Raw genomic sequence first — 288,358 nt, 5'->3', positions numbered from 1 at the left:
TCCTGACGAGGTGGCCAGCCTATCTTCTCTTTCTTTCTTTGACGGTGTTGTATTCTTCTCTGGAGTTCCTCATTGGTTATTTCAGCCCGCCCATCTCCTCTTTTCCCCTCTCCATTGCCCTTTGTGTGATACTCAGGGGATGGTGGTGTGTCATACTTCCCTTACATATAGCAATACTAGCAAAATGTTAGTATTGAAAAGATAGGTCTTTGCTTTCATTTGCTTCGAGTAGTTAAAAAGATCTCTATCATTTCCCAAAACCAGTCAACCATGATCTCCTTTTCACCTAGGATGCAGTTCGCTGTCCCTCTGTCCTGTCCGTCTCAGATACACACACACCCACACATACTGCTGGAAAAGCTTTATAGATTTTCGATCCAAGTGCATTTCGAAATCTGGGCAATTGACATTCCTTTATCCATTAGGTCTTTGTATATAGGCCAAACTCATCCCAGATCTCTTTCAGGAGGCTTTGGAGCACAGTGTCCCCTGGACTCTGCACCTGATGTTCTCTGTCTCAATGGCGAGTACCTCTGTCTAGCATACCCTGTTCTCTGCTTTGCCCCGTGTCTAACATCAAAGGATCATTGAATGAGGTTATGTTCTTGCATCTTCTGAAGTACCCCAAATGATCTTGAAGCATGGCTAGAGAGTTACCTGACTATTAAAGATCCTGTAAGGCAGGCTTTACTGATAGATACTCAGTCAACATTTATTAAGTGCCCACCAAGTGCTAGGCCCGGTGCTCGCTGGAGATAGTCCACAGACAGTAAGCACGGTGGGATCTGGTGTTCTCTGCTGCTTTCATTTAGTTTAAGACAGGAAAGAAGGGGAATTTTGATTTTGAAAGCCTGATTGTTCCCTTTTAATGCCCTTGTTGATTATGCCCACAATTTGTTGTTGTTGTCTTTGTATTTGTTGTTGTTGTAGTTTTCCATTTCCTTCTCCAGCCCATTTTACAGATGAGGAAACTGAGGCAAACAGGCTTAAGTGACATGCCCAGGGTCACACAGCTAGTGTCTGAGGCTGGATTTGAACTCGGGTCCACCTGACTCCAGAGAGGCAGAAATGTCACTAGGGAGAACAAAGATAGGAAAAGCAGCCAAATTGGACCGAGGATATAACCTCAGATTTTATTAATACCAAAAGGAGGTGACTGAGAAAACATCGACATTTAGCAACCTATATGTTTACTTTCCTATCGATAAAAAAAATCTTTTAATAAAAAGGTGGGTTTTTTTTAATTTTGGGGTTTTCTTTCCCTACTTCAACTAAATTCCTACTGTGATATCCCATCATGGCATTATGGCATTAAGACCCTAAGCTCTTAAAAGGTGTTAGCAGCTTGTAAACTCTGATGTTTTACTATGATGGAAAGGAAAGAAAGGGAGAGCGAAAGAGTGAGGAAAGGGAAAAGAAGAGAGAAAGAGGAAGGAAGGATAGAAGAAAGGAGATTAAAAAAAGAAAGCAGGGCAGGGAAGGAGAGATAGGGAAAAGGGAAGAGGAAAAGAGAAAGAAACCAACCATGTTATCTCCCCCCACCCCACCCCAGTAGATTCCAATGGCTTTCTATCACTTCCAGGATCAATTATAAAGTCTTCTGGTGTTACCCCCTTTACTCCCACCCCAATCTTTGCAATCTTCTTACATCTTTACCCCTTCACCCTTCCCAAGTACCCTTCAATCCATTGTTCCTCCAACAAGAAACTCCTTATCCGGACAGTTGTCCCCCCAACCTGGACTTCTCTCCCTTCTCATCTCTGCCTCATGGATTCTCTGACTTCCTTCAAGACCCAGCTAGATTTTCCCACCTTCTACAGGAAGCCTTTCCCAGTCCCTCAATGCTAATGTCTTCTCTCCGTTCATTATCTCCAGTTTATCCTGCACAAAGCTGTTTGTACAGAGTTGTTTGCATGTTGATAGACTGTGAGCTCCTTGAGATCAGAGACTTTTACCTTTCTTTGTATCCTCAGTGCATAGCATAATGCCTGGCACATAGTAAGGGCTTAATAAATATTTATTGGCTGAGTACTGACCAACTTTTCTAACTTTAGAGGGGCTAGTCAGTCAGTCACTAAGCACTAGGTTAGGCACCAGGGGATTCACATTTTGAATGGTGATAAAGGCCCAAACCATAATTGCAGCAGAAGGGAATGGGAAGGATTAATTCAGAAAGGATTTTAAATGAAAACTCCACATATAATGTGCGGTTCCCCACCAGAGCAAAATATGGCACATGTTCAGCAAAACATGGCACACAGTTCACAAAATGAGGCACATGAAATTGGTTGTAGAAATTTAAGTTTCTGTGTTTTGGGAAGTTCAAGGTCAAACTTTTCAAAGGCCAAATATTCATGTTGTTATACCTGGTACCTACTTTTTATTATTATGATTATTATTTATGACAGTTTTTTTCTAGCCAGTAAGACAGACTATTCCTTCAAAGAATTACTCTGCCAATGACTGTCACCGGTGAATGACAGTCTTTCTAACTTGCCTGATCACCATTGCACCTGGATTTTAGGTATGATTTGAACTTGTCATCACTTATCTGAGCAAAGAGGTTTTAAACTTCCATTTATTTCCCTTTTTAAAATGTTTAGGTTTGATTCTTTCACATATAAAAATAACCCAACACACCTTTTGATTAGTAATAATGATCTAAATTTAAAGAAATAGAGAATGTGGTATTAAACAGACTCTAACTTAATACAGACATGTCTGTCTGTTGAACCAGTGAGTAATTTTCTATTTTACGTAATGATAGTCACAGGATTTGAGCTGGAATGGATCTTGGGCATCTAGTCCACCCAGTGTCTGACAAAGAATCCAGCACCACCTCCAGAGGAAGGCCATCCCACTCTTGGACGGGTCTCATTGTTAGAAAACTTTTCCTCACATCTCTACTCGTTGCTTATAGTTCTGCCCTTGGGGGCCAAGCAGAATAAGTGTAATTCCTTCTCCATATGAGTGCCCTCCACATGCTAGAAGACAACTGTCTTGTTCTTTCTCTTTACCCTCCCCTAGTCTATTCTCCCCTAGTCTATTCTGTCTAAACCTCAGTTCCTTTAACCAGTTCTCATGGGGCATGAGCTCAGGAGTCATAGTCATCCTAGCTGCTCTTCCCTTCCAGCTTATGTCCCACCCACAACATGGAGGCTTGTGTTTGCTTGGCAGTGAAGAGTGGAAGCCACTAAAAGTGAGAGCACAGGAGAATAAAATGGTCAAAGCAGTGTTGTATGAAGATTGAGGGCTGTCAGTGGGAGGAATTGGGAGTCTGTCTCTGTCTCTCTCCCTCTCCTCTCTCTGTATTTGTCCTTGTCTATAATACACACAGACACACACAGACACACACACACACACATACACACACACACACACACACACACACACACACACGCACACACCATATAGAGAAAGAGGGAAAGGGGGGAGATGACAGAGAGGGAGAGAGGAGAGAGGGAGAAAGAAGGATGGAGAGAGGGAGGGGAGGGGGAGAGAGAAGGATAGAGAGAGGTGGGAGAGAGAGGAGGAGAGAGAAAAGAGGAAGAAGAAAGAAAAAGGAAGAGGGAGAGAAGGAGAAGAGAGAAAACGGAGGAATGGGGTAGAAAGAGGGAGAGAAAGAGTGAGAGAGGGATAGGGAAAAAGAGAAATTATACTTCCCTAGGTGTGGTGATGATAAGGATCTGAACTATAGTCATGGTAGAGGCAACATAAAAGGGCCAAATTCAAGAGCTATTTTGAAGGGAAAATAGAACTTAGTGATTAATTGGATGTTAGGGGTCAAGGGAGAAGGAGTCAGAAATTTCCTTAGAGGTTTCAAGTATGAGAGACAGGAAGAATGACAATACAATTAGCACAATGAGGATTGCACAGAGTTTGGGGAGGAACATCTGGTTTTAGACATGCAGAGCTAGGAGGCTATAGGATGGTAGTTGGGATTTCTAAGCTTCTTCTTACTAGAGCTCAGGAGAAAGGGCAGTTCTAGAGATGATGAATTTGGTGTGGTGGTCTTTGGGAAGAGGATATTTGAAACCGTAAGCATTTGTGATCTTCAAGGAAGAAAATATAGAAAAAGAACAGGAAAAAGAGGGGTAAGGAATGAACCATGTCAAATGGCCACATTTATAGGGGGTGGACAGAGGAAGAGAAACCAGCTGGAGAGGTGAAAGGAGAAATGTAGAAATAGAAATATAGAATATATTAGAAATATAGAATATATAGCATAACAGACATATAGAATATATAGCATCACAGAAGTCCATGGATAACAGAATTTCAAGATGGTTCCGTAGTCAAGAGTGAAATGCAGTGTGAAAGCATGACAAAGAAATAGCCACTGAGTTTGGTGATAAGGAAGTTATTGATAACCTTAGAAAGACCAGTTTCACTAGACTAGTAAGGCCAAAGGCCACATAGCAAGGTAACAAAGAAGAGTGAATGAAGAAGGTGGGTGAATCAGTATAAGTCAGGGTTGTCTTTTGGCAAGAAAAAAAGTAGGAAAAAAAAAAAGGATGACAGCCAGAGGGAACAGTAGAGTCAAATTAAAGTTTGTCAGGGGTTGGTTAGTTTTTTTTTTTTAACCCCCAACAGAGGAAGAACTCTGTCTTTAAGTCATAAAACTTTTGAAAATAGAACTATTACTTCAAGCATGCCTACCTGGCCCAGTGGCTATGGAACAGGCCATGGAACCGTAAGACTCGGGTCCAAGGCTTATCTCCGTCACATACTGGTTTCGTGACTCTGTGTTCTAGGCAACTCTCTAAGACTATAATTTGCAGAGAAGGTACCAACCATCGTCGGTAGAAGGATTTCTCTATCCTGATGTTCCCTATACCATTGAGATAAGAAGTATATCCCGTATCCCTAACTGTGACTTTGGTGAGTGGGGAGATCCAACCATCTTCATTTTATAGATGAGCAAAGTAAGGTCCAGAAAGGTTATGACTTGTCCAGGGTCGCACATCCCCAGGCTCCATGGATTTTCTATGATGTCAACCATATTCTGGACCTTTTCTAATTTGATTTCTCTTTTTTAAAAAATAGATTTTCTTATTGATAATTTCATCATCAAACTTGCCTGGTCTACAGCAGTGTTTTCCTAATGGGTCTCCCTGGTTCCAGTCTTTTCCCTTCTTCAATCCATCCTTCACATAGCCACCAAAATAACCTTCCAAAAGTATTGGTCTGACCATGTCCCTCCCTAATTCAAGAAGCATTGGGGTTCTAAAATCAGAGGGAGCCAAACTTCCCTCAGCTTGTTTTTACACCACCTACTTTTCACTCTGTACCATTATCTTTGTCCTTTCCTTCCCAGAAATCTCTCCCTTACAGCAAATCATTTTTAAAAAGAGGAATAAAAAAGGCGTCAAACGCAATAAACAAGGAAAAAAAAAACCCCTAGCATCGTATGCAATGTCGCACCTCAGTGATCTCTCACCGATAGAAAGGAGGTGAAGTCTCTCATCTCTCTTGTTTGGGGCCAAACTTGGTCGCCCTAGACTCAAAATTTGATTTTAAATTCTGGTTGTCAGCGTAAGGCATGCTTCCATCATTAATTCTGGCTCATGTTTAAGTGTTTAGTTTAATGACATTTGCCCATTTGCTGCTACATTAATCCGAGTGATTGTGTCGAAGGGATATTGCTGATCGCTTTCTGTAGGAAACTCGAACTGATAGATTTAGAACTAATCTTGTCACTAATTAGTTCTGTGTCCTTAGGCAAGTCGCTCAACTTTTCCCAGCCTCAGTTGCCTCATTCATCAAAAGCTTAAAAAACCCCAGAACCTGACACGTCTTCCTCGACGTTTCGTGAGGACAAACCTCAAGAATGTTCACGCGAAAATTGTCTGAAAAATTTCAATAAAGTGCCATCTAAATGTAAATTATTATTGGTACTTACCGTTCATGCTCAAGAGGCCAAAGCGCATCATTACGACCGGTGTGAAACGGGGCCAACACAAATTTTTCAGCCACATTTCATGAAATTCACCATGAGGCTGGTTCAGACGTGTTAATGTAGAAAATTAATTTTTTTTAGAAAAATTGGGGAAAAGTCCTAATGTTTCATGTATACAGTTGATAATGTTGTAGGTAATAGTTGTGTGTGTGTGTGTGTGTGTGTGTGTGTGTGTGCCCAGAGCTTCACACATGACTGCTTGCTCCCTGTTAGAGGATTTCTCTTTTTGCCTATCAAGTGTCCACTATTTCAGTGTTTTGACTGAGCAAAGCACTGAGCCATCAGAAGAGACGCTTTTTTTCTTAAATCATCTTTTGAGTTGACTTTTTTTTTTTAAATCGGTTAGTTTCCCTTAGGGTTAAATTGCTAGCGGAAAGAAGCTCAGCTCTGCACCGGGGACGAACTGCGGGGTTCGGCGGAGGAAGCAGGGTGGCAGTAGGACCCAGGGGGATCCTCCGAGCGGATCTTAGGGCCAGATTGCAAATTCGCCGTGACTCAGTCTGGTCGGCTCCGTGCACACAGCAACAGCGGCAGCAGCAGAAGCAGCAGCAAGCGGCAGAAACAGCAGCAGCAGTAGCAGAGCAGACCTTGGCGGCCCTGCTGCTGGCGACTGTTAGGCTCGCTCTCCTGGTCCAAAGGCTCCAAACCCTGCAGCTCAGGCAGGTCCCGGGGTGGGGGTGGGGTGGGTGCCGCGGGGCGGCGGGCGGGGGGGGGGGCGCTGCCCCGGGGCGGGCAGCTCTGGGGCCTGTGCACGGAGAGTTAATATCGGCTCCGTCTCTTCCTGTGTCTGGCTTTATTTGCAGCAAATCAAGATGGAGTATGAGTGGAAACCCGACGAGCAAGGGCTTCAGCAAATCCTGCAGCTGCTCAAAGAGTCCCAGTCCCCGGACACCTCCACCCAGAGAACCGTGCAACAAGTATCCTTTCCGCGGGCCTCGCCGCCGCGGGCTCCCCCGCGCTTCCCGGCCCGCTCGGCTCCGCTCCCCTCCCCCCACCCCGCCCCGCGCGGCCGTGGCGGGGCTTGGCCCGGGGCTCGCGCCGCATCGCTCCTCCGGAGGCCCAGGCCCTGTCAGGGGGTGGGGGAGCGTTATGCGAGCGGCAAGCGGGTGCCTGCGCCCCGCGTCTGCTTCCCTCCCCACTCCCTGCCGCAGGTCCCGGGCTTGGCGCGCGGGTAGAGGCGTGCCACGAGCTCCCGGGCTCGCGGAGGGGCGCCGGCTTCCGGCCGGGGCGGGCGGCGGCCTCGGGGCCGCATGTGCTCGGGCCCGCGCGGCCCCCGATTTCCAGGCGGACCGCGAGCGAGTCGGAGCCCCGGCCGGGGCCCGGGCGGCCTCCCCGCGAGCGGTCAGGGCCTACACAATGAGCCTCGCTTCGGCGGCCGGGGCCGGGGCCGGGCCCGGGGTGGGGGCGGGGGCGGGGGCCCGTGGAGGAGGGAGGCGCGGGCCGCTCTCCCGCCCGCCATGGAGCTGGTGGAGGAGCCTCGCGCGGGGCCCTGCTCCGCCCGGCCCAGTCGCGGGGACTCGTTTGTGGTCGGGGCCCGCCAGGCCGGGGGACTCGACCGGGCCTCACCCCACCCCGTGGCGGGGCAGCGTAGCACCTGTTGCCGCCTGGCTCCAAGCTGGGGTTTTCTTTTTAAAGCCTTGGCTCCCGCAGGACTGGCGACCCCGGGGGGCGAGGGGGGGGGGGGCGGAGCGCTCCAGTTTCAGGGGAGCTGGGGAAAGGCTCCGGGGGGAGAAAGAGGAAGCAAACCTTTTTAAACGTGTTTGTTCATTCATGTCCCAAACCCGTTCCCCCCAAACACACGTAACCCCCCCCCCCACCCGAGAGATTATCCAAGGGTACAGATAGAATTTTCCCATTGCTGATTGTGGTCAAAGCGAAGCAACGGGCTGGTGTTGGTTGGTTGGTTTGTTTTTTAATCTCTGCTTCACTTGGCCTTTTGCAAAAGTACAATCTCAAATACATTGATGAAATAGAGAATGATTTTTGCAGGCCGACAACGTGGAGTTGCTTTTAAAATTTATTCTCAAACAATGATTTTAAATGCAGTCTATTGAGAGTCTTTAGATTAAAAAGCTTTAATAGGAATAACAAATGAGGGAAGTTAGGTCAACTTTTATTCCTTGATAAGTGGGAAGTGCATATAATTAGTTGATATTTAATAGAAGGACATAAACGAGGGAAGTTGCAGTCAAATTTTATTCCTTGATGTGTGGGAAGCTAATATAGTTAGATGATATTTTCTGACTGGAGCTTACGAATAGTCAACTGTTGGCAAATACATTTCCATGTTTGTTAGTGAAATTGATAGCAGCACTTATTCAGAAGTGTTCATTTAAAGATTTTTTTAAAGGCAATTCGTCTAGAAAGCTGCGAATAGCAAGAGGAGTATTTGAGTTTTCAATTCTGCTGAGTTCCATGGCTGTGGCATACATACCACTCTCTTATGATGTCATAGCTAACAGCCTCATGGGATCTTGAAAGGGCAACATTATAAAAAGGATTATAGATTGCTAGTGAAGTTTTCAAATTACTACCTGGATTGTCTATGTCAGTGAATCATCAGGCTTCATGTAGGATGGTATAATACAGTCTGTCCTATGGTAAAAATCAGTTATCTAACGTGAAACTTCCAAATGAGGAAAACTAAAAGGATTTTTGCTTTTCTGTTTGAATAAATAATATTTTGTGATTTTTTTTAAAAATTGGATTACTCGTTAGTAAGGGCATAATGGTTGAAACTTGAGAAAACTTTATTTTGGTTACCTAGGCATATAAAATTTGTATGATTGGCCTCTTCTAACAAAAAAAAATGAATTCTGGTCATTAACTAGGGGTGAGAATTTGTTTATTTCAAAGTAATGGCTTATTGCACTGTCCTTTGCTTTTCCTCGTCGGGAAAGAGTGATACCATGTGGCTCTTAATTATTTAAAAGTAACATGTAGTGGAGTTTTTTAAGAGAAATTTTAGTATTATGGAATTATTGATTACCTCGTAAGAAAATGTGTTTATCGATGAAATGTTACATGTGGCAAATAAAAATTAGGGAGTTCAACTTGAGGTGTTCGAGTTTACTTTTATTCTGTTAAAACCATTAATGAATAGTCTCTCCCATCAGTTGTTAAAGGTTCTAGAATCTACATTTTGCCTTTCTGTCTGTTGGGAAAAGAAAGAATGCACATTTTCAGATTTGTTCCTTGTGGGGTCTTCTCAGATAATATTTTACGCTGTTAAGTATCATGTGATCCGTTGAGCACTGATAGGGCTTAATGTAATAAACAGCAAATATTCATAACTGTGGTTTGTATCAGATTTGATCAGACAAGAGTAAAGCATACACATCATTTTTATACGTGTTCTGGCTGATACTTTTGCATTTGTGGTGTCACTTTTTAGTGAAACTCAGTTGTGGAGTAAATGAACAGTTTGAGAATCAGGGAGCAAAGAAAATTTAGTGGAACATTATGTCCCTGCTACCCACCGTCATCAGTTAAGTACCTGCAAATATGAATTGATGTGATAAATCTTAACGGATAGGGACACTTGTAAAATTGTTGTGGTTGAATTGTTACTGGTCAGATTCCATGGATTGTGAATAATTCTGCTTTGGAAAGGAGAAATTTGATTATAGAAAGGAGAAAATTGATTAACAGGATGGAATGATTAAGAACCAAGAAATGCAAGACTACTAAAGATTTGTGGATAAATTTAAGACATTTAAAAACCCTTTACAGCGATTTCATGATCTTGAGTTCTAAGTTATTTTGGTACCTTTTTCTTAAGCTACTTATCATAGTCTAAACCGTTGGCAATAGTGTCAGATTTAATAAAGAAATCTTAGTCTTGATGAAAACAAGAAGCTAAAAACATTTGAGTGTTTGATTTTTTTTTTGTATAACAATTACTGTCTCTTAGGTTATCTTGAAAAGTTTCCTTAACTACATTTGTTCTAGAAACTGGAACAACTCAACCAATATCCTGATTTTAACAACTACCTGATTTTTGTTCTTACAAAATTAAAATCTGAAGGTAAGTGGAAATAATTAAAAGGTTTATTTAAGAATATAGATTGTAATTTGAAAGGTGTTTTGTTTTTTTTTGTTTGCTTTACAAATATATGAAAAGAGAGAAACGTTTGAAAAGGCTTCTTTTTACCTTAATCTTTCCAGGGTGTCCTCTCTTAATTTTTTGTAAAGGTTTTCTTGTTTGGAGATTTGGGTAATAAATTCACAGATTTTTACATATGAGAAATGTATTGCCAGTTCCAATCCATTTTAGATTATCCTAACCCTTAGTCATAAGTGTAGTAGGCTTTGGTTGGGGGCGGTGGGAGGGGTGCTTTGCATTTAAAAGATTTTGGAACATGTAAACATTGAGGCATACTTTGAAGTACTATGCAGAGCAAGTTTTATACAAACTAATTTCTTTACTAGTTTGTCATTGGAGGGGGTGCTTTTTAATGCCCTCATCTATAATAGTCTTTACTACAGTTACCAGAAATACCAGATCTTCTCTCTTGCTAAAGTAGTTCAAATTAATTTTCAGTGTTGTAAAAAGCCATACTAATTTGCACTTTATAGTTCGCATAATACAACATGGTAATTTTTACTGAACTCGTAATTCAACAAGGATAAAGTAATCTTGTGTTAAACATATTTTTGGGAGAAACAAATCTAAAATTAATAACCTTCCAAAACCCAGACTTTAAGAAACTAAGAATTCCTTCCATAGGTCTTAAGCTTCTGAATCAGACCATTGTAGTATGCTGATTATCTTTATGTGAGATCCTGGACAAGTCACCTAACCTCTTGTCTAACTTCATTTACTCAGCTGTAAAATTGGGATCATAAAAGCACCTATCTCAAAGGGTTGCATGGATGAAATATAATATTTGTATAATGCTTAGCACAGTACTCCCTTATCTTTCCCTATGCCACTTGCCTTTTGTAAAGGAAATCTTTTCAATAATTTACCATTATTGATACCCAAATATTGGCTGAATCGACAGGTACATATAATATGTAATATACTTTTGAGTAACATAAAACCAGTTTCACATGTCTTCTAAATTGTTGAGGTTTTATAGTCTTATGGAATGTAACAGTGTTTTAGAAGTTCTAGTAAATTGCGTAAACTATACATTTGGTTTAATTTGGTTAGAGGCTTACCTCTATTACCTGTATGGTGAAAATTTGAAGTGTGTAGTTTTCCCACAATAGGAGTCAATCAAGTAATAATTACCTTGTATTCAAATATAGCACTTCACAATTTCTAGAGTATTTTCACATGCCTCATCTTAGTTAATTTTTACAACAATACTTGTCAGGTAGGTAGGGTAGGTGGCATTTATCATTACCCATTTTACAGCTAAGCAAATTGAGGCATAGGTTTTATATAGATCTATGTTGATACTGATAATAGCGATTTCTATTTGTAGATCAATAGATCCATACATCTATATCTATATAGATACACTGATATCTCCCAACCTCTTCATTTTTTAGTTGAGGAAAATAAAGACCTAGAGAACCAATTTGACCAAGGTCACACAAGTACTAAGTAGCAAAGTCAAGGATTCAACCCAGGTAGTCTGACCCCCAAATGCAGAGTTATTTCCATTGCACATGGTTTCTCAATATGGCAGTTTTACAGTTGAAGTGTTAACATCTCAAAGCAAAGTACTATAGATGTTAAAAACTATTTATACAGCATTAATATTAATATATTAACATATGTTCGGCCAGTTTTTCTGTCTTGTCAACTTGTCTTTAATTTGGTGAACATTGATTAATGGTTCTGACTCTGCGATAGAAAATGATTAGTGTTCAACATTTCATTTCGTGGAAACTATTGTGATCTTCCAAAACTTGTGCAGCCTTGTTTAGTTTGGCTAATTAAATAGTTGAAGACATTTTCCCATTAACTTATTTATAACTTTGTATATAATTAGGCAAGCTTGTGAGTTTTATCTCCTAGCCTTCGTAAAAATACAGATAAATTTCATTAAAAGTAAGATTGCTGAAACTGCTAAAAGGTACCCTGAAAGTCTTGGAAAATGAGTTATCACGTAAATAGAAGTTAAACATTTTGCTCTTAGAAAATTGAAAATTGTTTCATGTTTGCTTTAGAAAGTCATAGGGGACAGAGGATAAGAATGTTTCTCTCCATAAAATGTGGCCTTAAATAATTACCTTGAGGAATTTAGTTGATAGACGCTTATTTCTCATGGGGGAATGAATATCCCAAAAGAGTAATTCAGGAATAGCTTGATAGCTGTTTACCTCTCCCTATCCATCTTACTTTTGAAAGGATCATTTGAGTTCTAAGCTGAACAGTGGGTTTAGGACTGGACTATAACAAACCTGGAAATTTTACTTCCTATTACCTTAGTAGGGTATGTGAAGCATTTGTTTATATGTGCTATTTAATTCCAAGAGACCTGAATCCTGTTATGTAGTGTTGATATGAATGATATTCGTGGTTGATCTAAACAACAGAGTAGGAATAATTCTGTTGTTTTGGATATTAATCTTTTATGTGATATAGCCAAAGACAAGTTATCAATAAAAATTCTGCCCTCCCCCCTCCCATGTAACTATTCAGAAAATTTGCTTTAGGTTTCAGTCTAAGGTTCTGACTTCTATAAACATTAAAAGTTGTTTCACATATTTGAAGTTAATGTGTATTTTATTTTACCTTTTTAACTTATTTTGCTGAGGGTAATCTTATAGTTTGCTAAATGTCTACGTAACAGGCCTTTCATAAATGAAATCTTTTCATTAATTTGCAATTGTAGACACTGAAGTATTTAGTTAAATTAATAGGTGTATAATGTGCTTTATGAGATAATTAAGAGTTGTGTAGAATTAAGTATTTTTTTTATGTTGGTGCTTTTAAAAACACCATTTCCTACTCTTTTGTGTGTCATCGAGGTCTCCCTACCATGAATCAGTTCTCTCTTGGAAGGAAAAAGAATTAACCATTTTATACTGCATCTACATTTGACAGTTTATCCAACATTCTATGGGTACTGTCCCTCACCTTTTTACTGAGGAGGAAAGTATTTAATCATGTGTTAGTGACCAAGATTGGTCAGAGTTTGATTCATTTTAGTGGCGGTGGGGTTTAAGAGCAAATTGCCATTAAAAGTATGGTGGTGACAGTTTGTGGAATGGTTATACAAATATACTAACTTTATCAACAAGATTTGTTTCTTTTCTCATCAACCTAAATGTTGGATTTAGCTCTTGAGATTCATTGACAATGTTTTTGCCTAGTCCTGATGATAATGCAAGACTGATAATATGTTGTGATCCTTCCCCCCCTTAAATCAACTAAATACATTAAAATTCTTGTAATGTTTCTGTTGTGTAAACTACTTAAAAGTTCAAAGCAGTGTTGACTGTTTTATTGCAGATGAACCTACAAGGTCTTTGAGTGGTCTTATTTTGAAGAATAATGTGAAAGCCCATTTTCACAACTTCCCAAATGGAGTAACAGATTTTATTAAGAGTGAATGTCTGAATAATATTGGTGACTCCTCCCCTCTGATCAGAGCCACTGTGGGTGAGTTACAATATAAAATTTATCTGTCTTCTGCCTTGTTCATTTTTTGCGATTGTTCACTTACTGTCCATTTTTAAAGACAGATTTATAGTAGGAAAAAATTTTCCATTACATTGTTTCCAACAGATTCAATAATGTTACTGTTATCAATATCCATCGAGAAAGCTAGGTAATCTTAACATTTGCATTTGGCTCTTGAAGCTCCATTCATGATGATATCATTTACCTAGGTGGCAGTGCTGGAGAATGCGGTTATTTAAAATAGGGAGTGGGTTTCCCTGAGGTGGGGGAGGGCTTTTGATCATGTTGAAAAGATGAAAGAAGAGATTGGGAGAAGATTGGATGCCATTTCATTTTAAACACTTTTTAGGTATCCTTGATTCCAAATGACCTTTTAAGAAAATTTAGTACTAAACATTTTGAGAGTAGGGAGGTATGGTACTATTCTTTGTCAGTGAATATTGAATTTCTGTTGTTATAAGTAAAGGTGTGATGCATTTTAAGAACATGGATTATTTTATTGTTCAAGTTCTTAAAATGATTATATAGAAATTTTACTTTAGAGTGTTAACTTTGGAACTAAATTGTGAGGGAATATGTGATTTTTATTCCTTATTGGCCATTTAAACAAAATAAGTTGTCTAAATAACACCATTCTGATAGTGTAACCAGTTGCAATTTTGGCTATAATCCAAATAGAATTAAGCTACTCATCCAGTCAGAATTTTATGCTTTGAACTTTTTTTTTTTAAAAAACAGAAGTGTTTCCTCATGTCCCTGTTTGGATTGCACACGATTTGTCACTATAGAGGAGTCAGAACTATTTGAGAATATTTATTTTCAAGTCACTTCTAAGGAATCAGGCCAAGGTTTTCTCATGATTGGGTCAGGACTCTTGCTTTTGACCTGGATTATTTTGTACTATAAATTGGGTATTGGGGAAAGGCAATGTGAAGATCATTGTGTTTTTCACTGTCGTATTTTAGGAAAACTAAATAAATGTTAGCATACTGGCTGCATAACACAAGTTCAGGTTCCAAAAAGGACTTATTGAACTCAATCTACAAAAATAAAGCAAAACTCTTCACTTCCTACAACTTTTCAACAGATCATCTCTTGAGTGAAACAAGCTGTATTTGTACAGTTACTCCAGAGTTTCGGAAAATATAGTGAGTCCCTAAACTTGGACACCATCAGTCATGGCAGAGCACCCTCATTATAAGTGTAGAGATTACTTTTTCTGGAACTCCTTGAGGGTAGACTTAGAAATATGTTTACCTGGTAGATCTTTTAATGGACCTTTTTTGTGCAATGTCCACGAAGGGGTAATGGGCGTAATAGCATAATACCTGGCCAGTGAGTTGTATTGTTAATTTTTCACCATTTTACTCAGTAAACATTTGCCAAATGTTTAATGTGCCAGGCAAGACTTATCCCTTGCTAAACAGGTGATTATCTATCTAGTGATGTGTGTAGTGTGGAATGATGGTTAGAGAGCTGGACTTGAGTCAGGAAAACCTGGGTTCAGGTCTTGCCTCTTACGCAGACTGGCTTTGTGACCCTGGGCAGGTAATTTAACTTCTCAGTATCCTGGGCAGTTCTCCAAGTTGCAGATCAACATTGGTAAAGGTAATTTCTTTACTGAGACTTCTCTAGACCAAACCAAAGGACAGCTCCAATCTAAGTGCCAAGCACTTTGTTAGACTTTGGGAGTAAAAAGACAAAAAGTCCCTGTTCTAAAGGAACATATGTTCCATTGGGAGATTTATTTACTGATAAGCCTACAGATGATTACATACAAAATATGTACAAAGAAATTTGGGGAGGGGAAGACTTCTTGAGTATAACATGGGTCAACCCTGTGCTTTAGGCATCTCAATTTGGTACCTGTTTCGAGGAAAGTATGAGGAAGGTATAGACTGAAGAAATTCCATTAGAAGGCAGGAACCGGACATGTTAGAGATTTTGTGAAAGTAGATGCAACAAGATGTGTTATTTGGATATGAAGAGGGAGGGAGAGGCTAGAGTTCAAGGTAGCTCTGAAATTGTTAAAGCGAGTGACTAGGAGGATGGTAATGTCCTCAACAGGAATGAGGAAGTTAAGGACAAAGGAGATGTGGGGATAGAGTGTAGAGATAACAATATATATTTTGGACATACTGATTTTGAGATGCCCGTGAGACACAGGCTTTGCAAACATCAAAGCAGTATATTAATGCTAGCTATTATTACATCCAATTGGAAATGTCCAATAGGCAGTTGTTGATAGGGATCTGGTGCTTAAGAGAATGAGTAGGGCTATGTAGTAGACCCAGGAAGTCATTTGCATAGAGATTGTAGCTGAATTCATGATGAAATCACCAAGCGTGAGGGTTCAGAGAGTTAAGAAACGAGGGCTCTGGACAGTCACAGTGTACATAACGTACATAGGGGGCAGAACAGGGATCTGAGAAGGTGGGGGATGGTGCGGATAGGTAGGGGGATAGCCAGAAGAAAGTCATGTTTCAAAAATTCAGGGAGAGAGAATGGTCAACAGTGTCAGATGTTGCAGAGGTCAAGAAAGGTACAGACTGAGAAGTGGCATTGAGATTTAGCAATAAAGAAATCATTGGTATCCTTGAAGTTTGAGTGATGAATGTTGAAGCCAGATAACTAGGAATGAGTGAAAGGAAAAGTACAGGCGTTGAGTGTGGAGAGAGCTTTTTATAGGACTTTGGCTATTAAAGGGAAGAGAGATATTGACAGTTAGCTTGAGGGATGAGTTGGGTCAAGTAATTTTTTTTTTTTTTTAAAGATTGGGAGTTTATTCATAGCCTGCAAAGAAAGGAGGTATTAGATTGGGAGAAATAGAAACTTACAGGGAATGATCCCAAGAGATGGGAACGAGGCATGTGTAAGAGAGAATTGGAAAGTAGTCTAGAGCAAAAGTATAGGAAATTGTAGATAATGTCTAGGGGGTTTGAGATGTAAAATAGGGGAGGAGAGCGAAGTATAGTTAGTAGTGAGTGACCTCAATTTTCTCAGTAAAGTATGAGAAAGGAAATCCTCTGTTGTAGAAGAGGTAGTGCAGTAGGCTTAAGGAAGGAAGAAAAGATTTGCAGCAACATAGCCATGGTGGGAGAGTGCAAAAATAATAGCTAGCATTTTAAAGTGTTTCAGAGATTGCGTAGCCCTTCAGAATGCTAGGCCTGGAGTTGGGAAAACCTGCGTTCCATACGCAGTAGGAATTATATAAATGGTAGCCAATATTGTTAACTATTATGTGAGATTAAATATGAAGAAGATAGAGGTTAAACAACTGGCCCAGGGGCTCACAGTTAGCAGATGTCTGGGGTCAGATTTGAACTCATCTTCCTGACTTGTGGCCTGGCGCTTTATCCACTGTGCCGCCTAGCTACTGACAAAGACCACAGGCAACCCAGAATCTAGGAGCCAAGGGTGATCTGCGCTGGCAGAGGTTACAAAGAGACCGTGGAATCGCAGAGAATGAGGATAAGAATCGAGTCAACAACCATTAGATTTGGTCTGTGAAGAAAGAGGTAATTTTGGAGAGGGTAGTTTGAGTCAGGTTACAAAGTGCTTAGAAGCCAATGAGGAGTAGAGGCACTAAATGTAGATGGTTTTACAATAGATTGTAGCCACAAAGGAGAAGGGAGATTTTTAGAATGATAGTTAGCTGCTGTAGTCAAATTGAGTAAAGGGTTTTTAGATGGGGGAATTGCTGGGCATGTTTGTGATTAGCAGCTAAGGAGTCGATAGACAGGGAGATGGAAGAGAGTGAGGGTGATTAAGCAGAGAAGGTAGGACGCAGTGGAATCAGATCAGCAAGAAGAGTTTGTTCTCAAGAAAAGGCCCATCTCTTCATGTGAAGTTGGTCAAAGAGGATCTAGATTGGGGGTAAGGGAACTGAGAGCTAAGAATGGGTTTTACATTTTTAAAATAAAGCTCTATTATACTCCAAAACGTAGAAGTCACTCTTGGATTGTAGATGTGTACACTCCTGATCTTAGATGATGGGAGAAGGCCTCTCCACATGAGATAGGAGCTCCTTTTGGGGGGGGGGCGGTGCGAGCATGCTTCAGAGAATCAATTTTGTATTCTCTCCTATATATTAGGAGGCAGCTAGGTGGCTCAGTAGATAGAACACTGGGCCTAGATTCAGGAAGAATTGAGTTCACATTTGGCCTCAGATACTTACTAGCTGTGTGACTATGAACAAGTCACTTAATCCTGTTTGTCTTGATCCACTGGAGAAAGAAATGGCAAACCTCTCCAGTGTCCTTGCCAAGAAACCCCCATGGACAGTATTGGTATGCTGTGGTCCACAGGCTCTCAAAAGAGTCAAACACAACTATATATTACTTATCACTGCAAGAAAGGTAGTAGTAGTCTACACGTTTTTGTGTCATGTTTTAGGGTTTGCATATATTTTCTTATTTGACACTCAGAACTACCCTGAGAAGTAGTTTCTACTGTCATCTCCATTTTACAGATGAGAAAACAGCCTCAGAAAGGTTGAATAACTTGCTCGATGTCACACAGTTAGTCATGAGTGTGAAGCGGACTGTGACCCTGGGACTCCCATCATGTTATCCACTACTCCAGGGACAAGCCTTGATACAATACCTCATATCAGAACTTACACAAGGGCATTCTTATTTTAAGAGAAGCAAGTGTGGCATAATGGATAGAGAGCCTTGGCATCAGAAAAGGCTGTTTCAAGTCCAGCCTCTGATGTACAAGTCACTTAACTTCTCTCTGCTCTTGGCTTACCTAAGATTAGATTGCAGAGGAAGGTGCTGACCTACATTGTAGAAGGAGTGACCTTTTTCAAGTAAACCAGAGGTAGTTCCTACTTCCATTCTGGGGTTTACAAAGCCCTTTCCCAACATTAAAACAACTCTTCTTCCTTAGACACGCATCCTTACATTCTTTCCTACTATCTCTGTTTTTCCTAATAAGAAAAGAAACTCATGAAGATAATGCAAGCTCTTACTTTCTCCCCAGTAATGGTAATTGTTTTATTTAGTGCTATATGGTTACAAGGCATTTTGTATATGTGGTCATTTGAAATCCATTAGAGTATTTAGTGTACATAGAATGTGTGTATCCCCATTTTACTCATCAAGAAATTGAAGCTCAGAAATTATAGATTAGCTTCTTGCTTGTAGTCACCCAGCTGTTAAATGCTACAGCCTGGACCCAAGAATCAGATTTTTAGACTTTCAAGTCCAGTGCTCTAAACAAACTTAACTGCTGTTCTTCTTTGACTATCTCTGTTTTTCTTTGACACTCCCATTTCCTTCACTCTCCGCACCTCCACGGTTTTGCATAATTAATTTTTTTTTTTGACAACTAATGTTCAAATACCTGGGTTAAGTTGGGTCTTTATCTGTGGTTTTAAAGTTACCTTTTATCGTCTTTTACATTTTTTTTGGAAAGCATTTAACCCCAGGGATTATTCTAAAATAATTTTTCTGTATAGGTATTTGAAAGAAATGTCTAAAAAGAAAAGAAAAAAAACTTAGTTTTTAATATTTATTTACTAAGGAATAGTTTTCTCAAATCTAAAAATGAAAAAAAATACCCCAAAAACCAAAGAACAAAAAGTTTTAAAGTCCGATCTGACAGAATATTTAAAAAAAAATACGAGGTGACATAGGTGATACCTAGGTTAATGTTGCTTAAATTTGAAGTACCAACTGTAATTGTTGGCTCACATCTTTCTTCCATGGGGTGTTCTTTGCATGTTAGGGAGTTTTCAGGATCCCAGGTCATTGAGAGTCTTTATTGTATATTATGGTTCATATATACATCTGCTACCGCCTCCTTCTTCCACTTCCTCTTCTTCAATAAAGATAGTAAAGACTATTAGTAGAATTTAGTGCTCACAGCTGTTATGTCAAGCTGACTTTGGAAGGCTTATTAAATTATTTTATCTTGCTGTTATTTTAGAAGAATCTTATATGTGAATAATAGACACATAAAGACAATGTTATACATATTAAGAGCTTTTGACTTCAGACATCAGATTAAGATGATGAAAAACTCAGAGAAAGACATTAAGTATTTGGGCCCTTAAATGTTCATGAAATAGGAAACCATGCAATACTTGGTTTCACAATGAGAAGTGCCATTTATTAGATCATAGATTTAGAGCCAGAAGGGATCTCATGCATAATATAGTACAATACCCTTGTTTGAAAGATGGAAAGAAGAGGCCTGGCAAGATTTACGGACCTGTCTGAGCGTATACAGAAGCTGGGATCTGAACCCAGGTCTTCAGGCATTCTAGGTTCTAGCATTATTTTTCGTGTATTATGCTGTGCAGTTGTCTTTTTGTTTTGTTTTTTATCAGCTTAAAAAAAAGATTAGAAATCATTAACATAAACAGATCATCAGTAGAAAATAAAGTAATAAATTATGGTAGAGCACACATAATGGTTTTATAAATTTATAAAATATTCTGACCTCGCCCTGTTTAGGGGCCCATGAGGTTACAATACTTGGGCAGTTCTGCTGAGGTGGATCATGACATGGGCATTCAGCGACACAAATGCCAAGTAGTGACTACAGGAGAAGCCTGATTAACTTCTTCTTAGAAATCCATTTAGGAGAAAAAGACCAATCATAACATTAACAGTAGCAGCAAAATGCTGATAGAATTTAATGAAAAGCGTTTTCAGGGTATGTAATAAAGGTTTTAAACTTTCATCCTAAATGCAAAATACTTGATACATTTACATTGTCATGCAGTAACATGAATGCTCTTGTTTGTATATGTTAAAGAACACTTTTGATTGGGTTATGTATTTAATGATAACCCTGTTAGGCAGCATACTAGCTAATAGCCTAATTTTATAGTGCTTGTGACTTGGCCGTCACCACACAGTGGGAAAATGTCAGGTCTGAGACTAGAGTCCAAGTCATATACCTCTTACTACTATGCCATACTGCTTCTGCAGTGATAGTTAACTAGTTCAGATGGGAGACCTTGATACTAAAAAAAATGGAAATTAACCTTAATTTGTTTGATATCTTATTAAAACATGAATACATTAATTTAAAAAGGTTTTTTAACAATGAGGATTAAAATTTGAAGTTTTCTGATCATAAAATACAATTAACCATAGCACATACTTTCTTAAAATAACTTGTTTACACTTTAGAGTAAATTCTTTAGAAGTATTCTCCACATAGCTCTGGTTAATTTATTGAGTTTGATGGAAGGATGAAATGACTCAATAAACCTTTATTTTGTGGAGGTGGCAGGGAGTATGACTATTATACAAGTTAGAATATGACTTAGTACTTTAGTAAAGCCAAAGGATGTTATGACAGATCCAAGGAATGGAAGATCACCTTTTTGGTGGGTGGGAGGGGGTCAGAGGGTTTACTTCCCATTGACTTCAGTGGGAGAAGTAAATATATAATTAACTTAAATTTGCTAAATTAAAATAAAGGGACAGCTAGGTTTTGCAGTGAATAGAGTGCTGGGCCTAGAAGACAAGATCTGAGTTCAAATGCAGCCTCAGACACTTACTAGCTTTGTGACGCTGGGTAAGTCACTTCATCCTGTTTGCCTCATTTTTTTCATCCGCCAAATAAACCCCAAAAAGGGTCACAAAGAGTTGGGCACTACTTCAAACAACTAAACAACAAACAAAAAGGTAAAATAAAACCATTTAGTTTTGTATGCTTTCTTTTTACATAAAAGATATTATGGAGAGACCAGCTTGCTTTGTGGTAAAGTGACTTGCCCAGCCAGTATGCATTGGAGGCAGACCTTGAACCCAGATCTTCCTGATTCAAATACCAGAACATTGCACTTGAAGCTTACTATTAACTGACCAAACAAATCTTTTGAAGATTTTGGAGAGAAGAAGGCCACTTTTGTTATTACTAAGTTATTGAAATAATATTCTAGTTGAGCATAGCAGCTGCTTCTGGGGCTTTTCTAAATTTTGATAAGGAAAGTAGAATTAGAGGACTTGACGGAATATGGCCTCACCTCATTGTTAAACCAGTCAGGGCAATGACAAAAGATAGACTTGTTAATGAAATGTGTCCCATGAAGACATTTGGTCTTTGCAAGTTTTATCTTTTGAATAGCACTGAAACGGCCCTTCAGCTGCCAGCCATAGAGGCAGCGTTACAGTGGAAGGAGCTGGTCTCGGAGGGTCTGGTGTCCAAGCTGCCATTTTAGCAGCTATGCAGTTTGGTTCAAGATAGAAGTTCAACTTTTCTGAATTTCTTTGAGGCTTTTTTTGTTTGGAATTTTTCTGAAAAGAGTATAATGCGTGATATACCACACTATAGCAAACTTGTGAGGATCAGATGAGAGATCTTTAAGATGATTGTAACAATAAAATGTTACCTAATATTTGGAGGCATGGACACATGCTTTTTTTCTTTTGCTCTTGAAATAGGAGTCTCTTTGGAGAGAAAAGAGTGTTTTGCTAATTCCACTTCTGTAACACTCATCAGTCAAACGCTGTGGGCACTGGGAGAGGGAAGGCCCCCACAATCTACTGCTCATTCTGTTGCTGTAGGTGTCATGTAGGGTGCTTTGGGCTTTTTACCTTACAAATAATAACTTGATTAGTGGCAGAATGAAAATATTTAAAGAGTAAATATATTTCAGCAAAAATAATTTTTCCCATCGTTTTCTCCTTTCAAGCATTAATGGTATTTTTTAGTTTATCAATTTGTCTATAGGACAGGCCAGTGTGTGCACTCGGCAAGAACATGTGCGTGTGCATGCTTGCACATGTACACATGCTTGCATGTGTGTTAAGGAGAACAACTTGTGATTTAATCCTGTCTCTGAGCATTTTCTTTTGCTAAAGAGAAATTTGTTTTTTCTTCCCCAAGGTATTCTGATTACAACCATTGCCTCCAAGGGGGAATTACAGAATTGGCCTGAGCTCTTGCCAAAGCTCTGTAGCTTGTTGGATTCTGAAGATTATAATACGTGTGAAGTAAGGATGCTTACATGACATTGAGATTTTTTTTTCCATTGTCAAACAAGTTGTTAGGTCTGTCAGTATGACACTTTCAAGTTACACTTAACTTTACTACTCACTAGTACCCTTTTGAAATTTGTTTTTAAAATATTTCTACTTTAAAACCTGAAATTAGTTTTTTGATTTTCCATTTCTTTTGATTATTTTCTTTAGTTAAGCAGAATTGGAATATACTTGTACCAAAAGCATTTTAGTCTACTTGAGATATGAATCTATTCTTTTTGTAATCTGTTGTTTAAAATTGTACAAAATACAACAAAATTTAATTTCATTTTAATGTTAACTTATGTAATTTCTTAGGTTAGGATGAAAAGTAGAAAGTTTTACATACATAACATTTTTTTTAGCTACAAGTGTATACACATATATACATCCTCCTTCAACTTCACATAGAGTGTCCTAGGGGATAGGCTTTGCTGTATTTCAGATGTGGCAAATATTCTGGGCAGAAATATTTAAATCTCTTTCTTTATATTTTGATAAAGTTTTGTGATTTGAAAAAATACAGAGACATTTTTTTCTCAGGAGTCATTTATTTCCCGAGCCAAATTCACTTAGCATTTCCAAATTATGCCATGAAAATATGGCAGGAAGTGATCTCTAAACCAAGTTATTTCTTTTTATGCAGCGGACTCATTTAGTAGAAACATTTACTTAAGTTTCAGAGTAATTCCTGTGCTTTTGTTGAAAACCTAATAATACATTTGGAAATAAGTTGAACCTGCATACTAAAGATATAAAGAAAAAAATATAAAGGAAAAGAAATTTGAGGATAGCTTTTTGGAAGTGTAAATACATATATCATAGATGAACTATTCCCCTCAAAACTAGAAATGTTATGTGCCAATTACGGAATACGTATGATTTTATATAGTGTGTAGAAAGTTTAAAAAAATTTCTAGATTATTGTGTTTATAATGGCTGCTGATATATATTTAATTCAACCTGAAAGTTGCTTTACTTTTCCTTAAGCCTTAAGTACTTAATGTTACTCATGAAATGAGAAGATTTTTTTCCCCTTGGTGTTTTACTAATCTTAGTGAAAAATGAAAATTGAAAAGTAGATTATTCTTCATGAAGGTGAACATTTTTTTTTATTTTAGTGAACTTAAGATTTCCACAAATACTTTCAGATTCCTCCCCTTTAGAGTTTAAAAGAAGAGAATATAATTATTACACTTGAAGATATAAACTGTCAAAATAATAGTTTAATCTCATTCTAAAATACAGTTTTAATGTTTTAATATTTGAATTTGTGTCTTTTGCAGGGAGCATTTGGAGCCCTTCAGAAAATATGTGAAGATTCTGCTGAAATTTTAGATAGTGATGTTTTAGACCGTCCACTTAACATCATGATTCCTAAATTTTTACAGTTCTTCAAGCATAGTAGTCCCAAAATAAGGTATATCTAAGTACAGTATTGAAGTTTTAAGAAAATTTCTTTAACTTTATCAGAACTGATCACTACCTTTTTGTTAGTTAAATGCTTATATCTCTTAGGAGAATGAATTATTCCACATAAATGAATTCTTCGGATAATGGAAACTTAACACAATTTCAGTGCCAAAAGTTTCAAAATTTTTATCTAGGTTACTGGAAAGCTACCCTTTTATTTTTTTTTTCCTTAAAGCACAGGATTGTTAAATTTTTTTCCTACTTTCAAGTTTCTCTCTACCTCCACCTTTCTTTCATTTATACCTTCTTGATAAGGTTCAGTGAGACATCAAACCAAAATTTACTTGTGTGAGTCTTTTAGGAGAAAAAAACACCATAAAAATTTTACTAGTTTGTCATATCAGCCTCTACCATCTTTTTTGTTTTCTACTCCCTCTCCAAGTACTCTTTTTAATTCATCCAGTTCTCTCCTGTTCTCTCTAGTCCTTGCCTGCTGTTGGACACTGGGAAGAATCTACTTAGACAATTTAATTGCTGAAACTCACATCATACCGAAGCGTTATCTTGTTTTAAAAGAAAAAGTGTTTTATTTGGAAGTATGCTAGGGAGTGATTGGGGATTTTATATAACGTGTGTGTGTGTGTGTGTATTTGCCGTAATTGTACAAGCTGATGCTCTTGGATGCCTCCTGTCATCAAACCAGGTTCTAATTATGAAGTGTCAGAACACATCTTCTTTAATAAAGCTGATGTGTAATGAATGTAATTTAACTTTCACATATTCGATCAAGGTCATCTTTATGAACATCACTCATGATGCTGCATTGTAACACAGTGATGCCCTGAGAGCCTATTGAAATGTTTAGCTCCATTTACCCCTACACCAAATAGTCCGAAAGCCCTGCTATATTTTATTTCTTGTAGCTAGTCAGAGGTTTTTGTCTCCGTTTTCCCTCATTGCTGCCACTTTTGTGAGAAGTGCTAGCTCTGCTGCTTTTAATTTGCTGTACGTTTAGGAAACCAAGTAGCCAAGTCTGTTAGTATGGAAAGTAGTGATTAAATATATGGTTAGTATGAAGGCTTCAGGGTATCATCCATGTAATAAAGCAAATTAGCATTATTCCATATTATTGTAGTGGTTCCATGTCTTTTTCAAAAAAAAAATTTTTTTAGATATCAGCTTTTTTCCTAAGGTTGAAATTACCAAATATCTGACTGCAGGATAAGTAGAGCATTATATACCTGTGTTTTGTTGCTTAAATTATCTTGATTCCTCTGTGTTTAGTATGTGGCTTCTTGTTTAACTATTAAATTCATATTGCCCTACTGGCCTTCCTGTCTTACTTCCTAAACTGTAAGAAGATCATAGGGAAATTGTTTATGCATATAGATGGCATTTCACTGTTGTGTGGTAAATAGCATCTCTTTACCTCCCACCCCCTTCCAAATGGAAGTAAGTGTGTGATCTTAGATCTTAGAACACCATTGCTGGACACCAAAAAGCCAGCAATGTCAGAAATCACATAAAACAGCCAATAAATTGCAAGAAAATTATGTTTACTGTGCTTTTCAAACAGTATTACAGAGGAAATAATGAGATTTTAAATTGTAACTACAGGTAGGACTAGGTTGTTTAGCATATAGATAAGTATTTTTGAAAGGGGAAAAAAATTAACCATTCACTTAACATAAAATCCAGTCCTTACTGCTTTTTACAACAAGTATGCACAATATTGAAACTGTTCCGGTTGTAAATATAGATATGTTTATGTGGGCCAGTGACCATATGAATTAGCTGTTCATTATAGGTGTTTACTTAATGATTTCACTTCATCCCTATGTTTTTAATTGCACTTATAAATGTTAAACTTTCTTTTATAATTGCTTTTAATAAATGCTAATGATAAGTATGCTTTTTCTCCCACGTCCTGCTTTTTTGAGGGGACAAGGTACATTTATCAGTGGAGCTTTACCAAAAATGCAACATGATATTAAGAGTTAGAGCTTGGAGTTATTCCTCCAAACTTGAAGCATTTTAGCTATTTGTAGTCTTTTTGGTATTTTGGACAACTCTGATGTTATTTGAAATTATTAGAAAGAAATGTTAGAATTAGAACTTTATAGAAAGAAGATGAGTAGGAATTGGAAGAAATGTTCCAGCTTAGCCTCTGTCTCCTTAGGTAGATCACTTAAATTTTCTGAGACTGAGTTTCTTCATCTGTAAAATGAAAGAATTGAACTGACTAGGCAGTTTCTGTGGTCCTTTACAGCTCAAAAATTTCCGTATTATAATCAGAATACTTTTTGCTTGTCAGTGATTTCTAATTAACTTTTGTATTCTCTGCCATTTAAAAAAATGAAGCTGAGAAATAAGCTACAATTTTTGCTTAGTGTTTTTTAAAACCTTTAAGTCATGCATCAAAGAGGATTTTTTTAAACCATGAGTTTTTTGATGGCTTTACAGTAAAATATGTATCCAAAAAGTTAAGTAGGTTGTCTGCCTTCAAGGAGATTACACGCTAAAACGTTGGTTAATGAGACATGAGGAAAATTTTTTTAAATGCAGTATTTGGCCATAATATTCTTTTCATTTCTGGTACTTCTGAAAACCAGAATCATATGTGTACTTCTAAACTTCTACATTGTACTTCTAGGTCTCATGCTGTAGCATGTGTCAATCAATTTATCATCAGTAGAACCCAAGCTCTGATGTTACACATCGATTCTTTTATTGAGGTAAGCTCTTTTTTTGTTGTTGTTTTTAAAGTGTGCATGGTAACACGAAGTGGATTTAGTGTTGTTTCTTTATAATTGTGCGTAAACTGTAATGGTTATTTAGTTCTGAATATTTTCATGCTTTCTTTACTGCAGTTAAAGTCAGAAAAGTACAAAGAACATTGCTTAAACATTGTTTAAAAATTTAATAACTGGCATATGACCTCATTTCTTTATAACGTCTCTAAACTTATAGCTATGTTATGGTAGATTAGAATTTGGTCATTTGTCTTAAAATATATTGTGAGTGAAGTCTCATGTATTTTTAGAAATACATAATACAGCTAATTAAATCTCTGCTTCACATATATGCCTCAGGTTGCTTATAGAAATTGTAATGTTCCTCTCCTTTACCCACCTCTATCCCCCATATCTTGCATATAGGTTATTTTTAATAGGAATTGTAGACTCAAAATTAAAGGAATAATAATTTGGTCCAGGGTATCCAATTTTTCCATTGATGTCCATTTTAAAATTAGTTAAGTATGAGGTGGAAGTGGGGAGGAGGAAATACTGTAGAAGTGACATTTAAAGAAAGAATTACTTTCTCATAAAATATAGAGAAATATTTGATGTGGTAAATTTACTACTATGTTGTATTACAAATAACATAAATATGAAAAGTGGAAATACAGTGTGGGATATGTGCACTGTCCCACTTGTGCCTTTTGTAAAGGCAGTTCCATAAGAAACTAATTGTAAAGTTTCCATCCTTTCATTGAGGGCTCCTAGATTTACTTGGTGTACTACTAAATCCATTTCATTTATCCCATAGATATTAGACAGGAGACTAATTTTTTGACTTTCATTAATTCCCACAGGAGTGTCCTGAATAACCACTTTGGTGGTTCTGATCATTCAGTCTTAGAATGTTAAAGCTAGAAAGCAGTTTTTTCTTTAAAATATTGAGTAGCAGGGCAGGAGAGCATGGGTGTAAGTAGCTAAAGCAGTTCTTAGGGGTTCCTGCCCCACTTTTGGGTTGATGTGCTAGAACTATAGTATTCATTTTCTCTGTCGTTTGGTGTCCAACTCTTTGTGACCCCATTTGAGGTTTTCTTGGCACAGGTAACTGTAATGGTTTCCATTTCCTTCTCCAGCTCACTTTATAGATGAAGAAACTGAGGCAAACAGGGCTAAGTGCCTCCCCTAGGGTCACACAGCTAGGGTCTGACACCAAATTTGGACTCAGGAAGATGAGTCTTCCTCACTCCAGCCCTAGCATCCATCCCACTGTGCCACCTAGTGACCTTCAGTTCCTTTAATAATCTGTCATTTTTGGTGGCTACCATGGAATAAATAGCAGTACTTACTTGGGATAGTTTAGCGGGGTTGAAGGTTTTAGCTTCTGGTTTGGAAAAAACCTTTTTAAAAATTCAGAAAATTGCATTCTAGATAAACTTATTAACCAATGTCTATTGTAAAGAAAATAATTTAAAGCAACCAAACTAGCTAAACTGACTTTTAAAATGCAGGCTTTCCAATACCCTGTCACAGTAAGTAAAAATTACATGTAGAATGTTAACTGTAATAAAGCTCAGTTCCTAACCATTTGTTATGTTTATCCCAAATACTTACATGCTTCATTCCCTCTGCCTCCCCTTCTGTATCACTTAAGCTTTACCTTTTTTCAGCTTAATCTTAGCCATTAAGTAGTTAGAAGATAAGTCTCCAATACTGTCCAATACTGTTTACAAAGACCGTGCTGGCCCTTCAGTTGGCCTGACCTCACTCTCTTGACTTGTCTAAATCTTTTCAGTTCTACTCTGGGTTTTGTAGCAATTGGGGGGGGCGGGGGTGGGGAAGGAGTTGTCATCTGAGCAGACTTTTTATGTTGAAGTCACCACATTACAGTGTCTGTTCTCCGATGTCTGACTCTCTTAAGACCACTCTGCATTTTACAACCTGATTTCTTAAAGTGTGCAAACCAAGAATATAGTTCACATACCACAATTAATGAATATTAGAGAATCAGTATATATGCATAAGTTAAAATTTTTTAACCTTGTAGTTATATTAATTTTAGCCTATTGCTTTGTCAGAGAGACTTTTTAGTGCGTCTCTGTGTTGAATCTGTGAAAATGTCAATCGTCATAAGATATTAGTACTGCAGAAGGACCCTAGTACGTATAGTAGTAGTAGTTGTCATGGTCGTAGTTAACATTTATATACCAGCCGCTGTGTAGGCACCTTACAATTATGATCTCATTTAATCTTCACAACAACTCTGAAAGACATCCCCCTCTTATGGATGAGGAAACTGGGGCAAACAGAGGTAAAGTGACTTAGCCAGGGTCACACAGCTATTGAGTGTCTGAAGGCAGATTTGAACTTGGGTCTTTCGGAGTCCAGGCTTGAACTCTATCAGCTGCATCACCCAGCTGCCTCATTAAGGGAAACCATGTACTTGGACGATGACAACAGCAGCAATAAGTTGGAAAGAGGTTAGAACATCCCCCCAGCATTATCACCACCAAAGTTACAAGGTTTAGTAGTGTATTTGTTGTGGGAACAGAACAACATTCATTGGCAGATTACCTTAATTCCTAAGAGCATGAGAAAGTTGTGTGTATAAAAAGCAGTTTCATTCAAAGAGGATGGGGTGGGATGTAACGCTTTTTAATTGTGGGCGTTTTATCTAGGTTTCTTGATATCTTAAATAATTCTTTGGTTTAGCCCTTTTACCACTACAAGAATGATGAACTCATTGCCTCCTTTCCCATTAAAAAATAACTGTTCAGCAAAATTATTTAAGTGCAAAAAGAAACAGTCTTATTTTTCCTTGGCCATATAGACATATATGATCATTCCTTTTTGAAGCTTAGGTGCCATGCTGTGGATGTTTAAAAGACTCTTTAATTGGGCGTCATAGCTTCTACAGTCGCTCTTCTTCAGCGTCTTCCCCAGAACCACCAAAGTAATCTTAACTTAGGCAGAGCTCCGAATGTGCTGCTCCCTTTCTTTAAACCCCTTGGGAGCTCCCTATTACCTCTGGGATGAAATACAGCCTCCTCAGCTTTACTCTAAAGATTTCTCCATACCTGACTTAAACTGACACTTCAAACATTATTTCATATAATTCTCACGCATAATTTCCCTTTCATGCACTCTGCATTCCAGACAAACTGGTTTGCTAGTTGTACTCTGATTTTGACTTTCCATTTCCTGCCCTGGCTCCATCTTTCAGAACTTTTGTCTTCCTTCAAGGTGCAATGTTTACATGCTAATTATGCTTGAGAAGCCTTTTTCAATTCCCCTATTATTACTCTCTCCCACTTAAAAAATATTTATAAAAAGATTTTCTTAGTGTTAAATATGTTGTAAACCCAGCAGATCAGGCCTGTACAACTGGCGGCCTTCCAGAGGATTTCAGGCAGACTGCGAAAAATCAAAGGGGTTGGTAGCAGCTGCATCAGAGTCTCAAAAGCAACTTAAACAGTCCAGAACCATTGTAAGGGTCCTAAAAACTGGTAACAGGGCAAGTTATAAGAAAAGGTCCAAAAGAGTTGTCACATTTAATATTTAGTGATCTGAGAGTGTGCTGTTAATAGGGCTGACCTTTGATGGCTTCAGCTCTGCATCTTCCAGAAGGGAGGCAGCTTATTAGGATTAGTAAGGATAAAGGATAAAAATGTCTACATCTTATAAAAGCCTCAAGGACCCAAAACTCACTAGTATTTTTCTCTTTAAAGACATTCAAAAATTTTGCTGGCAGCCACATTCCTTATGCCTGGAATGCTTGTTCTTCAGTTCCTGGTTCATATGCCGCCTCTTCCATGCAGCCTTCCCTAATTATCAATCCCACTCACTCCAAAATAACCCAGCATTAGTACATGAACTTTCACACCACCTTTGTTTGAATAGGAACTACTATACTAGTGTTCTACTCTGTATCTACTATACTATATAAAGTAATAATGAATGTAGAGGAAGTTGGAAGAGTAGCAAAACCTGGAAACACACACAGAACGTGGATTCTTAACTTTTTGTGTTTTGTAAGGGATCCCTTTGGCAGGCTGGAAAAACCTATAGATTTCTCAGAATAATAACATTAAATGCATAAAATAGCATTAGAGATTACACAGGAAAACAATTATGATATACAGTTTTCATGATGTTTTAAAAACAAGTTCACAGACCTCACATATTGAAAAAAATCTGTTAGAGACGAAAGTGCCTGTCTGAACAAGCATCTTTTCTGTAGCATATCCTACAAATGATTATCCAACCTTTGCTTAAAAATTTGCAGGGATGAGAATTAACACGTATTGAAATAGACCATTCCCCTTTTTAATGGTTCCAGTTGTTGTAGTTCGGCTTTTGCTTCAAGCCTGTTTATATCAAGTACACATCGTTCCTACTTCTGCTCTCTGGGCCAAGCAGAAGAAGCTCATTATTTTCCTTGTGCTGATTTTACGATACTTGTAGAGGCTTTCCAATATTTGGAGACTGTGGATCCTGTCATCGTTTCTCTTCTCCCCTCACTTTCTACACACTTTTCCAGACTAAAATCCCCCAGTTCTTCAACCATTCCTACCTGTCTTTTCTTAACAACCTTTTTTCTCCAACTTATGAATGACCTATCCATTATCAGTGAATACTTAAAATTTTACTTCTTGACTTTGCAACACAATTAAAATACCCAGCTACTTTTATTTAGCATTATTAAATGAGATGCCCACTATTTTTTAAAATGACTTTTTTTTTAACGGGTAGCCTGAAACTTACTTAGAAAAAATCTATAAGACATCATAGGATATACAGAGAGGAAGTTCTTTCCAAAACAAAACTAGACACAGCAGGGTAGATAAGTAAGGAATTTGTCCCAATTCTTCAGCATGGTGTAGTAGAGAGAGAACTGGCCTCAAAGCCCAGAAGACCAGATTCAAGCCCTGACACTGTGCTGTCACGGACTGAAGTGTGACTATGGGCAGGTCACTTATGTTCTCATCACTTTAGGTAATTTTCTAAAACTCTGAAATTGCAGAAATGGTGCTGACCTGCTTAGTAGAGGAAATTTCTGATAGGAGAACTCATGATACTGATGAAAAATAACAAGTCCCATCCCTATTCCTGTCTAATTGCTGCAAATTATATATATGCCCACTGTGTGATGCTCATGTAGTCTTCAGCATTTTTGTAAACAAAGAATAATTCTTTTTTTTTTTTTCCGGAGTTCCTGAATGTTACGTACTTGTCTACTGGAACGTTAGTCTGATGGAGTAGGAGAAGTATTCTCATCATCTACAGATGAAAAATAAATGAAAATGCCCGTACTGTACTATTTAGCTAGTTATCAGAAGTGCCACCTCTAACATTTGAAGTATAGTCAGTGATCTGATTGTCTGTGTTAATTCTGGGTACCACATTTTAGGGAACATATTGATAAGCTGCAACTTCAGAAAATGTAAGGCTTTTCAACAAAGTTGTGACAAATTCTTTACTAGTACTTTTTATGTATCAAGTTTGATTGTGGAAATAATTCCTATGTAGAAGCTATTGTATTTTGCATTATTTTTATGACTGTTTTCATCATGCATATATAAGAACAGCCATACACATTGTTTTAATTTTGTTGCAAGTTAAGGAACAAAAATATGTGTTTGGTTAATGGAGTTGTGTGGCAAATGCCAGCAAATAGTCTTGATCAAGTGAAAACTTAAGTATCATTAGTTACTCCTAAAAGATATTGTTTCTTACGGGTTTGTTTTGATCTAAGAATGTACTTTATTCCTTGAGCCAAGCTTAATATTTTATATATTCTAAAATCATAGTCTGTATTTGTTCAAAAGTGATCATGACTTACATAAGTGTTATCAAACTTGTCAAATTTGTTAGAAGTCATAAAGTCCTGAAACACTTCCTAGGTTTACAGATGAGGAAGCTGAGACCCAGAGAGGTTGTGACTTGTTCAGGGTCACATAAGAGAGTGACAGATGGGATTTGAACCCAGGCTTTGTGATCTAACACTTCTTCCTCTCTTCCTGTACTACTTCCAGATCACAGTAATCTTATTTGTAAAAATAGGTGAATGTGTGACACAGTGATTAGACTACAGGGACTTGGGTTCAAATGCCATGTCTGACACTAGCTGTGTGACCATAGGAAAGTAAGTTACTGAACCTCACTGAGCCTCAGGAAACAATATTAAGACACAATTGCAGTCTAGGTCTGGAGGGAAGATCTTCAATGTCTGATGTAAATAGATCAAATGGATGATAGAATTTTCTTTAATTTGTAGGTTTTGGGTTGCCTACTTTTTTTTTTCTCTAAGTACACATTAGAATGTTTTGGAGAGGTGAAAATTGTCAGTGGGTGTGATGGCAAGGTTGTAAAATTGGGTGAGCTCAACAGAGGGAGATAGCCATAATGAACACAATAGTGCTTGACTAGGTATATTTGAATGTATTTAATTAAATTTAATTTTGATTTGGGTATAAATTTACTTGGTTATATACAATCTTTTTCGATTTGGGGATTTAAAAAAAGTTAAATTTGATTTCTCATGTGATAGAATCTGTTTGCATTGGCTGGTGACGAAGAACCAGAGGTACGGAAAAATGTGTGTCGGGCTCTCGTGATGCTGCTTGAAGTCCGAATGGATCGCCTGCTTCCACATATGCATAATATAGTTGAGGTAATTATTAATTATGATTTAATCACTTGACCTCCCTTTCCTAATTAAATGAAAATCTGAAAATGTTTCCTTTTGGATATACTGTGACTAGTTAGTTTTACTTTTCTACAATCTTCATAAAATAGATAGGTTGTAATTACATTTAAATTTTGTTCCTGAACTAGATAATAAAGAGCATATTAGTTTATTTTAATTTTTAGTTGAAGTTCTTACCAGAGTGGATTACAGTTTTTCAGAATCATGTGACATCTGCTGTCAGGTGTTTGCGAGTATATCTAACTGACTGTATTTCCTAGTCATAGCCAATACAGTTGATTTGATGTTTGTGTGGTTTGCCATAGAGGAGTTTTTGGGTAGCGTGGATGTAACACCAAACGTCAGTATTCTGAAAGAATTTATTATCAATTTTTAAAAGGTCTTGGTATATCATGCCATGTACATGTAAACCAAACCAATTAATGTTAATCACGATTAGTTTAAAGTTATTGATACGCATTCAGTGAAATTCTACTTCTTACATTATTGTTTCCTTTATCTCTATTTAATGAGTGATATCAGTGATTATCTTATATTTTAAGTGGTTCTGATCGTAGTTGTGTATGCTTTAAAAATAGGCTATTTGGTCACATAGAAGTTCATGTTAGCTGGGCAGTGGCTGTAGAGCAGACTGGTAGAAGCAAAGTTCTTTAGGTACTGGAAAGTAATTGGACTCAAAGCACAAATGAAGAAGGTAACTTTCAAAAGATGAGATGGTCTGAGTGTAAATGAAGATACAAGTAGATGATTAACTTGCTCTGCATGAAGTTAGTCATAAAATATTTACTAAATGCTTGCTGTGTGCCAGGTGCTGTGTTAAGTGCCGGGGATACAAAGAAAAGCAAAAGGTAGTTCCTGCTCTCAAAGAACTTCCCATCTAATGGGGCAGGCAACATGCTAACAGCTTTGTACAAGCAAGCTATAGACAGGATAAATTGGAAATAATCAGCAAAGAGTAGGCACTAGAATTAAGAGGGATTGAGAAAGGCTTCTTGTAGAGGTGAGATTTGGGGCCATGATTTGAAGGAAGCCGAGATGAAGAAGAGCTTTCCAGGCATGGGGAACAGCCAGTGAAAACACCCAGAGTTAGGAGATGGAGTGTCTTGAAGAATGATGAGGAGACTAGTGTCACTGGATCAGAAAGCACTTTGAGTCGTGGGAGGTGGGGGTGTAAGATGTAGCAAGACTGGAAATGGAGGTGCAGAGGACAGGTTATAAAGGTCTTTGAAAGCTAAATAGAATTTTATATTCAATCCCGGAGGTGATAGGGAGGCACTCAGATTTTTATTGGGGGGTGAGGGGGAAGGGGTTGACGTGGTCAGATTTGCACTTCAGGAAGATCACTTTGGCAACCTCCCTAGGTTTTTGAGGGTCTCAAATCAGATGATATTTGTAAAGTTCACTAGCATTAAGCACTGTCTAAATTCTAGCTATTTTTATTTGAATACCTAATTCTTACCATGGTATCTAGCACATAATAGGCACTGAATATATGCCTGTGGACTTGTAAGAGCTGGAATAGGTTGATTTAAGGACTTCTGAGGAAGAACTTGCAGAAATGCTGGGAGGATTACTTGTGGAGTGAGTCAGAGAGTTGATTAGAATAGGATTGCTGGGGCAGCTAGGTGGCGCAGTGAGTAGAGTTCAGGCCCTGGAGTCAGGAGGACCTGAGTTCAAATTCGACCTCAGACACTTGACAGATGTACTAGCTGTGTGACCTTGGGCAAGTCACTTAACCCGAATTGCCCTGCCCAAAAAAAAACAGAAAAAAAAAGAATAGGATTGCTAAGCAGTTTCCAGGATTGAGTTAAATAACAGGAAAGAGTAACTGAGGAGGGTTGTGATGTGATTTACCCAGATTCACGCAGGTAGTATTGCTTCTGTATGTCATTACTAGTCAACTTTTAACTGCACATAAGCTAATATTTCAAATTCTTTTATTTTATAGTACATGCTTCAGAGGACCCAAGATCAAAATGAAAATGTGGCTTTGGAAGCTTGTGAATTTTGGCTCACTTTGGCTGAACAACCAATCTGCAAAGATGTACTCTGTAGACATCTTTCTAAGTAGGTGGAACTTCTGCACACTATTAATACTTCAGTCAGTGTAATTACTGCCTTGTTCATTTTGGAGTTACTGAATGAATTTAAAGTATTTTAAATATTTTTAGTATAGACAATCCAGATGTGTCAATACCAGACTGGACTTAAACACTTTTGCTCAAAATACTCCTAGTTTATGTGCCTTCTTCCTGCCCGTCCTCTCCTCCCAAAGGAGAAAAGCTTCTCTTCCTCCTCTAACCCTCCTAGAGTCCTTTTCCTGGATATCTGTTTTGCCTTGGTCATTTTCTACTTGGTGTTCTGCCTGTCTTTGGATACAGCATACATGCCTAGTAGAATACTAACTCTTTGAGAGAACTGTTTTGTTCCTGTCTTTATATCCTTAGCCCTTAACACACTGCTATGTACAGCATTCAATCAAATGTAAAACAAGCAATAATGCAAGACAGACTATCAAAATGTGTGTCACAACCGATTCTATAGGTATTGAAATAAAGGAAGGGCCAGTGTGAGACAGTGGAGGAGGTCTTCCTTGGAGAGTGGGAACTTGGAATGGATCTTGAATGATGAACGGCCTTTGAACTGGGGGGAGAGAGAATAAAAGGAGGGCGTAGTTCCAGGCAGCAGATACAAGGCGTGGCATAGGCAGAGAGTAGTGCAGTGATTGGCCAAACCAAAGCAGGAGGCCAAGGGAATAGCATAGACAGAAGTGTGAAAGTGAAAATGAGTTTGGTTAGTCCAAGGGACGGTGAGGATACCAGTGTGACAGGTTGTTCATAGACCAGAAGTGGGATAATGTGGTACCCGATACAGAATTTTGAAGACCACGATGAAGAATTTAGGCTGAATCCGGTCAAAAATGGGAAGCCGTTGTAGGTCCTTGAGCAGGAGATGGATGTGAAGAAAGTTGTATTTCAAGAAAGTATTTGTTGATGCAAAGAGAAGATTTAGAGGATATGGCGAATTCTGGATTCTACAAACAGGAGGCCAATAAGGTTGACAGTGATTTTTGGAAAACTAGCAGGGCGATTATTAAAAGGAATTATTTTTTAAGCACTTTGAAAAGACAAAGTCTTCACAAAATTGTTTTAAGTTGGGTAATAGCCTTTAAATGAGAAGTATGTGTTTAATATGTAAATGCTTTGTAAATTATTCCTAATGCTATGGGGTGAGTTTGAATTCTATACTGACTTCACTTTTCTACTCAGATGTGTCTGTTGGGCTCTGCACTCAGGGAATGTAAGTTCACTTTAACACTAGCCTAAATACAAACCCCACCTCCAACAAAATGAGCAAGTCTTTGTTATGAAACCTTATGTGTTCCAAAACCTCACATTTATATAGCACTTTTTAGGTTTCCAAAACTCATAATACATTATTTGATCTTAAAACTAACCTTTAGGTAGAGTCCTATTATCTCCATTTTTCAGGTAAGAGAAATGAGGCTCATGGAGTTATAACTAAAGTAGAGTTGCAGAACGAATGTTCAAGGTGGTACTTGGACCCAGGTCCTCCTGACTTTGAGGTGACATCCTCTTTCTCTGCCTTGCTGCCCCTCCAGACATAAATGGTTTTTGCTCTATTCATTCTTTTGGCCTCATACCAATAAATTACAGTGAATAACACTTAAGTAGCTAGAGTTTTTCCATTTTTAGAGTCTGTTTTAAGTGCTGCTTCTACCCCTCACTAGAATTGCTAATCCTTTAAATCATGGATGCCCAAGGCTGCTCCTCAAAATGTTGCTGTAGATCTCTCTCCATGTTGATCCCATAGCTTAAATACGATTTTTCCCTGGTTGGTATGCTTTCCACAAGGAATGAGAATCAAGACAAGTGGGTCCTTCTGCCTTATTCCACAAAAAGATCTGAATGATCACATACCCTTAGTTATTCATGGACCCCTTGGCAGTCTGGTGAAGCTTGGGATCCCTTCTCAGAATAGTGGTTTTAAATATTTAAAGGAAGTGCTGAATTTCAGTTAGAGATTAGAAAAGAAAGAAATAATTTCTTTCCCATCCAAATTCACAGATACTGGGGGTGGGGAGGTGGGGGAAAGTCCATGGACCCTGGTTAAGAACTTCTTCTTGTCTTCGGTGATCTTAAAGTTTTAAAACCTCACCTCCACAACAAATCCAAGCAGGCATTTCTTGCTTTTAAAACAGCGGAAGGTGCACCATGAATGTGAGCAGACTTGAAACAAGTAACGATGATAGAGGCAGCTAGGTGGTGCAGTGGGTATAGAGCTGGATGTGGAGATAAGATCTGATTTCAAATCCTGATGCTTACTAACCGCATAATTTTGCATCAGTTATCACATCTGTAAAATATACATAAAAATAGCACCTACCTCCTAGGGGTATATGGATTAAATGAGATAATGTTTATGTCACTTTGCAAAACTTAGAGAATTATATAAATGCTAGCTGTTAAATAAGTACCTCTAAAGAACAAGAATAAAAGATCATTATGGAATATGAAGTTTAAAATGGTTTATAGAAGTCTTAAGTAGCTTGATTAAATGAATAGATAATGACTTCACTTGTTTAATATATAGAAAGGGCTTTGAAATATGGAGTTTAAAAAATTGTTATCAGCTATTTTCAAAACTATTACCTGGAACCTTTTACGGAAAAGGGGTTTGCTAAGTAAACTTAAGCTCATCCTTGCACAAATTTAGACTGGATGAATTCAAATGAATAAGATTTAATTATATGAGCTTTCTATGAAAGATCATTTTTCTTAGTATTGTAGTATACCTTGTGCAAAAAAAAAAGTACCTGAAAGTTGTCCTTTAGTGAATCTAGGCAAGCTTACTTATTAAAGGCATCTCATTGTCATCAGTTAATAACTACCCTGTAATCTGTTAACTTATTATACATGCCTGCTAATGCCAGGTGGTACATGAATCTAGGTTTACATATAATACAGTGATATCTCCATTAATCCTTTTGGAAACAAGGCTTTAAGTAAAGGCAGTTTGAGACATATCATTCTGTTATCCTTAGTTCTGAGATTGTGAGTGTCAGGGAGGAATAGCAGGTAGGGGAGCTTGAGGGTCTCTCTGTTATAGACTGTTTCTTACTGCATTTCTTTTGGAAATGAAGCTTCTTTAGAACAAAATGATCTCCTCCCTCTTTAGGAAATGATTGAGGGGAACAATGGACATTTAATTTAGAAGAGGGAAGTCTTGGGAAAGAGGTAATGATAATTAGGCTTCAAATATTGAAAGAGTACTATGTAGGATAGGGATTACGGGGCTGTTCTAGCTTAGAAAATGGAACTAGAGGCAGTGGAATTTGTTGTCAAATAAGGTTTGGGTTCAGTTATATTATAAAGAGGAATGTTATAGAGCTATTCAAGATAGAAGGTATTAACTTTTTCAGAGCAACATCTCTTAATCTTAGGAGTTACTCAAGAAGACGCTGGATGATCATTTGAACGCTTAGAGATTCTTTCTTTGGGTAGGAGGTTGTACTAGGTAACCTAAAATGCTTTCATGTCTATTTAAAACATTTTGTGATAAAAAATAAAAATAAATCTTGAGAGCTTTTACGATGACTGCTCTCACTCTGTCATCCCCGTGAGCTTTGGCTGTCCTCCACACCAGAGTGTTTAGTCTTCCTCATCATTAGGTGGGACTTGAGCTCATTCTGTTCAGCAGCTGACTGACACTACACTAGTTTTCTTGTCATAAGTGCCTGTATAAAAGAGGCTTAAAAAATATGAATCCAGTCTCTTACCGAGATAATTAAAATCCAATGAAAGATTTTGAATATTGTACTAAAGTAGAACCAGAAAAATATGGGTAAAAGAGAAATAGCTTTTTTGTAGGAGTCCTAAGAATAAAGTTATGTTCTAAATGTTAATTGTTGTGCCTGTTGATTATGTAAAGGGTTGCTCTGTTACGTTGTGAAGTAATAGTTCAAATTATGCTGCTATAGATCTCTCTCCAGAACTCATCTTGATTAGCTCTTTGTGGTGAATGCATTCATTTTGTTTTCCCTGGAAGTGAGGAGGAGCTTTGGGGGAGGGGGTTCGATTTGAACACCTCATCTCTTTAAGAAATCATTCTCAAGAAAAGTTAAATGGATGTTTTTCCTCTTGTCTCTTTCTCTGTAAGCTGAGGAATACAAAAGTATTCCTTTGTGGAATCTAAATGTTTGCAGGCCTCTCTATTGAAGAACAAGTCTCCCATATTTGCTCCTCATTCTAATGTCCTCCACCCCCACTGAAAGAGAAAATATCAAGAAGACATTACAAAAGGGCAGTCTCTGAGGTGTGCCTGGGTGCTTATGTGCCAGCCTCAAGAAGTAATTCTTCGGGGCAGCTAGGTGGCGCAATGAGTAGAGCACCAGCCCTGGAGTCAGGAGGACCTGAGTTCAAATGCGACCTCAGACACTTGACTCACTAGCTTATGATCTTGGCCAAGTCACTTAACCCCAATTGCTCTGCCTTCCCCCCTCCAAAAAAAATTAAAAATAAAAGAAAATAAAAAAAGAACTGATATTTTAAAAAAAGAAGACCTAATTCTTCCTCATCACAACCTCCTTCATGCCATCTGCTTGGTTGAGTTGCAACTGGGATCTTCACTCAGTAGAGACCCCAAGAAATAAACTTTATTATTAGTGATAATTAGCACTGAATAAACAAAATGGGGGCAAATATTCACAAGTGGAGACTGCATATCTTGTGATTAATAATCAAGTTTAAAACTTTGAAATAAAATGTTACCTTGGGTGTTAATGACAGTTTTGCTATAAGCAAAAGGTAATTAGTACCAAATTATTACCAGAGTATTTCAGCATTACAGTTTAAATTTGCGTGCCTATTGTTTCATGTTTATCTCAATTGTTTTTCATAGGTTGATTCCTGTATTAGTGAATGGCATGAAGTACTCAGAAATAGATATTATTCTACTTAAGGTAATAATATCAAACTATTTCTTTACGTGGGTGGGGAGAGACGGGGAAATCATCTTGATGATCACACGTTAAGACAATGGATTTAAAAAAGAATTTAAGTTGACCAGTATAAAAATATTTTAAATAGAGCTGTTTAGTCTTTTGTTACATAAGCTTATATGCAATAAAAGTTTAATGCTTGCCTCTTTTCTCTTTAAAATCAATTTTTTATCTGTGCTCTCAACAATTTTCATCTCTCAAATATATTTGCAGATAAAGCTAATTTGTAATTTAGACTTTTGTGGATCCTGACTTCGCATTATAGTAATTTAACTTAGAAATGGAATGTCAGATCATCTACTTCTACATATTCTTCATAATGTTCTCTGAGTCATTGTGCCTTTTTGGGGTTCACAAATGTATTTACCATTTAAAGGGCAGTTTTTTGTTTTCAGTTTTACCCTTAGAAATTTTGTTGTGAGAAAACGAAAACAAACTCCATAGAATTTTAATTTGAAAGGTTAATTTGTTGAGGAGGAAGTATTTAGAGGGGGTCAAACTGCTCTGTAGTTTTCCTTTGGAGTTAGGCTGCAGACCCAAAATTGGAGGCCCTTTTCTTCTCCCTAAGAAAGAGAAACAAAATCTGGAGATGTGGAGAGTGGGAAACAAGCAGCACGTAGGGTCCTCCACTGTATTGCACCAGAAGCCCAAGCCTGAGCCTGCTGTGGCAGCAGAGAAGGCAAGCCTAAGGTGGGTCCCCACAGCTGCTGAGTAGCGCTTTCTGGCCCTGTGGAATTTTACTTTCCGTGAGCGGGAAGAATAAATTACACTTCTATAGCTTTGGGGAAGATTGTGCCAAAACCACTACACAGTAAGATGAAATGCATTTAGCCACTTGGTGCCAAGGTCACACAGTGTGTTGAGTGTCTGAGGCTGGATTTGAGCTCAGGTCCTCCTGACTCCAGGGCTGGTGCTCTACTCACTGTGCCACCTAGCTGCCCCGAGGCATTCGTTGAACCCTGGTTTAAAGATTATGGATCAAAGATTAAAAAAGGCTATAAACTCCAACATAACACTGACTCAGCACAGTGCCCCTTTTAAACAAAATGTAATATATAAAAATCCAAACAGAACAATTAGGGAGCAGTTATTGATACTTCTTTATTACACAAGCAGCCTCAGTTTCCCTCTGTAGGATATTCCTAGAAATGTTTCTAGGTGGGAGAAGTGGGCTTCTGAGGACAGTGAGAGAGGTTGAGGTGGGGTGAGTGATAGAGAAGGATAGAAAATACATACCAACAGACTAACTCAAAGACTTTATCTTTTCCCTCCAACATCCTTCCAGGACAGTGTAATTCTGCCTTCAGTGCCCCAGCTTCACTTGTTCCTCTGTTCAGATTAATGGATTAAGCTTATTAGCATCATATTAATTGGAACTCTTGCCACTGTGGTCCTTTAATCTTAAAATCTGCGCCTTTAGTTGAAAGATCACAACAAAGCAAATACATTTTACAGAGTCAGTGTCCCCAAAACTCACTTTTTTCAGCTTGAAAATGAGGTTTCTCACCATATCCAGAGTATCGGAATAATGGTGTGCCCATCTGTGTCCTCCCCTACCTCACCCCCCTCAGTTTAGCCCCTTTAGAAAGAAAACTCTGGCAATGCCATTTTTATTTTCGTTTCCTCAAAATATAAATATCAATTACCACAGAAGAGTAAGTTTTGTATTAGTCTTTCTATTCTTGTCATATCCCCAAGCTGGTATAACTCATTTAACTATTTAAAATCTGGGTGGAGGGGTAGAGAATTTATGAATCATTGTAGAAGGTGTTAAATATATTTTATTGTAATCTGATTCTTTAAAATTTGATGGTCTCTCTATATGCACACTCAACATTTTTTGCTAGAATATTTGATTAATCATTTCATTTACATCAGAAATTCTTAACCATTTTTTTGTCTTGGACTCCTTTGACAGTTTGCTGAAACCAAACTTATGAACACCTCCCCTCTTTCAGAATATTTTTAAATGAATAAAAGAAGGTATAAAATATTAGAAAGGAAACTAATTTTATTGAAATAGTTATCTTTATGTCAATGCTTAAGAAACGCCTTTTGAATTGAATTGAATAATCAGGTTCAATATGACAGTGGGCAAATGCAATTACTGAAAGTAGACAAAAGGCAAGTCCGAGTTATTTTGTTAGTTATCCTCAAATGAAACCTGTGATGTTCCTTGGTGAGGACAAGTTTCCTGAATCTTTATCTTCAGTCCAGTTTTGAGGTTTATAGCCTGGAGTGTTCTGCCTCTTGGGGTAAAGATGCATGATGTTTTGGTTGAGGTTACATTTATGTATTTAAATCAGTTAAGATGCTTACTAAGCACGTTCTCCTGTTTGAATGATGTGAATCCACCAAGTAAGTAAGTGGGTAACAAAAGGGAAATGCAGGTGTTTTCAAGGTATCATTAAATGAATATGTTGGTGAGTGGAAAGTGCCACCTGTCACCACCGCCCCCCACCCCCACCCCCTGCATGAGGACTGCTTCTCTGCAAAGTAGATACAAAGCACAGTCTCACCCTTTCTGGAAATAGAAGAATAATATGTAAATAAATGAAGAAATGAATAAATAAAATAGCACAGGTTTCACTCGTGCTCATGTGCATCTTAGCTGATGAACATTGTTCTTGAAGAAATGCTGTCTCTTTGTTTGGAAAACAGGGTGATGTTGAAGAAGATGAAGCTATTCCTGATAGCGAACAAGATATAAGGCCTCGTTTTCATCGATCACGGACAGTGGCTCAGCAGCATGATGAAGATGGAATTGAGGAAGAGGAAGATGATGATGATGAACTTGACGATGATGATACAATATCCGACTGGAATCTAAGTAAGGCAGAAAACGTCCTGACTTTGATGTAGCAGCTGCTCAATTAAAGCACTTATTACAAAACACAGTCTTCACAGTAGCCCTGTGAGGTATTTCAGGTGTCCCAACTTTACAAAGGAGAAAACTGACAACCAGTGAAGCTAAACAATCTATTTAGTTCCCAGAGCAGCTACAACTGGTAATGCTTGAACTTAAGGCATTGCAGAATATCAGATGAAATTACTTCTATCAGTATGAATGTAGACTTTGTTTATTTGTAGATCTGACTCTCATTATCTTTAGGGATGTAGTCATGTTGACCTTTTTTGAGATCATGTGCAAACCGAAAGTGTTTTTTCATTATTCTATTGGATGTGAATAAGAACTCTGGGAAGTAGGTAGATTTGTCATTCAGTATTCTTAAGGTTTGGAAAGCAGGGTATTCCCATTTGACTAAACAAAAAATTGAAGCATGAAGTTTGATATACAGTTGCACTTAGTGGTAGAATTGTATTTAGATTCCATGCCTCTCAAAAAAATCAACATTATACATTAATGTACATTTAACAAGTTTTGCTGTAGCATGTTTTGTTATTCTTTTACCTTTAAAACTACAGTATGTTTAGCCTATTTTATCCTTTTGTTGGGGATTTATTTTTCTTAAACAATTTCAATGCTCCATCTAGTTTCTCAGTGCTAATAAGCTTTAGGAGTGTTGGAAATAAATAGTAATGTTTCTACTTTGCCAATAAATATTTAAATACTCATATTCTGAGCATTTGATTAGGGCAACACATGTTTGGTTACAATTTGCAATTTATAACCATATTTTTACATGGAAATCACAAGTGGGAAAAATATCCCCAGTTAGAGTTCAACTAATTACTTAACTAAAAGTGCAAGACCTTTTTTTGTGTATTGACCTTGCCGTGCTAGATTCACCCAGTAGAAAGCACATAATAGATTTTGGAACTCTTTTCATAATTGGTAGACCCTGTCCCAACGAGTTTTCTTGTTATTTAACGACCCTCTCTCTAAAGCAATGTCATGTATGAAGTAATGTCTTTTTTTTTTAAGCCACTAATTTTAGTCAGGCAAATTTGTGTGATGTTATTGAGTAACTAAATTTAAATCATTCCTTTAGGAAAGTGTTCTGCTGCCGCTCTAGATGTCCTGGCAAATGTGTTTCGTGATGAACTTTTGCCACATATTTTGCCCCTCTTGAAAGAACTACTTTTTCATCCTGAATGGGTAGTTAAAGAATCAGGCATCTTAGTCTTAGGAGCAATTGCTGAAGGTAAGTAAGAGTCTATATTTTACTTTTAAAACTTTAATAAACTTACCTCATAAGATTGTAAGTTTCTTTTAAGGAATAATTATACCAAGAATAGTATTACGATTATACCAAAGAACAACAGAATATTTTTGTTTCTTTCAAGTTATAAGACCTTCTTGTTTTTATACCACAATTATTTCCCTTCTCAATTGAAATTTTCCTTGTATCAAAAAGAGAGGAAAAACAACCTTGAGCAAAACATGTGAATACAGCCATTACATCTGACATTATCTGTAAAATTCCATACCTAGGTCCACATTATTCTTTAGAGAGAAGTATAACACACTATATTATAACTTTTTTAATAATATAATGGAATTATTTTATTACGCTGAAGTTGACAAACAAGGCTCCCAATAGTTTCATTCTGTCATCAGTGTAGCCATTCCCTTCAAAATTGTATATCAAAACCGTTCCATGCCCAAATATCTACTCAGGTCTCATCCATGGGGCAGTGGAGAGGGTGCTGAGTTTGAAGCTGCAAAGACTTGGGCACATTTGCTGTGTTACCTTACCAAGTCTCTTAACCTCTGTTTTCCTCTTTCATAAAATGAAGGGATTGTACTCAATTCTAAGGTCCCTTCCAATTCTAAATCTTGATCCCATGGTCTTTCTGTAAATTTACTACAAAGTAGCCATCCTACATGGGGTGGTCCTCATGTTCTCTTCATGTTAGGTGAATACTATTGGAGCACATTGACTATTCATTGATTGTCCCTCATGCTCCCCATGTGACTATCCATAATTTTTTCCCATCATAAGTTTTTTGATAACATCTTTTCCATTACTCTTCTTGTATAATTTCTCATTAGTGATGTGTTATAGCCTACCATTTCTGCCTTTTGTCTTTCCATCACCCTTGTGTGGTTTTCAATTTAAGCTCTTAGGAGACCAGAATATTTTGTGACTTGTAACTATACATCCCCAGAAGAATACTGATGTTAAGAAGCTGGGACTGATACTACATAGTACATTTGAATTACTGTATTATAATAAGAGTTCTACTCTGAACCATTTGACTTTGTTCCATTGGATAGCAATAAGCTACAACTCTGCCCCAGTCAGACTTTTCACATGTTTGCCACTGGCTATGGTCATTGAACGTATTAATAAAGTATCTGGTAGCTTTACAAGAAATAATGAGTACATGCTCTTTTATTGTTTGGTTGGTAATGACATTTTAAAATAAATGATGGACGTCACTCATCCTTTAATGAATGTTCTACGTGTATGTTTATGTCTACGTGCGTGTGTGTGTGTGCGCTTACATATATACATATGCCTTTTATGAGACGTTGAAACCATTTTATGGACACTGTTTAATGGTCTTCATTTATTTGCAGCAGAGGATGAAGGCCCCGCCCTTCTGAGAGACATTTAGCAGACACCTTCCTGGTTTCATTTATTTCTTACAACGTTCACTCTAGGTTAAATGACCGCACATTCACTCTCAGCCTTATGTAGAACACCTCTACTTCACCCTCTCTTGGCAAGCTGACGTTGGTCGCATCTGAATTAACATTGACTCTATTGAGGAAATATAGTTGGATTTACTGGGCTTTTGTGGTTATCGTTTTGAACTTTGATCATATTCTTGCTTACAAAAGCCTCATAAAAGTTTTGATGTTAACTTTAATTTACCGGGTCTGAGATTTATATTTTCGAAGTGCTAACAGAGCATAATGTGGTGTTCTCAACATGAACTTCTTTGAAAAAACAGTACTATTAGTTACAAACATGCTATCAGGCCTTTAACTATTTTATAGGAAACCGAAATGAGAGATGAGGTGGTAGCAGTGGCTGTCTCCCAGAGCTCTGTCATTGGCCCTCTTTTCTTCATCCTCTCTCCTGTTTTGCTTGGTGATCTCATCAGCCCCCATGAATTCAATTAGCATCTTCGTACTGATGATTTTCAGATCTGCTTCTATCTCCCCTAAACGTCCCATCTCTAGCTGCTTGAAACTCAACATGCCAAGAAATGAACTCATCTTTTCCCCAAACCCTCCCATTTCTAACTTGGAATGTTGAGAGTACTACTATCCTTCCAGTCATCCTCTACCTTTACTCTCACCTCCTCCCCCACATGCCATATCCAATCTGTGGCCAAATCTTTGTGGTTTGTTTTTTTTGTGGGTTTTTTTTTTTTTTAAATAATATCTCTTGTATATGCCCCCTTTTCTCCTCTTGACATTTCCACCACTCAAGCTGATGCCTTTAACTCATGCTTGGACTATTATAAAGTAACGGCCTGCTGGTTGATATCTCTGCCTCAAGTCTCTCCCCACTCCTATCTGTCCTTTATTCAGTTGTTAAATTGATCTACCTGAATTGAAGGTCTGACACTTCCTCCCCAACCCCATTCAGTAAACTGCAGTGGCTTTCTATCAGCCAGGATCAAATATGAGCCCTCTGTTTGGTTTTAAAGATCTTTATAACCTGACCCTTTCTGTCTTTCTACCTTCACTCTTCTTACCTTACCCCAGGTACTTTCCAAACTAGTGAAAATGACCTATTCCTAAACAAGACATCCCTCTTTCAACTCCAGGCATTTTACTGGCTGTTCTCCGTGCCTTAAATTCTCTCCCTTCTCATCTCTGCCATGACTTCCCTGGTTTCCTTCAGGCCACAGCTAAAATTCCACCTTGTATAAGAAACATTTGTGATTCCTTTTATTGTTTCGTGCCTTCCCACTATTAATAATCTCTAACCAATCTTGCATATAGCTTGTTAATATATAGTAATTTACATGTCTCCACCATTAGACTCTGATTTCCTTGAGAGCCAGGGACTGTTTTTTACCTTTCTTTGTCTCCCCAGGGCTTAGTACAGTGTCGGCACATAGTAGGTACTTAATAAATACTTGTTGCTTTGATTTGAAGTATCAAACTGAAATTTTTTTTTAAATAATTTTAAATTAAAAAATAAAATGAATCTTGTTAGGTAATTGCATATTTAGAGTTGATTTGTGTTTTTCATTCAGTGACTGGAAGGAAGGAAGTTAAAATAAACTTATCTTTAGGCAGATAGCATATGCAACATTTGAATTGGTGCTTTTTTTTCTGCTTTTAGAATTTATGTTTAAGGAATTCGTGTCTTGTTCTTTATCTCTTAAGTTTAAGTTAAAGTAATAGGTTTCATTTCTCAAGGTCAAAGGATTATATACACTTTTTTTTTTTGCATTTGAAGCTTTTGTTTTGTTGAATACTTCTTGAAAAGGAAGACATGGGGCTAAGCTTGGGTGTCATCTGTTCTACAGATTATTTTGTTCTAGTGTTATTTGCATCTCTGCTATTCAACTAATCCTTTCCAAATGGGAAGTAGCTTGTGTCAGATTTATTTTAAAAGTTTGTAATTTCCTCTTCCTTGTTTTTTTTTTGTTTTTGTTGTTTGTTTTTTGTTTTTTCAGGTTGTATGCAGGGTATGATACCATATCTGCCTGAACTCATCCCTCACCTTATTCAGTGCCTCTCTGATAAAAAGGCTCTTGTACGTTCCATTACATGCTGGACTCTTAGCCGCTATGCACACTGGGTAGTTAGCCAGCCCCCAGATACGTACTTGAAGCCATTAATGACAGAATTACTTAAACGTATTCTAGATAGCAACAAGAGAGTACAAGAAGCTGCCTGCAGGTAGGCTATCATCTTAAATCACAAATAACTCATCTTTTTCTTTGGTACTTTAGTCATTGGTTAAACTTTTCAGCATCTCTTAAGGTTCCTCCCAGGTCATAAACCTGATACACTGTGAGAGGATTTAGCAGTCATTTTAATAAGATTAGCAAATTGAAGTTTATAAAATCACTTTTTGAATGTTATGTGTAAAACCTATTTTCTTACTGCCCTGTTTACATGTTTTCCTTGATGATAAAGCTTTAGGAAACTATCTGATTAACAGGCCTGTTTACAAGAACTTTGCATTACTTATTTTTACAGTTTAGGTATTCAGAAGAAATTTTTTTGCTTGGAAAAAAAATTGACAATTGATAGTATCTCTCTAGGAATAGAGGGAAACAGGAAGGAACTTAATTTAAAGTTTGGGGATTTTTTTTGCTTTTTTTTTTTTTTTAACATTGATCATATTCCACACCTTCAGATTTTTGCTTAGTGTTTATAGTAGACCTTCCAGTAGTTTTCAAAATTTGGGCTTGCCACAAAAATAATAGCCCCAAACTTAGGCTCACATTTCTCATCGTTTCTCTTTCCCCACTGCATAGCACATGTACATGCAACTACCTAGTGACAAAAGTGAGAAAACTAAAGAGGGAATGAGTCCCCATCTAGAACTTTCCAAAGATGACAGTAGTGATGAAGGTAAAAAGTTAGGACCTTTTTTTTATACCACTAACCTTGATTGTATTTAGGCTAGTTTCTAGGTGACATTGTTACATCTAGCTTGTAATATTTATAGAAATACTTGTATTCGATTTTTTCCATTCCCCCAAGTGGATTATCCTTTCATCAAAAGAGATCCCACACCTGTCTGTTTCTATTTATTCAGTGATTACATAGGACCTTCATCTCAGCTACTAGTCCAATGTAAATAGGTGTTTGAACCTTCTGTTTTTGGAATTACTTTACAGGCTGAGATTTAGGGATGTACATGTCTTGAGCATACATCCTTTGTTTTCCAGAACACACTTAACATATTTTGGAATCCTTGTGTCTGGTTGTAATTTCTACAACCAAATACCTTTCATAGCCTATTCTTAGCAAGAAAACATTGCACTCTTGCCTCATTTAAATCCTTTCCAGTGGCTAAAATGATTGGGGGTGTTGAACATAATGGATATAAGCAGAAGATTAAACTTATTTTTAAAAAAAGTATTGTAAATAAATTTCTTAAGATTCTTCAATTAAATTTTTTTTCTCTAGAGGGTATTTTAATATGAAATAAATGGGTAAAACAGTGTACTGGTAGGTATTCTAGGTAGCACCAATACAATTAAAATTTTTTCAGGAACCAAGGTTGTTTTAACATAACTCTTAACTAGTGTATGTTTATGTCTACCTTAGAAAGCTCTCACTGAGCTCTTTGTGGCGTGACCTTGGGCAAGTCACCTCACTGGCCCTTATTTGTAAAATGAGAGAGTTGGCTGACACAATCTTTAAGGTCACTTCTATCTCTCAAGTCTGTGATAAATTGATTTCATGTTTTCCCCTAGATCTCCTAAAAAAGAAGCCACACAGTTAATTATGAGTCATTACTTAGTTACAGGACTTAGAGCAAGACTTGATCAATAGACTTGATCAAATCGGTAGGTTGCTAATATCTGACAAATACACTTCCTCATTGTGCACTTTGAGTCTGCTACCTCTCTACCCAGGTTTGTTTGGCTCAGAATCCTCTGAAGCTACAACTGTTGAATGTCTTTCAGTGTTGTTTTTCTTTGCATCATTATAGGCCTTGTGTAATTTGTTCTTTGTTTTGTTTATTTCACTCTGCACCAGTTCATACTATTCTATCATGCTAATACATCACAGCTTGTTTAGCTACTCCCTGGCAGTAGGCCACTTCTTTTGTTTCTAGTTCCTTTATGTTAGAATTATTTCCAAAGGACTAGATTGTGACCCTTTATTTCATTGTGTTTTGTAATCCTAAGGTCTGATCTTTAGATCTGGCAGTAACAATGGGCTATGGGCTAAATGGTACCAACTGGGCAGGCCCACAATTGGATGAGTAGATAAGAATGGGAAGTTGAAATAATTTTTAAAAAGAAGAAAAGTCTTTTTGGGTATTGTGGGCTATAGAGTGCTTGTAGAAAATAATGACATAATATGTCATAGTGTACCTATCCTCATTAAAAAAATTTTTAATATAATAACCAATTCTCTCTCTTTTTTTTTTTAAATTCTTAGTGCCTTTGCTACCCTGGAAGAGGAGGCTTGTACAGAACTTGTTCCCTACCTTGCTTATATACTTGATACCCTGGTTTTCGCATTTAGTAAATACCAGCATAAGAATCTGCTCATTCTTTATGATGCCATAGGAACATTAGCAGATTCTGTAGGGCATCATTTAAATAAACCAGTAAGTATATCTCTAACAATTTTGAGAGAAGGAAATATGGATCAGTTGGATTATATAGTGCAGTGTAGCACTGTGAAGTGATGAGTGTTTTTAATTATGTGCATCTATAGTACAGAACATAGATACATTAGAAAGGTGTTGTTCTGATATTAGCCCCTTTCAGTATTAACCCTTTAACTTAATATGCAAGTTCTGTACTGTAAAAGTCCAACAGAAAGAGGATATAAAGAAACAGCACTGAATTCACTGAAATGCCTTGTGACATTTACGGTTGCGCCATGGACATTACTTTAGTTCATACAAATTTTAAAGGAACCCAGGTAGTTTAGTGCTTATTTAGTCAACACCACTGCCTGTTGGGGAGGAGTTCAGAAGTCTATTATAATTAGAGAAAAAGACATATAAGTGAAACAGAAAACAAAACTAAACCTTACAACAATTTTAAAAGAAGTTAGCTTAAAGAATAATTATTCTAGGTTACCTCAGGAAAGGCTTCATGGGAGAAAAAAAACTAGCTAGACAATTTGAGAATTAATATAGCCCCTGAACAGGAAAGAGAAAGGAGTTATTCTAACCAAGATGACCATTATATTCTTTGTTGAGGGGAATGACGAAGTGTAGCAGGAGGTTCAGGCTTGGTATTTGCAAGCAGCATGACCAAAGTACATAGAGTGCTAGACTTAGGAGTTGGGAGATGAAACGGGTGGGTGGGGGAGGGGATGTCTTCTATATGTAATATGCCAGGCACTATGCTAAGCACTTTTACAAATGTAATCTCATTTTGTCCTTAAAACCATGTGAGGTATATGCTGTTATCATTCCCATTTTACAGTTGAGGAAACTGAGGTGCAAATAGAGGCTAAGTGACATGCCCAAGTCCACACAGTAAGTTTCTGGGACCAGATTTGAGCTCAGGTCTTCCTGATCCCAGGCCCAGTCCTCTATCCACTACACCACTGGTTGCCAGAATTGGGAACATGTAGGTTCCAATCATGCCTCTAATACCTCAGTTGATAAATGAACATTTATTAGGTACCTACTGTGTGCCAGGCATTAGGATTACAGAGAGAAAAGTAAAACAAGTCCCTGTCTTCAATAAGATTGCATTCTCTCAGGGGAGACAACATGTATATAAATAAACACATAAAAAAATTGGTACCAAATAAATAGAAGGAACTTTTAGGAGAGAGGACACGTTGCCAGCTGGGGGAAACCAGAGAAGGCTTTCATGGAGACAGTGGTGCTCAATCTGAGTCTGAAGGAAAACAGGGATTCCAGGAGGTAGAATTGAGGGAAGGCATTCCAGTCATGGGGAATCACCAGTTCAAAGGCTCAGAGACGGAAGTGGAGTGCTGTGTGTGAAAAGATGGAAAGGTAGATTGGGGCTCGGTTATAAAAGGTTTTCAGTGGCCCAAAGAGGATTTTATATTTAATCCTAACAGGGAAAAGAGAATTTGTTGAGTAAGAGAGTAGAATGTATTCCAGGAAAGTCAGCGTTGGCTGCAGTTGTGTGAAGGATGGATTGGAGGGGACAAGAGACTTGTGAGGCAAGAGTAACCAGGAGGATTTCAATAGTCTAGCTAAGATGTGATGATGGCTTAAGCTAGGGTGGTAGCCATGTGAGTAGAGAGAAGGGATTGAATAGGAGAGATGCTATAGAGGTAGAAATGTTAGTATCATCACACATTGGATATGTGGGCTAAGGGAGAATCAGGAGTGGAGGAGGACTCTCCAGGTGTGTAAACATGGTATATCGGAGAGATGGTAGCCTTGATTGAAATATGTTCTGGAAGGGGGTGAATGCCAAGGGAGTTAAGGGGGTATTTTTTGGGTTTTTTTTTTTTTTTTTTACTCTGGGATGTTCTCCGGGACATTCATTTTAATTTATCTAATAGGTAGATGGTGATGTGCAAAGGTTGTTCAGGATAGAGACTGGGGCTAACTGTATCTGTCTGGGAGCCATCTTCATAAATAAGCATAATAAAACAGTGGGAACCAAGAATAAGAAAGTCTAGTGAGAGAAGAAGGCCCAGAACAGGTCTGTGGTATGCCCTCACAGTTAGGATATACTTAGTGTATCCTCCTTTTAACAAGTACCAAAACAAACAACAAACAAGTGACATCCTATGACATGGCTACCTTGGTCCTTTTGCCCTGATCCAGAATATGCAAGAGCACACTTAAAACACACCAGGAGCTGGTCAGCCCAGGTAGGACTGTAAACTGACTTGAGGGAGAGGCTCTTGAATTTTGGTGTGCATACTTTTACATTCATAAAGACAAAGAGAACTGACATCCTTTGTAAATGTACCACCCTTAGAGTAAGCAGAACACAGGAATCTTAAAATATACCATTTATGAGGAATCTAGATAAGAGCAAACATGAGGATTATTAAGTTTCCTTACAGATATGCCAACTATTTCTGTCTGCGTGTGTTCCCACCTTTGAGAGAAACTTAGTCTGACCAAAAATGTATCAAATGCAAGCTGATATTACTAGGAGTATCTGAAGCACCCACCCCCACCCCAAAGTGTGGTATACTCACTTATCATTAATCTCCTGCTTAATTTATTTCAAAAATGGCATGTGGACCTGTACTATTTTGCTTGGCTTCTTTTTAACTGTCTACAGTTAAATAAGGGACATCTTTAATAACTCACCTTTATGTAATACTTTAAGCCTTTATGCTTTAATTTCATTTCAAGATTATCATGGCTTTAGAATATTAGGTAGTTTCAGATTACATGTTAATTTTAAAAGCACTATGCAGTAGTAGCCATACCATGTCATAGGTTGAGTCCCTGTCTCCCCCAGTCCCCATTGTGTCAGGTTTAAGAAGAACATACAGGTAGGTGGTACATCATTGAGAATTAAGATTAAGGTATAATGTCAGTATAATTTAGATTTGGAGACATAGGATCTTGGGTTGTCATTGTCACCTTGCGTTTCAATTACCTCATTAATACAGGATAGATTCAGTCCCCTCCAAGTCTTATTCCAGTTCTGAATCGTGATCTGATGCATTGATTATTAAACTTACTCCACTTGAGACCCCTTCAGTGCTTCTTAAACTGTGAGTTACAGCCCCATACGGGGCCATGGCCCACAGTTTAAGAATTGCTGATCTAATGGATTGGAAGATACACTTGAGAACCTGTTTTCTGTCATCTTTTAAAATCATATTTTAAAATCCTGTTTCACAGAGCGTTTCTCTCAGAACCATCTCTTCAGGTGAGTATTTCAAGTAGTAGTGTCCCATTTTACAGAAGATCTAAGGATTAGAAGAAACATGCAGTACATTTGCCCGCAGTCCCACAGTGCTTGTCAGCCAGGACTTGAACTGGCGTCTCTCCTGACTTCAAGCCCAGTGCTGTTTCCATCACACCATGCTAACTCTTCAGTAGTGGAGTTGTGAAACACACTTAGTTCCCTTCAGGAATCTAAGGCAGGTTTATATTGTCACAACACATCAATAGTTTGACAAAAACTAGGATTCTTTTCATCTTGAACCATGGAGATGTATATGCATACTGTTCTCCAGAAAGAAGTGTCAAACTTATAAAGAATATTTTAGAAGTAACACTATAGGGTTGGATATGTTATATTTCTCTTCCTTGATTTTTCAGTACTAAAATTGCTTCATTTCATCATGAAACTGTCCTTTAAAAAAAATGTCTTTTTCTTCCATATAAATAGGAATATATACAGATGCTAATGCCTCCACTAATCCAGAAATGGAACATGCTGAAAGATGAAGATAAAGATCTCTTCCCTTTACTTGAGGTAAGATCATTTGGAGCAGTGTTATCAAACTCATTTTACAAAGGGGGCCACTAAACTACACATAAGGATCCCTGTGGACCACATCTTTACTTAAAAAAAAACCACATGCTAACATATTATATTACATTTTCATTTATGTTGTTAAATGTTTCCCAGTTGCATTTTGACAACAGTTCAATGTTCCAAGCCATATGTTTGATACCTCTGATTTGAAGGATGGCGAAGTACAATATAAGGCCTAAGTTGCAACTGTATTTGTGATAACTACACGTGCAATATGCTTCGATCTACAATTTTTATTAGTTTTGTTATTCCTTCTCTTCATGGATCGCTCCTAATATCTTAAAGTTGCAATGACCAAAAGAATTTTTTTAATGAGTTGTCAACCTCCTAGTGATGTACTCCTGAGACGGACAATATGGTTTGTCATGACCCCTCCTACCTAAGTATGACCTGCTAGAAGTTGTGCCTTTCCTGTGTAGCCCTTAGTTGCTGCCCCCTGCAATGGGGTATTGGAATAGAAGATACATTATTTCAAACTAGAACAATTTAAAAACTGTACCAGTTGAAATAACGACATAAAGCATGATACTTGCATTTGTAATATTACATGTAATGTAGTAACTTCAAATTTACTTCAACTCTTAAAACATAGAATACTCTGCCAGAGGGCCAGGCACATAGTACGTGTGCAATAAATTGTTGAGGCGAGGGAAGTGCCTGCAATGATGACTTCATGTGTCTGTGAATTGACAGTTCTTTATTAGATACATGTGCGGAGAACTGAAAAATAGTTTAAAAGGCTCTAGAATGCAAAAAGAGATTTTGTTAGGAGCTACTTAAACCTTCTAAAAAGGTATTGGACAAGAGGACCAGGAAAATGTGACCAAATTCTTTCTTATGATAAACTTTCTTATGATAAACTTCTTATTAAAAATGAGTGGCAGCTGGCAGCATGGCTATTCTGAGTTAAGCTTGACTTGGGCCCAACCCCTGATAATTTATGTTTAGTCTTGGGACAAAATGAAACCGTGTGGGTCCTTCAGCAGTTAACAGAAGGAGAATTACTCAGCATGGCAGAAGGCTATCCCAAAAAAATGTGCGCCCGGGACATGCTGAGTGGATGTAGCAGCTCCCTTGCCTTGCCTGTGTTTTCCATCATGGTCTATTAATCATCGGCACTACGTGGAGCTCTTCCTGGACATTTTGTACTGCAGTGATCAAGAAGTGATGTCAGCAGCCTGAGCTTTTAGTCCTCTGAGCCAGTCAAGTCTCAAGAATGGTTTCAATATCTTTTTTTTTCTTTTTTTAAAAAATTCATGTATTTTCAGTTTTCAGCATTTACTTCCATAAGTTTTAAATTTTCTCCCTCTCCCTCCCTAAGATGGCCTGCAGCCTGATATGGGCACTACACATACATTCCTATTAAAACACATTTTCACATTAGTCATATGGCATAGAAGAATTATAACGAATGGGAGGAACTATGAAAAAGAAAACAAAACGCAAGAGAAAATAGTCTACTTTGCATTCTGACTCTAGTTTTTTCTCTGGATGTGAATGGCATTTCCCATCATGAGTCCTTTGGAAAAGTTTTAAGTCCTTCCTTTGCTGAGAAGTGCTAAGTCATTGCACATTGTGGCTGTAACTATGTAAAATGTTCTCCTGGTTCTGCTTACTTCACTCAGCTTCAGTTCATAGAAGTCTTTCCAGGTTTTTCCAAAGTCCACCTGCTCATCATTTCTTACAGCATGATAGTATTCCATTACAATCATATTCCACAGCTTGTTCAGCCATTCTCCGATTGATGGACAGCACCTCTATTTCTAGTTCTTAGCCACCACAAAGCAAGCTGCCCTAAATATTTTTGTACATATGGGTCCTTTTCCCACTTGTATGATCTCTTTGGGATATAGCCCTAGAGGCGGTATTACTGGGTAGAGGGTACGCACATTTTTATAGCCCTTTGAGCAAAGTTCCAAATTGCTCTCCAGAATGGTTGGATCAGCTCACAGCTCCGCCAACAATGAATTAGTGTTCCAATTTTCCCACATCTTCTCCAACAGGTTTCAGTATCTTTTAAGGAAAAACTGGGCTTAATGATTGAGATCCCTTAAGATCCCTTCCAATTCTAAACCTGTGATCCTGTGACCCTAGATAACAGGGTTTCCAGATTTTTAAGATTGGAAATGATTTGTCAGATAGCCTTAAAAGGGTTAATTTGGTATAGAAATTTTTTTTTTATTTGCCAAGATTATAGTCAGGGGTAGAGGTAGAATTAGAAGATAATGAAAGATAGGATTTGTAGAAATTTTTGGCAAGGACTAAAGAGGTAGAAGAGTATGCCCAAGAATACCAGAATTACATAGGTGAGTTCTAACCTTCAGAGCAGACTGAGTTTTGTATCTTCTTGCCACTTCCCCAGCTCAATACTTGCTAACATAATACATAGTAGGTTTGATTCAGGGGTGGATAGTGGGACAGGGCTGTTGAATGTGCCACTCAGTCCGCTGAGTCTTCTCTGGGGAGTAGAATCCATTTTAGAAACCCTTGTTCTTGACCACTGATGTATACAGGGAGTGAACCTTGCTAAAATAGAATAGATGGAGGGGACCAAGCAGTTAACTTTGCTTTTGGGGTCAGGAGTATAGAGGGAATTAGAGACAAAAATAGTTACTCCTAATACATGAAGGAAAAATGTTATGACATTTGAATGAACGTCCCAAAAAAGGTACTAAAGGCTTATTATATGTTAAGTGCCAGAGTTGGGGCTGCAAATAGAAAAGACTGGTCAAGTTCCTGCCCTCAAGAAGCTTACGTTCTAATAGAGAAAGATAAGATATATAGGAGAGGTAGCCAGGGTACGATGATTTGGTTAGGACTAGATAGATGAATGTGGAGCCATAAGGCAATTGATGAATACTCCTTTACAGTATTGCAGTATTGATTACTGTTCCTAGGGCTTAGAGGTAGAAAATGAGCGGGAAGGATATTTGTGGAGAGATTTGACAAAGGTGGTTGGAAAGCAAGGGAGTGGAACTAGATTGAGCTAAATGTGAAGAACATACCAAACAGGACCCTAAGGCTGGAGCTGGATTCAGTAGGGATGGCATGAAGATACATAAGGAAAAGGAAGTAATAAGGCTTGATGTAGCATCTAGTGCATTACTGATCCCAAACTGAGAATCTAACCGTTAGCGTTTGGCTATACAAGATTTCATTTTGGTGTGTTGAATTGTGCTTTCAGCGGTCTCTGGTTCTCTTGAGTCTAACCAAAAAACGATCATGTACTTGACTCTTGTTTCAGTGCCTGTCTTCGGTTGCCACGGCCCTGCAGTCTGGCTTCCTTCCATACTGTGAACCTGTGTATCAGCGTTGTGTGAACCTTGTCCAGAAGACTCTTGCACAAGCCATGGTATTTTCATTGTTTTTATTACAATTTCATGTTTTCTTAGCCTGCTAAATCAAGTCAGTTATTGGAAGTAGGCATAGGGCGTTTTAAAATTTAACCTTTTTCTTGAATGTTTTAAAGTATTCATTTTAAAACCATTTTTTAAAATTGTAGTTACACAATGCTCAACCCGATCAATATGAGGCTCCTGATAAAGATTTCATGATTGTGGCTCTTGATTTACTCAGTGGCCTAGCTGAAGGACTTGGAGGCAACATTGAACAACTAGTTGCTCGAAGCAACATTCTAACACTCATGTACCAATGCATGCAGGTAAGATTTTTTAATCCTGTGGAGGGCACATATTACTTTGCCGTCAGCGAAGTGTTTTAACACATTAAAACTAATCCCAGCTCCGCTGTTGTTTTATGGACCGCTCCCTGTAATACTATTTCTCGTAAAGTAATTAGTTACTTCGAGGTCTTCAATGGACATGTAGTTTTCTGAATTGGAATGATGGTTTTTTTCCCTTCATTTTTGCAGGATAAAATGCCAGAAGTTCGACAGAGTTCCTTTGCTTTGTTAGGTGACCTGACAAAGGCATGCTTTCAGCATGTTAAACCTTGCATAGGTATGACCTTACCCACCTACCCACTTACTCTATAATGATAACATCACCAGCATGATTAATTCAGCCTTTCTTTAATGGATACTGTGTGGTGACAAATCGCACTCGTTTGTCACATTATTATTTGATTATTTGCCTTCATCACAATTTTGAGGATGTGTTTATGTAAGACAAGAAAATATCATTGCAAATTAGTCACATTTCTGCAGCTGTGCTTCTACATGAAAATACACCAATGCGGGGCGGGGAGGGGGGGAAGACATCTAGCATTACTTCTTCCTATTTAAGTGGCTGGGTTATAGTTTACTGACCTTTCCAGAAACAAGTTGTTTAAAAAATACCACAGTTTTATAACTGAAATCAGCCGCCCAATTTCTGCTTCCCTTTCCACACCACCCATGCACTCCAGCATTGAGGATTCTTAAAAGATAAGGCATTTAAAAAATTCCACCAGTTACAGCTCAAAGGGGAAAACTGGTTTTGGAGTGAGAAGAAGGGGTCCATAAATGATTATCAAATATGTCTTTTGTAGATGAAAGAAAGAAAAAACATTTGTTAAGCATTTAACTATACGCCAAGCATTGTGCATTTTAAAATGTGTACATTTTTATAAATTGAATTATACTTAAAAAGCTCTATCTCTCACCAGTTCAAGTGCTGGATTTTTATGCGAAGTATTTGTGTAAGTTATTTTGTAAAAAGTTCGATCTTACATTATAATAACTTCTCTTATAGATCCCTGCCCCCATGACTCTTAGCATAATAAAAATCATGCTTTAAATAAAGTCTTTTTTAAATGAGCTAGCGAGAAAAATAAAAAATTTTAAGTTGTATCTGTAGTTCTGGCTTCCTGCGAAGAGGAGCCTATACAGTATAGAGGTGGCCATTTTAATTCAGAGAAACATATTACCAACATTTCTAGAATCTAAATTCTCTTTTTGCTCTAAAAGAATATATTTTGTATGATAATGCATACTCTTTTAACAATCTCGGTAGATGATGGCATTCTAGTGAAACACCTAATCTGCCTTTTTTTCTCCTAGGTCAATTTACATGTAATTTTGGAGGGTTTTTTTTTTCCTTTGAAATAGAGTTCACTTAGAATAAGATGTCTTAGTGCACAATACCTTAAAAAATGTTATTTTTTCTAGCGGATTTCATGCCAATATTGGGAACCAACCTAAATCCAGAATTTATTTCAGTCTGCAACAATGCTACGTGGGCAATTGGAGAAATCTCAATTCAAATGGGTAAGACTTTCTTTTTTAGTAAGTGTTGAGATTTAAAATGAACAATTATTTTTTATGTTTACTATCCGATTAACATAAGCACTATCACATTTATCATAAACATAAAATTGTGTCGCAGGATATACAATTCCAAATATTCCCTTTTTTATACAATTTCTTCCTTTTTTTTTAATTATGTAGGTATAGAGATGCAGCCTTATATTCCAATGGTGTTGCACCAGCTTGTAGAAATCATTAACAGACCCAACACACCAAAGACGTTGTTAGAGAATACAGGTACCATATAACGGAACTGTTGTGGTGAAGGGAAACCTAACTGTCTTTAAAATTCTTTTAAATTAAATTGTTCAGAAAAACCATACTGATACTAACATTTGTCCAGCTTTTTAAAATAAATATCTGTGGATCATCTGTATAAAATACGCTGTTTATTAACAAAGCTACAGTCCTGAACCAGTATTGTAAAACTCGGAAGAACAAACAAGACAATTAGAAATCTGTTTTCCTTGCTTCCTCTAATATATATTGATGCTTTATAGCTTAAAGTATGCCTAATGGTTGAATAATACTGGTTCAGAAAATATATTGCACCTATATGTGTGTTTATATACATTAACTTTTTAAAGTTTTGAGCCATATAAGCTGGACATATACATGGCGGGGGTGGGGCCTGAAAAATGTGCAAAAATGTGATCTGTCCTCTTTATTTCCCTATATCAAAGCTTATAACTTTGAGATAGATTGAGACCTTGGATATGGCACTGCTGTTGAAAGTTAATTTGTTGTTACTAGCATGCACATTTTGTGTTCTCTCTAGTAACTAACTTCTCAGTGTGAACTTCAGCAGAGCTTTTTGGGATTTGATTTATAGGGCCTTGTTCCCCTTTTGCATTTTCAAAGAGCATGTATATATGGTTTAAAGAGCACCTTCCATACTATAGAATATATTTGTATTTTTTTGTTGTTGTTTTTATCTGCTAGTATTCTTGATAGTTCTTGGTAATGAATTTCAAAATTCTTTTCCATTCATCTCATTCCTTTTTCTATGTACCATGATGGTTACTGGTTTTAGTTATGATCTGCAATTTGTGATTGTCTTTCTAAAGATTTCATAGAAAGATTAGAATAAATCTACTGTAATGGAAAAGGTTTGTTTTAAATTTGTTTTTAAAGTATTGGAGTTAGTATGGAAGGAAATCTTTTAAAATTTAAAAAAGGTCTGGTTGTTTGGCTACATAGGTACTGAATCTTTTCACAAGGCAAACATTTCTGAAAAATGAAAAAAAATTGTATCTTATAAGTTTTTTCCTTTTTAGAATGCAGTACCTGTATGTGACATTCATCCAGAATTGAAACATTTTACTATTATAAAATTAGAGAATCTTTCATATATATTAATTTTTAAAAAAAGCCATTGTTTTTAAATGTGAATGCATAACAGCAAGTAAATGTTGAATGTGATGTACCTAAAGTTTTTTGTGGGATATCAGCTATTGAATCTGTAGCAGTATATCCTGGAACATTAACTGACCTATATTATAATAAAATTAGAAGTTGGATTAAAATGATGAAACCCAAGTTGATAAACTCCATTGAAAATACAGCTGATAATTAGTTACTTACAGATTGCTCCATAGCATACTACTTAACGCCAGAACTTTTTATTGGAATAAGTTGTACATTAGAGGTAAACTGGAGCTTTTAAAAATTAATGGCTTATCAAATTAGTCATCAAGCATTAAGTGCCTGCTTTGAGGGGGGCACTGTATCAGGTGCTGTGACTACAAATAAAAAAATGAAACAATTTAATTACCATTTCAACTTTAGAACATATTGGCTTTCCATTATTTTCAATTTCATCCAGCATGAATTTTATAAAATTAAAAGGGAAGTAATAATGATAGTTGAGATTTATATTATTTCACTACAGCTCTTAAAGTTGGTAGCTCATGTAGTGTCCTGAAATGAAGAAGTTGAGCCTAATGGAGATATTAAGAAGAGACACAGCCACAGCCATTAAGTGCTAGAACTGAATTTTGAAACCAGGTCTTCTGCTGCTGCTCAAGTTCAGTGGTCCAAAATTACACAATGCCTGTTTAACAAAATTATTTCTAAAAATAGTATATCCTACACTGAACTTTTTAATAGAACATCATCTGCTTTATTGCATGTTTCATTATGCCTGTTTAATGAGAATGTTGCATAGTTTGTGTCTCTTGGACGTAGGTTTTCTTTCTCTGCTTCATATGAATCTGCTGGATTTTAGTATTATCTGTGTAGTTTGCTTCAAGTAATCCTTAAACATTATCTTTTCCCCCCCACCCTTTTTTTCTGAAGTATTAACCTTTTGTGAGTTTTTGAGAGAACACCATTAAAGCACTTCATGGTTTGTTTTCTGTGTTTTTTTTTTTTTAATGTAAAAGTGTATTTATTTATGTATGTATTTTTGAATTGTAGAATGCACTTCCGAGTTGCAATTGTTTCATCTCATGTTAAGAAAGCATTATTTTCAGTGATTACATATTGGTGATTACTTTCCCATTTAAATTTTTAAGATTAAAAATTAGCATTTAATTCTTTATGTTATCTCTACTTTTCCACTATGCCTTTTATAATAAAAGCAGAAAATCAGTTAGACCATATAGTAAAAATGCTTTTTAAAAAATAGGTGGAACAAATTGGATTATGGTGAGCTCCTGTTCAGATTTTTTTTATATTAGAATTTGAATATTGCTTGAAATTAACATATGACCTGAAGTTTTTTGTTACCTGGAGACTTGCTGAAATGAGATTTGACCCATCATAGTAATTGTTTCCTGCTCTATTCAGTGAGCACCTTAACACTTGAGACTTTACTACTGATTTGGGCAGTCTAAAATTGAAGTATGGAAAGAATTCATTTACATAAAGAAATTTGGTGAGATGAAAAGACCAGATTTAAACTTTAAGAAATAGACTTGACATGACACTTAACATGATTCAAGGTCCTTTTGATACGAATAATTATGAAATAAATATAAATTAATATGTAAATTTGCCTAAATTATGTAACTTAAAAAACTACACAGTAAATGTTTTTCATTTTGATATCAAACTCTTAAAAATACTAGCTTAAGCCAAGTAACTTCCAAATCAATCTTTTTATTAGTGTATAGTCATGTGTGGGTATTATAAATTGGGTGGGAGAGGCAAAATCACTTGTGTTTTTGGTGTTCTCTCAATCTTTAAAATTTTTTTAATTCCTTTTGCTTTCTTTTTCCCCAAAAGTATGCCATATATGTTGCTGCCCCTTATTTTAGGGGGTGGTAATAAACAGCACTGGTGAAATCTTATGTTTATTATCATACACAGATTCTGTTGGTTTCTGTTTCTGAGTTATTTGTTGTTTTTTCTTTATTTTTTCTCCTTCCCCCTCATTTGCTCATGTCTTGGTTGGCGTTTGGTGGTGTATAACCGTGATTGCGTTACCTTAGCAATAACAATTGGTCGTCTTGGTTACGTTTGTCCTCAAGAGGTGGCCCCCATGCTACAGCAGTTTATAAGACCCTGGTGTGTATTATTCAATCTTTTTTTTTAAATTCATTTTTTCTTCACTCTTTCTTTCTTTCTCTTTCTCTCTCTCTATCTCACTTTTAGATATATTTTCAGTTGGTTACAAAATCACAATCCTTAATCATTGCCAACCATGTGACTAATCTTGTCCTATCAGGTTTGTGAGTTTTTCAGTAGCATCGTCATGTATATTTATTTTATGTTGTGGCTAACGACTAATTGATGCATGGGATAAGATTGTCACATGCTTGCTGTGTTAAAAGCTTGATTTATACCTACAGAGCATTTAAAAATCCTCCTGAACAATACTGATGCATGCAGATGTAAAAAATTAGACTGCATTACATTATTTTAAAATTAATTTGAAAACTTGGATTGCATTAAGAAATAGATGTTTAGATTTGTTATGTATAAAAGTATTGTTTGCTTGCTGCTGTAAAATTTGAATATTTTTTACCATAAGTTGTATTGATATGTAGTTTACACTGTGGCAGTATATTCTATGTTCTGCTTCTTAAAATCTATAGCTTTCATAAACTAAAAAAACACATTAGTGGTGTTTAATGGAATACTTTTGTATTAACTCTTTAGACTAGTTTAATAACCTTCACATGGCTGAAATTCACCAGTTGATGTACATCTAGTATAAAATCTAAATTCAGTCATCCATTTTTCACATAACTAATTTGTTACTAAGGAATAAGAATTTCATTTTAATTACTTGATATTAAGTAGATATAGCAAAAGAATTACTCAGAATCTTTTAGCTTTACAAGAAATTTTTTGAGTAGAATTCCATTAAATACTGTTAGTAATAAAACAGAAGCACCTTTTTACTTCATTACTAAAGCTCACTTTTACAATTTAATAGGTGTACCTCTCTGAGGAATATAAGAGACAATGAGGAAAAGGATTCAGCATTTCGTGGGATTTGTACTATGATCAGTGTCAACCCCAGTGGAGTAATCCAAGTAAGATGAATTTTTAAACTTTTGTTTTTGAACTTAAACAAACAGATGGAAATTTATAGCAAATTAGGCAAATGCAAACTATCTCTTAAAAATGGGCTATATATATGTGTGTGTGTGTGTGTGTGTGTGTTCAGTAATTTTCATGCCAAGTGTATCAGCTAGTGAGGTGTTTGTTTATGATGTTTTCTGAGTGCCTAGTAAGAGAATAGCTCTGTGGGAGAATTTTATCTTGAGTACAAAGGAGTAGTATCTCCTAAAGCAACTTTGCACATAATTACTTACTGGTATCCAGAGTTCATTTCAAATTCTGAAAATGATGTACTATTTTGAACATAAAAGGGATTTCTGTAGAAACCTTCCTGTCACTTGGCTTTCCTTTATTTTGTATCAAGAAGTTAAAGAAATCTTTGAGCAGCAGAAGGGATTGTTTAATTATGGTTTTATTTTTAGCTGTAGGGCTATGCCACTATGCCTAAATATCTGTCAGACAATAAAAGGTCTCCACTCCTTCATCTACTGAGTAAAGTCAAGCATTTATTAAGCTCTTATGTGTCAGTTACAAAGAAACATAAAAGCAGTCCCTGTCTTCAAGGAGCTTTCATTCTAAAGAGGGAAACGTTTTTAAATGAAGAGATCTCTTTTATTTAGCAAAGGCAAGCATAAATAAAGAGCAAAATTCCATTTTTCCAGTAATTACATAACAAATAAAATATATTGGAAAATATTCTTAATGTTGCAGTTTCAAACTCTAGGGTTTATGTTTACTTTTGCTTTTTCTGCATTTTCTGAGAAATGCGTTCTGGAATGCAATTGTATTAATGATCATCTTATTCCATGAAAAATTATAGAATCTCTGTTTTGCACTGGCTGCTTCAAAAATTTAAAGAAAAATTATATTAGACACAGTAGTTAACTCAGCATAATGATGTACTGACTACTAAGTCTGAAATATTACATATTTTCATGTATAGGGATTGTCTTCTGAATTTTATAGGCAGTGTGATGTAAGGGGTACTGTATTAGGAGCCAGAGGAACCTGGGTTCAATTCTGGTGGTCCTATTTATCTAAGAAGGGGATAGCATTTAAATTAGTGGTATCAAATAGAAATGGATATCTGCGGGAAGTGTATTGACTTAGAAAACCATAAATCAACATTATCTATGTGGAGGGATGCATGTAGAGGGGATCAAAGTGTAAGAAGACTAGGAGGGTAAGGATCCAGATTATTAAGAGCTTTAAATGCCAAGCAAGTAGTGAAGGCAATAGGGAGGCACCAAAGTTTGTAGGTTGACGTGGTCAGAACTATCTATGCTTTAGAAAAATCACTTTGGCAGGTGAGTGGAAGGTGGGTAAGAGTGGGGAGACAGATCAGAAGGTTAGTATGCTAGCCTACACGTACCTGAGTTCTGAAGAGAGAAACAAGATTTGGCAACAGTTCAGGTTCATGGGATGAGGTAAGGCGCTAGGAATGATACTGAGGTTGAGAGCCTGGATGACTGAGAGAATGGTTGTGCCCTCGACAGTAATAGGAAAGTTGAGAAGATTGAGGAATTTGGGGGAAAACCTAAGTTGTTTTGAACATACTGGATTACTATTGCACAGGGACATGCAGTTTGAGGTGTCCAGAAGGCAATTGGTGATACATGACTAGCTGAGGAGAGAGGTTAGGGTTCGATTGTGGAGTCAGCTATGATAGATAATATTTGAACCATGGTAGCTGGTGAGAATACCAAATGAGGCAGAATAGAAAGAAAGGAGAAAGGGTCCAGGACCTAACCTTGGGGTATGGCCATAAGTGATGGTAAGAAGTAAGGAGAGTAACTAGGAAAGCAGTGTTACAAAAATGTAGATGAGGGAATATCCAGTAAGGAAAGATAATCAGGATCAAATACTTCAAAAAGATCAAGAATAATGAAAGATTGGGCAGCTGTGTGGCACAGTGAGTAAAGCACCAGCCCGGGAGTCAGGAGGACCTGAGTTCAAATCCGGCCTCAGACACTTGACACACTTAACTGGCTGTGTGGCCTTGGGCAAGTCACTTAACCCCAAATGCCCTGCCTTCCCCCCCCCCCCCCAAAAAAAAAAAAGAGAAAAGAGTAACGAAGGATTGAGAAGAGGTCAGGAATAACAAGGATTGCAATAAAGCCTTGGATTTGACAGTTGACATCACTGGTAACTTTAGATGGCAGTTCCAATTAAATGATGAGGTTGGAAGCCAACTTTTGAAGGGGTTAGTAGAGTGAGAGAAGAGGAAGTAGCATTACTGGTTATAGAATATTTTATGAAGGAATTTAGCCCTGAAGGAGAGGAAAAACATAAGATGGTAACTGGTAGGGCTTGCAAGAGCCAAGTGAAGGTTTCTTAAGAATAGAAGAGACCTGGACATGTTTGTAGGCAGCCGGGAAGGACCCTTCTCTTCCTTGGGCCTTAGATGCTTCATCTGTAAAATAAAATGAGAGGCTTGCTGGCTTCTGACATCCCTTTCACCTTTAAACTTGTGATCCTATAAACCTCTCTGCACCCCAGCTTTCCCATGTGTAAAATGAGGAAAATAACTACAGTCACTTCCTCATCCGAGTATCAAAAATCGGGGAAGTACTTTGCTGGTGAAGTCAGGAGAGGGTGGGAAGAAGGGTTGTGCTTTGGCAAGAAAGGTCACCTCTTCATCTGAGACCAGAGAAGGAGCACTTCTTGGCAAAGAGTACAACTTCATTCACTGAAGTATTCCTTGAAGTTGTCAGCTGAGAGTGTGGATTGGGGAGGGGGATGCTGGAGAAGGCTTGAGGAGAGATGCTATTTCAAACAAACTCCATGCATAGTACAATTACTAATAGTGAATGTATTAGGGAGGAATAGAATGTTTTTCCTGCTGTAGGTGGTGGCCTGGTGGGGGTTAGCTATAATAAATTTTTAACAAACCTTGTCAGCAGTTTCATGATTTCTTCCGGTTCTGTTCAGCTGCGTATCGATAAGGGAAAAGAACAGAGATGGTGAGAATGACCCATGATTCGGATTTGGCAAGATATAAACATCACAGGACAGAGGGTCTAGAAATTAAAGGGTAGAAGGGGAATAATGGAGTTGAGTTGGTTCACCAAAGAGTTGGTAGAAAGCATGGGGGGTGCAAGTGTGATGTCCTGGAAAAGAACTGAGAAATGGAAGGAATGGAAGTCAGGAGATGGAAGGTTTTGTGAATGACGGCAAGATAACCATGACTTGGTTATTGTGACTTAACAGTATGTAGGGCATTTTATTTTTGTGTATTTAAACTATGATGCAACTTTTGAAGGTAGTCACTAATTAGATTACCTCAGAAATGGCTTTTTTAAAAATATGTATGTTTTGCTGAATGACCAAAGGAGCCAGTGGACTGCATATACTGAAATAGTCCTTGAAATTATCTTTTCACTCTTGTGTAGTTAACCCAATTTTTGTGAAATCCTCATCTGTGTCCTAACTTAGGAAGTACCTGACTAAATATTTTTGCATTCCATTGGCAGATCACTGTTGACAATTTGAACCTTTTGGCCCAGAAAATAGCATCCTGTTAAAAGTGTACTAGTTTAAGTGCTTTATTTCCTTAGGATACCTAGTCTCTTCAGTATGTATTTATTAAACTATCTGCATCCTAGTGTAAATATGTGAAAAAAAAAAGATAATAGATACGGTTGTAATTTACTTGGCTTTGTCTCTGAGTATCATGATAATGGAAAGTATCATTCTGTAGCTGATCTGAAACTGAGTAATTTGCTATACAGTTTCCTCATTCACTTAGGTAAATTTAAACTGGCCATTTGGATTTCGTAAGCCTCTTTAGAATTTAAAAACAAATCCATTGACATGTTTTTTACACCATCTTTATTTCCCAACAGATTTTCCCTTTCCCTACCCAAAAAGTCCATCTCTTTAAAAGGGGGGATGGGAAGACACTGGCAAAACCAAACACATCAAGTCTAATGTTATAAAAATTAAATGCTATCTATAAGTATTTCAAATGATGCTTACCCAAAAAAGTTATGATCCATGTATAGAGCCTTTCAAAAATCTCATTCTGGTATTATTACACTAAATTTCTTACTAAGCCTATTTACCCAAATTAATTTTGTTTGTACTAATATTTCATCTAAAGGTTCAAGTTAATCATGTGAAATGTCCAATTGCTGAATAATTATGTGCGACTTTTTTCAGTGATGATTTTTAAAAAGCATTTCTAATATGAAAACAACTAAGATTATACAAAACAAGATTTGGAAACAGGTTCTCTTTGCAACCAAGTTATGAAATAGGACATTTTCAGATTTATCATGCTATAAAATTTCCAAATTAGACTTCTGATGTACTTTTTAATAAGCCAAAATTTGGTTTGAAAGCTGCAAGATCAAAATTGAGTGCCCTCAGTTTCCAAGACAAGTGGGATATTAAGTGCAAATACTTTTGCAGGCTATGTTTGCAAGGAATTTATAGTACTTAACTATAAGACGCTCTTCCTACAAAAAAAGTCATAGCAATTACTTTACACTCATTTATTTGCAACAATAAAATTTTAATAATAAATGTTTAGAGTTGGTGGGAAATGCCAAATAAAAATTCGACATCTGTAACTGTGTAGGTAGGAATTACATTCTGCTGCTTCAACCACAGTAACTCTTAAAGATCATCTAAGTTATAAAGTCTGCCTTTGTGGAGTACCCACACCAATAAAATTAAAGATCCTTGAATTAACTAAGAAATCAAATGTGCAAACGTTATGAAAATAAGTCATACTGTGTATTTGAAGTTAGTCTTTTTTTTTTTTTACTTGCTTGCCTTTTTAATTTAAAAATCATTGCTTTTTCAATTATGATGTCACTTATTGAACTGTAGTATACGTAATACAGGTATTAATGCAAATTAGGAAATTTGAAATTTGCCTGAATTATTTAAATATTTAATGCCATTTTTGTGGATTTTCATATCTGATGTCATGATATAATACTCAGTGTTACTAAAGTATGAGGGAAATGTTCTTATAAATTTAATGATTGGATTTTAAAGTGTTCATTAATAGAAAAGGAGTTTTTTTAATAAATAAATAGCATTATAGGGGTGTTAAATACAAACTTAACATTTAGCTTGAATTTTATATACCTTGTGTTCTGATCTGATTGATACATTGGCAGATACCATGTTAATATAGTGGATAGTCATTTTTCCTTTTTGTGAAATACTTTAGTTGTGCTTTTTCTCCCTCTATTACCTTATGGTCAAAAGAACCTACCCATTTTTAGATTGATGACCTGCCCTCTTGTCTCTGAATAAATGACTATCCCTGAAGTATTTTTTTCTACATCATAAACCTCATTTCAGTTGTTAATTTTTTTATTTCATATCAAGCCCATCAGCATATTGAGCTGGTTTTAAAGAATTTTTATACTAATTAGAAGTTTTATAAAAAGTAGGACTTTGTTATGATTTCATAACAAACTGCAGTGTATCTTTTACTCTTTAATATTTGAAATCACATTGGGATTTATTTTCGCATTTATATCAACATATTATTCACATGCCTGCTGTGCGTTGTGCTTAGGTGGTGGTATTAAAATAATAAAACAGTCCCTACCTTCCAGGGAACATACTACTACTCCATAGATCCATTTAATGAAACTTACAAATACTTGTCCAGTCTTTCTGTTGGGATTTTGTTGTGTGTTTTTATGGACCACCATTTAGTAATAAAAATAGTAAGTCACATAGAGTGATTTTAGGTTTGCAGAGTGCATTACCAGTAAATCTTGTAAGATAGATACCACAGACATTATTAACTTTACAAATGAGGAAACTGAGGCCTAAGGTTCAAGGATTTGCCCATAATTACAAAGCTAGCTAGCATCAGAGGAAGGATTCATACCCAGGTCTTCCTGAGTTCAACACTACAGTCACTATCAAGTAGTAACCCCATTTGTCATTTTAATAGCTACTGAAGATTTTGGTTCTAATTCCTAATGGATCTGCCTGATTTTTAGCACTAGCTAAGACCCTAAGGGACTTAATTTTTAAGAATTTTAGATTTTGTTAAATTTGGAGCAGGTTGAGAATGGGAAAACAAAAGCATTATATTGCCAAACGAGTGTGGCCTGGCACTTTAAGATAATGTGAGTAAATTCATTTTGAATGAACCAAGGTAAAAATGAGAAGAAAAACTAAATCAGGATTTATAGGCTTGTGTCATTATTCTGTGGTATGAGCTATATCTCTTTCTCTACAAATATATAGAGTAAAATTTCAGGATAAAATGGAAGAGTGTATTTGTCCATATTTGTTCCTGATGTATGAAGAAAATGAATTTGCAAATCAGAAACAGTGACAACTATTTATGGGCTTACTAGTGAAAAAAAAAACCAAACATTTAGCACAAATAAAATATTAAATGTAAAATATAAAAATGAAACATAATTGGGGGGGAAATATTGAAGACGAGTGTCAGAATAATAACTCAACTTTCAGAATAAATTAGAATGATAAAAATGAAACTTTTTTTGTTGGTAGCCCTTAAAGGCAACAAAATTTTTCCTTTTCTTTGTATTTTCAGCTCATTGTACATATTGGGCATTTATTAGACATCTTGTAAAGAGAATCTTTGTATGAAGATGCTATGTAGCCAAAAGCTAGAAACCTAGGAAATAAGTAGGTTAATTGTTACATCAGTGCAGTGGCATGTACCGTAGAGTAATTTTTTAAAAGCTTACAACGATGGGGGAGGTGAAAGGGGTGTAATCTGGAACTCAAAATTATGTAGTATCGTGTGTTGCAAACTAAAAAGAAAAAATAAAAGGAAAAAAAAGCTTACAATGACTATGTAGAAAAATCTAGATGGAATAATACAAAGTGGGGGAAAAAAGTAGGAGGGCACAGTCAGTTCTAACAATGTGAAAAATGGGAGGGAGGTGTAATATACAAAAGCTTGGAAGGACTTTTAACACTGATGGCCTGTTTATTTACTTTTTATTGTAAAGTTGATTTAAATTAGATTTTTTAAAATGTCATGTTGATACTTTAAGTGGAAATATAAATTTTGTGTCCTAATATTTCATCATTCCACATTACAGGATTTTATATTTTTCTGTGATGCTGTTGCATCGTGGATTAGTCCAAAAGATGATCTCAGAGACATGTTCTGTAAGGTAATTAACTGTAGCTTTGTTTTAAAAGTTTTATTCCTTCAGATCCTAATGTATATGGTTTAGGGTTTCGCCTTTTGCTTCTAAATTTTTTTCCTATTAGAATGTTATGATATTCCTATTTCCATTTTCCTTTATTGTGGAAAACAATTACTGTTAGAACAAAATAAGTTGGAATTATGGCATTAATTATATTTTATGTGTATGCTCTGTCAATCATCAGATGACACATTTAAGTTGAATTTTTTGGTAGTGATGGCTCTTAGATTCTTTCATCTGTTCTGTTCAATACAGAACATATTTTTCAAGATAGCTAATTTATGATTCCAGAAGTTATCTATAGTATTTAAATAGCAAAATTTTTAGCCTCACATTGGGTGGTGGCTCTTAATTCTTTTCTAACCAAAAAATTTCCTTGGCTTCAAGTAATAGAACAGTAAATGCTATTGGCTAATATAGCCACTAAATAATAGTAGAATTAGTGAAATCTAATCATAGCCAAATCATGAGTGTGTTTTTTTATGTGAAAAGTCTGTATTATTTCTTCTTAGAAGTGTTTCTCAGAAGCTGTATCCAAGTGAATTAACTTGTACTGCTCAGACAGATTTTGTGTTGGAGCAGCTTTGAGGGTAGGAGTCATGAATGATTTCCACTGTTGGTGAGAGACTATCTAGTGTGCCATTAAAAAGGTGCATCTTTATAATGTGATTTCCATTCGTGGTCTTATTACACCCCAAAATACATATATTTATCATGAAGTGGCATCTCAAAATTCTCAAGCAAATTGAGTTTTAAAATTTCACTCCAAAAAAAAAAAGGAAATTGTAATGAAGTCAAGCAGTGTCACAACTTCAAAAAGGTTAGAAAAAAAAATTATTCCTTAATTAGTGTAAAAAAAAATTAAATTAGTAATGTTGACCTTTAGAAACTAAGAAATTGAAATGTGCTTTCTCTTACCCACAGATCCTTCATGGATTTAAAAATCAAGTTGGGGATGAAAATTGGAGGCGTTTCTCTGACCAGTTTCCTCTTCCTTTAAAAGAGCGTCTTGCGGCTTACTATGGAGTTTAATCTCATGTACTTAGGCTGCAGTCCCATGATTAGGGGTAAGTTCCTAAAAGGAGTGTTTCATGATGTAGGAGTGTAGTCCTATGAAGTTGAGTGCAGTGTTTCTCAAGATTTTAAATTGTGAAGGACATGAATCATATCATACTTAGTTTTTCAGGATAAATATTTAATCCAGTTAACATAAGTGCAGGAAAGTTTCCAGCAGTCATTTAAATGCCATGGGCCCAGTTTTGAAGCACAGTATACTCCTCACAGGCTTAAAAGAATAAATGTAGACCCTTAATGAAAGGTTTGCTCTGCCCTCGATCAGACATTTCTACACTTCTGATCATCTAGCTTTGTTTGAACTTCCGATAGTACTCAGGTAGGAAAGAGGTATGATCTAAATGAAAGAGCAGTGAAAGTCAGAGGATCTGAGGTTGAAGTGTTGCTCCGCCATTTGATTCTCTTTGTGACTGTGGGTAAGTCACTTTATCTTTCTGGGCTTCAGTTTCTTCGTCTGTAAAGTAAGAGTTTTAGGCTGGATAGTATGCTAAGGGGAGGTACAGAGTACTAGGCCTGGGGTCAGGAAGACTTGAGCTCAGCTATGGCCTTAGACATTTACTAGCTGTGTGACCGTGGGCAAGTTGATTGACCTCTGTCTGCCTCAGTTTTTTCATCTGTAAAATGTGGATAACAGTAGCATCTGCCTCCCACAGAGGATCACATGAGATGTTTGTGAGATGCTTAGCCTCGTGCCCAGCACATAGGTGCTTGATAAATGCTTGTTTGCTTTTCAGCTCTGTCATCCTCTGAACTGCTTTTTTTTTTTTAAGTCTCTAGTGGATAATAAGCACATTGCAGTGGGTGATATTTAAAGTTTCTGTTTGATGACTGTTGCCTGTTCGTGAGGCTTTTTGCTTGAGTTCCCATACCTAAAAAATGAGTTGAGCAAACTTTTCTTTGCCTAGAAGCTAAAAGGAAATAGATTCCTGGTGCTGCTAGTCTGATGTTGAGCGTTGGATGTGTATGTCAGATTGCTTTTTTGGCTCTAGATAAGAATGAATCCATCATAATTACTAGTCCCAAATTTGCAGTTTATCTGAGATACATGCTTAATACTATTATAAAAATTAAACTGACATTTTTTCATGGGGCCAATTAGGAAGTCTAATTTAATATCTGGGTCTAGAATTAGGGGTGATACAGTGATGGTAAATATTTATTAAGCACCTACTATGTTCTAGGCCATGTATGTGTGTAATTCAGTCATCACAAAAACCTGGTGATATCGATGCTATTAAAATCCCTGTTTTACAGTTGAGGAAATTGAGGTAGACAGGTAAGGAACTTGGCCAGGCTCACGGTGTCTGAGGTGGTGTTTGAACTTTCCTGACTGCATGCCTAGCACTCTGCACTATGGAGTCATCCAGCAGCCTCTAGGAAGCTTCCAAGCAAACCTCACGGACAAAGTTCACCATATAATTGAATTGTCCTTAGTTTTGTGTTGGGTTTGTTTATTTGCCTGGCAAGAGTCTCAGCTACGTCTGTCATGTAGATGTTTAGGTGAGGCATCAGCTATCACTGGTACCCTTGGGTTATAATCGTCAAAAAATGTGATGAGAAAAGCCTATTGCTGCCTCTAGGCCCAATTATAGCAGTTCCTTGAGATCTCAGAATCTTTTAGATGTGAGGACTTGGAACAGTGTTGAGACATGTAGGCAGGAAGGTACGTATAGGAGAGTGTGCTGGGTTCTGTGTAACTCACAGTTTGGGATGGCAGTTAGTAGGGTAGATGATTGACCTCCCAGCACTCAAGTATTAGGATATGGACATCTTAACTGTTTCCACATTCAGCACCTATTAATTAATATAGCACAGAAGGCTTCAGTGCATCATCTTTCTTGTTTTGCCAACAATTCTAAATTAAGCATAGTGATCCTCTGTTCAGACATCAATCAGCAAGTGCCTACTACGTATGCATCAAGTACTGTGGATATAAATAGTTTTAGACAATCCCTATTCTTAAAGAGCTTGAATTCTATTGAAAGAAATAAGTATGTTCCTATATAAGTACATGCAGAATAAATACAAAGTTGTTAAATAGTGTAATGACACAATGTACTGTGCTACTGTTTTGTCTTTTTTGAAGGGTAAAAAATTTTATTTCCCCACTTATCCAGTAGTAGGGTGGGTGTGTGCATATGTGTGTGTGTTTAACTGAATAGCCACATGTGCCTTTTATATATGTGTGATTAAGTGTAATATGGATCTTTTTTATTCTCAAGGGACCACTGTATTATGTGCATTTAAGTGATATAATGATTAACACTTTACATTTGACTAGTTTGCATTTGTTTACTGTTTTTTCATATTTATTTTCTCACTTGATTTCACAACGTTCTGTGAGGTAGCCAGGACTAGAATCAAAGTTTTTCTCTCAAACTAAAATAAGCCTTTATGGTACAGATTGTAATTGTGAAATCCCTCCCTTTTTATTTCTCAGACCACATAAAGATATTTTTCTTTGTTGTCGAATCCTACAGAGATTCATAAAATGTGTATTAAAAAACCCCCACATCACTTTGAAAGGTTTTCATAAGTAGGTTTGTGAGAATGTTGGAGAAAGTTGATGTAGAGATTCGCTTGACACTTGCTTTGTTTAGCATCCTGAGTGCTAAGGGAGAATATTGGTTGCCATCCAAGCTAGGAAATTAAATTACTAAACGGGAGGGGGGGCGGTGCTGTGCCGCAGAACTCTGACAGGTGGTGGAGACAGTATGCTTGATTCACCGCACACGGTGGGGTTTGCCCTAGAGCAGGGAAGGCTAATTGTATTTCAATATAATCGGTTTCCTTTGTAAACTGCCAAAGGACCTGTAACTTTTAAAGTGGTAAAGAGCTCTGCCCCGAGAAGCGACACTTTGGTTTAGTTCTCACCAGTAAGGCATGACTGTTGTGTCTGAGAGTTAGCCCGTAGAGAACAGGGCATTCGTTAACTTTCAGGCTGTGCCATAAAGTCATTTAATATTAGCTCCCTGTACCTCCATTGGGCACTTCTCTCCCAACTGGCCTTTACACCGGATTCAGATGAAAAATAGCCAAAGGCAAAGAAAACATTACTGATTTTCCTGAATTGGGGGAAATGGTGCTCATTTTCTTATTTGCCAATGGGGTGTAGTTAGCTGGTTAACTTTGAATGAAATACTCTTCGAATCATTCATGGGGTGTGGGTGTGTGTAATAATTCTGATTGGGGTCTTTTTGTTTTGTTTTGTTTTATTTTGGTTTTTTTTTGGCAGGGCAATTGGGATTAAGTGACTTACCCAAGGTCACACAGCTAGTACATGTGTCGTGTCTGAGGCCAGATTTGAACTCAGGTCCTTCTGACTCCAGGGCTGGTGCTCTGCCAGCTGCACCCCCTAGCTGCCCCAATAATTCTTTCTTTTAAAAAAACTTCACTTGTAAAGGAGGGGGAGGGGATATTAAACAGGTAAAGGAAGTTGTGATTTTAATGCCAGTGTATGTACCTGTCCAGTAAAAGAAAATTTCTGTTTTCTTACAGGTCCTTCAGTCTTGGGAGACTATGAGGGAGCCTCTGCACCCAGGGAAAATGCTACCCTTTACAGGGGGGAAGGGTAAACCAGTAGGGAATACAGTACAATCCCAACCCTACTGGGAGGGGCGGGAGGGAGGTGTTGCCGTCACTGTATTAAGTCGATGTTGGGAAACGTTTTAACATCTGGAGCCTTTGTGGGTGGAAATCTGTCTCCTATTACAACTCCGCACTGGATGTGAAGAAGCAAAAAAGAGAATCTATTCACAAAACAGCACATTCTGAAATATTATGGGGAATTGTACCAAAACAAGAACCATATAATTGAACCATAGGGATAAGAAAGAGAGGAAAAATTCTTTAGCGCACAATAAAGGAAACCTAAGAATGGGGGTTACAAACAGTAAAGAGGCTTTTTTTTATTTTTTTAATTTAATATAAGGGTTTTCTACATAATTTTCCCAGTTGATGGGATTTCTAGTTATTTGCATGTTAATGAAGAACTACACAAATGAAGTTAGTACAGTTAAAATGGAGCTTGCTCCCCGTAGTAGAGGCAGGTTCCTGTGAGTTACAATTTAGGTACCCCAAAAGAAGCTGGAAATAAAACAAGACAAATTAAAACAAAATGAAGCGCCCTGTGAAATGCCAAATGAGTCACTCCTTTTACCTTTTGGGGGATGGGGGTGGGAGAAATGGGGGAGGGGCATATCAAACTAAAGATTGACATCTTAATTTTACACTTAAGACATTAAAGTAGTGGATATAATTTGACGGTTGTACTTCATTAGATTTAATTTTTAGACCAAGGCATTATTAATGTGCAGTTTAAGGTTCAGGCATGCATTCTGGCTCATAGTGATTGAAAGTAATTTAAATTAGTGGGAAAGTAGCATGCTTGCATCACTTAGAGTGAGATTGGTATTCATTTACCTATGTTGCGCCAGTTTGTGTTGCAGTTTACCAATTCAATATAGCCCTGCATTTAAAATTCCTTTAAGATTCTGTGGATTTTATTTTTATTAAGACTATAGATATAAAGTACTGTAGTTTACAGTTAGGCCTTGAAATATCTTTTTAGGATCTGTTAGGAATAAGATTGATATTGTATTGTGTGTAACCTGCACAATGTGGAAAGCTGATATACCTGTGCAAAACCTTTGCCTCTGTGCTGTCAGTGTGATGTGCTTTCTGCATGGTTATATACTCCTAGTGATTTTATCAAAATTTCTAAAACTAAGTTTCATGGTAAAAGATCTGTAAAGGCTGCATAAATGTTAGTTGGCACGTCAAGACAATTGTAGAAAGTTGATGACATGATTGCTATATTTCAGTGTTTATTCCCACTCAACATATACCTTCTAAGCTTTCTTTTTTGTTCAAAGCATGATCTTAAAGAGATGTTTAAGTTATGGATGTAACGCAGGGTCCCTGCACTGTATGGCGCATGTTGGTGGCCCTCTGTGCCCTAGACACATGCACAAGGGGCGAGTTAAAAACGACAGAGTGAAAGATGGTTTGGATCCTCTTCATTTCATTTGTTTAGCTTTTCTGTTGTTTTCTCTACTTACATGTATTCCTGTGAATAAATCCTTGTTAAGTTAACCCTTTACTTTTCCTTCCATGTGTATTTTCTTATATACTGTGAATGTGAAAATCTAACTGGTACACTTGATCTTGTGTCCACATGAAAGGGCAAGTCTTTATTAATTTAGATTGCCTGAACAGTGTATCCCATGATGATGAAGGAAAATGGAGAGATTTCTTTTAACTCTGCTGGTCAGAGGTGAAGCCACACCTTTCCATTTTTCAAATGCTGCATAATTAATCTGCAACAAAAACGTTAAGCCATAACAGCCTTTTTGTATTTTTAGTTTCTCACTTTTGCATTGCAGAATGAATACTGGATAACAGTTTTTATAAGAAATTGCTCCTCTTTGCATGGTTCTATTCTTTAAGGGTATTGAATGATACAGCCATTGCACTGAAGTTTTGAGCTGTGTGTGTGAATTTATAAATGCTGTTTCAAAATAGTTTCAAATGCATGATAGCATGCAGCAAAATTTTTACACATTCCTTTCCCCTCCCTCTACCCACTTCCACCTTGGCTTTGCAAATTTCAGTAAATGATGTGCTCTTGGAGTCTTGTGGTGCATAAACTGAATGAAGTAATTTCAGTAATGCCAGATAGAGCACCTTATTTGTTTTAATTTTGAGTTAGATCAAAAGGGCACATCACATTTTTTGCTTTCAAATTCCATTGCTTCATTCAAAGCTCTTAAATTTTGCTTCCTAGTTAATCTCTCAACCTTCTAAATTGGGTCAATATTTTATTAAATGATAACCTAAGTGCTACAAATTACTATTAAAAGTTTGGTAAGGGAAACACCTTAGATACAAACTTTAATATTTTTATAAGATAGGTTTTGGTTAAGTATTTCAGATAAAAATGATAAGAAATTTGCTCCAAACATAGAAGCTAAAACTGATTTTTTATACATGTATATAGATATATATGTACATATATGTCTATATAGAGAGCTATATAATTCAGTGTTATTTGGACCCATGTTTCATTGTGACAGTTGTATGTTGATTAAAAGCAACACTGTCGCTTCTTAGGTTAGACTATAGATGCACTCGTGTAAGTGTTTACCATATTTATAGGGATATTTAGAATTATGCCCATTAAGGGCTGTCAATCTGGCCTCAGAAGTAAGAAGAGAATACTTTAAAAAAAAATTTTTTTTTATTTACAAAGCTTAGATAGGACTACCATCATTTGAGACTGAAAAAGTTTTTTTCTTGAGGGCGTCCTTTTACTACTACATAATTAAACCATATTTCTAATACATAGTATAACCGAGATTTGCAGAAGCCATTTAAGTTTTAGTTTGAAGTAAGATTCATTCTGATTCAGCATTAATAGTTGTGATTCAAATTATTGCATCATGGGATATATAAAGCATCTTCTTGTGGTGTAGTCTTGACAGTTTTTGAATGTTGACTGAATGTTCATGGAATTGTGAGTTTGTCTCTGTTACATTCCAGTGTTTCTGCCTCTTGGCATGCTAAAAGCACGGCTTACTTCATCTGCTCCTTACACACTGAATAAAGTGCTGTTAGTGTGCTCAACTACAGAAATAGCCGCTGCTAAGTGATGTAGACTTTTCTACTTGAATATTTTTATGTTGTAGGAACCTCAGGAGGTCAGTGTTTACTGTTTTTATATATATGCCTTCTTTTTTCCTGTTTGAGCTTCCCTCTTTGAAGGATTCTAACAGTGAACAAAAGCTGCTGATCAGCCTAAGTTGGTAACAGAAAGTGTATTTAATATCGTTTAAATGCATCTTGCATCTTTTGGCAGTTCCAAGTAAAAATTAAAATAGTACATGAACTTAATGCCACAGGTTTTCATTTATATATTCAGGAAATTAGTCTGCTTTTCATATTGTCTAATCTCTAATGACTTCATACTGTGTAAAAATCATTTTGTACATTTTCTAGTTGGTTATTTTCAAAATAATCAATGTGTAAATAATAATCCTTTAAGAGCCAGTTCTGATGCTTTAGATTATTGCTACTTGATTTTGATGGACACATTAGACACATCATTTAAGAGTAGAAACAAAAGCTTAGTTTAAGCCATTGCATCTTTAAAAGAAAAAATCAAGTAGCATTCATTTTGTAATTAATATTGATAGACACTGTGATATTTTTTGTTAAGACTTCCTTTTTGCATTGTTCTGAAGTAAATTGCATATACTGTAAAATAGAATCAAATGTATATTTTAAAATTTCAACTGGCTTTCCTTAATTGAAACTCTTTGCATACTCAGTTATGAAATATTCAGATACCAGTTTTATCTCAGGTGAATAAAAATTCTTGGACCCTTTTTTGTTTGGGGGGCACATGCTTGTTAAACTCATTACACATGTTTTTTATGTATTTCATAGAGGAACTTCCTATTAGCCCAATTTTCCTACCCAGTTATTAGCACCTGGGGTTGTGTAAAACCTTTATAGGGGAACTAGCTACAGGTTTACCTCGAGATGGGAGGATTTGGCTCCCCCACCTCAATTACCCCCTAGCTACACATTCAAGAATAGGCAAATGGAAGATTTTCTCCCCTAAAGTTATTCAAAAGACATTTTTTTTAATACCCTGCGTAGCTGAAACGGGATAATTGGGCTGATTAAATTTACACTATAAGTATTTCAGATATAGCCTTTTATGATGGGGAAAAATTGGTTTCATATAGGTAATCTATCTTATTCATATTGAATGTATTAACATAACGGTGCAAAAGCATTCTTCCCAAGGGAAGAATGTATCATGCATAACTTCAACTTAAGTCCTTTAAATAAAATACTCTAGATACCGCACTGCATATTAAGTTTATTGCTAATACTAGGAACAACTTAAATGAATATTATCAACTGCTCATTAGTACTATTACTGAAATGTAGGCAGTGAAATCTTTAAGAACCTTATAAGGTTTACAAGGGACTTGGGGTAGTTTCAATCTCCACAGAGTGAGTTACAGTTAACTACCAAGAATGCCACCTAGTATTGTTTAGTTGGACACCAATTTAGTTTGCATACAGATATTCATTACATAAATATAGAGACATCTCTGATGCCACTTAAGATAAAACATTACAGAAGGGTAATTTTATTCACCTGTATGCTTTCTAATAATTTGGTGGGGTTTGTATGCTTTTTCTTTTTTTTGCTTTGTATTCTATAGGCATTTCCCCAATTGATATTTATATGTGCTAATCCTTAATCTCTAGGTGTAATTGTTAGAATAATTGATTTACGATAAATTGTCATTCAATGCGGTTTGCATCCCCCACAGTTATCGTGATTTTTTTTGAGATGCTTAGTTAGCAAAATGTATGCATGATTTGAAGAAGTTAGAAAATTTTTCAATATTTTTTTTTAAAACCTAGCCAAATCTGTTTGCCAAGCACTGCATCACTGGTTTGGCAAAACAGTTGTTTACTTCTTTTAAAAAATATATTATTATGCCAGTTTAGTGGACTTAGAGTAAAATCCTTTTATGCCATTTCTAGGTATTCTGTACTTTTCAGAGATTAACTCAGATCACATCCCAAGAAAGAACATGATACAGTAAAAGTGCTTACACAGCTTTTAAAGTTAGGTGTCAGTATTGGCCCCCCTAGTACCAGCATTATGAAGGGGTACCACTGTACTTTCACCAAATTTTTTGTTATTTTTTCTCTGAGCATATAACCAAACCAAGGGTGTAGATAATTTTATGAAAGCAGCGATAAGAAAGTACTGTGTAATTAGGTTTACTTGGCACTACTTAAATTTAAATAGATTGTCACTTGCAAGGATAAGTTTAAGTATTGTAAATGAGTTAATATTAAAAGTTTTTCGACTTAATACTTTGTTAACATTGGGTGCAATAATTTAGTAGTTTAGCATTAGTGAAAACAACTGGATCTTTCTGCTGACAACTTAGGTTGTGTGAGTTATGCTTAAAAGCTTTAAATCTAATGTTTCTTGTATCTGCCACACAATGTTAGAATGTTTCCTTCAAACATCCTCCTGCAACTTCTCAAGCTGTACTCAATTGATATACCTTGAAGTCTGACTCTGTGCTAACAGAACTTCATTTTAAATAGAATATGGTTTTAATTTTTGATAAGCTGCTGAATTTTAAAGAAAGTTTTTTGGGGCCACCAAATATTTTGGATCATGCAGAGAATATATATTGTACTGTAGTAATTTTGTATTTACATTTGTATGATGTGACATAATAGATGTGAATGTTAATCACTGCTTGACTGTTAATAAAGTTGTTTAAATATAGATGTTGCACTCTTGATTTTTAATGGAAGATTTGAGGATCCCCCTCCTCTTTTTGTGTCTATCAATTATGGCTGCTCTGCAATGGGACACATTTGTTGTTTGGCATCGTCTGTTTTGAAGGTTTACATTTCTACGTTACCTAAACATTTGACCAAATGAAACTTTTTCCTAATATTTTAATTTTTGTGTTACCAAGATGTGAATTGATTGAACGTTGTATCCAACCTTTTTCTCCCTTTGGTTTTGGGGTAAGGGAAACCAGCAAAGTAGGTTTGGTTTTTCATTTTCATTCATGTGAACAAAACTTATCTGAGGATAAAGAAATGGGTGTGTCTGTGTGTATGTGTTTAATTGAGGCTTTACTATCATTTTAGCCTTTTAAAATTAGGATAAAACAAACCTTTCACATAGTACTAATTTTGAAGGTTGCCTATATATCTGTCTTGCACAAAGGAAGCATTCAGTGAATGTGAAATGAAGCACAAGTCACCTGCATTATGAAAAATGGGCATCAAGTTGCAGAATTGTGGTTGCATGTCGTAAACCAAAATTAGATGTACTTTTTTTCAGGAAGGTTGTCATTGTAACCAGGTTGTTTTATCAGGGTATATTCCCTTAGTGTGATTGGTGTATAATACTTGAAATTAATCCAGCATATAACAAATATATAGGGAAGTTACTGAAATTTAGTTGTCACGTTCTGAAATCCAGTTTTAAACTAAAAACTGATCCTAGAAATTGCTATGGTGGGGGGGAGGGGAAAAGGGGGGAACGAGGCAGTCGGGGTTAAGTGACTTGTCCAGGGCCAAACAGCCAGGAAGTGTCAAGCTTTGAGGCTGAATTTGAGCTCAAGTCCTCCTGACTCTAGGGCTGGTGCTATATCTACTGTGCCACCTAGCTGCCCCTGAAATTACTGCTTTTTAAAGAAAACACAACTTATCTTACTTATCATTGGAGAGGTCCATATTTGTGTTTGTATGGTGCTTTTATAGAAGATTAGACCTAAAGTTAAAATGTTCAATTGGCGATGCTTCAGATTTTTTAGTTTGGGGTGATTTAAAGTTGATTAAAAAAAATAGCTGATCATTCCCTGTATCTACAAAGTAATCTTTATCAATTTAGGCACTTTTAAATATAAACCTGAAACTTCTGTTGATTATTGGGGCAGTTTCATAAACTGAAGCAAATTATGGATTATTGTATGGTACTCAGAATTTCATATTGAAATTTGTCCATTCTAAGCTAAGTGAAAAATGATTTTTTTTTTCCCGCTCTGGTAAGCTATTTTTAAAATTGAGCACTTTCTCAAGCTTTAGAATAAATGTTGACAAAATTAGTTACACTTAATGATTTGTGCTTTTAGTCAAGTGATCACATGCAATGCTTGTGTGTTATTAAGTGATTTAATTTTGTAATGAATAGATGTTTCCTTAAGAGCTTCATTTTACTTGTGAGGCTTAAATTGATGTCTGTCTGGTAGATTTGGTTGCCTGACATATAAAAGGCTCTTTGCATGGGGTGGGAGAGAAATGTGGAGTACCCTTGGTGTTTATAAGGAAGTCTAGTGTACTTTTTTCAGTAAGTTTTGCTTACTAGACTAGATTGGTAGTATGCTATATACATACTTACAGTTCTTATTTTGTGTTGTACCCTAGTACTGAAGTTAATACCAAAACTGAATTGCATGAGATCAAGAATGCAAGTTACATTACTTTTGGTGGGTCCCCAAACTACTACAAATTGGTAAAAGAGATGAGACCACACCCTGATTCTATAAATCTGATTCAGATTGTAAAATTCACCAATAGAGTGACTTACTCAACATTCTATCTGCCCATTTTTTTTTATCACTTCCCAAGCAATATAAAGTGATTGACATCTTTAAAGGTGTCCCTCCACTATTTCTAGTGATGGTTCCTTCAGTGGCCTGGTCTCTATGATATTTAGTGACATTGTGGAGGTAGCTAGCAATTTACGGTAGGAAAGGTGAAGACGCTGAATCTCAAGCTGGCAATTAAAATGCCTGACTAGCTCCTACTTTACAAAAGCAGGCCAGGCCCATTTTTAACTTTTAGGTTACAATTGGGCTCAAATGATCCTAAAATGATGGGTTTATTTTTCCTTAGGACTACAGGTTAAAAATCTTAAGGTTTTTTGGGTTTTTTTTTTCTTTCTATAGTCTTCACCCAAAAGAAACCAAGCCTTTCTAGCAGTGATTTCTAGTTCTGGTTTTGCAACCTTGAGGGATCTCTACCTTATTCTCCCCAACCCCCAATCTTAAATCTTTTTTGGTAGAGAGGGAATTATCAAATCAAAATTAAGTGAAAGTTTTGAAACTACAGATGGGTTAGCTATCAATTTTAAGGGCTCTACGCAATATTAAAGTGCATCTTAAATACTTTAAACAACGGAACTTGGATTTAAGTATAGGCTGAATTTTGATGCATTAAATATATATCTGTTTAATTTTCAGAGTTTCTACTTCAAAGTTGATGAGGACTCTACCTTAGTAGAGTCCAATCTTTAACATTCTAGACAAGTGGTCATTCTACTTAGTGAAATAAAGATCTAAAATCAGTAAGTTAAAAAAAAAGTGACAGAAGGAAGAGATTACACCGCTGACGCAAGCTGCATGATTTTTAGAGTAGTTTGAGGAGGTAAAGAAAATTTCCTCAAACCGTCCTCATCTGAAATAAAATTTTAAAGGCAGATGGGGGAGGGGTGTTGTATTGATTTGCCATTGGTTGCTTCATACTTTTTACAAAAAGTGATATTCTCTGTGGACAAGGTCAAGTAAATCTAAATTTTTTTCTACAGTTTAAATTATTCGGTGAAGTCCTTGACAAAATGTATGGGTCTGATGTATTACAGTTGTGAGTTATGAGACTAAGGAAACATTTAGAGCTGGAAAGAACTTTGGAGACCATTTAATCCAAATCTGCCCCCTGACCCCATTTTGTAGATGAGGGAATTGGCTCAGAAAGGTTCCTAGGGTCACATGGCTAGAAAAGATAGTGTTTTTTGAATTCAGGACTTCCTAATTCTTTATTGCAAGTTGACTGGCATATTTCTGAAGTACAATTACCCAAAATCAATTTGGAGAACTGTATTTATAAAATACTTCAACTAAATTTTAATGTACAGGGGTGAGGTTTTGCAACAATGGAGTTCAAGTTAGAATCCCAAAATAATAGTGATAGAGCTAAAGCTAATGTTTTAAAGGAGTCTGAACTTAAAATTATTCCTCTGCCCCCTTAACCTGGAGCAACAATGATCAGAATGGAGAGTTCACAGTAAAAGAAAAGCAATAAATGAAGGGCTGGGTGCCTTGAACACAAGATTGATGACGCTACTGCTCTAGCAGTTAAAACTTAAAAAAAAAAATTTTTTTTTTTTAGTTTTTCATCTGTGACAAAAGCTGTCCATTGATTAGGGACTGCTGCCCAGTAACCACAGAGATACTCAGAGCCCAGGCCACACAGATCATATATAAAAATGAATCCATGAGATCCTGGCACCAGTTCTAATCTATGTTATGTAGATTTTGGTTACATAAACATTGAATGACATGGAATTTCAAAGAGCAAGTGAAGGAAGATAATGATTTACAGTTCAAAGAACAGATGGCTAAAGTGTAAGATGTCAAAACAGGAAATTAACCGGATTTAAGAGGACTTCTAATAAGTTCTATTTTGCAGACTAATTACCTGAGGTGCTCATCTCTTAAGTTAATGGTAAAATTAAGCCAGAAATTCTTTTACCACAATCTGTTTATTTACTGTCAACCCTTTGTCCTATCATGGCTTGGTGGCATAAATAACCAATTTTAATAAATCTGAGAAGCTCTTAAATCTTTTGCATAAAATACAATCGAATGTGATTACATTTAATGAATATAATAAACAGATTGCATACGTTCGTAAGAGACGTTTGCTCTTTTGCCCCGGCATCTTGAAGTAAGTGTAACTAACCCTAAATTCTATTCACCAAATTGCTTCATTCTGACTTATAAAGCTTTTGCTACTATGTGGGATACCATATTTTGGCAGCCTTAGTTTCTGAGTTATGAGTATACGAATTTCAGCCAAGTAGACATTGCAGGTTCAAACGAATAAAATAAGTGGAGAGGAATTATAAGCTTAAATTCCTTTTGATGGCTACAGTCAGAATAAGGATATTTTTCAGTATCTCATTAACAAACATTAAGCTACAGCTTGCAAAGCTCACGCTAGACTCAAGGGGAGATAAAATGACTTAAACATTAAGTACACTATGTGCCAGGCACTATCCTAATAAGCACTAGGGATTCAAAGAAGAGGGTGGGGGGAGTCCCTGCTCCTAAGGCACTGTTTGATGGAGACAACATGCAAAATCTATGTACGAACCAGACACGTTCAGGATAAACAAGATAATGGAGTGACGCTACTATTATCCTCTTGGTTCTATGTCTAGTAATAATGGGTCTGTGGTAACAGACTGCAAATAGTTCAGAGAACATAATTTTAAATATTCTTTGGTGTTCTCCACTGACTCAGTGTTTTATAAATGAAGTGTGATTCTAAAATAACGACTGATGTTAAACAGAAATATTTGAATTTATGTAAGTATACCCTTCCAACCATTTCTGACAGCTACGCACTTCTAACAATGTTGCCCTTGTTAAAAACCACACAAGTCAGTCTCAGTTACTTAGATTTGTCTTAGATTTAGACTTTTTTAAACGAGCATTACTATATGGGGGAAAAACGTTTTCTTCAAAAAAGTTATAAGTGATTTCATCCTCAAGTTAGGTATGCAGCCTTTCATATTTGAAGGGGCAGTGGCTGAGACTGTATAGGAGTTTTGTCAGTCTAAACTTACGATTTCATAGGATCATTCATCTAGAACTGGAAAGGAACTCCAATTTACACTGCCTCTTTCCACCTCTCCCTCCCCACCCCCCATTTTACAGATGAGAAAACTTCCAGGCCTGGGGAAGTTGTTACTCAAGATAATACAGGTAAGTAACAGAGGAAGGATTTGAACCCAAGTCCTTCATGACTCCAGAATTAATGTTACTTTCTGTCAATCCAGGCTGGCAACTTTCAATTTAGTTTTTGAAGATGTGCCCAGGTCACCAAGAATTTAAATGTCTTGCCCATCACCCAACCAGTATGTATCAGGGAGAACTAGTCTTAGGCTCCAGATTTAGAACTGGAAAGGAAGGGACCTTTGAGGTCAGTTAGTCCAACTCATTTTATGGAGGAGACAAAAAGCATATCCTAAGAACAATAATTTCAGCAGGGTCCATAGTAGGAGTAAAATAAGATGGAGGTCCTGGGAGAGATTTTTGTTATGTTTTGATGATAAAAGAAGAAAAGAAAGGGGTAAGAGGATGAAACAGTAAATAACAATGTAGGTGATAATTGTCAAAATGTCTGTGTGGTTCCGTATCGCAAAGTATAAGAGACTCTCCACATAAAAGGTAGAAGAAGTAGACCATTTGTTCAGGCGCCAGAGAACTAGATCCCACAAGCCATTTATCCAGTAAAACATTCAATACACAATGTCACAACATGGAGCCTCCCTAGCCCAAAACCTCTCTGACCCCCTGCTGGGGTCTTCCCCAAAACAAACAGCACAGCTAAGTCAGCCTGTTCAGCTCTAACAATCCCCAGGGCAGCCATTAGCAGCCATAACATCTTTCTCTCTCCTCCTCCTCAGCATTTTCTGTGACATAACTTCCTTTTCCTGTCAGGAAGCTCCTCCCACAACGTAACTTGGGCCTCCTATGACATGAGCAGGTCACATGGCCTATTAATGGATGGGAAAGACCTTCAAATCTAGATTGCTGATACATTCGGCCCCAAGATCTTTCTTATCCATTACAGAGGGCAATGGGAATTGTAGGATAACTGGTGTCAACAGAACTTTAGACAACAATCTTAACAGGGATAACATAAAATAAGTATATAAAACAACGTCATCGTTCCCCCCTTGAATGAATGGGGCTCAAAATCTTGGGGTAAGGGGCGAAGGTCTCGTCCTCCAAAGCTGCTTCCTGCTGAAATTGGACGTAGAGCTGTCCCTGCCCCAAGACATTAAGAGTCCTGTTTGAGAGGTCAGTTCTTTAGCAAGCTGGCATCTGGAACTCAGTTGACGCCAGGTCCAGGGATGACACATCACAGTCATGGACAGGTCCAGAGGTGACATCAGGCTTAAGCGATCAGGCATCTGCAAGTGGATGGTACTAAGCCTGCAGGAAGCAAATCTCACAAACAAATTTAAAAGACAAAAGCCAAAAAGAAACAAGAGACTATCATAGCCTCATTCACAATGGAATACATGAGTCAAGGGTACGATTTCATAATCATTTTCTCCTGGGTAGACCGCTGTTACGGTGTTGTCTCTCTCCCATGTGCTATAATTTCTGCAGCCTTTGGAACATCATCTGGCTTCCATTTTACCCGTACTTTAGCTCCTAATTTTATTCTATCAGTAGAACCAAATCCTTCCTTTCCTCTGATAGTTATTTTGAAAGGAGGGTCAGTTTTTACAAGGGGTATTGTTTCACAAGGAATAATAATCAATTGAACTATTCTATCATTTTTACACAACTGTATAGGTTCCTCACCCAAATTCTGGAGTGTCACAATAATTTCTCCTTGATAACTAGAATCCATCACTCTAGCCAATACATGTATTCCTTGAGCCACTAATCCTGCTTTAGGTAATATCCGTCCAATGTGATTTTTAGGGATTCTCATACATGTCCCAGTAGAGATTCTTCTTATCTCTTTTCTATCCGACCAAAAGTTCTCTAAACAATGTAAAACATATCCTGCCGAATCACATATTCCTGGATACAGTGGTGGGACATCTTCCCTCACAGTCCAATACTCAATATTTTGGATCTTATGTGTTTGCTGTTTTCTAATTTGCAGATTCGGGGTCATCATTCTGACTAGAGGTGTACTTCCTTCTGTTATTCAAATTACATAAAGCAGTGATCAAATTATCCTTCCAACATTGATATGAGTTATTAGAACTTAACTTTCTTAACTGTTCTTTTAACAATCCATTCATTCTTTCTATCAGTCCAGATGCTTGTGGATAATATGGAATATGATATGCCCACTCTGTATTGTTCAATACACAATATATCTTCATCTCATTACCTTTGAAATGTGACCCATTGTCACTGTGAATCTGCGTTGGGGTTCCATAATATAGACTTATAATATCTAGAGTTTTATAGGTGTTTTTTGGGTTGCATTCTTATAAGGACAAGCCACTAGTACACCTGAATAGGTGTCAACACAAGTACATATAAATTTACATCCTTTCTCTTGGGGTAGTGGTCCAATATAATCTATCTGCCATATCTGGGCTGGAACTTTTCCTCTTGCTATTTCTCCAGTTACTACCTGAGGAACAGTTCATTCCTTTTCCAATTGACATATATGACATTCCTCTGTTGCTTGCTTTAACAAGGAATAAGAGATACTAATACCTCAATCTTGTGCCCACTAGTGTGTGGCCAGGGCCCCTAAATGTCCGGCCGTTTGGTGGACCCATTTTGTTAGTACTGGATCATCAGTTAGTGTTGGAGTAGGGACAGTATGTTCAGTAGCAATCTTTGCTAGTCGACCAGCATGTGCATTGTATTCACGTTCTGGCGTAGTGAGAGGCATGTGAGTGTCTACATGAAAAAATGACAAATTAGTAACCAAAGACATGTCCCATATATCTTCCCATAGTTCTTTGCCCCAAACTTGTTTACCATGAATTTCCCAATTTTGGTTTTTCCACATTGGCATCCATGTAGGTAACCCATTAGCTACTGCCCACGAATCAGCGAATATATGAAACTGTCTTCCTTTCTCTGTTTTAATAGCTTGATGTACTGCCAAAAGTTCAGCATATTGACTACTTCCACCTATCCTAGTACTTTCCAAAGTCCACTTAGTACATGGGTTATAGGCTACTGCTTTCCAATGTCTTTTATGTCCCAAGTATTTTGCTGTCCCATCAGTAAACCATGCATGTTTCTTCTGTTCTTCAGTCAGTCCATCGTATCCATCATTCCATTTTACCAATGATTGTACCAACTGTTGCCTTGGTTCAGAGTGTTTGTAATTTCCATCAGTGTCGATGCTTGCGATAGATTCATGTAGAGCAGAAACTCCACTTTTGCCTGTTTTCAATCTATTCTGAATATACCATTTCCATTAATTATGCTAGCCTCTTGCACATGTCCAATTCTTTGGGGTACTCATTACCCGAGTCATAATCGGGATTCCAGGCCTTAATATCACTTCATGGCCCAGAGTCAGTTGTTCTGTCTCTACCAAAACCTGAAATACAGCTAAAAACTGCTTTTCAAAAGGTGTATGTTGTAATCCAGATGAAGGTAGTTTCCTTGACCAAAATCCTAAGGGTACATTTTAGCTTTGTTGTTTCTGCCAAAAACTCCAATTCACATAGTCATCCTGTACAGTCACTTGTAATTCCACAGGTCCACTTTGCATAGTCCATAAATCCAGAGCCAATTGTATAGTAGCTTTAGCTTCTTCAAAAGTTTTACTGTGTTCAAGTTTCCAATCAAATCAATACTTTTTTCCTGGTAGTTTTATATAAGGGTTTCAAAATTTGTCCAAGATGTGGGATGTGATGCCTCCAATATCCAAATAGTCCTATGAACTTTTGTGCCTCTTTCTTATTGATAGGGGTAGGAAAATCTTGAATCTTCTGTCGAGCTTGTGAGAGAATTTCTCGCAGTCCTTTATTCCATTGTATACCCAAAACTTTATGGTTTGAGCTGGCCCTTGAATCTTTGCGGGGTTAATTTCCCACCCTTTGCTTCTCATGTGTTCAGTTAAAAGCATCAAACTCTTCTCTACTTCTTTTACATTTTCTCCCTGTATCAAAATATATGTATGTGGGTAAGCTGTACACCAGGTAACTTCAATTCATCCAAATATTCAGCCACAATCCTATGACAAATGGTTGGACTGTGCAGATACCCCTGTGGCAAGCATGTAAAATTATATTGTCGGCCCTGCTATGTGAAAGCAAACTGGTCCCATTGTTTGGAGTCTATTGGGATTGTAAAGAAAGCATTGGCCAAATCAATAACTGTGTACCAAATCCCATCATATTTCTGGATCCATTCTATTAAGGTAACAGTATCTGGAACAGCAGCATAAAGGGAGGAGTCACTTTATTCAGTTGTCTATAGTCCACTGTCATTCTCCACGTTCCATCTGACTTTTGTACTGGTCATATAGGATTATTCCATTGAGTGGTTGTAGGGACTAACACTCCTGCTTCAACATATTCCTTTATAATATTGGCAATTTCATCTTGCCCACCTGGCACATGATATTGCTTCAAAGTAATTACTTTAGAAGGTTCAGTTAAAGTGATTGGGTCCATCTTTACTTTTCCCACCAAAACTATATTAATTCCTATCTTCCTTACTGCAAGTTGATATCTCCCCTCAGACAAATTCAGAGTCATGCCTTTCAATATATCTATTGCAATGATGTATTCAGGAATGGGTACAATGAGCACAGTATATTCTTTCTTAGGCAATTGTCCAATTTTCATCATCAGTTTCATTAGCCCCTCCTAGTCCTGTGATGGTAATGGGAGTTCCATGCTTAAATTTGTCAGAGTTTCCATAAATCAAACTGGCCTCTGCCCCAGTGTCAATCAATGCCCTAGTTACAGTATTTGATCCATTCTTCCAATATATAGTCAGATTAATATGGGGGTCTGTGTTTGTTTAATCTGAGCTGGGGCTCAGCCTCTTCCCTAGTCTCCTTGAAGGTGTGACTCACTTGGATACAAGGGTTCAAGATCTGTAGGATTTGTAAGGGCAGTTCTTACTTCTCTATTCCGTTTGCTATTAAGCCCTTTATCATGGTACATTTTATATAGCTCATTAGTTGGAATACCATCTATTCTTCTAAAATCTACCCCTACTTTCAACAGAGCAATAAATATTTCTTTCCTTGTCACTGTATTCGTTGAATCCATTGGCTGTGTACCCTTCTTTCCCTAGGAAACTTATCTCTTCCCCAGTCTTCTAAGTCACTTACCTATGAAATCTTATCCAGCACCTCTGAAAGAGGGTTCCCTACTTCTTCAATCAACAGGGTCAGAATAACATGTTTCTAAGTTGGGGGGGGGTGCCATCTTACCTATGAAATTCCTATGAGAGACTCCCAAGGGAGTTTCATAATAAACTTTGGCATTCCCCAACATAATCTCAGTCTTTATTACCTCCTCCTTCAACTTTCTCATACAATCCTAATTGAATACCAAGGTCTGTCTGGAGTAGGCCACATGGTATCAGCAGGATATGCCTCTTTACAACCCATTGCAGCCAAAGCCAACAAATTGGTTGTTTGGTTATTTTTTTGCAAATGATAATCCCTAAAAGCTTGCTGTACAAAAGAATTCTGACTAATACTTAGGAATGTCATACAATTCACAGAATCTACAGACACTCCTGTGGCCCCCTCATCACTGATTCTTACCTTCCAAGATTTTAACGATTCTCCCATTCTCTGGGTGAACCTACTCAAGATATCTGTGATTTCCTGCTGTGTAAAATCCTCTAAAACCAGCCTAAACTGAGTAGTATCACCTGTTTCTACCTCCTCCACTCCATGGGACATATTTCTCTTTGAGAAGTCTGGCATAGTACTGTCTCACTGTCTCTGTGAGAAGTACTATGTAACAAAGTCTTGTCTCCTGCTGGAGGTTCTGACATTGTATTCTCCTGTCTAGATTCTCTGCCCATTACCATGGTAACCAGACTAACTGCTAGGCTCGACCTTGGCTGAACTGAAGTGTACTCGACCTCCTTGGCTCCCTCTGCCTTCTAGCTGAATTTACAACAAGGCTGTTAGCTTCCTGCTGTTCTACCACCTGAGTTTCTCCATCTTGCTCTGAGTATTCTCAGACCTTTCAGCAACTACCTGAGCCTGACCTCTCTCTCCTAATAGCCTGTTTCTGTGTTCACATACAATACAATGGGCTGTGAGTAAAATCCAGCTTCATCTAGAGATCTCTCTTGGGTCCCCATTCCTGACTCAACAGTAACCTCTCTGAGGCATTGCTTCAAATCTCAAATGCCTTCCCAGAGTCTTTTCTTTTCTTTCAGCAACCTGAAGTGGAGTTGGCCCTCTAGAAGCTGGAGGTCCCAAGTGCACAAAGAACCTCAAAGCTTGGAGATTTGAAGCTTGAAGAGTCTTGCAGAGGATTGAAGAAGGCTTGACTTTTCTCCCTCTTGCCAACTCCACCCCACTCTCTACATAGGTCAAGGGTATTCATCTCCACCAATAAGTAAAGAGTTATTTTTGCATAAGAATCATGAAGCAAAGAATAAAAATCTAGAGTAGAAATGGAAGGACATTAATGAAGAGTAAAAGGGAAAGATGTTTTTTAAAGCTATAAAAATTTGCAGAGGGAGGTTTTACTTAACTGAGAGAAAAGAGAAGATTTACATAACTAGGACAAAAGAAAGAAAAAAGGAACTAATAAATTAAGCAAAGCTTCGAAACTAAGGAAACGAGTGACAAACAGGAGGGGGTGGGACTTGAATAAAAGTTGAAGAAAATCTGTGAGACTAGGATTGCATTAAAATAGATCAAGCAAATATAACTTGTCCTTGCAAAGGAAAAAGCAAAAAGTTCCAATTTAGATAAACAACATTAGAGACAAGTGGAAGGAAATATAACCCTAACTTTTAATTTAAATATAAATGAATTAAATAATCTAATAAAACAAAAATGAGTGGCAGATTGGAGAAGAAAACAAAACACAACACTTGCCTGCATGAGATGAGCCGGCAGTTGTCCCTGTCTCCCACTTGCTACTCTAGAGACTTTAGGGAGTTTCCCCTTGGGTGTGATCTAGAACTCATCTTGCTCCCAATGGGAGAATTTCATCACTCTGTATCATCTGGTACACATTCTCCTATGTGTGCCTTCTTTGATTTCTTTCCTGCAATGACTTAGATAAATGGATTTCTTTGCTATTTACTATGTGTGTTCATTGTGGGACTGGGAATTAGTGGGAAAGGGATCAAACCTTAGATATAGAGGGTGGGGTCTTCCTTCCCCCCAGTAATAATAATACAGTGATCAAAAACACAACACACGGCCAGCAGGCTGCTTTGTAGATAGCAACACTCCCCAGTACCCAGAACTAGATTAAAATACAATTGGGAAATACCTAACAAAATAAATAAAAACATAACAAAACATAGATAATGTTAATATGTGGTTTTCTAAGCCAATATGAGACCAGCAGGGAACCTTACGTTCAGTTTAGTGGCCTCAGTTTCTATTTGAGTTTGACACCACTGGCTTAAGGGAAACATACCTAAAAAGTAAAGACATACACAGAAGTAAACTGAGGGGCTAGAGGAAAATTTATGGGTCAGGTGAATCCAAAAAAGCAAGAGTTGTAATCATGCTGCTAAACAAAGCAAAAATAAAAATTCACAACATGAAAAGAAATAAACAATGAAACTATGTTATACTGAAAGGAATCAATATCAATGTTAAACAAATATGCTCCAAATGCTTTAACATCTAGATTCATAAAGGGAAAATTAACTTAATTACACCAAGACACACACAGCCACAAATAATACTTCAAGACTTCAATGTCATTCTCTCAGTTTCAGTGTTATGAAGATGAACCAAAGGAGAAACTAGACCTAAAAGACTTACAGTGTCTTCTAAATGGGCTTGGTAAACAATATACGTATTTCTCAAAATCACATAGAATTTTTCAAACTTTGAGCATGTAGTAAGGCACAAAGACATTTGCAAACATACATTTGCAAATAAATGTAAAAAGGCAGAAACAGTAATCATCCTTTACAGACCACAATGCAATAAAAAAAAATAGTAACCAATTTAAGGAGCACAAACAAAAAACACTAACCCAAATGGAGGCTCAGTAATGGAATCCTAAATAGTGACTAGGTCAAAGAACAAATAATAGAAGTAATGATTAAATAAAAGAGAATGATACTGATGAAACACCAAAATTTCTGAGGTGCAACTAAAGCATTACTCAGGAAAAAAAATAAAAATTATATCTCTGTGATATGACCAGCATTTTCCTGATGCAACTTCCTTCAGTCCCAGCTTCCCTGATGCAACCTCCTCTCCCCTACACCCCACAATCTGATTGGTTCCCTGACATAGCCTCCTGGTCAAGAGGCATGAAAAGTCCCAGCTGCCATGTAATCTGGGCCTCTCAAACTGGGTGGGTGCCTGAGACCACCTGAGTCATCATACCCTGATGACTTGCATATTTTTGCTGTGTTGTGGCAAAACAAAGCTCCTCCTTTGTTAAATATTCAGTGACTTGCAAGTACCTCTTTTTGTCCCAACATCAAACCTCAACTAAGAGGATGCTGGTTCAGGTTCCTGATAAAATCTTAGCCATGAGATTGAAAGAGACTGGGCCGTTTCTACCCAGGGTAAGAAAGTTGCCGGCTTATCCTATCACTGCTTCCAGGAAGAGGCCAGTGATACCCTGTCCTGAGAGAGTAGGCTGGGGGCAGATCTCCAAGGAGTTTGAGTGTTTGCAGAAAAAGTTCAAACAGAAACCTGAAGAATCCCTGAAGCAATGGCTCTTGAGGGTATGGTTTAAAGGAGGCTTCCTGCTATAGACTTCCACTGGGGGACCTACTTTTACCTAGCCAACTACATTTGTTAGAACTTCCAGAGGGCATGTGTTCTTTGTCTCTTTTTAGATGGCTGAGATGGGGAATTATTTGCACCTTGCTGTATAAAGATGAATTCTGCTCACAGCTAGCTCAAAGGTGGATATCTGCAAAAGAGGAGGTGAAATTCCTGAAGGAAATGGGTTTGATACATTGCCATTCTCTTCCCCCCACCCCTACCCCACCAAAGACCTGCCACATCCTATATCCAGCCATTCTCTGGAACAATTAGATCCTGTCTTCTAGGTGGAGCCCTATCTGAATGGTTTCAGACTTTAGCTATGGGACTCCCTCACGACACAACCAGACAGATTGATCAACTGGTGAATTTTGAGCAGGAAGTTGAGACAGGTGTGGCTTGGGCTAACTCTTTGGTAATAGAAGTCACAGAACATGCAGCTGCTCTGCTAGGGAGATGAAATCATCCTCTGGAGGGAGCTTTGGTTGTGGCTCCTGAAACATGAGGTTGATAAGACTGTAGCTGACGACTGTTGAGGAGGGATAGAGTGAAAGGAGAGAGAGAATAGAATAAATGGGGGGGGGGCGGCATAGGATGGAGGAAAATACAGTTAGCAATAGTACCTGTAAAAAAATTTTTTGAAGAAAGTTTCTCTGATACAAAGTCCTCATTTTGCTAACATATAAAGAACTGAGTCAAATTTATAAAAATAAGAGCTATTCCCCACTTGGTAAATGATCAAAAGATATAAATAGTTTTCAGATGAAGTAATCAAAGTTATCTACAGCCATATGAAAAAATGCTCTAACTCACTATTGATTGGAGAATTGCAAATCAAAACACTTTTGAGGTACTACCCCACACTTATTAGACTGGCTAGTAGAACAGAAAAGGAAAATGACAAATGGTGGAGGGAATGTGGGAAAAATGGGTATTGATGCATTGTTGGTGCAGCTGTGAACTGATTCAACCATTCTGTATGGCAATTTGGAAGTATGTCCCAAGGAGTATAAAACCAAGCATACCCTTTGACCTAAGAAAGCCATTACTAGGTCTGTATCCCAACAGAGATAAAAAAAGGACCTCTATGTACAAAAATATTTATAGCAGCTCTTTTCTGAGGGCAAAGAATTGGAAATTGAGGGATGTCCGTCAATTGGGGAATGGCTGAACAAGTTGTGGTATGTGATTGTGATAGAATATTGTTGTGCTATGGGAAATGGTGAGTGGGATGCTCTCTGAAAAGCCTGCAGAGACTTGCATGAGCTGATGCAAAGTGGAATGTACTGTGTACAAAGTAACAGTAATATTGTAAGATGATCAGATGTGAATGACTTAGCTATTCTCAGAAATACAATGATCCAACACAACTCTGAAGGACTTGTGATGAAAAATGAACTGATAGTGTCTGAATACAGATTGAAGCATACTTTTTTTTTTTTTGGCTTTCTTTATTGTTCTTGAGGTTTTTTTTTTTTCAGTCTGTGTTTTCTGTCACAACATGACCATTATGGAAATGTTTTGCATGACTATGCATGTATAACCTATATTGAATTGCTTGCCTTCTCAATGGAGGTGGGGGGAGGGAGGAAAGGAGAGAATTTGGAATTCAAAGTTTTAAAAATGAATGTTAAAAATTGTTTTTACATTTAGCTGGGGGAAATAAAATAAGATAAAATACTAAATAAAAATGCAGTTGATTGTCAGTACATGGAGATGCTAGTAAAACTGAACAGGGCAATCAAGCACCAGGGCACTACATGCCCTTTTAGCCCCACTCAAGTCTCCAAAGCCCCTGCCCCATTTAGATCTTTCAGTGGAGGCTACAGAGGGCAACACATGGAAGGAGAAGGAACTGTGGGTTCAGTATTTGTGCAAGCCCTTTCAGCAATCTCTAGTCACATTATTGTGGGTTGGGCCAAATGGAAACCCTTATTTTCCTGAGCCTGAACCAACCCAAGTAGTTAGCACTATACAGTATTGGGTCCCCAAGGAGGTGGAAGATATTTGTTCTCTAGTGATGGAGATGAAAGAAGCAAGAGTACTTCGTTATGCTAGTTCCCTTACAACTTTGTGTTACCTGTGAGGAAGGCCAGGGCTACCTGTCAGATTACAGTGGATTGCAGGGAGCTGAACAAAGTCATCATGCCTGTCTCTAAAGCTGTTCCTGATCTCATCAACACCAGGTAGCCCATGCCCATGGTGAATGGTAGGGGGCTATCAACAGTGCTAAATGGCTTTTTTTCCTTCTATTCATGTGGCTGAGATGAGTCAGTTACAATTTATTTTCATTTGAGGAGTCCAATAAACCTACACTGTTCTTTCCTAGGGCTATCTGAACCTTGTACTGCCACATTATGGTGCACAGAGACCTGGAAGAGACTTCTCTTCCTGAGGGCACTGGTCGTCACCACTCCATTGGTGACATAATATTGACTGAGTCTGATAAGGGCCCATTGGCAGAGGTCCTAGTTCAGATAGGGGCCTATATGGGGTACAAGGGATAGGAAATCGACCAGAAGAAATCCAGAGTCCAGTACACTCAGTCAATTTTTGGTGTAATACAGTGGTGAGGAAAACCCAGGGGATTCTGGGAACAGTCCAGGATAAGCTACTGATATTTGCTTTCCCATGTTTCAAGAATTCAGAGATTTATTGGACTCTTTACATTGTAGAAAATCCACATTCCCCATCTGGATATCATAATACTCCTCATTAACTGAGTTACTACAAATCTATGTCTTTCAAGTGAGGACTGAACAGGTTACTGGGAGATGTGAACCAGGCTCTCCAGCAATCTCTCCCCTTGGGCCCAATGATCTTGCAAGGCCTATCTTTCTTGGTATCAGTGTCTCTATCCATAAGGACCAGGCTGAATGGCACTTTTGCCAGGTACCAACAGGTAGCCACAACAAACCACTGCTACGTATTTGGAGGGTCAAGCTCCATAGAGCAGCCACTAGCTATATTGCTTTTGAAAGGTAGTTGTATGCCTTTTATTGGGCCCTAGTTGTTATTAAACATATGACACAGGGTCATACAGTCACCCTTTGTCCAGAGTTGTCCATTATGGCTTTTGCATGATGGAAGATGGGAAAAGCTTCTATTGCTAAAATGGAAATGGTACATTACAAATTATGCTTACTTGGGTCTCTCTGGTGTTAGCACTCTTCACAAACAGATGGTGGCTATGTGAGAGCCTAAGGCTTCCAGTCCAGACCTTAGAACCCTCTCTCCTTCTCTGGCCCAATGGGCTCCCACCTATCCTTATAGAATACCTGGCTTCTGAGGAATATCATTTTGCCTGGTTAACCAATGGTTCAACGGTTCTCTTAATGATAAGAAAAGCATACACAACTGAATTTCAGCAGCCATTAATGTGGTAATTAGAGCTGTCCTAGGGAGGAGGGGTATTGGCAAGTCTTTCCAGTTGACAGAGCTCGAAGATACATGGCTGGCATGTGAGAGAGCATTGGGCAATGGGACAGAGAAGATCTTTGTCTATACTAGTTCCTGGGCAGTGGCCATGTGTCCAGCTAAGTGGTCTGGCTGATCTTGTCATTGCTGTACACTAGGTAACCCAGGCCCAGAGAGCACAGGCTCTTTCCTTTGGAGTCAAGGCCAATGGAAGAATTTTGCCAGTGTTTCACATTGCGTATATTTGTTTATGAGGCATGTCAATGCCCATTAGACACAAATGCTAAACAACCAATTAGAGCTGTTACAAGAATAGCAGAAATTGGAGAGTGGGTCCAGTGTCAATTTGGACATTTGGGTTGTGGTACCACATTGTGCTGGGAATAGGACCACATGATGTCCTTCACTAAGGAAAAGGCAACTATTCCTAACCCAAGTGGCCCTTGACCTGTCCCCAGCTGGCAAAACGGAACTCTCCCATTTCAGGGTAAGAAGGTTGCCCCTGTTGATTAACAGCTGTATCATTATGCATCTGACTATACATGTCTTACCTCCAACCTTCTAGAAGCTATGTCTCTGAAAAATTGATGCTTTCCTGGAAAGGAAATGTAGTTTCTTGGATCTAGTCACTAGGAAGACTTACTTGATAAGAATGGACAGTTTCGTTGTTGTTTTTTTTAACGTAGTTCTTGCTGATCCTCTCCGGCTGGATTAGTTATTCCTTCCTCATCACAGAGGTGCCTTGACCTCAAAGTTCTTGCCCCCTCAGAGGGTTCCATATGCCCTGGAGAAATAGCTCAGGTCCCTTTAAATTGGTAGACTGCTAGTCCTCTGGGATAGTTCAGGAAACTCCTTCAGAGAAAGGGCTTCGGAGTTCAAGGGGTGGTATTGTTGGAGGGCATTTTGCTTGAATTTTCCTTTTTTCTAAATTCAATTTCATCTTCAGTTCTAAATTCTGCCACTCCCACACCCACCGAAAAGCCAAAAAAATACAAAATCCATTACAAATGTGTAGCCATTAAAAACAAATTTCCACATTAGCCATGTTCCAAAAAAAAAAAAGGCAAGAAAAAGAAAAAGAAAAAATTTGCCTCAGTCTTCACTCTGAGTTCATCAGTTCTCTATCAGAAGGTGGATAACATTTTTTCATCTTAAGTCCTTGGGAATTTTTGTGGATCACTGTATTGATCTTAGTAGCTAAGTCTCACAATTGGTCACCATTACAATATTGCTGTTACTATGTAAATTGTTCTCCTGGTTCTTCTCACTTCACTTTGCATCAGTTCATACACATCTTCTCAGGATTTTCTGAAATCATCATTCTTATTTTTTACAGCACAATAGTATTCCATCACATTCATATATCTTAACTTATTCAGTCTTTCTTCAATTGGTGGGCACCCCCTCAGTTTCCAATTCTTTGCCACCACAAAAAGATTTGGTATAAATATTTTTGTACATATATATCCTTTTCCTCTGTCTTAGATCTCTTTCAAAGAGAGACCTAGTAGCAGTATCACTGGGTCAAAGGGTATGCACAATTTTATAGCTTTGGGGAATAGTTCCTAATTGCTTTCCAGAATGACTGGACTAGTTTACAGAAACACCAACAATGCATTAGTGTACCTATTTTTCCACATCCCTTCCAGCATTTGTCATTTTTCTTTTCTGTCATCTAAGTCAATCTGATGGGTGTGATATGTATGGGGATTTTTCAAACCTGTTCAGTTTGCAAGAAAAAACCACTGAGGCAGAACTTTGAGCCAATGACACTTTATTAAAGAGTCCATGGCCCTCTCTAATGAAGTGGATCTTAGATCTTGCTCATGATCTGAGATGCCCACTTCCTGTAGGGCCTTAGTTTTATAGTGCTTGATACCTGGATAATATAGGTGAAGCAGACTAAAAATGCAGAATCTCATTGTTTGGTGGACCTTGCCCTTGATCCTCTAGGAGGGTCTACACAAAATACAGAATCCCATTGTTTAACAAATGAGCTTGCAAGCAGACCTTAATAGACCTATCTTGGCTTTCCAGGGGGTCCTACCAAAATTAGGGAGCAGGCTCATAGAGTTGGGCTGATGAGCAGATGTCAAAACATCTGCATGAGCCAATGGGCTGGTAGAAGGACAGGCCATAGTATGGCAACCAGCATCACTCATTGGCTATGTGCTCATGTTCATCTCCTCATGTTGGACAATAGAGGGATGGCAAGGGATAGAGGAACAACAAAGATAGCCGGGGCCTTTCCATGAAATTGAGTCACCTCTGTCATGCTGAGCTTGGGCTTGGTCATCATAACAAAGAAAAACAAGGGTGGAGGTCTTCTAGTTGGTTTCCTATGATTAAGCAAGTGAATTTACAGTCTGCAGTTTAGGGCTCTGAGACTTACTATTGGAACTTAAAATCACTACCCCATGGGATCCTATCAAACTGATTAATATTGGTTGGAATAAAATAGGGGCCCAATAAATCATCTATCACATATGGTACCTCAGAGTTGTTTTAATTTGCATTCTTTAATTATTAGTGATTTAGAACATTTTTTTACAACTATTGATAGCTTTGATTTCTTCACCAGAAAACTGTCTAATCACATCCTTTGGTCATTTATCAATTGGGGAATAGTTCTTATTCCTATGAATTTGGCTCAGTTCTCTCTATATATTTATTAGAAAGACAATGCAAAGATTTTTTAATCCCAATTTCCTGCTTTTCTTCTAATTTTAGCTTAACTGGTTTTATTTGTGCAAAAATTTGTAAATATTATATAACCAAAATTATCCATTTTACCTCCTATGAACCTCTCTCTCTCTCTCTTTTGGTCATGAACTCTTCCCTTAGCTATAGTTATGACAGGTAATTTCTTCCATGCTCCACTAATTTGCTTATGATATCACTCTTTGTCTAAATCCTGTGCCTATTTTGAGCTTATCTTGCTATATGGTGCGAGATGTTAGTCTATGCCCAAGTTTCTGCCAAACAACTTTCTAGTTTTCCCAACAGTTTTTGTCAAATAGTGGGTCCTTGCTCCAATAATTCGGATCTCTGAGCTTACCAAACACTTGATTACTGTATTTATTTGCTCATATATATTGTGTACCCAATCTGTTCCATTGATCAACCACTTTTTCTTATCTAGTACCAAACTCTTCTGATGATTATTGCTTTGTAGTATAGTTTGAGAGCTGATATTGCAAGGCCATCTTCCTTCATTTTTTTTTTCCATTTTCCCCTTGATAGTCTTGCCCTCTTATTTCTTCAGCTGAATTTTTTTATGATTTTTTTCTAGTTTCTGTGAAGTAATTCCTTGGTAGTTTGATTGTTATGTCATTGAATAAATAAGTTAATTTAGGTAGTATTGTCATTTTAGGGGCAGCTAGGTGGCACAGTGGATAGAATACCAGGCCTGGAGACATGAAGACTCAACTTTATGAGTTCAAATCCAGTCTCAGATGCTAGCTGTGTGACCCTGGGCAAGTCACTTAACTTTGTTTGCCTCAGTTTCCTCATCTATAAAATGAGCTAGAAAAGGAAGTGGAAAACCACTCTAGTATCTTTGCCAAGAAAACCCCAAAGGGGGTCACAAAGAGTGTCAGACATGACTGAAATGATTGAACAATGATGTTGTCATTTTTATTATACTGGCTTGGCCTACCCTTGAGTAATTAATATTGTTTCCAGGTGTGTAGATGTCTTTATTTGTGTGAACAGCATATTGTAACCATGTTTGTGTAATTCCTGTTTGTGACTTGGCAGGTAGACTCCCAAATACACCTTCTGTAGTTATTTTAAGTGGAATTTCTCTTTCTGTCTTTTCCTGCTGGGTTTTGTTGGTAATATATAGAAATGATGATGATTTGTGTAGGTTTATCTCACATCCTGCAACTTCACTTAAGCTGTTTCATTTAGCTTTTTAGTTAATGCTCTAGGGTTCTCTAAGTAAACAATCATATTATCTGCCAAAAAAAGGATAGTTTTGTTTCCTCATCAAGGCATCTTGTTTTCTAATAGTATGGTGGAGGTGAAACTATATAACTATGGTGGGTGTGTATTTACCTGGAAGAAAGGGGATCCCTTAGTTGACTTCGCGTGATTCTGATTCACCAGGATGAGGGTAAGGAAGAGTCCTTATTTAGCCACTGTGAAAGAAGGTGGCAGCTCTTGCAGAGAGGCCTCTAAACTCTCCTCTCTTCCACTATCTTCCCCAGATTTACAACCTAAATGTTACTACCTCACAGGTGGACTATTACAATAGCTTGCTGAAGCTGTTGTCTTGGCTGTTCCATGAACAAGACACTTAATCTCTTGGCTCTGGGCATTCCCTTTGGCTTGGAATGTTCTCCCTCCTCTGCTCTGACTATTGACCTCCCTGGTTTTCTTTAAGTCCCAATTAAAATCTTTCCTTCTACAGGAAGCCTTCCCCAACCCTTCTTAATTCTAGTGCCTTCCCTCTATTAAATTTTTTTCTTGTTTCTTTAAGTTTTATTTATTTATTTTCAATTTTGGAAATTCACTTTTATGAGATTTTGAGTTCTAAATCCCCCCACCCTCTTCCTCCCCATGATGGCATCCAATTTGATATGGGCTAAACATGTATAATCATATTAAACATATTTCCACATTAGTCATATTGTAAAGGAAGAATCAGAACAAAAAGGAAAAACCCTAAGAAAGAAAAAAACAAACAAAAAAATAAAATATTATGCTTCAATCTGCATTCAGACTCCATAGTTCTTTCTCTGGATGTGGATAGCATTTTCTTTGTTCCTTTTTCTTCCTTCTTTCCTTCCTTCCTTCCTTCCTTCCTTCCTTCCTTCCTTCCTTCCTTTCTTTCTTTCTTTGTTTATTCATTCATTTATTTTTACAACATTTTCCATTATGAGTCTTTTGGAATTAAGTCCTTGCATTGCTGAGAAGAGCTAAGTCTATCAAAGACAGTTATTGCACAATATTGCTGTTACTGTGTACAATGTTCTCCTGGTTCTGCTCACTTCATTCAGCATCAGTTCATGCAAGTCTTTCCAGGTTTTTCTGAAATCTGCCTGCTCATCATTTCTTATGGAACAATAGTATTCCATTACATGAATATACCACAACTTTTTCAGTCATTCCCCAATTGATGGATATTCCTTCAATTTCCAAATCTTTGCCGCCACAAAAAGAGCTGCTATAAATATTTTTGTACATGTGGATCCTTTTCCCTTTTTTGGTATGGTGCTGAACAAGTAAATAAATTTAGGTAGAATTGTAATTTTTATTATATTACCTCAGCCTACCCATGAACAACTAATGTTTTTCTAATTATTTAAATCTGACTTTATTTGTGTGAAAAGTGTTTTATAATTGTTTTCGTATAATTCCTGGGTTTGTCTTGGCAGGTAGATTCCCAAATATTTTATATTGTCTACAGTTACTTTAAATGGAATTTCTCTTTCTATCTCTTGCTACTGGGCTTTGTTAGTGACATATAGAAATGCTGATGATTTGTGTGGGTTTGTTTTATATCTTGCAACTTTGCTAAAGTTGTCAATTATTTCAAGTAGTTTTTTTAGTTCATTCTCTAAGATTCTCTAAGTATACCATCATATCATCTGCAAAGACTGATAGCTTTATTTCTTCATTGCCTATTATAATTCCTTCAATTTCTTTTTCTTCTCTTATTGCTAAAGCTAACATTTCTAATACAATATTGAATAACAGTGGTGATAATGGACACCCTTGCTTTATCTTTGATCTTATTGGAAATGCTTCTAGTTTATCCCCATTATATATAATGCTTGCTGCTGGTTTTAGATAGATGCTACTTATCATTTTAAAGAAAACTCCATTGATTCCTATGCTCTCTGGTGTTTTTAATAGGAATGGGTGTTGTATGTTGTCAAAGGCTTTTTCTGCATCTATTGAGATAATTATATGATTTCTATTAATTTTATTTTTGATATGGTCAATTATGCTGATAGTTTTCCTAATATTGAATCAACCCTGCATTCCTGGTATAAATCCACAAAGTAATAATGTATTACCCTCATGACAAGTTGCTGTAATCTCTTTGCTAATATTTTATTTAAAATTTTTGTGTCTATATGTGTTGGTAAGCAAAATGGGCTCCTTAGCACTTAGTTCAACCAAGTGCCCTTGAATAGTTTGGCTGTTGTTCCCTTTGAGTAATTTAGTGTATTTCATTGAGCCTTACTAGGTGCTAAGCCCCAGGCCCAAACCCCTATTAGGTGTAAAACCTTAGTGGGTGTGGATTGGCAACTAAGGTGGGGCCCAAGGCAGGGCTAACTCCAGAGAGGGCCTAGTTTACATGTCTGGGAGAGCAGAGGCTCTTAGACCATGTGGGTTTAAGTTGCCTCTTTGTGACGATTCTAGGTCACGTGGGTGAGTCGCATGTGTGACTCACCCCTGACGCTGAAAAAGATATAAAACCAGGGGTTGGCCTCCTCTTCCTTGGAGCTCTCACCCACAGCTGGGGTGGCACGTGTGACTCTGGGCCAGCCCTTGTTCTAAGCTCCTGGGCTGAACCTAGATGTTGGTGACTATGAATTGTATTGGGTCTGTCTGTTGATGTTTGTAATTTGTATTTTGCTCTGAAGTTCAGTGTGCTGGCTTTTTCCCCTGAACTAAGTGAATGATATTTGTGTACTGAATTAAAGTAAGCTTGCCAACCCCTTAACCTTGCTTTCCTTAGTTAAGCAGATCAAAAGAACCTGTGCTGTTGGCAGTTTTCTGGGTGCTGGCTGTGGGTGGATCTTACACCCCCACAGAAGTTGCTAGCCAGATTGTTGAAACACTATATTCACTAGGGAAATTGGCCTATAATTTTCTTTCTCTCTCTTGGCTCTTCCCAGTTTAGGTATCAGCACTATATTTGTATCGTAAAAAGAACATGGCAGGACTCCTTCTTTGCCTATTTTTCCAAATAGTATATATAGTATTGGAATTAATTATTCTTTAAATGTTTGGTAGAATTCACTTGTAAATCCATCTTGCTCTGGAGATGTTTTCATAGGGAGTTCACTGATGGCTTGTTTGGTTTCTTTTTCTGAAATAAGGTTATTTAAGTATTTTATTTCCTCTTCTGTTAATCTGGGCAATTTATATTTTTTTGTAAATATTCATCCATTTCACTTAGATTGTAAGATTTACTGGGATACAGTTGGGCAAAATAGCTCCTAATTATTGTTTAAATTTCCTTTTCATTGGTGGTAAACTCACCTTTTTCATTTTTGATATTGGTAATTTGGTTCTCTTCTTTTTTAAAAAAATCAAATTAACTGAAAAGTTTATCTATCTTATTTTTTTTCCATAAAACCAGCTCTTAGTTTTATTTATTAGTTCAATAGTTTTCTTAATTTCAATTTTATGAATCTCTCCTTTGATTTTCAGAATTTCTAATTTGGTATTTAATTGGAGATTTTAAATTTCTTCCTTTTCTAGCTTTTTTAGTTGCATGCCCAGTTCATTGATCTGCTCTTTCTCTATTTTATTCATATAAGCATTTGGAGATATAAAATTTCCTCCTAAGAACTGCTTTGGCTGCATCCCATAGTTTTAGTATGTTTTTCTCATTATTGTCATTATCTTGAAGTTATGGATCATTTCTGTGAGTTGTTTGACCCACTCATTCTTTAGGATTTGATTATTTAGTTTCCAATTAATTTTTAGTCTGTCTTTCCATGGCCCTTTGTTACATGTAATTTTTATGGCATCATAATTTGAAAATAATGCAGTTAATATTTCTGCCTTTCTGTATTTGATTGTGAGGTTTTTAATGCCCTAGTAGATAATCAATTTTTGTGTAGTTGCCATGTACCACTGAGAAAAAGGTATATTCCTATCTATCCCCATTCAATTTTTTCCAGAGGTCTACCATATCTAACTTTTCTAAAATTCTATTTACCTCTTTAACTTCTTTCTTGTTTATTTTGTGGTTAGATTTATCTAGTTCTCAGAGGGAAGGTCGAGGTCCCCCAATAGTATAGTTTTGTTATTTCTTCCTGTAACTCACTTAACTTCTGTAAGAATTTGGACGCATATATGTGTGTATATGTATATATATATGTATATGTATATTTATATATATGCTCCACTTGGAGTATATATGTTTTCTATTGATATTACTTCATCGTCTATGGTTCCTTTTAGCAGGATGTAGTTTCCTTTTTTATCTCCTTTAAATAGATCTATTTTTTTGATTTTGCTTTGTCTGAGGTGAGGATTGCTACCCCTGCTTTTTAAACTTCAGCTGAAAGATGATATATTCTGCTCCAGCTTTTCACCTCTGCTCTGTGCATGTCTCTCTACTTCAAATGTAAACGTCATATTGTAGGATTGTGGTTTTTAATCCACTATGCTATCTACTTCTGTTTTATGGGAGAGTTCATCCCATTCACATTTACAGTTATGATGTGTGTCTTTCTCTCCACCCTATTTTCCTCCATTTATGCTTTTCTCTCTCCTTTCTCCCTTTCCATCCTCACTAGTGTTTTGCTTCTGACTACAGCTTCCCTCAATTTGTCCTTCCTTCTATCTACCCCCTCCCTTTTCTTTTTTTTTTTTATTTTTCCCCCTCTCTTTTCTTTCCTCTTTCCCCTCCTACTTCCTATAGGGTAAGTTAGATTTCTATACCTGAGTATGTTATTCCCTCTTTGAGCCAAATCCAATGACAGTATGATTCAAACAATGCTCACTTCACTTCCTTCTTTCCCTTTACTGTAATAGGTCTTTGTGCCTCTTCATTTGATATAATTTACCCTTTTCTGCCTCCTCCTTTCCTCTTCTCCCAGTACAATCCTTTTTTTAATCCCTTAATTAATTTTTTTATCATCACATCAAAGTCAGCTTATACCCACACCCTCTGTCTATGTATACCTTCTGAATGTCATAATAAAGATATAGTTCTCAACAGTTACAAGTGTCATCTTCCCATGTTGGGATGTAAACAGTTTAACCTTATTGAATAACATGTTTATTTTTCTTCCCAGTTTACTTTTTTAGGCTTCTCTTGAGTCTTGTATTTGAAGATCAAATTTTCTGTTCAGCTCTGGCTTTTTCATCAGGAAAGTTTGACAGTCCCCTATTTTACTGAATATCTGTCTCCTCCCCTAAAAGATTATGCTCAGTTTTGCAGGGTAGTTGATTTTTTGTTGTAATCCAAGCTCCTTTGCCTTCCAGAATATCATATTCCAAGCCCTCTTATTCTTTAATGTAGAAACTCCTAGGTCCTGTGTAATCCTGACTGTGGTTCCATGGTATTTAAATTGTTTTTTTTTTTTTCTGGATTCTTACAGTATTTTCTCCTTGACCTGATAAATTCTGGAATTTGACTATAATGTTCCTTAGAGTTTTCATTTTGGGATCTCCTTCAGGAGGTAATTGGTGGATTCTTTCAATAACTCTTTTACTTTCTGGTTCTAGGACCTCAGGGAAATTTTTCCTTGATAATTTCTTAAATGATGCTGTCTAGGCTCTTTTTTTGATCATGGCTTTCAGGTAGACCAATAATTTTAAAATTATCTCTCCTCAATCTATTTTCCAGGTCAGGTATTTTTCCAATGAAGTATTTTACATTTTTCCTATTTTTTCATTATTTTGATTTTGTTTGATTCTTGATGTCTCATAGAGTCATTAGCTTCCACTTGTCCAATTAAGGAATTGTTTTCTTCAGTTAGCTTTTGTACTTCCTTTTCTGTTTGGCCAATTCTACTTTTTAGGGAGTTCTTCTCTTCAGTGAATTTTTGTATCTCCTGTTCCATTTGGCCAACTGTATTTTTTAAGGAATTGCTTTATCCGGTCAATTTTTGTCCTTCCTTTTCCAAGGTATCGACTTTCTCTCTCATATCTCCCATTTCTTTTCCCAATTTTTCTTCTGCCTGTCTTATTTGACTTTTACAATCCTTCTTGAGTTCTTTCAAGAAGGCTTTTTGGGCTTGGGACCAATTCATATTCCCTTTTGAGGTTTTGGAGGTAGGTATACTGACAATGTTGTTTTGATTTTCCCTTTCCCACAGAAACTGTCCATGGTCAGTGTTCATTTTTGCTTTTTGCTCATGATGTTTGCCTATTTCTTGGCTTTTAAAATTGAGGTCTTGTTCTGGGGTGGCGGGGGCACTGTCTCAAGCTTCTTGTGCTGGGGGCCAGTGGCCTGGTCACTGGCTTTGTGCACTGGGGCCTCAGGTGCTGGCAGCTGGAGGCTGTAGAGGTCTGGCAGCTTACCTGTTGCTGAGTTGGGATCCTAGTGGTGGTGTCTGGAATGTGCCGAGGCCAGGTGGAGTTTTTCTCCATTCCCCTGGGGCTACACTGAAACACATGAGGATCTAGCCATTGGAGGAAGCCTGCCCACCCTGAGCTGTGCTTGAAGCCTGTGGAGGTCTGACTGCTAGAGGATGCCTGCCTGCTTGGAGCTGCGCCAGTGCACATAGTGGTTCTCTGAGCTGGAGTCTGCTGGTTCCCCTGGCTATGCTAAGGCATGTGGAAGGTCCTGGTGTTGGCGTTTGCCTGCTCCATCACCCTGGGGCTAAGGATCTCCCACTGGTTTGCTGAGATGAGGAGGCTTGTTGTTGGCTTACTGGGACTCTTCCTGTTCTGGAATGTGCTCTCCTTTTACCCAAGTGAGACAGACCTTTCTTGCTGATTCTCCAAGCTTTCCAGGCTAAAAGATTACTTCACCCTCTCTTTCCACTGTTCCAGTCTTTTTCCTGGGGCCCTATTTTCTGTTTTTTTTTTCAGAAGTCAATAAGGAAAAGTGACAGTGATTTACTGCTTACTCCACCATCTTGGCACCCTCTCTATTAATTGTTGCCCATTCTTCCGGTATATAGTTTATTATTTGCTTGCTGTCTCTTCCACTAGATTGCAAGTTTTTTGAGATCAAAGGTTGTTCTTTGCCTTTCTTGTATCCCTAGCACTTAGTGCAGTAGTGCCTGGCACAGAGTAGGTGCTTAATCAATGCATATTAACTAACTGATCTTTATCAGGCAAAGATTTGGTATCATTCCCTTGATGTAATTCTCCTAGAGGGGGATATTTTGGCAGGTGGGAAATTATAAGAAATGCGTTGACATCTGCTTAGATCCTGGGACAGGTTGAATGTGCCAAGGTTACTTCTTGGCAATTTTACTGCAGATGACTCTGATAGAAGAGGGGGAATTGCTGTATCACAAGTGTGCATGAAGAGGCCCTGATGTTCCTATAGTTGCTCCTGTTCATCATCATCATCTCACATCAGAAAAAGAAGTCTGTGACTCTCCTAGAAGTGCTATCATTCCTGCTGTGGCTCTGCTGTTTTCAGGGCTGCTCTGGTTCATTATGACCATTCTGCATAAGGAAACACAGTGTAAACTACAATGATGTCATCACATAGATTGACCTGTGTGTATCTGAGATATAGTCTTTCTGAAGGGAAAAGGACTTCTGGTTTTTGTGCTCCTCCACATTTTTTCAGGGCTTGGTTTGTTTCTGTTCCTCTTTTTCCTTTTTTAGTACAGCCCATGCTACAAGGTCTGTCCAGTAAAAGATTTGAGGCTTAGACCTTCCAAAGGAGGAGAAAGGGCATAGGATTATTGGCTCTTGTTTTCCTCCACATTTTTGTTGTGTTTTGATTTTTTTCTTCTTTCCTCCCTTTTCCATCCCTTAATAGTAAAAGCCCTGTAAGTATTTCAATGGTAGAAGGTCCTCTAGAAGATCCTTAGGCTCTTACCACAAAAAGGGAGGCATGTGATAGGATCAGTGTTTCCTGAAGCAACTTCCTTCAGCCCCAGCTTCCCTGATGCAGCTGCCTGGTTAAGAAGCAAGACCTCCCATACTTGGTGGGTACCTAAAACCACTTGAGTCACCACATCTTGATGATTTACTGACCAGATGTTTCCAGATGGAGATGAGGGGGGCTGCACCCAGAGAAGCTAAGGGCCACTGTGTCCTTGTAAATTCTTACTGTGATAGGGCAAAGTAAACTTCTTTTGCTAAAAAGCATGTGCTTCATTTCTTCTCAACATTGAACCTGAACTAAGAGAGTACTGGTGTTAGAGTTATACCTCCAACAATCCCTAATAACATACATTAACAAAATAAAAGAGGATAACATTAAAGAACTGAATAGACATTTTTTATTTAAAAAAAATAGAAAGCCCAGAAATAAATGCAAAATAAAAACAAAAGAAAAGATGTTGAAAACTAAAAGAGAAATAGATAATCTGGAAAACAAAAAGATTATATAAATATAAACAAAACTAAAAATTGATTCTTCAAAAATACTAAGAAAATTGATACACTTTTAGCCAATGTGATTATAAAGAAAAGGACAGAAAATCAAATCAACCAAAATAACAAATGAAGTAGATGAAATTACAACAAAACCAGAAGAAATAAAAAGAATTATCAGAATCTACTATGCATAAAAAAGAATGGAGGCAGGTAAATACTTTTAAAAATATAAAATAAGCAAAATAATAAAAGACCAAATGCACATCTTAAATAATATCATCTCAGAAATAAAAATAAAAACTAGCTACAAAGCAATTTAAAAAATGCTCCTGGTAAAATTTTTAAAGAACAATTAGCACTAATACTATACAACTTATTTTCAAAAGTTGAGAAAAAAAGCACTCTACCAGATTCCATTTATGAGGCGAATATAGTACTAATATATAAACTAGTAAAGGTTAAAGCACACAAGGAGAACTGCAGATCAACATCATTAATAAATGTTGATTCAAATATTTTAAATAAAATCTTGTCAAAGAGACTACAGCAATTAATCCAAGAAATCATTCATTATAACCAAGTTGGATTTAAATTAGGAATGCAAGGATGGTTCAAAATTAAGAAAACAATCAATATAATCATATTAAAAATGAATACATTAAAATCCACATGATTATCTCAATAGTCATAAAAAGATTTTGATAAAATACAATGCTCATTTATATAAAAAAAGCTACAAAGTATAGGTAAACAAAACTTTCTAATATCATATTCAGTTTTTTAAACTTTATTTTATCACTTCTTTATGTCTCATGGAGCCATAAGCTTCTATTTGGCTTATTTTCAAGGAGTTATTTACTTCAGTGACATTTTGTACCTCTTTTACCAAGCTGTTAATTCTGTTTTCATAATTTTCTTGCACAGCTCTCAATTCTTTCCCTACTTTTCCCCTACTGTTTTCATTTGGTTTTTAAAATCATTGTTTAGCTCTATTAAATCTTAAAATGTCTGAACTGCCTTTTTCTTTGAGTCTTTGCTTGTAAATATTTTCAAGTCACTGTCTTCTATATTTTATGCCTTGGCCTGTCACCCTAGTAGCTCTCTATTATCAGGCTCTTTTTTTTTTTGGTTTTGTTCATTCTTCCAACCTACTTCTTGCCTTTGTACTTCATGATTGTGTTGGATTATGCTCACTTCTGGGTGGGGGGATGTCTAACCTGAACTTCTGTCCTTTCATGTCCTTCAGCTTTTTTCCTAGCTCATTTTGGGAGCTGGCAAGTTTTTAGTGCTCCCTAAGTTGTGCGATCCGGGGAGAGGTCTGTTCACTGACTTTCTGGTTTGAGCTCTGCAAGCTCTTGACGTAGGTTGATTTCTGTTGTCTTGTATGTGGTTGAATTTCAGTAGACTGCTATAGGACTCAGTCATTGATAACCCATTGGGAGATTGCTGCAGGTTCAGAGCAATTGAGTTGCTAACTCCCCTTAGTCTTGGTCTTTTGCTCTATTTTTTCCACCACATGCTTATGTGTTAGGCTAAAGGCCCAGCTCTGCTTCTGGGCTCAGAGCCACACAACTATGTCTCTGGAATTTGTTCATTGCTCAGTATTCAACAAAGCCCCATGCTTGCTACTGACTGTTCCTCTCTTCCCTGGATCTGTGACTCCAAACTGGTTTATGGGCAACAGTGTTGCTAGATGTCATTTGTTCTTGCTCTTCCAGCTAGCTCAGGTTCCCTAGGATCTCCTTCAACCTTGGTGTCTCTCTCAGTTCCCTTTCCACCCCTGGGCACTGGAATGCTCCTTATCTCTGCTACCCCAGCTCTCACCATTTAGTACTCCCAGCTGATCTCTACTTCAGTGTCCAAAGACACCATATTCCCAATTTCCAAGTAGCACATTATATTAATTACGAGGCCTTTTGTGGAACTACTGAACAGACATTTCACATTCTCCCTGGACTGCACTGAGCAATTCTGCTGACCACAGAGGGTTGGCAAAGTCAGAATTTCCTGTTGAGCCCAGATATTACTTTAGTTCACTAGCTATAGGGTCTTACTGTTGGTGGATTTTTTTTCTTTCAAAAGCGAGCTCTTAAGGCAACTTTCTTCATTTAGGCAGCAGGTGCTTGCACTCTGGAACTCTTTATACTCACAAGGTAAAACCCAAGACTAGAAACTTCTAGTTCTCAGGACAGTAATCAGTGACCTGTGCCAATAAAAGGAAATGACAGATGAAGGACACCAAGAATAAGGGAGTTTAGGGACCCCAATTTCAGGAATGCTTGTGTGAGCATATCTCCCAGTGCTACCTGCAGCTGCTGCAAGATGCTGTTCGTGATGCAGGGAGCAAAGGGGGAAGAAATCTCTTCACCTTTTGCTGGAAAACTTGAAACTAGGGAGAAGAGTCCAAAAGAGGTGGAACCAGTTTCATAGCTGATTCTTATAGGCCACAGAGGCCATCAATGCAATTTGTCATCAGTGCAATGGATAGAGTCCTGGGCCTGGAGTCAGGAAGGAAATTCATTTTCAATAATTTTCAATTTTTTGAACCCCAAGTTCAAAACTAGCTCTCAGCTACTTATTAGCTGTGTGGCCCCAGCAAGTCACTCTATCCCCTTCAGTTTCCTCAACTGTAAAATGATGATAAGAATAGCACCTACCTCATAGGATCAAATGAGATAATATTCCATAAAGTACCTAACACAGTGTTAAGTTGTAAGGATGAAATGAGCTGCTCTCTGCAAAGTTCTGAGCATGGTGCTTGGCAGACAGCAGGCACTAAATAAATGCTTGGTCGCTTTTCCCTCTCTCCTCCTGTAATTTAATGTCTTGAGAGAGTTGCATGGGGCATTGAAAGGTGAAGTGATTTGCCCAAGGTTATACAATATGTCTCAGAGTCAAGACATAAACCCAGGTATTCCTGATTCAAAAGTGGTATTGCTAGGTCCAAGAGTATGAACGGTTTGGCAACTTTTGGGGTTCCAAATTGCTTTGCAGAATGGCTGGATGTAGCTCAACCAACAATATATCACTGTGCTCATTTCCCCAAAGCCCTTTCAACATGTCCTTTTCTTGCTTTCTCATCTTTAACAATCTAGGGTGTGAGATGATGCCTCAGATTTGCTTTATTTATATTTCTTTAATTATTAATGATCTGGGATTTTTGTATAGCTACTGATAGCTTCCTTTGATAACTGCTTGTTCATATCCTTTGACTATTTATCAACTGACGAATAGATCTTATTCTTATAAAATTGAATCAATTCCTTTTACAATTGTTGCATCAATTTGGCTAGCAGCTGTTGTGAGGGTGAAAAACCAACACAAGCCCAACAACAAGAACGCTGCCAGCACAGGTTCTTTTGATCTGCTTTACTTAGGAAAGAAACGTTAAGGGGTTAACAATCTTATTTCAATCCAACATACAAATATCATTCACTTAGTTTAGGGGGAAAAGCCAGCACCCTGAACTTCAGAGCAAATACAAACAAATTACAAACATACATTATAAACAGACCAAATACAGTTCATAGTTACCAAGAAACCAACATCTGAGTTCAGGAGCCGGGGAGCTCATAACAACGGCTGGCCCAGAGTCACGTGCTACTCCTCCTGTGGCTCAGACCCCCAAGCAAATAGCTCTGTTTTGTCTTTTTATACACTCTTTAGCCATCAAACATCATCTGAGGGACCAGAACTTAGGCTCCTACTATTGGCTCTGGTCTTAGCAACTCCCCTTGGGACCCTGAGGGCTTCACATCCACATAGGCTTAGCACCTAGTAGATAGGGGTGTGGGCCTGGGGCTTTGCACCTTGTAAGGTTCAATCAAAGACACTTAACTAATCATTCTAAAACAGTAAAAAAAAGTCCCAACTTAATTGATATTACAACAGTTTAGAAATGAGACTTAGGGAAGTGTGCTGCAAAGATTTTTTTTTGTTTACTGCTTCCCTTCTAATCCAAGTTACATTGATTTTGTCTGTGCAAAAACTTTTAAATTTTATGCAGTAAAAATTGCATATTTTATCTTTTGTGAACCTATCCCCTGCCCATAGATCTGAAAGGCAGTTTCTTCATTGTTCCTTTAATTCACTAATGATATAACCTTTTATAGCTAAGTCGTATATCATTTTGGAGCTAATCTTGGTGTATGATGTGAGATTATACCTCTAAACCTAATTTTTGACAAACTTGCTTTCCAGTTTTCCTAGCAGTTTTTGTTGAATCAAAAAGTCTTTACTATAGCATTGAGATTTTGGGATTTATCAAACATCAGGGTACTAGACTGATTTATTTCTATATATTGTATACCTAATCTGTTTACCTTAGCACTCATCAGGACCCCCAGGACCCCTCCGATTGGAAGGCAAAGCTCCTTCAAGAAGCTCCATTCAGAGAGAGGATACATGCTAGCCATCTCTCCATTTCCCACCCAGCTGCCCTCCTCTGAACTTCTCTGTCATGCTCCTCATGCAGAATAACTCTTCTTGCCCCCTTTCAGCTTCCTTTTGTATATTGTCTTTCTCATTAGATTGTTAACTCCTTGGGGGCAATGACGTTCTTTTTCCTTTTTGTATCCTCAGTCCTCAGCACATTGTCTGGTATGTAGCAAGTATTTAATAAATGTTTATTGACAGAGTATTCCTGTAATCAACTTTTCTAATTTCTAACCAGTACCAAATCATATTGACTGTTTTGTAGTGTAGTTTGAGACCTGGAACTCCCAGACCTCCTTCATTTTCATTTTCCGATGATTCTCTCCTCAATTTGTTTTCCTGTTCGCTTGTCTTTGATATAAGATAACTAACTTTTTCTTTTATTTTTTCAGTCTTTCGATTTTATTTTTATATTTCATGTTGTCTCATGGAGTCATTAAATTCTATATAGTCCGTTTAATTTTCAAGGCATCTTGTTATTTGGATGAGGTTTTGTACCTCTTTAATAAGTTATTTCTCCTTTCAATCTCTCTTCCAAAGTTAACAGTTCTTTTCCAACTTTTCCCTCACTAATATCCTAATTTCATTCATAATATAATTCAAAAAACTTTTTCTTGATTATTGCTTAATTTTCTCTAAGATTCTAGTTTACCCTGTGGCAAGTTGCAGTTTTCTTTGAGGCTTTGCTTATAGCTGTTTTGGATTTATTTTCTTCTGGGTTTGCGTCTTGGGCATCCTTGGCACCATAATAATTTTTTATTGTGAGAACCTTTTGTTTTTTATTCAGTCTTTCAGCCTTAATTTACAAATTGAGGTTTTGTATTAGGACCAGGCTCTTCTAGATGGGATATCAGTGTCTTTTTTTTTTTTTTTTGAGGGGGGGAGACAGGTTAAGTGACTTGCCAAAGGTCACGCAGCTAGTGTGTCAAGTGTCTGAGGTCGGATTTGAACTCAGGTCCTGCTGATTCCAGGGCTGGTGCTCTACTCACTGCACCACCTAGCTGCCCCGCTTTTTAAAATTGTTTTTTATGTCAGTGTCTTAATTGGTCAACTTTTATATATTCTGGAGACCTGTCGATGTTTTCTCTGGATATCAAATGTTCTGTTCCTCAAAGATGTTATCAGAGGTGCTTCAGTCTGGGGATGTGCCAACTTTCAATGTGTTCTAAACAGTCTGATCTAGGACAAAGCCTTAATGCTGCCCTCTTGGTCTGTCTTGCAAGCTCCTAGTCCCAGTCTGAGTCTGGGCAACATAAGCTCGGGCTTACCCCTTGTTGGAGCTTCAGCAAATTTTTTCTGGTTCCCAGCCCCTGTCAGTGGTCTGGAAGACTCTGGTGATTCAGAAAGGCAGAACTACAGGTTCCCTGAGTCTGAGCTCTCTGCTCTGGCCCCACTACTGATTAATGCCTCAAAATGGGCTGGGGGCTGAATCCCAGATCTCATTTTGGAGTCAGTGTCATGCAGCTGCTCCATGCTTCTGTTCTTGTTCCTTGACAAATACACTGCTTCAGGCCTGGTCTAAGGTGGATCTACTAGATGACTGGTTGCCCTTCGCCCTGAAACAGAGCCACAAGTTAGCTCCATACTTACTGTAAGTTTCCACCTAAATCAGGATCTTCCCATCCAAGCTGGATCTGCAACCCAACTTGAGAGTCCGAACTCCATAGCTTCAGGCTGGGGCTGTTCTTGCTCCCTGCAAGGTATATAGGGTCAGGCCCAGTCCCTCTTAGACCCATGACCATTCCTTGTCCTGGAAAATAGCCCCAGATTGGCTCATATCTTGCTACAAGTCCCCTCCTAAATCTATAACTGGACCTGTAGCTCAGCTTTAAGGTAAAAAAGATGCTAGCTGGCTCTTCTTCCTGCTCCCTAGGCTAGAAAACTGACAGTATTTTGTTGCTGGATTTTCTGATCAATATTTGGGCTAGTGATCTTCTTAGGTGTTTGTTGGGTAGTCGTGGGGGAGTGCTAGGCTGTACTGATTCCTACTACTCCATATTGGCTGATTCTTTGCATGTGGTATCATCCTTGAAGAATATAAGCTCTTTCTCTTTTTTTTTTGGAGGCAACTTTTTTTTGGAGGGGTTAAGTGACTTGCCCAGGGTCACACAGCTAGTAAGTCTGAAGCCATATTTGAACTCAGGTCCTCCTGACGCTAGAGCTGGTGTTCTCTCCACTGTGCCACCTAACTGCCCCAGAATGTAAGCTTCTTGATGGCATTTGTATCCCCAGGAACAAATACAGTACCTAGCATATAACAGGTGCTAACAAATGCTAAATAAAAAAAAAGCTTTTAAACTCAATAAAAAAGATTATAAATGAGTATTCTTTCATGAAAAATAGTATAGTTAATCGGCTAAAGGGCCGGCCTTGGAGTCAGGAACATTGTGGTTCATAGCTGGTATTTGACACATACTAGGTGTGTGAGCATGGGAAGTCACTCAACTTCTGAGTGCCCTTGGCAACTCTCTAAAAGCGTAAGTTTTAGAAGGGGAAAGTTTCCACACAGGGAATTCATTTCTAGATGAAATCAAAGGTTTGGAACAAGAACAAATTCTTTGATGTAGGCTTGCTTAAAAACAAAACCAAATGCTTTACATCAGAAAGCTTGTTGTTCTAGGAATATTACCAAAGTGGGGAGGGCCCTAACCAGTCTGTATGGCCTATAATGTATGCATACATGTGTATAGATGGACTAATGCATTTTTTTGGTATAAATATGGAACTCAGTGGAAAAGCTGAGAGCAAGGTGACAAAAACTTATACTGATTAGAATAGAGTACTGATGAATGGAAAGGGCAGGAGTGGTAGGAGCAGGAGATGTAAGAGGTAAAAAGGAAGTCCCTAATTAGTAGCTTCAACCCAATTTGGAGATATAGTCAAAATAGGATTGAGTAAACTAACAATGCTGACATTGAAGAGTGAAGGAAGCAAATCAGAGAAAAGAAGTTAATGTTATTATTACAAAAGAAAGTTGGCAGGCAGAATGGTACAGGATCCTGGATGGATATAACCATGCCAAGATAAAGGTTGTGACAAAGAATAAAGAGAGAGGATAGAGAAAGATAAAGACGAAAGTAAGATATGAGAGAGGGAAGTAAAAGGGTTTGGCAATTTTTTTGGGAGGAAGTTATAGTTGGTAGTTCTGAATAAAGGAAGGAAGTAGTCTTTGCTGATATATGGGAAGTAGGAAGAAAAAAATAACATGAAATTTCTGGATCTAGTTGAAAACAAGAACTTGGCTGAACTACTTTGTCCCTGAAGTTATGCTGTAAGAAGTATCTCAAAGCATATGTATTCCAGTGGCATTTCTGGGAAAGGAACTATAAAATGTTGTTTTGTGACCATTTGCTCAAAGTAGTACAATTCTGTTCAATTAACAGTGACACATGTACTTTGCTTTAGCCAAAGTGGGTGGACAACTGAAAGTTTATCCACTTCCCTTGCACTAGTGTCTGTCCTATTAAGCCTTACTTGATTCCCCTAGTCAATAAAGGTCCATATGCTCTTCACCTCCACCCTGGGGACCATGAATGGCACTTGGTCTGCACTCTTGTACATTTAGCTCTTAGTATTGTATAGTTTTTTTGTGTTTGTCATATTCCCTTTACATTATGCAAGCTTCATGAGGACAGGGATAATTTTATCTTTGTATTTTTTCTTTCTAACTTCCCTTTTTCTGTTGAAGGCACCACCATCTTCCTAGCCATACAAGCTCAGTCACCCTCCATTCTTCATTCTCCATTCCTCTCTCTAATCATTTGCCAAATCTCATTAATTCTTCTACAGTATCACTTATAACCAAGCTCTTCTCGCTATTCCTTTAAGCCATCATCCTAACTGAAGTACTCATCACATCTTGCCTGGACTATTGCAATAGCCTCCTAATTAGCCTCTTTGCCTCCAGTCTCTCCCTTCTCCAATCCATCCTCCATATAACTGCCCAAGTGATGTTCCTAAAGGATCTAATTCCTGACCACTGCACTCCCTTGTCCCCAAAGCTCTACTGGCTCCCTAAAGCCACTAGGATAAAATATAAAGTCCTCTGGCATACAAAGCCCTTCATAATCTAACTCTAACCTACCTTTTCAGGTATAATATTACACATTATTCTTTATAATATCTATTTCCAGGCAAAATCACCTACTTGCTGGTCTTCATACATTACATTCAATCATCTGTAGTCCTGTTTTTGCACATGCCTGAAATGAACTCCTTCCTTACCTCCACCTCTCAAAATTCCTAGATCCTTTCAAAGTTCTGCCCAAGTGCTGCCTCCTATAAGCTTTTCCTGACTCACCTTCCTAGCAGACAGTGACCTGTTTCCAAATTGCTTTGTGTCTACTGTGCATATATTTTGTACTGGAGAGGTAATATGAATGGAAGTGATGAGGGTTCGGGGTGAGAGGTGCTCGACACCCCAAAGTACCGACACACCGGGTCCTGCCGAAAGAATTCGACTCAAGCTTTCTCAGCCAAGGGAAAAGATAAAGTTTATTAAGAGTTAGCCAAATAGGCCTGCCCCAAGACATCCCACCCCTTGCGACACCTGTAAGGAAAGAGGGCCAGACCAATCTGAGCTGGATTGGACCTGACCGCCTTCATGGAGGCAAGATGGGGATTATATACACAAAGGTTGTGGGAGGGATTGAGGGGTGGTCTGGGGTGACCAGAGGAGGGGTCTAGGGAAGGACTTAAGGAGGAGTCTAAGGAGGAGCAAGAAGGGACTGGGATGAGGTCAGACTCCAGGGTGGGGGAAATAGCTGAAGGCTATATGGAAATGATAGACCATAAAGGGCTAGGGTAACAGAGCTAGGGTATAGATGTTTTGATCAGATTAAGGATGGGAAACAGGATTAAGGGTGGGAAACAGCTGGACAATAGAGGACTGGGCAAGGTAGGCATTTGGGCTTAATAGTTATAGCCTCAGGCCAAGGCCAGGTTGAGTGGGAAGATTCCAGGAGAGTTCAAGGGTTCAAGGGGTTCCCAGAGACTGTGCCCTCATCAGAAGGCTGTCCTCAGAATTAGGAAGACCTAAGAGCAAATTCAGTCTCTGATATGTGGCTATGTGACCTGGACAAACTATTTAACCTCTCAGTACTCTAGGCAACCCTCTAAGGCTATAATTTTTAGCGAAGGTAACAACCTGTATTGGAAGAGGGAACTTCTTCACCTATGAGCTCCCTAAATCGATGAAATCACAGGGCCAGTTTCTATTCACATGTTTTATAATTGCTTTGATGTGTTTATGTTGCTTTTCCAGATAAAATATAAACCCCTTAGGTTTAGAGAATTTTCTTTTTGTCTTCCTGTCCCCATTGCCAGGCAACAGTAGGCAGTTAAAAATTCTTGCCTTGGGCAGCTAGGTGGCACAGTGAGTAGAGTACCGGCCCTGGAGTCAGGAGGACCTGAGTTCAAATCGACCTCAGACACTTGACACATGTATTAGCTGTGTGACCTTGGGCAAGTCACTTAACCCCAATTGCCCTACCAAAAAAAAAAAAAACCAAAACTCTCAAAAAATTTTTGCCTGATAGATAGATCCTCCTGTGCCTTGTACAGTACTCTACATATACAATAGTCTCTGGATGTGGCTGTTTAATGAATATTTAGTAAAGTAAAATAGTTAATAAAGAACACTGTAATCTGTTACCTTTTTTAAGTATACTTACAACTTTGAGAACATTATAGCTGTGCCACACAAGCTGACTTTGTCTACTTTGCTTGTTGGTATAAAAAGCATTTATCATTAGCTAAGTGACCAAATGTATTATTCTATGCTGGACAGCTCTGCTTTTCGAATCTTTGATCTTAGTAAAAACATTATTCTAAAATAGTGATGAGGGTTTGGGGTGAGAGGTGCTCGACACCCCAAAGTACTGACACACCGGGTCCTGCCGAAAGAATTCGAATCAAGCTTTCTCAGCCAAGGGAAAGGATAAAGTTTATTAAGGGTTAGCCAAATAGGCCTGCCCCAAGACATCCCACCCCTTGACCCGCCTGTAAGGAAAGAGGGCCAGATCAATCTGAGCTAGACTGGACCTGACCACCTTCATGGAGGCAAGATGGAGATTATATACACAAAGGTTGTGGGAGGGATTGAGGGGTGGTCTGGGGTGACCAGAAGAGGGGTCTAGGGAGGGACTTAAGGATGAGGTCAGACTCCAGTGTGGGGGGATATAGCTGAAGGCTATATGGAAATGATAGACCATAAAGGGCTAGGGTAACAGAGCTAGGGTATAGATATTTTGATCAGATTAAGGATGGGAAACAGGATTAAGGGTGGGAAACAGCTGGACAATAGAGGACTGGGCTAGGTAGGCATTTGGGCTTAATAGTTATAGCCTCAGTTCAAGGCCAGGTTGAGTGGGAAGATTCCAGGAGAGTTCAAGGGTTCAAGGGGTTCCCAGAGACTGTGCCCTCATCAACAGGACTGCACAAAGGGCAATTTCACAATATTTGGGATGCTTAATCATTTTAAGGGCTCTTTCTTCCTACTATTTTTCTTCCTTCCTATTATTAAGGCAAAGTAGAAAACTGCTTATATCACATAAGTCTTTACCGTACCACTTTCAAATTGTTCTTCATTTTCTTTTCCAGTAGTTGGAAGAGTTGCTCACTTCATCCTAAACCCTAGCTATCAACAATCCCTATCAGCAATTTGGTGAGTAACAGTCTATTCCCTAGGGATACAAATAAGGAGAGAAAATTTTAAGAGTCTACAAGAAACCGAACAGAAAGCTACATACCATGCCAAAAAGGAACTTGATGAGTATCTCTAAAGAAAAAAAGGGCTAAATCTGGTTTACTATTTCATTCTAACTGATAATCATTGGGAAGCACACTAGTAGGGGCTCATAAGCTACACATTAGAAAACCATTCCTAACCTTTCAGGACTACTAGAATGATGAGGGCACATGTGAGACCAACATGCCAATGTGAATGGGGGCTGGGAGGGTAGCAAAAGACCATGTACTACACTGAGATCATAGAAAATATGTGAGGATCTAAGATCTACCTCCTCTTATTAAGAGGGCACATAGAAAAAAAATTGGGGCCCCTTTGCGTGTGAGCTTTAGGCTCCCATTTAGTTCTAGCATTTTTCTGTTCCTCAGCACAAACTTCTTTGTAGTTGTCCGAATAAACTTTAAGTATAAAGAAGGGTATGTGTATATATGTACATATGTATGTATATATATGTGTGTATGATACATATGCACAAACATGAGAGGGAAGGGGCACTAGAGGGGCACTAGACATCCCTGTCTTACTATAGCTCTTCACATACACAGGACATGCTTCGATGTCCTGACCAAGCTGCTAGAGTTTGCTCATCATTCATCCTACATACTGGTAGCCCGACAGTCTTTTTTGAAATTTGGTCACTTTAATAATTTAAACAGTAGCACTACATTGTGTGGAACCTGGTTACTTTTCTAATGTATTTATAGGATGACTGGAACAACCTTTTCTTAGTGCTGAGAATTTAAGGCCAAGGGCTATTGCAGGGTGAACTGTTGGGCTTCCTTATTTTGGAATTTCCTTGGCCTTAAGAAAGGCAGTTCCAGGCTGATAAATTAGATTATGGTGTGCCTGGAGGCCATCTCCAAGCTTGATTTTACTTGGAATTAGGTGTGGCTTTTTCAGTTTGTTAATATTTTACTGTTTGGAAATGTTTTCAGAAGCAGGTGAGCCATTAGGACACTTGTTTAAAAAAAAAAAAGGTTTGAGCAACCTTCCTCCAAAGATTAAAAAAATTCCACGAGAGTAGGATAGAAACATTTGTCTACACCCCTATATTAGAGGCTGCAAAGAGAAAAGTCGGGGGGAAGCATGGCTAAAATAGAATTATTGCTCTGGGTCCGAGGAGCCGTGAATGTTGAAGGCTGGGTTTTCACTTCCTTCTCCCGCTGGAAACTTTCGGGTAAAAGGTGAATTTCGGAGCCCATCCTAACAGTGCACATCGAAATTCATTTCACCTTTGGAACGCAAGGGGGAAAGCGGATTTCTTTTCCCTTAGGGCTAAAGCACGTTAAAACTTGCTGCTTTTTTCACGACTTCGCCCCCTTCGGGGCGGGGGATCAAGCTGGCAGCCTGGGCCCGGACCGGGTCGAGTAGATCACGGTCCGCGGGGGCCGGGCGCCAGGCTGAGCTCCCGTCCCTCGGGTCCCCGACCGAGCTGGAGGCCGCGAATATCCACGGGGGGCGGTTCCTCTCCAGTCGCTTCCTCTTCGTCGGGGCTGGGCCGTGGAGGGAAGGCCACGGAGGGGGGGCAAAGGGTGGACGATGGCGCGAGGCCAGCCGAGAGGCACCTCCCCCTCCCCTGCCCGTACCTCGGCGCAAGAACCTCCCTCCCCCTCCTCCGAACTCCACTTCGCTCTCCTCCCCACCTAGATCCCTAGAGCGAAGCCCGCGGGCAAGCGCGTTCCCGAAAGAAGAGCGGGGGGAGCGCGCGAGGACCGCACAACCAATACCATCACGCGCTCCAGGGCAAAGGGGCGAGAGCGGCCGCAAGCTGTCTGGGAACTGGACTGGGGGGGCGCGTGCGCGAAGCACAGGAGGCGGGGTGAGCTGCCTTGCAGAGGCCGCGATGGCCGCTAGGAGGCGCATGCGCCTTGGAGGCATCCGGGCAGGCCTCGGGTACAGAGGCGGCGGCGGCGGCGGCGGCGGCTGAGGAGTCGGAGGGTGGGGGTGCCGCTGGGGGCCGGGCCGGTGTTTACACAGCGGAGGCGAGCGGGGGTGGCCGGGAGAGGACGCAGAAGCCCGAGTGGCAGCGGCGGCGGCGGCACGATGGTCATGGCGCATTTCGTCGAGAGTTTCTGGGTAGGAGAAGGAGCTGGCGGCGTCCTGAGAGGGAAGGAGGGGAGAGGAGCCGGTCGGTCGGGTTCAGCGTCGACGTTTCGAGGCGGGAGCTGCGGCGTTGGGGAGCGTCCGGAGCCCGGGCTCGGCGCGGAGGGGGAACCCGGCTCCGACTCTGGCAGAGCCGGCGAAGGGAGGAAGGAGCCGCGGGCTCGCCGGTCCTGTCCGGCTGTCACCCGGCTGGGCTGCGCCTCGGGCTGGGGGGACAAAGCGCCGCAGGGCGGGCGGGAGTGGGCCGCTCCTGGGGACTCCCCCGGGCACAGACTGACCCCCGGGGAGCAGCGCCGAGGGCGTGGGCCCATCACCCCCCCCCCCCATAGTAGAGCTCGGACCCAACGAGAGAGAGGAAGAGGGAGCTCCCCCGCACCCCTACCTCTTGGTCAGCCCCCTGCTTACCCCCTGTGCAGCCCCCCCCCATTGCCTGCTCAGCTTACCCCCTGCCCACCCTGCCCCCATCTCAGCTAGGTCCACTACATTGCCCACTGAGTTGCCCTCTGGGCCTATTCACCAAAAAAAAAAAAGGTTCTAAAAAGTTGAAATGTTAATATCTCAGCTTCAGTGCAACGAGACCCCCCACCCCCACCCCGTCACCCAGATCTCCTTTTGCCTTCTCCATTCCTGTCGCGCCCCTCCTCCGAGCTCTTAATATTAGAAAGAGATTGTTCTTTGAAAAAAATCCCCTCTCTGTCTCCCTTTTCTGAGTCTCTGTGTGTGTTTTCCTGCAGTTATTGTTTGCAGGATTGGGAAGTACAGTTCAGCCATATACAGGAAAGCAGCATGTTTACGAAAGCAACTGAGATGCATCTCCCTTTTTCATCCCTCTGCCAGCTATGGACAGAAATTCCATTTTCATTAAAACTTTGATGTACTGCAAATATTGAATTAACCTTAGGTAGCAGAAAGAGCAGTGCAGTGGTTTGGTTACTAAGCTCAAAATCTGTATTGTTTAGTGTTTCTTTACCTTGGACTCTTCCTTTCAGAATACTATTAGTTTATAGAACTTTGAACAACTGTGGCTGTTCTTAAATTTTTCTTCCCCCAGAAGTATTGTAAAACCTAGCTGTTAGGTTGTGAAAAAGCAGTTTATAAGCTGGTACTCTCTTCCCAAAAGACCAAATTTTACGTGACACAATTTAAGTTGTTATAAACATATTACCTACGTATGCTTGAAATTCTGTGACTTCATTGCAGTTGTAGTTTTTTTTTTTAAAGAAAAATGCTAATTGAACTTCTTACATAGTTATTCATTATGGTAATGGAGGAACAAGAATATTTTGGATAATTAAAATCCAGAGAATTCCCAAGCTTCATTCTATAAAAAAGCTTCAGATTCTTTTCCACCAGTGTTCCTTGTGGAACCGAAAGTGGTTGAGATAGCAAAATGAGATTGATTCATTTTTACTTCCTTCCCAGGTGTCTGTACAGACATCACTGAAAGTATTGCCAGTGGTCTAATGGATAGAGGTCTAGCACCTATCCCCTCAAGAACACTCAAGTCCAAGTCCCGCATTTAGTACATACTGGCTGTGTGATCCTGAACTCTTAGTGTCCCAGTCAACTCTATGAGCCTGTAAGTTGCTGATTTGCATTGGTAGAGTCTCTCATTGGGAATTCTTTACAGTTTACCAATGAATTACAGGTGTTCCATTACACACATCCCCTTCTCCCCAAGAAAGAATTAAAACTGTTATAGGATCGTAGGTTGAGAGTTGGAATAGCTGGGCCAAACCCCTTATTTGAATGGTAAGGAAATTTAGGCCTAGCGAGATAAGTAATTGCAGACGGCATTTGAACTCAGGTTCTCTGACTCTTAAGTCCAGTATACTTTTTTACACTGTAACAAGTTACCTCCCATTTAACCATTTAAATTTTGTGTAGTGTATAAGTACAGAATATTGTTCATACTTAAAGGGATAATGCTTTTGAAATGAAATAGAATTAGTTGGGGTGAGGCTGTAAGAATGTTACAAAACTTTAGGCCTGAATGATACTATTAGTTTTGTTTCCTTTTCAATATTCATAAGAATTGGAGATATCTTTTTACTGAAGCATTTTTGAACAATTGTAAGAGGAATCATATCATTTTTAGTTTTAAAGAAGTCTTTTTCTTTTAAAGTATAATTTTTGACTAAAATGATTAGTTCCTTCATTAGGTATTCTATTCTGAAGTGAAAATGTATTTCAAAACTTCTTTAGAACAGGTGTTTTACTGCTGATAAGTAACTTTTTGCTACACAGTATGGTAACATTGATATTCAAACTGAAACTGTTTTTCCTTTCAACTAAATTAGTCAGCTAAAATCACTTCGAAAGCAAGAATCTTTGTCTTTCACATAGGAAAAGTTGTTAGCTCATCAATAGAGTACTTGAAAAAGAGTTATTTGTGCTAAAAAAAACATTGGGGACGGTCTGCTTGTAGAAGTGCAGGATGAATGTATACTGCATGAGCTGGTGATTACAGTTTTTGCCAGTGTGTATTTGGAATGGGGGCAGTGGTAGTGAGCAGAAAGTAACATAACACTGGACTTGAAGGCAGAAAACTTGGGTTGGAGGTCTCTGCTGGAACTATACATATATATGTGTATATGTATATATGCATATATGCTCTAGCTATATGTATGACCTTGGTAAGTCTTTTAACTTTTAAAGTTTTTTTTACCTTGTCTATAAAATGGGAATAGTACGTAAGCTACCTAATTCATGGGGTTATATAAGGAAAACTCTCTGTAGATTGGAAAGCACTTAAATGAATGTGCTTATAATTATTTAAATTTATAATATATTTGAGATCCATAACCAGTATTATAGAATAGTTCAGTACATTGCCTAAAACAAATAATTTGATATTGAATTCCATTATGCTCTCTGTACAGGTGACTCTCACATTTGTTTATCTAGCCCTAACTTCTCTCCTGACATCCAGTCACCCTTTTCTACCCATCTATTGGGTATCTTTGAACTGGGTGTTCTGTAGACATCTTAAACTTAACAGGTCCAAAACTGAACTTGTTATTTTCCCCTCCAAACCTGCCCTTCTCCCTAGCTTCCCTATTACATTTGATGGCATCATTATCTTCCCAGTCACTCAAACTTGGAAATTACGTGTCATCCTCAACTCCTCACTCTCTTATCTCCTTTCCCCTATGTTGTCAAATCTGTAGTCTCTATCTTCACAACACCTGTCCTAAACAACCTCTTTTCTCCTCTGACATTGCCACCACCCTGGTTCAAGCCCTTGCCATCTCATGCCTGAACTATTGCAATAGCTTTCTGATTAGTCTTCCTGCCTCAAATCTTTTCCTGTTCTAGTTCATTGTCTACTTAGCTATCAAAGTGATCTTCAAGCATAGGTCTGACCATACCACCCCTGTAGTCAGAAAATTGCAATGCTTTTCTATTACTTTCAAGGTCAAATATAAACTTTATTTACTATTTAAGACCCTTTATGACCTGGCTCCTTCCTGTCTTTGCAGTCTTCTTATACTTTATTCTCTTCCACATAATTCATAGTCCAGTGGTACCGACCTCTTTACTGTTCTCTTAACATGACTCTCCATCTCTCCTGACTTCATGCATTTTCACCGGCTACCTCCAGGCCTGGAATTCTCTCCCTCTTCATCTCCACCTCCTAGCTTGCCTAACTTCCTTTATGTCCCAACTAAAATTCCACCTTCTGCAGGAAGTCCTTCTGGTCCTTAATGCTAGTGCCTTCCCTCTGATTCTTGTTTTCACATAGTCATTTGAATATCATCTTCCTGATTAAGCAGTTATCTCCTTTGAAAAGGGAACTGTTTTTGCCTTGCTTTGTATCATTAATGCTTAGCACAGTGCCTGACAGTAATAGGTACTTATTAATAAATGCCTCTTGACTTGAATATATTGTATAACTTTATTTTTTATTTATAATTTTTCTATATTCATCCACATATATCCATATATATCATTTACAGTCTCCCTCCAATAAATTTATATTTATGTCAAAGGCTATATAGAGAATATATGACAACTCATATATGTGAAGAAAGAGTATATATATATATAAGCACTCATGTTCTTTCTCTTCATTCCTGGGTTTGAGTGCTTATTTTTTCCCATAAATTAATTTATATTATTTATTAATTCTATCTCATCTTAAATATTAGTAATCATTCTCTATATTCCTACTTATGTATACTCACATATTCACTCTATCCATTTGTATGAGCAGCCATATTACCTCGATTCACAAATATATGTATAAATTCTCTCTGTGTATTCATCTATAAGAGTTCTCCTATATGCGCTCTATGTTCATACAAATATTTCACTGCTTCTCTCTCTGTGAGAGAATATATGAAGACTCCTGCCTGTGAGCACACAGAGTATATCAGGACTTATATCTAATAATATAGAAAGAGAAGAAGTTTTCCTGTATGTAGAAGAATGTGGAATGAAAGCATACTCAAGATTGAAGTACTAATATAGGAATGTAGAAAGACTGTATGAGTGTTCATACATGCAAACATACAGAGAAAATACAGGAATGATCATAAATATGAGTCACAGTAGGTAACATAGTATATTTATAAGCACTGAATACATGATTGCTCATATATATGTGACTTCAAAGAGAGTATACTAGAGAATCCATATATATTGATTCATTTATAGAGAGGATATCTGAGCACTGCAGTATGAATAGTCAGGGAGAATAGGAGAGTATTCATACATTTAGTCCATAAACAGAGCATAATAATGCTCATGTATGGATCTATAGAGAGAAGAGGATACTACTTGCATATGTCAAAATATAAATGGAAGATAGGCATCCTCATCTGTGAGGGGATATGTCTAAATCTTCCATTATCCTTTTCCTTAAGATCTTCCTTAGGAGGTAAGGTTCTCAGCCTGTTTTGCCTTTGGCTGTCCTATCTCTCCATGTCTTAAGTCCATCAGATATTTCTGAGGGCGCTTTTAAGAGCCCCTTTTGTATTCTCACAGTGATTGCTAATTGATATATATTAAAATTCCCTTTATCAAATGACTAGATTTCAGGTTCACAAGTGTGTGTGTGTGTGTTTGTTTCTGTGTTTCTGTGTGTGTCTTTCCAAACTTCCATCCTATTCATGTTCCGTCACTGGTGCACCACTGTGTGTGTGTAAACGTGAGAGCCTGTGTTTGTGTGTGTGTGTGTGTGTATGTTCTAGCTTATATCCTATGCACTGTTTGTTCACTGATTCACCAATGTGTGTGTTTCTGTGTGTGTGAGTGTGTTTATGTCCTAACTTCCACCCCCTGTGCAATCATTGCTAACACTTTGGAATAGGTCAGACTAGAGTGTGTTTTAATGGAGGCCACAGCTTTCTGTGTGGTGATGTCCTTTAGTTTCCTATTAACTACAGTATTTGCTTGAATCAGTTTGGGCCTTTTGATAGCCCTCCTGGTGAAGTTGTTTTCCATATTTCTGGCCAAATTTTGATAAACAATTGTATTTGGTTCATCCTTCTAGCCTCTTCAGGCTGATTGCAGCAGGGAAACAATAATGATAGATGACGGGTGTTCATAAGGTTGATTTGTGCAGGTTGTGGGAGAAGCCCTCTCTCCGGCCTGAGCAGAATCCCACTGACCCAGTCCAGGAGGTGAGAGGTCCACAGGTATTACACTTTGCACACCTTTTCCCAAAAGCATCCATCAGTTGTGCTTACTTTTCCTTTCCTCCCTCATACACACCTGTGCAGGAAATTGCAGGAACTTCTGGGATCTTTTGGTGGACATAGGAGAGGGGAAGGGAAGGGGGATGGGGCAGGCAGATCTCCAGTGGCTCGTGACATCCCCTGCCCTCCAGATTCATGGGAAAAGGGAATTTATTCCTTCTCCTCCACCTCTTCCTATATAACTTTATTAAAGAATTGAACAAAAAGTTTATCAACCATGGATTTCCCGAGTTACTATTAACCGAAAGAATGAGGGTGGGCAAGGGCAAAACTTTCAAGAGTACTTTCAAGATATGTACCATATCTTACATAATACTTCTTGTCTGCTTAAGTAGACTATATAATATTTAGAATATTCTTTAACCTATAACATACATTGATAACTAGTATTTGTGGTTTAGAGGACTTTCAAGTATTGATCATTTAAAGGAATATCAGCCCTATTCAACCTTTTAAAGAAAAAAAAACTTAAAACATTTCTTTCCTATTTTTTCCTGAAGTTTTCTCTTTCCTATTAATTCCTCAACTATGGAGAGGTTCCAATTGCTATTATCTAATTTGTTGGTGGCTCCAACTCCATGTGCAGTAATTCTTTTTAGTGGATATAATTGTTTTATGACACACATATACATCAGAAAATCTTTTGTAGTCTCATAGAACAGACAAGGCATTTTAAGACTGTCAAGAAATTCTTGAATTACCAGTAGTAACAGAAAGCAGGGAGTCACAGAATCTCAGATGTGGGACCTCAGAGGCCCTCCAGTCCATCTCATATATCTTCAGGAAACCCCTTTACAACATCCAGCCTTTATTTGGAAATCTCTGGTGAGGAGAAACTCATTTCCCAAGTCAACACATTACACTTTTGGATAGCTCTAATTGTTCTAAAAGCTTTTTCTTATATCAGAGTCTAGCTCTGCTTCTATAACACTCATCCATTCCTTTTAACTTCTACAGAACTTCTGGAGACAAAACAAGTAAAATCTCTTGTCTATATGACAACTGTTCACGTCCTTGAGGACAGCTATCATGTTTGTCCTCCCCATCCCACTTTTCTTTCCAGCTATGCATCTCTAGAACTGCACTACTTCAATTTGAAGTGCTCAGAACTCAAATGATATTATTAGGGCAGAAAGTAGCAGGATTCTAACACTCCTTGTTTTGGACGCTATGCTTCTCTTAATTCATTCAATATAAGATTACATTAGCTTTTTTGACTGGCACATTATATTGTTGATCAAGATTGAGGTTGCAGAACACTAAAACCTGTATAATTATTTTTGTGTAATTTTAATGAAGTAGCAAAAATATCTACTTGAAAAGGTAAAGACAAAGGGAAACCAGGTATACTTTATATGATATCATGAACATAATTCATCATAGATTTAGTTTGAAATATTTTCCATTTTTTTGGATCTCTGCTGAAAATATCCTTCCTGGTTCTTTAGTTTTGAATTAAAAGCAGCAGCCTAATCAAGTCAGCATTTATCAAGGATCCTAAAGTATGCAGAATAATAAATACTATGAGGAGATATAAAGTCAAGTATATAGCATCTATGTTAAAAAAAAATCTGTTCTCTAAAAAAAATCTATCGGAAGAGGGAGTGAAATTTCTACAATTTTAGAGCTAGTCAAAATTTATTGAGTGCCTACTGTATGTCAGAAACTGAGCTAAGTGCTGGGAAGAAAAAGGAAGTTAAAAGACAGTCCCTGTAATTAAAGGGCTCACAATCTAATGGAGGAAGGTGGAAGGAAGGTTTATATAGCACCTACTATGTGCTAGGCACTTTACAAATATTATCTCATTTGATTCTAAATTAGCCCTGGAAGATAGGTGATGTTACTTGAGGCAGACAGGTAAAGGATTTGCCCAGAGTCACTTATCTACTAAGTGTCTGAGGCTGAATTTGAATCTGGAGTCTTCCTGACTCCTGGTTCAGCACTCTATCCACTCTGTGCCACCTAGCTGCCTTGGTAGGGGAAGCAACATGCAAACAACTATGTATAAGCCAGCTATTTACGGAAAAGGCACTAGAATTAAGAAAGATGGGAAAGGATTCCTATGGAAGGCGGGATGTTAGCTGGGACTTAAGGGAAACCAGGTAGGTGAGGGGCAGAAATGAAGAGGGAGAGCATTCCAGGCATGTAAAATTCCTGCATTTTGGAAATGGAGCTAACAGGGATCAGAGGGATTATCTGGTCTAGTTCCCACATTTTATAGATTAGGAAGCTGAGTCCTTGGGGGGGTCAGGAGCTAAACATTTTTATAACTAGTTTTAATATTTAACTCGTTTATAACCAGTTTTCTCTTCTTCTGTTTTGGGGAATGTTGCTTATGTATTCAGAGCTAATTGAGATTAATCTGGAATTAATTCAAGAAAGTAATTCTTGAACAGTGTTTTGAAGGAGGGGAAGAAAATAATTTGGAAGGGTAGTAGAAAATTATCCAGGGAGGAGGAAAGATACGAATAAAAGTCATGGAGGAGATGGCATGCATGTTTTGTTAGCTTGAAGGAAAAGTTAGGAAGATAATAAGGCAAGATAAAGATGAGTGCCAATTGTTGAATATCTTTGAAGATCGAATTGAGAGTTTTCAGTTTATTGAAGGCAATGAAGAGCCTGTGAAAGCCTTTGAGAAGAGGGGAAAGGCAGTTATAAGAACAAAATGACAATTGAGGAACATGGAGTTCTACCAGTTTTGTGTACAGAATAGATTGAAAAGAGGAAGCTGTAGTTGTCAAGTATGTATTAAATATATGAAATTTGTCACATCTTGATTAATCAGGAATGCTTCATTAGATACTCATTAAATACTTTACGTATTTAATACCCATTAAATACTTTACGTATTTAAAGGCAATGCATAAGGTTACGGAAGAGACAGTAAATAGGCTTAAAGAGAGGAGACATTAACTTGGGGAGTATAAGGTTGACTTTTAAATTAACTGGGACATAAAATATATGATAGTGGTTTAGTTCCTAAATTATATACAATATTAAGTAGTACGTATACGTTGTGGAGGAGAAATGATACTTGTTTGTTCCACACCCTTTTTTATTTGGTAAGTTTTGTTTTTCAGAGCGTACACAACAATAGACTACCAACAATTTTTTTTTCTCTGGGAGAAGAGTTAAACAAAGCAGAATAAAAGTGATTGTCACTATTAGTACATTTTTAATCTTAAACTTTTGTAATTTACCCTTTGTTAAAAGAAAGGCTGTGTGCCCTAACTTTCCCACATCCCTTCTCCCAGTTTATGTTGATTATTAAGAGAAAGGAGTGATGTGTCCTTTAACTTTCAGAATACCATATTGCCATATTTTACCAGAGTTTTGTCTCTTATTGGTGACTTCATTTACATTATTGGAGTCATTGTACATATTGTTCTTTTGATGAAACATTTACTCTCTGTCATTTAACATAAGTCTTTCTATGTTTCTCTGAATTCATTATATTTTCCAGGCTTTTTAGTGCAATAATATTCCATTATATTAATATTCTACAGTTCAGCCATTCGTTAGTTGTTAGGCGCATATTTTATTTTCAGTCATTACAGTTGATAATGCTGTGAATATTTTTGTACTTATTGGTCTTTTCTTGCTGTGAGTAATCTTCTTAAACTATAGGACCAGTAGTAAAATCTCTGCATCAGATAATAGAAACAATTTAGTAACTTTTCTGGCATAGTTCACATTTTCCAGAATTGTTGAGTCACTCAATTAATTGCATTTGTGTTTAACTTTTTTTTTTTTAATTTTTAAAAGTTAACCTTTTGTTTTTACATTAATCCAAATATCTTTCCCTCCCCTACCCAAGGAGCCTCCCCTTATAGCAAGGATGGAGAAAGAAAAGGGGAAAAGATCTGATCATATATATAGTATTTCATACCTCTGGTCTCTCAGCTCTTTAGTGAAGGGAGGGAGCTGTTTCCTAGATCTATATATCTTCTATACCTAGTTTCTCCAAAGTTCTAGTCCCAGATTACCACCTGTACATTGGGTATATTGAACTGGATGTTCCAGTTATCTCAAAATCAACTTCTCTAAAATAGAACTCAACTTTACCCCTCAATTGACCCTTCTTCCAATTTCTTCTCTAGTCACCCAGGGTGGGGGGAACTTTGGAGTCATCCTTGACTCCTCAGTATTATCCATCCCATCATAGAGTTATAGATTTGGATCTGAGAGCAACCATAGAGGCCATCTGGTTCATTCCACATTTTACAGATGAGAAAATGGTGACCTGGAGAAGCTAAATGAGGTCATGCATCTAAGTGACAGACATGGGTTTTGAACCCAGGTCCTCTGACTTAAAATCCATCATGCTTTCTATTCTACCATGATGCTATACAGTTACCAAATCTTGTTGATTCCAGCTCTCCTCACATAGTTTGCATCCTACCCTCAAACCTTCATCATATCTAGCTTGGACTCTTTCAGTAATCTAATTGAATTGATCTTCTTTGCCTTCCAACTCTCCTTTCTCCATATCATTCTCTCTACAGTTGCTGAAGTGATAATCTTAAAGCACAGATCTGTCCATGTATTACTTTCCTGCCCAATAAATTCAATAAATTGTTCCTTGTAGGATAAGATATGGATTCCTATGTTTAATATTTAAAGCCCTCTCCTTGGCTCCCAACCACATTTCTACCTTTATTATACATTATTCATCTTCACACAATCTTCAGTTTGACCAGACTGTTGTTCTTGCTGTTCCTCAAACAAGACAGTCTTTCCTGTCTCCTTTGTCTGTGCCTTTGCAACAACCTGTTCTCCAAGTCTGGAATTCATTGCCTTCTTAACACTACTCTTTAAAATCTCTAGTTTCCTCTGCTAGAATACAAACTCTTGCATAAAGCCTTTCCTGATTCTTTCAGCTCTTAGTACCTCCCCACCCTGTAAATTTTCTTGCACCTATTTTGTATGTATTTTTAACCTTATATTTGTACATGTCAACTTTCCCAATAGCATGTCATCTTCTTGAAGACAGGGACTGTTTCATTTTTGTCTTTGTATGCCCAGTGCTTAGAATATCTCCTGGGACATAGTAGGTGTTTAATGCTTATTGATTAATTAAGGTGCATTTTCTTAACTCCTGGACCATTATAATTATCACCATATTCATTTTTGTCTTTCCATTTACATTGTTTTCAGTGTATATATTGTTATTCTTGTTCTGCTTGTTTCAGTAGACAAGTCTTCCGTTGTGTCTCTGAATTCTCCATATTCAGTGTATTCTGTTATATTTTTAAAAAATTTAAGTTGGTTTCTTCCCTGATTGACACCTATTTCACATGCAGTATTTTCCTACCACAAAAGTGTTCTGTGCTTTAATTGTGAAACAAGTTAGTGTGATCATTCTCCATTGTATTTGACCTGAGTTTTGTTGCCTTTTAAAATGATAATTTATATAGTGTATATATTTTCTTTGACTCTGTTTTCTTTACTCTGCATCACTTCTTATAAATTTTCTCATATTTCTTTTGTCTTTATAATTTGTCAAATGTAATGGCACCATGACATTCCATAAAAATCATATACCGCAATTTGTATAGTCATTCCCCAATTGCTGAGCACATAGTTTGTCTTAGTTGTTATAAATAGTGGTGCTATAAATATTTTTGTTGTTCTTGTCTATAACTTCCTCATGTTATAAACCTACTCCTGGAGTCACTGGGTCAGAATGCTCATCTATAAAAAGATGGACACCATAGTCTATTCTGGGTACACTTTGCAATTGACTTTGTTAGTAGAATTTTGGTATTGATAAGATCATTTATTTGGGGCTGAAAGGAACTTCAGAGGCCATCTAGTTCAATCCCTTCATTTTATACATGAGGAAACTGAGGCCCAGAGAGGTTCAGTGACTTGCCTAAGGTCACATAGGGGTCCATCATTATCAAATTTATATTCAATGTTAGTAGATGTTATGAGACTGAAGTTAACCAAAGAAAAGATTTTCCTTACCTTTATGGAATTGCTGTTTAAAACAGACACAAGATTTTACATGTTTTATGAGCACTATCAGAGAAGGTAAGGTAAGAAGATGGATAGATATAAAAGAATACAAAATTTAGTTAAGAAAATAATGGAAAATTTGGAGATAGATGGAAAGAACAGTGGCTCCTTTTGGAGCCATTGGGAAGAGAGTTAGAGGTTGATGATTCATAATATATAATACATATGTGAAAAATTTTAGCTCTTTGTGGCAAAATATAGAGAGATTGTGGGATTTAATAATAGTTAATATTTATATAGTGCCTCTTATACGCCAGGCACTATGCTAAGTGCTTTACGAAGATTATCTAATCTGAGCCACACAGGAACCTTGGCAGATAGGTGCTGTTATTATTCCCATTTTACAGTTGAACCTGAGGCAAGCAGAAGTTAAGTGACTGGCCCAAGGTCAGATAGCTAGTAAATGAGGCTGAATTTGAACTCAGAACTTCCTGACTCTAGTCCCGGCACTCTATATTCATTGGAAAATCCAGGATTCTGTAAAGTACTTTGACATCAGCATACATGTTATCCAGTGTCAGTAGATACCAAAATTATTGTCCTCCTGTTTTACTGCTTTTCAGTTTACCAGTAGTATTTTAATACATGTTTTTGTCAGTTAAGGAAAATTTCACTAAAAGAATAATAGATCCAGGAGAATATGCTGTACTCTTCTAACCATAACTGCTTCAGGCAACAGAAGCTTGTTAAACACTTAATGCAGAAACCCAGGAGAGTAAGTGCACAAAAATGTTATTTGCCTGGCTCTTAAGTATCAATTAAACTAATGAATAATCCAGCTGTAAATAAGCTTGCCACCACTGAGTAAGAATGTCGTTTAATTCCAGACTTAAAGACTTCCAACTTGTGAGCAGGGTTTTATGTTGACAATTATAGCATACCAGAAGCATTAAAAAATACTTATGATTATAACTATTTTCAAGGTGATGCATGGTAACATAAATAGCTACCCTCCCTGAGGGAAAATTACCTTTTTGAGAGAAACAACTCTTCTACTTTTTACCCTGGTAAATTTCCATTACAAAAATGTAATATAGATTTATTGGTAGGAAGTGTTTTGAAATTGACTATTCCTGCAGAAGCGGTTTAGGTGTCCCAATGGATAGAGCACTGGGCCTAGAGCCAGAAAGACCTGTATTCAAATCTAGCCCCAGACACTTATAAGCCGTGTGATCCTGGCAAATCATTTAACTTCTATCTGCCACAGTTTCCCCAACTGTTAAATGGGAACGATAATAAATAGTACCTACCTCACAAGGTTGTTGTGAGGCTCAAATAAGATGTTTGTAAAAATGCTTAGCACATATTTGTCACTTAATAAATGCTTGTTTCCTGCCTACCTTCCGTGAAGATCTGACATTTTTAGTTAAAACAAACTATGTAAAAATAAGATTTAGAACAAAATGCTTAAAAATAAAGATAGGTGTAATATGAAAGTTACAGAACCCCAGAGGAGACAATTTCGTTGAAAAACAGTAGATAAATTCTTGAATTGTGGCAAAACTACCGATATGTCAACAGGGTTCTGCAGTCAACTTTTTTTTTCCTCAATGCTGGGTATGTAGTAGAGGACAATATGAGTGGAACATTTAATGTTAATCTTTCAACTCAAAGAAACCATAAAAAGTCTCTAATTTAACTCCTTATTTTCCAGATGAAGAAACTGGGCCCAGAAAATTTTAGGGACTTAGCCCAATGACAGGATTTTTAGAGTTGTAAGGGACCTTTCTATAGTTGTCAGGTTAAGAGATTATGCCTTTCCTAGGCAGCTGCTGTGTACCAAGGTGCCAGAGTCTAGGTACTGAAGATACAAGAATAAAAGCGAAAATAGTTCTTACCCTCAAGAAACTTATAGTTTAGCCAAAGGAGACAATATATATGTATTAGGTATATGCAAAATAAATCAAAGTTGGTTGTTGGGGGAAGAACTAGACACTGGGCGTGAGAGGTGGGGAATCAGGAAAGGCCCTATGTAGAAAATGGTATTTGTGTTGAACCTTGAAGGAAACTAGTGATTCTGAGAAATGGAGGGGAGAAGGAAGTAGGTTACAATAATGGAGGACAGCCAGTGCAAGGACATGGAGATGGTAGATGGTAGAGGATGATTAGTAAGGTTGTTTTGACTGGACCACAGTATTTATGGAGGGAAGTAGCATGCCATAAATTTGGAAAGGTGAGTGAGGACTCAGTCGCGTGAAGAAATACTGAAGAGAGATGTTTATATTTGGAGGTAATAGGGAGCTACTGGAGTTTATTAAGTAGGGAGAGCATGATCAGATTTGTACTTTAGGAAAATCATTTAGGTAATTATGTGAAGGGTAGATAAAGGAGATATTTGACATAGGGAGACCAATTAGGAAGATTTTGGAATAGTTCAGGTGAGAGGTGCTGCTGGCCTGAACTAGGTTGGTGACTCTGTGAGTGAAGGGAAGGGGATAGATATCGAGATGTGGAGGATACGTAGGAATTAAGTAGAAGAGTTAGGATTTAATCCCTATTAACTCCAAATTTAGTCCTCTCCCTACTGTCTTCTGTGTCTTGTGACTGGGTATGTCAGTCTATAATGCATTTGAACTTTTAGTATGGACTCTATATAATCTCTTATTTCTAGTGTTTATTTTGATGGGTTGGACTCCATGACACTTTCCAACTCTGAGATTCTGTGATATAGGAAAGTTGGTGTTTCTTTTTTAAGTTAAATTCAGATTTCTCTTCATTATAATTCTAATCAACTAATATGCCAGTTTGATGTCATATATGTCATTTAGCTCTAAACTCCTGCTGTGGGACCAGGCTTCTTCACCTTCGTCTACCAACCATCTCTCCCCCCACCTCCCCCTTCTTTTTCTCTGGAAACTGTAGTCAAATCAACATACCCATTACTTTTGGAAAGTGTAGCTTAACTGCCCCTGTGGTTCCACTCTGTATCCCTTGTGACTTCCTAGACCAAAAAACTCTTCCCTGGCTACCCTATATATGTTGTTTACTCCTATTAACATGTAAACTTCTTGAAAGGAGGGAGTATCTCGTGTGTGTGTGTGTGTGTGTGTGTGTGTGTGTGTGTGTGTATCTCTAGGATTTAGCTTAGTGCCTGGCATATAGTATACATTTAATAAATACTTTTTCATTCATTTATCCAACTTTCATTTGACAAACATTTATTAAGTACATGTGCAGAACATAGTTTACAATCTAATGGGATGAGCAGAGGATGAGATGTGTACTTCAGTGGATTCATGAGTTCATTAATGTGAATATTCCCTTCAGTGGTGTGGATCCTATCCACCACACTTTCTCATCTTGTGCAGCTCCTGTCTCTCTTCCCATAAGTACTTCATAGGACATCTGTAAGTCTTCCTTTGGATCTTTTGGCATTGTATGGGTACCAAAGCCACATTAGGATTGTATATTTATTACTTATTACTATTTTGTCTACGTGAAGACCAACCTCTTTTTCTAATTAGATGTTTTCCGGATATCTCAGTTATCTTTGATATCATATTGCAGCCTATTTATGTTTACCATACATCTTTCTGTTGCCTCCCCATCACTTCATTTGTCTCCAGATTGTATTCCACATTTTTTCCATCTTAAGAAACCTCTTCATCCTGGAAAATCACTCCAGCCCTGGAGTTACACAAATTGGAAATATCATCCAATCTCTGCAGCCTCTCCTTCTGATTGGATGGTTCCTCCTAGAATCTTCATTTAAGGAGGATACCCAGAGTAGCCATGTTTCATTCCTCTCCAGGCTGCATTGTGGACTTTTTCTGTCATGTCCCAGCCCCTCCAACTGCACTCCCTTTTCAGCTTCTGTTTATGTGGTGTCTTCCCCCATTAGAATGAAAACTTCTTGAGGACAGGCACTGTTTTTCTACTTCTATTTGTATTCATAGCGCTTGTCACATAGTAAGCTAATAATAAATGCTTGTTGCCCTGCCGACCAATAGTTTTGCTTCTTCAATTGATTTTCGTCCACGTAGCATCACTGGGAAAATGTTGATGTTAAGAATAAGTAAATGAGTTTTTGTGTCTGTGAGCAGCTTGGAATCATTGAAATTATCACACAGTTTCCGAAATGCAAGTCAGCTTTGTTCCCTATTTCCTATCCAATTCTAGACCCTCAGCTTATTGTCCTTTTGCTGTTTGTTCAAAATACAGATTGACATTCAATATAGCCTGTCTAATCCATGGATTCTTAATCTTTTTTGAATCATGGACTCCCTTTGGCAGTCTGGTGAAGCCAATGGACTAATCAAAATAATGGTTTTAAATAATTGAAAGTATTACTAAATTTCAGTTCAAAGTTGGTGAAAAAGAAAGATGTAATTCTTTTTTCCATCCACGGTCATGGACTCCTTGTCTGTGGACCCCAGGTTAAGAATAAGAACTCTTGGCGTAAACAGGATTTTCTTCATCTATTTGTTTTTTCTCTTGTGGTTTTTTTCAGTAGTCATGGATCTTTTTTGTAGGGCTATGTGAACCACAAGATAGACTAGCAACCCTGACCATTTTCCCCTCCCTATAGAAAGTCATTTTAATTTGAAAGAAAGCTTGGTTGCAATGAATTGTCTTGTGTCTAGGTGTTTCAGAAGAGCAGATTGTGTAGGCACTTTACCTTAGATCTCTGGTCATTCTTCATTATGTATTCAAATATAGACGTGTCCTATTTATCCATAAATGTTGAGGAATTCATTCAGCCAACATTTATTAAGTGCTTACTATTTGTAAGGGACCTTGTTAGAACACTAGAGATGAATCAATTCCTGCCCTTAAGTAGCTTGCATTGTATTGGAAATAAAATCCATACATAGGTGAGTAATACACAGTAATTTAACAAGAGAGAGACTTAACAACTTCAGGCATCAGGAAAGGCTTCTTCATGGAAGAAGTAGCATGTCTTCCTGAGCCTTGAGGAAAGCTAAGGATTCTGAGAAGCAGGACTGGAGGAGGGTATTCTCAGCATGTACAAAGCCGTGCAGGTGAGAGATGGAGCGTTGAGTTTGGGGAACTCATCTAGGCAAATTTCCTGAGATTAAGAGTTTGTGATGGGAGAGGAAAATAAACTCTCTGAAAAAGTCCGAAAGGAAGCTGCTGTCAGGTTCTTAATTACAACCTAACAAAGAAATCCAGAGGTCTTTTTTCATTCTTCATCCTTCTTGACCTTTCTGCAGCTTTTGGCTATGTTAAGTTAATCTCCCCTTTCTTAGGATACTTTTTCCTCTAGTGGTTTCATACATACCAGAGTCTTCTGATTTTCCTTCTGCCATTTCAATCACCCCTCCTGATTCCTTCCTGCTTCCTACATCCTCTACTTGCCCCACTAATGTAGGTGTTCAGTAATCTGGTAGACTTAGTTGAGCCCAAAGTTTTAACTCAATGCAGTTATCAAGCATATATTTAGGCCTGACCCTTTTGAGCTTTAGATCCACATCCTCAGCTGCCTATAAGATAATGGTAACTGAAACTTACTGATAAAATGGAAAGAGAAACAGAGATTTGAAGTAGGAAGACTTGAGTTCAAATTCTAGATCTGCCACTGAATTAGCTCTGAGAGTTTGAGGGAATTATTCATGTCTCTGAGTCTCAGTTTTCTTATCAGTAAAATGGATACAATTATTTATCTACTTCTTTGGGTTGTTGTAAGCTTTGAGTGAGATGTTTGTAAAACTCTTTGTAACCTATAAAACACTATGTAAATGTCATCTATTATTATGTCCCAAGAAGAGTTTATTATGTATTCTCCTCATCCTGCTTTGTGACCTTACTGACCTCACTGCTTCTGTTTATGGCATCAACATTCATCTATTTTACCATGTTCATAACTTTTGGGATTATCTTTGACTCTAACTTCCCTGTTTGCGTTAAAGGTTCTGCCAGTCATCTAGTTTTTCACCATCTCACCACCCATATCCAGTTGATTGCCAAGTCTTGTCCATTCCATCTCTTCACATTTTTCAAATCCATCCCCTTCTCTTTACTCATACCCAAACCACCCCAGTTAAAGTCCTCATTATCTGTTGCCTGGGACTATTGCAGTAGCCTCCTAATTATCCTTCCTTCATCTAGTCTTTCCAATCTCTAGGCAATCTTCCACACAGCTAAAGCACAGGCTGGACCACATCACTTCTTTGCTTAAGATTCTTCAGTGCCTACCCAATGCTTTTAGGATGAGACACAAACTCTTCTGTTATTTTAATCCTTTTATAACTTGACTCCAGCCTGTCTTCCCAAGTCCGTCTGCAAGTTATTCTCATTCATGTCTTCTGCGTTCTAGTCAAACTTGTTCCTATACGTTTGCGTTCATTCTATCTGCTGCCTTTTGCACAGGCTCTCTACCATGATTTACTTAGTTATCTTCTGCAAGAGACTTTTCCTGATCAGCTCCAGCAAGCCAGTCTCCTCCATCTCCATCCCCTCTCATTGTATATTTTATAGGTGTACTGTATTTTCTTATCTCAATAGGGTTGTATCCTTCTAGGAGGATGTAAGCTCTTTTTGAGGGTAGGTACCTTTTCACTTTTTGTATTTGTGTTTTTATGTCCTGCCCTTATATTGTGCTTGGCAAATAGTAGGCACTCAAATGCTTATTGATTCCCTCTTCCATCTCTCCAAGTCCTGTTGATTCTCTCTCCACAATTTCCTCTCATATATCCCCACCTCTTAATTGCCATTTACCCCTGTCTTAGTATAAGTCCTTCATTAGTACCCACCTACACTATTATAATAACCTCCTTTCTGGTCTTCCTATTGCTGCTCTTTCACCTTCTAAGTAGTTCTTCATTTTGCTGCTGCCTTTGCTCAAAAAATCTCAGGTAGCTCCCTATTGTCTATGAAACAAAATTCAAACTCTACTGGCATCAAGAGGCTCTCCACAATTTGGGCACTAGGTTCCCTTATCTCATATTTCTCCCTTCTATGTGCAATATGATGTAACCATATTAGGCTAATTCTGTCTGTTGAGCATCCCCCAGGTTCTCATGTTATTGCCTATATCAGGTATGGTCTCTCCTTGTTTTCTGTCAAATTCCTATTCATCCTTTAAACCAAAACTCAAATGTTATCTCCTTCTGGAAGCTTTCAGTAATAAATATCTCCTTCCCTTCTAACTCCCTCTTAGTAACAGCCTTGTTTTAAAACTTGCTAATGCTCTAATGAAATATGGTATGTTTTCTTTTTGTGTTTACTGTCTTATCTCTCTTGCATATATTAAATTCTGTAAAGTCAAAATCCCTGTTTTATTTAAATTTTGTATCTCCTCCAGGGCAGAGCAGAGGACTTTGATAATAGACACTGGAGAAATGGTAGTGGTAGACCTTAAAACATTTTTTTTCATATAATTCTCAATATTGAGTGTGTAAGTATTCTAATTTTGCCACGTTCACTTCACATTGTTTTGCATTTCTTTACACATTCCTCATATTTTTTCATTATTATGGTGTAATCTATCACTTTGTCCAATCTTTCCTTAATTGCTGTACGTGTAGATTATTTTTTATTTTTTGTTTTTATAGATAAAACTGCCAAAACATTTTTGTAAACCCTGTTTTCTGTGATTTCCTTCTCAAAAGTCTGTATTTTGGAGAATTAAAAACTAAGGCAGAATGTAGAATTGGGAACTACAATGAGATTATGGGAAGGGAAGTAAATAGGCTGTGAACTCATGATTCTCGTGAGTTGCAAAATCTCTAAATCCACACTTGCTTCTAATTCCTTTTCTAGTTTCAATTGTCTTATCATTTCTGCCATGCTACTCATATTCTTATTGACTCAGATGTGGAAGTATGATCTTAGAACTTAAAGGTATGGATAGAGTCAACCTGAGCACTTTTGAGATATCAGCCAGTGGCACAGTGGATAGAGCACAGGACTTGGAGTCAGGAAGGTGGGAGTTTGAATTGTGTCTCAGACACTTAATAGCTGCGTGACCTGGGCAAGTCACTTGACCCCTCTCAGCCTCAGTTTTCTCATCTGTAAAATGGAGGTAATAGTACCTACATCACAGGACTGTGAGGATCAAAAGAGATATCTGTGAAGTACTTTGCAGCCCTTATCAACTAGCTATTTGCTTTCGCTTCCTCCTCTCTAATTTGTTGGTCTAATCTATTGGAGATTTGGAGACCAGATATGTGTTGGACAAATGTAAAATCAGAGTAAATGGGCTGCAAATGAGGACTTAAAAAGGTACTGATGTGAGCAAAATGCACTTGCTTTAGGTGCCTCACCTGTTGTGGCATCTATTTTGGCAGCATGGCTGCCTATGGGGGATATTGAGATCAGGCCTCAAAATCAGGAAAACCTGTCTCTGAGTCCTTCCTCTGCTACCTACTGATAATGTGACCCTGGACTACTTAGTCATTTAACCCCTCAGGCCCTTTGGCAAGCCTGTGTTCCATTCCTGTCAACATACATTTATTAAGTGCCTGCTTATTCCGTGCCAAGGACAAGGTACATCTGAGCTACCTAGAGACAGCCAGGTGGTAGAGTGGATGGAGCAGTGGGCCAGGAGTCAGGAAGACCTGAATTCAAATTCAGATTCAGACACCTAATAGCTGTGTGAAACTGGGCAAGTTGTTAAATTGTCTGCTGCCATTTCTCCATCTGTGAGATGGAGATAACAATAGCACCTCCCTCCGAGGGTTATTGTGAGAATCAAATGAGATAGTATTTGTAAAGGGCTTTGCAAACCTTAAAGCCTTGTGTAAATGATAGTTATTGTCATTGTATTATCATTGTTATTACTTTTACAACGTTGGTATAGGAAATTCTTCACCAGAGCTTATTAAACCAATGAAATCGTGGGTTTGGTTAAAAACAATCGGCTTCTAAGATCTATTTGACATTCTTTTGAATTCTTGGCATAGCTGAAATTTGAATAGATGTGGTATCTGAGGCACGTATGTGACTAATAGAATCAGAAGAGAGCCAAAGACTCTTGGATGCTTCCTGTAGTCCATGAGTTTATACAAGCAACCTTGACCTAAACTGCTAGTAGTGATTTTACCTCCGGTTATTTTCAACTATTGGGGCAAAATGATCTTTTGAGCAGAGAGAGTAACAGAACCTTCTAACATCATTAGTATAGGCAGTCCTTGGTGAGGAACTTCTATCATTGCAGGTTTATAGATTTAGAGCTTCCTCGAGCTCTAAGAGGTTAAGCGATTGGGTCACACAGCTAGTAGGTGTCAGAGACTGCACTGGAGCCCAGGTTTTCCTGACTGAGAGACCGACCAATGCTCTACTTTCTATTGTTTGGATGCTTTTTTAAACATTTGGAAAGGAATGCTCAAAATTCAAAGGAATGTTTATAGTGCTAACATGTAAATATAAGATTGTAATTTCTATGTGTGTAGCAAAATACATACTTAACATACCATTTGATAAGGTTATTAGGGACCACTTCAGCATAACTGGAAGTTCCTGTAATCTGTTTCCTGTTTTTTTTCAGTTGTGGAAAAAGCTGGGTTTCAGATTGCATAATATTTGCTTATAGGATTGCTTTAATTTACAACAAATATACTAAAGCATTTAGAATTACAGGGAAACCAAACTGAACAGCTTAACTGTATATTTGAAGGAAAGGAATTGTCAAGTCTAAGTTAAAACTCTTAAGATACTTAATTAGCATTCAAGAACTATTTAGATTTTGCTATTTTCTTGATACTGATATTGGACTTTAATAAAGCTTATAATTTAAAAATAGAACATTTCTTTTTAAATGAATTCTGGTAACCATATGTACTTAAGTTTATTATGAGCCATCTGTGTGTTTTATCTATGAAGTTGACATTTAACGTAGTATTTTTTTTCACCTTGATTTGCTGGTGTTTTGCTTTTTGAATCTTAAGCAACTTTGTCATTTTGTAGGGTGTTAATTTTATCCGTGGTAATACAGCACTAAACTTTTTAAAGATGGTATAAGTATGCCCAGAAACATTATTTGCCCTTCCTGGTGATTAAGCTAAGATTTCTGATCAAGACCAATTTTAAACAAATAAGATACTACTTTCCTTTATTGAAACCTGTTATTCCCATGTTTCTCCCTTCTCAAATTCACCAAAGGAGAAAACTAGACCATAGCCTAGGCTTGTGGGAAACATGTGGCCTCATTACCCCTGGTAGAGTTTAAAATGTATTGTGATCACCATTATAAAAAACCAACACCCTGAGTTTAACATTTAACATCAGCCTTTCTGAGAGCTAGTAATATCTTTTTTTAAAAAAGTCAAAAGGACTGCATGGTTATTTTAAAACTCATATGTCTTAGATTTCTTCCTTTCTTAACTGAAGCCTAGATTGCTCTTTTAAAAGCTATAAGTTAATGACAGTGATTTTATCTGGAATGAGGAGTTTATAACTTGAAATGTTATGAAAACAAAATTTAAAACTATTTTGAATAGAGCTATTAATAGGTAGAGGGAAGGAAGGCAAGTGAACTAATCATCAATTTGAGGAATTGTTAATGTTTATTACAGTATCCTAAAGATACGTTGATCTATTTTTTAACTAAAAATCTTTGTAACCTTTAGGGGGAAAGAAATAGTGGCTTTGATGTACTCTACCATAACATGAAACATGGACAGATATCAACAAAGGAACTCGCAGATTTTGTAAGAGAAAGGTATGTGCTTTTTATATTAATATTTCATTTTAACTTTTTAAGAGAAAAACTGTTAAAGTGACATTGGCTTTTTTTGTTAAGTTTGTGTAGAAGTAACCAGACATATTTTGAAACTACGTAATAAAATGTCAACCCTGTATTTTTCATTGTGTGTGATAGGTAATAAGGTGATACAATAAACATTTTATACGAAAGAGTTTTTTTTAGACCACAAGTAAGAAATGCCATTTCTTTAGCCAAAAAGAATTGCTGTAGTTCTATAATAAGAAAAGATAATTATCTGAAATTATATAAATCACTAAATGTTTAACTGATAGATAATTACTTTAAAATTTTCATCTTGATGTATTTAGGGCTATTCAAATCAATAGATTTGGGTTGTTAATGGAATTCAACTTTTGCAATGCTGTTTACAAGTCATTTTGTTACTAGAAACATGTAACAGTGGTCTTATTGTTTTGAGCTCTTCCCCATTTTTAATATAGTTGTGCATTGCTTTCATTAAAACAGAATTATTACCCCTCATTTGTCATCGGAGAATGAACTATTCAACATAAATTAATTTTCCTTATAATTGAAGCTTACCTTCACCTGGTTGAAACCAATCAGGCATTGTTGGATGTTTTAATTAGATTAGTTCTTAGCTGAGATGTCTAGTGAAATGATTGAAGGATGAGGAGGAAGAGGGAGGGCTAAGCATTATGTATTTGCTGGGGGAGGGGAGGTTGCATGAAATAAGAAAGGAGAAAGAAGAAAAATAGAACAGATTGTCTCTCATTAGACCCTCTATCCTTTGGGTCACTTCTTCTATCTTCATCTTTATTATTGCCACTCATGAATTACCCTGTTTTCAAGAAAGTCTGGAACAAGGGTTCTTAACCTTATTTCTTTCGTGAAGACTTCTTTGGCAGCTTGGTGAAGTCAATAGACTCGTTCTCGGAATAACGTTTTAAAATTCATAAAATACATGGGATTACAAAGGAAACTAATTATATTGAAATACACTTACCGGAATATTTTAAAAACAAGTTCAGGGACCCAAGGTAAAGATCTCCAACTCTAGAATTAACCCCCTCTAGGAATGTTATGGGCTTCTTATACATGAGCCTTGCTAAAGGAAAATAATAATGGTGATGATAGTGATAATAACAGCTCACATTTATATACTGCCTTATTTATGGTTTACAAAGGGCTTTCCTTCAGGCCAATGCTCTGAGGTAGAGAGTGTGATTTAACAGTGTACTTTATGGATGAGAGAGCTAAAGCTTAGAGACTGACTTGCCTGTGGTCACATACCTAGTAAGTGGCGTTGTTGAGACTTGAACTCATATTTTTCGACTCTTGGTCTAGTGATCTCTCCACTATACTATGCTTTCTCATAACATCCAAATAATTGGGAAGCTAAGAATAGCTCACATCAAAGATAAGAGATTAGGGACCCAAATATTTGATGTAGACAAATATTGAGGGGTGGGAAAGAGGTTAAAAGATATGTTGGCTGGATTGTTAGGGAAAGCTTAATGGAAGAAATGGGCCTTGAGATAATCTAGGAATGAGGAGCAGAAATTGAATATACAGAGAGGAAGGCAATCCAGTTATCCCCAAACAGTATACATGAATTTAGGAAAAGGGATAAGGATGAGTAATATTAGGGAATGGCAAAACATCTGACTAGAGTGGATGATTCCTACATAGGGGCAGCCCGGTGGTATAGTGGATAGAGCATTGAGCCTCAAGTCAGGAAGACCTGAGTTCAAAATGTGGTCTCAGACACTTAGTAGCTATGTGATTCTGGGCAAGTCACTTAACTTCTCTTTGCCTTAACTTTCCTCATCTGTAAAATGGGAATCATAAATAACACCTGCACCCCAGGGTTGTTGTGAGGATCAAATGAGATAATAATTGTAAAGTGCTTACCACGGTGCCTGGCACATCATGCTGTATAAATGCTATGATGATGATATTTGGGATTCTTAACCTTTTTCACGTCATGGGATCTTTTGGGGAGTCTGGTGAAGCTATGGACCCCTTTAGAATAATGCTTTTAAATGAACGAAACGAAACACCTAGGGTTACCAAGGAAAACAATTACTTTGAAATACAGTTTTTAAAATATAAAAAAATAAGTTCATGGACCCTAGATTAAGAACCATTTCTCTGTGTGAGAATAAAGGAAAAAATCCACATTTGTGATATGAATGTAGGCAAGAATTCCAGGTGAAGAATGCATACCCACCAATGCATATCAGCAACTGCTTTGCAGCTCATAATTTAGAGAGTTGTTTGGAATACTGAGAGATTTAAATGACTTTCTCAGAGTCATATAACTGGTATGTGTCAGAAATATCAAAGGTGAGATTTGGCTGGCTCTCTCTTACCAAGTATCTTTCTGCTACCCTCACTGTTGATGCATATAGATGCATAATAGGAGGGAAAAGGAAGGAAACAAACATTTATTAAGAGCCTACTATGTGCCAGGCACTGTGCTTTACAAATATCTCATTTAATCTTCACAACAACCTTATGAAGTGGGTGCTATTACTATCCCCATCTATTACTGTTTCCATTTTACAATTGAAGAAACTGAGGGAGACAAAGACTAAGCAACTTAACCCAGGGTTATGCAACCAGTAAGTTTCTGAGGTCAGTCTTTCTGACTCTAGGTGCACAGCTTTATTGTTCTCCACTGTGCTACCTGGCTGAACAAATAATAAGAAATTGGATTGTACAGGGCAGGAGTTCTTAATCTGGGGCCACAGGACCCATGAATATGAACAAGAAAGAAAAATTAAATCTTTATTTTAACTAAACTCTATCTGAAATTTAGCATGTTCTTTAATTATTTAAAAACATTAGTCTTAGAGGGGATTTGTAGATTTCACCAGACTGCCAAAGGTGCCCATGGCATAAAGAAAGGTTAAGATTCCGTAACACAGGCCATTGAATGTTGATCAACAAATATTTATTAAGCACTTATTTACTCCTTGAAGAGTAGGGATTGTTTTATTCTTTGTATTTATCTCTAGCCCCTAGCACATGTCTGACCGTGGTAGGCACTTAATAAATACTTGTTGATTGACTGATTGCCACTCTCTTCTCTTAGCTGAGAACTTTGCCTCTTTACCAAAAAAAAAAAAATTACATTGAAAGACTACTCTTTATGCAAGTAGATATGGGAAATAGCTACTTCTTTAAGATAATATTTTGAAAAAGCCTTTAAAGGTGATGACTTCACTGTTGATCTGCTGATATTAGTTTGTCTGCTTTATACCTTGGGCTAGGCTGTGAGTTGTTCCCTTATTATTCATTTGCCTCTCTTTCCCCAGCCACCAGCTCACCTGGGTGCATAGATAGTTAGTTAAACCCTGAGATTCCCTGCTGGACTTTCTGAATGAGAAAAGATTTTGAGCTAAGATTCATTGAAGCATATCTGTGTGAACCACATTTAAATCTGATTTAGTTATCTCACCAAGTTACATACTCAGCCACTTCTTCAAGCATTAATTAGCTTTTTCTATGTTGGGGAAAACTTTACCTGGTATGACTAAAGACTTTTCTCCCCCGAAAACAGCAAGTGAGGCCAAAGAATTTAAATATTATAGCTTCAGCATTTTGTTTTTATTATGAAAAAAAGATGAAGCTTAGATCTGGATCACTTGGTCCTTTTTTTTTTCTTTTCTTCTTCCAATTCATTGTGCTTACATTTTCTCTTAATGGCCAGCCTCCTCCAAGACTGGAAGACATGCCTCAGTATAGTACCCTTTGTGATCTCAGCTTTTGTGGAAAATTGGCTTTATTTCACACTATCTGCTTCTAGTCATAGCCCCCTTGTCTGTGCCCTTGTACTGTGTCACTTTATGAGAAGCTGGTGCTTGCTAACCTTCTTGAAGTGAGTTCTGTAGGTTTAGGGAATGTTCACCATATCAGCAGCAGCATTCTTAGCTCTAAGAGAGCTCTGCCCCGTTCTTAAAAAATTTTTAAAAATTACTGAACCCTACCATTCCCTTCAGGCTATCGTCCTATATTTCTCCTCCCTTTTTAGCTCAATTCCTGGATAAAATTGTTTACTCTTGCTGCCTCCACTTCTTTTTTCTGTTTCCTCAACTCCTTGTAGTTTGGCTTCTGACCTTATCACTCTGTTAAATTGCCCTCTCCAAGACTTACCAATGATCCCTCTTTAAAAATCTGCCCAGCTTCACTTTATTTATGTGACTTTTATTTCATTTTACTTATTTTCAATTAACAAGCATTTATTTTTTCTTCCCCATCTCCTCCCCCTGTAATTAATGTGGATAGACAAAACATTCCCGCATTGGCCGTGTCCAAAAGTGTATGTGATATATCTTCCATTACCTCTCAGTTAATGATTCATCATTTGTCCTATGGAATTGACCAGTGATTTGCTAATCGCTAAATCTGATGGTCTTTTTTTCAGCCCTAAACCTTCTAAACCCTTTTTGACACCATTGACCAGCTTCTCCTCCTAGGTATTCTTTCTTCCCCACCTTTTCATGACATTATTCTCTCCTGGTTCACCACCTCTTTCATCTCTTTTGCTGGTTTATCATCCTCATCATGCCCCCTAAACTGTGGGTTTTCTCCAATGCTCTTTCATGGATCTTCTTCCCTTCTTCTGAGAATCTCTCTTTCTTTTGGAACCTCATCAGATCCCATGGGTTTAGCTGTCATCTTTGAAGATGACTTTCAGATATGTATATATCCAGCCAAGTCTCTCCTCTGAGCTTCAGTTCTGCATAACCAGTTGCCTATTGGACATTTCAAACTGGATGTCCCAGAGATATCTTAAACTCAATATGTCTGAAACTGAAACCATTACCTTTCCTCCTAAATCTTCTCTCTTCCAAACTTCCCTGTTTCCTTTGAAGTCACCACTATCTTTTCAGTTCTCAGATTTGCAATCCTGTGATCTCAGAAGATGGTTAGAAGATTGGATGGATGTGCTTTCCAAGGGGAGAGTATAAAGAAAAGGAAAACAAAGCCTAGGATTTGATCTTTTTAGAGCATCTCTCCATAATTTGGGGTCAGAGAGAGGGAGAGCTAGAAAAAGGTGTATAGGAGACGCTGGGATGGGATGGTGCCACAGAAACCAAGGCAGTGGAAGACAACTGAAGGAAGTTGTAGTCAAGGCATTTCTTTCTTTTCACTCTTTTGATCCTTGGGTTATTTCTCTACATTTAGTTTTTCTATTATGACTATAATAACATTTTGTCATAGTATTGTAGCTTTAGGTGGATTTGCCTACTTTGCTGTGGTTTAGAAGTATAAGCTTTAAAAGGGAATTAGTTATTTAAATAAAGCATGTAAATAGATAACAGGTTACATTCCTACGTGTTGATGGGGGCAAATGCTTTTTCCAGCTCATTTCCAGAAGTTTATATGCTATGGCCTCGACTTTGTGGAAAAGACTAGTTTTCCCTTGTATCCTTCCTTGATGCTCCCTTCTTATCCTGCAGCAACCCAGAGATTTAAACTGAATAATAAATGTATAAATCACAATTTTTTAGTGCAATAAATTTTGGTTTGTGAAGCTAGTAGATATAACTTCAAAGTAATTGGAATTCAAGAGCTGATGAGTCATTATTTAAGTTGGGCAGGTCACTGGTCCTCAGTTTCCTGATCTGTAAAATGAGTATAATAATGAGCTATATAAGAGTTGTGAGGACTAATAAAAGTATGTAAAGCACGTTGCAGAATTAATAAGTGTTATACCAAGTGATTTAGCTTGGTGATTCAGTAGTAGAGAAGGTATGCATCATTCTTCAGTTTCCTGTTGTAATCACTGAGTACTACTAAATAAAAGAGGGAAGAGGTAACTATATTGTGGTTAATTATAGGTTCTATGAATTCCTTTAGAATAGATATAAATATTAATTAGCTCCTTATATTCTGATCTGCTTGTAAAAGTATTTGAATCTGGAAAAGAAAATCATGGACAAAAATATGCTTATTTTTAATATAGTAATCTGAAGTATCTCTGGTACTAACATCGGTCTTACTTCTAGCTTGATAGTTTTGGGCCACTAAACTGTAGGTATTGTTACGGGAACTTTGTTTGTTTTTAAACAGGGCTACAATAGAAGAGGCATATTCACGGTCAATGACAAAACTAGCAAAATCAGCAAGCAATTATACACAACTTGGGTAAGTTAATATAGTTCCTCTTTTTGCATGATTTTATGTGTATCTATGTATGTCAAGTATATTGTTTATGTCTGTATATCGATAACCTTACATATAGGCCGTGTCTCTATGAGCTCTGATTGAAAAGAAAAAAAAGTAGGTGTACAATGAAAAATTACTGTGGCAAAAACACAATCTGCTTAGGAAAAGCATGTAGTTTTTCTTTTCTAAAAGCAAATAAGCTTCTGTCCCACAAAATTTTGCATTATAGCAAGTTAAAAAGGATCTAAGAAAGTAGGAAAAATTTTAATAGTGAACAAACATGAGAAATTGGGTATTCCTGGCCAAGGAGAAAGCTAATACAAATGGATCATTCCACAACCTCCCGTTCTACTCCCAGGACAGTACCTGAATCATTTGCAAAGTTTGGAAACCCTAATAATCTGTGGGGTCTGTTATCCCTCTCTCTCTCCTTTATTACTTTTTCAGTGATACTGAATTCTGTACAGTCTCTTCTGCAAGCAGAGGCTAAGCCACAGGACAAAGTATGCCTTTTAGGGAGATTAAGTCCCTTTCTACAACTCAAACATAGCAGTTATTTCTTGCCTAGGGCAAATAGGAGAGAGAGGTGAGTTGATGAGTTTTTCTGTGAGATTTCTGTGTTAAAGCAGAAGTTCATAAACTGGGGTCCATGAACATGTGTTTTCAAAATACTTTTATAACCTTATTTCAATATAAATGATTTTCTTTGCAATATGTATTTTATTTTATGAGTTTAAAATTAAAAGCATTGTTTTGAGAATGGTCCATAGGCTTTAGTAGACTACCAGAGTGGTCTGTAACACAGAACAAGTTAAGAACCCCGATTTTAAGGGGATAGGAGGAAGGATGCAGGACATTATTGGGAGTAAATGTGGTAGAGGCAGCTGCTTCTTTTACCTTATGGCACCAGTATCTGGTGTCTGGCTTAGGATCCTTTAGCATGTTCTGGCAAGCTGTTGTTGCTGTTTCTGCTGCTGTGGGGGAGACCTTATTCCTCAGTGTTTATCACCTTAAATATGTAATTATAGGCTGCCCACAGGTTTTATGCAAGCTAGGTTGGGGGATGGGGTTGGGGAGGGCAGTTTGTATTCTGATTAATAGGATAACTATATATGCCCTAAAGGTTTTTATTTTTGGGAGATTGTGCAGTTTAAGTAGAAAACATATTTAAAATCAGTCAATTTGAAATGAACCAGGAATTTGATATTTCTTACTTTTATTAAATAGTTTGTATACATAAGTTTTTGAGTGATCTGTTGTTATGGGTACATGCAAAGAATATAGAATGATCTTTATTTAGATTTCCCTAAAGAGACTTAAATTGTTCTGCCATAATTTAAAAAAAATCAATTAAAACAAAACTTACTTTCTCTTTAGTTTGACTAAAATGCAGTATTCTTTTAAAAAAATTATTTTCATTTCCAATTTCTCCTCTTCCCCCACCCCCTACTCCATTGAGAAGGCAAGACATACAATAACCATTTTACATGTATTCTTACCATGCTGTCACTTCAAGAATAGGGCATCAAGAACACATTACTGGAGATGCCATTAGGTACTACTTAGGTAGAATACATATATCTCCTTTCTTGCTCTGAACACCTTTTTTGTTTCTCATAATGTAGCCTAAGAGGGCATTAGCTTTTTTTTTGCTGGTGCAGACATGACTAACTTATATTGCCTCTGTATTCCACAGAACCTCTATTTCTTTTTCCCATTAAATGTATTTTGGTTAAGTCTTGCCTCATCCTGTATTTATATAGTTAGTTTTAAAAAAAAAAACCTAAGTATAGAATTTTACACTTACCTGTATTTAACTTCTTCATTCATTTCCTCAAGTTGGTCTACAATTTGACCTTAATCTCACTACAGAATCACTTTTTTTCCTTCTTCCTTTGGTCCTCACCCAGATGTTTTCTACAATGCTCCTTTTTTCAGGTTCATGGTTTTTGGCACAGATGAATCTTTATGTTGCTGCTCTGCTTCTATTTAATCTCTTCTTTTTTCATAACATTTTATGCCTTCCATTGCTGTGGATTGTCATAGGTTTAGAGTTGGAAGGGGCCTTAGAGGTCATCTAACAGCCCCCTCATTTTAAAGATGAGCAAACAGGCTTAGGGAGTTTAAGGGACTTGTGCATGGTCATGGAGCTACTAAGTAGCAGCTTACTTCAAATCCAGTGCTCTTTCCACTGCACCATTAGATCTTCTATCAAGGCCACAGTTACCTTCTGTTTTGGAGATCTCCAGCTTGCTTTGTTGATGATCTGGACTTTGGGAATTGATATGTAGACACTTGAGGCCATGAGGATCATTTCTGCCACTTTTGGGGCTGGGTGAGGAAGGGTGGTGGAGGAGAGAATATAAAAGTGGAGAAGCAGGAGCAGAGCTGGGAGAGAAATAAGTATGAGTACCTACATGTAGATTGTGGTCAGGAGGTACTCACCATTTGGAGTACAGAGCTGCAGGGATGGATGCATCTCCAGAGTGAGAAGATAGGTGGGGTAGCCATGGGGAAGTCCAGAGTCAGGAGTAGGTCTGGGAGAGAAGAAATAGTGATTAGGTAGCTTGAATTAGTCTTTAGAATGTCTTCATGCTTATTTTGAATTAATATTTGCTAAGGTTTTGAAAAAATAGTAACATAGAACTTGTATCTTAATACAAGTTTAGACCTAACTATACCAGTGATTATTTGTGATTTTTTTTCCTAGAACATTTGCACCTGTGTGGGATGTATTTAAGTCATCAACAGAAAAATTAGCAAGCTGCCACTTGGAGCTTGTTCGAAAGTTACAAGAACTAATAAAGGAAGTACAGAAGTATGGAGAAGAACAAGTAAGATCTCACAAAAAGGTATCTCTTTTCTCTTATCAAAGAATATATTGTTAAATATTGTTTTCCTGTTACTATGTCATTTTGATGATTTGCTTGTTGTTTAACAGACTAAGGAAGAAGTTGCAGGCACTCTAGAAGCTGTACAAAATATTCAGAGTATAACTCAGGCCCTCCAAAAATCTAAGGAAAATTACAATGCCAAGTGTCTGGAACAAGAACGTTTGAAAAAAGAAGGAGCTACACAGAGAGAAATAGAAAAGGTAGTTAAAATAAATGGCTTTAAAATTTTGTTGTTTCTTTGATACTTCAATAGATGCATGATCCCATCAGTGTGTCTCATAATCTCTTCCTGTCTTATTCTATGTGATTCTTACACTTATCTTTCTTTAATTTTACATTTTTATTATGAACTTAACCAAATTCAACATTTCAATAAACAGTATAGAAAAGAAGCTTGTATCTGAAATTTTGAACTTCTGTTATGTATCTTTTTATTTAATTTTGTTTATTTATTTTTGGAGGAGGGGAAGGCAGGGCAATTGGGGTTCAGTGACTTGCCCGAGGTCATACAGCTAATGCTATATATCTGAGGCTGGATTTGAACTCAGGTCCTCCTGACTCCAGGGCTGGTGCTCTACTCACTGTGTCCCTTGTTATGTATCTTTTTAAAAGTGTATGTTAAATATGTTAAAAAAAAAAACAAAAACCTGAATTTGACCGTCATCAACAAATATGAATTTTTTTTATATAATTAAGAACAGGGGATTAATCATATGTGACACTGTGAATCGCTATTATGTACAACTTTTTAAAAAAAGTGTATGTTACATTTATTATGATAATTCCAGTTCTGCCCTGTTTATATAAGTCCCTTTTTGAACTTCTTTTTCCTGTGTGCATATGTGGGGGTTTTTTTTGGGGGGGGTAGTCACTATTATTTACGGGTTTTTTTTGTTTCAATGTTAACATCCCTTAACTCCTCTGCATAAGTGCCCCCCACCCAAAAAAAGCTCTCTCATAACAAAGGAGAATAATCTAGCATTGACTATGTCTAAAAATGCAGGTCTCTTTCTTCACCTCTCTGCCAAGAAGTATGATTCAACATTAGTCCTTGGACTTGTTTATGGTCATTTTATCTGTCATAGTTCTCAGTTCTTACAGTTTTTTTTTTCATTTATGGCATAGTGATAATATAAATTGTTCTCTTGCTTCTGATAACCTTATTCTCCATTAATTCATACGAGTCCTTTCAGATTTCTTTGAATGTATGTCCCTCTTTCTTATGGCACAGTATAATATTCTATCACATTTTCATATACCAGAATTTGTTAATCATACCCTAATTGATTGACACTCATTTTTATTTCTAGCTCTTTGCTACAACAAAAAATTTCTGCTTTGTTCTTTTAAATTAAATTTTACTTTTTCAATTAGCAAAAACCTACCTTTTCTTAGACCCCTCCATGCACCCTCCCCCAACCCCAACCCTCATGAAAGGGAAACAAAATCCTTCTTATAAACATAAAAAGTCTGGAGAGAGAGGAGCAGATCTGAGAGAGAAATGAACATGAGTATTTACTCTCATGTAGATGGTGGATCAGAACTTGGCATTGAGAGTATGGGACCACAGGAATGGAAGCATCTCCAGGGTGAGAAGGCAGGAAGGATAGAAGTGGACAAGTCTAGAGTCAGGAGTGAATTCGAGAGAGAAGAAAAAATACTCAAGCAAAACAAATTTCCATGTTGACCATGTCCAAACAAACACACACACACAATGCATACATACATGTGTATATATCTCACTCAGGATTCTGAGTCTTTTAGAGTTGTTTTTCATTAAAACATTTTTGTCATTTCATAAATTATTCTACTGTTCACTTCGCATCAGCTCATACAAGTCTTCCCAGGAAGCCATCCCCTTCAATTTTTATAGCACAGCTGTAGTCCTTCACAATTATATACTGTGACTTATTCAGCTATTTCCCAGTTGATGGACATCTAATCACTCCCTTAATCTACCCTTCTTCACCTTCCCATCTCTTTTATTTCCCAGTTGAGTAAAATATACCTTCTGTGTGTGTGTGAGTGTGAGTGTTTGTTCAAATGAGAGCGAGGCACAAGTGTCAGCACCCATCCCTTCCTCCTTGTTTGTATAGACTTCTGCTTATGAACCTGGACTATGTGAGATAAATTTTTCATCCTTCCCCCTCCCTAACGTGTATTTCTCTTACCTTCTCTTTCTGTTCATCCCTTAGATCATCATGACATAACAGAACTATCCCTAGGTCTTCTGTGTAATTAGACCCCCTCTGCGATCCTTGAGAAGGGACATATGTATCATCTCTTCATATTAGAATGTACAGTTTATCCTTATTTAGTCCCTAATCATTTTTCTTTTTTATTTGCCTTTTGATTTTTGTTTTAACTCCTGTATTTACACTTCAGAATCCTTTTGCAGCTCTGGTTTTTTATTAGGAATGTTTGAAAGTCCTCTATTTAATAGTAATGATGGTGACATCTAACATTTATATAGCACTTACTATGTGCCAAGTACTGTGCTAAGTGCTTTACAACTGTTATCTCATTTGAGCCTTACAACGGCCCTGGGAGGTGGGTGCTATTATTATCTTCATTTTACAGATGAGGAAACTAAGGCAAACTGATTAAGTTGCTCAAGATTACACAACTATTAAATGTCTTAGACCAAATTTGAACTCAAGTCTTCCTAACTCCATGCCTGGAACTCTATCCATACAGTGCCACCTAGCTGCCAGTTTCACCTTAAAAGTTTGGGTTTTTTCCATCCGTTTTATGATTATACTGTTTTTCTGGGTAAAGTATTCTTGGTTGTAAGTCTTTATCATTTGCCTTCTAGGAATGTGATATTACAAGCTCTCCTCTTCTTTAAAATGACTGAATAATCATGTGTAATTCTGACTGTGGCTCATTTGTAGTTGGATTCTTTCTGGCTACTTCCAGTGTTTTTTCTTTGATATGGAAGCTCTGGAATTTGGCCATGGGAGTTTCAGTTTGGGGTTTTTTAGGAGGTGATGGGTAAATTCTTTATATTTCTGCATAGCTCTCTGGTTCTAAGAGATAGAGGCAGTTTTCTTTGATTTCTTATAATATTATATTTAGTTTCTTTTCTTTCCTTTTTTTGGGACATGGCTTTCAGGTAGTCTAATGATTGTTAAATATTTTTTTTCTCCTTGCTCTGTTTTTTCTTTGTTCTATTCTGATTTTCAGGGATTTTGTTGTGTGGGCAAAGATTTGTGCCTCTTGTTGTTCCATGCTCTTCTCTTAATTTATTTCTTCCTTAGTTCTCATTTCTTTTCCAATTTTTTCCTCCAGCCCTCTCTTTTCCTTTGTAAAAACATTCTTTAATTCTTTTTTAATCTTTGCTTCATTTCTTCTGGAAATTCTAGTTGAATTTGTGCCTAAGCTTGAGTTTTTCTTTGAGCCATTTCTTGTAGAGGTTTTGGGTTCATTTCTTCTAGGTTTGTGTCCTTTTAAAAATTATTTTCATTTACTTTGTTAAATATTTCCCAGTTACATGTAAAAAAAATTGAGTTCCAAATTCATTCTCTCCCTCCCTCCTGCTCCTCTTGAGCATGCAAGCAATTTGTTTTTGGTTATTCACATGAGGTCATGCAAAACATATTTACATATTAGTCATGTTGTAAAAGAAAACAAAAATAAAACAAGAAAAATAAAGTTTAAAAAGTATGCTTCAGTCTACATTCAGAGTTCATCAATCTCTCTCTGGATGTGGATAGCATTTTGCATCATGAATCTTTTGGAATTGTCTTGATCAGAGTAGCTAAGTCTTTCATACTTGGTCATCCCTACAATGTTGCTGTTTCTGTGTGCAATGTTCTCCTGGTTCTGATCACGTGACTTTGTATCAGTTCACGTAAGTCTTCCCGGGTTTTTCTGAACCAATCTTGCTTGTCATTTCTCAAGCTTAGAGTAGTATTCCATCACAGTCACATAGCACAACTTGTTCAGCTATTCCCTGATTGATGGGCATCCCCTCAATTTCCAACTCTTTGCCACCACAAAAAAGCACTGCTATAAATATTTTTGTACAAATAGGTCCTTTTCCCTTTCCTTTGATCTTTTGGGAATACAGACCTAGTAGAAGTATTGCTGGATTAAAGGGTATGCACAGTTTTGTAGCCCTTTGGGAGTAGTTCCAAATTGTTCTCTAGAATGGTTGGATTAGTTCACAACTCTGCTAACAGTGTATTAGTGTCCCAGTTTTTCCACATTCCCTCTAGCATTTTTCTTTTTCCTTTTCTGTCCTGTTAGCCAGTCTGATAGGTATGAATGGTATTTCAGAGTTGTTTTAATTTGCATTTCTCTAATCAGTAGTGATTTAGAGGATTTTTAATGTGATTGTTGATAGCTTTGATTTCTTCTTCTGAAAACTGCATGTTCGTATCTAGGTTTGTACCTTTAGTTTCCCTGTCACTGTAACAGCTTTTTTGCGATGGGGTTCTTTTATGTTTGTTCATTCTTCCAGCCCGATTCTTGACTTCAGACTTTGTGTTAGGGCCAGGTTTTGCTCACTTCTGGAGAGAAAATGTGGTACCCACTTTTTTGGGGTACTAAGTATTATATTATTCAGAGGTCTCTCAGGCAGTACAGATTGGTGACCTGAAAACCTTTAGCACTTCCAGAGTAGTCTGATCTAGGGTAAAGTCTTATCACTACCACACCCCAGTCTAAGCTATGCAAGTTTCTCACCTCGGTTTGAGTCTGAGCAACAGTGGGTGCTGATGAATTCAGCCTCTTGGAGTCAGCTGGAAAGCTGTGCTGTTTCAGAGGGAAAGAATTATAGGCTTGCCTTTGGTCTTGCCCTAGTAATACCTATCTGTGCTTCAAACTGGGATAGAGACTGGAAGTGAGACCTCACTGTGCTCCTAGGATCTGAGCCATGCAGCTGCTTCTGAATTTGTTTCTTGCTCAGTATATAACCCAGAGCCCATGACCACTCCTCACCAGGACAGCCACTTCTCCCCCCCAAACCCCTCCACCCCCCAACACAGGTCCCCTCCTCATTCTGTCCTGGATCTGTAACCCAGAATTGAGATGGTGAATAATAGGCAGTTGGCACCAATCTCTGTACCTAGCACAAGATCAGGCCCTCTCTGCTGGATTTGGAACCTCTTTTTGCCCTGGTGCATAACCTCTACCTGCACTGGAATGCCTTCTATCTATCAAGTCATTCTTGGCCAGGCCCCATCCCTAGTTTCCACAGATCTTTGTTTGCCTTCCTATGTTAATCTGTGCTGGAAAGATGTCTTATTAATTTTCTTGGATTTCCCAATTAGGATTAGATCTGGAATTTTTTATGTTTATTTGGATATATATATATATATATATATATATATATATATATATATATATATACTTCTTTCTGCTACTCTACCTCTCCAAAGTGCTGATTTAAGTATTTTTGTGCACATGGGTACTTTCCCTCTTTTATCTCTTTGAGGTTTAAGTCTAGTAGGAGTATCACGGGATCAAAGATAGTTCAAGTCTAGTGACGTTTTGGATATAGTTCCAAATTGCTTTCCAGAGAGGTTGAATCAATTCATAGCCCTGCCAGCAGTGTATTAATGTGCCTGTTCTCCCACACAGTCCCTCCGACATTGTTAGTTTTTTTTTTTTTTTGGTCACCTTTGCCAGTCTGGTTGGTGGGAGGTAGAGCTCCAGAGTTGTTTTAATTTACATTCCTCTTATGTGGTTGGTAACTGCTAGCATTTTTTCTTTTGAGAATTACACATTATATCCTTTGTTCTGGTACTTATTGGGGAATGGCTCTTACAGAGAATGGCTCTATATTTGAATCAGTTTTTTAATCCTAGATATCAACTCTATCAGAGAAATTTGCTGCAAAGATTTCCCCCAAAGTTTAATAGCTTTCCTTCTAATTCTAATTGTATTTTGTTCGTGCAGAATTTTTTTCAGTTTTGTATAATTAAAATCTATTGTGCTGTTCTTGTGATCCTCTTTAACCTTTGATTTGGTCAAGAACTCATTTATCTACAAATGTGAATAGTAACTCCTTCCCTGATTCTCTGATGTGTTATACAGTGGATAGAGCTGGGCCTGGAATCAAGAAGATCTAGGTTTAAATTCAACCTCAGAAATGCCCTATCTTTGTGACCCTGGGCAAATCATTTAATCTCTGTCTACCTCAGTTTCCTGAATTGTAAAATGCGCATGATAACAGTACCTACCTCACAGGGTGGTTGTAAAGATTAAATGACACATGGTAGGTATTATATAAATGCTTATTCCTTCTTTTCCTCCTAGTTTAGTTATGGTTCTCTGGGTATCTGATGATTTTTAAACTATCCTTGTTTTCCAGGTCAGTTTTTCATAGTAGATCCCTTTACCTTTCTTCTTTTTTCCCTAGTCATTTGACTTTGAATATTTCCTGTTGTCTCATGGAGTCATTAAGATCTGATTTTTCTATACTCATTACTTGGGTAACAATTTCTATCTTCTGTTCTAAATTATTTATTCTCTAATCTTTTTCTCCAGAGTTTTAATTTCAATTTTAATTTTATTTTCTTGTATCCTGCTTCCATTTCTGAGTCATTTTTGTAGTTCTTGTGGCTAAGCTTTTTTCCCCCCTGTAGCTCTGCTACTAGTTGTTGTAGATTTACTCTTTGTCTGGATTTACCTGTTGAGCTTCCCTTAATCCACAATATTTCTTCATTGTGTTCTGTTTTTTAATAGTTTACTGGTTTTCTCCCCAGTGCACCCCCAAGCCTGCAGGCTTCACTCCCTTTACTGGGATTTGGGCTGGCTTCCTGGTATAGTCTTTCTCCTAGGCACTGCTGGCTTCTTGTTGCCTTTTTTTCTGGAGTGAATAGAGGCTTTTCTGATTTTTTTCTTGTGTTTTTGTTTTTTGAGAAGAACTGGTGGGGAATTCTTTATTGTTGCGTCATCTGGAATCCCCTTCAGATTTTTGCTGGGGTGTGTCATGGGCTCTTTATTTGTTCGTGATGTCAACTTAAGAATCATGGAATCAATTCTAGCCCCATTCCAGGAAGCAGCTTTCGGAAAATAATGACCAGGTTGTTAGACCTTAGTAAACTGTTTTACTGAGTTGAGCAGGGGGAGGAGAGATGTGGAAAAAGAAGAGAGAATGTTGAATCTTGTTTCTCTGGCCATTGGGGTGAGGGAATAGTGCACAGCCCTAGTCTTCTGTGGCTCCTAAAAATCCCTATTAAGTAAAACTATCTTTAAACGGTCCTTTTTATGTCCTCTTCTGAACTGACTTCTCAGTGTATTTTTAAAACATGTTTCATTAATGCTATTTTCTTCTTTTTTGCGTCAGTATCTGTACCTACCAGTTCTATCCCCCACTTGTCTGAATAGAAGCCTTCCCTGTAACACATAATCATAATCAAGCAAAATACATCAATGTGTTGTCTGAGACTGAAAAAGTGCATTCTGCATTTCTAATCCATCATTTCTCTGCCAGGGGTTGGGAAGCATTCTTCACCATTAGTCTTTGTCCATATCTTTTTGTACTATTTTCCCATAGAGAATCTACCCAGTGTTTGGAGATCTTCCCCTGCAGCTTGCAATATTTTTTATTGGTGCCAGTGTAGCACTCAGGCTTTCCATCTATTAACTTAGTCTTCTTGAGCAGTCTATCTCTTTTTCCAGTCAGACCTGATGTCTTTTATAATGCTTTTTGTGTTTAAGCTTACAGTTTGAGATCTATTTTAATCTACACATTTACTTATTCTCTTTTTAATAATTTTTGTTTTTACATCACCTTTATTTCCAAATATATCCCTCTCTCCACCCAAGAGTCATATAAAAAAGAAAGAGGATAAAATGTTCATCAAAACTAATCAGCATACCAACCAAATGTAACGTTGTATTCAGTATTCCAAAGCTATATTCCCTTACCTCCACAGAGAGAAGGAGGTGCATTCTTATGTCTTTTTGTGGACAAGCTTTATCATTATAATTACACAATGTTCAGTTTCTTATTGTTGTTTATTATGTTTATATTGATGTGGTCATTCTGAATACAATATTCAAACCTATTTAAAATGATGTTTCTTTTACTAATCAAAAATATTTATTGATATTTTGGTGGTAAAACATTTGACCTGGGTACTGTTTGGTTCAAGGTGTAGTAATGGGCTGTTTTTGTTTTCTTTTAAAGCAAAGCTGCGGTATATTTGAAAATAAGCACTAATGATTGGTTGAGTGCTGCTTTTATTTGCTATTTATGCACTATGGTTTTGTGGTAAACCACAAACTCCCCCAGATTTCAATTGGAAAAAGGTTTTTAAAGAAAGGTTTACCCAACCATTCACTTGTTTGATGTTGTACACTTCATTTAGAAAGTAAGCCACATAGTACTATTAATAGGAAGTTTAACCACAATTCAGTAAGCAGCTGAGTGCAGGTTTCCGAATCACTTATGCAAATATTCTGTTTCCATAGACCATCTGTACTAACTGAATAACTTTCTGTTAACCAAAGGAAGCTATTGGTTTGCTGCTGTCTTTCCTTCACATCCCTGTACTGTGCCATGAACATAGATACTTAATTGATAACTGGTTACTGGTAAGAATTTAAATTTAAAGAAATTAGTATTGTGAGTTTTTAAAAATATAAATGTTATGTTTTTGATATGAAGTAACTAGAGATTTTCTTGAAGTTGCGCATTTGATGTATTGTAATATTGTTTCCTATGGAAATCTATACTTGCTTTTTAAAAAATAAGTTTTTATTGATGTCTTTTTTTTAAATCACCATAATTTCCCCCAATATACTTCCCCTTCCCAGAGAACTATTTCATGTAACATATATTATTTTTTTAGAGTTTAAAAAAAAACAAAAAATAAAAAGAAGAGGAAAAAAACCAGCACATTTAATCAGTATATCAGGAATGTCTGAAAATATGTGCAGTGGACAGCACTTGGCCTTCCACCCTTTGCAATGGGATGAAGTGAGGGATGTCTTCTTTTATATCTTTTCTCTAGCCATCCTTATTCTTTGTAATTTTGCAATATTGACTTTTGATTTGTGTATGTGTTTCTTTCTACTTAAATTGTTATAGCCTGTGTGTCCTTTTTTTAGTGTTTCTATTAACATACATATTTATGGCTGTCTTTTTTTTTTTAACAACTAGTGAGTTTTCCTTAATATCCTCCCTCTCTCCCAGATGACTATCCTATGTAACCAATAGTACTTTTTTTTCATATTTTACTATTTACTATTTTAGTTTTCAACATTGATTTCCACAAGATTTTGAGTTACAAATTTTCTCCCCATTTCTACCTTCCGCCCCACTCCAAGATGGTATATATTCTGATTGCCCCATTCCCCAGTCAGCTCTTCCTTCTGTCACCCCACTTCTCCGCCCCACCCCCCCATCCCATTTCCCCTTACTTTCTTGTAGGGCAGGATATATTTCTATGCCCCATTCCCTATATATCTTATTTCCTAGTTGCATGCAAAAATAACTTATTTTTTTGAGCATCTGCTTTTAAAACTTTGAGTTCCAAATTCTCTCCCCTCTTCCCTTACCACCCACCCTCCCTAAGAGGGCAAGCAATTTGACATAGGTCATACATGTATCATTATGCAAAACACTTCCTCAGTAATCATGTTGTGAAAGACTAACTATATTTCCCTCTATCCTATCCGGATCCCCTTTATTCAGTTTTCTCCCTTGACCCTGTGCCTTTTCAAAAGTGTTGGCTTTTGATTACCTCCTCCCCCTATCTTTTATCATCCCCCCTTTTTTTATCCCCTTCCCCTACTTTCCTGTGGGGTAAAATACTCAATTGAGTGTGTATGTTATTCCCTCCTCAAGTCAGATCTGATGAGAGCACGATTATTCACTCATTCACCCTCACCTGCCCCCTCATCTCTTCCAACAGAACTGCTTTTTCTTGCCACTTTTATGTGAGATAATTTACCCCATTCTATCTCTCCCTTTCTCTCTCTCTCAATATATTCCTCTCCTACCCCTTAATTTGATTTTATATTTTTAGATATCATCCCTTCATATTTAACTCACCCTGTGCCCTCTGTCTATATATATGTATATTTCCTTCAACTACCCTGATACTGAGAAAGGTCTCATGAATTACACATATCATCTTTCCATGTAGGAATGTAAACAAAACAATTCAACTTAATAGGTCCCTTATGATTTCTCTTTCTTTCTTTTACCTTTTCATGCTTCTCTTGATTCTTATATTTGAAAGTCAAATTTTCTATTCAGCTCTGGTCTTTTCATTGAGAAAGCTTGAAAGTCCTCTGTTTTATTGAAAGTCCATATTTTGCCTTGGAGCATGATACTCAGTTTTGCTGGGTAGGTGATTCTTGGTTTTAGTCCTATCTCCTTTGTCTTCTGGAATATCGTATTCCAAGCCCTTTGATCCCTTAACATAGAAGCTGCCAGATCTTGTGTTATCGATTGTATTTCCATAATACTCAAATTATTTCTTTCTGATGCTTGCAGTATTTTCTCCTTGATCTGGGAGCTCTGGAATTTGGGAATTTGGTGACAGTATTCCTAGGAGTTTTAGGGATCTTCTCAAGAGGTGATCGGTGGATTCTTTCAGTTCCTATTTTACCCTCTAGTTCTAGATTATCAGGGCAGTTTTCCTTGATAATTTCTTAAAAGGTGATATCTAGGCCCTTTTTTTGATCATGGCTTTCAGGTAGTCCAATAATTTTTAAATTATCTCTCCTGGATCTATTCTCCAGGTCAGTAGTTTTTTCAATGAGATATTTCACATTGTCTTCCATTTTTTCATCCCTTTGGTTCTGTTTTATAATATCTTGATTTCCCATCAAATCACTAGATTCCACTTGCTGCAATTTAATTTTTAAGGTGATATTTTCTTCAGTGGTCTTTTGGACCTCTTTTTCCATTTGGCTGATTTTGCCTTTTAAGGCATTCTTCTCCTCATTGGCTTTTTGGAGCTCTTTTAACATTTGGGATAATCTATTTTTTAAGGTGTTATTTTCTTCAGTATTTTTTTGGGTCTCCTTTAGCAAGTCATTGAATTGTTTTTCATGGTTTTCTCACATGACTCTCATTTCTCTTCCCAGTTTTTCCTCTACTTCTTTAACTTGCTTTTCCAAATCCTTTTTGAGCTCTTTCATGGCCTGAAACCAATTTACATTTTTCTTAGAGGCTTTTGATGTAGCCTCTTTGACTTTGTTGATTTCTGGCTGTATGTTTTGATCTTCTTTGTCACCAAAAAAAGATTCAATAGTCTGCCTTCTTTTTAGCTGCCTGTTCATGTTCCCAGCCAACTACTTGACCCTTGATCTTTTTTTCAGGGTATGACTGCTTGTAGAGTAGAGAGTATTTTATCCCAAGCTGTAGGGGCTCTGCTGCTGTTTTCAGAGCTAATTCTACTCCAATGGCACTGCAAGCTCTGCCACAGCAGCACTCCTCCTCCACCAAGAACCGCCAACCATGACCATGACCCAGATCCAAGCAGAACAAAGGAAGAAAACCTGCCTCTGCGCCAGCAAAGTGCTACTTGCACTCCTGCTCTGATCTGCTGCTTGATTCCTCCCACTATGTGAGCCAGGGACCCCAGAAGCAGCTGATGTTGGAGCTCTGGAAGCAGCTGCAGGAGCTTTCTGCTGCTGCCGCTGCCACTGCCGCACCGCCGCTGCTGCACCACCTCTGCCACCCCAAAGGCTGGGGCCAGACTGCTTTCACCCTGATCCAGCAGCTTTTCCCACTAACCTGCTCTGTTGTGTTTGGCATGTATGGGCTGAGAAGTCTGGTAACTGCCACACCTCAATGATTCATGGCCCTCCTAGTCTGGTTGTTCCTGGTGCAGCGAACATTGGGCTGTGCTTCGCTCCCTGCACTGTGTGATGGACCCTTTCCAGCGACCATCCAGGCTCTCCTGGACTGGAGACCTGCTTCGCTCTGCTATTTTGTGGATTCTGCAGCTCTAGAATTTGTTCAGAGCCATTTTTACAGGTGTTTGGAGGGATTTGGGGGAGACCTTAAGTCCCTGCTTTCCAGCTGCTATCTTGGCTCTGTCCCCCAATTAGTATTTTTTTAAAGACAAAAGAAAAGTAGAGGAGAAATTAATCATAATTGATCCATACTTCATAAAAAGGTCTGAAAATTTATGCAGTGTGAAATACTTTTAATATATTTCTACAATGGGTTGGGATAGGGGAGTCTTCTTATTTCTTCTTTTGAACCATGATTATTCTTTATAATTTTGCAATGTTTAAATTTTGTTTTTTCCACTTTGTTGAAGTCATTGTGTACAGTATATTGTTTTCTTCACTCTGCTTGCTTTTTTTTCTGCTTCAGTCTGTGTAGGCCTTTCCATGATTTAGGGGCAGGTAGGTGGCGCAGTGAGTAGAGCACCGGCCCTGGAGTCACTTGGACCTGAGTTCAAATCTGGCCTCAGGCACTTACTAGCTGTGTGACCTTGGGCAAGTCACTTAACCCCGATTACCCTTCCTTCTCCCCTCAAAAAAAAAAAGATCTTTCCATGATTTCTCTGTATTCATCACATAAATCACTTTTTACAAAATAGTAACATTTCATTACATTTATACACTACAACAGTTTGTTTAGCCATCCCTAATTGATGGACATCTACTTGGTTTCTAATTTTTTAGTATCATAAAAAGTGCTGCTATAAGTATTTTGTGTTTATGGGGACTTTTTTCTTATCAGTGGTCTCCTTGGGATATAAACCTGGTAATGGAATCTCTTAGTCAAAAGGTATAGACATTTTAGTTACTTTATTTTTATAATTCCAAATTGGTTATTCTGATTCATAGCTTCACTAACATTGCACTAGTGTGCTTATCTTCCACAACCCTGCCAACATGGTTTGGTTTTTGTTTGTTTTTTGGTTATCTTTACCAATTTTCTAGGTGTGAAGTGAAACCATTATGTTGTTTTGATTTTCATTTATTATTAGTGATTTGGAGCATTCTTTCATATGGTCCTTCTTAGGAGAAAAAATATTCATATCCTTTAACCACTTATCTATTGGCTTTTGGTTATATCTGTATACATATAGATAGAGCAATAGATAGATATTGTATATAACTTAGATACCAAAACTTTATCAGAGAAATTTTGTTCAAAATTTTTTTCCATTTGACCACTTTTCCTTTTTATCCTAGGTGCATTAATTTTGTGCAAAAGGTTTTCAGTTTCATGTGTTCAAAGTTATTTATCTCCTCTCTCCCTTGTTTGGTTAAGAATACATTTCTTATGGATCCATATGTACAAAAATATTTATAGAAGCTCTCTTTGTGGTGGCAAAGAATTGGAAATCAAGGGCATGCCCATCAATTGTAGAATGGCTAAACAAATTGTGGTATATGAATGGAATGTAATGAAATACTGTTGTGCAATAAGAAATGAGAAACAAATGGACTTCATTACAACCTGGAAAGTGTTACGCGAACTAATGTTGAGTGAGGGGAGCAGAACCAGGAGATCATTATACATGACTACAGACATGCAGTCTCTGTAAGGACTAACTTTGATAACTTGACTCCTCTCATCAATGCAAGGTTCAAAGACAACTCCAAAAGACTCATAATGGAAAAAGCTATGCACATCCAGAGAAAGCATTATGGAGTCTGAATGCAGATTGAGGCAAACTATTTGCTTTTTTTCTCTTTCTTTTTTGGTTTCATTTCTTCTTTCTCATCATCCAATGCATGAACCAATCCCATTGGTTATTATTCTTCTTTACAACTGGACTATCATGTAAATAAGTTCAGTGTGAAGGTAAATGTAGAACCTAAATTGGTTTACATGCCATCTTGGGGGGGGAGGGAGGGGAGAGGAGAGGAAGGGAGAGAAAATTTGGAACCCAAAAACCTGTGGAACTGAATGTTGTAAACTAAAATTAAAAAAGAATTTTAAAAAAGAATACGTTTTTTGCTTATAACTGTGAAAGGTATATGATCAGCTTCTCCTAATTTTTTAATATTATGATCTTTAATATTAATGTCACGGATCCATATAAAAGGGGCAGCTAGTCATGCAGTAGATAAGAGTGCTGGACTGGGAGTCAGGAAGACTTATCTTCATGAATTCAAATCTGGCCTCAAATGGTTACTAGCTGTGTAATTCTGGGCAAGTCACTTAACCCTGTTTGCCTCAGTTTCCTCATTTGGAAAATGATCTGGAGAAGGAAATGGCAAAGCATTCCAGCATCTTTTCCAAACCCCAAATGGGGCCACGAAGAATTGGGCATAACTGAAATGACTGAACTACAACAGTAACAATCCATATAGACTATATTGTGGATTATTGGGTAACCCCAGTTTCTGCCAGATTACTTAGTAGTTTTTAATCAAATAGGGAATTCTTTCCTAAGATATTTATGTTTTCCATTTTATTGAATCACAGGGTCATTGACTTCTGTTCTTTCAGATTCTTCATTGTTTAGTCTGTTCCATTGGTCTACTTCTGTGTTTTAAAAACCAATGCCAGATGGTATTGATGACTGCTGCTTTATAATAGAGTTTAAGATCTGATCATGCTATTTCCCCCTCCATCCCTACTTCTTTTTATTATTTTCTTTGATAGTCTGGATTTTTTTTTTCCAAATGATTTTTTTTTCTTATTTTATCTTATCCTGTAAAGTATTCCTTTGATAGTTTGATTGGTATAGGATTAAAACTTTGGTAATATTGTCGTTTTTATTACTTTGGCATGGTCCAGTGGTGAGTAGGGAATATTCCTCCAGCAATTTAATGTTCTTTATGTGTTTAGGGAGCACCTTCTAATTAAATCTATACAGATATTTTGTTTGCTTTGGTGAATTCATCCCCAGATACTTTATTAATTCTATGGTTGTTTGGAAGGAATTTCCCTTTCTATTATTGCCTCTTGGATTTTGTTATCATTATTTAGAAATTAGGTTGATTTTTTTTGAGGGTTTATTTTGTAGCTTGCAGCTTTACTGAATTTATTATTTGTCTCAATTAGTATCTTTGCGAGTGCTTAGGATTTTCTAAGTAGGTCATCATATCATCAAAAATAGGGATAGTTTTATTTCATCTCTACCTATATTTACTCTTTTATTTTCTTTATTTTGTCTTATTGCAGTTGGTAGCATTTCTAGAGTGACATCAAATAATAGATGGGAGAATAGACATTTTTGTATTTTGGAGAAGGTTCTAGTGTATCCCTATTGCATGTGATGCTTGCTTTTGATTTTTTATATACTTTTTATGATTTTAAAGAAATCTCTCAACTTACATTTTGCTGGTTGGGTTTTTTTTTGTTTTGTTTTTTGTTTTTTAGCATAGGTAAGTGTTGTACTTTATAAAAGGCTTTATCTGTTTGTAGTGAGGTAGTAAGTTGGGTTTGGATGTTTTAAATAGGATTGTTTGATGTCATCTTTGCACCCTTAGTATAAATTCAGCTTGGGTGATGATGAATGATTTCTTGGATGAATTGCTGTAGTCTTTTTGAGAGAATTTTATTTAAAATGTATTAATAGTCAGGAATGATATTTATTCTTAGTTTTAACTAAGAAACCTTTATTCAGATTCAGAATACAAAGAAAGTACCTTTTATGAATGGAGAGATTTGACTCATCTGTCATTTGGCAACTTCTATAAAAGATACAGTCCAACCCTTCATCATTCTATGGAATTGATTCCGGGTTATTAAAGGTTTTGTCACTGTAGCACAAACCCTGGCAAGTTTTAACTAACAGGTCTCAGGATGGACTGAATTTGCTCTCTGAGGACCAATCTAGTTAAGTATAGAGAGGCTCTTCATCATGTCCTCAGTCCCATGTGAACCCTCTTTCTGCTTTTACAATGACAGTGGCAGAAAAGGGGACAGAAGTGTTAATTACAGTTTTTAGACCATCTGTAAACGCTGTTACTGGGCATGATGACACATACCTGTAATCTCTGCTACAGTTGGGATTTTGCTGAGGTTTTTGGGATCCTTGAACTTGGGCATTTTGAATCGCAGCCAATCAGGTGTCTCTGCTGTATCTAGAACCAATAAGGTGAACCACCTCACCCAGCAAAGAGTCACCAGCCTGCCCACAGAGGGGTGAACTGCCTGGGTCAGTAGTGGGAAGGGGCCCATTAGAGGCCCCTGCCTGGCTAAGATAGGGAGACCTAGTCTGAAATAAAACAAGAATGGAATTATATCTTGTTATAACTAAAACCAAAAGGGCATAAAGACATTGGAGCTAAATGGAAAGGTGGTTCATAGGTCCACTGTGGAACAAATAAAGGAAGCAGTGGATTTGGTTTCATCATGTGCCCAAAGACAATAAGAAAAATCAGCTAATGAGACAGTTCATTATCATGGGTAAAAATAAAAAGGCTACCTTGAAGATAATTTCAGATTAATTACCAGTTTCTCTTGCAGAGGAGTAGAGAAATTCTTTGAAGAATTTGACAAGATCTTCCCAAACAACACATGTACTCAGGGATTATCAACATATATATGTCCTCAACTTGTATATTCATTGACTTCGTTATGAAGCTAGAGACATAGGGGAAGATGGTAAATGAGTTTCTATTAGAAAATCTAGTTCTGCACTAAGAAATGTAAGAGGTCAAAGACTTCGTAGACTCTTCAGAAGCCTCACATATAGTACAAATGGCCTTTTTTTTTTTTGAGAAAATGCCACCATATTTTAATAAGTTTTATTAATTTCTTTTTACATCATAGCAAATACTTTCCTTAAGAATAGAGTTGGAAGGCAAGAGACAGGAAAAGTCTGGTTACAAGTGTGGGAGTCTGCTAGGTGAATTCAGACCATTGACTAGTTAGAATAAAGGTCAAAATCAAGAGCACTGGTTTGGGAGTCACAAAGATGGGTTTTAATCCTGACTGTGCAGCTTATTACCTTTGTAACCTTGAGTGAGCTATTTAACCAGTTTTAGGCCTCTGTTTTCTCATCTGTAAATGAAGGTTCATGAATGGCTAAATCTATGATTCTGTGATTAACAAGTTATAAGAAAGGATAAACATTGTATGTGCATTTAGAAAAACATTAGTTTGACCTATGGCAAATAAGCTATTTAATCCCCCCAAAAGGAGTACTGACTGGAAAGGGGTAAAGAAATATACTTTGATTTTTTCCATTTCTTTCTGCAGACATTTAACTGATAAAAAGCAGTTGCTATAATGAAGAGACCAAAGGGGCCTTAGCCATCAAACACTTGCTCTCCTTGCCAAGCAAAGAGATATAGCAGACAATGGTAACACTGGTCTAGAGTGCCAGCTGACTTTTTAAAAATCAAATTCTGTTTTTAGAAGAAAACGAGTATATTTTCTCTCCCTCCTACTTTCCTTCAAGGGAACACCTAGTCCTGAAAAAAATGAAATACAAGTCTCTATAGCAGATTAATGCAATCAAGCAAAACAAATTCCCATATAGTTACCATATCCAAAAATGTCTGTCTGGTTCTGCATATTTAGTTCATTACTTCTCTATCAAGAGGTGGGTAGCATTCTTTATCACTGGAATCATGGTTGATCACTGCATTGAGAATTTTTAAGTCTTTCAAAGTTGTTTGTATTTGCAATGTTTTTATTATACAAATTTGTTGCAAGTCCCTGGCCTCCCAAATTGTGGGGGTCTGTTCTGTTAGCCCCCCACACCCAGGCCTTTGCCTAGCAAAGGGCCTGATCTTGTGGACAATGTATGGGGTGGGAGCTGAAAGGTGGTGAATGACTCCGAATTTTATTTCAGCAAGCAGCATTTTTATATCTTTAGTGACGTAGGTACGTTCTTTGGTTACGTGGGTGAAAGAACAGGTAAAATCAAGACACCTGGGTACTAGGACCACCCCAACTCCGCCTACTCTCCTCCCCTTCTCTTCCTTTGCTAATCCGAAGCTCCCTGTGGTCAGGCAGTCCAGGCAAAGAACTGGAAGTTCCATGTGCTCTGGCAAGCCCAGACGGAGAGCCGGAAGTTCCATGTGCTCAAGCAGGTCTAGGCAAAGACCTGGAATTGCTAGGGAGGCAACAAAGGCGAGACCCCTCCTCCTGGCTCCACCCGTATCTCAGAGCCCTGAGTTTATTTCAGCAGGCCCCTGGGCAGGGCTTGGCTGTGGCTTGGCTCTAACTCGGCCCTTTACACAAATTGTTTTCTTGGTGCTGCTCACTTTACTTTGCATCATTTAATATAAGTTTTCCCAGGTTTCTCAGAACTCATCTGTGTCGTCATTTCTTTAGAGCACAGTAGTTTTCCATTATGTTCTTGTGCTGTCATTTATTCAGCCATCCCCCATTTGATGGGCAGTTTCCAGTTCTTTGCCATTACAAAAAGAGGTGCTATAAATATTTTTTTTGTCTTTATACAAAAATAAAAATTTATTATGCATACATCTTGGTTCTTAAAAGGTATTATAAACATTACAGTTGATCATTCTCAATTCCATATTCACAAATTTATCTACCCACTAAAATTAACTTTTAACCTTAAAGTCAATACTCACGGTATTTTTGTAGTCATGCACAGAGTGGCAAAGCATCTGAGTTGCCTGTTGCACACATGCCCAGCTGAAGTTAAACAAGATAACTCTTGGACTTCTTATTTTAGCTCTCATGCTACTGTAACCAATTTCCTTTTCTTGGTCTATTTAGTGCCCATTTTTTGCCCTTTTGTGCTTTTTGTTGATGATTTGCTGTTTAAAATGGCCCTCAAACATGATGTTGACAAACTGAAAAGTCTCTCAAAATCCTTTCTGAGCTCTTCCTTGGCCTGTGACCAATTCCTATTTTTCTTGGAGGCTTTGGATGTAGGAGCTTTGATTTTATTGTCTTCTTCTGAGTGTGTGTTTTGCTCTTCCTTGTCATCATAATAACTTTCAGCAGTCAAGAGTTTTTTTTTTCTGTTGTTTGCTCATTTCCTCAGACTATTTTTTTTTTTTTGCTTTTATTGCTAGGTCCCCTTCACACTTTTTACAGTATTTCTGATGAAATTCTTCATCTTTTGTTCCTCTAGATGAATTTCACTACTTTTTTCTTGCTATATAAAGTAATCCATTGGTAGTACATAAATTAGCTTAGGCATATTATCATTTTCATTATATAGGCTTGACCTATTCATATGCAGTTGTTATTTTCCCATTTATTTAGGTCTATATTTGTGTGAACAGTATTTGTAAAATTCCTGTATATGTCTTAGCAGGTAGATTCCCAAGCATTATATGTTGTCCATAGTTATTTAAAATGGAATTTCTCTTTCTATCTCTTCCTGCTGGGTTTTATTAATAATAGCAGCAATGCTGATGATTTGTATGGGTTTATTTTACATCTTACAATTTTGGACTGCTGTGACTACAACTCAGAATTGTACTATGTTGTCTCATAGTTGTCATTATTTTTAATGAAATCTGTTTCTGTGATGATGTATTCTTATGCTTATTTATTCTTTAGGATTAAATTGTTCAGTTAATTTAAAATTCTTCAATTACCATTTATCAGTGTAATTTTTATTGCATTGTAGTCAGTAAAATAATGTGTTTAATATTTCTACATTAGTACATTTGTGAAATTTTTTATACTATAGTACATGGTCAGTTTTTGTAAAGTTGCTATAAACAGTTGAGAACTATATATTCTTTCCATTCTCATTCAGTAATCCTCAGAGATTATCATATCTAACTTTTCTAAAATTCTGGTTATGCCCTTACTTCTTGTCTCTTTTTTTTTTTTATTAGATTTGTCTAGCTTTGAAAGGAGTACTTTGAAATTCTCCATCATTATGGTTTTGTTGTCTTTTTCTCTCTGTAACTCATTTATCTTTTCCATTCATGTCATTCAGTGGATATATTTTAAGTAATTATACTAATTTATTGTCTGTGGCACCTTTCAACTTAATTTGAGTTCTCCCATTTATATCTCTTAATCAAGTGAATTTTTGCTCTTGCCTTATCTAAGATCATACCTATTGTTTTGAGGTCAATTGAAGAATAAGAGATTTTGTTCTGTCCCTTATTTTAACTCTTGGTGAGTCTTTTATGTTTCAAATGGCTTTGGACTTCGTTTCATTTTGGTTTTGTTTTTGTAAATAATGTATTGTTGCATTATGCTTTCTAATCCATTCTTCTGTTTGATGAGTGAGTTTATCCTATTCACACTCAAAGTTATGATGGTTAATTGTGTATTTCCCTTCATCTTATTCTCTTCTACTTTTTCTTCTCTTTGTTTTCCCGCCTGGGAGAGAAGTGCTTAGCATTAGACCTTTATGCTTGGTACATTCTGCTTCTGCTCCTCTGCTCCAGTTTTGTTTCCCTTGCCCATACTCCAATCATAGCTTCTTACTCTTTTTGTCCTTTTAAACTTTTCTTACAAATTCCTACTCCAAGCTTAGAATTCGCTTTGCACATAACTAAACTCTTCCTGAATCTGTCCTTTTATTCCCTGATTTCTCCTCTACCTGTTCCTTCTTGTTTTCCTGTTGAGTTACAAGTATTTCTATATGAAACTGTATGTGTGTTTGTGTAGTGTGTAGTGTTCTGCCTTCCTTTAGCCAGGTCAGATGAAATTGATGCTTATATCCTATACCTCTTTCTTGTTTATATTAATTTCTATGTACCCAGCCTAATTATTTGAGACAGTAAGTTCCTGTTAGGGCAGCTAGGTGGCATGGTGGATAGTGTAGGGAGTGGAGTTAGGAAGACTAACTTGAAGTAGGAAGTCCCTTGAGTTAAAATGTGGCCATAGATACTTACTAGCTGTGTGACCCTGGGCAAATCACTTAACCCTGTTTGTCTCAATTTCTTCATCTATTAAGTGAGCTAGAGAAGAAAATGGCAAACTACTTCAGTAACTTTGCCGAGAAAACCTCAAATGGGTCATGAAGAGTCAGACGTGACTGAAAATGACTAAACAAGTTCCTTCTGGCTCTATCTCACCTTTTCTTCCCTTGTGTGTCTTTTTGCCCTCAATTTCTTTACTTTTTAAAGATCATCAAAACAGTAAAAGTACTCCCTGGCCAGGCTCTCTCTTAACTCATTCCCTCTGTTCCCAGATGCCATTAGGATTCTGAGGGGACACATATCATTTCTTCCCTCCCAATCCCCAGTTAAAATGTAAACATTTTATCATCGTAAAGTTCCTTCAATTGCTCACTTGTATTTGTCTCTTTATGTTTCTCTTGATTCTTGTGTTTGTCCCAGAAATGCGTGTGGTGAGCAAGTTTTATAAGATGTACATCCAAATGGATGGTTAAAATCTGGGTAATAGACATTCTTCATCCACTTGCTTTTTCTTCCATGAATGGACAGGCAAAATTCCTTTGAGTGATTATAGATCTCCTTTCAGGAGGCTCTGTTGAATTCTGGGGTCTGATACAGTCAGCACAGTGTCATCCATAAACAGGAGTATCTGGAGGGTCTTGCCATGCACAGAAGTTCTCTTTTCAGCTTGGACTCTGCTTCAGATCTCCTGCATCACAATAGCAAACAACTTTTGCAAACATTCCCTTTTCTCTTTTAGGCCTGACCTGATAAACACAAGACTAATATGGTTGTTTCTGCTGTTTTTTCTTCAAAGGAATCTTGAAAGACTTTGATATATGAATGGTACATACCTTTTATAAAAGAGTCTGTAAGGTGGTATAAAAACCTTTTGCAATCAACAAACAGTAAGCACAATGGGATCTTATAATGGTTGTCATATGGTGAAAATGTGGTCCATTTTAAAAATATCACTAGTGAAAACATGATTATTCCCTACTGATAGCCTCATTGAAGATGCTCTTGATTTGTGTTAAGGTTAATAGTTACCGATGTTCTCTCAGTTGCCTTTGTTTTTTTGGTATTAGTAAGGTCTGAATTTCCCCCCTACCTTTGATCTCATCCCTTGCTTTAGATACCTAGTATGTTGGTCGTTTAATCCCTTCACAATTGTATCACCTCCGGTATAGGTTTCTTCTATGTATACTTTGTCCTATCTCAATACTTTTCCTATCTTTATCCTTTTCAGTGCCCCTTTTAAGAACATTTGGAACTGTGATGGTAGGGCACTAGTATTGTAGTCATACCTTCTTCGATAGAGAAAAACAGTTTGTCAAAATGTTTTTTGCATATCTTTTCCATTTTTCTTCTTTTTGTAGTCCTTCCATTTTTATTCTTGAATGCCCTTGGCATAACTTTGTTTAGTTGGATATCTTTCTAGGCTTTCTATAAACTAATTTTAACCTCCATTATTTTTCTCCTTATGAAACAATATTGTACATAATCATCAACCTTCTTTGTAAAATTTTGCAAACCAGTTATATTCTGATCCAGTGATAGCAGCTCTCTTTCTCCATTTGACTAGTAAGTCAGATGTTTGTTGACTAGAATGCTTTTCTGGATTCTTGGTTCTCTTATTATGGTAGTTAATTCATGTTGATTAAACTTCTGATAAAATTGTTATAGAGTTTGCTGATGTCATTTCTATTATCTATTTCCTATTTTTGATTTTCAGTTCTAATATTTTAGGATTAATTTGTTTCAATTGTATGCATATATTTTCTTAATTATTGTAATTTCTTTTGTCTTTTATTCTGATCTTAGCTCTGATAATTTGGTCTGGCTGCGGTCTGAAAAGCTGACTTGGAGAGAAGTCCCACTTTGATAACAAATCTTTTCCTATCTTCTAAAATATAATCTCTTTCGTTCTTTTGGTTATTTGGTGCTTTTCCTGCCAGGCATCTTCCAATTTAAAAAATAATTTCCAATATATTCATGATATAGAGGGATGTTGAGGGATCTTTTCCCCTTCATTGGAGGCTTGAAGATGGAAAAGAGCATTTAGAACAGTGGTTGAAAATAATGAAATAGAATAATTAAACCGACAAACCTTGTTCTTTTCTGACCCAGATAAAGAAGTGAATAACAGGAAAAAAGGTCGAAAGCAAAACAAACTTTCTTATCCTGAAGGGCAGGGCAGGAAAAGCACTAGAATCTAAGAAGATACCCTTATCAATTGTGGAATAGGTGAATAAATCATGGCATAAGAATATAATGGAATATTATTGTGTGATAGGAAGTTATTAAAGAGGTGATTTCAAAGAATCTTTGGGATTCTGACAGACTAAAATAAAATAAACTGACACAGAATAAAATGAGAAGAACTGGGAGAAAAATTTATGCAAGGATAACAATACTGTAAACAAAATACAACTTTTATTTTGTTTTTTTTGGGGGGGGGCAGGGCAATTGGGGTTAAGTGACTTGCCCAAGGTCACACAGCTAGTCCATGTGTCAAGTGTCTGAGGCCAGATTTGACCTCAGGTCCTCCTGACACCAGGGCTGATGCTCTACTCACTGCGCCACCTAGCTGCCCCCAAAATACTAATTTTAAAGACTTAAGAATTCCAATCAAAACAATGACCAATCACATCTCTAAGAACCTATGATGAAGCATGTTTCTCCTTATAGAGGAAACAGATACTTTTATTCTCTGTTATTATCTTCCCTCTTATAATCCGATTCCTCTCTCTATCTCAGCTTGTTTCCCTATTGTATTTGATATATTTCTACACATACAAAATGTGTGTATATTCACTTCTTTATCTGGGTCAGAAAAGAACAGGGTTTGTTGGTTGCCCAGATCACCCCACCATTCCATTTTTATATATTCTTCATCTTACCCCAATTATGAGAAATAGCAAGTTCCTCCTCTTCCTAAAGAGGAATAGGGTAATTGTTTTATCACCCTTCTTTTGATTTCCTCCCCTTCTACACCCTAAAAACAGATTCCAGCCCGTTCTCACATCCTCTGTTTTTCTTATTTAACTCCCTTAATATGTTTTGAAGATGCTGCGGTTCTGAAATTACACCCATTTCTTCTCCCATACTAGAATATTAACATTACTTCATCATACAGCCTCTTCTAATTGCTCAGATAATTCTAGGTTTCTCTTGCCTCTTGTTTTTATTTCTATATTCCCGCTAAGCTCTGGTCTTTTCACCAGCAGTGCTGAAAAGTGCTCTTTTGCATTAAAAATCCATTTTTTCCCCCAGTAGAATTACACTCAGCTTTGCTAGGTAAGTTATTCTTGGTTGTAAACCCCTTTGCCTTTTGGAATATCAAGTTACAACATCTCCCTCTCCTCACTTATAGTAGAAGTGGCCAGGTTTGTATGATCCTGATTCTTCTTCCTTGGTACTTGAATTGCTTCTTTCTGGATGCTTTTAGCATTTTTTCTTTGACATGGGAGTTGTGGATTTTGACTAATTTTCCTCCCTTTCCTCCCCAAACTAAGAAGGTAATTGGTGGATTCTTAGTCTGGATGTGTGTACACGTGACTGTGTGTGTTTTGTATATTTGTAATTTCTTGAAATACAGTGCCCAGGCTTTTAAAAAAATCTTTTCATGGAGTCTTAAATTATCTTTCTTTGACCTGTTTTTCCAAGTTGGTTGTTTTGATAGCAGATATGTTACATTTTCTTCCATTAAAAATTTTTTTTTTGATACCTCTGTCTCAGTGAGTCAGTGATTTATGTTTGGTCTGTTCTGGTTTTCAGGCAGTCTGTTATTTGGGTAAGGTTTAAAAATTCTGTTCTAAGCTATTATTCTTCCAGTTCTTTGCCCTAAAATTTTTTTTTAAATTCTTGTTTTATTTCTTCTAGGTAGTCATGTACTCCTTGTGGAAAATCCATTTTTTCCCTTTGATTTCTGCTTGTAGTTGTTATTCTTTCCTTTGGGGGGCTTTTAGATCTACGATAACTTTTTCATACTGGTCAGGGTCTTCAGTTTACTCCTGAATTGGTGCTTTGTGCTAGGACCAGGCTTGACCCCCTCCTCTCTTTGTGGGTAGGGTGGTTAGCCCTGCTTTGTCTCTCCCTGGGTCCCCTGGTTTTCTTAGCTGACCTTCATCTTCCTGGGTCAGGCTTTCATGAGTCTTCAGTGAGTTCAGAATGCTGGATCTCCAAACAGTGTGAAGGGAGTCCTTGGAGCCCCTCTGCATGGGATGTCATGGTCTGGTCAGTGTTGCACTGGACTGGTCACTGCTCCCTCACAAGGCTTCCAAGGACTTCACCCTCAGCTCTTCTGACCACTGTGGGGCTGTCTTAGAGGAGCTATTACTTTTGCTAGCCCCAGTCACAGAGCCACAGGCCACATTTGTCTCTGCTTATGCTGGGAAGCTATGAGCTTGTCTGCACTTTTACTGAGTTTGCCATGAGCCTTCTTTCCTGTTGCTCATTGTCAGATTCTGGCTGAGGTGGGAGCAATCATTTTAGTCTGGTAGGAGTTTCAAGTTTTTGTTAGAGTAGGTATTTGGAAGCTGGGCAGGCTGCCTGCTGCCTTCAGGCAGCCAACTGCTAAAAGTTGGACCAGTTCAGTTCTGCCAACAGTGTCTTATGCTGCCTCACTTTCTGCAGCACCCTCCAATGCTTACAGTTTTTTCTTTTGTTATCTTTGCCCAACGTGATGAGTATGAAGTAAAACTGAGAATTTAGATTAGCATTTCTATTAATTATTTTGAGCATTCTTTCTAATGGTGATTTGTAATTTATATTCCTTTTTTTGAAAACTGCCTGTCACATATTTTAATCCCTTTTTCTGCTGATTGGTGAGAGCTCACTATATATAGTTATACCTTGGCACCCCGCTTTCTTCCTGTCATGGTTCTCAGGCCTACCACTCATGCCACTACATCTTCCCAATTGAACCTCTAGGGACCATGCTACTTAGTGAGAGTTTACTATGTGCATCTAGCCCCAGATATCTGCCCTAATCAACTTCATGTCATACTATAGCTTGTATTCCTCCCTCCCTCTCCTTCTTGTGCTGGGAGTAGTAATAAAATTATTATCCTTGCTTCTATAAAGGGCAAGTCGTATGGGTGCCTTGTGGATCCACTTACCATCTCTGTAACTTCACCCTTCCCTGGACACCACTCCTCCATGTGTGTTGTGCCTCTATTAGAATGTAAGCTTTTTGAGGGCAAGCATTATCTCATTTTTGTTGTTGTATCACTGCTCAGCACGGTGCCTCTGTCATATAATAAATGCTTTTTCATTAATTCATTCGGGCTTTAGAAATTGTTTTTGTTCTCAAATATTTGTATCATCCCTCATAGCTGTCATCTGGGGTAGTGGCTCTTGTGGAGAAGGGGCCATTTCTATCAACTGCCAACCAGCTACCACTCACAAGGCAGGCAAGCCAGCCTGGCTGAAGTAGCAAAGCCCCCTAAGAGAGAGACAAGAGGCGGCATGGGCTAGGCAAGTCAAATCGCCAACACCTTCATCACTATATTCCCTCAGACCCTGACGGAAACAGTCCAGGACCCTGAGCCCAAGAGTCTTGGGAACTTAAACCACCAAAACTATTCCTCACTGTGAGCAGAAATCATTGTGGAGAAGGGCTCCTTCCCTGTCATCACCAGCAACAACTGCTAACCAACTGTCATTACAGTCAGATAAATACAGGATCCCTGGGAGCAGCAGAACCCACCAGCCCATTTGGTCCTGCTTTTAGATCAGTCTTCACTGCCATCACCTGGAGAGGAAACTCCTATGGAGAAGAGGTCAGCTGTATCAAACACCTGCTGAGCTGAAGTGGCATAGCACCTAGGGAGAGTCAGGAGACAGTACATGCGAGAAAACTAAGGGCCCCCTCCCCATTCCACTACCTTGGCCCCCATCATCTCCTTTCAGACCCTGATGGGGACCCTAAACCCAAGAAAGTGCCTAGGGAGTGACACTCCCCTAGCCACCATCCTCAGAAGATGCATCATCCCTGTGGAGATGCTACCTGGAGACTGCTCCTGCAGATGCTGCACCCATCTCCTGAAGACCCAGGAAGGAATGTTCTGGTCACCAAAGTCCTTGGCACTGTCATATGGCTCAACATCAGAAACTGACAAGACTTTATCAGTGGATATGACATTAATGAAAAGATATTAACTTCTCTGCTGGTGCATTCTAAGGATTGTGGGACCTTTATATCTGACCTGCAGCCAAAACCTTCCATATGTGTTGTCCTCTCTGGTACAACGTGAGCTTCTTAAGGGCAGGGGCTGTTAGGCTTTTCTATTTGTGTCCCATAGCTTAGCACAGTGCTTTGCCCGTAGTGAGCACTTAATAAATGCTTCATTTGTTTATTCATTCATCAGTTCCTGATATGTTTTGTATATCAAAACTTTATTAGAAATATTTGCACCAAAGATATTTATTCCTAGTAGATATTCTCTTATTATTTTATCTATTGATTTTGCTTATGTAAAAGTTTTTAAATTTTGTGAATAGCATTGTAGAATTGTCTTTTATCTTTTATGATCACCTTTATAAGGGCCACCTCTTCACAGGGGAGCAAAGGAGGATGGACATGACATAGAGGGTTTTTGAGGTGTGGGTAAGAAAAAAGTGTTGCTTCTTGCTGATAGTTTCAGTTTTCTTAGAGTGGTCCATCTTTTGCCAGGATGGAGAGTTATATTAAAGATAACCAAAAATAAACACCATGGAAATATGAAACAGTGGAATTTATTGATTATTTGAATTTAGGAAGAGATCATCAAGATCATTCTTAAATATTAGGGAGTTCATCATGATCAAATATTACTTTACTACTTTCATAAAGGCTTATAATATTGCAAAAATTAATACAGAAGTTAGAACCTACTGAATATAGCAGAAGGCAAAAAGTGGAAATGGATAGTTGTCTTATTTTTTTTTATTGTTTGTGGAATTTCTTTCCTTCTCTGGTTTCTTACTGCAATTCCATTTGGAGTATAGAGGGAAAATGAGTAGGGAATTATTTCAGTAAATAATAAGTATCTATTACTGTAGTAAGGGCTATGGGGATTAAAAGGAATATGGAATTGTATGCCTTCAAGAAGATTGCCATTTCCAAAAGGAAAGGGAAAACTTTCTGGCATTTAGGAAATAGAGGAAGATAAAGTGATGTTTGAGAGATGTGAATGAAGGATATGAAATGAAGGGGTGCTTTAACAGTTGGGACGGTCAAAATCATTAAAACTTCAGGCCTTTGGATTTTTTATTTTGAATTCATGTTTTAAATGTAAATTTTCAAGGAGGGTGCTCTCTGACTTTTTAGTGATTTCCCTAATTGTATGACCTGCTAGTAGAGGACTTAAATAATCTGCAGTGGATCATCATATTCTTGGACAGAAAAGCTTATTATCATACAATGATACCATTAGTTATTCAGAAAAATTAAATAGTACTGTACTTAAATTTCAAAGTATTCTCCATCCTTTAAAGGTGAAAGAATGAGTAGGCTCAAGTAATTCAAAGATAATGCTTTGACTTTTGAATAATTAATGTTCACAAAAAGGAAAAGAAAATAGTATGTTAAAGCAGTTTTGATAAAGTAATGCTACAGTATTTAAATTTACCATATATGTATATGAACACTTAGAAAAAGAAGAATAAATGGTTATTTTGTGTTGTTGGTTTTCTTTTTTGTTTTTGTTGTTTCAGGCAGCTATTAAATCTAAGAAAGCTACAGATACCTATAAGCTGTATGTGGAAAAGTATGCAGCAGCCAAATCTGATTTTGAACAGAAAATGACAGAAACGGCACAGGTTGGTGATTATAGAATAAGGACATATTTCACTTAAAAAAAAACAACCAAGGAATCTTCTTTATCTTAAACAGAGAGAGAAGGGGCTTTGTTTTGAAAACCTAAATTAGGGCCAGTTCTGCTAAACATACAACTGATAGGAAAAGAAATTTGAGTTGTCAGTGTATGAAATTGAAATTATGTTTTCATAGTTGTAGGGTCACATTGGTTCTTAAAAAAATCCCGAAGTATAAAAATTCTCCTTTTTTCAACATAACTTTCTCAGCCTCCAATTTAATTGATTTGGTGAGCTGTCAATGAAGAAACTTCTTACAGTGCAAATCAGCACCTGCTTTCTAACTTACAGTAAAGATTTTGGAGGAGGGAGGAAGGAAGAAAGGAAAAAAGCATTTAGTAAGTGCTTAAGTTTGTCAGGCACAGATTTAGTTGGTCAGGTTTAAGTTAGTCCTGAACTCCTAGTGAGGAAACTTCCCCTACCAATACAAATGGGCAAGTACTTTGTAACTTAACAGTCTTAAAGAGGTCCCTGGAAGTAAGTATTCATTAAGCACCTACAGTACCAGGCACTGTGCTAGCACTTTACAAATATTATCTTATTTGATTTTTACAACTTATTTGGAAGGTAGGTGCTTTTATTATCCCCTAATGTCCAAGTAACTCTCAGTGATGTTCTTATCAGCGTTTTAAAAAGCTTATATATCTCTACCATTTTATAGTTGAGGAGACTGAGGCAAACAGATTAAATGACTTGCTGAGGGTCACATAGCAACAACTGCTAACCAACTGCTGCCAACAGTCAGATAAACATAGGAACCCATTGTTACTTCTAAACCAGTCCTCACTGACATCCAGAGAAAGAAATGTCTTATTTGAGTTCAGGTCTTCCTGACTATTGGCCCAACACTCTCTCTGCTGCACTGCGCAGCTGCCTCCTGGGATAATAAGAGTTACTAAGCCAGTATATGTCTGAGGAGGGACTGTAACCCAGGATTTCTGAGTCAGAGGCCAGCTCTTTATCCTTTATACCACGAAGATAAAAATATCACAACCCCCCTTCTAATTCTTAATGTTTTGCAGACTTTTGGACTTTTTTGCAGACATAATGGATTTGAGACTTTTATGTGCAATAAGAAATAAAAATTAATTTATCTACTTTTCTAAAGATACATGGAAAAATATTTGGTATAGCTTGGAAAATAGCCAGTTGCCCAGATATGTTGTGAATTTGAAAGATTTTTTATGCTAGTATCTGAATCGCTGTGTGTAGTAGATAGATTTTTTGCTGCTGAAGACTTTTTTTTTTTAAATGCAATTTATTTATTTAACATATTTGGTTTTCAGCATTGATTTTCACAACAGTTTGAATTACAAATTTTCTCCCCATTTCTACCCTCCCCCCCCACTCCAAGATGGCGTATATTCTGGTTGCCCTGTTCCCCAGTCAGCCCTCCCCTCTATCACCCCCCTCCCCTCTCATCCCCTTTTCCCTTCCTTTCTTGTAGGGCAAGATAAATTTCTACGCCCCATTGCCTTGCTGAAGACTTTTGAAAGGCATTTTTGTAAAAGAATCAGAAATTTTCAAGGTGGATTAAGGGGAAATGCTTGTCCTCTTAGAGTGTGACATGATAGATAGCAGACTAGGTGAAAAGTATTATTTGGATGCACGTGTGCGTGTGCGTGTGCGTGTGTGTGTGTGTGTGTGTGTGGGTGTGTGTATGTATATATTTGAACTTAGTTTAGTCCCTTAAGCAGATTAACAAGTGCTTCCTCATGGATTTCTTGCAGTGGTGGATATAGCTCTATGTGACCCTCCACTACCCTATGCTTTTGCCTACTTGACTAGTTCAGCTAGTTTAAACATTGCTAATGTCCAAGTAACTCTCAGCAAATTTCTTATCAGCATATTAAAAAGCTTATGTTTCTCTGGCAAGTTAGCACAGATCTTTTTCATATGAATTTTTATTAAATAAGTTTGTATTTATGCCTTTAAATTAAAAAATCTAAATATACAAATTTCAACTTAGTCAAGTGTGGTAGGCTATTGATATAATTTTGAGTTTTGATTCTGTCACGCAAAGTTTTAGTCATGCCTCCCAGATTTATGTCATCTTCAAATTTAATAACGCTACCTACTGTCTGGGTCTTTATCTTGGTCACTGACAAAAAAGATTAAAAAAGATAGGACAAACTTTAGTACATGTCCAACAGTCTCCCCCTAGAATAATTTCTGCCCATTAATTAGCAGTGTTGGCACACAAATGTTGTTAGTTATGAATCTACATAACGCACTGTAAGTTAGCCATCATTTCTCTGTATTGCCCATAAAGATGTCATGAGAGATTTTGTCATACCTTGTTGACAGATTAAAATTCATACCTTTATTAAGTTTCTACAGTTTGTAAAACAGCACTGTCCTGGTTGCTGGGAGAGATACAAAATTTAGATAACACATGGTTCCTGATTTCATGGAACATAAACTTTTGTAGGGAATAAAGTACATATACAAAGTATAACATAGAATATTACAGCTAATGACAAGCAGATTCCAGGGATGATGATTATTATTACTGATTAGGGGCATCAATCAAGGAAGTATTTATGTAGAAGATGGCATTTTAATAAGATAAGCACACACCCAGAATGAAAATGGGAGGAGAGGACATTCCAGCTTTAAGTAATATTATAAGCTATCACGGCATGGAAAGCATAGGGACATATTAGGAAAACAGAGTAGTTTATTTGTTTAGAGCTTAGAGTAAATGGAAGAGAATAATATGAAGTGAGACTGGAAAGATAGGTGGACATCCGAATGAAGAAGGCCTGAACTGGCTTAGGACAGATGAGCTTGAATTTTTTAACCATCATAGACAATAGAGAACCACTCAAGATTTGATTTCTCTGCAGGGGAGTGATAAATGTCCAAATTTATGCTTAAAATATCCTGTATCAGGGGCATTCTCTGTATCAGCCTGTCTAGTAACCCTAAGGTAATATCTTCTGTATGGTCTAATTCTTAGTGATTAATCTTAATGATTGCTGTTTTCTTTTAAAGGTCTTTTAAGTGATCTGTTTAATAATTTGTCCTAGGATTTTGCTGAGAAATTAGCATTAAATTTGCCATGTTCCCAGATTTGACCTCTTTTTACTTTTCTGAAAATTGGAAGGAAATATTTTCCTACCTCTAGTTGTCTGCTACTGCTCTAATTTTTCCTAACTTCATAAAGGTTATTGACTATAAATGTGTAATCACATCTGTCCACTATCCTCAGTGACTTGTGTAATTCATCTTGGCTTAGAGATTTGAACTCCTGTTACTATCTGTTTCATTAAGATACAAAAAAAATTTTAATGAAAAAGTTGGGTAGATGACTTTGAACACAGCTATACACCTGAGAACTCTTGGCAATATTAGCTGGTTTTGATACTTTGAATAGTCCTCCTTCATAAAATTATGTCCATCCTAATCAGTTATTTTTAAAAAATGCATTTTCAGATTATAGTTGGGAACATCTGCAAGCAGTTAGCTTGTGACCAGCCAGCAAAGATTTATTGAGTTATCTGCTCTTCGTAAAATTTGCCTATAAACATCTTGGCAGTAGTTTCTAATATTTTTCAGTTATTGGTTATTAAATATTTACAAAGTAGGTGTGTTCAGTTAAAATTACGTTGAAGTAATTCTGAAAATTTAGTACTGGCCAGATTATAATTTTTTTTTATATTTGGTGCACAGAAATTTCAGGATATTGAAGAGACCCACCTCATTCATATAAAAGAAATTATAGAATCTTTGTCAAAGGCTATACAGGAAATTCATTTACAGATAGGCCAGGTAAGTTTATTTTATATTAAACTTCTTTTTTAAGATGATGGGTTTGACTTTATTATTGTCATGTTTCAGGGTAGGTGGAGGTACAATAAGCCCTTCTGTGATAGAAGCTAGTACATATCATAGATGGATTGTGTAATTCAACTGTTTCATTAGCTCTCACTGTTTCCCGACTTTTTAATAGAATTGATGCTCTGAGGTCATGCTGAGTCACTGCTAATAAATCATCACATATATGAAATCTCACCAATATGGGCATATGACTATAGGTAGAAGTAATACTACTCTGTTCCCTATATTCCTTTGCCTTTGCTTAGGAAAGAGTGCGTTTCATAATGTTTCTGTTTAATTTAGCAAATATAATTTCCCATTCAGATGATTGAGAAGTGGTCTGTTCAAAAAATTACACTGACAAAAAAGGTATTTTGCAGATCACCATTGTTTAGTCTAAAAACCTGGCAACCAGTCACAATGTATAAAGAGAGCAGTATGCTTTGGGATGTCTAGGACCAGTATATGACTGATATAAAATTGTCTTTTTATCCCTACATTAAACTTGTGCTTTAGCAGTTAAGGGGAATTGGTTCCTCCAGACAGAAATTGTTTTGTTCCAGACTATGTTGACTTGGCTGCAGAACAGTGATATAGTCAAGAAAGAAGTTTACAAAGGATGTTAGATTAAAAAGAACAAGTGTATGTAGGTACATAATTTAAATATACCATTCATAAGTTTAGTGATATAATTACCAATAAAGATGGTTCACATTTATTTTTTACTGTGAATTGTGTTCAACTGTCATAATGCATATGGAATATGTTAAATATCTGAAGTTTTGGGTTGCTATGGAAACAGGTGTCTGGGCTAGCAAATTTTAAGCACATCGTTTTGAATTTTCAATAGACTTCAAGAGATTGTTGATCCTTAATTTTGTTTCCATTTATTGGGGGGGAGGGAGAAACAGATGTAATGATGGTCAACAGTAACCATATTCTACCATTGGATTACACTGTGGTAAGATGGAGAAACCATTTTTGTTTTTAAAAATCCCACCTGGTCTGACAGCAATGGGGTATTGTCTATTGTGGGAGTCATCTGCCCTGGGATAATTGGTAAGATATGAAAAAGTTGGAAAGAAGCTATTTTCCCCTGTGAGGCAAGTGATAGACCAGAATAGTAGAGGTGCAGGAACAATGGTTCGCTTGTCCAGATCTAGGCACCTGACTTAATTCTCAGGATATTTAGATAATTGTATATTTTTTTCAAGGCTCTGTTTTAGTCAGCCTTGAGTCAAAGGAAAAATATCATGTTGGTGCTAACTTCTTTTTATGGCAGTTGCTTCTGAATTGGAGTAGAAATTTTTGTAGAAAAAGAAAATATCTTTATTTGTACTTTTCTTTAGATACATGAAGAATTTATAAACAACATTGCCAACACCACAGTTGAAGGTTTGATACAGAAATTTGCTGAGTCAAAAGGCACTGGGAAGGAAAGACCTGGTAAGATTAAGAACTATTCAGTAGAATAATTTTTTTAACCATTTAAAGACTTTTAGTCATATGTAGACAAAGCTGCCCCTAAATTCTTTTGTGCTGATCTTGATTATAGCTGTGTGATAATGTGATAAGCTTTATCTGAATAATGTTTGTGGTATTATAAGTATCTCTCTGAGATAGGTATAAAATATCTGTAAGATCTTTTTTTTTAAACTTATTTTTCCTTGTACTTTTTCCTTCTATCCTGTTGAGCTCTTGAACTAAGAATTTTTTTTAGGGGCTATGAAATTGGTATAAAGTAAAATGACTATTACAATCCAATAACCTGGCAGTAGTTGTGCTTTAGTTATGGTGAGAGGGCTGCTATAGCAACAGAAAGCTATTTTAATGAATTAAAGATTGAAAGAAAGCATTTCAAACAATAAAGTGTTGATGGTTTTAGTGTTGATCTTTTCTTATAATTGAGTAGTTTTTTTCCTTTGCAAGTGACTTCTTAATACTATTTTTATGAAAGTGCTGTTTTATATGGAATTAAATAAGATATGTTCTTTGCATAATCAAGAATATGGTAAACATGTAAAGGAAGAGTTTTAGGAATTTTCTTTACCATCTGTGGTTTACTTAGAAGACACCTGTGTGAATCCACAACTGAAAAATCCAGAAACTATTGTAAATGTGATCTGAACAAGATGAAAGGGGATGAATATTCTCCATAGCATTTCTCACAGTTTTTTATAAGGAAGAGTAGGCATTAATAAGGATTGAGAAAGAATAAAATGACAGTAGGGAAGTTCCTAGTGGGCATTTATATGAAAGAGGAGGACACCATTTGCTAAATGCTGATATATTCAGTTCATTTCAGCAAACATTTAGTATTGGCCAGTAAGTGGGGAGAGAGAGTGCATCAGGAAAGGCAGCTGAGGTCTGTGGTAAAGGTGAGGGGGCAGTGCTTTCCTGATGTGGGAGACCTCCTGTGTAAGGTGTAGAGTGGAAAATGAAATGTAGTGTGTAGAGCAGGCCAATTTGACAGGAATGGAGAGTGTGAAAGAGAATAATATGAAATGAGATTGGAAAGGTAGATGGGATGCCGATTGTGAAGGACTTTAAAGTGAAATGGTCCTATCTGAGTTTTAGGAATGTCAATTTGGCAACTGTGTGGAGGATAGTTGAGAGGGGAAAGATCAGTTACACAGGCAGCTATTGTGTAATGTTCCAGGTGAGAGGTGATAAGGATTTGAATGAGGCTGTACAAGTGGAGAGGAAGGGCTAGAGGTTATGGAAATAGGATTGACAAGGCTAATTGGTTATGGAGAGAGAGAGAGGAAAGAATTACAGGTGACTCTTAGGTTGGGAGCCTGGATGACTGGGAAGATAGTGCTGTCAGAGGGGAGATCTGAATCAGGAAAAGGACATAGAAGAGTAGAGTGAGAAAGAACGGGGTGTTCTGTACATAGGTGAAGAATGGTGTGGGGCCTTGTAGCTCACGAAGACAACCAACTTTGAGGGAAGATGGATCTGAACAAAACATTTGAGGATAAGGCTAATTTTCACAGTGAGAGTCAGAGTTTGAATGCATCAGGTCAGCTTAGGTGCCGCTACTCCCCCCCCCCAAATCTTTTCTGATCTTTCCCTCTTGCACTCTGGGCTCATGCTCTCTTGCTCTCATTACTCTGTGTTTTATTTACCTGCATACCTGTTAAGCTTCCCTCTTGCCCTCCCCCACCCTGGGAATATGTCAGATCTTTGAGAAAAGGGACTGTTTTGTTTTTGTGTGTCTCCTGCACTGGCAGAGTTCTTTGCACATAATAGATGCTGAATAAATTTTTATTTTTAAGTGAACTGGTAGAGTAAAGTAAAGAGAGGTACAGGTGAGTGTGAATGATGCCTTAGAACCAGGGACTTGAACTGACCTGTTAAATAGAAACAGAATAAACCACATTAGTTTGCTGAACCCTAAACTGAACTGATCTCAAATATCAATACTTGGTTAAACTATGATCTTACCCCAGTTTTTTTTAAAGAACAACAAAAAACCTTAATAAAGCAATTCGAACTAGAATGGAGCTTGTATCTTTCCTAAATTATTGAACCAGAACAAAACTGGCACATTAGACTAGTCTCTGAATCCAGCTTATATTTATTAGGTTTGAGGCCTTGCTCAGAATAGAATAGGAATGGACAATCTATGGCAGCAGTGCTTGGTGTCCCTTTACCATGTCACGCCCTATGTATTCTTTCTTTTCCTTCTCGTTCCACTGCCCTCTGTGTTATCTTCTCCTCCCTCTTCCTTATTATTTTCCTGCCTCTGCCTTAAGCCTTTGTTAACTGTAGATAGTATTTAGGCCTATTTGAGGGCTTAAGCATGAAGAATCGGAGGGCAGGGCAATTATTTAGGCCTATTTGTGGGCTTAAGCATAAGGAATGCCAGGGCAGGGCAATTGTATGTTTGTTTTTTAGCATATCACTTATCAGTGGCTAATTAACATCTACTCAGAAACAACTGTTCTTTTTGGACTTCATGTTGTTTCTCCTGAAAATTAAGAGAAATTAAGAAAAGAGAAAAACAAAGATGTATTAATTACAAAAGAATGTCTGAAATAATTTAAAATTTATTAATATAACCAGAGATGTCATAAGTACGTGGCGAACAAGCTAATAAAATGATTTAGGCTTTAAACTTTGCAGCTACCTTTTAGAAACGTAAAAGGACACCATCTATACCCTATTCCTGTTAACTTTTTACTTGTGATAATATTCAGCCAAACCTATTGACAATCTTATCATAGCTTCCTTGAAAAATCTAACAGTGTAGATAATAGAAAGGAGATAGAGAGTTTAAAAAAAAAAACCACAAATTAGGTCCTATATATTTAGGTTGTTTTCATTTATTTGACTATTATATATTAGAATACTCTTGTAGTTCATCATGGTATCTAAAGTCATTTTATTGGATGATTGTGGAAATATTTAACCATGTTTTGGTCACAGTTTGGAATTAAGAGCAAGCCATTACTACTGTGTCTCCTCCCCTTTGGCAGTCTTAACTATGATTGTTACTGGGTGTTTTTCACCATGTGTTCCCATATCCAAGAGAGAAAGATTGAGACTTTTTAGCTCCTGCCCCTTGACCCTCACCCCTACTCCCTTCTACCCCCTATAACTTTATTATAATTATAACTTTATTCATGAGCATTGTGGGGAAGGATGGGGCATAGAATTAATATCAAATTTTCTCACAGGAAGTATTTTACACATGGGTTCAATGTGGTCATAAACTAGTGTTTGAGCCCTGTCTGCTTTGCAAGAGGGACCTCTAGTGGACGATCCCTTCCCTAAAGGATTTTTAATATAATCTTTGTCGATATACAGGTTTTTTGAATAGAATATGTTAGATATGGGTTTGTGTATGTTTAAAAATTAGCCTGTCTCTCTTTGTTTTGAAACATAACTACGTACTTTTTAAAAAGAAATTTACTCTTTAATATGTAAAACACTGTGAAGCAGTTTGGGAGGATTAAGTTTATTTTTCTCTGTTCTTAAAATCTGTTTATGTTCTACATAGTAACTCTCTTACGGTTAATTTTTAGGTGAAATATTGCCCTGTTTGTTTTTAACACTGGCCATTATGAAAAAGGGTAGTATTTTTTACTTTAACACATTGACTAAGAAATTCTGCCATGACTAAAAAGATGCATTATGGTTCTGTTATCATTTTGGAAAACTCATGTTTTTTGGGCATGATAGATCTTGTTTTTACTTAAGAATTTTTTTATTTTGAATTTAAGTATGTTTGCATGCATAGAATACCAAAAGAGGATTTCATATGAAACTCATTTGCTCTTTTTAAAAAAGAACATAATAAGTTTTACATGTTCCTTTCAAAATTGTCCTGTTTGTTCTTCCTTCTGAGTTTCATTCTGTTTTCTTGTTGCATTTTAAAAAATGTTACAATGACTCTATTTTGGGGTCATCATTACTGCTAATATTCTCTTTTCTCTGACTCCCTACTGAATAAAACCGAGAAAAAGATACAGAGAAGGAAACCTTTGTAGCAATAAGTGTAGTCAAGCAAAAAAGAATTCACAGTGGCAATTTTTAAAAATATATGTCTTTTTGTACCTTGTGCCCATCACCTCTCTGTCAAGATGTGCTTCATCATAAGTCTTCTGGTGACATGGTGGGTCATGGCATTGATCAGAGTTCTTAAGTCTTTCACAGTTGTTTTTCTTTTTTTTTTTAGATTTTTTTTTTTTTTTTGCAGGTGGGAATGCAGGGCAATTGGGGTTAAGTGACTTGCCCAAGGTCACACAGCTAGTAAGTGTGCCATGTGTCTGAGGCTAGATTTGAACTCAGGTCCTCCTGACTCCAGGACTGGTGCTCTACTCATTGAGCCACCTAGCTGCCCCCACAATTGTTTTTCTGTTTAGTTTGTTCAGGTTTTCAGGGAGTCCATGTTTTGGGTAGAGTTTATCACTTTTCTAAATTACTTTTTGTTCTTTTAATTCTCCCTTCTAGAGCTTTTACTTAATTTTCCTTTTGTTTCACTTCTTCTTGGTATTCTTATAATCCTTGTGGAACATCTGTTGTCATGGAGTTATTCAGGAACCCTTGGCCACTACTTTGTGGCACTTCTTTAGCCTCCTGTGGCTTTCTCAGGGGAGCCCTCTACTCTTGCTCCCTTGGACAGAGAACGTACAGGCTAAGAGTCACACAGGTAGTAAGTATATCTGATGTCAGATTTGGACTCGGATCTTCCTGACTCCAGGCCACTACCAGCCAGTGCTTTGTGCCACCAGTTGCCTCAGGCTGTACTCAGAGCTCCTCATTAGTCCTTTAGAATTGTCTGGGATCGTTATATTGAGCAAAGTAGCTAAGTCTTTCACAATTGATCATCAATAGAATATTTTTGTTACTTTGTGCAGTGTTCTCCTGATTCTGCTCACTTCACTTTGCGTTAGTTCATTTAAGTCTTCAATCATTCTGCTCATCATTTCTTATGGCACAATAGTTTTTTACCCTAATCATGTATGTACCACAGTCTGTTCAGTTATTCCCCAACTGATGGGCATTCCTGCTATTTTTAATTCTTTGCCACTACAAAAAAAAGCTGCTGTAAATATTTTTGTACACATAGGTCCTTTTCTTTTTCTTTGATCTCTTTTGAGTACAGATCTAGTAGTGGTATTGCAGGGTCAAAGATTTATAATCCTTTCAGCACAGAACGAGGTTTTTCTGCAGCAGGTTCCAGCGCTCCTGTTGGGTTTGGTGCCCATTAAATTTTGCCCCACGCCATTTATTTCCAGCATGCTTTTTTAGAAGGAGAAAACATTTTCATAAAAGATTTATAAAATATTTCATTATGTAAAGGTTAAACTCACCAGGAAGTATCTTGTATCCAAGAGTGATAATTCTCCTTAACAGTGCTGGATTGTTGTTGTTCATTCATTTTTCACTTGTGTCCAACGTTTTGTGACCCCGTTGGAGGTTTTCTTGGCAGAGATACTGGACTGGTTTGACATTTCCTTCTTTAGCTCATTTTACAGATGAAGAAACTGAAGCAAATAGGGTGACTTACCCTGAGTCACACAGCTAGTAAGTGAGACCTGACTTGACTAAAGGAAGATGAATCTTCCTGACTCCAGGCACAACACTCTACTCACTGCACCCCCTGGTGGCCCATTTTTAACTGACTATTGTAATGGAAAGTAAGAAGAGTTGAAGTGGGACAGTAAGGGAAGGGGAAGAAAGGGGCAGGCAATTTGAAAAAAATTATTTTTGCAGCTACATGTAGGCCAACTGGAACTAAGAAAGACCAGAAGCACAAATATCAGGTAGGAGATTGTGGTAAGCCATGTGTGACACTGGGATCCCATACTGGAGCAGTTGCAATGAAATTGAAATGGAAAATAAGAGAGACATTATAGAGGAAGAGTTGACAGATCTTGGTGATGGATAGAATGTAGGAGACTAACAATAGAGGAGTAAGTCAAGGAGTAAATTATGCCTTAAGGTTTTGAGTCTTAAGGTGCTTCAAGAAGAGTGGTAATATTTTTGGCTGTAATGGGAAAGTACCATTTTGAAGGATGAGATTTTGAAAAACATTTAAGGTGTGAAGAATAGACTGGAGAGAATGTAAATTTTGGAACCATACAGATGGTATTTAAAATAACTCCTTAAAGGGATTAATATAAATGGAGAATAGGAGCCAAGGATTCAAGTGGGAGGGTGGGGTGGAGGAGAGTAGAGGATGGCTAGGGTAAAAGGCTAGGGGAGGAAAAGGATCTAGCAAAGGAGTAAAAGCTGTAGGAGAACAAAGCATGTACAAGTGTGTCAGAAATCCAGGGGAATTCCAAGAAAGGGGGATTAGAGGTTTAATGGTGTTAAGAAATAGTTACATTTGACCAAAAAAGGAGTCATTGGTATTTTTGGAGAGAAAAAAGATTTTGTACAATAATAACAGCTGACAGTCACATTGCACTTTTGGGTTTAAATAGTATTTTATAAACACATATACATATACACATGTACCTATACACACATTTACACAGACATACATACATGTGTGTACTTACATATATGCAGAAATACATTTATACGCATATATATGTACATATATATACACACATATATACCCATCGACATTTATGGAGACTAGCTTTCTTCTTATCCTTATGTACATAGGTATAATTATGCACAGGAATGTATGCCTGCACATAAGTCTATATAGGTATAAATGTATACACACATCTTTACCCACATATTAGGGTAGGAAGATAATAAGAGAGCAGTGTGATCGATCTGGAGCTCTCAAAATACAAATGAAGGTGTTAAATAATGGAAATCATGGGAGTAGATTGTTCTTTAATTAAGATACAAAAATCACAATTTAATCAGTGAGTTATGTATATCCAGCAGTTGATTTAGGTATTTTGGTGTAGAATAAGGCTATGGTCCCTTGCTCCATAACAGAAAATAGAAGTGGTGATTGGAGATTCGAAGGGAGAGCTGGAGGTGGGTTTTTTCCTTTTTCTATGGTAGGTATTTAATCGGGCCATGTTTGAAATCCAATTGAAGAAATCATTGAAAAGAGAGAGTAAAGTTACTCAAAAGGGTTAGAGATAAGTTAGAGCTAGGTTCTTCGTTGGGAAGGAAGGATAGGATCCTAAGCATAAGTTAGAAGATAAACCTTTGAGAAGAGCAGGTATAGAGGATTCTGGGAAGATGGCGGAGTAGGTCAGAAAATTTTAGGCTCTCAATTTTCTCCACAAAAAAAGACAGAACATAGCTTCAAAGTGAACATAGAGCAGCAAAAACAAACAAAATTCAGGGTAAAGCACTTGCCCTCCTAAGAAGATTACAGAATATCCCAGGAAAAACTTAACCTCTAGGATGGAGGTTTGGCCTAAGTGAAAAGCAAACACCTCTAGGCCCACCAGGAGGAGTCTACAAACAAAATGCCCTGGGGACAGCTGGGTGTGAGGCAGCCTTAACCACAGGAACTTTTACCTCACATACAGTATAGGGGATTGTAGCTGAGTAGGAGAAGACTGAAGGATCTTCTACTGTTGAGGGAGGCCACTGATAAGGTCAGCACCCGTGGCTGGGCTGCCGCCGTGGAGGAGAAGGAGCTAGCAAACACCTGTTGAGTACAGTAGCAGAGGGGCTGGGACCCTGCTGTCTGTGGACACTTGCAGGAGAGCAGGGTCCCTGAGGGAAGGGACAGTTGAAGTTTGCAACCACCAAAGGGACTACAGGGAGCAAGAGCATTTGTGGGACTATATGGCTGGGAGCCCAGGACTTGGCCTAGGGGTGGTAGGAGTGTCCAAGTTGGGCTTAGGACAAAGCTCAGAAAATAACAGTAAAAAGGACCTGAGGCTTGGGGCATCATTCCCCATACCTCGGGACTAGAATCATTATAAAAATGAGCAGCTAAAAATAAAAATAAAAATGAGCAAGCACAGGAGAAAGAACCCAGCCATACATAACTACTATCAAGATAGAGAAGATCTGGCTTCCCAGAGGAAGATAGTGGAGCTAAAAAAAAGCTACTCCTTTTTCAGTGAGAAATGTCAAATGGTCACAGGCCCAAAAAGAATTCTTAGAAGAACAAAAAAGGACTTTAAAAATCAAACAGGAGAGATCAAGGAAGAATTAGGGGAAAAAAAGCAATCCAAGAAAATTATGAAAAAATCAACAAACTAGAAAAAGAGAATAAAAAACTTCAGAAAGAAAATAATTCCATGAAAACTAGAATTAGTCAAGGTGAAACTAAGGATGTTACAAGACACTAAAAAATAATAAAACAAAATCAAAAGAATGAAGAAAAATAGAAGAGAATATGAAATATCTCATCAGAAAAACACCTGATCTGGAGAATAGATTGAGGAGAGACAATATAAGAATTGCTGGACTACCTGAAAGATACAATTAAAAAATAGAATCTAGATATAACATCACAAGGAATTCTTAAGGAAAATTGCCCTGAAGTTCTGGAACAAGAAGACAAAGCAGAAATAGAAATAGAAAAAATCCAATAACCACCCAAAAGATAACCCAGGAGGAAAACTTACAGGAATATTATAGCCAAGTTTCAGAGCTCCCAGGTTAAGAAGAAAATATTGCAAGCAACAAGAAAAAATAAAAAAGAATTTAAATATCATGGAGCTACAATCAGGATTATACCAGATCCAGCAGCTTCTGTGTTGAAGGACCACAGCGAAAGAGCTGGAATTATGACCAAGGGCAAAATTCAGTTTTTTATTATTCAGTAATAATAATTCAGTAATTTATTCAGTATTTTATTTTCAGTTCCAAAAGATCTTTTCTCTTCTTCACCAATTGAGAAGGCAAGAAAAATAAAAACTATTGGGAATGTGTATAGACATACAAAAGAAATTCTCACATTAGCCATGCACTCCTCAAAAAAAGGAAGTAAAAGAAATTCTTCAGCCTACACTGAGTCCGTCAGTTTTCTTTCTGGAGGTGGATAGCATGTTTGATCATGAGTCATTTGGAATTGTTAGTAATTGTGTTTGTCAGAGGTATAAGCAAAAGATCATTGTATTAGGAATCCTGAAGTTTGCAAGGAAACCTCTGAGATGTAGTTAAGAGTGCGGTTCAGAATTCTTCAATTCATGAAATCATAGGATTATAAGGACCCCATAGGCCACCTGGTTCCCCCTCTCATTTTACAGATATGGAAACCGAGGCCCAAGGAGGTTAAATGATTTGCTGAAGGGCACACCGGTAGTAATCATAAGAGCACATGATTTGAGTCTGGGTACTCTTGCTATAGCACCAGTACTCTTTCCACTGCCCCATGCTACCTCTGGGCAGATGGCTAATGAATAACTGGGCGCATAGCCCATTGCTTAACTGGAAATTCCAGTCTAATGAGTGGGTGCCAGATTATCAAGCTACCACTCATTACAGTTTTTGAGTCTTTCAAGCCATTAATAGTTTCTCGTTCCCAGGTAAATATATATATCTAATGTAGCAATAGATGCCACATGACAGACATGTTCTAAGGACGTGCTTACCCTTGGGATTCAACAAGGATCCTTTTGATTAAATTAACAGTTGTCAGTTCCTTCTTAATGTGTATTATCTTCAGAATCAGGTCTTTGAGCAAATTGTATGCCAGTGTACTTTAAGAACAAAGGGCCACAAGTGTTTCCTGGCTCTTACTTTTGCTCACTGTATTCTTTTTTTTTTTTAATCAGTGTCCTATATAGAATCTTCATTAGTAGGTTTGCTATTCTTTAAGGCAAATGTTTTCTTCAACCTGTAGTTGAAGAACATATTGCTGTATTTTGTAGTTTATTGTTGTGATTTCAGTTTTTGAGAAGGTGAAGAATTGTCCTACATAATCAAAACTTGCTGCTTAGACATTGAAGTATTTAGGCAGATTTCACTCTAGAAAGAATGGAGTTCTGTTTACTAATTATGTTTCAAAATTTATAGTTCGTGAAACTATCAGACTTTCCCTAGTTCCTCATCCTCATGCTTTGTTACTTGAACCACGTTTACATGTTGCCCTCAGGCAATAGATAACCTTCTAGATGACTTCTTCTGCACACATTGCTAGTCTGATTTTTGTCCTGGAAAGCAAGGATAGAGTCTCTACCTCAGAAGGTAATTGGATCAGTACAACTATATGCTCCTTGAGGGGAGAGACTTCCATTTTTGTTTGCTGAATTGTGTACAATCCTACTATTAAAATATTTTGCTTAGATCCTAATTACTTTAACTTGGTTTCTTAAATCCCTGTTACCCAGATCCTCTGGGTCCCTGACCTTTTGTTTACCTGGTTTCCTAGCAAAGATTCCTTATTCCTGCTTTAGGTGGTCACCCTGTCTACCGGAATTGTCTTCACCAGCCCCAAATGCGTCATTTTACAAATGAGGAAACCAAGGCCCAGGGAGTTGAAATGATTTCCTCAGGCTCCTGGAATAATATTCAATACTCTTTAAAATATTAGTAACAGTAAGTTGGGACTTGGGACAGGTATGTTTTGATGGGAGGGAGTTTGGAGAAGGGTTAAATTTTGCCTGCCATGGAGACGTCAAAATTGGGCTATTGCAGTTCAGAGTTTAGAGTAGTATGAGGACACTGACTAGGGAGGATCATCCAAAGAGAGTAGTAGAACATAAAAAAGGGTGATGGGACAGGAGAATATGAACTTCATAATTACCTACTTCATAATTTTACCAGCTAAATAGTATAGGGCTCTCCATTGCATATCCAGTGGCTTAAAAATGTCTCTCTTAGCTTGCGAATTAATTGTGTATAAGATGACAGAATTTCATTTATTTATGAGGCATTCCTCCTTCCCCCATGATTGAGTTTTAACTGTACTTTAATTTCTTCCTTTCCGCGTCAGCACTTGAAATGTTCTGAGTGAGTGACATTGGTGGCAAAAGTAGATTCTAGGATCTAAATTTTCTTTTCTACTCCTGGTTTCTAGCATATGGATTCAGTTCCGACTTTGCATTGGAGCTTAATCTGCTACCGGTGCAGATGATCATTTATTAATATAGACACCTTTCAATCCCTCCAATTGATTTGATGATTGGCAGGCAAGCTGAAGCCTGATGATTTTTTTTGTTTTGTTTTTTAAGATGTGGGCCAGTCTTCCTCTGCAGTCTCAGGGCCATGAGATGGATTTCACAAGTAAATCAGCAGGCTTAAAAATATAGCCACTTCTGTTGACTTGACAACTCTCAGGATGAGCTCTTACAATCTATCATCCCTTTTGTTCCCTTAGGATGAATCCAGTTTATTACTTAACCTTTAATCCAATGGATCAAATATTTTCTAGTCAAATCTTAGTACATGAAGATACAGGATATATGCTTTTTGTGGTATAGATCTAATATTGGGGCATTGACATCGTCCTTAAATAATGGATAGTTTGTCTTCATGTGCCTTGTGCTTGGGGAATTTGATTCAGTAGTGGTAGTTTTAACTAATAGCCCTTTATTCTTCCTTTAATATTCCTTTTGTGACCAAAACTGTTTTTAAAAAAAGTTGTATGCCTTCCTGTTTTGTTTTCTTGAGAGGATATTAATGCTTTTTTTTTTTTTTGCATTGGGAATCAAAGCATTTATATTATTGTGGGTGATTGCTTTTCTTAGGTTTGTTCTTCCATCTTTATCTTTAAAATTATTATATTTTTCTTTAGGAAAATAAGCCTTAAATAGCATCAAATGTTAGGAACAAAGCTTGTTTGCTTGTTTACATGTTAAATTGACCTGTGTGATTCAGCCTAACATCTAAGCTCTTAGAGCAGCCATTTATTTTGACAGAAAGATTAATTGAGGCTAAAACAGTTGAAATTCCACTTGAATCAAACTATTCATTAGGAATTGCTTTCTGGCTTTAGTACTGTCAGAAAAATAACCTGTCCTCCTTTGATTAAATAGCAGAATGATAGTCGGTCCACTGATTTTGAGAGAGAGGTTGAATAAACTTTCTATTTCAGAAACAATTCAGAAGTGACACACTGTAAGGGAGGTCATAATGTGCACTGATGTCCAGCTGAGAAACTGACTGGCTCTGATCCAGGCACGCCAACCTCACCACTTGAAGCAGCATGTGAAGCATATACATTTTTTAAAATCCTTTTACATGCAGTTTAATGTCAAAACGAGTATTTTTAAACCTTCAAAATCAGAAACCAGAACTGTTTATAATTATTTGTACTCACAACATAAATCTTTATAGGTGCGGATAATAGTTATATGCACAGTTTTAAAATTGTTTTGTTCCCATGTTAGATTTTCACTTCATATTCATTTGTGTTGGTGGAAAAGCTTTTACATTTGTTTTAAAAGTGATGCCCATTTTGGGAAAAAATTATTTTTAGCATGCTTAATTATATTTTCTTTATATAAAAAGCTTTAAAAATATGTTAGACTTGATAAGAGGCAGAGTAAAGCAGCCAAAATGATGAGGCTGGCAAATGAGTTTTAGAAGGAAAGGTTAAAGATTCACTAACAAGATTAATAAGAGGCTAGGGATGGGGTGATTTTCAAACTGCTTAAAATACACGTAAATATTTATTCAGAAAGGAGTGAACAAGAGAAAATGAGCTTAAAATGTATTTGGAAAGTTTGTTTAAATTTAAGGAAGAGTTTCATGACTATAAGGGCCAAAAAATATTCCAGGCTGCTAGGAGAACTTGTAGAATCCACCATCAATGACTAATTAAAGATTATATTTCATGGCCACATTCAGTGCTGCCAGAGTTGTTTATGGCAATTACTGTCATTAGGAAGTGGTACTAAAATAACTTTGGTATGTGCTAAAATCATGTAGATTAATTTTATATCTTGTTTTTAAGGACCAAGTGCCAGCACAGCACAGTAGTCTTTTATTTTAAATTGAGTCCATATTCTTCAAATCCTTCAAATTGAAATTGTTGGACTCATTCAAACTATGTGCTCTTGTAACAGATATTGCAAGAGTTTTTGCTTGATAGCAGTTGTGATGGTTTGTCTTTACTTGAGGCTTATTTGGAAAAATAGGTTTAATATTGATCATATCATTAAGTGAAAAAGTGATACTGTGAAGTTGCTAGGATGCAGGCAAGATGGGCAAAGTTCACCTACATTAATATCCCCAAAGAAGCAGCATTTCACTGGTCTTCTGCTCCAGTGATATACATCCTGTCCCATATGCTTCTCCTCTAGAGATGTTCTTAGACCTTTTTTCTTCATGACAGATTTCCTCTAGGTCTGGACCAGGCAAACTATGCAAATGCAAAGTTTTTCATTGTCAAATACATCTGACTTTTAATCCTTTTATAACAAGTTGACTTAATGAATTTGTCAACACATCAGAGCCACTCACAGACACAGCCTTCTAACCTAAAAGGCATTACCTAGGCTTACCTGATAAAAGAAATTTAATTACTACCAATCTCCAATTGTTTGATAATTCTTTTTTTTATTTTGTTATTTATTTAATATTTTTAGTTTTCAGCATTGATTTCCACAAGATTTTGAATTACGAATTTTCTCCCCATTTTTACCCTTCCCCCCACTCCAAGATGGCATATATTCTGATTGCCCTGTTCCCCGGTCAGCCCTCCGTCCTGTCATCCCACTCCCCCCCATCCCCTTTTCTCTTACTTTCTTGTAGGGCAAGATAGATTTCTGTGCCCCATTGCCTGTATATCTTATTTCTCAGTTGCATGCAAAAAACAGCTTTTTTTTATTTGAACATCTGTTTTTAAAACTTTGAGTTCCAAATTCTCTCCCCTCTTCCCTTCCCACCCACCCTCCCTAAGAAGGCAAGCAATTCAACATAGGTCACATGTGTATCATTATGCAAAACCCTTCCACAATACTCATGTTGTGAAAGACTAACTGTATTTCCCTCTATCCTATCCTGTCCCCCTTTATTCAGTTTTCTCCCTTGACCTGTCCCTTTTCAAAAGTGTTTGCTTTTGATTACCTCCTCCCACATCTGCCCTCCCTTCTGTCGTCCCCCCTTTTTTATCCCCTTCCTCCTTCTTTCCTGTGGGGTAAGATACCTGATTGAGTGTGTATGTTATTCCCTCCTCAAGTCAAATCTGATGAGAGCAAGATTCCCTCATTTCCCCTCACCTGCCCCCTCTTCCCTTCCAACAGAACTGCTTTTTCTTGCCACTTTTATGTGAGATACTTTACCCCATTCTATCTCTCCCTTTCTCCCTCTCTCAATATATTCCTCTCTCATCCCTTAATTTGATTTTATTTTTTTAGATATCATCCCTTTATATTCAACACACCCTATGCCCTCTGTCTATATATGTGTATATTCCCTTCAGCTACCCTAATAGTGTGGTCTCATGAATTATACACATCATATTTCCATGTAGGAATGTAAACAAAACAGTTCCACTTTAGTAAGTCCCTTATGATTTCTCTTTCTTGTTTACCTTTTCGTGCTTCTCTTGATTCTTGTGTTTGAAAGTCAGATTTTCTATTCAGCTCTGGTCTTTTCACTGAGAAAGCTTGAAAGTCCTCTGTTTTATTGAAAGTCCATATTTTGCCTTGGAGCATGATACTCAGTTTTGCTGGGTAGGTGATTCTTGGTTTTAATCCTAGCTCCATTGACCTCCGGAATATCATATTCCAAGCCCTTCGATCCCTTAATGTAGAAGCTGCTAGATCTTGTGTTATCCTGATTGTGTTTCCACAATACTCAAATTGTTTCTTTCTGGCTGCTTGCAGTATTTTCTCCTTGATCTGGGAGCTCTGGAATTTGGTGACAATATTCCTAGGAGTTTTCTTTTAGGGATCTTTCTCAAGAGATGATTGGTGGATTCTTTCAATTTGTATTTTGCCCTGTGGCTCTAGAATATCAGGGCAGTTCTCCTTGATAATTTCTTGAAAGATGATATCTAGGCTCTTTTTTTGGTCATGGCTTTCAGGTAGTCCAATAATTTTTAAATTATCTCTCCTGGATCTGTTTTTCCAGGTCAGTGGTTTTTCCAGTGAGATATTTGACATTGTCTTCCATTTTTTCATTCCTTTGGTTCTGTTTTATAATATCTTGATTTCTCATCAAGTCACTAGCTTCCACTTGCTCCAATCTAATTTTTAAGGTAGTATTTTCTTCAGTGGTCTTTTGGACCTTCTTTTCCATTTGGTTAATTCTGCCTTTCAAGGCATTCTTCTCCTCATTGGGTTTTTGGAGCTCTTTTGCCATTTGAGTTAGTCTATTTTTTAAGCTGTTATTTTCTTCAGTATTTTTTTGGTTCTCCTTTAGCAAGTCATTGAGTTGTTTTTCATGGTTTTCTCGTATCACTCTCATTTCTCTTCCCAATTTTTCCTCTACTTCTCTAACTTGCTTTTCCAAATCCTTTTTGAGCTCTTCCATGGCCGGAGCCCAATTCATATTTTTCTTGGAGGCTTGTGATGTAGGCCCTTCGACTTTGTTCACTTCTTCTGGCTGTATGTTTTGGTCTTGTCACCAAAGAAAGATTTCAAAGTCTGAATCTGAATCTGAGTCCGTTTTTGCTGCCTCTTAATTTTCCCAGCCAACTACTTGACCCTTGAGCTTTCTGTCAGGGTATGACTGCTTGTAGAGTAGAGAGTACTTTGTCCAGAGCTTGAGGGACTGTGCTGCTGTTTTCAGAGCTACTTCTACACAGCAAGCTGTGCCACACCAGCGCTCCTTCTCCTCCAAGAACTGCCAACCAGGATTGTGGCCCAGATCCAGGCAGGGCAAAGCAGGCTTTGCACTCCCACTCTAATTCGCCACTTAATTCCTCCCACCAGGTGGGCCCTGAGCTTGAAGCAACTGCAGCTGTAGCTCTGGAAGCGGCCTCAGAGCTGCACCACCTCTGCCGCCCCTGGGCAGTGGCTGACCTTGCACTCCTTTCACTCTGTCCCAGAAGCTTTTCCCACTAACCTTCTCTGTTATCTTTGGCGTTTGTGTGTTGAGAAGTCTGGTAACTGCCACAGCTCAATGAGTCAGGGCCCTACGGCCTGTTCTGCCTGGCTCCTGGTCTGGTTGGTCTTGGTGCGCCCCACACTGGGCTCTGCTCCACTCTCAGCTCTGTGTGATAGACCCTTCCCAGCGACCATCCAGGCTGTCCTGGGCTGGAGCCCTGCTTCCCTCTGCTATTTCATTGGTTCTGCAGTTCTAGAATTTGGTCAGAGCCATTTTTTAAAGATGTTTGGAGGGACATAGGGGAGAGCTTAAGCAAGTCCCTGCTTTCCAGCTGCCATCTTAGCTCTGCCCCTTAATAATTTTTAATATTGGAAATTACAGCAAAGATGTTATTCCTTGAATTTCTTTTTCATAGCACCTATTTTCTGTTAATATTTTGCTTTTCATCGTACTATGAAATATAAACATTTTCTCTTTTTATAAATTACATAGTAAAGGTATTAGGATCATGGATTTAGAGCTAGAAAGGACCTTAGGGCCATCTAATTCAATCCCCTTATTTTACTGTAGAACAACAGAAGCCCAGAGGCTAAGTGCCAGTTTATTAAGTAGGATCTTGCTTGCCAACTGGATTATTTAAATAACATTCTTCTATTCATTTCAGTCATTAGTACTCATCACTGAATGATCTTCTTTTTGAATTTTAATAGTATTCGAATTTTATATCTGCATTTATCAGATACGAAAGAGATTTTAGTCAGTATTGTCACATCCCTGTAGTCAGTTTTCTATTTACTAATGGATATTCTTTATAATAAACCTGTGAAAACATACGCTAAGTAATTTGCTAATGATTCTTTCTCTGGTATCTTAGTAGAGAATTAATAGCAAATTCATATGTTATCCTCTGTTTACATTTCAACTTAGCTAATTTCTCATTTTCTTGTCCTAATAGATTATTCTAGTGATCACTTAAAAAATGAAATTGTACTCAGTTATTCCACAGATTTGTTTGAATTTCATGAATTTTCAATTTCATTCAAAATAGACAAGCATTGTCAATATTTTCATATTGACCTACCTTTTGAAAAATTTTTTTTTGTTTACACATCTTCTTTAGCCAAACTGACCTTATTATCTGCAAGCAAGCTATGTGGTTTCCCGCCTGCACAATATACTCACAGTTTTTCTCTCTAATTAGAATTCCTCTCTCTTTTCTGTGATGCTGTATTATTTATTCATGATCTAGCTAAAATCGCTTTCCTTAGGTAAACCCTTCAACCTGAAGTGTACCCATAATTATCTCTCTGATGTTCTAGAACACCTATAGTTTATAAACAAAATTTGTCCTAACTGATCCTATAGTTTAGCATTACTGTATTGTACTGTTTTATTTTGCTTGTACTGTAATTTGTCCTTTTCCTCTAGCTAAGCTATAGGCTCCTTGAAGGCAGACACCAGGTCTTCTAATATCTCTTTTAGAAAACAAACATGTATTAAGCAACTACTGGTACAAAGTACAACATACTAGACTCTAGGAGATACTAAGAAATAAGACAAGGTCACTGACCTTAAGCAGTTTAAAATCTATTTGCCTGTCCAAGTGGTGTTTTGTAGACAGTATTTAATAAGGCATTGTTAGCATAATTTCATTTCTTTAAATATTAACTAGTTAACATTAGAAAACTGGGAAAATATCAGAAATTTTTCAAAAATAGCATTTTGACCTTCTGTGATTTGATTATTATTTTCCACTAGGCCACTAAATTTGCTCTTTTTTCCCCCCTAGGCCTTATTGAATTTGAAGAATGTGATGCTGCCAGTGTAGTTGAAGGTAAGTTACAAGTAATGAAATATGTTACAGCATTAGACTTTAACTAGTTAATACCCCCTAAATCTTAGCAACCTGATGGTCTTGTTCTTGAACAGATAAATATTAGGGATTATTAGACTATTAGAAGGGGAATTACAAACAGTAGTCCTAGCAAGGGGAGTATTTATAGGGAAAATAGAGTATTTCACCCTTATAATATATTAACACGCTATGAAAATTAGCAGCACCTTATGTTTATTTACTCACAAGTAGATCTTTGGGTTGCCAAAAGAAAGTATGTACTTGTTGCCCAAATGCAGTATATTTTATAGAAAATATGTTGTGTTTATTTGCCTAGAGTGCTGGACTGGGTTCATATCTTACCTCTAACACTGTCAGTCACTTAGCCACTCTGGATCCAAGTTTCTTTATCTGTAAATTGGGGGCAATAAGAGTTGTCGTGAGATTCAAATGAGAGTACATTTGTAAAGCACTTTGCAAACCTTTTAGTGCTATGTAAATGTCAGAAATTAATACTATTTCTAGATGTACACTGTTTTCCTTTCCTTCATTGTAGCAAAGGTAATATTTTAGAATTAAATTTTAGAATTACATGTATGTTAAAATTATGAAATAACTGGTACATAAATACATAATAGTATAAAATGCTTACTGTTTTATGTTTTAGTAATACAGAATTGTACAGTTTGAGGAAGCACTGAGTAGCAATCAGGAGACTTAGGTTCTAGCCCAAGTTTATAGATCATAGAATGGGAAAATTGTCCAGCTTGATTCCCACTTGAATCATGGTTGCTTTCTGCAGCATTTCTAATGAGGGATCATTCAGACTATATTTAAAGATTTCTAGTGATTGCACTTTCTAAAGCAATCCATTTCATTTTTTGATAGCTTCAATTGTTAGCAAGTCACTTAAGCTCTCAGTTCCCTGTTTTTTTAATCTGCAAAATGAGAATAGTAAATATTATTAGCTTTACTTATCTCTGAGGGGCATGGTGAAGAAAAAATGATAAACATATATGAAAAGGCTTTGAAAACTTTAGAGTATTATAATGTAAGGTCTAAACTTTTAAAATGTCTTCTAGGTAACATTGTGTAAGTAACAAGACCTTTTCTCTTAAAGACCATGGATCCTAGATCCTAGATTAAGTTGATATAATAGATTCTGTAATTAAAAAAAGATAACGATCCAGTTGATTAAGAAAATAACTGTTGATATTTACTGCTGAGTTGCAGTTTCTGACAGTGATATTGAAGAATAAGGGTAATACCAGTATTATCCTTTCTGTGTTATAAAAATTACATACAACTAGTTGGTTAAACTACAATCCTCTAAGCAGCATAATAAGTTCATTCTGCATGTGGGTCATACAGCCTTGCTCTGTACCACTGACCACTAGCCCTGGCCAGGCATTCTTCAGGTGCTTGTAGTCACTGGAGAAGGGGGCACGACAGAGTATAAGACGGGTCAATACAAATCTGTTAGAGACAGCTATGGAGTGCCTGTCCTACTGATTATTGGTCAGCATTGTCACCTTGACATGTGAAAGAAAGAAGATTATTGGGTAGTCGTATACATAGAGAACATGATTTGACCATGTAATGGTCAAATCAAAGTAGTTTTCTTAGAAAAGTGATAGTCTTAGAAAAATGTTCTTTCCTTCTCATCAGTATCGAAAGCTTTAAACATAAAGTGTTTGCTAAGATTCACAAAATAATCAAATGATGTCTCTGATAAAGCATATGAATAATTCTTCATTCTCCGTTAACAATAAACATTCACTTTAAAGGGATAAAGCCAAAAAAAAGAAAGACTTTCGCTTTGTCAGGAATAATTAAGAAGGAGAAGGATGCAGAGTCAGTGTAAGTATATTAAATATAATTTTTTCTCTATTTTTTATAGATTTCTGCCCCACTCAGATTTGACTAAGTATCCTTGTTCTTCCCTAGTTCATGATACTCAATGTGATTAAACTAATGTTATAGCACTAAAGTCTCTATAGGTACCCTGCCCCAGCTCAAGGAGGTGGTCACACAGATTGTTAGAGTTTCACTGGTGCCACCTGACCCCAGGTGCCCTGAAGTTGAGCTTTCTCCTGAAGTTGCTGCTAGAGCGAGGAGAATCCCCCACTTCTCTTTTCCTGGTGTCTGGGGTTGGAACTAATATCTTTTCTTGTAGAAAAGAGATTATCGTTTGTGGTTAGATTTGATGAAGTAGTGTTAGGTTTAAAGGTATATTATGACTTAAACAGACCTTTGTGGACTGGCCTGGGAACACAAGTCAGTCAAAAACCATTTGTGTATATTATGTGCCAGGTACTGTGTAAGTACTGGGAAAGCAAAGGCAAAAGCAGTTCTTGCCCTTGAGGAGCTCACATTCTAATGGAGGAGACAACATGTAAATAATTTATCTTTACATACATCATATATATGTGGTAGCTAAATGTGAAGGGTTTTAGATGCCAAACAGAGGAGTTTGTTTTTGATCCTGAGGGTAACAGGGATCCACTAGAACTCATTTGGAGGGGTGGGGGTAGGAATGGGATGGAAAGTCAGGAAGCAGAAGGCAAGTGGGCAGTCCTGTGCTTGAGGAAAATCTAATTAGAAAGCTATTGTTGTATAGGTGTGAGGTGACGATAGAGTGGTAGCTATGTGAGTGGAAAGAAGGGAACATACATAAGAGATGTCATGAAAGTATGCATAGACTCCAAGATTTGGCATATCAGATTGTACATATGCAGAGAGTGAAGACTTAAGGAAGATATGGAGATTGGGAACCCATAATACTGATTGGATTGTATCGTCCTCAACAATAAGGAAGAATGCAGGAAAGCTGAAGAATTTTCTTTTGGGCATGTTGAGATTGAGATGTTTATGGCAATTGAACTCATGGGAGTTGATGAGGTCACCAAGTGAAATAGTATAAAGGGAAAAGAGAAGAGGGTCCAGGATCTAACCTTGAGGGACAGCCTTCAAGGAATGGTCAGTGTCATGAAAACCTAGAGAGGACAGAGTATTCAGGAGAAGGTGCTCACTAGTGTCAAATGCTTCAGAGTCAAGTCAGCGAGCATTTATTAAGGGCATGCTATATTCCAGACACTGTGTAAAGCACTGGAAATACAGAGAAAGGCAAAAAATAGTCCCTACCTCAAAGAGCTCACAGTCTAGTGGGGGGAGACAACATACAGCTATGTTATACACATGACATACACAGGATAAATTGGGTATACTCTGAGAGGAAAAGCACCATGGAGGACTAGTATTGGCTTCTTATAGAAGGAGGAACTTCAGCTAAGTCTTGAAGGAAGCCATGGAAGCTGGCAGTAGAAGGTGGAGGAAGTAAATTCCAGGCATGAGGGACAGCCAGTGAAAATGGGGAGATGGAATGTCTTGTGTGAGAAAAAGCAAGTCATTAGACTGAGGAACATATGAAGGGAAGTGAGGTGTAAGAAGACTAGAAAAGGTAGGAAGAGGCCAGGTTATGAAGAACTTTACATGCCAAATAAAGGACAACAGCCACTAGAATCTTAATTGGATGATAAATATAAATTAAATGAACCTCAAAGAAGGTTACTGAGTGATAGTGGTAGGGGGAGAGTGGCATTGAGGAGCAAGGAGAGTGTTCAACTCCCTAACCTCTACCAGTGAATGAGAAACGAATATAAGTAAGTGAAAGTGCCACCAATGTTGGTTATTATTGGAATATAATGTCTGTCCGCACACAGTCTCTTTAATCTTGGGCACAGGAAGCTATTATATTTGAAATGCTAGAGCCAGCAGGTTCCTCCGTAGGTTCCGTAGGAGAGGGTAGCATAGACAGTGTTCCCTCTCAGCTCAGCCACCTCCCCTTTGTAGATTTCCTAGTTCTTGTCCTATATTTACTTTTGTGTGTGTTCCATAGTAGACAGGATCTCCTTTTTTGTTTTGTTTTTGTATCCTTGGTGCCCAAAACAATAATGTTTGACACTAGAAGTTGCTTAATAAAAGTGTGTTGAATATATTTTATACTATAGAACAATCAGTATGTAAAATTATGGGTGCAAATAACATCTTTGGGAAAACTGGTTTTTATTTACAATGTTTTTAGGTGCAGAACATACATTAAATGAATAGGCTTGATTAAAATCTATTTAAGAGTTACTCTAAGACTATTAACTTCCTTAACAGTATGTTCTATGAGAGCATATTTATGGAAGAAAAATAATTTTTAATGGTATTAAATTGGATCAGTTAGGAAAAATTTTGTTTATAGATTGTTAATAGATTTATAGCTCAAAAGAACAAATGCATATAAATGCATGGTGTGGAACCTGTGACCTTGAGGCCACATGTGGTTTCCTACCCTTGGATTAAATCATGTCTGAATTAGTATTTTCTGAAGATTCACCTATCTTTTTAATCTCTAGCCTAATAGTTTCCCACTAACACATTAGGATGTTTGTATTTAGTTTCTTTAAAGTTTTTGGTATGTCAGTTACTTCAAGTAATTGAGTTGAGTAAAAAAGATTACATTTAAGGTACTCTTTAAAAAGAAGCTGAAACATATTAGTAATTAATTCTGGTTTATGAAAATGCCTAAGAAGATTTTTTTCTTTTTCTTTTTAAATAGGGAATGCCCAGATGCAGATTCAGTTGTAAGTAGATTTCTTCATAGTACAGATGATGTAAATTAATTGTTTTCATGAGAAAAGACAAAATTACTGTTACATTAATTTTAATATTGGCCGAGTGTCATGTGTAATGATTTTGTGGTGGTTGTTTTAATTAGCACAAGAGTCCCTTCAGCTCATTCTCATTAAATAGAAAGTATGTTGAGATGTTACTTACTTTGAACACCATCATATTGTTTTTTTTCCGTTGAAGAACATGACAGATCCCCCAGTTTGCTTAGTGTAATGGTCCTGGCTAATTTGTTTTCAGATCTGTCATCAAGCCATACCTTTCTATTTTTACTATAGATCAATTTGAGTTTCCTAGAGATTATAATTTAAAAAAAAACATCGTCAGTGCTTTTCTGGTTTAGTAACATTTAAAGGGTTTTTTTTTAAACTTCTTTATATAATTCGGAAACCTCAAATGAAGCTCCCCATGTCTACAGTGGGAGAATAGGTTTATCAAAAACTGTAAATAATCTGTAAGCACATTTTTAAATCACCTTAGATATTGGTGATGCTGATAAGAGTAAGGATCTTCACTCATTTTTTTGCTTTTTGTCAACACCTGCTACTTATTTTTTATCCTTTTAGGCAAAAAACATTTGTCCTTCTAGTCTTTTATAGCAAACTTAATGTTACTGTTTAAAAATAAGTTTCTGACAGACTTTAATTTTGCATCTAGAGCTTACCTAATTGAATTGCAAACATTTTTGTTCCATATTTACTTTTTTCCATATTGCTGAAAAAGCAACAAAAGGTTATTTGGGTGGCAAATTCAACATTGAGAGGGAAAGATATAGCCCTTGTAATAGTCTTTAATGGAACAATGGTCTGTGACAGTTATTGGGTTTAAAAAATCACTGGACTAAATTATAATTAGGTTTGACTCACAATGTTAACTTATGATTTGTTTCTTATAGTGGCTTAATTTTTTTTTGTGGAAATGTCTAGTGATTTCTAGAAAAATCATGAGGAGTGTGTGTGAGGTCATTCAGTATTTTTGGGGATGTTTTGGAGACTTATTTTTATTATGTTTGTCATGTTTCTAGGATGATACTTTTTATATATTTCACTTTCTAATATGATGAAACCTCTGATGGTTCAATTTTTATACTGTCTACCAGATGGTGAATTTTCTAGTATCTTAACAATTCCCAAGTTATTTATGTACATGCAGCCACTCCAGTGCGCACAACCTGAACTGGTAGAATCCATTAATTAATGACTGGTTTAGAAATAGAGTTGTTTGTGGATATTAGATGGATAGAGGGGCAAAGCTTATTACTTTACTGGTAGAAAGAACTCCCAGATGAGGAAACTCCCTCTACCAGTGCAGTTTGGAACCTTCTCTGCATCTCACCATTTTGGAGAGTTGCCTAGAGCATTTAGAGGCTGCGCCTGGCCCAGGGTCACACAGCCAGTAGTGGTGGAGTCACACAGTGTCAGAAGCAGGGCTTGAACCTGGAGCTTCTTGGTTCTGAGGCCATGGCTCAGAGGACAGAATGCTAGATTTTAGAGTCAAGAAAACCTGAGTTTGAATCCTGCTGCACTCATTTACTAGCTTTGTGACACTGGGCAGGTCATTTAGCCTCTTTGCTCCAATTTCCTTGTCCATAGAGGATGAGGATAATAATAGTACTTAGCTGACAGAGTTGTTTTCAGAACTGAATCAAATGAGATAATATGTATTTGTAAATCTTCAAGCATTATATAAAAATGCTTATGGATGTTGAAAATAGTTTTTCTCATACCTATCATTTTCACGTACCATTTTTCATACAAATGTCTAGAAGCCTATTTAATTTAGAAGTAGCTTTGTACACTAAAATTCTGATCTACCGACTGCATATTGGATTATATGTTTATTGCAGTATTTACCAGGATCTTTATTTAATAGATAGACTCCATATTTTGAAACTGAATCACATACTCATACTCACTTTAATGGTGTGTTTAAAAGGATGTGTTTAAGATTTTCATTGTAGTTGCTAACCAGTGATGAATTCTGTAGTTTTTTTTTATTAAACTTAACTCACTAACTCCTGTAGTGATATCAATTTAATGACTCTTAACATTTTACTTGATTTGTTTCATTATTTTAAACATAGGCTTTAGGTTTTTGTTTTATGATTTTCCTTCCCTCCACCTCCAGCCCCACATACACCCCTAAGGGCTTATAAAGATTGGAGCTTTTCATGTGAACACACTTTTACTTTTTTTCCTCTTTGCCATTTTATTAGTGAGAACATTAATTACATGTGCATGTGGTTGTGTGTGTGCATGTGTGTGTGTGTGTGTGGCTTGACAGGAAGAATCACTAAAATAGAATGAGTTATCCAGTATTCTCTACTTCAGTAGCTCCTCACAGCAAGAAATGCATATACTGAAAAATTTATTTAGTGTAATGCCTTCAAGCTTTATTATTTCAGATATGTTAGGCAGAGAGGATAAATCCTCTTTGGAGATACATTTGAAAGATGATGTTATCTGTTTACATCTCGAAGAAAAATAAAAAGTGAACACTATTAATTTACACAATAGTTTTTTTCAAAGCAAATTTTCCTAATTTCTCTAATGTCCAAACCAGCTTCTAAAGAAAGTTAGTAGATAAGGGAATTGTCATGCTTACCAAAGGATTCGTAATAGTATTATTTTAATGTAAGCAGGCCTCAGTTTTCACTCTAATGTGTTGATAGAAACTATAGTACATTTTTCAGAAGAAATGACTACCTAATTATTGGGTGATGAATTTCTTAGGAAAGATTTAAAATCAAATAGATGAACAAGTGTCAGTCAGAAACCACATATTGAGCACTGCTGTTTGCCAGGCACTGTGTTAAGTTAGAAGTTGATCACTTTGCTCAAGGAATATTCATTATGTTTATGTCTAATGTACAATAAGATACTGACTATAACAAATATTAACTGATGAATTTCTCTTCTTTAACCTAGAATGCCTTTTATTGATATGATCACTCTTTTTACAAAAAATTATGCAAGAAAGTTCAAATTGATGGCTTCTTTTTCTCTTTATACGTTTCTCTAAGCTAGCAGAGATAATCAAGATCATGACATTGATTTTGGAATTAGACTCATTCTTTGAAAAATCTGTAAAATGGGGCTGTTAATAGCACTTACATTTATAGTTTTCATGAAGATCAAATGAAATAATGTTTGTAAAGTACATTGCAAATGTCAGAGTGCTATATAAATACTAGTAGCAGTCATGGCAATCCGAAAGGCAAATATTTGAAGGCCCCATAATAGATTTTAGTTATGAGGATTTGTTTCTTGAATTTGAGATTTTTTTCCCTTTGCTGATTTTTGTTCTTCCATTCCTACCCCTCGCCTCACTGCAGCCAAGTCAGAAAACCCAATATCAAAGCTAACAGTGAAGGGAGAGAGAAAATAAGTCACAAAAAAGGGAGTCTTGTTATGTGGTGGGTGTTTTGAAGAAGGAATGAAGAGCCAGTAACACTCCTTTATCTTCTTTCACTTAGTGGGAAGTGTCTGTGAATTAATTTGTGTGGATATGAGCTTCTAGGATTAAAAAACAAAAACCCAGCTATTTCCATAAGTTACTGCCTAATCTCATTGATGTAAGACTCTCTTGCAGTCATCATATTGAGTGAACAGAACTATGTGATACAAAGTATTGGGAAGTGGAAACCACCTGGATTTATATTATTTTTTAGCCTTTCACTAATAATTTTGAAATGCTTCAGTCTCTTCACCTAAGAATGAAAGTAACTGGTGATGCAAATTAAAAGGACATGCACATCTGCTAAATATATATAAATCTAATGTTCAATACACCCACTTTCAGCACACAACTATACCTATAATTTCTCACATACCTACAGAACTTTCTTTTTATCTGTATTAATATCTCCAGCCATTCCATATTTCAATTTCATACAGTTCCTTAGTCACTACCTTCTTATAGTCCCTGGAAAGAACAGGTGCTGGCTCTGTTACTTAATACCTATATAACCTTGGGCAAGGTTCTTCAGCAGTCTTGGCCATAGTTTCTTCCTCTATTAAAAAAAAAGGGATTGAACTAAACTCCCCAGGCCCCTTCCAGTTCTAAGTCCATGTTCCTATCATGAGTCTTGACCTTTAGTTTTCATTTCTTGTTATTTCAAAACACTTCTTTTACCACTCTTTTTTCTATGGTGCAGAACTTAGGAAAGAATCAACCTAAAGACGTGGGGTGCTGTGTTAATTTTGTTCAACTTCACCCAACCTTTGACACAGCCTGATGATCCTTGTATTTTATTCATTTCTTGTTAACTTTCTGGCAAACTCCCTATATCTCCTCTGGTGTCCTTTCTCCTGAAATCTTTAATTTCTTTCTTAGTCTGAGCTAATGTTTCATTTCCCATTTTATATGCCTGCTCATCACTACCTCAACACTATTTTTCTTCCAGTAGGCATCGTCCTTTTTTTCTTTCTCTCCAGCTTGAATCCCTTCTCATCTCTAAATCTTATACTTTAACAGTCACACTTTCCTGTTTCTGTCAATGGTGTTATCATTTTCCCAGTCAGCTATTAATCCTTAACTCCTGCTTCTCCTTTATCCCCATTATCTAGTCAGACAATCTTGATTATTTTTTACCTTCAAACTCTTGATTCCTATTGTTGACACTCTAGTTTAGGTCATTATCTCTTTCCTGGATTGCTTGTGTCTGACTGGAGGCTGTTCCCTCCTTCCCTCTACTCACTCTGCCACCCTCACCCCCCAGCTTTGTGTCAGATACAACAGTCAGTTTTTCATGAGGCCAAATCAAACTCCCTTAAACATCAATTTCATCATATCATACCCTCATTTGCTTAAAAATAAAATGGTACCCTACTTCTAATGACATCAAGTTTAAACTCTTTATACCTGACTTTCATGGACTTCTGTCATGTTCCTACCCTATCCGTATAACCTTATTTCCTCTTATTCACCACATTCACTATTTGTTTTAGTCAGGCCACTCTGTTCACTAAACCAACAACACACCATGCTTATTCTTCTCTCTGTGGCTTTGTTCTTGTTGTTCTCCCCCAGATAGCTATTTCTACCTAACCTTCACCTCGCTTCAGAGCCCACCTGAAATCTTACCTTCCTCCCTGAAGCCTTCTACGAATAGTCCCCTATCTTTCTCCCTTCTCTGTGGTACTCACCTCTACCACCTAATTTAGCAGTTATTTACATACTGGTTTACATACATATTGGTATGAAGAGGCTGCTTGGACTGACCTCTAAGGCAGGAAAATCTGGGTCTAAGTTCTGCCCGCTGACCCTTATTAGCTATTATTTTGTTATAATTATTATTTGACCTTGGGCATCTAATTAATCTTTTAGTGCTCTAGACCAGTGGTGTCAAACTTAAATAGAAAAAGGGCCACTAAATATATGTAAGGATCCCTTTGGACCTCTTGTTGACTTAGGAGACCACATTTTAATATTATCCATGTTCTATTGTATCTTTATTTTCCTAAATATTACATTGTAATCTAATTACTTAGGAATGTTGGGGTTGGGACCCCATGTCTAGACAATCATCTAAGACTGTAAATTACAGCAAAAGTACTGACCTGCTTTGGTAGAGGGAGTTTCCTCACCTGGAAGTTGAAATCACAGGTCCAACTCCTGTCCCTATAACAGCATGAAGTTAAACACAGAATAATGTCACAGTGATTGCTTTTTTTACATCTATTTGTAAACTCTGTTGATAGGGACCACATATGATATTTATTTTAGTTTCCCCATTTTCCCAGCATTGTGGTTGTGGACATATTTATTACTCAGTAAATCAATTTGGTGATTTTCAAAAGACTGTAAATCTGCTTTTCATACATGATTTCAGTAGAAAAATAAAACATTAAGTACTGAACACAAATCTATTTGCAGCCAGATTTGTCATTGAAGTATAATATATATGTGTATATATATATATATATATATATATATACATATATATATTAAATATACATATACATATATATTGTCTTGTCATTTATTATCTTTTCCCTGAAATAATGTTGTTGTCATTTTCATTCTTCATTAATCTAATCTATTAGACTTCTGAAGCATACATTATAATTTTAAATTCTCTAAAAGTTGAGAGAGATAATGTATACATGTTTAATCTGATATTAAAACTTGACCAATGACTGATCATATGTAATATTTTAAAATACAACTAAATTGATGAATATACATAAATTATAGCTGTCTTTGAAATAAAATTCTTTTTCTTTCAGAACATTCCTGATGTAGATGAGGAAGGCTATAGTATTAAACCAGAAGCAAATCAGAATGATATCCTTTCATCTACATAGTTGTCAAATTTACGATGTTGTATATGTATAAAAAAAATAAATGCTATTCATTTCAATTTTTGAGTCATTGATCCAGTCATTACTTAGGATATAATTTTTTAAGTGTTTCCACTTAAGTTTGCATCTTTTGTTTGTAGGATTTTTAGTAAATACTTTTTATTGTATTATGGTCTTAAAAAGAAGCACCTTGGTGTAGTAGATGTGGGCCTAAAGAGTCCAGAAGATCTACATTCAAATACCACCTCTGACAGATTCTGGCTGTGTGCCTGGGCCTGGTATCTAATCTCTCAGTGCCTCAGGCAACTCTGGAAATCTCTAAATTGCTGAGTTGGTGTTGATCTCTATTATTGGACTCGAAGTTAACTATTCCAGTGAAATAACAAGTCTGATTCTCCTCCCTTCTTGTGCTTCTTCTTTCCTTTTTTCCCCTTCCCACCTCCCAGAATCTGTAAAGAGCATAATTAAGATTTCAGTCTTTCTGCATTTGAGTTCTTTTTGTCCTACAGCATAATCACTTATTATAAAAGACTTGGTTGAAGATCTCCAAGGTTCTCATTCAATATTTTTCATAATCAATCATAGTAGGCACTTAATAAATTCTTACTTATCTTTCTAACATTCTGTGGGTAGTCACTAATTTCCTTATTTACCTCTATTGCTTCATCAGTTCTTGTTTTAAAGCAGAAGATTCTTAACTTGGAATCCATGAAACTGTTTCTAAAAAATATTTTGGTAACTTTTAATCTAATTGCTTTCTTTGTAGTCCTATGTATTTTATTTTATGCTCTTAAAAACATAATTTTCAGGAGAAATCCATAAGTTCCATTAGACTGCCAAAAGGTTCCATGGCACAGAAAAGTTTAAAAACTTCTGCTTTAAAAACTCTTTTGTTTTGTTAAGGTTGTACTTTGTAATCAGTTTTCAAGTCAAAAGCCCTGCCCAACTTTTCTTTTCATGAAGGTGCATGCTTAGTTTTATTGGACAGGCAGTCTATTTTCCGTTGTCAGTGTGATGCATTTCCCCCTTTCATTTCTTGTCCCTGTTAAATAATCCAATATGATTTTCTTCCTTTTTGCCTATTAGAGTCTCTCTTTGATACAAAAGCTATGGAGTTTTTAATCTATTTCTGGGTGAATTAAATTTGGGGTTCCTTGTTCCACAAATTCTCTTGGTCTGTACACTTTGCCCTCTTTTCAGACAATTTTTTTTAATGATTGCTTGGAATGGTTGTTCTTGCTTATTTTCTGAGAGACCAAACAGTCCAGCTTTGTTGTTTTGAATTGTAGAGATCCAGTTGGACTGTTCTGTTGTGGGTTTTTTTTTCTGACATCTTTGCATTTTTTTTCCCATCTGGCTGTTCTTGTTTTCTTCTGAGAAACCATTTCTTTTTTAAGATTTTCCATTGAATATCCCAAACTGTTCACTTGTTTGTCTTTTTCTTTCAGTGTTGTTTGTTATATTCATTTTTCTAGATGACAGATCTTCCCTTATTCCTCGTAATGAGGTTTTTTTTTTTAAAACAACTCAGAAGATTTTTTAAAAATCCATTTCTTCAGTGAATGTATCCATGTGTGTGTGTTTTTTTTTTCAAGAGTTAGGGGGTTTGTGGGAGAAAGTGGTTAGTTGGCTCTTTCTAGAGGATTTAGCCTTACTTTATTTTACTTCATCTTTATTCCTTGTAAGTAGATTTTAAACTCCTTGGGGTCAGGTGACCCAAATTTTGCTTTTTTAAAATTCTCAATGCCTATCACTAGGTACCTGGTGTTTAAAAAAAAATATTTTTGCCTGGGCTCATGATTTCATTGGTTTAGGGAACTCCCCTTTTGGAAAGTTCTCTACTGATGTTGATGGACAGCAGTTCTATAAGATATTGTTTTACAGAGTTGCCTGGGGCACTAAGAGATTAAGTAATTTGCCTAGAGTCACCCAGTTCTATAAGCACCATGCCAAACAGCCTTTCTCCTGATATATAGTAAGTATTTAATAAATTCTAATTAAATTGAATTGGGGTCTTTTTTGCTTACTCCTTCAGATTCTCTATTAGATCTTCTGTGACTTCAGGAAAGGATTTCTTTCCTTTTCTTTCCTTTTGGTGGTAGTTCTTGACTTTGGTGTATTTTTTGATGTGACTTGGTGATAAAAAGGGAACTGAGCTGAATTATGACCAATCACGTGGCCCTCTTGCCGAAACCCTGGTGTTTATTTCGTAGCTCATTATTTCTTATTTGACTGGTTTTTTAAAAAATTTTTTATAAAACTGGGTTGTGTTTTCATTTCATTTCATTGAGGCTTCTCTCAGAGTCATTGGCAATCACAGGTTAGAAATGGTTCTGTATTTCCTCTTGGTTCTTGTTCTCAGTCAGCTACGGGGCCTGCCCTTTAAGCCTTTCAGCTTGTTAGAACTTGCCTTCATGAACCTAAATATACCCAGGCTCCACTGACTTCTCTGTGTGAAAGTAGTTTTTCATTGAGAACATTTTGAAAATACTTTTCCTCAACTGGCCCAAACATACCAAAGAGAACAATTTCTACTCATCCAGTGATTCTGACTCTGAAGATGAAGAACCAAAGAAGTACCGCATAGAAATCAAGCCTATGCATCCCAGCAATTCTCATCATACGATGGCTTCTTTGGATGAATTGAAAGTATCCATTGGGAACATAAGTCTTTCACCAGCAATATCAGTAAGTAATACGACATGATTTAATTTACTATTTTGTATAAAACAAAATATGAATATGAATGATATTAAATGTTTGGTTCAGGGACTACAAAATAAGGGAACATATGGTTTACCAATAAATTGAGTAGACTGGGGGGTTTTAAATGTTCACTTTTCACATTACCTAAATAATAAAAGGCTCTAACTAGATAATTCTGTGCCTCTGAATATTCACACAAAGATCATAGAAGGAAACTTTGATGCTCTTTAGTTCAACTCCTAGAATTTTTAAGTAGAAGAAACAGAGGCCCAGAAAGGTAAAGTGACTTGTTCCAGGTCACACAGGTAAGTGATAGGGTGGGAATTTGAGCCTGGGAGTCCTGACCATGGTCCAAATTCAGCACTTTTCTGTAACTCTTTAAGACAGTATTTAAATTGTCAAATTTTATATGGTGGGGATGGGAGAGGAAAGCATTGTTAAATTCATATTTATAACCATTTGTTGATCATAGTGGATTTATTTAGTCTTTACAGACTTCAGAGATTGTTTTGTGTATGAATCTAAAGGGGATAATGTAAACTATTGACAAAAATTTGGTTTTCAAGCATAATCTAAAAGATTCTTGCAAGCCATTAAAAAATAAGTACTAATACCAACTTACATTGTTTTATACCCCTTACCTATCGCATGAATATTACAGCTAATCACTCTACGTCATACTTTTTAAAAAAAATCAGCACTTGTCCCCCCTCTAGTCATGCTCTGGCTTTTGTGGGATTTGCTAGGTGATTAATTCCTATGTAGGCAGCATGTGATAGTGGAGAATGAGCCAGGCTGCCTGGCCAGAAGACCTCAGTGCAAGTCCTACCCCTGACATCCTGGCTGTGTGATACTGGGCAAGTCAAGTAACCTTTCAGTAACTCAAGGAGCAAATACTCTACAGTGTTAAGTTGCAAAATAGTTGCTGATCTGCCCTGTTCTGTCTGCCTTCCTGCTGGAAGTGCCTTTCATTTCCTCATTTGGAGCTCCTTGCCTGGAGATCTTGCCTTGTCAGATGATGAAGTCTTGTGCAAGAATATGGCAGATGTACAAATAACCATAGTGCAAAATAATACATGTTGCAAGGAGGAGAGTAAGCAAAATGCAGTGAAAGGTCTGAGTGGTAAAAAGTCAGGATGGACTGGAGCAGTAAGGGAAGAAGGGGTCATTATGGAGTAGGTAATATTTGTATCTATTTAGTCTCCTGACCAGGGAATCTACTACTACATTTTATTTGATGACATAGTAGATATTTAATAAAGGCTTGTTCATTGATAGATTGATTAGAAAATTTTCTGGCCAGAATCAGAGAGCAAAGCTGTACTCGGTAATAACAAACATGTGTTCATTTAATATTTTAGAGTTAACAAAGCACCTGCCTCCCAACTGCTGGGTGATGTGTGTGTTAGTGTAATTAATATTTCCATTGTAGAGCTTCTTGGTAGCTAAATGATTTGTTTGTGGCCATGTAGATGGCTGGCAGGTGGGACAGCTGATTCTTAAATCCACTTCTTTCAGGTATACTTCAGTACAGAAGATGGAGATTTTGCCAAACTTTTTACTGGATAGGAGTGTTTTCATTCATTGGTTTAGGAATTCTTAATATGGGAACTATTATTGATGCAGATTGGCTACTTGTCTCTAACTGACTGTCTTAGAAAGTTGCATTGAGCACTGAGAGGTTATGATTTGCTCATGGCCACACATCTAGTATGTGTCAGAGGTAGGACTGACCATGAGGCCATCCCCTATCCACTACACTATAGTGCCTTTCATTAGGAGTTAAATGCATGTGTATAAAGAATGTGTGCATGCATGTACAAATGTATATACCTACATATATGCATACGTATATGCACACATGTACATATAGATACAAAGACACACTACTTTCAGACAATCAACAAGGATATATTAATTAGCTACTATGTGCCAGGCAAATGCTGTGCTAGGTTCTGTGAACACAAGTTCAAAGAATGATGTAATCTCATTCTAATGAGGGAGACATTAAGTACCTATATAAATATATATAGCATAAATATAAAATGAATAGATGTTAGTTACACAAAGTAGTTAAATGCAAAGTAGCTTGGAAGAGAGGGCACAACCATAAAGAATTGATAACATATGTTATTTAATTCTATATTTTGAATACTCTATCGTATTTATATAAAACACTGACTCTTTTTTTACTTTTAATACTCTGTTGATATTAGCTTGATAGAATTTTTGGTTTCAGGATTTAACTTCTCTGAAAATTTAGTAAGATCTTTTTAACTGGAACTGTTTGACATAGATCATTGTAATTTTAGATACAGTGTTAAATATCTTATATTATACTTTGATTAATTTTTCATTTCTGTGATAGGTTTTTTGGGGGGCTCTAAACTTAATTTTTTTATTTCAAAATATGGGCACTCTTAGTTAAGACTCAGAAGATAGAAATAGAAGCAATGGATAGAACTTAGGGAAAGGCATACTTAGACTGTGGATATTTCCCTAAAATTCCCAATCAGAGCTATCCAGTAGTATAGTGGGGCATCCCAATAGATCTGTTGGATTACTCTACCATGATGGTCTTAAAGCAGAGGTTGAATGTGAGGATGTTATGAAGGAGTTTCTTCGACAGGTACGGGTTGAACTAAAAAGCCTCTGAGGTTGTTTCTTACTTTGATATCCTAGACTTTCACTAGCACATTACCCAAATCATAAAGGGTTATTTTCATACCTAGTTTAAACAAAAATTTAAAGAATGTTTTAAGACTGACCAGAAATAAATAGAATTGAGGGAGGGTCAGGTACTGGGTAGAGCATTGGGCTTAGAGTCAGTAAAATCTGGTTTCAGTTCCTGCTTCTGACATACAGGAATTGTTAACTCAGTTTAACTTTTGTGTTAACTAACCTCAGGCAACCTTGCTTATTAAGTCATGAGAAATGATCTCAGTATTCATGAAGTATTAGAATCTCCCCATATCCATGTAAACAAAAAGTTCAATAGAAAAATATTGTCCCCAAAATTTTAAACCTAACATTCACCTCTTTCTTTTTTATTTTTCCTTCCATGTGATATTAGAGACACAGTCCAGTAAGTACAATTTTTTAAACCTAAGCTATTGATACCATTTATTAAATGTTACCTTATGTCAGGCTGATGTCACATCAATTAAATACTTATTGTGTTTAATATATATAGAGTACTGTCTGGGTGCTAATGGAGATACAAAATCATAGAGAAGGTATAATTACTGTCATCTTGGACTTTATAGTCTAGTCTTTGAAAAGGTGTTGATTGTGGGAGGCCTTAAATGCCAAAGAAAGGAGTTTGAACTTTACTCATTAGATATTAAGAAAGGTATTGAAGCATGTTGAGCAGATGAGTAGTATGACCATATTTATTGATGCATAAGAAAGATAAGTCTAGACCAGAATGTGTGTGATGATTTGGAGGGGGAGAGCACAGATAAAAAGAAGAAGCTAGAAGGCGTTTCCTGGATCTCTCAGTAGGTGGTGATGAGAGTCCATACTAGAGCATCAGCAGTGGAGCTACAGAGGAGAGTACAGATACAAAAGATACCATAGAAGTAGGATCAATAAGACTGGATAGGAAAAAGCAGCATGATATTGTGGGCAGTAAGATGGTCTTTTAAATCAGAAAGTCCCAGTTTCAGTCCCACCTCTATGCTTGCCATTCTGTGCTGGGAAAACTCACTTATCTTTTTGAGATGCTTAAGTTGCAAGAGAGTTGCTGTTGTTCATTATTGGAAAGTATTAATTCACTGGAGGATCCCTACATCCTAGAAATCACAGGTCTGAACCAAAAAAGCAAACAAACCCTAAAAAGAACCTTATTGGGTATGAAAGGGAAGAAAAGGGAAGAGTCAAAAATAACAAACAGGGTTTCAGTGAAGCATATGGAACAACATACTGTAGTAGTATCTGACAAATGATTTTTATTAATCAATTTAACATCCTGTTGGAATAAACTTACCTTGTTACAGTCTTATTAAAAACAAATGATCTTGAATTTGTTTTGCATTCACATATTTAAGGAGCTCTACTTGCTGTATGCAAAATGACAGTTTAGCATCTTGTAATGCAATTAAATAATTTGGCCTCATATCAATGTAATATTTGAAGTTTTTTCATACATAATTTAATGAAACAGTTTGTTATGTTTCTCATTTAGTTTTGCATTTCTGTTTCAGGTGCAAATGAACAGGAATTCATCTAGTAAGTGTAAAATTTTAATTGAAGGATATTTTGTGTCTGTTACTACATTTTATCATGCAAATTGTTTAATTGCTTCAATCCTGTGCAGCAGTAGTAACAAAAGGACTTTCCTCATCATCTGACTTGAGGGCAGAACAGAGGGCTATTCTCATTTCTTATAAACTATCAGAATTTTCAGCTTCAGCTGAGACAACAAGGACAAAGAAAAGTTTTTAAATAGCAAGTGAGTAAAGATGAAATTTTTATAGATTTCTTATTAGCTATAAAATAGGAGAACTATAAAATTTTTATTTCTATAATTTGGGCCTAAATTTTACTACATAGTCAACCTTATTGTCTTGTGAAATTATTTCATATATAAAAAAAAAATCCATTCAAAAAGACATCTTTAAGTGCTTGCCATTTTGCAAAGTACTGCGCTTTTATAGTAAATGCTTCAGTTGAAGTGTTTCCCCATAATCCTATTTCCATTTTGTGAGAAAAAAACTTTAAAGAGCCTTATTAGAAGGTTAGGAGAAAGAAATACAGATAGGAGAATGTACTTATTAAAAAGATGAGATTGACATCTCCCTGTTCTTATGTTAAAAGTTAAAATTCACAAACTTTTAATTAGAAAAATAAGTATGACATTAATCTGTCCTAGATTTACTTTTTTCATTCATTTTGTTTTATATTATTTTATATTATTATTTTTATGTTATTTTTAGTACCAAATTTCTTTTTTTAAGGCAGTATTTTTATTGATGCCTTTTTGTACCACATTAATTTCTTAAATGCATATTTTTTTTTGCTCCAAACCTAGTGAGCCTTTTACTTTAATAAAGATTTTAGAGGAAAAAGAAAGAAGCCAGTAGAAACATCAAACACATTTAATACCTCTTACAGTATATGAAATATCCCATAGCTGGATCACTTTAAAGGATTTCTTAACATCCTTATTCTTGTGTCTCATCTCTGTTAAATATAGGCATGATTATGCTATCAGTTATCCAGTGAAAAATCTCTGTTCTTCTACAGCCAACTGATAAGATTGTTTCTGGGTTATGTATAATTAGCTAGTCTATAAATATTCCCATACCATGTGTAAAGAATCAAAACACATAAGGCATTGAAAGATTGTGTGTGTTTGTATGTCTTCCCTCTGGTCCAAGGGTATTGGTAGTTCTCCAGCTCTACCATCACTACTCATAGATTTTTTTCTCCCCAAGTCAGTTGATCTCCATCTCTTATTTCAGTGATTCCCTAAAACATGGATGAGGGAAGAGTTACATTTTTAAATGTACTGAAGGCAGTATGTTTTCGTCATTATTCCCCATGATTCCAAAAATAGTTAAGGAGTTATGAATATTGATATACTTAAGAAAAGTATACATGACAATTTTGGACCTTTTAATAATACATATGAAAATCCTTGCCAAATGGATTCCTTTAGTAAAGAAAAAAGGTTTTTAAGAGGTTGTTATTTTCACAATATCTCAGAAGATTAAGATGAGCATTGCTAGATAGAACTTGTACCAATTAGGCTATCAGGTGGTCTTTACGTAAATCCTTTTTTTCATCAGTAGAATATATGTTTTTGAGGGGTTTTAAAAATTTTGTTTTGAAAAGTTTCTTGAATAGAAATATTACAGTAATAGTTTGCATAAGGAATACTCAGCCTATTAGTTATTTGAAAGAATGTTATAGCTATTTGTCTATTACTATAGAATAGTCACAATTGGACCAACCATTTCTTTACAAAGAATATTTTTATTAATACCTTTCTTTTTTTATATCCCCTTCATTTCCCAATATATCCCCTATAACTCCCCTACCCAGGAAGCCTTCTCTGGTCACAGAGAAGAAAAACGTTTAGAAAAACCAAACATTTCTTTCCAAGTTTTTCTTACAAGTAGATAAAATGGTGGAGGATGCCAGGTTTGGGGTTTTGTCATAGTTGTTGAAGTTTTATTGTTACTTTTTAATTTTTATATCATTGTCACTTCCTACCTTCCTACTGCACCATCGAACTCTCCCTTGTAAATGTAAGAACAGAATTAAGTGAAATCAGCCAAGACAGCAACTATCCTACCCCTCCTGTACTGAGAGCAGGGAGGAGTGTAGTGCATCATTGGTTCCCTGCGATTGAAACTGGTCATTGCCATTTATTATTTTCATTTTACGTTACCAATCATATAAGGTATTTCCTCAAATCAGATGAATTCTCTCCAAGGCCTTTTTAAATAAATCCCTAAGCGAAGGAATTACATTTTAAAGTCTTTTAGCCTGTATTTATGTTGTGGTAATTTTTCTAAATTCCTCATTCTAAGCAAATTTGTACCAGTTTATTTATTCTTCAATCAGTTGGTACCAGCTTTTTTCAAGGGGTTTTTTTTTCTGATATAAAAAAAATACTGATTGTTATCATTCTAGTATGCATACAGGACTTTCTATCCTTTACCTCTTTGGAGAAAAGTTCAGAGTGGGATTGATGATTTTAAGGATATGAATAGCTTTGTAATTTTTCTTGAATAATTCAGTTTTTTTCCAGAAAGGTTGGACTAAGTCACAGCTCCAACAGTATATTAATTATACCTGTAATCCCAAAGGCCTTCCAACAGAATTGTTTTAATTTGCATTTCTTAGTAATTTGAATCTTTCGTATAGTTGCTACTGTTTTACAAGTGGACTTTTTAAAAAAAATATACCTGGATTGTTCAGAAGGTCTTCTATCCCCAAAGTAACTCCTTACCCCCAGGTATGACAGTACCTGAAATTAATTCCTATAACCTGAGCTTAGCTCTTTCAATGTGCACAGCTATGTGGGAGAGGGATAAAGCATTACACTGTTATACATGACTGGCACGATAGTATTAATGTTCCCTGTCCACCCTCTTTTATAGGTGTGGCAGAATAAGGGCATGAGGTTGTTCTGAGTTGGGTGTGGGAGGGCCAGAAAAGGTGTGTTTAAGATACATTTCATTTGTACATGAATGTAAAAAATGTGAGGTAGTGTAAAAAAAGTTCTATTTGAGACATGTCTGGATTCATTTCATAGGCTAGTCTTTAACGTCTTTGTGATATTTCTCATGTCATATCCTATAGCATTAACTAAATTTTCAGTTCTTTCCCATTTTTATTAATTCCTTTTATTGTTACATCATATTCGTTTGTGGATATACCCTCTACTTTCTCTAGCAAGCCCTTCCTTGTAAAAAAGAATAAAAAAGAAAAAGAAAAGCATTTCAGCCAAACTAACCAACACTTCAGTCACATCTGATAGTAAATACAGTATTGCATATCCATGGTTCTCTACCTCTGCAATGAAAAGAAGAAGATACATTTTCTAATTCTTCACTTGAGGCCAAGCTTGGTCATTACAATGATACAGCACTTTGGTTTTTGTTGTTGTTGTTGTTGTTCTGTAAATTTACATTGTTGTGGATATTGTATATATTGTCTTGTTTCACTTTGCATCAGTTCATGTCTTCTCATGTTTCTCTGAATTCTTCATATTCCTCATTTCTTTTAGCACATTAACATTCCATTATATTTGTGTCATTAACTGTTAATATAGCATTGTTTTAAATCTGTGAGCTGTAGTTAATGACCCTAGCCAACATCCAGGGCCATTGTACTTAAGGCATGTATTGCTAAAATAAATGCCATATTGTTATAGTATTTTAGCATTTTACTGTAGTGGGAAAAAACCCACTGAATTTTGATTCAGAAGATCTTTATTCCAGTTCTGGCTCTGCTATTTACTATCTGTGTTGCCTTGGGCAAGTCCCTTCATCCATCTGGACCCCAGTGACCTCATCTTCAAAACAGGAAATGGACTAAATGACTTGTAATGCCTCTTTCAGCTCTCACAATGTCCTGTTATTCCTTTCAGGAAGAAGTAATTTAAAGTTTTGTTAATTAGGGGATATCTTTTCTGGCAAGAAAATATTAAGAGTAGAATTTGAGCCTGTTCCAAAGATTAAATCCTTTTTGACCCCAAATAATTCTCCTATAACAATAAAACCTTCAGCAATAGCAAAAATTAAGTGCTTATAAATTTTTAAAAAATTAACTAGAATACAACTTTATATTATTCATGGTAGAGATAAAAGACATTGGTGTCTTGTGTAGTTTCAAGATATGTCAAATATACTCAGCATGTTTTAGCTTTATAAATTTTAGTTGTAGTGATTATGAAATACTATAAACATTTTCTGAGTCACTGTTATAAACATTTGTATAAATAGCCATTTATAGCAGAATTATTTCTCTTTTCTAAAGCTTAGTAAATATTCTGAATACTTTAAGGGACAGTTTAGTATACAAAGAATATAACAATCTCTCATTAGGGAAAAAACATTATTATTCATCATTTTTCCTGTTATCTCATAGTTTAGGAACAAGCAAGTTTATATTTTTATATTTTTTTACAAACTTAAGAAATAAATCTTGTTAAAGAAGTCAATATTCATTTTAGCTTTTGGCTTTTAACAGTGTTATATATTTGGAAGTTTCCACTAGAGGGCACAGGAAAGCTCTGTGATTTCATATTCCTGTTGGGTACCAGTTAGTCTGATGGTACATCCAAGGAAGATTTTTGTGAAGGTGATAACAATACTGAGACTATTCAGCTGAAATTCCTTCTCCTTTCCCCCCAATTTACCAGATACTACTAGAAACATGGTAGTTGATAAAATTTGTGGGTATACAGATTTTTACGTAGCTTTTTCTTGATGCCAACATAAACCACCCTCCTAGTCTAATTCCCACCCCCCCCCCCCCCCCCCAAAAAAACCCCAACCAAATCCTAAACTTTGGAGAATTTAGGAATCATTTAAAAAAAACAGTTTGGAATTGAAATGTCATCTTTAATTTGTTTTAAATTTTGCAAATATCATAGCTTATAACAATTTTACTTTAATTTAGTAGCACTTGATTTAATAGTTACTTATTCCACTTGGGTCCATAGAATTTTAGAACCAGAAAGAGCTTGTGGAGATTGAAGAAATTGATATCATTACATGTACAACAAGCAGCTCTCAAGTCTAGAACTAGAAACATGACTCAAGACGAATCTAAGTCTCTTCTATCTTCAATCCTTTTTGACCCCAAATAATTCCAGTACCTTTTAACCTGAAAAAATGCTTGTAACATTGAAAAATAACTTTTTTTCCTTAAAGGATATTCAAATGAAGCTTTATATATGTACATATACACACATATCATGCTTTACTAGAGTTCTATTCAGTTAGGTTTAAGGTTGGATATTACTAAATGAATGAAACTAACTTTTCACGGTGGTAGCATTGCTAGCCAATGAAGTTTATCTAGGGCTTGATTTATTACTAATTGAAAACTAAAATTAATGGAACATATAGTTCACTTGTAATTTCTTCTTATTTTATATTTTCCCTTAACCCCCCCCCCCAATCTCCTAATCCCTGAGTCAAAAATTCTCTTATGAAAGGAATTTAACATTAGCGAATACAGTAGCTGAGTGGAGGCAAATAATGTCCTAGCAAAGGTAATGGAAAGGTCATTTGGCAGACACTCATCTTTTACTCCCTTAGGATTTTCTCAGTTTTTAGACTTTGTAGAAAATACATAGAAATCTTAATTTTCCCTTTGTTTCATAATTTTTCAGATTATCTTTGCACCTTGTGGTTTCAGAATTTTTAGGTTTTTGTGTGCATGCAATGTCATTCTTATCTGCATGTGTATATTTTGTGTTTTTCTCATTGCATTGACTGATTTTGTTACTCAGATTATATGATTTTTGTCATAATATTTTAATTTTTTAATTAGGTGAAGAGTTAACAAAATCAAAGCTTTCCGCTCCATCCAATGAGTAAGTTCATTATTTAAAATTATATTTTGCATTTCGTATCGCTTTTTTTGCATTATGTTCTTTTTGGTAGAAAGTTACTTTTGAAAATAGTTACCTCTGACTATCTAGTTGTGCTTTTATTTCTAATTTTTGGCTATAAGTCATCCTTTTTCTACCCTGGACTTGGGTTTTTTGCATTGCTATGGTTTTGTTACTGTTTTTGACTATTTAAAATTATTTCACATTTTAAGAGAACACAAAATAATTATTTGATCCCAGCTAGGATTTTGGTTACTTCACACAAATAAGACCACAGATGTCTACATTTCAATTGGCTTCATTCACAAAAGTGAATTTCTTTTATCAGCTTTGGTAGTCACCTTGCACAATGGACCATGTGATTCATGAATTGTGAAGACCAAGAAGGAATATCATTTACCTGTCTTGGAGACTTATAACAGAGGAAAAGAAGATGAGGGCATGGTGTGAACTTCAACTTAGCAGAAAAGTTTGGTCAACATACATATTGAAAATTAGTGCTATTTAACACTTAAACCATAATTGCAAATTGTATCCTGAATGCCTTTCCTTACCCATCATTAAATGTATAATTTCCTTGCTTGCCTTTCTTCCATCTACGAAGAGAAGTTTTAGGAACATTAATGGATTGATGTTTTTTTAATGTATTAGCATCCTTAGAGGTAGAAACTATACAGCATGGTGTTAGTTTCATATTATATTTTAATTACAAACTGTTCATTGTTTTAAAATACCTTATTTTGAAGAATTATTTGCAAAATTTTAACGTGTTTAATCAAATTAGAAAGTAGTATATTTGTTAAAGTTGCAACTAAAGTATACTGCAAACTTTAAGTTTACATTCAAGGGACTGTTGACTTTAAATGGTTCTTGTCTTTAAAGAGATAAATGGTACCTAAATACCAATTCATAGCATCTCTCTATTCTGTACAGATTCATTCACAACAAAAATCATGGTGCTTTATGCTTTTGATCTATATCATTTAATGACTTTCCCGCACCACCTCCCCCATTCATCACCTACCCAAGAACTCTATCTTGTAACTTCAAATTTGTGAACAAGTATAACCTCTTAAAATCTCCCATGTTTTGACATCAGCTAATTTTTTAAAAAGATCCAATTTTATTGAGAGTCCACCAGCTCCCAGTTGACTTGCAAACATTAAATATCCTTTTCTTTGGCAACATCCTTTTTTTGAGTGGTCCCATGAAAGATTTCTTTTCTTTCACAGTTTGGCCATGGCCAAATTTGGAGGGAGTATTGATAAATTTCAAGTTATCCTTCTCCAGGGTGCAACCTTTAGTCTGTACCAGCAAGGACTTTAATAGAGCGAGAACATGCTTCTTGCTTCCAACAACACAATCTTTCATTATGATAGCATCATTATTTACTCCACCATAGTGAGCAAAATCCTCCCAGTGGGTTAATTCTCTTGTTGGAAAGGTCATTCATAATCACTAGATGCACTCTTTTTGATCAGATCAGTTTATCATCCTTGAACTGGTAGCCCTAGCCAATTTTGTAGATATGCTTTGTTGATCTTAGTGCTATAGTGGTAGCTTTTCTGACCACCCTGGACAACAGAGAATGCCACATGGGCAGGATGCCAAACTCCAATAAAGACCACTTTGTGCTGGCCTTGGTGGATTTTATGGAACAGTTTCTTTGCCTGCCAGCAGTTAGTGATTCCTTTGTAACTCTTGCCCTTGGTCACTCCATTGAGATCAGTCACCTCATTCTGCCCACATACAGAGGATACAGGCATCTGCTGCTTCAGCTTTTCTTGGACCCAGTCCATTTTCTTAGCCACATTGCTGTCATTCATTTGGTTCTCCTTCAGGTGAGACTTTTCTGATTCAGAAGAATCAGATGCATCTGGGCATAGTCAGTGACCCAGATAATTTGGCAATATTTCTTCATGCTGTTGAACTCTTTGTCTAGCTGTTTTTTGCCTTCATCATCTTGCATCCTTCTAAAAGCACTTGATAAAGGCCTCTTCTTGGATATGTGCCAATTTTTATTGAAGCACCTCTTAAGTTCATTACTGATGTGCTGGGTCAAGGTGATTTTGAACCATCCTCCTTGAGGGGTTTGTATCCCATAATGCTTCCAGTGACCCCAAGAAGCATTTCCACAGTAATGACTGTCTTGACCACTTGTTTTTTCTTTACCTTGGACCTAGGCTTATCTTAGCCTCACCTGCTAATCTTACAGAAGTTTTATAAAAATAAATGAGATAACAGATTAGCTCTTTGAGGAAGGTAAATGGTACTGCATATATATATTTTATTTATATATATATATGTAATAGTCTTTAAATGTGTTGTTTTTATTTGCTTTTTAAAATTTGCCTTCTCAACGTCAAATCCTTCGTTCCTTCTCTTGTTCAGGCTATAAGGACTGCTAATTCTTTGGAATACAATAGTACATTTTTTTGTTGGAATTGTTTTAGGATATTAAAGTCTTCCTGGATGGTGAAAGTTCCAGTTTGATTTTGGAATAGTACCTCTACACAGGTGGGGCAGACATACCAGTGCTAATTATAACTTTGTTTGCCTAATGTAGTTGCAGCCCCTTTTAGTGAGTTGTGTTTTTAAGATGATGTTTTGCATACCTCTAGAAATAAACATTTTTACTTTGAAATCACTTTCCTTGAGAGAAGGTATCACTGGTTTTCTTCTGTATCTGATCCTTAACCCTAAAAGAAAACTAACTTTGTAAAGTAAATTTCTCACTTGATACAAGGGAAGAAGACAATCTGAACATTAAAAAAATCCAGAATGAATTACTTATACTCTGCATTTAAGTGTTCTTTAGTTGATTTGGTTTTAGGGCATTGGAAGTTTACAACATTGCTTAAAAATAGGGACCCATTTTGAACTTAACATTTATGAAGCATAAGATTTTGTTTTAATGGTACCTTTGATCATTTACGAATCCAAGTATAAATCAAATACAAGTGATTTGGTCTTTTGTGCTATTAAAGCATATTTGGTGTTTAATATTTTGTTTTTGGAATGTTACATTAGGAAGGGGAACAGTGACTTACTTGCATGGGACCCATTGTTTGGACCATCTCTTGATACATCTAATGCAACACAATTGACATCAGGTAAAAAAATAGAGTTTTTTTAATGAGAAATTGCATTAACTAGCCATTTTTTTGTATTTAATTGTTAATAGCATTTCTAAGTTGGTACTTGCTATTTACCATTTCATTTAAGTTTAGTAATGAGGATGATACTGATACTTGGATACTGTGGGGTAGTTTGTTGTGTGCGAAAAGTTTGTATGAGCCAGGAAGTTTAAATTTTTGCAAATAGAAATTATATTATTTATTTTTAATGGCTTGATGTTTATTTCCAATACTTTTACGACTTTAACAACTAAAGGTTATTTGATTTAATCAGTTAACACATATTATACATCAGCTGTGTTAATATTGCAGGGTGGGGGAATATAAGAAGTATAAGACATGTATAATACAAAAGCTATCCTAAGCTGGTTAATTACCAAATAAATATTGTTGTCAGTAAATGCTATCACTGAGAGAAGGAGATGTTCATGAAGAATTATAGTTATCTGGGAATATTTCATGGAGAAGAAGGAATTTTGAGCAAAGCATGAATATTGAAGAAAATCGATTAAAGAAATTTAGAGGACTTATGCTTGGAAAAAAAAATTCCTCTTTGAGAGTAGTATTATATGTTAACATCCAGGTAACTATGTTCTTAACCATATTTGCAATCATTTGAACTATAGCTGCCACTCTCCATGATGTATATTAAAATATTAAATACATTTATATCATTTAGCTATACATATTTGTTTATAGACTATATTTTGATTATGCATCATCCTTTTTGAGAAGGAAGAGTGCCAACATTTTTATATACTCTGGCAGATCCTGCCTATAACAGTTTTAAAAACTAATTTCTGTAGTTCATGGATATGTACGTATTATTATGCTAAAGGAAGCCATTTGGGAAAAAGTTTAATTTCTTTGGCAGACTAGTTCTAGATAGGAAGCAATTTTGAAAAAAATAATTTTAATCATGCTTCAGTCAAGATGAAGAGATCATTCATGAAATTTAAAGCTTGCCAAAAATTGTAACTACTTTTTAGTTTTAATTTTGGCAGTAACACAATAGAATTATCTTTGTGTTTTTCTTTAAAATGCTGTTGTACCAGTTACCAAAGGTAGATGCAAGTTGTTCACAACCTGTTCAGAACATCTTCTTTGGATTGATTACAAAGTTTTTGTTTATTTACTGATAGGGATTACCAGAATGGCGATATACTATTTAGAATTACAAAAAAGAAGCCAAAATATATCTTAATATGTTTTCCCTTTAATGATGAGATGAATATCAGTATTTCTAATTCAATCACTCTTATTCCCTAATTTTTTTTAATATCACGTAATATAGTACAAGATCTAGATAAAGGTTCTAGTCTGAGTTTTGCCGATAACAAGCTATATGACCCTAAGAAAATCTCTTAATCCTGCCAAGCTTTAGTCTCTTTATCTGTAAAATGAAGAGGTTGGACTGGATAATCTCTAAGGGATCTTCTAACTGCAATTGGGATTTAAGATTGCAAAAGACTTTTAATCAATCTCAAGCCTAACAATTTTGGAGAGAGATGAGTAGATAATTCTTGAAAAATTATACACTGCCAAAATATATTAAACAATTACAAATTTATGAGGTTACTTTTCAATATTTGAAGTAGTTTCGTTACTGAAAAAGTATTTTTTCTACATGTATTTCCTAGCTCAAGTATTATAACTTTGTCGATTGACCAACCTAGCTAAATACATAAATTGGATTGTTTTTTGTTGTGATTGGACAGAAATGTAATAAAGTACAAGAGTACTAGAGTACTAAAGTACAAGAGTACATAAAGGATTATTATCAAAGTCATGCTTTGTTTTTTATTTTGGGTTTTTTTTTTTTGTAAAAATTTTAAGTAGGGTTATTTTTTTGAATGGAGAGAGTTCTGAATTTTTTTTTCCATTGTAGATAGTAGTATCTTTTTTTTATTAACTGTTCACTTAGACATCACAAGAGAAAAATTTCAAATTAGTATCCCAGAGAAAATATTTTTCAAATCTATGCTTTGTTTCATGCTGCTTTCTTTTTAGTATGATCTCTGTATTTCTTCCCTACCTTAAAGTCTTTTTTTCTTTCTCTTCCCTCCTACCAAAGAGTGTTTCACCTTTACCTCAGGTAAAACTTTTTCATCTAGTAATCATTTGATATAATCATTTCTTATTTGAAATATTTATCAAAGCCATTATTTAAGCTTTTTCTAATTTGTTCAAAGTTCTTCATTATGCATAAAAGAAACCAACTTTCCAGTACTGTCTGTGTAACAGCATTACGACACATCTTTTGCTAAAAGTTATTAAGATGACCTGACAGATTATCCTACTATTCCGTTAAACTGTCATTTGAATCTACCTTTGAATTTGAAATAAATCACTTACCAAATTATATTATCCTAGGAATGTATTGAAAAGTTTCTGTCATGCAGCTTAAAAAAAATAGGCAAAGTTTATCTCGTTTTTTTCCACTTTTTCTACTCTGTATTTACTTCTTCCCTCAAACCTAGCACCTCATGCTGCCGGCTGTGGTATCCCACCTGACCTTCCCTCCTAGTGTTCCATACCCTACCATTATCTCCTCTGCCCATCAAAGCCCTTTTATTGGTCTGACCTTAGCTGTTAAGAAATAAAACAGTGTCATTCACCCTAAATTACTTGTGTCTATTAATTTCTCTAAAACCTCAAAGGAGTAAATATCTTACAGTATGATATCAGGCACTGTCATGGAATCATACATTTGGATATTTGGACTTAGAATGGACCTGAGAGGCCATTTAATTTAATCCCCTCATCTTACAGATCAGAAAACTGAGGTGCCTTAGAAGTGAAGTGATTTGCCCAAGTCTGGGTGGGGAACACATTTCTGGGGAGGGGCGTCTCCACTTTATCAGCCCTGCCTAAGGAAGTCTGCCCTGGTACCATGCAAAGGTGTTATAAGTCATCTTCTAGAAAATTTGGTCATTATTTTCTTTGTTATAATTTTCATCGAGGTATATTCAAAACTCAAAAAGAATATGATTTCCTTACAAATCTGTTAATAACATTATTGGTGGTCAGATGAGCCCAGTACTGTCTCCTGACTTTGTTAGATCTGGTCTGCTCTATGATAGTTGCTGCACTGAACGTGGCGGGAAAAGAAAAGAAAATATTTTAGCTAGTTATGTTTTTTAAGGGAATCTTCTTTTTACATGCATAAATTAAAAAATATACTTTAACATTCTTTTATTTTCCAAACTTAATATGTGTTTAGCAAGTGTTTATATACAATGTATATTTGTTGGCAGCTGCAAGTCATATAAGAGCATTAAAAACAGTATAGCTGTTTATTATGTAGATTTAAAATACAAGTTTTAGAATTTTCCTGTTGCTTTTAGTTTTCAATCTTTTTCTTCTCCTTCAGCTATCCTTAAAGAGCAGAATAGGAACTCCTCTTCCTTTCCCATTGGTTTGCCTGGGTGTATAATAGCTGAATCTTTACTTGGAAGTGAGTCAGATTCTGGGGCCAGGAGCCCATCACCAGACTTTTGTATTAACTCACTGTGCCATCCTGATGTAGCAGCCTCATCAGAAAGCACAGATGTCTTATCTTTTGCATCATGGTCACAAAGTCAGTGGATTTCCTTTACTGATGAACTTGTTACAGTTAAACACACAAATGCAGACCAGAAGGCATTCCAAAGATTGCATTGTAAAACTGAAAATCTCTTCAAGTTCCCTGATACTTTGCCTGGGAGATCTTCCAACAACTATACCTCTGAGGATCAAAGTAACCGTGGCTATAATGTTAGATGTCCTGAAATCTTACTGGCTGAAGAGACTGAGGGTGCTGCTGAAAAGTCTTCCACATCATCTTCAATACCTCTGGACTCTAGTATAGTCTCTACCTTTGCTCAGATATCTGATGGTATGGCAAGCATGCATTGTACATTGCGCGTAGCTAATAGCTAATGTCAGGACTGGTTTAGGCTGACCTTACCATATCTCCTATTGTTGTTTATTACTGATCACTTTTTAAAAACTAATGCTACTCACTTCTCTGGAACCTTCTCCCTTCCTCCCTCCCCCCAATAATCAACATCTAAAAAGCCAGTAAATCAGGGCTATCTTATAGGGACTAATACACTGTAATAATCTGTTCAAGAAACCTTTTATTCCAGTGGTGTCCTTTTAGAAGCAATGGCCACATGGCATTTAAAATAGATACTACTTATCTTGGTGCATAAACAACAGCTCTCCCCCACCAATAAAGAAACTTGGGAGCTTATGGGAGCAGAAATTGTCATTACCATTGAGTTAGCCCAGAATCTACTCTATAAATTAGAATTATGTTAAAGAGAGGTAGTCAGTGGCTTCATATCATGACCTCTTTTTTAAGTTGTCTCTCAAGTTTAAAATAACCAAAAGCTTCACAGATGTAATGGTGGTTTGGAAGAACAAGATACTGTAAGGCTTTTTAAAATGATCATGTTATGTTCACAACTAGGATTTCTCCCAATTAATGAGAACAAGTAATCCCATGAAGTGGTTATATTATTCGAATTCACACTATTCAAAATTATAATTATCTGTAAAATAGGGCAATTGATTCCAGCCCAAGGAAAGTATACAGTGAGAATTTGAATAATGTGGCCACTTTTCCACATTACAACACTAACCGATATCTGATTGTATGCAAGTTCTATAGGTCTAGATCTCAACTTGTGCTCTCTTATCTTTTGACTTGTGACTTAAAGTTCACAAGTTACAAGTGACAACATGAGAATTATGGGTATAATGAAAAGCAAACAGTAATAGTAGGATTTGGACTGGCTTAGGCTTTATCTTCCAAGGTCTTATTTCTTCTCATTCCTTTTTCTTTCTTTTTTCCTTTGATACAACTTAGTCTCTCCCCAAAACTGGAAATTTGTCTTTCTCACTGCCTCCCTCCCCTTTACCCCTCATTTTCTTTTACATCCCTTTGCGTGCTCTTCTCCAGCTGGCCTTGGTCAGAGCAGATTCCATTTTGTGAATTTATACATTGCTGACTACCTGGCATGAGAAAGAGGCATTGTGTTATAGTGGACAGAGTGGTGACCTGAGTTGGGAAGACCTGAATTCAACTCCTGCCTTTGTGCATATTGTATGACTGTGGAAAAGTCAGTGTCAGTGTTTTAGGCAACTCCCTAAGACTGTGAGTTGAATTGGTAGAGGAAGTTCATCACCAGGAAATCTCTACCCAATGAAATCATGTCAGGTTTAAAAACAGCGTCACCAAAAGCAATGCCCTTATCTCCTATTTCCTGTTTTACTGAAGCTCCCTTCCCTCCTACCTTTGTTTTCTTTACCCATCAAATGTTGTCTTAATATTTTAAAATATCTATCTGTCTGTCTATCTAATCTAATCTATACACACACCCAATTAATCTTTAGTTCCTAGTGTCTTTTTTCCAGTTCACTAACCAGTACTCTCCCCATGTTACCTTTTGTGGTTGCCTATCCTGTACCCTTTCTTTTATGCCTTTTTTTCTTAGTGGTCTGGAGCTGTCTGCTAAATTGCGTGTCTTTACATATACAATTTATTCGTATTCATATCTCTTGCTTTTATTCATTTTGTTCATTCACATATATGCTGAACATCAGTATTTCTATATACATACACACATATGCACATATCTCTCTAGATATAGCTCTGTAGATAGAGATATATCATCAGGGAAGAAAGGTGGTGGGGGGGAGAGAGAATGAGAATGAGAACAGGAAGCAAAGGCTATACCAAGTAGGTATATGTGAAGAAATGCAGGGTGTCCCATAACTCTTAATGCAACTTACACTCCACTAAGATTTCCACTAAAACTTTTAAGTTATCAAATAATTCCTTTACTATAATGATGAGTTTGTGCATTTCTGCTCCCACATTTTATTCTCCCAATAATTTTTACACTAGTTAATTTTTGACTTCTTCATGATGATGTACCTGAATATCACTCAGTAATTTCCTTCTGTGGGAAAGAACCAGTCTATGATTCAAATGGAAATAACAATACATTTTCACAGAAAATATTCAGGTCTATTTTTAATTTTTTAATTAGAAAAAAGATCTAAACAATTAGGAGTCAACAGATAGCTCTGGGGAAAAATGTGAACATTATATTGTTTTTATTTGAATTTTAAAATGTATTATTTTAAAAATTATTTAACTTGTATTAATTTGTAAAATTTTTAGTAAGCTGATATAAGTTCTAATGCTTTTTGTCTGTATACACAAATATAATTGTACTATTTGAACTATAAGTTAAATTACTATTTGGTTCAGGTAAGTATTGTGCTTGTAGCTCCAGTCACTAGGTGTAAGGTATTTAAATCTAAAGGCTTTTTTTATCCTATAATAACTCCATGGAAAGCAAATGCAGAGGGGAGGAATTGAAGGCTAATTTTTGAATGTTATATTTATTTTTCTCCAGTTTCATAGGTTTAATGCTAACAATAATAATAATGGAAATAACATTTCAGTCATGTTATGGATTAGGGTATTAATTTTCTCAATAATTTTAGTGGTGTTTTAGAGACTACATCTAATAGATTTTTGAGTTGTAGTGACAATCAAAATTTCAATTTATTTTTCAAAGTATTTGGAAAATAGAGCTTATAAAAGCAATTATTACTTTTTTTTTTCACTTTTCAATTATGCTGGGACACACTCAGATGTTTCTAATTACTAATTATTTCCTTCGAATTCTCTTTTTTTCCTCACTAGCCAGGCCTACAACTCCTCTTTCTGCAGGCACCATTGTCCCACCTCCAAGACCTACTTCCAGACCAAAGCTTACTTCGGGCAAGCTCAGTGGGATTAATGAAATAGTATGTATTTAATTTTCTAAAATTCTAGCACTGTTTTGATTTAAGACATGATTTTTCTTTGTCCACATGTGGCTGAACAACTACAAGTAGACAGATGTTCCTGAGTTGGTGTTATTAAGGTTGAAAGATCAATGAACTGTGACTGTAGAGATCTAGTCCCTGTGCTGCCACTTATTAGCTAAATAATGTTGGGGAAATCATTTCACGTAATTTGAAAAGTATAGAACTATAGGATGGTTAAGATCCCTTTCAGATGTAATATTCTCTGATTCTAGATGCTCAATCACCGTCATCTGAGGAGTGCCCACTTATTTAACTTAAATGTTTGGTATTCTCCTTTTAGGAATTGGGGAAATCTAAGAATAATTAAAGTCTTAAAAATAAAAAGCATGAAAAAACTTTTCTTTAGTATTTAGATCCCCACAGAAGCTGTTACAGTAGTCCTGTAACAGATTGCCCTTGAGATGAGGATATATTGTGTGTAGTTTGGACTTTGAGATCTGGTATCTTAAATGTTATCCTTAATCCAGATATACAAGTAGATATTTTTCATTAACCAAGAAGGAAAAAAAAATCACAACTTTATGTTGGGAATCCCAACAAAACAGATGATTCCTACAAGATAGCATAAAGCCTCATTTTACAAGTTAATTTGACTACAATACTTTTGGGTTTAGAATGTACAGGTGGAACTCAAAAATTCTTGGCTGAGGGATATAGAATACTACTGAGATAACATAGGGTTGGGGAAATTTTAAAGCAAATTACAGGAAGTTAAGTATATAGTATTCATATTTAATATTTCTTAGGGAAGATATTGCTAGGGTTGAAGTTTTTCCACAGAACCACTGTTGCCATTGTACGAAACAACCAATGTTTCATGAAACACAGTTTGACTGGTGGAGAGTATTTTCCAGGTGGGAAAATGAGTCCAAAGGCCTTTTTTTGCTCCACGAGCCCTATCTTTCACAGAAGCACTCTAACCATCAAAAGGGCTCATTTAGAAAACAGTAGCAAAGAATGAACAAAGCAAAAAGGACACTTGTGAAGAGTTATTATTCACATTTTTCATGAAGAAAGTACTCAGTGTTGCCTACTGTCAGTATGGAGTTAGGAAACAGTTGCAAAAGCACTATAAAGATATAAGACTTGACTTCTTATGTCTTGTTACAGACATGGAAATATCAAATGAATACAAGATGATTTATAATATTTGCTAAGTTGTGTGGTACCATAGATCGATGGATGGATAGATCGATAGATGTAGAGATTGATCGATTGATAGATGGATGGATGGAGATGGATGGATGGATGGATCAGTCAGTGGGTAGGTAGATGGATGAATGGATAGACAGACAGATAGATCAATTGATCTTTCTGACTCCGAGGCCAGCACAAAAGAGCTCGAGCACTGCGTATAAATCTTACATATATGTACTGTGTGCATATGAAAAAAACTGTATATACTGCCGAAGTTCTGCTGGCCTTGGAGTCAGAAGGAGTGACATTCAGCTCCCACCTCTGATACCTACTAGCTGTGTGACCCAGGACAAGTCACTCAACATTTCAGGCTCTAAGACTAAGTTACAAAGAGATGTAATTTGTGTCAGTGAAGCTCCTTGGTGATCTTCTCTAACTTTTGGCCAAGAAAATACCGTACATCTATAGAAACATAAAAAGTAAAGGAATTGTAGAACTGGAAAGGGTGGGACGTAAGAGCTCTTCATGTTACCTTAGTGTCATCAAACTCTCAATTAACCCAGATATCTAATCAGTTGCCAAATTTCTCATTGATACCTTTGAAACATCTTTCATTTACATCCCCTTTTCTCTATTTGTATAGCTACTGCTCTAGGTCAGATCTTCATCGTCTCTTGCCTAGACTATTACAGTAGACTTCTAATTAATCTCCTTGCCTCAAATCTATCCTCATCGCTGCCCATCTTCCACTTACTTGCCATTTAAACTTCTCTTTTTGGTATTTAAGGTCCAAACCTGGCCCCTTCTTACATTCGTAGTCTTCTACACTTTATTCTTCCTTCATTCTCTAGTCACGCTGGCCTTTTGCTATTCTTCCAACCAATTTCCTTGTCTTTGCACCTGCCGTCTCCCATGTCTGAAATGCTCTGCCTCCTCACTTCTGCTTCTTAGCTTCCCTAAATCCCTCTAAGAATTCAGCTTAAATCTCATCTTCTGTAAGAGATCTTTATCAATCCTCCCAACTACTAGGACCTTCCTGTGTAAGACTGTCTTCTGTCTACTCAGTATGTACCTTGTATATACCTAGCTATTTACATGTTGTATCCCCCATTAGAATGTAAGCTCTTTGGAGGCAGGGACTTCTTTTGCCTTTCTTTGTGTTTTTTTCCCTATCCTCCACTTTTCATCTTTCTTTCTTGTATTATATTCCCTCATTAAATTGAAGGATCCTTGAGGGCAGGTACTATCTTTATTATATTTGTATCCCCGGTGCTTAGCACTACACACTTGGTAAGCAGTTGACTGACTATATCTCAAAAATATATTTTAAATGACTATTTTAAAGTTTTTATATTTTTGTCCCTGCTGTCTTATAGAGAGTCCCCTGAATAAAGACTTTTTATTGGCAACTCAGTCATCACTATGAATATTGCTTATTGTCACATGTGGATAACAGAGCACCTACAGAGAGTTGAAGACAAAGGGCTAAATAAATGCTGACTCTTGGAAAGTGCGTTTCTTTAACAAGTTCTTGATATCAGCTCATTTATGCCTTTTCCGCAATATGCCTGAAACTTGGCTGCTTTTTTGCAATACTAATGAATCAAAAGCCAAGTCTTCTTGGTTTTTAGTATCATCTTCACAGCTGCCATTAATGTCTTGGATGAAGCTGACACATCAAAGAACATCATTTAGGATTTCTGAGCCATCAAAAAATAGATTAAATAGTACCACTCTGTGAATTTGACTGCATTCTTCTGTCTTCATTGCGCTAAATCTGCTGATGAGAGAAGTTCCTAGCTTGTGAACAGTCCAAAGACATATTCATGATTGGTCTTTAACCCTTAGTGTACCTCAGATGCAGACTCCTATTTTCTGGGTGAAAACCTATGAAAGACTGGTTCCCATAAAGTAAGGATGATATGTGGTTAGTGACGTTACTGTTATTTCAGGATAGACAGTCTTCTCAGCTCAGATACTAATAAATATCTTGAGAACAGCATTGACAAAAGGTCATTACGTTTTGGTTGGGGAGAAGGAGGCAAACTTTTTTCTAGAGATGGCAATGAAGGGGAAAAAAACTTTAATTTTCCAGTAAGCAAATTAATTGAAGCAACAAGTGGCTGTGCTTCAAAGGAAACTGTTCACGTGCAAGAAAAAGGATTACTACAAACCCTACTTAATCTGTTATAGGAAAGATATCTCCAAAATGAGGATTGTGCTTGACAATAAATCATAACAATGGTGACAGTAATACTGAGTGATACTTGGTTTATTGTGTATATCATTTTACAGGTAGGAATTTGTTGTATCGCCTTGTAAAACAAAGCATTGAGGGGTGAGGAACCAAGTATAAAGAAAGTGGGCAAGAGATCCCATTGAGCAGAGTCATTTGAAGGACTTTTACATGAGGCTGGAATGTAGATGACAAATAGATGAAAAGGGAAAAGGTTTTTGTGATACTCTTTTCATGGTCAGTTATAGTGGGGCCACTAAATCTAGACTAACAGAGAAAATGAAAATAGCATTAGAAGAAAACAAGAAACAGGGATAATAACTGTTCTAGATGAGTACACAATTTTAAGAGTACCTAGGGATTGATTCTAGAGTATATTTTTGTTGTTCAGTCATATCAGTCATGTCTGACTCTTTGCAACCCTATTTGGGATTTTCTTGGCAAAGATACTGGAGTGGTTTGCCATTTCCATCTCCAGCTCATTTTAAGATGAGGAAACTGAGACAAACAGGGTTGAGTGATTTGCCCAGGGTCACACAGCTAGTAAATGTCTGAGGCCAGATTTGAACTCAGGAAGATGAGTCTTCCTGACTCCAGGCCTGGCACTCTATCCACTGCATCACTTAGCTGTCTATCTTGTAATTACTTTTGTAATTTTGTAAAGATCTTTGCAACCCTTCCCATCACTCACTTTCCAGAAAAACTTGGTTAACCTAAAACAGGGGTGGGGAACCTGCAGCCTTGAGGCCACATGTAGCGCTCTAGGTCCTCAAGTGCAGGCCTTTGACTGATTTGTTCTGTGAAGTTTGGATTCAGTCAAAGGGCCACACTTGAGGACCTAGAGAGCCATGTGTGACCTCCAGGCTGCAGGTTCCCCACCCCTGACCTAAAAGGTCAAATCTCATTAATTTAAATTATTACAGCAACTCCGGTGGCCTGAAGACTACTCCCATCACATGAGAGCCTTTCTCTTGTGACTTTGTGACTTGAATCATATTTTGGCCGTGGTAAAGAGGCTTTCAGAAGGGGAGGTCCAAATGATGTAATCTCAATTCCATCTTATCCATAGCCAATCAGAAAAAGAAACACCTATGTTGCTCAAGATTTTGCTCAGTCATCTTGCTTATTGTCATAAAAGATCCTGTTAGCCCTCACTCAAGGTCTTTGGTCATCAAGAGAAACCATTGACTTAATTTATCAGTTGCTGCTAGCCTATTTGATAAATTGATCGTGCTTGAAACTTTGTCTCTCAGTTTACCTTAATTTCAATCACAACAGTGCCAGAGGTAGAAAAAAAAGACACTCACCAGTGACAGGGCGGGCAGCAAGATGCCCATGTGGACCCTAGTTTTTTGGTAGATTTCTACCTGGAATATAAAGCATGATTTGAAGCTAGCTATATGTAGTGGGTTAGGTTAGTTAGCAGTTACCGACCAGCTGGGATAGGGCTGAGATACATAAATGAGTGGATTAACTCCCCTAGAGAGTGAGGTCATGGCCTCCGGAAATCAGGTCCACAGGTGGGAAGAAAAATCAGGCATTGGAAAGGTAGATGACAAGATGCCTATGTAGGCCCTGGTTTCTTGGATTGCTGGATGGATGAAAGCTTGTTGTCCAGACTATCATATATACAGTTCAATGGACATTCTGTAGAATTCATCCCTCAGTACATGTATCTTGGACAGACACTGGAAATTGACCATGAACTGGACCCACAATTGAAGAGGAGGAAAACAGGCTGGATTGCCTTTGGGAAATTACATGGTCCTTTTATTGACCCCCAAACTTCACCTTGAAACAAAGGTTAATCTTTTTAAATACCAATCTTCTTCCGTTGATACTTGATTTTGAGTGATAGACTGTTCTCTGAAGAATTGGAGGACCACCTGAAGACAATAGAGATGCATGGTGTGTGATAAGTGGAAGAAAAAAAAGATGAGCCAGTCACATATAGTGAGGGACAGCCAGTTGCTGGCCCACATACTCCATTGATATTCACGCAGTGTCAAGAGAATGCAAGGAAGGCAGTAGCACTTTGGATGGACTCCTGTGGTGAATTTTTGGGAGGATGTATGTGAAAATCTCCCAGAATGGGAAGACATGGTTGAGTTGTTTTCTGCATTGTTAGAATATGAAATCTATGACATGTTGATGAGATCATGGATTCATTGGAGTATTAGAATGTTATAGAAGATGACCATTTTTTTTTACCAAGGGAGTAAAATATAATAAAAGCACTTGTAACTGAAACCTCCCTACATTGCTGGTGGTGGGACAATTGAAGAACTGCCTTTCAGATTAATTGGACCTTTTCAGCATCTATGGTTTTATAGAGGGAACATAGTTGGACCCAGGGCTCATCTGAATCTGTGTAATAAGCTATGTTATAATCAAGTTCCTTTGTATTTAAACATACAAGTAAGGGGGAAAAAAATCTGTTCTCACCATAGTGGAGTTAAGTCCAGTAATACAGCCTGTCATGTGACTTTAATATTTTGTAAAGTTTAAACATAGAGGTTTTAGTGTTTTGACATTTAATATTTTGTTTTGAAGCCCAGGCCATTTAGCCCACCAGTGACTTCTAATACCAGTCCACCTCCTGCAGCACCTTTAGCACGGGCAGAAAGCACCTCCTCCATATCCTCATCTGCTTCACTGAGTGCAGCTAATACACCGACAATAGGTAAGTAACTCAAAGATCGAGGCAAGTGATTTGTTACATCTTCTCTTACTTTAAAAAAAAATGTAAACTTTTAAATAATTTCTCTTCTGAGTCTGAAATTTTAGTATTTAAAATGTAACCAAGATTTAATTTATTGAAATTCAGGTTTTGAAGTAGAAGTTTTTATCCAAAAAATTTGCTTTTCAGTGTTAATCCATCATCATATCTGATATATCTGCCTGGCTAGACTTTTATTTAAATGTGAAGGTTTAGGGAAAAAATCACATTCATATTGTTCAATAGTAAATGTAGGTAAAACATTGAAAATTTCATATTCAGCCTAAGAAAATATAGTACAAGCAAAAATATAAAATTATTTCCTAAAAAGTAAGTGTAGCTCTGTATCTATGGGAAGTATGTGTATATTCTTCCTAAATTTGGCATATATAAAAGCGTAGGGCTTTTTCCAAGTTTTATACATTTGTATCTTACTGTAGACTAACAGGGTATCTTTTTATTTTTGATGAATTTTTAAAAATAACTTTTTAAAAAATAGATTTTTATAGGATTAATAATTTTCATATTTATAAAAATTTAGGTTGGGCTTAACAGAAGTCAGGCTGAAAAAATGTCTTTACTTATTTTCTATTATATTTTAATTAGCTTTTTTCATGGAAATAGAGCTATGTGGTGAAAATCTGTGAGCAGTTACTTTTGTAAATAATTAGGGAAAAGGTGAGCAATAGGAGATGGGTGACAGTGATGAAGGTAAGTAGCTTTATATGTATTTTTTGAGTCAGAGATTTTTATTAGGTTTAAAAAGTGGAACCTCTTGCTGAATAATTATTTCTGTATAGTTTTTAAATTTTGATTCCTTTTGCCCTTGAAATTGTTTTGCTTTCCTGCAATATTTTGTTTTATTTAAATATGTTAGAAGATGATAATTTCATTGGAATTCTCTCTGAAATTGAAAAGCAGTCTGAGACATCATCAGGTATTGTACCAGAAAAAAAAATTACATGTTAACTAATTGTCCTAAAATATACTTAAAATACTTGTACTTTGTGGCCTAACCATTCCTTTTCCAGCAATGCGTGGTGTCATAGAAATAATGTATAATTCTGAAGTTTAATAACCTCAATTTTATATTTATAATGTTTTGTCAATGTTCCAGGATCCATTGAAATTTGGAATCTAAATTACAAAAACTTTCGACTTAGTGCATTACTTAAGTGCAAGCTCTTTCCTTTTCCCTAAAATTATGATGAACATTTGACATATTAATAACATTGCATTTTAACAATTTCACCAGAATTTCTATTTCAACACCTTTTTTATAATGGATTTATTAAAATGAATACACTGGGAGAAAAAAATAAATGCCTTGTATCACATTTCTTAACTACAGGACCTAGAGATAAAATATAACCTCTGGCCAATCCCCTTTGTAGTTAATTAACAAGTAAGAAGAAGTAGAGAGTGGAGGAAGGGGAGGTATCATGTACATATTATCTTGATGCCCTTTTCCAACTATCTGAGCTCTTGGATCATATTTTGTGTATTGTTTTATTTTGATACAGTATTTGAAAGGTCAGGTAGAGAGAAGCTAGGTAAATAGGTGCTACTTTATAATGGGACAAAAAGGAATAAATAGTGCAACTACCCTAAGCTCAGTTTTCATTTATGATGCAAACAGTAGACAGTCAAGTTATTTTGTTAGAGAGAACAAAGAGAACTGCTGTTGGTAAGATTTTTTTCCCCACTGGACATGAAGCATCTTGGTTGTATTCAACTGTTCTTTGTAATATGGTTGTTGAAGTAGGATTTTTACCTGTGTCATGTTTGCTCGTTTCTTTCAAATCAAGGTTCTCTAGCTCTACTAAAAATGGTAGCTTGTGCTAGGCTAAAAGTAAAATGAGCTAAGGGCAGCTTTTACCGACAGTGGGATGGGTTGAAGCAAACAGCTGGACCTAAAATATTGAAGTCCTGGGCCCTGCCTTCTGAGGGTTCATTTATAGTAGGGGAGCTCCTTATTTGCCTCAGGCTTAGGAGCTCTAGCTTTCAACTCATGGTATATTCAGAATATTTTCAGAGAAACATCAGTGTCAGCAATAAATGTCTCACTGAGTTGGGTTATTACAGTGTTTCTTTTGAACAAAATAATACATAATTATAAGAATCTTGGGTAATAAAGGTAAGATTACCTGTTATAAATATGAAAAAACCTATTACTTAGCAAAAGTAATTAAAAAGAGAATGATTTTGTAAGTTTCTTTTGATCCTGGATATGTCAAAGCAGTAATAATTGTTATCCTTTCATACCTGTAAGTTATTTGTGAGGGTGATTTAAGGAAAAGCTTTTTAGCATACAAATTCTTAATATTGAATTATATACTTGATGTGAGAGTAGGAAGCAACAGTGTAGTTCCTGTTTCCTTCAAAGCAAACAGCCCTTAATTACTGCTCCTCCACGGGCTTATTAGGACAAGAATTGAAGGGGACATGTCGTGCTAGCTGCATATGGGACTCAGGGGGATCTGCTATCTTTTTCCTTGAGAGATTGGTTCCCCTTATGCCTTGTTGTTTTCATGTTAAATTCAGAATCACTTTTAATTTTTGGCCATCTAAAATTAGAGAGGGCAAAAAATATTCAGCACTTTTCCCCCCAAATGTTTTGATTGTACTAAGTACAAAATGCATGTTTTTGAACCATGGAGTGAAGAGTTTGGCCTCATTTTCCTCCCTTTTCAAAACCTGTATCAATTAAAGCTTTAAAGTGTTAATTTCTGCCTTCATTTTTCATTTCCCTCCAACTTTTTTCCCCATTAAGATTGTAGATTTTGACAGAAGGCAATATTTGTGAATTGTTAAGGTTTTTACATTTAGAAGACACTTAAGCAGTTCTTCTTATCTTTGTATTTTCTAAACATTGAGTTTCTGTGAATTGGATGTTAACTTTTTGTTCAAAATTTAGACCATCTCCACTTTGTAAAAAACCACCTTATTCTTCATAGCATCATTGCCACTTTTTTTCCACCCTTAACAAAGGGGCAGAAAATACTGATAGAAGAGGTTGTCACCAAAGTTAACATCCTGGGTTTCTCAGAGGTAGTCTTGGTTCTGCAATATAGATAATCTATCTGATTTTAACAAGAATTATTTTATAAAACAGAATATTGTTTCTAAAGGTCTTATCTATATGACCTTTTAGGTATATAGGGGTTCAGTTTGTTTATAAAGTGGCTTATAAGAATTAACTTCCCAGGCATTTGACCTAGAATATTAGTACTATGTTAAAAATCCTTTAAAAGAAGAAATGTTAGTTTTAGAGGCAAGATATATTGAGGGTCCAATAAAAAGCCTTACTCCTACTCACAAGGAGCTTACCATCTGGTGAAGGCAAAGGATTTAGAGACGATATATAATGGGTTTATAGTGGTAGCCTAGCAGTAACAGATTCTGTTAAGTCTTCTCTCTGTTGTGCTTATGGTCTTTGTGTTATCACTAAGTATCATGTGATAAAATGAAGTTATTTTTTGCTAAAGAAAAATGTGATACCAATAGGACAGGGATAAATTAGGACCATCAGGTTATATTTTTACCCTTTTATAATTAACTAGTTTCTTAAGCTGGATGTATTTATCATCCAAATCATCGTTCTCCACTTAGAGAGACCTTGAAATATGAAAATTTAACTTGTTCAGTTTCTGCCTACTGGTATTTAGAGAGATTTAATTTCTGTTTTCTTTAACTGTGTTGGTTTTATAACATTTCATCTTTTTAAAAATACTCTTTTTAACTGTGATTTATTATTTTTCCCCTTTGTGTCTTTATAGTCTTTCACATTAAAAAGAAAAATCACTGTGTCAGATTGCTTGGTTTCGTCTTTTCTGATTTATATTTTTGTCAATGAGTATTTTTTATAATCCACATTAATGCTTTGGAGTTCACTAAAGCTTAACGATAAAGATCATTTGTGGCAACTTACTAAGATGAATTAAACATATGATTTATGTTTATTTTAGGTGTTTCACGTGGTCCCAGCCCTGTCAGCCTTGGAAATCAGGACACCTTACCTGTTGCAGTAGCCCTAACAGAATCTGTCAATGCCTACTTTAAAGGAGCAGATCCCAGCAAGTTAGTCAATTCTTTTTTACTTTGGAAATTGTATTTTGAATATAGTTTGATTATTTGTATTTTTGTTGTTGTTTAACTTTTTGTAAATTAGATTTTTAAACTAGATTTTCTAGTGATTTCATTGGTATTAGAAACTTCCCCTGTGAGGAATTCCCTCTACCAACACCGATCTTCACATGTTTTGTAACTGATGTCGTCTTGGAGACTAGCCAGGGGCACTAAAAGGTTATTCAATGACTTGCCTAGGGTCCCATAGTCAGCATGGGTTAGAGACAGGTTTTGGACCCCAGGTGTCCTATCTCTAAGGCCACTATATCCCATTGCCTCTCATTTTATCATTTTAATTATAATAAACCATTTCATGTTCAGAATTGCCAATGAAATCAGTCGTGGATTTTCCTTAAATTATCCATACTCTTGACCAGTCCTCCCTTTGCCTAACATCACATATTTGTAGGCCAGCCAGGGTTGTGCATACAGTATAGCTCTGGAGGAGAATCAGTGTGGCTGGCTTACTGCATGGGAATGTAAGTTTTGATCTATTGCTGGTAAAACTGTAAACTTCCCAGTAGATGTGTGATGTACTTGCTTTATGTAAAGACTCTTACCATGGAAGCTTTGTCTTCTTTCTTTAAGGAGTTATATCTTCCTTGGGAGTATGGTCCCATGTTTTGTGGAGGTGGTTCTTATTAGTATTATTTCCAGTTTTATTGTTACTTGCATTTATGCTTGCAGTTATATCTCAAGAAATGACAGATGAACAAACAAGGTCATTTCCCCCACACTGTAAAACTCTCAATTGGAATTACTTTTATGATACAAATTGACAAGACTTTCAACTACAAATATCAAGAAAATATTTTTTATATACGAGTATTTACCCAAGTTTGCTTTAGATAACTTTAGAAAGAACTGCCATTTAAAGAAATTCTCTTTTACATTGTTTTTCAGGTGTATTGTAAAGATTACTGGTGAGATGACAGTGTCATTTCCAAGTGGAATTATTAAAGTGTTTACTAGCAATCCCTCTCCAGCTGTACTCTGCTTCAGAGTTAAAAATACAAGCAAACTCGAGCAGATTCTTCCAAATGCACAGCTCATATTCAGGTTTTGTATACTTTACTTATCAAAAAAAAGATTTAAAATGTGATTTCCTTATTTTTTCAAGTAAACTCTTTTAGGCTTTGAAATAGTTGGCTTAGATGTGAAATGTCTTATAATATTTAAGTAGGAATCAAAGTCCACAATTGTACTTCATTAGCCTTTATTCTGGTTTGTGAATACCTCTTCTCTGTGACACTCTTTACAGACACCACAGGCTTCCCCCCACACCCTTAAAAATCATCCTTTTTGTGCAACTCCCCCCACCCCACCCTTTTTTGAACCTGTTTTCACTGTTATGACAAGCTCCCTCCTTCCATGCTACTTTTCAGTCTTACCCTATGGTTCCTTTTCCAGTGGGCTTTCCTTTTACTTACAGATTAATCATGTAATTACTGTTTAAAATACAAATGATAAATAAATTTCTCTTCAAACGAAACTCTTTCTTTTCTTCATATCTTAATGCTTGCATATAGTGATCCATCACAGTGTGATTCCAGTGCAAAAGATTTTTGGATGAACATGCAAGCTGTCACTGTCTACCTCAAAAAGCTAGCTGAGCAAAATCCATCTGCTTCCTATTATAATGTGGATGTGTTAAAATATCAGGTAATTGTATTTCCTTTTCTATTTTACAGAACAATTTAAAGAATTTTGCACCCATGTTAAACTGACTGAAGTATTTTGATAAAAAATTTTAAGTCATAAAGACAATCAAGAAAATTTTGCATCTGCATTACTAAATTAGCTAGCAGAATAAAATGTTATGATAAATATTGGTGTATCATGTCTTCTCCTTTCACCTGTATACGTTTCAGCACATTCTTTTGGCTGTCTTGCAGCCCATCTGGGATTGTGTTTACTTGTACACGTTGTTGCTTTATTAAAAGATATTTTCTGTAAGTCCTCGCTAGGGAAAAATGGCTCCAGGATTATCAAAATGCCTTTTATCAAGCCATCAAATTCAGTTAACTTTGATATTGAGTAATTTTAACATTGGCCACAATGGCAACACATTCTAATATGATAACTGTCGAGTCAATATTTATTCTGTTGCTATACATTAGTACAGTGAAAGGTTGAGAATAGGAAATAAGAATCAAAACGTTGAGTTTTGCTGTGTCCCTGGCTTACTCTGCCACGACCTGGGTTTTTTCTTCTTGTTTTTGTTTTTTTTTGGGAGGGGGGGAAGGCAGGGTAATTGGGGTTAAGTGACTTGCCCAAGGTCACACAGCTAGTAAGTATGTTAAGTATCTGAGGCTGGATTGGGTTTTTTCTTCTTTATGTGCCTTTTGAGTTCAGAAAGAGAAGACTCCTAGAATTAGAAGGAGCCTTAAAAATGATGTTCTCCCTAAAAATGAATCTGCTTCACTTTACTTTTCTAATGAATTACTTTACTGATTTATATTGGTATTACTGGTTAATTATGGTAATGAATTACTGATTTTTATAACTTACTTCTCTTTAAAAGGTATCATCAAATGGTATCCAGTCAACTCCTTTGAACCTTGCAACTTACTGGAAATGTAATGCCAGCACTACAGATGTTAGAGTGGATTATAAGTACAACCCAGAGGCTATGATTGCACCAAGTGTGCTTTCCAACATACAGGTGGTAGTACCAGTGGATGGAGGTGTCACAAACATGCAGTCACTTCCCCCTGCAGTATGGTAAATTAAATGCACTATTGACTTTGTGCCAAATTTCTCTTGTACTACTGGCATTACCCAAATTACAAAGGACTTAAGTTCCAAAAATTCATTTACAAGCAAGCTATCTGGAACCTGACCCTTGTTTTCATAGCAGCTTCTGCAGACATCCATTAAATCAGGCCTGCACAACCTGTGCCCCACAGGCCACTTTGGATCCACCAAAGGATTTCCTGTACATACAAAGGATGTTTTCCTCTACATTTTTCATAGGCTGCCTGAAATCCTCTGGTATGTAGCAAGTGGCTCAAAGGTCTAAGTGGCCCTCAAGCCACAGGTTGTGCAGGCCTGCATTAAATGCTTGTTCTGGGGTAAGCATAAAGGCTGCTTAGGTTCCTAAATTATCACACAAAAGCTTCTTTGACTAGATCTCTTCTATTTAGTGAAAATCATAGGGAGACCATGTGAGACTTTCTGACAATTAGAGGTGACTGAAAATGTAGGTTGCCTCCTTGGGTTTTACCCAGGTGTTTGAGACCCATCTGGGGATACTAGATACATATTTTCCCTCATTGCTGTTCAGTTCCATTCACTTCTTTTCTTTCATAGGTATTCCCATTCTGGTTGAGCTCCTACTTACTATAGAAAGAAGGAATGGCTTTATTGACACTGGTGGTTTTCAAGGGATGAGTACAGATAGGAGATGGAGGAACCCCCATAACTACTCTATTCACTGAGGCTTCAAAAGGGTCAAATTAGGGCCCAGAAGTGAAAGGGGCCATGGAGAGGGTAGGGCATTCTTGCCAGAAGCAGCAGTCACCAAAGGACTGTGATTCCAGCTAGTGAAAGTGGTGAAGGTGGAAGGTGGAAGTTGAATTGTTTAAGTAGGGGATTCCCCATACTTGTTAAACGAATTTGTAAAAAGAATTAATTATTATGAGCATGTAATAATAATATGTTGTCTTATAAGCCAAATGATGCTACTGACCAGAAAAATATAACTTTTAAGTTATTTTTTCAGTACTGATCATAGGATCGTAGATTTAGAGCTGAAAGCGACCTCAGAGGCCATCTATTCCAGCCCCTTCACTTTACAGATGAGTAACTGAAGCCCAGAGTGGTTAAGTGAGGTTAAGTGTGCCCAGGGTCACACAGGTAATAAATGACAGAGCTGAGAGTCCAAGTCTTCTGACTTCACGTTCATCATGCCATACTGCCTCAAATTGATGATAGATTTGTGTTACTTTCTGAACTTCTTTCTCTTTGTAACCAGTATCAGCTCAGGATAAATTAAATAGCTTGTATGTACTTTTCTAGCCTTGGAATAACAATATATTATCAGTTTGTACTAGTTGATAGACATTTCCACTCTATAATAGTAAACTTGGTTGTCATTGTAATTACTTAGCTTACAGTATTTTTTAAAATAGTCTTGTTGTATTCTTACTACAGGAATGCGGAACAAATGAAAGCTTATTGGAAGTTGTCGGGCATTTCAGAAAAATCAGAAAATGGAGGTAAGTAAGCGTATGGTTGTATTTTTTATTACAGTGTGAAGTCATTGGAATAGGTTGGATTTGTAAGGGCCCCTCAAGGCTGATGGTCTCTTCCTGAATCTTTGTGCCGCCAGTTCAGTTGGCTTCCGATGCAAGGGTGGGGCCTTCTGAGTCCTTGGGTGTATCCTTTTGACTGAGTCCAAGTTTTACTGAACAAATCCTTTTATTTAGGGGATTTGTTCTGTGAAGTTTGGATTTAATCAGAGGGCTGCACTTGAGGACCTAGAGGGCTACGTGTGGCTTGAGGCTGCAGGTTCCCTACCCCTGACGATGGGTGGCAGGCTTTCAGAGAGGTGAGGACTCACTCACTCATTGGCTATGAAATGCAGAAGGCCCACGGAGCTAATCAGTAGCAAAGCCAGGACTTAAACCCAGGTCTTCTGATTTCCAGGCCAGCTTTCTTTCCACTACTCCACGCTTTTCCCCACTATAATTCTGCTTTTGAAGGTGGTTTTTGTCTAAGCCTTTAATCAGTATTATTATTCTTTTAAAATACCGATTACCTGTGTAATATTAGGAGAAAATGTTATTTGTCACAAAGTTAAAAAAGTAGAACTGCTGGGTACAGTTCTCTCCCTTTGCCTAAATTAAACTGGTTTTAGTCATTTCTTAACTCCACTCACTTTTGTCATCTCAAAACTAATGAGAATTCACGTTGAATTTTCCCAGTGTTAATAATAAGCAATATTGGCCTAAACAAACCTCTACAAATTCCTGGGCAAGTCCCTTTATTGAGGGGCCACTTTATTTTACTGCAGCTGGGTGTCACAGCCCTCACTTCTTCTTTTTGGATCCAAAAGAGAAAGGGAGAATGTACCACTGGGTGTCAGCCTCTCCCCCACAGCCTCCCCCATTGTCTTTAACTTTCCGTGCAGGATGTAGTTGCGTATTGAGATAATTTAGCGTATAACTTGGGAGAACCACATGAACCCGGGGGAGTTTATAACCTTTTCTAATTCGGTTAGACAAATACTTATTATTGAATTGAATTTCTAATGAATGTGAAATTAACATGCACACTTGCCTTATTTCTCTGCTAAAGTAAGCCTGTTAAATTGGTTCAGCAGTTTCGCTAATTGCTGTAGCCTTTTATAGTTAAAAAATTTTTTAATATAATGTTTAACAATCTAGAACTAGAGTTTCCTTATTTCCTTACATTTTTGTGGGAAGTATACCTCATGTACACAGGTGCTAAGAGTCACAATTCTCTGTCTCAAAGAGTTGTTTGGAGCGCTGAGGAGCCAGTATGTGGTACGTGATGACAAAATCGTAGATTTATTTAGAGCTGGAAGGAACCAGTTTAATCCAGCAAATTCTGTTAAACAAATATTAGCTGCTTTCTGGGTGAAAAGCACCCCGATCTGTCTTGGCATCCCTTCCTCCCCTCCTCCAATTGCTCACAGTCAAGTAGGAGGGAAATATTTTCCTATATAACTAAAATACGCTATTATATGCTCTTAGTTATTACAAAAGAAACAAAATTTGTGCTTGTGAATTTTCTTTCATCTAGAAACCTTCAGAATTTCCTTTTGTTAAATATCAGAGTATATATGCCAGGTATTGAAAAATAGTCTAGTTAAGATTCTCTAGTAGCTTTAGTTAAGTTTTTAAAGTAACTCATTCCAAATTGCAGTCAAACAGAACTGTTCACCAGAAGCCTAGAATGTACTATTACATTTAGGGGAGCTTATAAAAGGATGAATACTAGTTAGGATTAGATATTTTGAACTTGTACATAACTGTGTTTCAAGAATAGTGTTTAAAATTTTTAAGGAGCCCTGGGTATTGATTGAAAAGACAAGTATAAATGAAATTGCCATTAGGTCTTCCTTTCCACTTGCTGATATGCTCTGCTAATCTGTAGAGGGATGGGATAGTTAGACTGGGCCAGTAAGGGAGAGGTTGAGGTTTCCAGCTTTTTGGACCTGTTCTAATATTCTCTATCAAAGATTGGTATCCTCTGGGACCAGACTTGTGTGAACTTTATTAAGCATTGATTATATACAAGACATTCTACTAGGTTTTGGGGATACAAAAACAAACAAAAAAGAAAGTTCTTATCCTCACGGAGTCCATGTTCTGGGGGAGATGAGGAAGCGATGCAGTATGCTCACAGAAAAGTATAGACAAAGTAATGTCTGAAGAGAGGGAGCACTGAGAACTGGTGGGTCTGAAGGGCTTCCATCAGAAGTGGTGCCTGAGCTGAACCTTGAAGGAAACCTGGGGCCAAGGGGGCAGAGCAAGTGTGTCCCAGGCAGACTGGCATAGGCCAGATTGGGTGGAATGTAGCTTGTGTGAAGGAAGCAGATAGGACTGAGATTGTGGAGGGTTTTAAAGGAAATGAATAGTGAAAAATCTACCTCCATCTCAGCATTCATCAAAATCACAATTTTTTTTTTTGGCGGGGGGAAGGCAGGGCAATTGGGGTTAAGTGACTTGTCCAAGGTCACACAGTGTGTCAAGTGTCTGAGGCCGGATTTGAACTCAGGTCCTCCTGACTCTAGGGCTGGTGCTCTACTCACTGCACCACCTAGCTGCCCCCTAAATCACAATGTTTTTTCCTTGACTTCTCCATCAGCACTAAATTGTTATACTTCTTATAATTTGCTATTTTTAAAATTTCATCCCATTTTTATGAATATAGTTTGTTTCTATATCACATTCATTTCTGAAAAATATCCCTTCCCTTTTCAGCTATCCAGTGAGTTATCCTCTGTAATAAAGATTAGAAGGGGGAAAAAGCAGTTCAGAAAAGCTAACCAACATATCCACTGCACTATTTCATGCCTCTAAACTGCCCCTTCTGCAATGAAGGGAGGTACATTTTCTTAACTCTTCAGTGGAGCCAAGCTTGGTTATGATAATAACATGACACTCCGATTCATTTTATTGTTCCTTCCACTTATGTTGTTGTGGTCATTAAGTATGTTGTTTTCTGGCTCTGCCTTAGTTCAGTGTGCATCAGTTTGTGTAATTCTACAGGGAGGGGCTCTGGATTTAAAATTTGTAGGTGTAGGGAACTCCCATTTAGGAAATATACTCAACCAGTACAGATCAGCTCTGCAATTTATGGTTTTATAAAGTTGCACTAACAAGTTAAATTTCTTGCCCCACTATCATAAAGTTGATATGTGTCAGATGTGGGACCTGACCCTGTCTTTTTGGGCTCTTTGGCCACAATGTCATGCCCACTTCTCTATAGAATAGAATGTAATCTTTAGTTCTGAAGACGCTTCAGGATCCTGTAGTGCCCCAGAATTAACATTATGAATCTCAGTTATATGTAATTGCACTAGAGTCCCTGTGAGAGATTTCTGGTTAATATAACATTAGAACAGCTTTTACTTTAATAATTGAAGCCTTTATTAGAAAGAAGTTAATGAAAGATTAGTGTTGACACAATACTTCCAAATTCCTAGTGAAGACTTATTACTAACCACCCCAATTAATAACTCACTAACAACAGTCATTACTCCCTTTTGACTTCTCCTGTTACTCCTTGTTTGTTCTTCCTTTAGTTGCCTTCTCCGACAGTCTTTACCTGGCTAGCTCACTCCTGTGCGCCTCCTTCAACACTCACCAAAAGTCAGGCAGGCAGGCTATTGTCTGGGAGTCCTGTCCAGGCGAGACTCACCTAGAACTCTCCTTAGAACTTACAAGAGTACTACTTGGTTATTTTATGAAAGTTAAGTTGGGTGCAGCTTGGCTCAACAGACTATGCTTTGGAAATGGCACAGCCAGTTGTTTATTGTTCATGTCCTGTGTTTCGTTACAGGTTCTGGATCTCTCAGAGCAAAGTTTGATCTTTCAGAAGGACCCAGTAAACCTACAACACTTGCAGTACAGTTCATTAGTGAGGGAAGCACCTTATCGGGTGCTGACATTGAGCTTGTAGGCACTGGCTATAGGCTGTCCTTAATGAAGAAACGATTTGCTACTGGTAAGTTGGGAGATTTTGATCCTTTTAATTCACTGAGTAAATATTTGCATGTTTTCTAGCTATTTCTAAACACCCTTCATACAAATTGAAATCAGAAGGCAAAGAAAGTTTTTAAAAAATTTTTTATGTGTCAGATCACCATTGGTATAAGATTACAATGTTCCTGAGGTGCCAAACAGAAGCACGTGTGAATAATTATTCACGCTCAGTAAATTGTATTCATTTTAGGCTAAACCTTCTTCTGGTGTCTGTATTTTAAACAGACGTGAACTTGAATTCTGTATCTTAATAACACAGAAATTTCCTTATTTGGGTTTTAACGCTACACTGCTGTGGGAATCATAATTGCGAAGAGTTGTTTGTATTTTCAGGACGATACCTGGCAGATTGCTGACGCCCCTGTGAAAATTGTTGGATCAAGGGAGTATAAACCTGCTCTTCTGCATTAACTGTACCTTCCAAACACTATCTTAACATATATTCGATGTATTTTTATCTTTGACCTACTTTGGAGCTGACTACAAAACCTAAAAATGCACTTTTAAAGTAAGTCGTTTGAAAGGAATAGCACTGAAGTGATCCTCAACACTGTAAATGATCAATATTCAGGAAATACATTTATTCAGATACTTAGTGAAATGAAATTTATATAGGCTGAAAGTCAAAATAACCAGTTGTGTATTAGAAGAAAATATGTTACGGCGTAAACATCAAACTTAAAAACTGAAGGAGAGCGAGCACAAAATGTTTTTAGCTTTCCATGAATTTTAAATTCCAAGGTAGTTTTGCAGGTTCATCTGTTTGATGTTGGATGCAAGCAAAGTTTGGGATACGGTCAGCTTAACCCACTCAGTCACATTGTGTCTACTGTGTGCCATCGAAGTATAGGCTCAGAGTTAGAGCGTGCTAAAACGATAATTTGATTCCCATAGAACATATATTAATAAAGTGTAAATGGTGTTTTATATAAGATTTTTTAAAAAAAATCCTCAAGTGCAATGTGTTTAAAAAATAAGCTTGCAAAGGACAGCAGAGAGACTTACTTCTGCAGTTAGTTAACTTTATGGAAGTTGTGATTGTTTTGATGAATTAATGCTGTAGATTTAATTTATTTTTATATGAATTGCATAATGTGTGCCTTTTAAAAAAACAACAGAACTGTGCCTGTCCACTTTGTGTTTATTAATGTGCCTCACTTCCTTTCTCAAAGTCTGGATCTTCCATTCAGAAACTTAGGATGGTTAAAGTTTTTCATGTAAAATACATGCAGTTTATAGTCCCTTTGGGATACAGAAGGGAAATTAGGATAACTGGAGGATGCTCTTTAGTTGCATTTTAAAATACTGGATTACTTCTTTGTGGCGTAATTGCAATAAATGTAGCTACTGTAAAGGGAAATACCTGATGCAGAATTTTTAATACGCTCACAGAAAAAAAAATACCTTCAATTATTTAATTGTAACCTCACCAAAGATGTGTGAATTTCAAAACATTCTGGAAAAAATAAAATGATAACCAAGTAACTGATTTTTAAATTGTAAATTTAGCATTTCCCTTTACTTTTTGTTCATTATTCAAGACTTAAGTCTTCATTGGCTGTGTGTTGTGAGCATAAATGTACTACATATGAGGAATAGCATTTTAGAAAGGCTTATCTCTGGCATCAGATGGAAAAGTACTGCCATTTGTGTTCATTTTAAGCAGGTGGAAAAAATTGCTCAATTAGTATATTGTTAATTGCCACACAGTAAAAATAGGATTTGGAGTGATGCATTTGCTTAACATTTCTTAAAGTAAGCTACTAACTTTATAGCACAACACCTAGCAGATTTACAAACAATGACTGATCAGATGTAAATGTACATGAAATTATGTATAATACTGAAAACCAGTGTCCTTCATTTACATAGTGGAAGCAATAATATATTGTGTTGTGTGCAGTTTTTATAAAACCACTAACTGGTCAGTTATGCTTTACAGAAATTAAGACCCATATTATCAGACATTTATGTGAATTCTTGTTACACACTAAATACAGCAGAAATGAAACACCTCACTGTTAAATAATATGTGCTTTTTTCTGTGCATTTATTATTAGAACAATTTTAAATAGATTTGACTGAAGCAATATACATCCATCATCTGCTAAAATGTTACTCTTTGCTAAGTGGTGAGCATAAATAATATAGACTTCCTAACTCCTCTTGTGCTACTTTAAATGCCAATTATGGTCTCTTACTGGAATCTGCCTTGCTGTCAGACTGCTTACTTGGGCAGTTAACATTTTATTATTGGAATCCAGACATTATTTTACCTGCCATGTTTGTTTTAAATCAAGTATTGCTTCAAAGTTCTAAATTAGTGGAATGGTTAAGTTTCATTACATTTAAACTACTAGAGTCTTCGTCCCATGTGTTGATACACGAATTTGTATTGGGTGCAGGTTACAATTTTGAAGCCATACAAGTTTATATGGATTTTTCACTATTAAAAGCCCATTAATGGTGTCAATGCCAGTAGATATCCATTGAGAAATGTATTTAGCAAGCTGGTCCTTGCTCTTACATACAGTGCTATACTTTGTAGCTGCATCTTAACCAAGAATTTGTAAACACGGAACTCTTAATGAATCTTAGTTTTTATGGATTGTTACTACTTTTGGTTGTAATTAGAACAATGCAAATCTATCTTACAAAAATTTGTAAATATTTTTGATTTTTTTTTCATATAATGTAAATTTTACATAAAAGTTGCACCCTTAATAAACGTGTAATATATAATTTATCAGCTGGTGTATTATTGTTTGTACTTTCATTTAAAAAAAACTCTTAAGCAATTGCAACAGTTATACTACATATCCAAAGATATGTCAAAAGGATGAATCATTACTTGTGATTTATATAGTCATTTCATAAGTCAAAGAAATTAAGATATATTTAGGTTTTAAAAAAAAAACTACAGTTATCCCTTCCACATCGTGACTTTCCCCATTGTGGTTTCAATATATTATGGGTTGGCATAAGAAATTAAATGAGAATTTTGGAGGAGTTTTGTGGAAGCTGCAGATGACCCATGAAGGCCAACAGGTGACACAGAGCCTATGACCAAATACTTAGCCAAAATTTTACAATAAGGCACTGTAAACACCTCATAAAAGAAAAAGAAAAAATTCAGACTTTTTCTCTGGTATGAAGGGAGGGCCAAAAAATTTTACACAGATTTTCCAGATCACAGGGGCACGACACCCCAACCTCCGCAATATGGAAGGGATAACTGTATCTTGTTTTTACATCACCTACATTTTTCAATACATCTTCCTACCCCAAGAATCCATATTTAATTTTAATTGGCCAAGTAGTGAATCTTCAATTTGGAATATAACTTCAATATGTAAACATTTTTAGTCACAAGCTAGTTTTTCTGAGTATTTATAGATTGTATTTACCCCTTTACTTGGCCTTCTCAGACATGCTAAGTCAGAGTTTCATGACCTAAAAAAGGAGAAGGGGAATTTGGAAGTATGTGTAATTGAAATTAAGGAGTGTTCCTATTTTATATATACAAAAGTCACACTAGAATCTAAGTGGATAATAATATATCACAAATATGAGTATAATTTCAGTATGCTTTTCAATTTCAGATGTTTTTTTAAAAATCGTAGAATGTAATAGTTTTAGAAAGTTTTACTAGGATTTTTGCCTGTACACTTGATTTTTTTCACCCATGATTTTTTGAAGATAATGACAGTTACCTAATAGAGGGCCAGTCTTGGAGTCAAGTGGGTTGAAGTGATCTCAGCAAGTCATTAAAACTCTCAGTGCCCTCAAGCAATCCTGTGAGATTATAAATTGTAGACTATTTGCCAGTCTGCATTGTTGAAGGGTGTTCCTTTTTAGGAATGATATCATAGGTCTGAATCACCTTCTAGATCCCCCAAAATTAAATAAATGAAAGAAAAAGAGTGACTCGGCTATCTTACCAACAAGTTTTCATTTTGTTTTGTTTGTTTTCCAGTGCCTGGGAAACCCTTTTAGTTCTTTAGAGGGTGTGGGTGAGAAGTATTATGGGACCCAGGCAGGAAAAGAACCAAATGCTGTACCAGATGCTAAAGTCATGCATACCCCTTCAGGGAAAGGAAGTAAAGAAGACTTAAGTGCTTTTTATCCAGTGGAAATGGCTTTCAGTTCAGTATTCTGGTCACCATGTTATATCTAGCAAGGCATGATTGCTGTTCCTCATTTATTTAGACCCAAATTATTCAGCATTTAAAGGGAATGTTCAAACTTCACTCCAGGCTTGTTCCCATTCCACAAGTGAAAACGATTGAATGAACTAGAAGATTTTTTTTAAAGTATCTCTGTCTTCTTACTTTAGGGACAGAATAGGGGAGGTTGATATCCATGACCCTCACAGGTAACAACACACACCTTCATAAACTTACCTTTAAGAACTCCCATCTCTTTAAAAAGCAGGAGCTTTCAAAGTCAAGCATGAATAAGCATCTTCCACATGACTGACAAATTTATATCATACTATATGAGCTAGAATTTCTTTTTTTAGCTTTTTTTTTTTTTTTGGTGAAAAGGGGCAGACCTAGTGATTACTCACATCTGCTACTAAAAGTTTAATTTTTAGATAAATGTTATTAGGAAATAGATACTAAGGCATTTGAAATTGGGGTCAATGAATAATTTGGGTCTGTGGAGGGGGTTGTAACTATATTAACATTCAGTAATTACACAGAAGAAGTGAGTTATCTCATCAGACATCCTAGATGTTACGTATTCCATTTTTCTTGGTATTTGTTTGTATTGCTGTGGAAATCCTGGAAATGTTCAGCACTGGTTGGTTTTTCCAAGAAAATGACTAAGACTTTTAAGTTAGCATCACCTCCCTGTGCTTCAGTGCAGTCAAGGAAAAAAAGTCTAGCTATCTGTTCTTTCAGTAGTGTTTCCAGGGTCAGTGCCCAGACAGAAGCAAGGTGGCCTGTTGGCTGTTTAATAACCAGTGAGACTTGGAAATCCAACCAAGTTCTTCTTTTTTTTAAATTTATTTTTAGTTTTCAACATTCATTTCCACACGATTTTGAGTTACAAATTTTCTCCCCATCTCTACCCTCCCTCCCATCCCAAGATGTCATTCATTCTGATCTCCCCTTTCCCCAGTCTGCCCTCCTTTCTATCGCTCCACCCCACCCCCATCCCTTTTCCCCTTACCTTCTGGGGCAAGTTAGATTTCTATACCCCATTGCCTGTATATCTTATTTCCCAGTTGCATGTAAAAACAATTATTTTAAACGTCTGTTTTTAGAACTCTGAGTTCCAAATTCTCTACCTTCTTCCCTCCCTACCTACCCTCCTTGAGAAGGCAAGCAATTCAGCATAGGCCACACATGTATCGTTATCAAAACATTCCGTAATAGTCATGTTGTGAAAGACCAACTATATTTCCCTCCATCCTATCCTGTCCCCCTTTGTTTACTTTTCTCCCTTGACCCTGTCCCTTTTCAAAAGTGTTTGCTTTTGACTAGCTCCACCCCCAAACTGCCCTCCCTTCTATCATCTCCCCCCTCTTATACCCTTCCCCCTTACTTTCCTGTAGGGTAAGACGCCCAATTGAGTGTTCCAACCAAATTCTTTGTGTGCTTCTGAAGGACCAGGGTATTATGTGTGATAGGCACCGCAGAAACGCTCCAATGGAGAGAGACTTTTAGCTGAAAAATGTTACTGAATAGAAACAATGTAAGCCTGTCCTGCTTCCTCAGGAAAAGTAGTAAAGTGGGTTTAAGTGGAAAGTGAACAGAAAAGTTACCACTCATTTTAGTTCCTTTGGACCTAAGGTGATCCAGAATGAATAGCTGGCTGAATAGATCGCTTTGAGGTTTGCACAGTGCTGTATCTCATTTTATCCTCACAACACCCCTGGAAAGCAGGCACTATTACTGTCCCCATTTTACAGATGGGGAAGCCGAGGCAGAGGTGAAGTGTCTTGCCCAGGGTGAATTTAAACTTCAGTCTTCCTAACCCCAAGTCCAGAGCTCTTATCTACTGCACCACCTAGCTGCCTGTAGAACATAATCTCTTATATATTAATGAAACTAAGAAAGCCAACCAAAAGAAGACTTGGGAGTCAGAAACCGAAGTTCGTGTGTAGAGCCGTGTCTCAGTTTTCTCATGAAAAAAAATGAAGACAATAATACTTATATTACGGATCTCACACAATGGTTGGGAGGAAAATGCCTTGCAAACCTAGAAGTGTGAGGTATTATTAAATTTCACCAATGTGGGTGCCCCCTCAACTCTGCAACAAGAATTAGGTTCCTACTAAGTCCTAGGTGCTGCGGTTACAAAGACAAGAAGGAAACAGCCCCTACCCTTAAGGAACTTACCTTTGGGAGAAGGAGAGGGTGAAGACACAACATGTATACAAGTAAGTAAATACAAATTAAAAGACTTAACTACAAAGTAATTTCTGGGGAGAGTAGAGGACACTAGCAACTGGAGGGATCAGGAGGCACTTGCAGAATATAACCCACCCCTTTTCCTGTGTTGTTGTCCATGTTTTCCCATAAGTCCTTCACAGAGGATTTATCCAAAAGCTAGGGTGGTTTCTCATGTGCTTTTAGTATCTTGGAAGAATCAGTGAACCACTCAACCTATTATTAACTCCCATTTGTCCTGCATGACCAGACAACCTCTTTTCCCTCTCTTGTCTTTGTGAAATGACCTTGAATGAATGAATAAAGCATCGTTAAGCACTAACTACATGCAAAGCACTGGCTAACCCAACAGGAAGGTGAGAGTCCCTACTTTTCAAGCTGCTCGCCTTCTAAGGTAGGATACAACAGATATGGAAGGTATCAACTGCAAGTCAACTGTAAAGGTCTCACAGCCCTTGTGAGTAGATTAAAAATGCCTCTTTAATGTCATTCCCCAAAATATATCAGAGGCCTTAGGACTGAAACATTTAGACTACAGATTCATTCTCAAACTGAAGGACACCTGCTCTTGAATGTCAAATGTCTGCCTACCAAGATGGTTACATTTCATATTCAATAAAGAGATGTTGACTGTGTCATCTAAGTCATTATACTGAATGTGGTTGACCAAGAGCTAAGTGAAAGGGCCCTGCCATAAGGAGATAGTGGTAGTATAAGCTTGATTGAGCTCATGTAGAAGAGCATCTTGATTATTTTGGGTCATTTGGATGTTGGATCATTTACCATCTGGAAATCTGAGCTTTTTAATTTGCATGGGAAGCTCCCTTCTGGCCCGCCCTGCCCCCCCCCCCCCCAGCCATAAAAAGGTCTGATGCTGAATATCAAATTCAACTTGTTGGTCCAAAACTATCTTATTAGACATTTATTCAACCAAATGGTAGATCCGAACAGTAGTATCCTAGGAAGCCAGAAAAGACTATTTCCAGAGAAAAGATTAGGAAACCTGCCATGCATGTAAGTTGGTATGTGTATGGAAGGGAGGTGGCGGGGAGTGGTTCATGAGATTGATCAGAAAATCATTGCGCCTTTTCCTTCTCATTTCCCCCTCCAACATTTTGATACAGGTGAACATCAAGAACAATTTGAAGGAAAGGAGAGGAAAGGCCGTAATAGTGATTAGAGCTTACTTTTTTTTCTTGTTTCTACGTATTTAAAAAAATTCTGAACATACACATTCACACATACTCATGCACACACAAAGAACCTTCCCATAATGTCTAGCAGGACATAGAAGAAGAAACTCCATTTTATACTACCTGCTTTTTTTTTTTAAAAAGTATCTTCTATATTACTTTCAAAATTGTCCTTCCTGTGCTTCCTTCTGAATTTTATTCTATGCATTTTAAAAAACTGTTTCAGTGGCTCTTTTTATTTTGTGCATCACTAGTGCCAACTCTCCCTTTACTCCCCTTCTCTCCCCTCTCCCGCCAAATTCCCCAATTTAAAACGAAATGGAGAGGGGGAAAAAGAAAAAACACAAAGCATGAATACACACGTACACGTTATCGCTCTGTCAGGAAGTAGGCAACTCGCTTCATCATAGGTCCTCAGTTCATTATTCAGAATTCTTAAGAATTCTCTTTCTACTCTTAGATACCACATCTCTCCTGTCAGACTGGCTAAAATAACAAAACAAGAGGATGACAAATGCTGGAGAGGATGTGGGGAAATTGGAACATTGTTACATTGCTGGTGGAGTTGTGAGATGATCCAGCCATTTTGGAGAGCAATTTGGAACTATGCCCAAAGGGCTATAAAAATGTTCATACCCTTTGACCCAGCAATACCACTTCTAGGGCTGTATCCCAAAGAGATCACACAAGCGGGAAAAGGACCCATATGTACAAGGATATTTATAGCAGCTCTTTTAGTGGTAGCCAAGAATTGGAAATCAAAGGGATGCCCATCAATTGGGGAATGGCTGAACAAGCTGTGGTATATGAAGGTCATGGAATACTATTGTGCCATAAGAAATGGGGATGATACGGACTTCGTAACAACCGGGAAAAACCTACACGATATAATGCTGAGTGAGCGGAGCAGAGCCAGGAGAACATTGTACACAACCACAGATATATGGATTCTGTGAGGACCAACCCTGACATACTTCGCTCTTCTCAGCAACGTAAGGTGCAAGGACAACTCCAGGGGACTCACGATGGAGAATGCTATCTTCATCCAGAGAAAGAACTGTGAAGTTTGAATGCAGATTGAGGCACACTTCATGCTCGCCTTTTTTCTTCTCTTTTGTTTTTGTTTTTGGGTTTTTTTTTTTTTGGTTCTATCTCTTCTTTCTCATGATTCACCCCATTGGTCATAATTCTTTTCCACAACTTGACTAGTGTATAAATTAATTCAATGCGAAGTTATACATGGTAGTTATATGAGATTCCATGCCGTCTTGGGGAGAGAGGGGGGAGGGAGGGGAGAAAATCTGGATCTCAAAATTATGTAGAACCGTGTGTTGTAAACTAAAAATAAAAAAAAAAAAAAAGAATTCTCTTTCTTCCAAAGTCACTTTTCTTTGAGGTGTTGTTGAACCATGTATAAGTTGTGCTGGCACTACCCAACTTTACTCTGCATCGGTTCATACTACCTAGGATTCTCTGAAATTATCTCATTGTTTCTTACTGGGCAGTAAAATCCCATTACATTCACATAACACAAATTGCCCAACCATTTTCCAATTGATGGGCATCCCCTTATATTCTAGTTCTTTTCTTCCCCCCAACCACCCCTTTAATTTTCTCTTCAGAATCAGGAAGTTTGTTTTGTTTGGGACTATTTCCTCCCTAGTAAAACTCCCTGACTTTCCCCTTTTGAGTCTGATAAATTTCTAAAACTCCAGGTTCTATGTTTTTAATTCTCATTTGTCCATTTCAGATCCATGTAAAGCTTGTCTGATGCCTGCTTCTTCCAAATTCCTGTAGTTTCCTCTGAATTTTGAGAAAAAACAAGTTCCTTCTTATTTCTCCTTTGAAAGTCCTCTGTTCTATTAAAGTCTAGTCAACAAGCATTTATTAAGTACCTTCTATGTCCTGGGGATACAAAGAAGGCAAAAAATAATCCCTGCTTTCAAGAAGCTCACAGTCTAGTGGGGGAGGCAACATGCAAACAGCTACAAACAAGATATGGGGTTAATAAGTAGCACAACAAGATATAAATAGGATAAATTGGAGATAACTTTAGAGGTAAGGCACTAGCATTACAGGAAACAAGGAAAGCCTTTTTGCAGAAGATAAAATTTTAGCTGGAATTTTAGCCAAGAAATCCAGGAGATGGAAATGAAAAGGGAGTGTAGCAAGTACCAAGTGTAGCAGGACAGCCAATGAAAATGCCCAGAGTCAAGGGAAATGGAGTATTATGTGAAGACCAGCAAGGAAGCCAGTGACACTGGATCATATAACACGTGGAAAGAAGTAAGGTTTAAGAAGACTGGAAAGGTGGGAAGGATCCAGGTTATAAAGGATTTTAAATGCCGAAAAGATTTTTATACATGATCTTGGAGGTAATAGGAAGGCTGTAGCATTCATTGTATAGAAGGGCGGCATAGTCAGACCTGTGCTTTAGGAAGATCACTTTGATAGCTGAGTCACGGATGGACAGGAGTGGGGAGAGACTTGAGGCAAAGAGACCAACCAGAAGGCTATTGCAATAACATTGGCACGAAGTAATGAGAGCCTGTTTCAGGGAGCTAGCAGCACCAGGGGAGAAAAGAGGTGTATCTGACAGATGTTAAGAAGGTAGAATGAACAGGACTTGACAATCAATTGGATATAGGGGAATGAGAGAGTAAGAATTTAAGGATGTCATCTTGACAGCCTGGGTAATTGGGAGGATAGTGGTGCCCTCAATAGTAATAGGAAATTTCAGAAGAAGGGAAGGTTTTGGGGAAAAAATATTGAATTTAGTTTTGGACATGTTGAGTTCAAGATGTTGGGTAGACATCCAATTTAAGATGCCAATTGGTAGTCTGAAATATGGAACTGGAGGAGAGGAGAGAGATTAGGATTAGATAATGGATCTGGGAGTCATCGGCATAGACCTGATGATTGAATTCTTGGGAGCTGATGAGATCACCAAATGAAACAGTATAGAAGGTGCAGAGAAAAGAGGGCAGGACATCACCTTGGGGAATGCCCATACTTAACAAGATCTGGATGAAGATTCAGCAAAAGAGATTGAGAAGTGGTCAGACTGGTAGGAAGAAAACAAGGAGAGATGGGTATGTATCGGGAGGGCAGAGTTTATAATCTCAAAGAGGATCATAAACATGTCTGAAAGGTTCGGAATCGCCGGATAGAAGAAACTCTCAAAGTAGAAAGCAGAAGAATCAAAACATTTATTTAGGCTCAACAGTAACCAACCCATGAACCAGCAACCCCATTTTGATATGTTGATCATAATCTTCCAGGCCCAATAAGTACGCCTTGAAAGAGTAACCAGGAGGCTACAGAGAAACATGATTGCGTAAAGCAAAATCATGTTTCCCCCTTTTATGGTAATAAGATTACCCACTGGACTGAAGTCTTTGTTCAGCTTCCTCCCGTAGGTCAGCTCTGCTGCTGGCAGCTCCTGCCTCAGCTGTGTCTGTGTCTGTAACTGACGTAACTGCCGTAACTGCCTCTGTAACTGCCTCTGGCTCCAACTGTCGCTGTAACTGTCGCTGTAATGGCCTGAAGTCTTTGTTCAGCTTTCTCCCGTAGGTTAGCTCTGCTACTGGCAGCTCCTGCTTCAGCTGTGGCTGTAACTGACGTAACTGTCGTAACTGCCTCTGTAACTGTCGTTGTAACTGTCGCTGGCTCCAACCGGAAAAGGAAGAGAGAGGATCTTCAAGCTGTCCTCTCCCCTCTTATAGAGTTTTTTACATCATCAAGCACTGCCTGAACGACCAGGGCCGATTGGTTCCTGAGTTGGCCCCTCCCCCTAGCATAGACATTAACACCTCCCCTCAGCCAGCCCCATGACTCATCACACAGGAAGTTGTCTGGTCCTGCCCCGGAAGAGCAAGCCACAGTGTCCAGAGGCTCCATGAGGTAAGCTGAGTCATTCAAAGAAAACAAAGGCCATTCTGGCTACACTCCACCCCTTGTTATAGGATACATAATCTAATCAGCCATGTATCCTAGAACATACATTGTGATCCAATTACAAAGGAAACTAAAACATATCGTTCATTATAAAGCAAAACATATCATTTGGTGACATTCCTAAATATTGGTTTACGATTCAAATGTGATCCACCCCTAGATCCCAGCAAAATAATCTCTTCAATCAATCATCCCCAAAATAATTATTAATAATTCAAATGTCCACCCCTAAATCCTTGTATCCATTACATAGGATCAATAATATCATAACAATAAAACAACACAGCAAGGATAACACAAAATAAGTAAACAGAACACTATCATCATTTCCACCCCCCTTGAACGATTGGGGCTCAAAATCTTGGGGTGAGGGGTGAAGGTCTCATTTTCCATAGCTTCTTCATGCTGAAATTGGATGTAGAGATGGCCCTGCCCCCAAAAAGTCCCATTCCAGAGGTCATTTCTTTAACGAGCTGGCAGGAATTCCAAGAATGCTACATGCTTAGGCAGTCACCGGAAAGTGCAGGGTGCTTAAGCCTGAAGGAAACAAAACTAGCAACAAGGTTAGCCAAAACAAAGGACAAAAAGAATAGACAAGTATGGACTATAATTCTTCAAATAAAATCATCTCAAGTTTGGTTGAGATTTCAGTTATGCAAAGATCCAACATCAGAGCCAAACTCAGGTGGGAAATGTTTCTTTTCAAAAGGAACATAATGAGGAAGCCAAGAGGATCCCACCCTAGATAGAGACTAGGATTGTCCTCCCAGCCTTTCTCCAGATGTACAAGTTTTCATCCGTTAATCACACAAGGTCACCTTCAGTCTGAGTGGCTTGTAGGCTTGCAGGAGCAGTTCTTATTTCCCTATTTCTCGTGTTATCAAGTCCTCTATACATTCTGTATAATTCATTGGTTGGAATTCCATCTATCATTTCAAAACCTACCCCTGCTCTCAATAAAGCAGTAAACATTTCTTTCCTTGTTACTCTCCTTTGGCGCCAAGTTTGCTGGTTATTCACCCTTCTCTCTCGAGGAGATCTATCCCTTCCCCAGTCACCTAAGTCATATAACTGTAAAATCTTATTTATCACTGTTGTAAGACGGCTCCCTACTTCTCCAAGTAATAAATTCAAAATTAGTTGTTTATAAGCAGGGGGAGCTGTCCTAATTATTAAATTCCTATGAGGCAGTTCCATTGAATCATTGTAATATTTGTCTGCAGTTCCTGTCATAATGGCAGTCTTCATTACCTCCTCCTTTAGTCTCATGATACAATCTCTAAGTGAATACCAGGGTCTGTGCTCAGTGGGCCACATAGAATCAGTAGCATATCTCTTATTGCATCCCACAGCGGCTAATGCCAACAGAGTAGTCCTGCTATCACCATCTCCTTGCTGATGATGTTCCCTAAAAGCTTGTTGAACTAGAGGATCATGGCTGATACCTATGAATCTCATGCAGTCTGTCCCATCTACTGATATTCCACCGGCCCCTTGATCACTGAGTCTTACCATCCAAGATATCAATGGTTCTCCTATTCTTTGGCTGAATCTACTCAAAATATCTGTGACCTCTTGCGGTGAGAAATCTTCCTGAATTTCCCTTGTAACTGAATCTTCACCTCGGGTTTCTGTCTTCCTCCTTTGTATGGGTCGAGCCCTTGTCTGATCATTTAACCATCTTCTATTCTCTGTGTAAGGCACATCCTGAACCCCAGTAGTGTTTTGTGCCTCAGCCCCTAACATTGTCTCATTCTCTCCCCACTCACTTCCTCTGCCACCATGGCTAGGACGAAGCAGGCAGTCAGGCTCTTTTTGGGCTGGGTTGAAATGCACTCTGGGCTTTTTTGGTCTCCTGTTGCTCTTAGCCACATTAATAGAAAAGTTCTCATTTGAGTCAGTTTGGTCTTCTGCTATCTGAGATTCCCCTTCTTCCTGTGGGGTAGGAGTGCCCCCATGTCTTTCACTTAATCTCAATCTTTCGTATACTAGACGGTAGGCTGATAACACTATCCAGCTTTGCCTAGATAGTGATGCCCCTGACTGAATCCCAACTTCTCGTAAACACTTTTCCAAATCCCTAGGATCTCCTCTCCGTAGCCTTGGTTTCCAGTTTTCACAGGGTCCAGCTTTTTTAGCCAATTCTTTTGCTAGGGAGGAATAAAATGGATCCTCCCATCCTGGGATATTCATCTCTTCCTCTGAAATTGTTCTGCTTCTAAATAGAGATCTTATACCTAGCGATCCTGTTCGTGACGCCAAATGTATCAGGAGGGCAGAGTTTATAATCTCAAAGAGGATCATAAACATGTCTGAAAGGTTCGGAATCGCCGGATAGAAGAAACTCTCAAAGTAGAAGGCAGAAGAATCAAAACATTTATTTAGGCTCAACAGTAACCAACCCATGAACCAGCAACCCCATTTTGATATGTTGATCATAATCTTCCAGGCCCAATAAGTACGCCTTGAAAGAGTAACCAGGAGGCTACAGAGAAACATGATTGCGTAAAGCAAAATCATGTTTCCCCCTTTTATGGTAATAAGATTACCCACTGGACTGAAGTCTTTGTTCAGCTTCCTCCCGTAGGTCAGCTCTGCTGCTGGCAGCTCCTGCCTCAGCTGTGTCTGTGTCTGTAACTGACGTAACTGCCGTAACTGCCTCTGTAACTGCCTCTGGCTCCAACTGTCGCTGTAACTGTCGCTGTAATGGCCTGAAGTCTTTGTTCAGCTTTCTCCCGTAGGTTAGCTCTGCTACTGGCAGCTCCTGCTTCAGCTGTGGCTGTAACTGACGTAACTGTCGTAACTGCCTCTGTAACTGTCGTTGTAACTGTCGCTGGCTCCAACCGGAAAAGGAAGAGAGAGGATCTTCAAGCTGTCCTCTCCCCTCTTATAGAGTTTTTTACATCATCAAGCACTGCCTGAACGACCAGGGCCGATTGGTTCCTGAGTTGGCCCCTCCCCCTAGCATAGACATTAACACCTCCCCTCAGCCAGCCCCATGACTCATCACACAGGAAGTTGTCTGGTCCTGCCCCGGAAGAGCAAGCCACAGTGTCCAGAGGCTCCATGAGGTAAGCTGAGTCATTCAAAGAAAACAAAGGCCATTCTGGCTACAGGGTATCACAAAAACCTAGAGGAAAGAGAAGAGAGTGTGATTGACGGTACCAAAGGCTATAGAGGTCAAAAAGGATGATTGAGAACAAGATATTAGATTTGGCAATTGAGAGATCACTGGCAACTTTGGAGAGAGCTACTTGAAGTGAAAGAGGAGGTTAGAAGCCAAACTGAAGAGAGTGAATGAAAAGGAAGTTGAGACATTGGTTGTAGATGGCCTTTTCCAGGAGTGTGCCCACAAAAGGAAGGGGAGATATAAGATAATAGCTAAGAGGGATGGATGGATCAAGTGAGGGTTTTTTGAGGATAGTAGGAGCAACCCATTGGAAAAGACTAGCTAGAATAAGATTACTTGTGCATGTAGAGGGCCTTGGCAAGGAGAAGGGACATCTCTTCATGTGAGACCAGGGTGAAGAAGGAAATAATGGTAGGGGGAATTTGAGTAATATGAGATGAGGAGGGGGAGAAAAGAAGAAACTTCTTGGTGATCTCGATTTTTAAAATGAAATATGAGACAAAGGTTCAGGGTTGGGGGCCTGAGAAGTTTGAAAAGGGATACAGAGAGGTTTAGTGATTTGCTCAATTTCACACAGCTAATAAATGGTAGAGCCAGGCCTTGAACCCTGATCTTTCCAAGATCCAATTCACTTTCTACACTATTAGACTGACGGGTGTGAGAAAGAAAGCTCTGTGGTTATCAATATCAACCTCACTGCGTTTCACGCTAGCTTTGTGTGAAGGTTGGACCGCTGCCTATATGTGAGCTTCAGAGTGCTTTTGTAGTAGCTGCTGGTGCCTCCTCCTTCACAGCCTCCTTGAGGCAACCCGTAGCCTCCTGATGCCTGTGACGGTGAGTATGGAGGAGGGAGGAAGGAGGAAGCTTAAAGGCCAAGGCAATTTGCATAGGCACAGGTTTAACTGGATGGACCCTAACAAAGTTAGATGGGAGAGACAGAATGACACCTTAAGGACCATGGGACGACCTTTCCATCTAACTTACAGCCAAAATCTCCTCTGTGTTGTCTCCCCTGTTATAATGTGAGGTCCTCGAGGGCAGACACTGTCTCAGCTTTTTTATTTTTATCGTTAATGCTTAGTGCAGTGTTTGGCAAACATTTTATGAAATAAAAATAAATGTTTTTGCATTCATTCATTCCCTCTCAATGAGAGAAAAAGGAAGTGGAATGTAAAGAAGGAAATTGTTTATCAAAGGCACAGTCTTGGGAGGAAAGACCTTTAAAAGGGGGCAGGATGGTTTTCTCAGGGCCTTGTGAAAGGAAGTAGGATCACAATATCCTGTGTTGATAATAGCTTTAAGGGTTGCAAGGTGCTTTACAAATACTATCTTATCTTCACAATAGCCTTGGGAGGTCAGTGCTATTATTAAACTCATTTTTTACAGACAAAGAAACGGAGGCAAACAGCAGTTAAGTGATTTGCTCAGGGTCACACAGCAAGTGTCTGAGGTCAGATTGGAACTCAGGTTTTCCTGACTCTCGTCCACCTAGCTGCCTTGTCATTGCTTTCTCTTTGTTGACCTTCCAAAAGTTCACAAACTTCCATGGTGGTTTTTTTTTTGCAGGGGTGGAGGTAGGGGTGGCCCCATTTATTGTCTGCTTAAAACATTTCCACCCCACAAACTTGCCAAAATCTTTCCCTCCTTTCTATTAAAGAGCTTCAGGAATTCACCTTCCCATGACTTCTTCAACAATGATGGTGATGATGATGATGTGGTGATGGTGATGGTGATGGTGGTGATGATAATAAAAATAACTAAAATTTATGTAGCACTGACTATATGCAATAGGAAGAAAACACCATCTCTACTTTCCCCACTCCTTCCAAGTCCACTAAGTCACTTTCCTTCACTAGTCAGTCAAAATCTGTACAGCTCTCTAGGGCACTTAGAACCATAGATTTAGATTTTTTTTTAGATTTTTAGATTTAGAATTTTAGATTTTATAGATGAGAAACTGAAGCCCTTTGACAGGCTTGCTCAGCATTACATAGTAAGTCAAAGAGTCAGGATTTGAACCCCAGTCTGTGCCCCCAAATCCATCAGAATTTCCACCTGATCATTCTGCCTCTCTTAGAGTTCAACTGGTCCAACCCCCTCATTTTATGGACACTATTCTCTCCTGGTTCTCCTCTCACCTGTCTGACCACTCATTCTCAGTCTCCTTCTCTGGCTCATCATTTTTATCATGTCCTATAACTCTGGGTACTCTCCAAGGTTCTGTCCTGGAACCTCTTCTCTTCTCTTCTCTCTCTTTCTCTCTCTCTCTCTCTCTCTCTCTCTCTCTCTCTCTCTCTCTCTCTCTCTCTCACACTCCCTCTCCCTCTCTCTCTCGGAGGCAGGGCAATTGGGTTAAGCGACTTGCCCAAAGTCACACAGCTAGTAAGTATGTCAAGTATCTGAGGCCGGACTTGAACTTGGGTCCTCCTGACTCCAAGGCCGGTGTTCTGCTCACTGCTCCACCTAGCTGCCCCTCTCCATTCTCTCTTGATGTTGCTAACTTCATCAGATCTCAGGGATTAAACTATCATCTCTATGCATGATACATACATACATACATATATACATACATATACATATATACGCATATATATAAATGGGTATAGATATATAGATGTAGATGGATATGTATAGATATATAGATATTTATATGGATCATGCATAGAGATGATGTCTATATGTCTATATCTATCCATCCATCCATCCATCTATCTATCTTCTATCTATCTATCTATCTATCTATCTATCTATCTATCTATCTATCTATCTATCTGTGTATGTGCTCTTCATATACAATCCTGGCTTCTCCCCTGAGTTTTGGTCCTATATTACCAATTGCCAGTAGACCTTCCAAACACGTTGACCTGGAAACATTTTAAATTCAACATTTCTGAAACTGAAACCATTTGTATTTCCTCTTAAGCCTTCCTTTCTGCCAAATGTCCTAATTTCTGTCAAAGGTACCATCATCCTTCCAGTCTCCTAGGCTCATAAACTTGGCATTATCCTGAATTCCTTGTGCTTCCTCACCCCACTTACCCAGTCAGTTGCCAAATATTCATGTTTCTACCTTCAGGACACCTTTCACATCTGACCTCTTTCTGCATTCACACAGTTACTGCTTTAGTTCAGGCCCTCATCATCTCTTGCCTAGGTTATTCAAACAGTGTCCTAATTGGTTTGCCTGCCTCAAATCTCCAACCACTTTAATCCATCCTATCCAGAGGAGTCAAACTGTAGGTCCCCAGACTCCCAGATTAAATGTAATTGGGAAATATCTAACAAAACAAATAGAAGTACAATAAAACATAGATAATATTAATTTATGGTTTCCTAAGTCAATATGCAGCTGGAAGGCACGTAGAAAAATCCATTTCTATTTGACTGTGACAGCACTGCTGTACATTGCTGCCAAAGTAATTTTCTTTAAATACAAATCTTGCTATGTGACTCCCCTATTCACCCAACTCCAGTGGCTTTCTATTGCCTCTGGGACAGGGGTTCTGATTCTTTTTTGTGTCATGGACCCCTTTGGCAGTCTGGTGAAGCCTATGGACCCCTTCTCAGAATAATGTTTTTAGGTGCCAGAGCTTGGCACAGTGGCCGGCACATAGTAGGTGCTTATTAAGGTCTATTAACAACTGACTACACAAAATAAAATAAAATACATAGGATTGCAAAGGTTAGTGAAAATATATAATTTTTTCCCATCCTATCCATGGACCCCTTATCTGAGAATCTCTGCTCTAGGATAAAATCTAAAAGTCTTCTGTTTAGCTTTTAAAGCCTTACACAATTTGACACCAGCCTATCTTTCCAGTCTATTTGATCATGACTCCCCTTCCCACATTCTGCAATCCAGGCAAACTTGCCTTCTCTCTGTTCATCCTTCATAATCCTTCATCTCCCATCTTCATGCCTTTGCCCTGGCTGTCCTCCTAAGCCTTGAATGAACTTCTGTACCTCCTCCTCACAGAATCTGGCTAGCTCAAGCAAAATCTTCAAAATGAAGCCTTTCTTGATCTCCCTAACTGCTAGTGCCCTCCCCTACGAATCACCTTGTATTTACCCATGCTGTAGATATTTTCATTTCTAGGGGAAGGGCATGAATTTCTCTAGTCTTCTCAAAAGAAATTTACACCTCCCTTTAAGGTTCCCTTCCCCACTCCCCTAGCCTTAGATTTCTGTGCAGATCACTTCAGAGCAGAATTGTCTCTTATTTTTCTTCAGTTGGGTAGATCTTGCTTTGGCAATTTCTCACATCCATGCTGCAGTTTTCTCATCAGCAAAACAAGAGAGTTAGACTTAGTGACCTCCAAAGTCTCTTCCAACTCAAATGTTCTATGTATGATTTTGTAACCAGTGCAGCCACACTGACCCTCACATTTTGACCCTAAGCTATGGATTGAGATCCTTTACTTTCCTACCACAATTCACCTTTGGAAACAACTGGGGAATATAACTAAGAATTGTGTAGGTAATGCATATTTATGTTGATCCTTATTTCTGGCTGCCCAAGGATATGGGGTTGCTAAGGTCAGAAAATTAGGAACAGAGATATTGGATGGTGAGGTACTGTGTCTCAGCTGCTTCCTGATTCCACTCCTGTGAGCTCTTTCTCTCACTGATGAGTTCTTCCAGGAACCTCCAATTTGGGAAAACGTTACCCCTCATTCCTGAGATTTAGCTACCATGTCCTCCTTCCCTCTCCCCCAACTTTTCAGCTTTCTTTTTATGTGTTGGCCTCCCCCCCTTAGAATGTAAGCTCCCAGAGAGTGGGTATTGTCTTTCTTTTTGTTTGTCTTTGCATCCCTAGTACTTACCACAGTGCCTGGCACATAGTAAGCACTTAATAATTACTCCTTGATTGACTGAGGCTAACACAGATTTGGAATCTGGTAAGGTAAGAGTAACAGTAGAACAAGAACACAAGAAATTAAAGATAGAGGAATGTGTGTAGTTGAGCTGGTTAATTAAAAGGTGAAGATCTTGGGTTCTATTATTACCTCTTACTTGGACTGTTGCAATAACCTCCTATAACAACCAGTATCCCTGATTCCAATTTCTCTTCGCGCACCAATTCAGTATAATACTGCCAGATTAACGTTATTCAAACAAACCTGGATCATGATTTGTAGAAAAAAACCTCCAATGGCTCCCAATTGCTTATCATATAAAGGCCAAATTGCTTAGCTTGACATTCATAGCCTTTCATATTTGGCCTCAATTCATCCAAATGATCCTACTTGCTCTTCCCCATGCACACCTAGTGCATTTCTGCTTCCTTGCCATCTATGCTTATCGCTCCATCCGAAATGCTTTTCCCCCCATTCTACCTGTCCAATATCTACCCATCCTTCAAGGTATGTCTCAGATGCTTCCTTCTCCATGATGCCCTTCCTAATCTCCTCATTAGCGGTACCTTCTCTGATCTTCCACAGCATCTTCTATGTGTTATATACCTTGTGTTATTGAGCTCTATGAGTCTCTCCCAAGAGTCCCTAGAACTAGCACAGTAAGTCCCTTACAGAGGTCCACAACATTGTACTTAACATTCTCTTGGCCAATCCAGAGCCCTGTCCAGAGCCATGAGCTCCTCTCCCCATTGTGGGCCAGGACGAGTCATCCTCTTTTGCATTAATCTCAGGCTCTTGCACAAAGCCCAGCACAGCATGGCCACTCAACATGTATTTGTTGAGTGAATCAGCGGCAACGTTTTTTTTAATACTCCACAATATTTAGTTATCTATATCACAGGTTCCTCAGAAGTTCAGTTTTCCCTTTTCCCCTCTCATTTGTCTATTTACTCTTCTCTGTGAGGCATGATTTTAGCTTTCCATATTTTTAAGTTTCTCCAATGACCCTGGCCTACTTTCAGCTGTTTTTCCCTTATTTTTGTGTGCATTTCTTTAATTTCTCTGAACTCATTCTTTCCTTTCTCTTTTGGCTTCTTTCTGTCTCTAACCCTTTGTGGGTTCTATTCTACTCTTTTCTTCCTCCTTCCTATGGGTGTCTTTTCCTCCTTATCTTCTCCTTTCCCTTTCCTAAAGTCCCTTGGACAATCTCACAGATGTGCCCCCCCCACTGCCGAAAAAAGCTGTTTCCATATCATTTTCTTGCTGTCTTAGATCTCATGACTCCAATCCATGGTCTTTCCACTGGCACATGCCAGAAGAAGGCTGTTATAATACTATGCTCCAAAAAGTCTCTCATCGGAATAAAAAAGTATCTAGGTGGCCCAGTAGATAGTGGACCAGACAAATACTATCTGAGACACTTACTGGCTATGTGACTCTAGGCAATCACATAACCTCTGTGACTCTCAGTTTCTTTGTCCGTAAAATAGGGTAACAACAGCCTCTGCTTCTCAGGATAGAGCACTGGGCCTGGAGTCAGGAGGACTCATCTTCCCGAGTTCAAATCTGGACTCAGACACTAGTTACGTGACCTTAGGCAAGTTACTTAACCCAGTTTGCCTCAGTTTTTTCATCTCTAAAATGAGCTGGAGAAGGAAAGGCAAACTTACATGTTTTCTTTCTAATTCCCACTGAAATAAATGTATATATATTTCACATGTGTATATTACATGGATTTATATGTGAAATCTATGTACATATTGCATGAAATATGTTTATGCTTCATAGATATTATTATTACATACATACCTTTTTTTTAATTGCTAAATGCTATAAGGTATAGGAGGACTTCTATCACTTATTTGTTATGCAAACCATGAATTAAATTGCAACCTCTCTGGTTCTCAGTCTCCTGATCTATAAAATGAATGCATTGGACAAGATGGTCTCAGATAGTTCTTTTGGCTCCAGCACAGCATGTCCTTTTAATCTTCTTCCCAAAGCCCTTAGTTCCTAATGTGACACAGCTTGTTCTCAGGCCTGAGGTGGTCTCCCATGCTGCATGCCCAGGAGACAGGGCTCTGGATTGGCCAAGAGAATGTTAAGTACAATGTTGTGGACCTCTGTAAGGGACTTACTGTGCTAGTTCTAGGGACTCTTGGGAGAGACTCATAGAGAAAGGACCTTCTGGGAGGTGGCAGAGAAAAATCTGAGCAACAGGCTGCAGCCCTTTGAGCTTGACACGTTTGGGAGCTGGCCCCATCATGTTCTTGACCTCCAACTCTTGTAATTCCAGAGAATGCTGAGAGACGGCCTCCCCTGAGTGAAATGAGAGGCAGCTAGATGGCACAGTGGCTAGTGCACTCTTACTAGCTGTGTGACTTTGGGCAAGTCATTCAACCTTTCTGCCTCAGTAAAATGGGGATCATAACAGCACCTACTTCCCAGGATTATTGTGTTTATCAAGTGAGAGACTATTTCTAAAATACTTAGCAATAAATATTTGTAAAATACTTAGCCTGGCATATAGCAAGTACTTAATAAAAGATTCTTTTTTTTTTTGGAGGGGGGAAGGCAGGGCAATTGGGGTTGAGTGACTTGCCCAAGATCACACAGCTAGTAAGTGTGTCGTGTCTGAGGCTGGATTTGAACTCAGGTTCTCCTGACTCCAGGGCCGGTGCTACACCACCTAGCTGCTCCTAAAAGATTAATTCTTTCCTTCTTCTGGTTTGAGCTAAGTTCTTCTCTCCCTACCCGCTGAAGAGCTCATTTATTTTTGTGTATTTCTTAGCATATGCTAATTTGTAGAACTTCTCAATTTCTATTTGCTGTTTTCCATGAATAAATTGGTTTGCTCCCTTGTTACTTGAGATGGTCTTTTACACGTGCTGGTGAGTATAAGCTATAGGCTCCTCTTTTTAAGAGCATTTAGGGAAATGGCTTTCGTGATGACCCCTAATGACTCATATCATTAATTAGATTAGAGATATTTAAGAGGTGGTAGCTAGATATAATTCTAGTTCCTTCTCCCTCTTGAAAATTGGAGGAGAGATTGCTCAGTCTTGACTGTCAGGGGCCTTGCCTAACCTTCCTTTCAGCAATCATACTAACAATAAAATCATGCCTTCTCCTCCTCTGTGCCAGGCACTGTGCTAAGCACTGGAAATACAGACATTTCTTGCCCTGAAGAAGCTTAGAGTCTAATGAGAAAGATAGCACAAACAAGAAAGCTGGAAAAGGGGAGGCACTGGGATATTCCTGCAGGTACTCTTGCTCCCTGGAGTTGAAACCAGGCAGAGCAGCAGATGGAAAGGGCAGGGCCAGATCTCAGATCATGTCAGAGATCCACCATACCACCCGTGAACTGTGCTGTTTATTTAGACAACCTGCACACACATATCTTACTCTAATTTCCCTTTCTCTTAAAGCCCCAGATGGGTTTTCTACATTATCTGAGCAAATTCCATCATCACCAAGTCAGCTGTGTCAAAGGATCATAAGAGTTTTGAGCTGGAAGGGAACTTAGTGATCATTTAATTAATTCCCTTTTTATAGGAGAAGAAGCAAAGTCCTGAGAAGGGAAAATGATGGGCCTAAGAAATACAGTGAATTAATAATGGTGGCAGGGTGTGCCTCATGCAGCTGTTTTATGGTGTGTTCGCCCTCTCCTCTGCCTTCCCATACCTCCTGGGCCTCGGGTGAGTAGCCACAGCATTTTCCATAACTGTTCTCAATGTCCTCCTTACAAAGAAAGGCCCATGTGGCCTCTTTCCTAGCAAGCACCTCCCTCCTTTCAGGTTGGGCAGAATCTTTCCTCTTCATTTGATAGATGAAATCAAGTATCTTCTTCAGGGTCACACAACAACTTGGTGACAAAACCAGAACCAGAACCAGAGCCTAGGTCTCAAGACTCCACTCCATGCTCTTTCCCCTGGCACATGCTAGAAGAGGACTGCTATAATATTATGCCTCCAGAAGGCTCTCATCAAAATAAAAAAGTATCTAGGTGGCCCAGTGGACAGTGGGCTGGACCTGGAATTGGGAAGACTTGAATTCAAATACTTCCTGAGTGACTGTGTGACCCTGGACAAGTACTTAACCTCTGTGAACCTCAGTTTCCTTATCTGTAAAGAGGGGGCACCTACCTCTCAGGAAGGCACAGTGGATAGAGTCTGGACCTGGAGTCAGGAAGACTCATCTTCCTGAGTTCAAATCCATCCTCAGACACTTACTAGCTGTGTGACCCTGGGCAAATCACTTAGCCCTGTTTGCCTAGATGCTTTCATTTGTAAAATGAAGATCATAATAAACCTAGGGCAGCTAGGTAGCATAGTGGATCAAGTGATGGGTCTAGAGTCAGGAAGGCTCCTCTTCCCAAGTTCAAATCTGGCCTCAGACACTTACTAGCTGTGTGACCCTGGGCAAGTCACTTGTTTGCCTCAGTTTCCTCATCTGTAAAATGAGCTGCCGAAGGAAATGGCAAATCACTCCAGTATCTTTGCCAAGAAAACCCCAAATGGGGTCATGAAGAGTCAGACACGACTGAAATGACGGAACAACATCGATCTCTCAATGTTGCTGTGAGGACCAAAGGAAATCCTCTATTTAAAGACTTCGGCAAACTTTAAAGCACTACATATAAATGCTAACTCTCCTTGTTCTGATTCTTATTAAAAGTCTCTCACACCATCGATAGGTAATTCCATATGACTATTTCCACACCAGCAGTAAGAACATGGGCAATAAAACCTTTCTTCAGTTCTAGAAATAGGATACTTTACATGATTAAAACTTTGGACAACTTGATGGCTTATTTTGACAAGCCTAGCCAGAACATCCAAGCAGGGATCCCACAGGAAATTAAACTGTGATTTTAAATGGAAAAAGAAAAAGATCTTGGTGAGCTGAAACTGCCCAGGAGATCCATTTGTAAATGTAATCAAACAGCTGAAGAGGACAGGCCCCAGCTGGAGCTGTCCATCTGCTCGTCTGGGGTGTAATGATAATGACAGAAAATGAAATTTTTCTCTGCCTCTCAGGAAAAGGGGAGGCAGAGTGTCTCCATTCTGGGGCACTGGCAGAGAGAAGAGATTTTCAAGTTTCACCGGGTGCAGCAAATGTGGGCTCTTTGCTGCGGTCTGAATGAGCCTGCCTTTCAGGGCTCTGCTTTCCCTTCTAATGGATCGACTCAGTTAGATAGGACGCATGTCAGATTTTGCAGTCATGGGGAGCCTGAGAAAGATGAGCATGTCATTATGGAATCTGAGGACTGGAGGATCAGGAAGGGCTAAACCTTTCTTGACAGATGAAAATCTCCCTCATTTTTAAAAGCCTCCAGGGGGAGGAGGTTCCAAGTCCTCCTTCAGTGATTTAGTCTCATGCTTAATAACCTTCTCTGTCAGGAAATCACCGTGGTGAAGTGAAAAAGGCATTGAAGACCTGGGTTTGGCTCCCACCTCCAACACTCAGCAGCTGTGTGCTTTGGAGAAACCTTTGGACCTTACTTTCCTCATCTATAAAGAAGTGATAACAATATTGGGACCTTATAACGTTGTGAGGAAATACTGAGAATGGTTAGTATCTATTTTTCTAGGTAAGTCTTTCCAATGGACCCCTTCTTTCCAAGGGACCCCTTAGGTGCCTCAGAAGGAAGCTACATACTTTATAAACTGCCAGGCACTATGTAAATGGAAGTTATTATATACATTTATGTATGTATGGGTATGAATTATTTAGAAAGGCCAAAGCCATCCACTGTATCCGAGGCGATCCCCAGGTGCCTTGACTTTTGTCTTACCATTGGACTTTGATGTCTCTGGAGGCGGGAGTGAGGCTGACAAGCAACCTGCCTCACTTACATACAATTCATGAGCAAGTCAAGACATCACCCTCACGATGTCATTGCCCCTTTTCGAGAATGAAGGATGAGCAGCAACAGTATGTATAGACACATACCGTATCCATATGTGTGTGAATAGAAATATACTCTCTTCATACATACACGCATGCACAATACATACATGTATCTACATAGACATATGTATGCGTGTATAAACATATACATATGCGTGTATATATGTGTGTATGTATATACATACACCTACGTGCACGTGTGTATATGTTTATGTATGTATATGAATTCGAACCGCAATGTGTACAAATAGGTTAGGGCCCCAGAAAGCAGCTATCACGTCCAACTGAAACAGTGTAGTCCAAACGATAGCATTGAAACACCTTCCCCCCACCCCCAGTCTGGGGTGCTACCTCTCACTAATATCTACAGTCTGTGAAAAGTTAGAGCACGGTGAGAGTGAGGCATATGTATGAGGACTGCGCATGGCCCAGGCTATTCTCTCCTCCTCTGCTTCTGGGTCCTGACCACCTTTCTCTCCTCTGGAGTCCTTAGGAAGCTGCCCTTTGGATGCAGTGTCTCTTGTAGGAAGGTGGCTCAGTTAGATTCTCCTAGACCGTTTTTCACAGGGCACAGTGACTCTCTTGGGTCCGTAGATGCCTCTTTTCTCTGCTTCCAGGGGTCATGCTCCTTGTCGTTGCCTTCAGCCTGGAGTGACTGGCCATTTGTATTCGTGTCTCTCTGGAAGTGTGTGTTTCTTCTCTCTTAACCATACCTCCCGCTCTCTCAAATGTCTGTGCCGCCTGCTGAATGGGAGTGTCTCTTTCTGGGCAGAGAGCTCTGTTGTCAGATGCCATGGCTTAGGGTAAGGAGGGAGGAGCTAAAATCTACCCTGACAGCCGGTTCCTGCCCTCAGTTTCATCTCTAGGGCTCAGCCGTTTAGAGCTCCGTGAAGGTATGACACATTTTTTGTTTGTACAATGAAGTTTCTTTTGACTCAATCAGAGAAGGTGTTCATGCTTTCTAAAGGGAAAACAAGGTGTTCACACTTTGTTTACACACAAAAACATCATCTTTGAGTCCATCCTTACCACATCAATTAAACTGGGGAATGGGGTCCCATCTGACACAGACTGGCTGTGTGACCCTGGGTAGATTACTTGACTTCTCCTTGCCCCCAGGCAACTCTTTACAATTATAAATCACAGAGCAAGTTCCAATCTGCTTTGGTAGAGGGGGTTTTATTATTGGAGATTCTCTGAAATCACAGTTCTAATTAAAAACATTGAAAGTGCATTTTCTCTGGTTGTCTCCCAAGCCTGAATGTTTTCCCTCCTCAACTCTGCCTAATGACCTCCCTGGCTTCCTTTAAGTACCAACTAAAATTCTATCTTTTATTGGAAACCTTTCCCAATCCCTCTTAATTCTAATGCCTTCCTTCTGTTAATTATTTCTAACTTATTCTGTATATAATTTGTTTATATATAGTTTGCATGTTCTTTTCCCCATTAGAGTATAAGGTCTTTGAGGGCAGAGACTATCTTTTGCCTCTTTTTGTCTCCCAAGGACTTAGCACAGAGTCTGGCACATAGTAAGTGCTTAATAAATGTTTATTGATTAATTGTGCAAGCGACGTGGTGATCTGGCCTCAGAGTCAGGAAGACCTGAGTTCATATCCCATCTCTGACACATATTAAGTAGAAGGAAACTAAGTGGAAGGAAAGTTTACAGATTTTCCTCATAAAAGTGAATTAGGGAATTGATTATAGAGTTGAAAGGGTTATCTAGTCCCACCTGTCATTTTAAAGATGAGGAAACCGAGGCCCAAGGTTACATGGGTAGCAAGTGTGATAAAGGCAGAGTTTGAACTCAGATCTTCTGACTCCAAATCTAGTGATGCATTTACCATGCATTTAGAAGCAATGCTGTTTGAGACAAATACAATGTTAGTCCCACATTATCCAAGTTAAACACAAATCCCTCTTTTCTATTGTTCGGTCATTTAAGTGGTGTCCAACTCTTCATGGCCCCATTTGGGGTTTTCTTGGCAAAGATACTGGAGGGGTTTGCCATTTCCTTCTCCAGCTCATTTGACAGATGAGGAAACTGAGGCAAACCAGAGTAAGTGATTTGCCTAAGGTTTCATAGTTAGTAAGTGTCTGAGGCAAGATAACTCAGGAAGGTGAGTCTTCTTGACTTCAGGCCCAGCACTCTATCCACCGTGCCACCTAGCTGCCCCCTTTCTACCAATAATGAGTAAACAAATGGTTTTTCTGGGCACATACCTTGCAAGGGATATTAGTTGGAGTGTTTGTCGGGAACCTCTGGTAATATCAAAATATCATGTATCAATGCATTTAATTTTTTTAAGAGGAATTGGTAGAGTTGGTTTCATCATGTACCAAAGGCAACAGGAAACATAATTTCACGGGAGGCTTGGCCATCTTATCTTGCATCAGTCAGGAAGAACATAAACCAAGTGACCTCCAGGAGGAGGGGGAGGAGGGAATAAGCATTTCTATAGTGCCTACCATCTACAAAGCACTGTGCCAAGTGCTTTTAAAAAGATTATCTGTTTGCCAACATTCATTGACAAGGATGAAGTAGGAAAATGCTAAGAAAAACTTAACAAGATTCTTCTGAGTCATCACATACTTCAACACTCAGTTACCTCAGTGTGAAAGTGGGTAGAGAGAAGGACAGCAAAAATAATGTTAGAAAATAGACTTAGAACTTGTGGTATGTGAATGTCATGGAATATTATTGTGCTAGAGTAAATGATGAGCAGGGAGATTTCGAAAAAACTTGGAAAGGCTTACATGAACTGATGCTGAGGGAAGTGGGCAGAGCCAGGAGAACATTGTGCACAGTAACAGGAACATTGTGTGATTAACCTATGATTAACTATGATTAACCTATCTCTTCTCAGAGATACAGCGATCCCAGACAATTCCAAAAGATTCATGATGGAAAATGCTATCCACATCCAGAGAAAAAACTGATGGAGACAGCATGCAGAGTGAAGCATAGTGTTTTCACTTTTTGTTTTGTTTTTCACGGTTTTTTCCTTTGTTTCTTTTTCCTTCTTTTTCTTCTTTTTCTTTCTGTTTCTTCTTTCACAACATGACTAATTTGGAAATACATTTTACATTATTGCACATGTATAACACATGTCAGATTGCTTGCTGTCTTGGGTAGGGAGGAAGGGAGAGAGAGAGAGGGAGAGAAAAATTTGGAATTCAAAATCTTTCAAAAAATGAATGTTGAAAATTGTCTTAACATGTGATTGGAAAAAATACTATTTAAAAAATTAAAACAAAAGCAGTATATGGAGGCAGTTTTAAAAAAGAAAGAGAATATGGTTTAGGATTACAAAATGAAAGAGGTCAAAGGCTTATAGACTGCTCAGTTGT

At 37.3% G+C, this 288,358-nt stretch overlaps 2 protein-coding genes across 3 annotated transcripts; both read left to right on the top strand.

Annotated features, from left to right (window-relative positions):
• Positions 1-6,305: 6,305 nt before the first annotated feature.
• On the top strand, positions 6,306-81,765 carry TNPO1 (transportin 1). The gene is made up of 25 exons (XM_036764144.1): positions 6,306-6,618; positions 6,763-6,876; positions 9,911-9,986; positions 13,374-13,523; positions 22,398-22,504; positions 23,818-23,951; positions 26,598-26,679; positions 33,230-33,352; positions 35,337-35,455; positions 40,310-40,370; positions 43,071-43,239; positions 44,363-44,515; positions 47,961-48,186; positions 50,413-50,584; positions 54,282-54,368; positions 57,676-57,783; positions 57,934-58,092; positions 58,303-58,390; positions 59,539-59,637; positions 59,818-59,913; positions 63,111-63,186; positions 64,061-64,160; positions 71,247-71,321; positions 72,282-72,424; positions 75,930-81,765. The coding sequence occupies exons 2-24, from the start codon at positions 6,772-6,774 to the stop codon at positions 72,387-72,389; spliced, it is 2,673 nt and encodes an 890-aa protein (XP_036620039.1). The 5' UTR covers positions 6,306-6,618; positions 6,763-6,771; the 3' UTR covers positions 72,390-72,424; positions 75,930-81,765.
• Positions 81,766-124,226: 42,461 nt separating this feature from the next.
• On the top strand, positions 124,227-262,303 carry FCHO2 (FCH and mu domain containing endocytic adaptor 2). 2 transcript variants are annotated; one of them, XM_036764115.1, is made up of 28 exons: positions 124,227-124,344; positions 146,624-146,715; positions 152,803-152,877; positions 155,609-155,750; positions 155,840-155,992; positions 184,182-184,286; positions 188,016-188,114; positions 189,512-189,608; positions 207,280-207,324; positions 209,112-209,184; positions 211,931-211,955; positions 218,232-218,289; positions 220,819-220,994; positions 224,086-224,097; positions 225,218-225,242; positions 231,030-231,072; positions 234,121-234,203; positions 236,302-236,322; positions 237,601-238,104; positions 240,934-241,037; positions 247,027-247,156; positions 251,161-251,272; positions 252,224-252,379; positions 252,850-252,982; positions 253,845-254,044; positions 255,476-255,540; positions 259,355-259,519; positions 259,891-262,303. In XM_036764115.1, exons 1-28 carry the CDS (start codon positions 124,312-124,314, stop codon positions 259,911-259,913), a joined length of 2,949 nt encoding a protein of 982 aa, XP_036620010.1. In that variant the 5' UTR covers positions 124,227-124,311; the 3' UTR covers positions 259,914-262,303. The 2 variants fall into 2 exon arrangements, with proteins under 2 accessions (XP_036620010.1, XP_036620001.1); XM_036764106.1 differs by lacking the exon at positions 237,601-238,104 and having other exon boundaries at positions 124,236-124,344.
• Positions 262,304-288,358: the final 26,055 nt, after the last annotated feature.

The sequence above is a fragment of the Trichosurus vulpecula genome, chromosome 1 (assembly GCF_011100635.1).
Source record: "Trichosurus vulpecula isolate mTriVul1 chromosome 1, mTriVul1.pri, whole genome shotgun sequence".
NCBI classification, from domain to species: Eukaryota; Metazoa; Chordata; class Mammalia; order Diprotodontia; family Phalangeridae; genus Trichosurus; species Trichosurus vulpecula.
Note: the sequence above shows the minus strand (reverse complement) of the source record. Positions and strands in the feature narration are given on the sequence as shown.

Bases quoted from the DNA above. Each gene is read 5' to 3' on its own strand.
- FCHO2 (XM_036764115.1), top strand. From the start codon at position 124,312: ATGGTCATGGCGCATTTCGTCGAGAGTTTCTGG. The intron at 189,609-207,279 runs GTAAGATTAAGA...TTTCCCCCCTAG, and splicing joins CACTGGGAAGGAAAGACCTG to GCCTTATTGAATTTGAAGAA. The intron at 251,273-252,223 runs GTTAGTCAATTC...ATTGTTTTTCAG, and splicing joins AAAGGAGCAGATCCCAGCAA to GTGTATTGTAAAGATTACTG.
- TNPO1 (XM_036764144.1), top strand. From the start codon at position 6,772: ATGGAGTATGAGTGGAAACCCGACGAGCAAGGGCTTCAGCAAATCCTG. The intron at 26,680-33,229 runs GTAAGCTCTTTT...CTCATGTGATAG, and splicing joins ACATCGATTCTTTTATTGAG to AATCTGTTTGCATTGGCTGG. The intron at 35,456-40,309 runs GTAGGTGGAACT...TGTTTTTCATAG, and splicing joins CTCTGTAGACATCTTTCTAA to GTTGATTCCTGTATTAGTGA.